Here is a 243,793-nt window from a genome sequence, read left to right on the forward strand (position 1 = left end):
ATCCAAGGATTTTTAAAATGTCATCTATAGATGTAAATGTTTTTTGGTTTTTTTTCTGTTTTCATTTCTTTTTCTTCTCAAATAACTATTATCAGTGTCTCATTGTAGGTTGATTAGGACTAGGAATAAAATTTGTTCTTGTTGCCATTCTTGAGGAAATAATTCTGTCAGGTCTCCATTAACTATAAATGTTTACCTCAGTTTTATATATATATATATATATATATATATATATATATATATATATATATATATATGAAGTTTTAAATATAAATATCATAGATCTTATTAAATATAATAAGAAACTCAATGGCACAGATGTTCTAAATCAGTTTCCTTTTTCTTGGTGTATGACTAAACTACATTTCCCAGTACCCTTCCTTGTGGTTGGACCCATGTGACTCACTCTAGCCAATGGGATGTGGGCAGGTCTAGTGTGATCCTCCATGTTCTCTCCCTTGGCTTGGCAGCTGGCTGAATACAAAAGATCCAGCAGAGGAATCTGAGGCCCTAAGGAAAGTGTACCACTGGATAGAAGTTTCCCCCCTCCCCCCAATGCCTAAGTGGAACAGAGCCCTGCCCACTCCCCTTCCCACCACACCACATGCATACTATGCCATGTGTGATGTGAACGAGCAATAAAGCTGTGTTAAGCCACTGCATTTGGGAGTTGATCGTCATAGTGATTGCATAACCTCTGTAATTAACTTTCTAAACCAACTTTTTAAAAGTTTTCATTGAGAATAAAGAGTAAAGTTTACTGGATGACTTTTCAGCTACATTGAAGTTCTTATTTGATTCTTGTGGTATTTTCAGTTAACATTCCATTGGCTAGTGCTTTCCTTTGGTATTTTAACCTTGCTTTCACCATGTGGTTGTATTAGATAATGCCTAAAATAAGTTATTTCCTGTTGCTAACATTTTAGCTGGGAGTTTTTGTTATTTGTTTGTTTGTAATTCCTGTCCCTGAGAAGTAGTATGGCATATTAGGAAACGCAAGGGTTTGAAGCCAGAAAGATCTTACACTGAATCCTATTTCAGCCAATGACCCCATTGAGTTTGCCATTTAACTGATCTAAATCTCAATTTTTTCATCTGGATTATAATGCCTGCCTTAGAAGATTTTTGCAAGTTTTAAACACATTATGTATAAAATACCTGATATACAGAGCATTAATAAATTGTAGTTATTATTATTATTCTTAATTTGACTATGATTAATCCCCTTCCTCCCTCCTTCTCTTTCTCTGTCTCTTGGTCTCTCCTCACTTATGCCCTTTTTAAACTTGGAAATGGGTGTGTATAGAGAAGATAGGCACTATATTTATCTCTAGTATTTCCTCACATCAACCAATTAGTATTCTACTCCCTCTGATGAGTAACACCGTTTACCCTTAGAACAGGCATTCAAAATCTGAAATCCATTTCTTGCTCATTGCAGCCCATTGACTTTATAAACTGCCTGAAATTGTGTGTGAATTTATAAACCTCCTGTAGTTGAATGTGCAGTATTTTCTGGAAATATATTTCCTTGGGAGAAGGATACATAGCTTCAATCAAGATTCAAGATTCTCAAAGGTATCTCCAACCCAAAAATATTAAGAATTTCTACCCTAGATTCAATAACCCATCACTTCTCTAACCCACCATTCCTTCAGCTCTGATCTTCATAATACAGGTTCTTTGCCCCAGAAATGTAATTAATCAGAGTTTTTGGTAGCATCTGTATGCCAATCACCTGTTCCATTTGACATTCTAGCTTTCCTTGACGTCTTGAAACTCCCTTTTTCCTTTACTTTCGTCCTCCATCTACTTCTTTGACCATTCTTCTATCTCTATATCTGGTCTTGTTTTCTCTGGATAGTGTCTGAAAGCAGCTAACGTTAAAATCTTTTTACTCCAACTATCTTTTCCCTTGACCATCTCTCCCTATGGCAAATTCATCTACTTTTACAGCTCCTAATCTCACCTCTTTGAAGATGACTTCTAAACTTGCCCTGCAGAAATAGTCTATCTTCCCAGCTCTAATCCTCCCTACCAGTTTCCTGTTAAGCACTTTCATGTGGCTTTTCTGCTGATACTTTACCTGAACGAGTCCCAGACCAGACTCTTCAATAATCCCCAACCCCGTTCTTTCTTCCGACTTCCTTGACTCTGTTAATAGAATCACTTTCCCCCCTGACATTTAGGATTGTAACTTTGGAGGCACCTTTTTCTCTTCACTCTTATTCCTCCATTATATCAATGGCCAAATTCAGTAAATTCTAACTCCACAGTGTCTCTTGAATTCATTCCCTCTTTACCAGGAGGAGACACATTTATTCTCATCTTTACCATTCGAGTAGCAGCCACTCTAGTTCTGACACACATTTTTATCTCACTTTGACCATTATATGAGTTCCTGTGCTGGCATCACCACCATCTAGACTTTCCTTCATCAATCTATCCCTTTCTAAAGAAACTCTCCTAAAGCATAACTATTTTTTTCGTTTTCCTACTAAAAACCTATCAATGGCAGTTTATTACCTTTTTAAATTACATGAAAACTGATCACCTTGTCAGTCACATTAGACTGTGTTATATAGCTACTACATACCTTTTCAGCTTAGGCTCTACACTGAGGCAGGCTTGGGTTCAAATTCTGGCATTGACATTCCCTAAATAAATATGTGGAAGAGACCTTGTGCTATATTTATGAGCTTTAGCCTCAAGAGGCCTTGTGGACTCCACTCTTCGTGCTTGAAAACCAAAGACTCTCTGGAGAATGAACTCAAGGTAGCCTTCTGGAGCAGGCATGTGGAGGAGAACCGCAGCTCCCCAGCTTGCCCGCCAACTGACTGCCAACCACTAGACATGTAATTGAGGCCATCTTGGACCATCAAGTTGCAGCTCATCCACCAGCTGACTATAAGCTGCAAGAGTGAGTCCAGGCGAGACTAGCCAAAGAACCCCACACCCCCTCCACCCAGTTGAGCCCAGTCCAAAATGCCAACCCACAGAATTGTGAGCTAATTGAAACCACTGTGTTTTGGGGTGGTGTGTTAAGCAGAAAAGTTAACTGATATCTCATAGGGTTGCTAGGAGTGTTGAATGAGACTCTACACATGAAATGGTGTCTCACACAATAAAAGACAGTTATTACTCTATTACTAGCCCATTCCACATAGTCTATGGGCCATTCTAACTTGACTATCCACTGTTACCTAAACTCATCCTATTTCTTATCCCTGTACTTTATTTATGAATTTTAAGCACTGGGGAATGTACAGGCATACTTCACAGATATATGGATTTGGTTCTAGACCACTGCGATAAAGGGAATATCACAATAAAGTGAGTCACATGAATTTTTTGGTTTCCCAGTGCATATAATAGTTATGTTTTCACTATACTGTAGTTTATTAGGTGTGCAATATCATTACGTCTAAAAAAACAATGTACATACCTAAATTTTAAAATACTTTGTTGCTAAAACAAAAAAAAGGGACTTCCCTGGTGGTCCAGAAGTTAAGACTCTGCACTCCCAATGCAGGAAGGCCGGGTTCCATCCCTGGTAGGGAACTAGATCCCTTATGCGGCAGCTAAAGATCTCGCATGCTGCAACTAAAAAAAAAGATCCCGCACGTGGCAACGAAGAGCCGACATGCCACAACTAAGACCCGGCGCAGCCAAATAAATAAATAAATATTTTTAAAAGTAACAAAACAAAAAAGAAGCAGACTCACAGATATACAGAACAAACTAGTTGTTGCCAGTGAGGATAGGGAAGGAGGAGGGCCAATACAGGGATAGGGGAAAAAGGGTCATTATGGGATTATATGAAATCATGTGTGTGAAACTTTTGAAAACTGCAAAGCACTATAGAATTTAAAGAATCCTTTATTCAATAAAAAAATCAATTAAAAATAATAAAAATACCTTATTGCTAAAAATGCTAAACATCATTCGAGCCTTCAGCAAGTCATAGTATTAACATCAAAGATCACACTAATCACAGATCACCATAGCAAAGATAATAATAATGAAAAAGTTTAAAATATTGCAAGAATTACCAAAACGTGACACAGAGACATGAAGTGAGCAAATGCTGTTGGAAAAAAATGGTGCCAATAGACTTGCTTGACTCAGAGTTGCCACAAATCTTCAGCTTGTAAAGAACGCAATTATCTGCGAAGCGCAATAAAGTGGGGCATGCCTGTATTCTCTCTCTCTAATGTATTTCATCCTACTCATGATTCAAGCCTCATCTCAAATGCCTCCTTCTTCATGAAAACTTTCTGAAATTTATAACTAGATAAGAGAAGCAGAAAGAATGGGACTTTGAAGCCAAACAGAGCTAGATTTAATTTCTATGCTACCACTTAATCAGGTATGCAATCTTGGTTCCTTTTTTTCTAAACATTTTTCTTACCCTAACTTCCAACCTTATAAAATAAGTTGTTGTGAGGGTTAAATGACAATATAAAGTATCCAGCATTTTCAGTCTAACCTGTAATACCCATTCCATAAATGTTAGCTCCTTTCTCCCCTTCCTTCTCCAAACCCCTACAGCTCTGTCTACCATGCCTCTTAGTACATAGCATGTTTTGCTTTTGGTTATAATTATGAGTACTTATTTTATACTCTACTTAGGTTAAAAGTGTTTTATTTATCTTGGAGTATCTTAGATGGTAATTTGCACATGGTAAACAATAAATATTTATTGCACTGAAAATTTTTAATTGCCGAATTACACCAGCAGTATGAGTGGAGGAAGAGCTCATTTTCACTGGGTGGTCAGGGTAGAATTTGTAGAGGACTTGGATTCAAACAAGTTTTTTAAAATGGAAAGGATTTAGAGAGATGGAGAAGAGGGAAAGGGAATTCCAGGAAGCTGTGAGTAAAAACACAGAGTTGGAACATGCATGACTATTCAGGAAACAGTGGCTGTAGCAGAAGACTGATGGCAAGATAGAAATATTTTTCGTTCCATTATAAAAAGCAAGGTAAAGAGCTTGAGAGTCTGCCCATGCAATATTGATCCTAGGATGCCTGGGAAGTTGGGATGGGGTGACCTAAAGACAGTGGATTGCTGACAATTCAACTAGGGCTATAATATCCAAAGATGAATGCCATCTACATGCTTTAGCTGTTTTTTAAGATTTATTTTCTTCCTAATTATTTTTCTTTTAACTTTCTCAAACTGATAGTCAGTACAACTGATGGAAATGGGTCTTTAAGTCAGTTCGCCTGTCTACATTTCAAGAGGAAAAGTAAACTCCCCCTTCAAGTTAAACTCTTACCCTACCCAGATAAGTTCTGGCCTGAAGCAAGAACGGGTAATGCACACTGAAGCTAACAGATATCTAAATTCCTTCTAGGAGCCTGGTTTAGGTTAAATGAAGCCAGGAGGGAAGCAGGGAAGGAAGGAGAGATTAGTGAACACAGCCTGCATGAGGCAGGTTGTAGGAGGAGGGATTTAAGATCCAAGGACAGACTGTCACGGGTAGAGGAGCTGGCCTGAAGGGAGTGGTGTAGGCAGGAGAACAGGAAGGAGCCATAGCCTGGAGAGGCCGAAACGTGAACCACTTGCTAGCACATGACTGCAGGTACATGTACACAAGTAAGGCAGCAGATATCTACAATGCACGGAAAGGTCAGGCCACAGACCATGTACAAAAATGCTGAGAACAGGGTCTGATACATCATATTTGGGCCAGAAAACTTAGTTCTAGCCCCTTCTAACTTAGTTGCTATTTTTTCTAAAATTTTCTTTCTCCCAAAAGTTAGAATTTGCCACCTCAATCCAGTTCTCCATTTGACCTGATTTGAGCATTCTGATAACCTCAGGGCTAGGATAAATCAGAAGATAGTTGGTTAAACTGTTGGTGAATGCAAGACTACTACTCAGAGCATTTTATATTATTTCTGTTATTATAAATCAGTTTTGCCATTGGAAACAATTTTTTTTTCAGATTTCTGAAAAGCTTGGTGTGCATAATAGTTCTCTCAGTAGCAGACTGTGTAGAAAACACACCTTTGATGCTGCCTCTCTAGTCCCAAGGCACTCCTAGGGAATACAGAAATCTATTTTTAATACAACATTTGTTGACAACTGTGCGTATCCATCAGAAATAAATGAATTCAAGAGAAAACTTGTGAAGGCAGGAGGCTGAGAGTACAGGGAAACAATACAGGCAGAGATTATGCTTATGAGAATATTTGCTTCCTTCTTGGCTTGATGTGACTGGAATACTTCTTTAGTGAATACTAGAATAATGACAGTTTCTAAGAAAACATTGTGTTCTGGAGTATAAGGACAGGGAGAAAATAAATACAATTAAGACATTCACCAAAATCACCCTAAAAATCTCACAAATAAAAATTAATGATAAAAAAAAGGCTGGGTTCTGAAAACCAGACACTGGAATCACTGAAGTAGCTGGAGGAGAAGAGGCTCTTTATGGAATACTAAGTAGTCCTGCTTCCTATAGTATATCATTAGCCACATCTCTAGGGCTGAGGGAATGCATCTCCAGATTTGTCTGCTGCTTTCTGCACCTCAGCCAGAACTGTGGCTGTTTAGTGGCTTGGTCAGCTGGCCTGCCCTGCCCAAATCAGTTGTCCTGCTCTGATCTGCACCTCCAAACCTTTCTTGGTATTCAAGACTGAACTTCAGTGTCACTTCTCTGACGGTGACAGCTGGAGTGATCTCTGCCATTTAGTAATCCCTTTGGCACAGGATGTAGGTCGGAATTACTGGGAGTCACCTTAGGATTTGTGCACCACAGGTGACGCTCACGGGCATAATGATTAGCAATCGAAACAGCCACAGAGACCATAGACAGTATGATTCCCTTTATGTGAAATTCAAAGGCAGGCAAAACTAAGTTATGTGATAGAAGTCAGAATTTCTACTACTAGGGAGGAGTAGTAGAAACTGGGAAAGAACATGAGGGAGTCTTCTGCGGTGATGGGAATGTTTTAGATCTTGACTTGAAAGGTGGCTGCATGAGTGTTAGTGTTTGTAAAAATTCATTGAGTTATACACTTAAGATTTGGGCACTTTGTATGGATGTTCCTCAAAAAATTAAAGATAGAATTACCATATGATCCAGCAATTCCACTTCTGGGAATATATCCAAAGGAAACAAAAAGATTATGTCAAAGAGATATCTCACCCTCATGTTCATAACAACATTATTTACGATAGCTAAGACATGGAAACAACCTAAGCATCCATCGACAGATGAATAAAGAAGTTGTGGTATGTGTACACAGTGGAATATTATTCAGCCATGATAAAGGAGGAAATCTGCCATTTGTGACAACATGGTAGACCTTGAGGGCATTATGCTAAGTGAAATAAATCAGACAGAGAAAGACAAATACTGTATGATCTCACTTATATGTGGAATCCAAAACAAAACCAAACCAAACCTCATAGAAAAAGAGATCAAATTTACAGCTGCCAGAGGCAAATTGGATGAAGGTGGTCAAAAGGTACAAACTTCCAGTTATAAGATAAATAAGTGCTAGGGATGTAATGTACAACATGATGATTATAGTTAACACTGCTGTATGATTTATATGAAAGTTATTTGGAGAGTAAATCCTAAGGGCTCTTATCACAAGGAAAAAATATTTTTTCTCTTTTTTCTTTTTGTATCCAAATGAAATGATGGAGATGATGGATGATGGATGTTAAATAAACTGATTGTAGTAATCATTTCACAGTATATGTAAGTCAAATCATTATGCTGTATACCTTAAACCTATACAGTGATGTATGTCAATTATATCTCAATAAAACAGGGGAAAAAAGATTTGGGCACTTCATGTATACTACTCATCAAATTCTTAAAATTTTTTAAACAAAATTCTTATTGACAGACTAACAAAGTCTTTAGGAGCATGACTTTGAAGCCAGACAAATTTTGGTTTGAATAATTCTACCACTTACTAGCGAACAGAACTTGTAGCCATTACTTTATATCTCTAAGTCTTGGTTTCCTTATGTGTGAGAAAAGATAATAGTAATGTTCACACAGGGTAACTGTAAGGATTAAATGAGTCAGTTGAGCAAAATTCTTGGTATATTGTTGGGCAAAGGGTGAAGTTGCTAGAAATGGTATCTATTATTAGCAGTGCTATTGCTACTACTAAATAATAGTATTTGTTTTATTTATAATTAATGAAGAATTAATCATATTAGTGAATTTTTCTATTGGTATGCGACAGAAAAAGAATTTGAGAAAGAATATCTTAGATTATATATGGATGGCAAATGCATAGAATAAGTTTCCCTTGTGCAGGGTAAGTGGTAAGCATTACCATTTGATCATAGCATTCTTTTCTGCTGAGTTTACTGACTTCAAATCCTTCCCAAATGCACTCCAGGCAGCTAGTACCAATCAACTGGAAGTGGTAATGGAGATGAACCTCTCAGCCAATGCTGATGATAATCACCTAAAAGGCAAGAACAAGGCAGTATGCAATTGAATGCTTGATAAACCTTGCCTGGTGATGCTCTGATGATGTGTAGTCTATACAGTCCTTGTTAAAGAAGAAAGGATCAAGGAAACAGGATTTACTGGTTATTAAAAGGCACTAGGTTTTCGTTAAAAGTAAGCTGTTAGGTAGATACTAACACCAGAGTCACAGGCAACCAGAGTCTGGGATATAGGACAAAGAGCTGCTGTTGTTGAGGAAAGCTGGAGCTACTTACCACGAAAAAGGAGCAAATAGGGGCAGAACCTGGAAGCCAATGGGGAAAGCAGAACTACAGGTCCAGAGCAGGTTGAAGTGAGGACAAGACCATATGCGGAGGTCAGTTTAAGGTTAAAGTCAAACATGTAGTTAAGCCACAATGAGGGCATATAAAAGAAGTAGAGTCAAGGTAGTCATTAGACCAAAAACTAGAAAGATAAGTGGGGACCAGAAAAACATGCATTTGGGAAGGCTGGCTAGGTGGACATACTAAGTTTGCGATGCCTCTTGAACACACAAGCAGAAAAGCCAGGTGGACTTGAATATACAAGACTAAAGAGGCTGGAACTGGAGAAATGAATTTAGGACTTAGCAAAGTACCAAAAGGTGTAATGCTGACTAAGATCCCCTAGAACGTGAAAATAAAGAGAAGCCAGGGACTGAAACATGGGTCCCTTCAACATTTCTTTTCAGAGAAAAAAGAATAGGAGAAGACCCTAAATTTTAAAAATATAAGCAATAGATGACCGAAAACAAAGTGAAGAAAATGTTTTCAGAAAGTGTTTTGAGTGGTGTTGAGAGGTCAGTAAGATAATGACTCAATGTTCACCACTGGATTTTGCAAGATGGAGGTCACTGACGACCTTGACAAGAGCCACTATCAATGGAGTAGTAGCTACAAAGGCTTGATTAGAATGGGTTATAGAGAGATCTGGGGTCGTTAGGAGACGAAATGTTAGAAAAATTCTGTGAACTGTAAAGTGGCATACATATGAGAATTTTGTTACAACTTATCATTGTGGTAAAAAGTACTTAACCTTAATTCTTAAGACTTGTTGGTATAGATAAGTGAATGGGTGGTAGATAAAGATAGTTAGGTGATGACAGGCAGACAGTGACGGAGGCAAATCTTAAGAACACACTAAGGCTGCAAAAACAATTTGTTTTTCTCCCTCTGGTCCAAGTCTCTGTGCCTTATTAGGAAGTAGCTAAGAGTGGTTGACAAGTGCAGTAAACACAAGTAAGGCAGATCTTTGAAATGGAACTGATGCATCAGTAAATGCAGAATTTGTACATATGTAGGTTCAAGTATAAACTTAAGCAATAATCACTATCTTCAGACATTAAATTTTGGTTAATTATAAAGCCATGGAATCTCCCATTAGCTGTGGATAGGGAATTTGATAATCCATCTAGCAATTAAGTGGGCAAAGGGAATTATGGATTCCTATTTCCTAAAATATTATTTCATGCCTACTACACATAAGGTTCTCTGAGCCAATCCCTACTAATAAATATAGACCAGTCAAATATTTCATAGCATAAAATTCAGAACATGGGAGAAACTTGTAACTTTAAAATTTTTTTTCTGATGTATGTAAAGTTCCTCAATAGGCTCCACCCCATTGGTAAAAGGAAAAATATACTTAAATGCCTTCATCAACAATATCTCTTTCAGTTCCATTTGTCTATTTAGTTTAAACTTGCTCTCTTTAGGGTAACAACTCCCCTTTCAGGGTGCCCTCCTTTCCCTCTTCTCTCAAGGTTAGTCTTCGTTGGAGGATAACGTGCCTATTCTCCTAGTGATAGAAGGGCTCCTGCTCGCCATCCTGTCTTCTGGGTCCTTGTCAGCCTCTGATGCAGTGTGGCTTCTCTGCTCTCATCCCTAGCTGGCACCCACTGCTAGAGATTTTAGCCAGAGAAACATCTGGTCTATTCAGTGATGGCTCCAGCTGCTGGTATCCTCATATGTTCATGTCTCCAGTCCTGATGGCATCTTGCTGCCAATTCTATCAGGTGGCCCATTTTCTAGTGCCCTTTTGGGACTTTCGTCCCCAACTTGTAGGTTTTAGGAATGCTACAGAGGCAGAAACTTGGGCCCTCTGATTCCTGGTGGCAGGTCCCTACCACAACCTCTTGGGGAACTGATGGACATGGCTCATGCCCCTGCGTCCTCCACAGCCTTCTCTAGGGAGACAGCAAACCTAGGAATCCTCTCCTTGCCAGCCCGGGCTCCTTGAGAAAGCAGGGGAGATCTGTCTTCTTCTGCACTGCTATGCCTCTCTGCCATCTCTGAGTCACAGCGTGGTGGCACCGAGATCACTGCAGGGCCACCTGTATCAAATGTATCTGCTTGTTTTCAAGTTTCTCCTTCCCCCTCACCCACTGGGGTTTCAGGCCAGAGAAGACAGCCTGGTGTACATCTTCCCTCCCTGCCTTAGTCTTCTCTCCTTTCCTCCGAGGCCCTACTTCTTGGTGTCAAAAGGACTATCTTTTCTTTTTCTTCCTCTACATCATTTTCTCCTCCTCCCCAAAGAGACTTATATGTTCCCTTTTCTGAGGGCAGAATGGCAAAAGAAAACTGGAAAACCAAGAAGGGAAATCCATTGGGAGATTTTTTTTTTTTTTAGAAAACAGTGTAATTGTTCCAAAGAACCGAGCATATGAGAGGTTGCTTGTCCTCAGGGACTCTATACGCTAATTGGAGAGGTAAGACAATACGTAAAACGTGAAGCAATGCAAAAGCTACCCCGGTGTTGCAGATGTTATAATCCATCCAGAGGTGGGTTCAGCTGGTAGAGCTGAGGTGGAGGGCAACCTAGGAAGCCCCCCCCTCCCTAAATACTGACATAATGGATGACGCGGAGAACGTTGGATGGGGATTCAGTAGGTTAGCAAAAGGTCCTTAGAGCATTCTGGGCAGCAACTTTTAATTCCTTTTTTCTCCCAGAGTCATACTGTCCTGAGCAAAAGGAGTTTTGGACAGACTATCATTTTGCAAACTGATAAATGTGAACGAATTCCAGCCAAGTGGAAAATATCCTTTGTTATTCACATTTTACTTTCAGCTGAAACATAACAAGGACGGGGCACACACATTCTTTAATAGTTTTCCAGAAAGGAACTTGAGCCTGCAAGAAGCATTTAGGCTTTCCCCTATGCAGGAATGTCCTTGTACAAAGCTATGTGTCTATGGCTTATGTTTCAATAATTTTCCCCTGGGTATTTGTTAGTGTGGTGAATACAGTCACAGATCCCAACATTTAGATTTTCTTACTTTAATAATACATTAATTCTTCTGTTCACCTTTATTCTTTTATTCAGTAAGTTAGATCAATATAATGTCAAAAAGGAAAATAAAGAACCAAAGAAGATATGTATGTCTATATTTATATATATAATATAAATATAATTTTATATGTATACATATCTGTGTATATTTATATGCAAATGCATAGTATATGTAATGTCTATATAAAATATAGGTATGTAGTTAGAAGTGTGTGTGTATATATGTATGAAGCACATGTAAAAATAAATATATATACATAAACATTATGTATACGTACATATAAATACACATATACATATACATACATACAGATATACATACTCTTGGGTAAATATAAAAGTACTTAGGTTCGTATTGGTGTGTAAGCTACATACCCACATTTGATGCAAATGAAATGGTTTATGCCTTTGAACCTTTGCATATCTTGGTTCCTTCAGTTTGAAATGTTCCTCCAATCCCCTTTGCCTCCCAACTCCTACTTATTCTTCAAGAACCAGCTCAAGATCCACACTTTCACTATGCTGTTATTGTGCTGGATTTCACCAAAGAATGCCTTCTCTGTGTGCTTTCATTATTTTATATACCAATCTCCCCTCCCAGACAATGAGCTCTTTAAGTGCAGGAGCTGAGTCACATTCATGTTTGCTCGGCCCCAGACCCTAGCCCTTGGGCACATACTAAGCACTCAATAAACATTTTATGAATGAGTAAATGCAGCCCTGGAAGAATAATTAAGACTTTGATGTAAAGGGACAGAAAGCACCCTCCTCACCCCGGGTGGGAAGGGACTGGAAACTTTTTCTAAGGCAGAGGTTAAAGGACATTGGCCTGCTTTGGGGAGGTACTTGGAGGATGGAGACCACCTACTTGGGTTACATGGAGTGATGTCAGACCAACAGTTTTTGTGTCTAGACCTTTGCAAAATAACAATAAATGATTGTTATTTACTGTTAATTATAAAAATGTTAATGATAAAAAATGATTACTTTTTGAACGTCAGAAAAATCCAAAAGAAGGTCAAGCTCTCTGAAAGTTAGGCTGTTGGTAGTAGCTTTCGAGTTGGACACCCCTACACTTACCACGTGACCAGGGCTGGTCATGTAATGTTTCTGGGCCTCAGTTTCATCATTTGTAAGGGGAGGGGGACAGCAAAGAATAGTGCCTATCTTATAGGATGAGGAGGAAAGAAGAAATTTTACCTGAAGTGTTTTCTATGATATTTTAGTGTGAGTCAGGGGCTGGTCAGGAAAACTGCAACTACTTTAAGTGTTTAGGACAGAGGAAATGTAATATGGGGACTTGGTTAAATGGGGGATCAAAGAACTCAAAGCCAGAGAGGGAAGGTGAGGAGATCCAGAGATCAGCCATAGCAGGAAGCTATGACCATTCCTGTGCTAAAGAGATCAAGGGAGAGGCTAGTGTTACCAGACAGCAAGAGCTGAGGTCACCCAACAGAAGATGAAACCATGTCCAGCGGGGATTGGAGCCATGGAGGAGACCCAGCTGCTGTTGGTGAAGCCACCATCCAAGGCAGAGAGCCGAGGAGAAATACCTTGGCTTCCTTTTCCTCTGCCCTCCTGTCTCCTACCACTACCCCCCACTGTCAGAACACAGGGCTCAGCCCCTTTGTAAAAAAGGGTTGGCCAAAAAGGTCATTCAGGTTTTCCATAAGCTGTTACGGAAAAACCCCAACGAAATTTTTGGCCAACCCAATAAAAAGCAAAGCAGGAAAATAGAGAGAAATGGATCTGAAAAGAAACACACAATTCATTAGCACAATTAGTTAGTATTCGTTTGGCCCATGAGGGACAGAAAACTCAAAATAACAGCGGCTTAAATTAGATAGAAACTTGTATCTCTCTCATGTAAAAGCCCAGGTAGGTAATTTACAGTTATTATGATGTATTATATTATCAGAGACCCAGGTAGCTTCCATCCTGATACTCCTTTGTGTGTGGCCTTGATCTCATGGTCCAAAGTGAAGGTATTTGTTTCAGGCATTGAGACGGTAGCGTGGACAAAGGAAAAAAAGAAGAGTACATATAATGTTTCTGGTAGAGCAATGCTTTTTAAATTGTGGGTCATGACTCGCTAGTGGGTCCTAAAATCAATATAATGGATAACTTTTAAGAATGAAACAGAATAGAATAGACAATATCAGAGTGTTTATCACACAGTAAAGGTAAGTATTTCTACTTAAAACTTTTGTTTCAGAAATATATATGGGCCTATAATGTATGCAACATAATATAAAATGCATTTTGTATGTAGGATGCTATCAAAAGAGTTCAAAGCAATTGTTATAAAGTCCCTGGAAATGCTCCACTTCTGTGTCATCCCACTGGCCAGACCTTAGTCACATGGCTATAGAGAATTTCAAGAAGGGCTGGGAAATGTATTCTTTTAATAGGCAGCCATTTGCCTGGCTAAACTAAGGATTTTACTACTATAAAACAAAGAATAGTCAAGGGCAGCTAGGAGTCCCTACCCCATACAGAATCATCATTATTATTTTTTACTGTTGAATGTTATTATTGACTGAAAGAGCCATCTCACTCCGAGGGTGATTCTTGGTAGTTTAACAGTGATGACCAATTTGGTGCCAGAACCCACACAGTCTGGGTGTGAATTCTGCTTTGTCATTTAGTTTTTTCATCTATAAAATGAGGAAAATAATGTGTCTCTCTCATCAAGTTTTTGGAAGGATTGAATAAGGATGAAAGTCAATTGTTTAGTAGAGCACATGGTGCCTACAAAGAGCTCAGGGATGTTGGGTGTAGACATCAGCATTGGAGCCCAGAGGCAGAGTATGTGGGAGGGCACCAGTGTGGTGGGACACTGTTTCCAGCCAACGTCGATTCTGAAGCAGTTGCTAAATTCAGGGTAAATGACCTTTGGTTCATAGCAGCAGATGAACTTGGGCCAGGAATGGGATATCAGTCAGCAATGAGGAACAGTGGAGAACATCAGAACTATCCGGAACGACCTTGGAACTTGACCTTGGGCTAGTCACTGACCAGCAGCAGATTGTTACCTACAAAAAGGGGCTCCAATTTTGATACTTGGAATCCTCTACGAAGGACGTCAAGACCTGGTTAGGGAAGCCCTTCATCCAGATCTTGTGTTTCTGCAACTATCCAAATTTGTCCTCCTTACTCAGAGCCGCATTCTGGCAGACAGCTATCATTCGTTCGTCTCAGAAGAAAAATGAGGGGTGAACCAAAAGCAACTCCCAGGGTTCAAGTAGAATCTGAGTAATAACCACAGTGCCTGGCACATAGTAGGCCTAGATTATTTGTTGGATGACTGAATGAGTGAATGACCAAAATAGAGAAGATGTGAGCTAATTAGCTTGTTGACTATGATATAAACCTAATTTTTTCTCCTGTTGCTGATGTAGCATGGAAAAAGACAATGTCATATAAACAAGAAATCACGTTTAGGTTGAATACATTTTCAAAAGGAAAATAATTGTCACACTCTTTCATTAAAAATACCTAACTTTTTCTTTCACCTTCTGCATATTATGGTTACTCTTTTAACACGAGTTAAACACCCACCGTGTGCTAAGTGGTAAACAGAACATGTGAGCAATAGTGTTTCTGCTCTCATGGTGACAGGCAGGGAAACTTGGCAGAAAACTCAGTGAGAAGGATGAAAGGGAATTTGATGTTTTAAGATTAATCTTATTGGCATAGTACTTTCAGGGAAAGTTGGAAACCTCTTTATGTATGGGGAAAAAAAGATAAGTCTTCATCTACTGTCAGAAGGACAAAGTAGATGATTTTCCCAGGTTCCTTCTCCATCTCCAAAGAACATCATGTGCCCAAAGCAGTAGGCCACTCTAGACAGGACTAATGTCCCACATGGCCAGTTAATGCCTTTACATTACTGCCTGGTCCCGGTAAGCATTTGAATGTGATATTTCTACAAATACCAAATAGTCTCCAGATCAGTAAGAAGGCTAAGTAGGAAGTAACAGATTCAAGGGTTCATTAATTGAATGAATGTTTATTAAGTCTCCACTATGTGTCATTTGCTGCTGAGAAGCAAGATATTTAAAGGCTAAAAACAAGTTGCTTTTCTCCTAAAGGAAGTGACTGCCCTCTGAGAAAAACTGTCAAGAGGTAACAGTTGTTATGCAGAGTGATAAAGGTGATGTCTGGAACAGGCTGAGGGAACATGGAGAAGAGGCTTCTACCTTTACGTGGAGGAGAGGGCAGAGTGGTCAGGAAAGGTTTCCTAGAGGGAAGTGATTCTACCTGAATCTCCAAAAATAAGAATGCCTTAGCCAAGTGGAAAGGTGAGGGAAGACATTCCAAGCAGATGAAATCAAAAGAGCAAAGACAGGGAAGGAACGAGGTAGAGCAATGAAGGATTGTAGTCAGAGATTCAAGTGGCTGGTTTTGGCTGGTGATGTAAGTGTGTGCTGGAAGGAGGGGAGTGCGGGGAATGGAGAGATGTGTTTGGGTCCAGATCATGCAAGTCCTTGTGTGCTAAGAATTTCCATTTCATCCTGAGGCTTATGTGGGATCCTTCATAAATAAATGTTGGGGAAATGAAATTATTTAACCAGATTTTAAAAACAGGGACTTCAAGGATGACTCTCTAATTTCAATCTTGACGCCCTCAGGTTGCACTTGTGTGATGCCCTTCCCTGAGGTCAGGCAGGAAGCAAGTCTGCCCAGTCTGTGCTGTGAGTTGAGGGCAAGGACACCCAACATTAAGATGCCTAGTGCCAGAGAGTGAATAATCCAAGTGTGTCCGAGGTGACATACTGAAGTAGTGGGTCCAATGTGGCTCATCAAACCCAGGGACGCTGAAGGTGAAAATCTGGGTTTAAGTGTGAACTTAATGGGCCAGGGAAATCTGGAGTGATAAATGGCAGGTGAAATAAGAGGTCTTCTAATTTGTTTTAGAGGCTTTGTTGCAGGTTTTTAGTATAACACTAGCAAGGTTTGCTTGGGCGTTTAAGAGTTGGTGGGGGTAGGAGGTACAAATAGGAAATACAAATAAGCATGTTCCTTTCCTTTTCCTTTTCTTGACCCCTGGAGCTGTAGGGTGAGATCACAATGCTTAGCACACATATCCACTGCAGTAGGAATTCTAGAATTCTCTAGCATCATGGAGTCATCAGAACAAAAAGGGCAATGATCTGAAAGTGTCTGCCTTTTGTAAAATTCCTCACTTCCAATTCCATGTGTTTGCAGTTACTAGGTCAGTATCTGTCCTTGTCTAAGCCTATGCAGTATGCCTGCACAACAGTGTTCCCTAGCATATGGCAAAGTCCCTGGTGTAAGTAAATGATGAAGATTTTAAAATCCGAATCTTGTTTGCCCCACTAAGTTCCTCATATTCAACTTGAACTCAGTTCAAGTCAGCTGGATGACACTGATAAAATATAAACTCTATGCCATTTATGTTTCTGATGCATCAAGATGTTTTGTGGTAAGGTTCCTATGTTTTGGCTTTCATTCAGACATGTGTTCATGACCCCACTTTTCTGAACATTACTTTTCTCCATTGGAAAATAGACCTGATAATAATACCTGCTTGTTATTATAAAGCAGGTGAGCACTGTAATTAAGAGTGGATTTAAATAATGACACCATCGCATGTTACTTGTGAAAACTTGGGCAAAGAACTCAATCCTACTAAGCCTCAGTTTCCTGATCTGTAAATGGAGATGACTATACCTACTAAATAGGGTCTTTGCAAGGATAAAATAAAATAATCCATAATCCATTTAAAACACTTAGCATACTGCCTGGAACCTAGTGAGAGCTAAATAAATGTTAGCTATTATTAGGATTGCGACTCATAGAATTCTAGGGATTAAAGGAGATAATTTGATATAAAACCCATAGCATCATGCCTAGAACCTAGTAAGCACTCAGAAAGCGTTGGCTATCAATATTTTTTCCATATATAGTCATATTTTCACTATGCAAACCACTGTTTGTGTACTTCATTTGTTTTGTCCATCTCTCCTATTACAGCCTTGATCTGTGGTTTAAATCTCTCATTGCTATTTCACTTTGTATATTTCTAGTCTTGCCTCCCTAGCCAAAGTATAAACTCAAAGCAAGCAGCACAGTTTCCCGCACATAGCAAATGCTCACCCTATAGTTGGCTTGATTTGGTTTATTGATAATTCTAGTACTCTTAAATAGTTTTTAGAAAAATTTTAAACGTTTGGTAAGATGGAAAGAACTATACTGCTTGTTATGTCCAATCAAGCCCATGGAAAGAAAGTGTCATCTGATTTCAGTATAACTAGCTGAGAGTCAGTTCTAACTCTTTGCTTTCTAAGACTCCCTAAGTTATGTTTAAGTTATTACTATTATGTTTATTAAAAATCGTGAGGAATCTTGCTAAAGCTCTGAGTATTTTCAATTTTTGTCTTGTTTTGGTTTTTTAAACTGAAATCCTATGTCATACTTTTTCCTTAGAAATTTCAACATCCTAATTAGAAATATTTAGATATTTTAAGTTGCTATTTAGTTCAGTCAACAGGTCTGAGTCAAGAGTCCCTGACTTAAATCCATCCCCCAAAGAACTATATGTAGTGTGATCTTTCTAAAATGTCACTCTCCTGCTTAAAACCCTCTGTGGCTCCCCATCTATCATGGAAGAAACTCCAAGTCCCTTGGCTAAGGACCAAGGCCTCTGTCTTCACCAACATCCTCGTCCACTGCCCCTTCCCACTTAATGCTGTAGAAATCCCAAACTTACAGCTCCTTTCTTCGCGTTGTTTTGTTTTGGTCTTTGCACATTTTAATGCTTTTCTCTACCAGGGCTGCTTTTTTTATGCCTGAGTGACAGCTGCCTGTCCTTGGTGACCCTCCTCAGGTGACATCTTCTCTAGGGAACTTTCTCTGACCTAGCTTAGATTAACTGCCCCTCCCGTTGTACCCAATGCATAAGCTCCTTCTCTAGAGCATTCCATATTATATCCATTCATTCAACAACTATTTCTCGAATACTTACTATGTGCCAGGTACTACTTCAGACACTGAGGATATGTTGACAAAACACATCAAAATCATTGCCTCCATCGAGTTTACAATAAACAAAATAAGTAAGTAAATATATATGTTGCTAGATGGTATAAGTACAGTAGAGAGAGAGGATACAGGGAATTTCCAGAGGGGGGTTATAGGGGTTACAGTCTTAAATGGAATGATGAGGGAAGGCCTCCCCTCATATTTGAGTCCAGACTAGAGAAAGGCAATGTGGGGAGATAATTCTCCATGGGTTTCTTGCACTTTTGCCTGTCTTGTGAGCAAGGTACTATCTGCCCTATTGTTCTACACTATATTTTCAAGGATGTTTGTTTAGTGAACAGCCTTGACAGGTAGAGACAGTGTCTTTCTTCAGAGCCTAGGGAAAACTTGCTTTCTGCCCAGTACATTAAAGATATCTCCCTCTGGAGCAAAGGGCAGTTTTGTTTGCATTTTATTATAAATAAGATTTGGGTTATCTAAGCTTGGGGTTCCTCTTCTTCCATGGTACTTGATGTGTGCAGGTGTTAATGACCCTCTTCATGTTGCCAGTGAGAATTAGGGCTTGGAGAACTGGCACAAATGCTGACACTCAGGCTACTATTATTGCTGTGAGTAATGGAGTCATAAAGTCCTTTGTCTTTAACCCTGGAGGCTCGTGTCTTCTGCCAGCAGCCGTGAGGCTGTGGTAGGCTGACTTGTTGGTTTGCAAGTAGGGTAAAAACTCAAACTTCACAGTTCTTGACAGTGAAATGCAGATATCTGGAAGAAGAGCATTCAAGACACAGGGAATGGCAAGTGCAAAGGCCCCGAGGCATTTGTTGCGTGTGTTATTACCTGTCTTAAAATTCTCTGACTTTCCCAGTAACAGGAAAGTTCTTAAGCACAACCAATCTTATTCATCTGTGTATCCCTAGGACCCAGTAAAATTATTGGTTCATGGCAAATGCTCAATAGATGCTTGTTGAAATTAACAGGAAAAAAAAGTTGTTGCCTTAGAAATAAGAATGTTTCTTAGGCAGAGATCTATGGGTGTCAATAATTATTATTTCCTTTCTTTTTCCTTTCTTTTTGCATTCAGACAGGCACACAATAGAGCAGCAAAAGAATTGAGTTTGGAGTCATACAAACCTGGATTTCCAGCCCAGCTTTGCTGCTTACTAGCCTATAACCTTGGGCAAGTTGTTTAACTTTTCCAAGCCTCAGTTTCCCTGTGTATGAAACCATAATAATAATCTTGTCTTCTCTGTTTTAATGCTTAAATGATAGAACATAGGAAACACCCTGAGTTCAAGAAATGATAAGTTGTGTGCCGTAGATGCTATCCTACCCTTGGTAGGGTCTTGGTTACTTATATCAATTACTGTTATTCTATCATTGCTAGCTCCCAGTCTGAAGGGGAGTGGGAAACCTGACGATTTTTAAAATCACCAAGAGGAATATGGAAACCAGGGAGGCTCTATGTTCTAGATGCTCTAGACCGGTAGCTCTTTCCATCTATTTAACAAGAAACACACTTGCTGAGATCTGAATTCTTGTAGAAGTTAATGGGCAAATGCTAATTTCTGCCCTTGAAGTTACTGATTCTATTCTCCCAAGCTCCCTGAGTTCACAGATTCAATATAGTTTGCAGCCAGTTATTGTTTTGAATGGGAAGCCTGCCAGCAGCGTTAGGCTGAGGATTTGTTGTTAACTTGGCCCTGTTTCCACCTCAGAGCATGCAAAGGGGAATCGTGGTGGCTTGGAAACTCCATACCACATTTTTTTGGAAATCTGACCAAGAATTCCTCAAAACCGTTTGACCTACAGGTTTTCTGTGGTGAGAAGCTTGGCCCGTGAGTACCATGAGGTGGTCTCTCACTGAAGTGGCTTTGCATCTCCCAAAATAGGGAAGAGCAGCCAGTTTGATGAGGAATCTCGGTCCATTCTTCTTTAGCAGCCAAGGAACAATATCGTTAGTGCTACTCTTGGCACAGAGTTAATGACTCATGGATTTTCTTAATTTTTTCCCAGTTCTTTGGTCCAACATTTATTGGGTTTCTACTCTGGATCTAGAGTTGTGCTTGACAATGTGGCAAATGAAGTCCCTGATGGGTGATTCTGCTGTAGAAGCCTGTAGGCCACAGTTGGAGAAACATTACGATGGAGAAAACAGACTTATAAATGGACTTTTACAAGGCTGCATGTCAAGCGCTAGAGCTTATGAAGAGGAAACATAATGAACAGGTGTCCAACTCAGTCACAAGCAAGGAGTACAGGGCACTCTAGGGAGAAGCTTAATCTATCAGACAGCTTTCATGGTGGTCTCTAGTCTTCCGGACAATTGTGGCCCACTTACCAGTCTTTTCCTCATTTTGTATTCAAATAGTTACATAGTCAAGAGTGTCCTCTCTGTACGAATGGATGATTGAACTTGATCCTTAGAATTACATCAAGACAGAGGGGAGAAAGAGAGAGTCTGTTATTAATAGAACATGTAGACTTGGACTGTAATTGGAAAGTTCTGAAATCCAGTTAGTTCTGCGTCTGGGGGATGGCCTCTCTCAGGCCACATGTTCTGTGTACTCCACTCTCTCTTCTCTCTGCTTGGCTTTCTTAGCTCCTTTGTAATGTTTGCTCCCTCATAACTTCAGCTTGCAGACATCCCCACTATTTATTGGGTGCTTCTACGTACCAGGTGCTATGTGAAGTGTTTTATGTGCCTTTTCTCAAAAACTTTGGGTGTTAGTGTTTATGAAGTACAGATGACGAAACTGAAGCTAAGAGAAGTTAAGGTTTACAGAGATGACACAGCTAATAAGTACTGTCCTTGGGATCTGAATCCAGGTTTTCTAATTCTAAAAACCCTGCTCTTAGCTACCATGCTATATGGCTGTATATGCATGCATGCACACATACACATTTATGGTTACATATACATCTTTGTGTGTGTGTGTAAAAATGTTTATATATAAATATATATATCTGTATATGTATTTATAGCTATACACTTCCTGTAGTATGTCTTATGGGACTCATGTCCCCTCTGACTTCTAATCATGTTTTTTTGTTTCAACTGCCACTTCTAATTGCTTTTTCCTCTTATTTTCCCTAAACTTTTTGAGAATGAAAAGTTGCTTGACCCAGCTAATTTTTTGCCATGCCTTGGGTGTGATAGATTGGCTACTTGATGTTATAAGCCCACCCAGGTTTAATCAGCTGCCCCTCAGAGAACAATCCGCTGGTGCTGAGAGGGGCTGATGGTAGGGCAATTTTACTTAAATGCATTGGAGACATTAAGGATTACTAGTTTATCGGGCAACAAGCTTTTATTGGTCTATCATGTGCCAGCACATATGTGTGTAAACCTTTTCTCTAACACCAGACTAGTAGCTCAGAGCTTGCCATTTGAAGACCCGTGTTTGCACGCTGCCACCACCATTTAAAAGTTGTTAGGCAACTGACTTTTTCTGAGACTTTTACTTGTTAGTGGCCCTTTCTCGGTATTGAGACTCTATAGAGTGTAGCCACTGGACGAAGCGCCAGAGCTCCCAGGTGAGTGAGTTTTCATACTGGGGCGCTTGTTTGCCGTCTCTCAGCAGTTCATAAGACTCATGGGGGGGTGGGCAGGGGGGTCTGTAAAATGCATATTCCAGGACCTAGCCCACTTCCAGAAATTCTGCTTCAGTGGACCTGAGATGGACCACAGGATTTGCAGTTTACTGAGTCTCCTAAAGCTACAGGTGGTTGGTGGACCTAATGAGAAGCATTAGGGTGGAGAAAACATGACTGTCCAATGGATAATCAGTGCTAAGAGAAGAAACAAGACTTAGAGGGACCCAAAGGAGGAGCAATCAGTTCTGTGGGGTTTGGTGTCAGAGAAGGTTTCACAGAGGTGACATCTCAGCTCAATAGGGGCTTGTCAGGTGGGGAAAAGGGTAGGGCTTTCAACACCACCAGCAAAAGTGTTTTCTGGGGTTTGTGAGGATTTGAGAGGCAGAGTGGCTTATGGAAGGCCAGAAAGGCAGATATGCCAGAGCCCAGAAAGACTTGTTTGTTGTGTTGTTTATTTCTCTGTGATGGGGCGCCAGAAATGATTAGGTTAGTGAGAGACAAGTTCGGATTTGACTTTTAGAAAGGTGATTTTGGTCTTACCGTGGAGAATAGAAGGATGGGGGTGAGGTGGATTCCACAGAGACCTGAGAGGAGACTGTGGTCATGATCACAGGTGAGCTGTGATGAGAAGCTGAAGGCAGCCAGTGGGGTGCAGATGGAGAGCAGGGGATGGATGTGGTGAGTGAGGTACCTGGTTTGGAGCATGCATGACGTCCACCCAGATTTACAGCAGGGTATAGATTTAGGTGGAGAGTGGGAGAAAGCAGGAATGAGTTTTAGTTCAAGTGTATCTAGTAGAGACGCCAGTAAATAGTTGGAATTTTGGAAATCCCACTGAAAAGGGAGATTGAGCTTTGTTTAGAAATTTGCAAAACTCTGCTGTCTTGGTGGTAATTAAAGGTGTGGGTGTAACATGAGAGTTCTCAAAAAAAAAAAACTTAAAGTAAAAAAAAGGGGGACATAGGATTATAACCTCAAGAAATAGGACCCCAAGAAATAGCAAGATACAAAGGCTGCGCAAAGATGGAGAAGCCATTTGAAAGAGTTTCAGAAGGATAGTTTAGAGATGTGTGACAATTTTGATGACAGTGACCTTGAAGAATCTAAGACAAAAAAATTAACGCTAGTTACCCTTTATCATTTTTTTTTTCTCTTCCACTTACCACAGGGACTGACATCAGTTTTGTATCACTGATTAACAATCATATGCAATGGTATAACAATGAAAAACAGAAGTTATAGGATCATCTCGCTACCAAATGTCAAGTCAACTTTGGGGATAAAAGACAACAGAATTTTTTTTTATCCCATCATTAATTCAAGAATCGTTTTCACATTATCTACTTTGTGCTTGGTACTGAGCTAAGTGTGGATGATGGAGAGGTGGATTGGTCCCTGCCCTCGATGAGGTTATCTTGGTTCCAGGACATGTTATGCAAAACGAGCATCGTACGTAATAAATGATGGTGTTCCAAGAGTCCCATGTGCCTCTCTCAAGGGGGCACAGAATGGGGAGTGTCACAAAATGAAAACATGGAGTAGAGCAGAGATAACACTGATTGGGGAATTCAGAACTGAGAAACAACCGTGAGGCAAAATGGGTTTTTAAAATTAATTAATTAATTAATTTATTTATTTAATTTTATTTTTGGCTGCGTTGGGTCTTTGTTGCTGTGCGTGGGCTTTTCTTTAGTTGCGGTTCGCGGGGGTTACTCTTTGTTGCGGTGCGCGGGCTTCTCATTGCGGTGGCTTCTCTTGTTGCGGAGCACGGGCTCTAGGCGCACAGGCTTCAGTAGTTGTGGCGCACGGGCTTAGTTGCTCCGCGGCATGCGGGATCTTCCTGGACCAGGGCTCGAACCCGTGTCCCCTGCACTGGCAGGCGGATCCTTAACCACTGCGCCACCAGGGAAGCCCCAAAATGGGTTTTTAATACAATATAGTCAAAGAAGTAAAACATAAGGTTTTGCTGTAAAGTGAAGAGAACACCAAAGCCGAGATCTAGTCCTGCTACCGCCTCTGCTAGGCAGCCTTCATCTTCCTGGGCACGGCTCTGTCCTCTAGGAACCTACAAGCCGGAACCTTAAGAGGCTTCTAAGAATGGCCCCTACCACAACCTTCATCCATTTGTTCCAGGTGCTTCCAACAGGTGATCTCTCAGAGGGCCTGAGCCAGCAGTCAGGAGCAGGAAGGAAGGAAGCACACTGCCTCCCCAGGCTTCAGAGAAATTAGTTGTTGTGGGGCGAATTCCCGCTCAGTAGTTTTGTGGGTTTTGTTTTGTTTTGTTTATTGCTTTTGACGGGATCAGATGGTTCATTTCCAAAGAGAGGCAGAAAGAATTATGTCCTATTTTAGAGCAAGAGTCTCGGATCTGCTTAAATTCTGGATTTGCCTCTTATCCCCTGGGTGACCTTGGGCAATTCATTCCACCTCTCTAAGCCTCGGTCTTTGTTACCTAAAATTTTGGGATAAAGATAGTACCTCACAGGGATGTGGTGGGGATTAAAGGATAATGTATACAAACCCCAGAGCACTGGGCCGGGCACAGAGTCGTTGGTCAAAAAAAAAAAAAAAAAAAAAAGGAATCCGTTGATCCAACGAATGCTAGCTATTGTTATTAATAACATCGAAGGAATCCGTTGATCCAACGAATGCTAGCTATTGTTATTAATAACATCGAAGAAGGGCAGTGGACGCACAAACAGCAGTCCCCTCCTTCCCGAATCTCCGCCAGGCAGAAAGCCAGCGTCCTAGAACTTCAAGGGACTTTCGATGGGTGGGACCCCGGAGTCCCTCGCGAGGGCGGAGGCGGTGAGAGCTGGGGTGGGCAGCTGTCCCCGGCAACCAGAAGGTCCCAGGGACCCCACCCCCGGCAGGGCTGGCACCCGAGCCGAGAGGCTGCTCTCGGGCCCGTGGCGTCTCGAGGGGCCGGTTCTGAGGCGGGAGCGGGAGGGAGAGGGGAGGGGCGACCGGGGGAATGTCCCCGCCTCTCTCCCCGCTTCCATAAATCACCGCAGCCGCGGCGGCCGCCGGGCCGGGAAGTGCACGGAGCCGGAGCGCAGCGTGGTGGCACCAGACACCTCCCTTTCCCCCGTCGCTGGCTTTCTTTCTTTCAGTGTGCTTTGTTTGTTTGTTTGTTTTTGTTTTTTTAAACCTCCCCCTCTCCCGCCTCGCTCGGGTGGCTGCCCCAGCATAGCAGCCCGGTCGCCGCTCCTCCTCCGCGGGTGCAGCCGCCCGCCCTCGCCGCCGCCGCCGCCTCGCTCGGCCGGGACCCGCGGGAAGCGATAGCTCGGCGTCTCCGCCTGTCAGCCCCGCGGCCGCGCACCCGGTGCGGACGCCGCAGTTCTCCCAGCCGCCCGCCGCACCGCGGGGGCCGCGCCGGCGCCGGGGTCCCGCGGACGGCTGGGGCGGCCGCTTCCTCTCCCGCCGCGGCCACCGGAGCCCGGAGATGGTGGCCGCCCGCGCTCCCGCGCCGTAGCCGGGCGCCCCCTAAGTTCGGGAGCCGCCGCGGCGCTGAGAGGCGGCTGCAGAAGGGCGAGAAAGTTTTGCCGGGTGCGCGGAGCGGGCCCTGGGCGCACCTCCCGGAGCTCCCTCCCCGCTTCCCGGCGCCTGGAGCCCGTCGGCGGGGAGTGGGGGTAGGCGGCATGGCCCGCGAGCCGGAGGAAGAGGAGGCGGCGGAGGCGGCCGCCCTGGCCCGCGGGGGTCGGGGCTCGCTCGGCCGGGCTGGGGCGCGGCGGCCGCCCCTCTGGCTGCTCTGCCTGGCCGCGGGCTGGCTGCTGGGCGCCGGGGCCGACGCCGACTTCTCCATCCTGGACGAGGCGCAAGTGCTGGCGAGCCAGATGCGGAGGCTGGCGGCCGAGGAGCTGGGGGTCGTCACCATGCAGGTAAGGACCACCCCCTCGCGCCCGCGAACTTGCCAGGCATCCCGCCTATCTCCTCCGCGCAGAGCCCGGTCTCATCCCCAGTACAGGTCCCCTTAAACGAGCACCGACCTCGCTGGCATGCACAGAGTCCCCTTTGCCCCGGACACCTCCGCCCTCCCCATGGACCCCCTGACTACACACCAACTCCTCTTCCAAGCACTCGGGTCCCCTTCCCTTTCTCCTCTGCAGAAGCCCCTGCCCTTTGCACAGAACCCATTTTCCCCGCCCCCCGGCACAGTTCCATTATCTCGGCAAGGATTCTCAGGTTCCCTCGCACCTCCTTTCCTAATTTGCACGCATTTCCCCGCAGTCTTTTTTACCCCTCCACCCCTGCAAACTCCCCTTCCCTCTTTGTGTACCCATCCCAGGGCAGCCGGTCCCGCCTGGCCCGGATGATTTTCCGAGGCTCCCAGTGTACCCCCTTGATCACCTCTTCAGGTCCCCCAGACCTAGGCGCAGCAGTGGGCGCCGGGAGGGGAGGCATCGCTGCGTGCGCAGCAGCTCCGGGGCCACCTGGGTCCCGGCTGAGAGCGGCCGAGAGAGTGAACTCCGCGCTCCCTTTCCCCGCCCGGGTGTATTGGGGGAGGGGCTGGCCTGGTAGACTCGGGGTAGATTCCCGACTCGTCCTGTGTGGTGGACTTTTTTTGTTGCTGCTTTCGGCTGTCGCTGTTGTTGGTTGCGCGCAGTCGGCTGTTTTTGTTTTGTGTATGCCTTTTGCGGGAGGTGGGGGGTGGAAAGGGAGCATAGTGAATAAGGTTCCCATTTCTCTAAATTGTTTACCAGGTCCGTCCTCCCCAGGAGAGGAAGGGGCTAAAGAAAGATTGCCCGAGGCCAGTAAGGAATCCTGAAGATGTTACTAATAACCAATAGTAGTAAAAAAATTGCTAAACAGAAACCACCTGGAGATTCTATCGCGCCTTTATTTTAACCTCCTTGGCCCACTAGATTAGGAGGAGAGGTTGAGATGACATTCCGAGTCTGAAACCTTTGCTATAACATTCTTCCGTAAAATAACCTCATCCTCTTATGTATTCTAACAATAATAATGGTGATGAATGTGGTCTTCGAAAGAGCGAAGTTTCCAGGAATGTGTTCTTGAAATAGGTTTCTGATTTCGATTCTACCGTGACCACCCTTCTACCTCCCACCGAGAGAGGTGTTTTAAAGTCACTTGGGACTCAGGTTTCTGATGTCTTTTTTTTTTTTTTTAAACCTCTCTCCCTAACCCTACGCCCCCCCCCCCGGCCCCCCCCCCCACGCCCCAGTCTTCTCCCAGGATGATAGTTTTTCCTAAAGCTAGTTCCACAGACCTTTACCGCTGTAGTGAAAGACTGTTGTGTTTTTTGTTTTGTTTTAGGAGGGAGGTGAGGTTGAGGAGTGGATGGTTTGCTTGAATGGCAATGCTGCGTTTATTTGCAGGCACCGGCCCTGAAGTGCAATAGAGTCCGATTTTTCTTCATTTGCATAATAGTAGACAAGCTTTTAAGATACATCGTTTAACTTTTCTATGCAGATCTTTTAGGTTCAGATTAAGTTATAATTTTTTCCATATGCGTTTTCTGATTTCTGAGGATTGCTGACAGAGATCTTAGGAATGAAGTGACCTTTAGAGGAAATGAACTAAAATGTTAGGGAAAAACGAGGATTTCTTTTTCCACTGATGAATGTTTCAATTCAGAGGACAAACAATTGTATTTTTGCATAGAGACCCTCTTTTAATAAAGGAAATTTAATACGTTGCAGTTTTGGACTGTGTTTGTAAGATTAGCAGGCATTTATCACCTTCATCCCATCACTAGGGCTGGACAAGGGACCTCAGGGGTTTTTTCCCCCTTCACCATATAAGCTAAGGACTAGCTTTTTCTAAGATGCTGACAGCAGTTTTACTGTTTCTCACCCGATCCTTGACAAAAGGTGAAATCGGATCCCAACACATTGTCATTCAGGTAGGGATCCAAAGCAAATGTAGTTTTAAAAGGCTTCCCTGTTGAAAAGGAGACACTTTAGAAAAAAAGCTCTGATCGGTGGGGGGTTTGTGCCCAAATGGCCCTTTATCTCCTCCCAACTGGCCTCTTTCTAACACCTTTGCAACCTCATTGTGGAAACTGGCCTCCTGGGGACAGGGTTTTGTCTGGCAAAATGTGAAGTGGCTTCTCTCCTTTTTTGAAAGGAGCAGCACATACTGTATTTAAATTCTTCTTCTTGAGCTGTACATTGATCTGCCACTTGCCTCCTTCTGGGAAAATTGGGGAAAGGGTCTCTTTTCAATTTTGTTAGACTGTCAGCTTTTGGGGGGAGGGAACACTTGTAAAAATCTAAGGCAGGTTAGATTTTTTTTGCCCGTAGAACAAAGGTTTCGAGCCTCACATTTTCCTCTGTAAACCTCTGGGATTTGTTCAATGTGTCTGAAATTATATGGGTTTAGCTGCCTAAAGGGCAGATAATATAGTCCTCCCTTGTGACATGTTGGATTTTATAGCCGTGGAGCTAATCTGTTGCTCAGAGGCAGGTAGCCTCATTTGGGCATTAAGGTGAGCAGGGTCAAACTTCCATCTGTAGATACGAGGGGGTTGGGGAGAGGTGATGTCTCTGCAGAAAAAGAATGTCCTCCCTTGATTAAGGGATCGACTCTTTTCACTTGACCTTGGCATTTCCAGTACAGTGCAGACCTTTCAGGACAGCATCTTCTTTGACAAGAAACTTTCTGTAGGTCAGTTTATACATTAAAAGCCTATTTCCAGACTTAAGTTGCTGCTGCTGAAATTCTCCAAGGACCATTTTTAATTTTGAGAAATTGCGAAGTAGCCTTCCAAGGAGGCCTGTTGCCGCCTCTCCCACAGGACAGGCGCAAGGAGTAATTTTACAAAAACAAAACCCAGGCCTTCTTTCAGCACTGTAGTTTCCCATGGCATGGTTTTTGTGCTTGCTGATAGAGAAGACAGTTTGAAAAGCGATCTATCTTAAAGATTTTCTTGGAAAGGTTTTCTCATGGAGGCTGCCTGCTCATGGTTTTTTTTGTTGTGGTGGTTCCTTTTTAGTAATGGACAAAATTTAAAAAAAACAAAACAAAAAAACTCTAAATGATCTGCACCAACTAATTTTGCCAGTGCCCTGGGAAAGCTGCCACTGAATACTGACCCCCTGGCAGCAGACCCCATACATCATGGGTAAAAGTCAAAAACCTAATCATCGTCTCCTCAGGGGTCTCGTGGAGTGAAGCCATCGACGTTGAGATCTAGGGAGCAGAGAGTGGCTGTGTCCAGGGAGGCTTGCCTCTGCTTTTTCATTCATGCAACAAGTTTTTATCGAGGAGCATCGTGGAGTGGAAAGAACTCCACATTGGATATTTGGAAACCCGGGTTCCAGCTCTGCCACTTGAGAAGTTGGGTGATCTTTATCTGCAAACCTGGAAATGATGATTCTTCCTAGAGGTCTGCTCTGTGGACCTCATGGCAATAGTGTGTGTGAAGGCACCTGCTGATGTGAAGCTGGGGCTGGGAACTGTTGATGGACGTGGTAGTTCTTAAATGGAGAAATATTCCTTGGAAGCTGGCTGGGCACAGAGCATTATGCTAGCTGGGTGTTCGGGGGATTTACAGGGAGGTATCGCAGCACAGCCCCTCAAGGAGTTTGCAACGTGCAGGCGGAGGTAAGGTTGCACAGGTAAAACAGTTAAGCAACAATGCCTGCTTGTTAGAAGACATATCGGGCTCTGGGAGCCATTTCACCAGGCACTTATAAGGCCCATTTAACATTATATGACAATACAGGCTTCCTAACAGCAAGGGCCTGGCACACGTACAGGGTGCCCGCCTTGATGGTAGCTCTAACTCAGCTCTGCTGGGCTGGGCATAGTCACTGTGAACTTGGCAGACACACTAGCAGGTTGGTCAGACAGCTGGGGCCTGGAAGAGGGGTGGGTGAGGAGGGTCCTTCCAGCAGGGACAGAAGAAATACCAGAAGCACAAACTTGAGCTTGAACTCAAATTGGAGAAAGAGCAGCAGCCAGGACAGTCGTGACTTCAGAAACTGAAGGGCTCTGTAGGGGTGAGGTGTTGACTGAAAATACAGAGCAGTGTTGTAAACAGTGGCTACAGCTGAAAGTGAAAGGGGAGGCCTTCTTTGTATGCCCTAGGACAGCATTACGTAAGTTCATTTTTCATATTGGCATACATTCAACAAACTTTTGGGGGAGGCTTCTGTTCTATGAGGGGCCTTGGGTTAGGCTAAGCTGGGGATACAAGGTAAATAAGGCCTGCTCCAGGCCCTGAAGTTCTCAACTGATGATGCAGACAGATACAAAAGGAGGTGGTATGATACGGGGGTTAGGGAGAGGCAGAGGGGTGTTAGAAAGCAGTGGGCTAGTGCCATGGTAGAGAGAGGAACAGGGCATTATGGGAGTACAGAGGAGGGCTGCCGAAGCCCATCTGGTGAGGTAAGGGAAGTTGGCTACTCCTCCCTTGGCCTTTTAAATGAACTGTCCGCACACAGAGGCCAGTCCTGCAAGCAGAAACAGCCTCAGACATTAAGGGTAACCAAATCAGCAGTTCACCAGACATTTCTAATGCCCTTTGGTGGTACTGGACAAGGTAGCTGTTATATCTTAAGCACCTGAAAAGGGGGGTGGCTGTGACTCTTGTACCTCTGCATATGGCCACACGTCTTATCTCATTTCTTTGGCCATCAGGCCCGGAGTTCCTGTGGTTATTGGACATAAACATCTTGGTGGCTCTACTATAACTGCGTGCTGATTTGCAGTTATGTTTAGGCAAGGTTGGCATTTGCCCCTTAATCATGTCCATCATACCAGGAATGGCATGTTTTAGGATGATTTGAATGTGTACTTAGGCAATCGAGAATGTTTTAGGGATGAAATAATCACCTGTATTTGCAAATAATGTTGTTTGATTCTGTGCCCCATGTGCAGTATAAGCCCTAGTGGGAAAACTGCGGCCTTGTTTTCTTCTGAGATTGAACATTTGGAGTAGAGGGAAATTGACCATTGGTGGATGGCTTTGAGTTGAACTTGGTAAGAATGAGCCCAAGGAAAAGCATGTTGAATCACTTCTGAGGGACTCTCCCTGGTGTGCTTAGTACTTCCTCCCCTTCCTCTCCACTGATACCTGTCTTAGCTGGCATTGTCGCCTGTGCTTATGCTTTTCCTGCCTGTCGTACTTGAGTCTGGTGGGGTGTGGGGGAGGGGAAGGAGATGGTTTTACACTTTCTAACTTGGTGCTATTTCTGGTTGCTGCTTGAAGAGTTCCTTCCTTGAGCTTAAGTGGATGAACAGACAGGAAACTTGCAGAACTCTGGATGTTAGGTATTATGTGCAGTGGGATTTGTTTTGAATCTGCTTGAACCTGATGTAAAAGTGTATTGGAAGTCAAAAACATATAAAGGGCGACAGTTTTGACTCAGCTAGATATTAACTATGTCACTTCCAGCATGTTATTAAATCACCCTGAACTTGAGTGTCTTCGTGCTTCATTTGGTTAATGGAGGGAAGTATCTTTGAGCACAAGGTCTAACATAGGAACAGTCAGTAAACACAAATAAATATGGGACAATCTATTTAGTGCCAGGGCACAGAACCTGGACGCCAACAAACATGCAACTCCAGAGCCCGAATGAAACTGAAATCTAAGCTACATGTGGTCAGTCCTCTGGCCCAGGGGTTACCAAAGTATGGTGCACGGACCTCAAGGATGTGATGCAAAACCATCCTTTGGGGCTTGTGAGGAAAGTATTAGACCTGCTATTCATAGTTATTTATTTACTTTTAAGCTTTTTAAATGCAGAGACTTGAAAAAATATACAGAAGTAAAGAGAATAGCATAAGAATGCTCCTGTACCTCTCACCCAGCTTAAATAGCTATCAACTTGTGGTCACACTAGTTTCAGATCTGCCTCTGCCTCCACATGCTCTTCCCCTCCCCCGCAGATTATTTTGAAGCAAATTCCAGGTATCACAGAATTTCATCCATAACATTTTTATTGCATCCTTATTTAATTTCTATATTAATGTTTTATAATATGCATAATATATTGCTGCACTAGTGTATAGAATTTGCAATCCATAAATACAAATATTTTGGAGGATATATACTTATAATTTTTTTTTTAAATGACTTATTTATTTATTTATTTATTTATTTATTTATTTACTTACAGCTGTGTTGGGTCTTCGTTTCTGTGCGAGGGCTTTCTCTAGTTGCGGCAAGCGGGGGCCACTCTTCATCGCGGTGCGTGGGCCTCTCACTATCGCGGCCTCTCTTGTTGCGGAGCACAGGCTCCAGACGCGCAGGCTCAGTAATTGTGGCTCACGGGCCTAGTTGCTCCGCGGCATGTGGGATCTTCCCAGACCAGGGCTCGAACCCGTGTTCCCTGCATTGGCAGGCAGATTCTCCACCACTGCGCCACTACTCAGCTCCTCCGATTGCTGCCCGGTGGCAATGAGGGTCCCGTGTTGCCACATGACTCACTTTTCAGGAGAAGCTGGGTATCTGGTTTTTAGATGAAATCTCTTGATTCTTACAATGTTGGCAAATAATTCACATTTGAAAAACAAAACAAACAAACAAAACATTGTGTGGGCCAAAGCAAACATGCCTGTAGGCTGGATCAGGCCAGAGGCCACCAATTTGCAGTGTCTGGATTACAATTATTCAGTGAGCTCCAGGAGATAAAATCAGTGCTTGTGTGCAAAGGTTGTGGGGAAGCAAGTTTCTGTATGATAGAAAGGACAACTTTCTGCTAGAAGAGTTCTAAATTGGATTGCTTTAGGAGATGAGCTCCCTGTCATCCTAATTACTTAAACAAATGGTCATCGAATATTTATTTGGTGCCAGGCACTATGTTCGTTCTGAGGCAGCCATCGGTTAATTTCCAAGGCAGTGAATGGTATGAGAAAGGAGGTTCCGAATGCTTGGAGAAAGTATGTCAGAGATGTTAACCTATTTGGGGGTGCAGAGGGATTCTGGAAGGCTTTCCAGGAAAAGTAGAATGAATAGGAGTTGGTTAGTCAGAGAGTGCAGTTCCCAGAAGTCTCCTTTGTGATGACGCCTTCAAGGAGTGGAAAAATGGCCTTAAGATTTGGAGTTTAGAGAGCTGGAGGGAAGGAAGGGTGCAGGAAGAGGTCAGAGAAGTAGACAGAAGTCAGGTAGTGGGTCCTTGGATCCTTCATGTCCGTCAAGACACATGGCAGGTAACAGAGCACCCAGTTTATACCAGCTTGAACAAGGAAATAAGTGCTGCCTCATGCAATTGAACAGTCTGGGGGAGATCTTTGGGTAGGTCTAGATGAGGGCTCAGTGTGGCCGTACCCTCCTTCCCTCCATTCTCGCAGGTTCTCCCCTTTGTTTCAACATGGCTGGCGGTAGCTTCGTAGTGTTTGAGTTGGGAACTAGCTGCTGCTTGTGCCTGAGTCTCTTGTCTTTGGAGGGGATGTGCTCTGGGGGGGAGCGGGGGGAATAGGAACCTGGAGAAATGAGGAGCTTGGTGCCTAGAAAGCTCAGCTGCAGTGATTTGGGATTCAGGCACCATTAGCAGCCAGCACATCCCATGGCCTGCTCCGTACCTAGGTTCTGCCTCCCCCAGTACAGTTCCGGGAGGGCCTGCTTTGCGGTCTCCCTGCTTCTGGCCTGCACACAGGCTGGCTGGCCTCCCACTGTGGTCCTGTGGCCTGCCCTGAGGGGCTGTACAAACCCAGGCTCAGCAGGCCTGCCCTGGGCATGCCTTTTCTCCCCGACCTGTCAGATCCACGGATCACCGGGTGCCATGAGAACTGGGAAGAACCAGAGAGAAAGTCAGATCTGCCTCTCGCATTTTACAGATGAGAAACAGAGGCCCACTGGAGAGTGGCTCTCTGGAGGTTACACCAGTAGTACGTGTGGTAGACTTAGAACTCAGGTCTTGGTTTTAGGGTTCTTGCTTTTTGACCTTTTTCACAGTTCTACCCCATGGGAGCTCCATTTTCCTAGAGAAGATTGCCTTAAAATGGAAAGGAAACTTGACTTAAGAAACTTTACATTCCTCTTTTGAAAAAAACTGTTTGGCTTATTTCTTTTATGGTTGAGAACTTAAAGCTGATAGTCTAATTTGACAGCTCACTGGGTTTTGTTTTGTTTGTTTGTTTGTTTTAAAGCTACTTAAATACCTAGAAGTCAGTGAGCCACTGAAGAAATACAAAAATTCTGAGACTTACCACAATGTTAGATATTTTTAGATAGTTTTTAAAAGAACAAATTTAAGTGGTCAATAGCTGTTTATAATTGTGAACCTGTACCACCAAAGTAAATTTTTTAATTAAAAAGATAAAGCGGAAAAAGAAAACAAAACTTTAAGGGAGGAACAACTTTGGTTTTTTGGTATTTATATAAAAGCTACAGAAGGAAATTCCACCTGTAATTTTCAGGCAGAGTGCTATTTTAGAATTGAATTTTGGGACTGCATATCTCTCCCCAGTTATTCAAAGTATGAAGTTCTTTCTTTTTGTGAAAATTGTAATAGTATCATTACTTTGGAGGGGTTGTTTATTTGATTTGATAATGAAACAAAATAAATGTCATTTGAATGCCTCTTTACCTTGCCCACTTTGTTCTGAATTCAAAAGAAGTTTTCCCCTACTTCAGATTTACATAGTCACATGATTTCTCAGTTAATTACAGTTAGAAAAGTTCCAACACCCAAATACCAGCGTGGGTCCACTGAAAAGTAGCTTCTGGTCCATATATCCCTGGAAATAGTGTCCTTTATCGTCATTGTAGTATAGAAGCCAGTGGAGGAAATTCTTATCTGTTGTACATGATACCCTCCCGGTTCTGTTCCAACCATAACAGTTATTTTAAAGGCTCGGTCAAAGCCCAAGACTCCAGCACTTTTTTTTTTTTTCTGGATTCCCCTTGGATATTTTTTTTAAATTTTACTGTTTGCATCGAGTATTTGAAAAGATACTTCGAGGCTCTGGTGGAAGGGCAGTGAAAATCGGCAAGCCAGTGAGAATGAACCTGAATTTTTAATTAGGCTTTGAGTTGTTTCTGCAAAGTGTGGAGACATCATTAGTGATGTAAGTCGTGTTGCATTAGCAGAGACTGACATTTCACTTCAAACGGGGAGAGTGCAGCTGTCCTGTGCAGATAAAAGTTGCCAAGTGCAGAATAGCAAGGTGGATTGGTAGATAATTAGCTGTCCCACATTACTGCAGTGTGGAAGAAGCCTGCCAGTCATGGGCAGGAAGGAGGAATTATTAGCGGGAGAAAATCCAAGTGTGTCATAAAGCACTTTGGAATCACTTCAGCTGTGGCAGAGCTGATAAGGAGTATGTTAAGGAAACAAGACAAACTGAGTCTAGTATATGATGGCCAGCTTTCTTTTTTTTTTTTTTTTAAACAAATCTTAATTCAAAAGAGGAATAGCCAGAAGTTAATGATCCATAAATACTCTGAAGTACAGATTCATCAGTCTGCCCTGACTCTGCATATAACCAGCTTAAAATAGTCTTCATAGTTCCATGTCACTTGAAAATAAAGTAAGGATTCTAAATAGGAAAAAAAAAAAAAATCACAGGGAGACCATAAAGCCTTAACAATTACAGTTCTGTGTATAACCATGAAAAGATATTTGAAGAAGAAATTTTGAAGTCTGTCACCTCCCTGATATGTGTTACAGTATTTATAAATGGTTTGAGGATATTTTTATGTCCTCATGGGTGGTGCACGTTTTAAAAGTTTTGCTGTTATCTTCGCATTCATCTCTGGGAATGAGCGGTGTAGAAAGACCTGTTGGGTTTCTTATCAGACATTTGCTAATTCACATGAAACTTCATGGGATTTTTTTTGTCCACTGGATTGCACCCTGGGCCCCTGTCAGGATCCTGGATGCCGTGTCCTAATTCCACCCATGTTTGTTGATTGGCTTTCTCCAAAGCCTGTGCTTCTCCTGGCAGCTCAGGGACAGGAGGTGCTAAAGTGCTCAAGGTGCTGCGTTCTGCTTGGATGGTGTCCTCTCTGAATGAGGGCTACGCTCGGCTGCTGTAGGAGAGCCAGATTTCTGCTTTTTGCTGCTTGTCTCCTCCCTCTCTCGGGAACTGTCTCTGGGTTGTTCCTGACCTTATGTGAACTGGGGATATTTGCCCCTTTTGTAGTCCTTGGGGGGGACTAGACTGTGTGCTGACTTGTGAACCTTTTCATTTGTTATGGGTTGATATTCCAGAGTTAGTGTAAATTCAGATGACCAAGGAGGCCTGGAAATTTTTATTTGCATCCATGTGTAATCAGTTAATAAATGCGGGCAAGAGTTGCAAACAGTAAAGCTTTGTACAGATGAGGACTATTAGAGTGTAAGCTCTCACAAGAAAGAGCCCAGATTTATTCATCTGTATAGTTCTGGTCTGTTAGCACAGTCTCTGGCACATGGCGAGGACTCAGAAAAGGTCTGGACTACTGAAATTGTGTGGTCATCTTTAGACAGTAGATTTTGTAACTTTCTAATACTCTTCTGAATTTAGCTTTTGCTGCTATGTTTGTTTCATTACTTAGTCTAGACTTAAGTGAAATGTCTTGAGCCTACACTTGCTACTAAAGATTTAAAATGTTTCAGGTGAGTGACAGTGTCTAGCAGAGTAAGCACATTAAGACTCTAAGTATTAGTTGGTTCTGATGTCTAATTTCTTCATGTTAGAGAAAGCGTAGGTATGTATATCGGGGCCACTTAGGAATATAAAAAATACAAAAATGTGTGTGTACTTGCAAATTATGGACTTAGAGCTACTTAATCCTAGAGGTTAAATTCATCAGTTAGTTCATTTAACAAACATTTATTGAGCACATACTATATGCCAGGTACTGTGCTTGGATTTGAGTTCGTGGTTAACACAAGAGAGACAGGATCTCTTACGGGAGTGTACCACCTACTAGGGGAAATAGACATTAAAGAAGTAATCATATAAATAAACATAAGCGATACACTTTTTGAGTAATGTTATGAAGGAAACAAGGATTATTAGGAAGACGACCAGGGAGATCTTTTAAAAATATGTCAGATATGTTGCTTCTCTGCTTAAACCTCTCTAAAGGCTCCCATCTGACTCAGAGTAAAATCCAAGATTACAGTGGTCTTCACAGCCAGTGTGATCTGGCCCCTGATATCTTTGTGGCCTTATTTTTTTTTTTTTTTTTTTTTAAGGATTTTCTTATTTATTTATTTATTTATTTATTTATTTATTTATTTTTGGCTGTGTTGGGTCTTCGGTTCGTGCGAGGGCTTTCTCCAGTTGCGGCAAGCGGGGGCCACTCTTCATCGCGGTGCGGGGACCGCCCTTCATCGCGGTGCGCGGGCCTTTCTCTATCGCGGCCCCTCCCGTCGCGGGGCACAGGCTCCAGACGCGCAGGCTCAGCAATTGTGGCTCACGGGCCCAGCCGCTCCGCGGCATGTGGGATCCTCCCAGACCAGGGCTCGAACCCGTGTCCCCTGCATTAGCAGGCAGATTCTCAACCACTGCGCCACCAGGGAAGCCCTGTGGCCTTATTTTTTATCTCCCCTTCACCCACCCAGTTCCCGCACCCCGTTCCCGACACACAATGTTCCTCTAATGCTCCAAGCACACACTTGCCCCAGAGCCTTTGTACTTGCTCTTCCTTTTGTCTGGGAAGAGCAAAAAACCTTTTCCTGCCCATCTTCTTTAAAACAGTATCCTCCCTTGTCTCTCCTTACTCTGCCTCCTTACCCCATTCATTTTGTTTGTCATGCCCCTTAACTTCCCACAGGTAAGCTTTGTATTATTCACTGCTGTTTTCTTATGGAATGCTGCTTGGCATTTATAATTACTCAACAAATACTTAACTGGATAAGGTGAATGGGAGTGACAACTCTGGACTGGATGGCATGGGAAGGAATCAGAGGAGGTGATTCAAAGGAGGAGCCAATCAGAGGAGAGGTGGGAGTGGGGCTAGCCAATCAGGGAGGGCAAGGGCTAGCATTGGAACAGAGGGAAGAGCCCGTGTAGAGGTCTTGAGGCCAAACTTTGGCATACTTAAAGAACTGAAAGAAAGCCAGGTGCCTGACTTATTAGCCTGCCAGCAGAAAGATGGTGCAAATGAGGAATTTGTACCTTCTTTCTAATCAATGCAAGTGTAATTATTTCCCTATAACTCTTTTGGTCATGCCGTTACTGGTAAGGACCCATTCGAAGGGTGAAGATGGACGATGAAAGACCCTGGATCTGTAGAGGTCTGGAGGTTGGAAAATCTGTGGCAGGTCATTTGTTTCTCTCTTGCAACAGAGGGAAGGAGAGAGGGAGGGGGAGAGGGGGTGGGAGACTATCGCTTCATGAAAAATTTAAATGTGGCTTCATTGTTCTACACCTATAAATTTAAAAAAATACTCATACTTCCCATGTTATTCTTTTTCTTGGAAGGGGGGGAAGAACAACTAGAGCAAACTCTGAATACAGCAATGAAGTCCTGCAGTAATGACTTAGATGTACTTTCCCCCCATTGTATTGCATTCATTCAGATAGATAGATAGATGGATTTACACACAGTAAAATGTACTGTTTTTTCTCCCCGCAGATAACAATGATCACTTTTTAATGGGGCCTTTAAATTTTAGAACCAAATCTTTGTGAAGTGGGTTGAACATTTTTTCATTTTAATTTAAAAGTTGTAAAATGTACATAACATAAAATTTTTTATTTTCATCATTTTTAAGGGTGCAGCTGTGGCGTTAATAAGTACATTCACATTGTTGTGCAGCCATTACCACCATCTATGTCCAGAACTTTTTTGTCTTCCCCAACTGAAACTCTGTACCCATTAAACAATAACTCCTCATTTCCCCCTCCCCCCAACCCCTGGCAACCACTATGTACTTTCTACCTCTATGAATTTGACTACTTTAGGTACCTTGTATATGTGGAATCATACAATATTTGTCCTTTTGTGGCTTATTTCACTTACCATGTCTTCGGGGTTCATCCATGTTATGGCATGAATCAGAAGTTCCTTCCTTTTTACAAAACTGTAATTCAAAAAGACACACGCACCCCTATGTTCATAGCAGCACTATTCACAATAGCCAAGAAATGGAAACAACCTAGATGTCCCTCAATAGATGAACGGATAAAGAAGATGTGATACACATATACAATGGAATACTATTTAGCCATAAAAGAGAATGAAATTATGCCATTTGCAGCAACATGGAGGGATCTAGAGATTATCATACCAAATGAAGTAAGTCAGAGAAAGACAAATATCATATGATATCGATTATGTGTGGAATCTAAAATACGACACAAATGAACTTATATACAAACAGACTCACAGCCATAGAGACCAGACTTGTGGTGTTTTTCTTTATCCAATTCATAGATGTGTGTGTGTGTATATATATATATATATATATATATATATATATATATATATATTCATATATACACATATATAACTGAATCACTTTGTACAGAAGAAATTGTGAATCCCTATACATCAATAAAATAAAAATAAAGAAATTCCTTTTTTAAGGCTGAATAATATTCTATTGTAAATATATATCATTATTTTGTTTGTCCATTTATCCATAGATGGTCCCTTGGGTTGCTTCCACCTTTTGGCTACTGTAAATAATGCTACTATGAACATGAGTGTATAGATACTTGTTTGAGTCACTGCTTTCAATTCTTTTGGGTATATACCCAGAAGTGGAATTGCTATATCATATGATAATTCTATGTTTAATTTTTGACAGAGAGTCATACTGTTTTCCATAGTGGCTGCACCATTTTACATACTTACCAGCAATTCACAAGAATTCTCATTTCTTCCCATTCTTGCCAACATTTGTTTTTGTTTACAGTAGCCACTCTAATGGGTGTGAAAATGTACTCTTTTTGGTGTAGAGTTCCATGAAATTTGGTAAATGCACATCATGTAACTCTCTGCACAATCCAAATACAGAAGTTTCATCACCCTTCAAAATTCTGTTGCTCTTTTTAGTCATTCCTTCCCCTCCCCCACTCCCCAATTTGCTTCGCCTGAAAACCATCTCCATCTCTAATTTGCTTTTTCCAGAGTGTCATATAAATGGAGGCATTACAGTATGCATTTTGAGTCTGGCTTTTTATTTTTTATTTTTTTTAATTTTTTTTCTCTTTTTATTTATTTATTTTTTTGATGGTTCTTTTTTGTTGTTATTATTGAGAAATATTGACATACAACATTTTCAGTTTTAGGTGTACAACATAATGATTCGATACATGTATATATTGTGAAATGATCACCAAACTAAGTCCAGTCAACACCCATTACCACATATAATTACAATTTTTTTCCCTTGTGATTAGATCCCTCAAGAGTCTGGCTTTTTAAATTTAACATAATGCATTTGAAATTCATCCATGTTATGTATATGAGTAGCTTATTCCTTTTTATTGCTGAGTAGAATTCCACTGTGTGGATGTACCACAGTTTGTCTATCCATTAACCAATTGAAAAACATTTGGATTTTTTGAGGCCATAAATCTATAAATATTCTTACTGTAAACATTCCCATACAAGTTTTTGTTTGAACATAATTTTTCATATTTCTAGGGGTGGGATTACCATGTTAAGTGTATGTTAAACTTTGTTAGAAACTGCTAGTCTGTTTTCCAAAGGAGCTATGTCCTTATGTATTCCCACTAGCAAGGGATAAAAGTCCTGGTGGCCCCACAGCCTCACCGGAACTCGATTGGGTCAGTCATGTTAATGTTAGCCATGGTAAAATATGTGAAGTGGTATCTCATGGTGGTCTTAAAGAACATTTCCCTAATGAGTAATGGTGCTGAGCATTTTTTCATGTGCCTATTTGCTATTAGTATATCTTTTCTGGTGCAATATCAAAACCTTTTCCCCACTTTTAAATTGGGTTATTTCCCTTTTTTTTCGTTATTTTTTTTTAAAAAAAATGATTTACTGATTTTTAAATTAAATTTGTAGATTTATACAATGATTATTACCATCTAGTTTTATAACATTTTCATTACTCCTGAAAGTTCCTATGTGCCTGTTGTTGAGTTTTGAGAGGTACTTAGAAAAAATATTCAGATGTACTTTTAATTTTCTTATGAGTGCCAAATTCTACAAGTTGTTTTTTATTTTTTGAATTTTATTTATTTTTTTATGCAGCAGGTTCTTATTTAAATTATCTATTTTATACGTATTAGTGTATACATGTCAATCCCAATCTCCCAATTCATCACACCACCCCCACCACCCCCCGCCGCTTTCCCCCCTTGGTGTCCATACATTTGTTCTCTACATCTGTGTCTCTATTTCTGCCCTGCAAACTGGTTCATCTGTACCATTCTTCTAGGTTCCACATATATGCGTTGATATACGATATTTGTTTTTCTCTTTCTGACTTACTTCACTCTGTATGACAGTCTCTAAATCCATCCATGTCTCTACAAATGACCCAATTTCATTCCTTTTTATGGCTGAGTAATATTTCATTGTATATATGTACCACATCTTCTTTATCCATTCATCTGTCGATGGACACTTAGTGTTGGAAGATTTTTAATCACAGTTTCAATTTCATTGCTTGTGATTGGTCTGTTCATATTTTCTATGTCTTCCTGGTTTAGTCTTGGAAGGCTATACCTTTCTAAGAATGTGTCCATTTCTTCCAGGTTGTCCATTTTATTGGCATAGAGTTGCTTTTAGTAGTCTCTTATGATTCTTTGTATTTCTGTGATGTCCATTATAATTTCTCCATTTATTTCTAATTTTATTGATTTGAGTCCTCTCCCTCTTTTTCTTGATGAGTCTGGCTAAAGGTTTATCAATATTGTTTATCTTCTCAAAGAACCAGCTTTTAGTTTTATTGATCTTTGCTATTGTTTTCTTTGTTTCTATTTCATTTATTTCTGCTCTGATCTTTATGATTTCTTTCCTTCTACTAACTTTTGGTTTTGTTTGTTCTTCTTCTCTAGTTCCTTTAGATGTAAGGTTAGATTGTTTATTTGAGATTTTTCTTGTTTCTTGAGGTAGGCTTGTATGGCTATAATCTTCCCTCTTAGAACTGCTTTTGCTGCATCCCATAGGTTTTGGATTGTCGTGTTTTCGTTGTCATTTGTCTCTAGGTATTTTTTGATTTCCTCTTTGATTTCTTCAGTGATCTCTTAGTTATTTAGTTATGTACTGTTTAGCCTCCATTTGTTTGTGATTTTTACGTTTTTTTTCCCTGTAATTGATTTCTAATCTCATAGCGTTGTGGTTGGAAAGATGCTTGATATGATTTCAGTTTTCTTAAATTTACTGAGGCTTGATTTGTGACCCAAGATGTGATCAATCCTGGAGAATATTCTGTGTGCACTTGAGAAGAAAGTGTAATCTGTTGTTTTTGGATGGAATGTCCTATAAATATCAATTAAGTCTATCTGGTCTATTGTGTCATTTAAAGCTTGTGTTTCCTTATTAATATTCTGTCTGGATGATCTGTCCATTGGTATAAGTGAGGTGTTAAAGTCCCCCACTATTATTGTGTTACTGTCGATCTCCTCTTTTTTTTTTTTTTTTTAATATTTTATTTATTTATTTATTTATTTATGGCTGTGTTGGGTCCTCGTCTCTGTGCGAGGGCTTTCTCCAGCTGCGGCAAGTGGGGGCCACTCTTCATCGCGGTGCGCGGGCCTCTCACTATCGCGGCCTCTCTTGTTGCGGAGCACAGGCTCCAGACGCGCAGGCTCAGCAATTGTGGCTCACGGGCCCAGCCGCTCCACGGCATGTGGGATCTTCCCAGACCAGGGCTCGAACCCGCATCCCCCACACTGGCAGGCAGACTCCCAACCACTGCGCCACCAGGGAAGCCCTCGATCTCCTCTTTTATAGGTGTTAGCAGTTGCCATATGTATTGATATAAATTGCTTTTTTTAAGTGACATTGTTTTCACAAGAAATTTGCTTTCACAGCTTAAAGAATAATGGTGCCCAGGATTAGAAAGAATCAAGTATAATCTAGGATAGATAAAAATCTTTAAAAGAGAATTCAGGAATTTTCAGTTCTTGTTTTCAGCAAGAAATAAAGCATTATATAAGAGCTTTGGTTAATGTGTCCTGAGTAGAGTTGTAGATTTAATCAGTCAATCTTAGTAACTATTGACTGACCTCCTGTACTCCTGTACACCTCAGCACTGTTCTAGGTGTGGGGTACAATGGTAAACAGAACTCAGTCCCTGCCTTTGGGAGGCTTGCCTTCTGGGAGAGTGAGATAAATATTTAAGCATGCAAAAATTAAATCAAAATGACACTAGACCCTGATCAGTTCTGTGAAAGAGTTAAATTAGGCTACTGTGCCATTTAAAGGAAGCCTCCTGGGGGAGCTGAGACTTAAATGGGCTTGGGGAGGTAGACCTGGGAGGAGCCGGGAGAAGGAGTAGGAAGCACAGGGCCTGAGAGGAGAATGGGTTGGTGTGTTTGAGAGGCTGAAAGGAGGCACTGAAGGAGGGTGGGAGTGGAGGAGGAGGAGAGAGGATAGTTACAGTGGGAACCAAAGAGTTTGGATTTTATTCTGGCTGAAATGGGAAGCCATTGGAGGATTTTAGGCAGAGAGTGACGTGGTTGTGATTGAATTTTGCTTTAGAAATATCCCTCTGGCTATTGGGTACCTTGGTTGTATGTGGTGGGGATGGGGAAAGGCAGCAATGGAGGCAGGGAGACCATTAGAGTAATGAAGCTATGTGTTCTTCATGGACAGGTAGGTATTGGCACATTTACCTTTGTGATTTCATTTAAATATGATGAAACTGTGTTATTTAATGCTTTACATCAACAAAGGCCCACTGGACCAAGGCTGTGATTTGAAAGAAAGTAGGACAGCTGCCGTAGAAGAGCAATTCAAGAAAATAAGACTTTTCAATATAGAATATATGAGACAACAGTGGTAATCTCTTTCCTATGTACAGATACTCTACTAAGTGATTGATCATCAAAGGCAGTTGAGATCTTAGCTTACCAGCTATGTAACTTTTGATAAGTCCTTTTTCCCTCTTCAGAGCCTCAGTTTTCTCACTTTATAAATAGAAAAATAATACCTGCCTCAACCCTGGGCTGTTGTAAGGGTGGCCATGTGTGTATGTCATAGACCCCTCATTATCATCGTCTGTGGTTCTGTTAGGATGTTTTGAACTGCAAGTAACAACCCATCCCAACAACCCATGAAACTGCCTTAAAGGATAAGGAGTTTGTTGGCTTAAGTAACTGAAAGATTTATATATAATGTGAACTTTCAGGCACTGTTTAATTAGAGGAAGGCTCCATTTGTCCACCCCCACCCCAATATCCCCCTGGCTCTATCACCCTCTAGGAGTTAGCTAACCTTCAGTCTGGCTTTGCCTGTAGTAAAATAATTTCAGTGATCCCAGGTCTCTCTGGGGACATCAGACTCTTCAGAAGAGGACAACACCTCCCCTCTCTCGCAGGAAGCCTTGGCTTCATTCTGATTGGACCTTACTCTGGTTAGTGGAACGCAAGAGGATGGGATGACATTCGTTTGTGCCAATCAGTTCCTGTTCCTAGAGCGGGGCATGGGATTGATTCCACCCACATCTCATGACAGGTACATAATTGAGTGATTTGGACAGCAAGAAGGTAACACAAATATTCACTACAGTTATCTCTGTCATCATTCCAGTGACAGTAGAATATGGGAATGATTTTCTTTATTTTGGCTGGTGTCTTATTTATGCTGGACTCCATCCTCCGGCCCCCCCTTAAAAATTATTTACTGATCACTTACATGAAAAATAGGTATGGTGTCATGTCAGTATGATGATCTGGGACTGCTTAATCTATTTGGTTAATAGAAGAATCCAAATCAATTAGTTTAGAAGGCAATTCTAATAATTTCTATATTAGAATATAATTTTAGATTTATGTGAGGTGATTATGGTTTGGAATTACCCATGCTGGTGGAGTTTACATTTTATGAAGACTACCAATACATCTTAATATGATTTATAGACAGAATCATGTTTCTAAGCACCCGGTGGCAGATACTTTATAATTTGTGTTTTGCAAATTTTGTTTTTTTGACCAATGTCCATGTGCTCTTCCCTAATTTTTCTTGTTTGGCTGTGTCTGTTCCACAGTGATGTTTAGAAAAGTCATGAAGAGAATTGCTACTTTAGGGTGTGGTAATTAAACAGCCTGCATTTAGTTCATTTAGTTGTTGAAATGAAATAATAGTTAATATATTTTCAAGTGAATATAAATACAAAGTTTATTGAATTTTAATAAATAAATTTTGAGAGATTTATAGTTTGAACATAAATACAAAGTATTGGATTTTTAATAAATGATTTTTGAGAGATTTATAGTTATGAGAACAATTACCATCTATTTTGGACAAAGTTATCGAGAATCCATTGTTCAGGGAATCTCATTTTGACATGGTAAAATATTATCAAGGAGGTAAATTATGAAAAGTATCCTTTTTTAGTTTACCCTCCAAAAATCTGTCTTCTGTTTGAGTTGATTCAAGAGTTATAGGACTTGAATGTAACACAGTGAACTTCTGTTGACTTTTCATTTAGCATGTTCATATATTATTGAAGTAAAGATTTGTGGTGCCAGTCCCAAAATATCTGACATTGAATCAAGAGATGGAAAGCCTGCTAACATAACCGCCATTGTTCCTCCATCCATTCTTTTAATCCACTTTAAATGTGCATACAATCTATCAAGCAGGATGGCTTATTCAGTAATTTTAAGTACCTTCCATTTCATTAGAATTTCATTTTTATACATTGGTTCTCTTTGTTATGAGACTAAGATCAAAACTGTATAGACATTGGACTGTTTCTTCTTTTTTTTTTTATAATGGAGAGAGTCTTTTTTTTTTAAATTATATTTATTTTTTGGCTGCGTTGGGTCTTTGTCGCTGTGCGATCTTTCTCTAGTAGTGGTGAGCGGGGGCTACTCTTCATTGTGGTGTGTGGGCTTCTCATCACGGTGGCCTCTCTTGTTGCGGAGCACGGGCTCTAGGCGCGTGGGCTTCAGTAGTTGCAGCACATGGGCTCAGTAGTTGCGGCATGCGGGCCCTAGAGCACGTGGGCTTCAGTAGTTGTTGTACGTGGGCTCAGTAGTTGTGGCGCACGGGCCTAGTTGCTCCGCAGCATGTGGGATCTTCCCGGGCCAGTGATCAAACCCGTGTCCCCTGCATTGGCCACAGGGAAGTCCCGGGACTGTTTCTTCTTAGTTTTCTCATCAGATTAGGATTCTATAGATGCTTTTTTCCCTCAAAACATTCATATCACTACATAACACCTTTTCAACATAAGAAATGATTCTTGCAGCTAAATAATTTAACCAGGAAAATTAAGTAAACAATGAAATAAGTAATCCTTCATTTCACTATATTTAATGTTTACTACTAGTTAGGCATTCTTGTTAGATGTTGAAAACAGGAGTCAACAAAATACAATCCTGCTTGCGTAAAGCAGACATTCTACTGGGGTGATTAGTAAGCAGGCTGGGAACAGCGGGGAGACAAGAGTCAGTTCAGGGAAACTATGTGAATGCAATGGTCAAGACTTCTGCCTGGTGGATGGGGATGGGTCACGTGGCCAAGAGGAATTGTCTGAGGGATTAAGTCTTTTCAGGCTAGTCTCTCCCAAGCCGCATTTCTTATTTATGGCGTTTTTAGAAGACTCACAAGTGGCCTGTAAACAATTACTGTGCTTTACTCTTCCTCTGTGTGTTTCCTATAAACCCTTCCCTTGGATTTTTCTTTTTTCAACTCAGCTACCTGGGATTTACCTCATTCTCCAATCTCCTAGCACTGTCTTGACAGGAAAGGGAATGCTTACCTTCTTGTAGGCTTTGTGAATGTGCTTCAAACTAAAAGTGATTTTTAAGTAGCAGAGGTGCTCCCAAAGGTGGCAAGAGATGTAATAGTTCCAGCGATCCTGTTTACAAACAGTCTGGCTTCCAAAGCTCATTTTGAAGCCTGTTGTTTAGAACAACACTTACCCAGAGGGATTATAAAAGCAGACCTAGTTCCCAGGCCAACTCACAAAAGCCTGTTTGGAGAAACTGGGATTTTAATCCAAGCTTTCTCACTGCCCTTCTGAGCCTCAAGCTCCTCACTGTAAAAATTGGGGGTACGTTCATAATTGTTGTAGGATTATAAGAGAATATCTGGCACAATGCCTGATGCCAGAGGTCTCACAAAGTCTTAGCTTTTCTTTAGGAAGGAAGATGTTGATGTGTCTTCAGAATTTCATGCTCCACCCCTCACTTCTAGATTTTTTGAGCAGCAGTGAGGGTCGTGGGTGTGTGTGGAGATGAGAAATGAGTAGGATAAATCGTCTGCGTTAGCAAGGGCAGGGAAGAGGAAAGTGTTAGAATATGATTAGCTACTATTTATTGAACGTTTACTGTGCACTACGTACTGTGCCAAGCACAGGTTAAGTTTTGGCTGTTTTTATTTAACTCAGACATAGCCCAGTGGATCAAGGTTTGTTGCCAAAATGTCTGTTCTTAATAGCTTTAGCCAAAGTGAGTGGTTCTTCAGGTACAAATGGCTCTACTCAGCCTCTGCCCACTTCTATATATTTTTTTCCATTTAGCCCCTATCTATAGATCAAGAATAACTATTTGGGGACATTTTTGTCTGTCACCAAGCTGTTTCAGCAAAAAGGAAGATGCTTTTCAAATTCCCAAAGGGCAGAACAGCCTTCTCTCTGGTACCGCAGGCCTGACTGGGCCTGGTTTCCTCTTGAAATGTCTCCCTGTGATGTTGTAACTTAAAAGATGGAGGGCCGTTTGATCCAAGCCCAGGATTTGTTGGCTACAGGGTTTTTGTTAATAGAAAACACTCACACACCTCTAGGGGGGAGAAATTAAAGCACATACTTCTTCCTCTTTGACCTTCGAACCCTTGCCATTTACATCAAACACTCACAAGGAGGGAAGGCTAAATTAATAATCTGTGATAGCTCCCTCTCTAACAAGGCTCACTTTAAACATGGCATTTTCTCCTCAAACTGATGAGTTTCCATCTTCTCAGAAGATGTATGTGCCCTTAAGACATCTGAGGGGCGGCAGTGCACTTTGTGGGAAGTGCAGTGCTTTGCTAACACTGTGTTCTCCATTCGGCGAGTTTCAAAAATACTCTGTCTTTCAAGAACAATTACAAAGTGGTTGCACAAAGACTGAGTGACTTGGCTTCTGAGCCTCAATTTCTTTGTCTGTAAAATGGGGAGTACTAGCTACCTCAAAGGACTGTGGTGAACATCAAATAAAAGCATGTACATCGGAGTGTTTTGTATTGTGCTTTTCAGATTTAATCTGTTATACTCGGGGTGTCCGCAAATGGTAATGGGAATATAGGTGCAGAGTAATATTTTCTCTTTTATTTATTTAAAAAACTTAAAAAAAATGAAGTATAATTGATTTACAGTGTTTTAGGTGTATAGCAAAGTGATTCAGTTATACACACACACACACACACGCACACATATATATTCTTTTTCAGATTCTTTTCCATTATAGGTTATTACGAGATATTGAATGTATTTCCCTGCGCTATACAGTAGGTCCTTGTTTATTTTATATATAGTAGTGTGTATCTGTTGATCCCATATTCCCAGTTTATCCCTCCCCACAGTATTTTTTCTTTTAAAATGTAGGATCGAGAGCTCCTGCCCATTAATTTTCAGTAAACCTTCAACCCTTTGAGGTCCTTATGTAAAAGTAAAAGATGAAATCTAGAAAACTTTGCTTAGAGATCTTTAAAACAGTAAATAATCAAACTTATAGTCCGTAGAGGCCAGTGTGATATGACTATAATGCTAATAATGCCTTCAATTTATTACCCTGCTTCAGGGCTTGGGCAGGGGTTGCTTTCAAATGGTCCAGACTATAAACGTGCAGTCCATGAATGTCAAAATCCTCTATACAGAACCCAAAGCAGTGGGAAATGAGGTTCCTTTCTTCAAAGACTGCCCCCTCTTTTAAAAGAAATTATTAATAAAAATGAACGGTGAGACACTAGCTTTGTTGTATTGAAATCATATACTCTCTTTGATTTCCTTAAAAGATGTTTCCTTAGTGTTCTTGCTTGACTAAAAGTGGTTTGAAACTCCAGAACTCTCATATTTCTCCATGGGTTTAAAAAGAGTGGGACAGTTTTTTTAGAAGTTCAAGATAAAAAATGAAAAATTTTTTCATCTGGGTAGGATTTTTTACTTGGGAGAAAGAGGAGGGTTGAAGAAGATATTCTATAGCTGCAGTATAAACAGCCTGTATTGGGTTTTTTTTTTTTTTTTTTTTTTTCCTTTTGGGCCGTGCTCTACGGCCTGTGGGATCTTAGTTCCCCTACCAGGGATCGAACCCGCGTCCCCTTAATTGGAAGCGTGGAGTCTTAACCACTGGACCACCAGGGAAGTCCCTGAGGGGATGTTTTATCTTTAGTGAAAGCCACTGGAAATCTTTGTTGCTTGAGGAGTAAGGGCATTTTTATAACTTGAGAAACATGTAGGGAAGGATAACCTTTATTCTGATAGCATGGAGTTGGGTTCTCCATTATTTTCTTAGAACAGGCTTTAGACCAGCGACTCTGGCCTCCATGTCCCCTTTCCCAGCCTTTATCCATGGGTCCATACGAGGCCTCTAGACAACACTAAGTGGACTCTGGCTGCAGGTCCCCCCAGGCTCATCTCACAGGAAGGAGTTTTCCTGCTCATCGCAGGAGGTAACTTTCCCCTGTCTGAAATCCTTCTCACACAGGAACAGTAGGCTTCCTTTTATGGAGTACTCACTGTTTCTTTAGGGTTAACAGGAGTGTAGAAGACAGCACTCTGCTGGGACTTTCAGGGTGTGCCGTGCAGTTTTCTGCTGGAACGAATACCATCCTCAGTGCATGTTTTGTTAGCCATGTGCGAGGCTGATGAGTCATGGAAGGCATGGGGTGAAGAGAACACTGGGTTTATCCTTGGGGACTCAGCTCTGGCATTGCCTTCTCTAGAAAGTGGTCTGTTTTCTTACAATTATATTTGGGTTGAGTACTGCCCCGACGTGACCCCTTCAAACTCTGTACTTGCCCTTGGGTGCTACATATGTGTAGGAACTAAGTCTGTTCTCCCTGAATCCTCAATACCTTGCAGAGTGCCCAGAATAAGAGTAGGCCTTCAGTAAAAGCTGAATGAATGGGGGCTGATAATTATGTGTCAATGTCAGTTCATTTTTGTAACAAATGCACCACTCTGGTGGGGAATGTTGATAATGGGGGAGGCTGTGCATGTGTGGGGCAGGGGGTATATGAGAAATCGCTGTACCTCCCACTCAATGTTGCTGTGAACCTTAAACTTAAAAAAAAAAAAAAGTCTATTAAGAAAATAAGAACACCTGTATCTGAGTGGTAAGAAAATGACCATGTTCATTTTTGTGACAGCTAACATATATTGAGTGCTACTGTGTGCCAGGCATTGGGCCAAGTGCTTTTTACATGTATTACTTCATTGAATTCTCACGTTAAATCTTGTGTTTTTCCAACTTTGCAAAATTTCTACAATAAATATATTACTTCTCAAAAAAAAAAAAAAAAGCTGAATGAATGAATTTGGAAGTAAAGACCCAGGGCTCCACCTTAATCTCTCTGGGTCTGTTTCTTTATAACATGGGAGTAAATAATACTTCACAGAGCTGTTAGGTCAAATGAGCTGTCTCTAAAATCTCTTTGTGAATTATTAAATAATTAACATATTATAGAAGTTCTTTCTTGTGGGAAAGATTTGTTTTATCTTTTTATATATCTAGATAAATAAAAGGACATTCCACTTATTACTACGGGTGGACTTGTTCTTTGTATAACAATTTCATTCTCCTCCAAGAAGTAATTATGAAGAAATAATGAGGTGAAAAACTTATTCATTCATTAAGCCAGTGATGGCCCATGAGTGGTTTAATAACTTAAATATATAGCTGGACACCTCACTTATAATGTTATATATTCTGTGAAAATGTATCATAAGTTTTATAGGAACATTACTTATTACATTTATACTTGCTACTTCCAAAGATTTGAGGAGCACTTTGAAGAGTACAGATTACTGGAATCGTTATACCTGTCTTCTGACTTATACATAGGGAGGAATACTTTGAATGTGTTACGGCCCACAGCTGGAAAATATGAGAATGCAAGTGTAAGAAAGGCATTGTGTGGATGCCAGCCAGCTCGACCCTGGAGCTGCAGCAGTCTTGTTGGGTGGTTTTGTCTATACCTTCTTTTCCCCTGGGAATTACCGAGGGGGAGGCCCCCCCGCCACTAACTTTAAGTATTCCCTTCTCTCTGACACACACACCTTTTCTCCTCCCTGCAGTGGGTTTAAACACATTTTGTGGGTGCTGATTTCGTGAGCTTGTGGTCCTCATAATCTCCTTACAGAAGTGTATGCATAGTAAGAGGCCGTATTTAATAGACTCGGCTGCCTCTGTGAAAGAATGCTTTGTGGAAGAGAGCCTTTGTGTATTTCTCCATCTCTCAGTGGTTCCTGGGGCACTTCCCAAGTCTCCCTGACTCCCAGTGGTGGGGCTGGAAAGGACCTACTCCAGAATAATGGGAGAGAGGGTTGGAGTGGGGGGAGGGAGGAGGCTGAGTGATGGAATGCAGAGACCCTTGGTCTCGGCACTCCAGAGCTGAGCATCTTAACATTTTCTCTTCTTCTTACCCCCAGCTGGGGGTTTTGCATTTTCAATGAGGGCCCCAGTATCCTGAGCTCTAGTGAAAGTGGATCACTTTAAGCCTGCTACAATGGTAGCTTCTTATCCTCTTAGTTAATGCTTTAGATAACTTTTCTTTTAGACCAGGTAGGGGTTTGTGAAGTGGCGCTGTAGTTCTGACTTTGCCTGGGAAGACACATGAAATTTTCTCAACTTTTCCAACTATCTTTCTTTCCCTGCTTTCTCTTCATTGAAGGGCATTTTTACATTCATGTTTGTGGACAAGTCAAGCTATATTAGTGACATATCATGAGCAGTTGTCACAGAGACGATTTACGTATAAAGGATAGCAGTTTCAAGTTCCCAAACAACAACATCCCAAAGCTATTTTGGACAAAGGATTTACACTTTCTTTATTCTTTCCATTTATTTTGTAAGCTCAACTCTAGAATTCAACCAAGTGGAAGCTGCTTTTATTCACTCCTTGTTACCTACCAGTAAAACCACAGGGATTGTGCCTGGTACTTTTTTCCTTTCCTAGCAACTTAAGGAACTGTATCTCCTAAGGATGACATTTTATTGGTAAGTATGACTTACAATAGTGCACGTTTTAAGGGCACCTTTTATATGCCAGATATTATACTAAGAGTTCTATTATAGAACTCTATTATAGTTCTATTATAAAATAGAGTTCTGTTTTGAATGTAGACAGTTACTTCAGAAAGAGTAAACTGACTTGTCCAAGTTTTGAAAGTCACAAAGTGGAAGAGGTTAGATTCAAAACCATCTCAGCTTCTGCCTGAGACTTAGGTTAATCGCAATTAATTGATTCAGCATTTAATGAATGCCTTAATATTTGCTGTCTGCATAAATCTTGTTTCTATAGAATATGGGAGTGGGTTACTGGAGAAATTGGCATTACTGTAGCTCAGTCAACAGGAAATGTTGAACAGATCCAGCGGTTGAAGACATATTTGTTTAGTTCATTCCTCTGTCTCAAGTAGGCATGTATGGGAACCCCCCCCCCCGCCCCCCACCGCCGGCTGCCACCCATTCCTGGAGAGAATAGAATATATATAGAAATAATTTGAAAACTGGAAATGGATGCAAATGTAAAGTGTTATTGTCATCATCATTAGGAAAAAGAGAAAAGGAAAGGGAACTTGAGAACACAATGCCAAATTCTAGTCTCAGACATAGTATACAGTGTCTATCCTGTATTCTGGAATTCCTTCCTAATGTGTTAGGAAAAGTTCTCTTGTGTAATCTTAAATTTATTTCTTCTTGGCCTTCTCTGTTGTCACTATACATAGTCTCTTCATATACTTGAAAGACTGTTAAGTTCTCTATTATCTTCCAAATGATTACCATACAAAAGGGTGTGTCCTGTGCACTTGATCTCTAGGACCTGGACTGAGGTTGGTAGAAGGACTTTGTCCCTCAGTTGTTGACTGGGAGAGAGATGGAAAGATACCCTTGGACAGAAAGAGGCAATAGTTTCCATTTTATTTGACTCAGACATAAGACAATTAGCTTTTTTGGGGGGGGGGACCCATTTTGAACCTAAGTTGCTGTAAGTTTGCAAAGATCCCCTAACACTGATGTCCTCAGATTTCTTCATCTTGGCTTAGTTTTCTTTCCCTTCTTTTTCCATAAGCTTATTGCTGGGTCTCCATCATCTCCATTTCTTCCTAGGTTTTTCTTTCATGTGGAAATAGAACAAAAGTTGGAATACCTAAACAAATTTAAAAAGAAAAAAACATGCATAGACTTCTCTCCCTCTTTGTTGGCTGAGACCTTGGGAGCTGTGTTTTAGTTTTACTATAAAGTATTTGAATAGCTTTGAGTGTACTGCCAAAGGCAAGAGGGCACTTAATACCTTTGCATTTTATAATGGTTTGTTTGCCAACCTGGCTGATGTCCCAGACAGTACATCCTAAAACTTGGGTGGTTGTGAAAGTGACTTAATGTTTGGTACTTGTTTGAACTACTTTAGACCTATCCTTTGAAATATGTGGGCTATTTCACTCCTGCTAATGGGCTCAAGATTCTATAAATGATGTCAGGATTTTGCAAAATTGCCTCACGTTTATACTTATTGAAAATATTTTGGCTGATATTTTAGCTTGTATTATTATCGTCATCATTATTACTTTTAGCCAGCCTAGAATCACTAAGAGGTGGTGTGCAAGGGAAATCTAGCGATCTTTGCGGTAGGAAACCATATTCTACATCTGGTGGGGCCTTGAGCTAATCGCTTAACCTCTCTGTGCTATAGTTGCCTCCTGTAATCTACTAGATACTTTCCCAGGTCTAATTTTCTAGGATTATGTGCTAGCTCAAAATTTCCCAACCTTTTGTAGCCAAAAGCATCACATTTAGGTGCTTGTCATACTTGAAAATTACAGCTTGCAAAATTCCCTGACTTTGGGTGAAAATGGAGTGGACCATAGTATAAATCCTTGTTCCTACTTTAACAAGGATCTTAATCGTGGAGGTGGTGTAGTGGGAATTGAGAATGAGTCTATTAGAGAGATGAAGTGAGTCAGTCTCTTCCAGCTGAGCCAAACTGGGAAAGCTTTATGTATGGGTACGTTTTCGGGTCAAAGAAATCATATGACATGGACTACCTTCCTATGGGATAGTTGTGCATGGAAGCCCAATTTCCTCAAAACCTAGATTTTCCTTAGAAGTTGCCTCAAAACGGGGAGAAAAAAAAAAGCTTTGCCTAAGTGGTTTCCTGTCTTTAAGGTTTCCATGGAGAGAGCATTTTCAAGATTAAAGGACTCTAGCTGTCATTTTTAACCTGAGGGGTCTTAAGATTTATGTTTCAAAGCAGGGTGGAAATTTACTTTTAGTTGTGTTCCCTGCCCCCCCAAATCATGTGTGTGTTTAGGCAGACTTACTTTTTCTTCCAAAATGCTGAGTCTAGGAGTAATCAGCCCATGGCTACTGATTAGTTATTAGCTTTGCAGTAAAGAGAGAAAGAAAGAATCTGATTTTACAGTGCCTCTATCCTCACAAAGATAGCTGAGCTTTTTTCTTTCTGTTGGCTATAATGCTGCAGGGCCTTGGCCAGCAGCAGTCCTTTGATAGTCCCTTCATGTGGCCAACATTTTCTTAGCCCCTACTATGTGCTCCCATAGTGCCTTGGGAGGCCCTGGGGTAGACATAGAAAAGGACACAGGCCCTGCATCTGCTTACTGTGTTAGTGGGCTGGGCAAAATCTAAGAGTTCTTCCTAGTTGTGAGTTTTCACTTCCATAATTCTAGCCAGCAGTGGTTGGCAAGGACAATAGGGAAGGGCAGGGAAGGAAACCTTCAGCCAGGAAAAACAAGGAGGCTTCAGAATCTGGTGAAATTAATGTGACGGTTATGAGAACTGAGGCTATTTGGAATCATATAGTTTGGGGAAAAAAATACCTGGAAAAGAACCTGGAGTCAGCAGACATTAAACCCTGACTTATTCTCCTGATTATCTGAATAGCATTCTAGTAAATGGATCAGCCCTTGGGGAGAAAATAATCAAAATAACAATAGGATGTACAGGGACAGCAAAAAGGGGTAGGAGGAATTTCCGGGGGCCAAGGGTGAGCACAGACTAGATTTCAAACCCTTTGACAGACCTTCAGGCATTCTAATTTTCTGTAGAAAACCTTCCTCGATTCTTCTAACCCTGGGGAGATATACCCCTAAACAAGACATGCTCAAAGAGCTACCTAATAGACAATTAGACCAGCGGTTAGGTATAGTATGGAGAGGGCTACCAGAGAAAGCAGAAGGGTCTCCCAATAGCATCTAGACATTGACTAGCGCAAGCTTTCAACTGACGTAAGTACAGGACCACATACGGTGCCTGGCAAAACACTGTGGTTCATACACGGGAGCTATTCATTTCTCCTCTTTATTTTCTCACCCTTTGAAATGGGAACACTTTGTTTCATAAGACATTCAGTTTAAATATGTATTTGATTATATTATATTACAGTAATACTCTATATTTCTTTTCATTGTCTTCCTGAGATTTCAGAAGTTACCAAATCTTTATTTTTGTGTGGAAAGGTGCCTTCAAAGTTAATTTCCTCCTTTTAAAGAAGGGGAATCTGAAGCTTGGAGAAATGTGGCTTCTTGCCCGCATTTGCTCAGATCACGGGGTCTAGATTAAAAGCCCTTTCTCCTGACTTTTGATCCAGTGGCACTTTAACCACAATATACCACTTCTTAGTATGTGAAATGTGAAGCAAGATGGATTTCCAGGCCTCGCCTTCTTTGTTCTCAAGTTTTGCCTGCAGAGTTAATTACTTGATTTCAAATATTTTCTTGGCCCTCTGATCCCTTATCTCAACTGTGAGGACTGGGAGCTACAGCTCAATTGTCTAGTGTGTCATATATTCTTGAATAAGGTGTTGACTACCGTGCTAGGCTGACTTAAGAAAGAACAATAATGGTTTATGTGAATGTACATTGAATATTCCACTCTCTTTGCAATTTATAGAATGGAGGAGTACCTTAAAAAGCATGAATTATTTCAGTCTCATTTTACCCAGCCTTCATAGGCTTATTAAATAGGACTCACTCCCCAATCCCTTTGAGGTACACATTCCTGGAAGTAGTACTGACCATCTCAGGACTGGACAGCATCCTAATCCGCCGACCCCAGCATCCGGTATTGGCCATCTCCAGGTGTCTTAAATGTCTCTTGAAGTCATTACAAGCCTCCTGACAGGGGTTTTACCAGCTGCCTTTTGTACAACTGCTGGTCAGTTTTCCCAAACTGGGTGATGTTGATGATGTCAAAAGACTTAACCAGTCCTTTGTTTTGGGCTGATTCTGATCAATTTTCTTGACCATTGCCTTAAAGGCATCTAAGCCTCCATAAAATTGCATTTTAACAACCTGAATGACACTCTTCCTTAGTCAGTTGCCATCTCGTGAAAACAATTGGTGTGAACACAATATAAATGACAGGAACTCAATGGCAGAAGAGAAGCCACAGAGCAATATGCCCTGCACGGTGCTGCACAAGCAAGCAACTCTAGAGAGCCCGGTAACGCTCCACATGAGAGCTTAGAGTGAGGCTCTTGGTCAGGAGAGGGTAACACTTGGAGGTTTTATTCTGGGCTCCACAGAGTTTAGGGAGCCCATGAACTTGATGAGAAAAAAATTATAACGCAAATCACTAATGGAAATTTAGCATTTCTCTTCATTGCGATGTAAACAAGTCCTAATAGTATTTAGCAGTACCTGGGGCTTTGTCATGAAAACAAATCAAAGATATTCCATAACTTGTTGTAAATATCACAGATAACTTGAAATAACATGATCTTCACTACTTTGAAATTACAGTAGTTGGTAGATTACAGCTGCTAGATCTTGTTGATGAATGTGTTATTTATAGACGCATACGTTGCTGTATCATCAGTTAAAAACCATTTTAGAGTTGGTGTTCTTGACAGTCTTGTGTTTTTATTTTATGCATTTCAACACATGATTCTGAGAAGAGGTTCACAGTTCACTGCACTGTCCCAGGGCTCCGTGACACATAAAAAAGCTAAGCCTATTCTAGGCCAGGGATTCTTAGGTAGTGAACAAATCCCTTCATCTCAGTGATACATATTTCTTGTTTAGTTAATGTCTTCTGGGAGTTGATGTGGCTTTCCTCTATCTTGAGACCTTAGCATCTCAAACTTGTGACTTCCAGGCTTTTGTTGGGTGATGACACAGGTCACTTTTAAAAATACATACCAGTCATATTTTGGGGGGCATTAATTCTCAAATAGGATATGAAAGAATTCATTAATGATCATGTTCCTCAAGGAGGGGTGCCAATGCAGTGAAGGTCATGGTCAGGAATCCAGAGTAGTTCTCTCCACTCCTTTTCTCTTTGGTGGCAGTTGCATAACCGTTCACATTTGAGTTCCTTGTAAGAAAGGCAGCTGTTAAAATGTGTAAGCTTCCAGCACCTTAGAACCCTCCCAAGATACTCCCTTTCTTCATATTGACATACTTGTAATACTGGTAGTAACAGCTTTGAAATGCTCCAACAATGCCTTTAAGGGGTGGAATCCCACATCAGTATCTAGCCTGGCAGCTCCCCTGTTTTGACTTGAGTTTCAAAATCCATTGAGTTTCTTCTCTTTCACTGGTATGAATGATGCCATCTTGAAATCCAGGTGTACACCTGCTCTCACAAGTCACTTCTGGTCAAAGCCCATTGGCCACAGTTGGTCACATGACCCCACCTAACTGCAAAGGAGCTGTGTATGTGGGAGAGCACTTGGGCTGTCCAGTAAGCAGCATACATCTGTTTCTCAGTGGTACACTTTTCATTGGCCAAAAGGGTTCAATCAACCTTGTATCTTCAACATTGAAGCTACCTAATAAACATCTACATTCTAAATAGTATCCTTGATTGGACATGTGAACAAACTAAACAAAACCCAGAATTGAAATTTCATAAAACCTAATATAGAAGTTCATATACTAATTACAAATAACCTATTCCTATGTAAATAGAGTTAGACTTCTATAATTGAGCTACTGCTTACAAATTAAGATTATCTCTTTCCTCCCCCTCCATTATGATAAATAATGTAGAAAGTGCAATGAGCCCACTACCATTGCATTTTCTAGGGGAAAGAAATTAAAAGAAAAATAGTAAGTTAAGACCAGAATATAAAAATGGTCTGTCTTGATACACTGACTGTATTTCTTGCATTTCTTAGAAGAAGAGGTTGTAACCTCTTCTACCAGCTCCATCTTTATTTTATGTACTGTTTCTCTTGGGATAAAACCGACTTCACTCATCATGACCAGAGGCCTTTAAGTCTGGTTGGTAGCTGTATTCTTGGATTTATTTTAGCCTAGGCTCACTACCTCTTTGAACTGATTTATGCCTTTTTGTGTTGATGCCTTTAGCAGTTAACTTTATATTTTGACTAGTTTTTCTGTAAGAAAATACTATCGGAATGGCTTCTAGAAGTGACTTCTAATTCTGGCAAAAATTACCTCTGGTGAAATTATTTCTATTTGTGGTGTTTTGGGCACATAAAGACCAAAGCATGATAAGTATAATATAAATAAAGACTTTAAAAGATTGCCTGTCAGTACTATTCTCTTAAATCAGGGACTTTCTCCTCGAACGCTGTAGAAAGATGAATATTCTACTATCCTCAAAGGCTGATGAAAAAGAAATAGCAATGATTTCCAGTTAGAAATTATCAGCTTCATCTTATTTTTAATAAAACGGAGCCAGTCTCTTAGGGGCATAAATGTAGATTTTGAAAGAGGAACTGGGCAGCATGTATGAAGCAACTAGGAGAGAAGTTGTGGACAAGCTTGGCCTAGATGGCTCTTTGCTGGTACTGATTAAATAAACTCAGTGACTTAATGACAAAGCAAAGGTCTAGAACTCATGTGTCATTGCTGAAAGATGTCCTTTTTTCTTCTCTATAGAAATTGTCCAAATAGCAAGTGGGATGTAAGTAACATAAGGCTTAGCTTACTTTAATAATATTTAAAGTTAGTTTGTTTGTATAACAACCTCAACAGGACAGAGAGTATTGCAAGTGGGCTCCTTTCCCACAGTGGAGCTGTGAACTTATCCTGTAATGTACACTTCATAGCTGTCTTACTTGAGCAAATCCTCCTGAGTCCTAAAATTGATTTGTTGTATTGCTTCCACGTTTTTTGCCAACAGTTATTTAGACAAAGCTGAAACACATTAAACACCGGTTGAGTTCCCCATTGTCCTGTCTGGCACTCTGTTTCCATCCACAGTGTTCACTGGTGTACATTAAATCACTAAGGGGCTCATTATTACTGAATTCCAGCCAGGACTTCATTTCCTAAACACATGTGCTTGCCTGGTATTGCTTGTAGGCCTTAAGCTCTACTTTTCCCTCGTGTGTGTGAGCACGCGCACATGTTTTTTTGCAGAGAATAGATAAAGCAAGAAATCTTTTTAGATTATATTACAATTTTTGTTTCTGTTATACATTCCCTTATGTTGAGGGGATTTTAGGCTGAAGAGGAGAATGCCAGCTCTGTCTAGTGAATGTCAAAATTGGGGCAAAGCAGAATAAGTGAGGAGAAGTGAAGGTTTGTTGGAAGTGGAAGAGAATGAACAAAGTTCACTACAGTTAAAACCACTTAACCTATAGTTACTTTTCCCAGACCCAAGTGAGAGCCTTAAAACTGGCCACTGAATTATGGAAACGGAACTGAAAAAGGCTTTGGTTCATTGCATTCTGTCAAAGTACTTTTCCTTTCCCATTTTGGGTGCACTGATCTCCCCATATTTCTTGGTGTTGGTGGGAAGACTTGGTCAAAAATGGTAATTACTTTTTTTATTTAGTTGCATGCTCTTCAAAAGGCAACAGCAAGTATTCATTAATTTCCATCTGATAGAGCTGAACTTTTTTTGTGGCTAAACAATTGAAACAGGAAATGACCCGAGATACAGTTTCCATGACACCCTGTCACTTGGATCCAGTTTTCCAGAAGATGAAAGACCAAAGCCGGCTTTTGATAGTGAGTAACTAATTGGACTGGCTGATAGTGGGAGTTTTTTAATGTGAAAAATAAAGGAGAAAAAACTGGAACAGCTGTGTTTTGGTACAGTTGTCTAATCCCCAGATAAAACACTCCAAGGACATTGAAATTGAATAGTGCCTTTAGTTAAGGGGAAAAATCTAAAATCTGTCAAAGCACTGGTTTACTTTAGAGGAAATACAGAATATATTTGTGTGGAAAAGCATAAAATAACAAAAGAAGAGAAATTTTACAGAGCCAAGATACTAAGTGGTGCCTTTTAGAAATCATCTTTGTTGATGCAGAGTATGATTTCATATTTTTAAGATGTCTTCATGTACTCTTGCAGGTGAAAAAAGAGGTTACCTGCTGGATTAACTTTTTCAGTTCACATTTTTTTTTTTCTTAATTTTAATCTATTTGGAATTTTTTTTTTAATTTTTATTTATTTATTTAATTATTTATGGCTGTGTTGGGTCTTCGTTTCGGCGTGAGGGCTTTCTCTAGTTGCGGCAAGTGGCGGCCACTCTTCATCGCGGTGCGCGGGCCTCTCTCTATCGCAGCCTCTCTTGTTGCGGAGCACAGGCTCCAGACGCGCAGGCTCAGTAATTGTGGCTCACGGGCCTAGTTGCTCCGCGGCATGTGGGATCTTCCCAGACCAGGGCTCGAACCCGTGTCCCCTGCATTGGCAGGCAGATTCTCAACCACTGCGCCACCAGGGAAGCCCTCAGTTCACATTTTTAAACATACTTTCGAGTAGAGTAGTAGTTAGAGCTGATGAATTTTGTTGGGAGGACCAAAAATATCTGTAACTTATGTTAAACAAATTGAGATATTGAGTTAGAAATGTTATTGGCCAGTCCCCCCTATACACATAAAATTAGGTTTCAATGGTATTTTGCAGCTGAAGAGCTTCTCTGGAGAATCCAATGTGAATAATTCAGGGGTTTGTTGGACTAATAGGTAAAATTTCCTGTATACTATTGGGAAGATCATTGGTTGGGAGATTTAGGTACTAACTTCTGGCCTTGCCAGCCATCCCCCCAGTGACCTGAACCTCTCTTGGACTCTTTCCCTTTCTCCTGTAAATGAAGAGTTTGGAGGTAGTCCTTATAGCTCTGTCATTCTGTGTAGGCCAAGTTTAGACTACTCCCCAAACAGAGGTAACAGTGTTGAGCATAACAGAAATGCATATGGAAAGGTTAAAATGAAAAGATGGAGAACTATTTTACCTAAGAGGCTCTGCATCTTATCACAGGAAACATGGTATCCATGAGAACTGCTTTCTTATATTTGAATCTTGAGGAACGTGGTCTTTGAGTTAATGAAGTTTCTAGTAATCCTACCTCTGTCAGTGTTTTACAGCCTTTGGATTTACTTGTTGGGCTTAATCCTTTCATTCTGTGTATAGGTGCCTCTCCTTGGTTTCATTTTTCTTTCCCTAAGCAGGAGGGTAAAAACAGATGTTAACACTGAAACACGACTATATTTAAGGAGGCAGGGTATGGTAGTAGGAACCTCCACCCACCACCATCCCCCATTTATAACCCCTAGCCCAGTGCCTGTCCCACAGAAGACACCCATTAGACGTTTGGATGGACTGTGAAGACAAAGTGAGATGAGGTGCACCAGGAGCGCACAGTAGCTGTTTAGTAAATGGAAGTAGCTCTTATTTATGGTTTCATTTCTATGACTTGATATTGAGGCCGTTGGTCCCAGAAAGCAACTCTTGACACCAAGACTGCTAACTTTTTTTCTGAAAGAAATGTTCATCCAGAAGAGCATTTCTATTCTGATTGTAGGTCAGATTTCTTCTAGACCTGCGTCTTAACTTGTTGTGAACCCAGAGCTCACTTTTTATGACACCACTCAATTTTAAGCTCTGGGTGCCCATGCGAGAATAGCCCTTTGTCTTCTCCGGGTCATCTTCCCTAGAGCAGGGGGAAGGGACAAATTACTGGACAGTCAAGAGCCACTGGTGAGCCCGAGGGCAGGTACTCGAGGGCGGGGGGTGGGTACTGCCCCCAGCAGTACAGCCAGGACGGCGGCACCAGCCTGACACCCTTTCCCGGACCGCACGGAAAACGTCTCCTGTCCTCTCTTCCCGAAAGCAGGAGGCTGCTGCCTCCTTTTCCCGTGGGCTGCTGGTAAAATCCAACTCGAGAAATAAAAGCTGTCCGTACTGTTGCTCTTCTCGTAACCCGTGACGTCGGCGGGGTCTGGAGGGCAGGGTTCGGGAGAGGGCCCCTTCAGCTGCCTTGGTGGCTGACCCAGAAACGCGGCTGTCCTGGGCCGCTGTGAGCCAGGCAAGGCTCTCTGTTGGCTTGGAAGCCTTACCAGGTGCAGAAAATCGCTGCCTGCGAGACCGACCGCCCCCCTCTCCTCCTCCTCCTCCTCCCCTTCCCCCGCCGCCCCGTGGCCCTTGCCTTGCCCCCGGCTGCCCAGCCCCCAGGCCGCGCCCCCCTGACCGCGCCCCGCCCCCGTCGCTTGCCACCCTGGCCTCGTCCAGCCCCTGTCCCCGCTTTTACGCAGGCCCCACCTCTCCCCCGGCCGCGCTCGCAGGTCTCGGTCGCCCCAGTACCCCGGCCTTCCGCCCCCTCCTCCCCATCCCCCTGCCGCGGCTTCCCGGTGGGCCGCCCAGGAGCCCAGTCCAATGTTCCAGCTCTTTGTTCCCTCCCTTGGGCATTGTGTAGCAGCTCCACTCGGCCGTCCAGCTCCTTTCTCCCCTCGAACGCTCTGCCCTTTGTGGTCCACGCGGAACCCTCGCTGACCCCCATCCTGCTCCTGGGGATCCAGGAACGGTGCCCAGCCCACCCCGGGGCTGCTCCTCAGGGTGGCGGCGACCTGGGCCGTCACCTCCTCTTCTGCCGCCAGCAATCTCCGCCACTCCTACCCGCTTTGGGCTGCGTTTTACTTTTTAAACCAAGGTTACTGAGGGAGTACCGAAAAAAACAGGCGCTTTTTTAAGTGGGAGAGGATTTTCCACGCAAAACACGACGGTGAATTGCACTGCCGGATAATTGCGGCCCTTCACTGGTGTGTCATTATTTTATTCGCGCCTATTTAAGTGCCAGGTGGCAGTGATTCTCTGGCTGAGAAACAGGCCAAGAAGGAACCAACGATCTGCTTCACCTGTCTGAACTGAACTGCCGCCCTACACATTGATTTAGCATTTAATGAGTACTTAACGCTGTGCTTGGTGCTGTGCTGGGCTCTAAGAATAAAAAAAGAAAAAAATTACAGAGGCCAAAGTTTCTCATGGATGCAGACGGGTAATGTACATGTCATTTATTGAGCACTTACCAAATACTCTCACCTGCATATCTTATGGAATCCTCACCACGATTGCTACTAGGTAGATATTCCAATGGACCCTCTAATGACGGTTAATGAGTGGAAGAGCCAGTATTTAAACCCAGGTACTCTTAACCACTACACCAAACAAGACTCATACAGTGAGGCAATGTACTGAGTGCTTCTGATGTATCAGGCAGCGTTCTAAACCGTTTATGTATATTAATTTGTGTAATCTTCCCAACCACCAATGAGGTGTAAGTGCTATTATTATTTTAATACAGAAAAGGACATGGTGGGGCAAAGATGAAATAACTTTACTCGGGGCCACTTGCTAATGACAGCAGAGCTAGAAGTCAAAGCCAGGCAGGGTGTAAATGGGTATAGTGGGAGGAAATGGTATTTTCTACTGGGAGGAGGGTGATGTGTGAAGAGAGATTCAGAAGGAAGGTGACCCTTATGCTTTGAGAGTCTGGTGCATCTTGCGTATCATGGTTGTGTTCCTGCCAGTACACACTGCACCTGTTTATAGAAGCTCAGCAGGTACCCAGAAAATGTTTTAAAAGTGGAGATAGAACTTCAATTTACCTGATTAAATACTTCAGATTGCCCGTTCTTTGTGGGAGTAGCTTCCTTTATTAGAACATATATTTTTTTGTTGCTGGTTCTTTGTTTTTTGGCCTCTCTGTGTGGCTTGTGAGATCTTAGTCCCGGACCAGGGATGAAAGCCGGGAATCCTAACCACTGGACCGCCAGGGGATTCCCTAGAGCATGTTTTTTGTTGGAGCGATTAGGAAAGTTACAGTTCAAAAGTGGTTGAAAACCATTGATAGGAGCTAAATTTGCTTTTCAGTTCTTTTGAGGACCGTTTGTTAGGCACGGATTTCAACTTATTCATCTATAAAATGGGATTAATAATAACTACCGTCTCGTCTTGTGAGCTCTCAGTATTACTTTAAGATCCTAGGCAGAAAGGTATTGGAAGCTCATTACTTGTAAATTAGTATATCATGCATCCTGCTTTGGAGGTTGCTCCTGATCTGCTAGGAGCAAACAGGAACAGACTTTGGGGGTCAAACCTTCCCTAAATTTCTCCAGCCAGAAACAGTTCCTTTCACTCTACTCTTTGTGCCTCTATTATAGCACTTACCGTGCACTTCTGCCCACCCCACTAGACTAGGTGCTCCTTGAGCCAGGCACTGCCCTGTTCATCTTTGCTTCTGAGTTTGAAACTACATGCAGCACAGGCTGATTGCATCAAACTAATGGGCCGCCTGGTTAATAATGTTTAGATGAAAAGTGATGTTTTTAGGTTTTTTGCTATTCCTTTACTCTGGGGTAGAAAAGAAGCATCTTGCATCGACATGGGGAGAGCATTGGCTCAAAGGCCTCTGGGGAAGAGGTGGGGCAAGAGAATGGGGGAACTGGAGTAGGGACCTGCTGACAGCCCAGGAGATAAAGAATGTGGAAACTCAGGTTGAATTAGGAAGATGAGCCAGAAATAGACAAGAATGAGCTTTCAGGGAGCTGGGAGTGAGAATGGAACTTGAGCTCCATTAGGAAATAGCAGAGAGAAAAATAACTTCTTTTTGATATGTCGAAAATGTGATATTAAAAGGAAAGAGCGTATCTTTAGAAGTCAGAAAACTTGAGTTCGTGCCCTAGTACGTGCCTGGCCGAGTCATTTAAAGTTGGGGCCTCCATTTCTTTACAGTGGAAAATATCTTTCCAACACATTTTTGTAGGAATTATATAAGAATGCACATAGAAGCATTCTTGTAGTAAGTGTAAAGCACAACACAAACACTGGTGTGGAGGTGGGTGAGAGAGCTTCCTGCAGAAGAAAGAGAGCAGCATTTAGACGCAGAGGACTTGAGAGCACGTGGTCTTTTTTGTGACCTCAGGTTAGCAAGTTAGTCTCTCTAAGCCTCAGTTTCCTCATGTGTAAAATGAGGATAATGCCGACCTGACAGGCAAAGAACATACTCGCGCTGGGACTTTTCTAGAGAACGTGTTTCAGGGATTGGCATTAAGTGTTTGCTACTCTCTCACTTAGCTGTGTTCCTACCAACTTCACCATTGTTGCTTCTCTCACTGATCAAATAGTGGGCTAGGTAAGACAGAGGTGTGACTCACAGGGAGAATCATACTCAGTGTTCTGACCTGACACTCCCAGGTCTAACACTGATTTACCTCCACCAGACTTAAAAACAAACAAAAACCTCTGAAGCCCAAGACAAACTTCTCCAACCTGGATTAGTTACCTCCCTGGTTCTTTTTATCCTTGAAAAAGGCACTAAGCTCCCAGCCACTTGCCTTTCCTTTGGTGTCTCCCGCCATCTCCCCTCTTAAGGTTCTTCTCCCTCCATGATTGGCTGCTGTGTCTCCCATCTTTGCTGCCCAGAAGACAAGAACAAAGGGGAAAGATCTTTTCTTTTTCTTTTTCCTTTTAAGGCTGTTATTGCTAATTATAAGAGAGAAAGCAATAGAGCATCACAGAAAGACTACCCTGAGACTTTTACAGGACTCAAAATTTAATGAAGTTCGTGCTCTCTTTCTCTGTTACCTCATTCCTAACTTATGTGTGTGGATGGAAAATGCTTTCTGCTTTTATTCCTGAGGGTTGGGGCTCATCACCTCTTTGAACTGTCATTAGCAAAGGCCTTATACCTTCCTCCATTGTGGGGCCTTTCATGCTTGTGGTACCCGCCCCTTGTTGCAAGTGTGGAGTTTTCATTTTTTAGAGCTCTTCAGACTGGGTAATAACAAGTTCACGTGGCCTCAGCTCTGTCCAGGAGAGACTAATTGCAAAGCAAATCCCAGGCTGTAATAAGGAATTGTTGAAAGAATACCCTTTTTAATCCTTTCTTTGGCATCAGCCACTTACTATTAAAAGGTAGGTTTGAATCAACTAAAGACGAATAGCTTTAGTTCATTTATCTTTCTTGGCTTAAAAAAATGGGTAGGAAGGAAAAGGGTCTTAGGGTAAAACACTGAAGTTATTCAGTTATTTTATAAGGCTTTATTTTTCTTTGACCATGAAATTAGCCATAGGGTGCTTTTTAAAGTAGTGAAGTTTTGTTAAATCTCCAAGGATACAAGAAAAACAATACAATATTATATGTAAATGTGAAGATAAACTATCAGGTAGATTTTGTGAAAACATCTTTTTTGAAAAATCTAATATATAAATCCATTTTAATATTAGTGACATTTGCATCCTTTCTCAGTTTAATTAGTACTAGGAAAGATTCAGACATAGTAGAGGCAAGGATTCTCAAACAAAGACTCTTGGATGTATTTTGTGTTGCACAACTACTGTCAAGATGTTTGACTTGAGGATTACGAAGAAATGATAGGCTTCAGAAAAATACAATTTTTTTTAAAGGTTGCTGAAAAACAATCTGGATAATACATGCTCTACATACACATACAAAGTCATGTTTATGACAGAATAGTGAAGAGGGATTAGAACATTCATTTAAAAAAACCTATATTTAGGGCAAGTTAGGGTGCTTGTTAAAGCTGTTTCTTAAATTTTTACTGGGAGTCAAGAACCAGGAGTCTTGGATGGATTCTCATGCTGGCCACTTGACCAGCTGCTTGAACTTGAGCAAATCAATACCTTCTCTTATCTAAAAAGGAATGAGGAGGTATAGTAGAATCTCTCCCATGGGGTTGTGATGAAGATTCAGTGAATCTTTGAACATTTGTTGCTGTTTTGGCTACCCTGCATCTTAGACACCGTTTTTGAGGATGGACAGATGCTCCTTCTTTCTCCCTGCTCCATAAACGGCTAGGGTGATCAGACAGTTAATGTTTTAAGATGATGGAGAAGAGATTCCAGGGACAGGACAGCCGGGTGTTCATGGTGGCCTTCTAGGGAAGCTGTTTTAGTGATTTGATCTCCTTGGGGATGTTCTCAACTGTCTAACCATGCTGAGTTCCTGCCTCTTGTGTTTCTAATGTCTTTCTGACATATTCCTTTTCCCCAGTTAAAGTAATTTCTATCTTGATTTTTTTTTCCCCTGGTGGTGGTCATCATCCAACACTGTACAGTTTTCAAACTATAAAAACCAGAAATTGGCAGAGAGATTGGCCCACTGGGTTTAAGATTCAGATAAATTCAGATAATGTCAAGCGCCCTTGTAAGTCTCTCTGCAAGACTGTTGTATAATTTAAATGAGATATTGCATATTGGAGTGCTGTGGGACCCTGGAAGTTCGCATTTGTAACTTGTTATTCCTGGAGGTTCTGATGAGGGAGAAATCTGTGGGATGAATATGGCTGTGGGTATTATTTGGGATTTAGAATGTCAAAGAACGGATACAGGATTTGGAAATGGTTCTGGTCCTTGCATTGGGAGTCCAAGTTGAGCCAGAGAATGCAGGACATTTTTCTTCTGCTTATAACTATGTGGTAGGTAAAATTCACAAATATCTTGTGACTGTTCTTATTTTTAGTGTACCTGAGATCTCTACAGGCACTCCAGGACGCTAGAGCAGATAGTGAGGGTGTGATACTGCAGTAGGGAGAGTTGAGAGAACATTGCAAATGAAAAAGATTAATGTTTACTGAGCTCCTATAGATCAGGCACTATATGTTAATCTGGTTTTTTTTTTTTTTCTCATTTGATGTTACTTTATTTTATAGATGAGGAAATCCTCATTGAGAGAAAGTCTTAGTAACTTGCCCAGTATCAATTAGCGATTTGGGGGGGGATTGAGCATTTTTCAGGGCTTTTATATTTCAGAGTCCAGGCTTTTTCCATGCCCTTCAGGCTAGGATAAATGGAAAATTAAAGAAGGAAGTGGAATAAAGAAAGACTTGAGAAGAGAATAGAGGTTACCTAGGAAAATAAACAACCATTAGGTTCCAGAGATAGATTATTGAGAAATAAAAAGGGATAAGGGAATCATAAAATCGTGAGAATGGAATGGTCTCTTTATTTAAAGGAATAAAGCTCATCGCCCTCTCTAGCTGATAACTCCTGCCTTGAAGTGGTCACCCAGCCCCTTCCTGCGATAGTGGTGGGGAGCATCTTACTGAATCCCAGGACTTCTTTTGGCTCCAAGTTTACCTGTCTACCAGTAACCTCTTAGCAATTTCAAACAGTAATAAGCACTTTGAACTGATAAAGCTATGCAGCAGTGTGGTTATGAACCAGATGTCTAGAATTAAATTGCTTTGGTTTGAATCCCGGCTCCTCTGCTTACTAACTGAGGCCCTGGAAAAGTCACATACTCTCTCTAAGCCCTCATCCATACATGGGGGCCACCTCATACTGTTGTGAGGACCAAATGAGATAAAGCGTCTGGCACATAGTGAGGCTTTTGGTAAGGGTTTATAAGGAACGGATTGTTATTACTTTCCATAACTCTCTGAGGTAGAAATTATTATTCCCATTTCTCAGATCTCGGAAACTGATGGAACTTCCTGAGAGTCACAGAAAAAGCAAGTGGAAAAAGCAAGTGCCCTGAGGTTCAAGGGCAAATGACTCAACTTTTGCTCTTTTCTTCTTAACACTTCCTACCACTCCCCAACTCTGAACAGAGAGAGGGAACCACAGGCCAACTGGAATAACAGGAAAAAGAAAAAAAATACACCCAGCAGATGTGACAGTCTTGGGCTAAATTCAACACTTCCACACCTCAAATTGCTACACCTTCCTCTTTTTTTCTCCTAAAGAGGAATTTTCTTTTGAAACTGTTATTTCAGTCGTTTGCATTCTCTATTCATCAGCACATGTATTAGGTGTCACTTCATGTATTTGTTTTGAATAGCTAATGATAGTCTCTTTTCGGGAGTAGAACTTTGTTTTTCAGTATATGTATGTGGTGAACTTAACATGAGATACGGTTAAGTTTTATCTTCTACCAAGTATCTCCCAGACGCTATCATAATCAGGCCACACTATATATTTTACAAAAGATCAGATACACTTTGTTAGCTAAATGTTCATCTCTGGCCTGTGAACGTTCTTACACAAGTTCATGCCAACGAGGCACAAATTTCCATCCTTACTGTGTTCTGCTTTTCTATTATCAATTACCGTTACCAGATTCTGAGAGCCCGTCTCCAGAGTTCAAACCTTGATTCTACTGCAAGCTGGTTTGCCTTGAGTAAGCCACTTGAGACTATGTCTGCAAATTTGTAATAGGTCGTACCAGGGTTGTTCTAAGGCAGGTTTTCTCAACCTTGACGCTAATGACATTACGAGTAGTGGTGGAAAAAGCTCTGCTCTGTGCATTTTAAGATATTTAACATCTCTGGCCTCTACCCACTAGATGTCAGCAGCTCCCCCTCTCCTCCACCCCCCATCCCATTTTGATAACCAAAAATGTCAAATGTACCCTGGGAGGGGGCAAAATTGACCCCTAGTTAAGAAACACTGTTCTAAGGTAGAATGCTATATGTAAAAGCCTGTTGTAAGCTGAAGAGCTGTGAGATAACTACTAGACATTTTGTTAAATATCTACTCAAGGTAAAGCACTGTGCTAAGTGCTATGGAGAAAAGCGACTTACAATAACCATGTGTAAGTTACTGTGCCTGCTTCTGAGCAACTGTATAGAAGGAGGTGATACAAGGTAGAATTTGATAAATCTGCAAGGCTCAGTTAATATATCAAAGGCAAGGCAGCATTTGGCATTTGAGTCATACCTTAAGGGTAGAGATGTAAAGGACTCCAAGAAGAAACCAGTGCTTCGTTTCTAGTCCTTTGATAGGTTGCCAGTCAGAAAATGGACGAGTGAAGTAGGCCTTAAATGTATGTGGCAAACCACAAAGACTGTATGACCCATCTAAAGGAGACAGTTTCTTGTCAATGGAAGCCAGTTGTTGGTAGCAGGAATGTTAGTCTGGTATTGCCAGATCTTCCAGTTTTTCAAAACATGTTGAAAATCCAGATTTTTGTTAAAAGTAAAATTTCCTGAATTTTAAACATTGGCTCAAATTAAAACACCCATAACATTGTGCTGGTCAAACAAAAGACTGATGCAGGTCAGGTTAGCTTGCCAGTTTGCAGCCTCTGGTCCAGGTAATCTTTTCAGGAGGTCCCTTTTCCCATCCTTTCTCTTAAAAAAAAAAAAAACTGTTGGAGGAAAGGTTAAACTGGTAAGTTTCTTCTTACTGTATCCTATTCATTTCCACCTGTGTTTTACTTTCTCCATTTGAAACTTAGCTATCCAGATAAAGTTTAGATCTAAAGTTTTGACCTAGCTTCAGTAAAATAACATTTTTGGAAAATGTGAGCATCCTTCACTTAAGAATTCTCCAGGGTCTGCAGCTAAAAGTGAAACCTGGAACAGTTGCCAGTAAATTCCTTTTGTAGCCTTGGAAATTCAAAGTGATTTATCACTTGGTGGTAATAACTGGAGACCTCTATATACTAGAAAGAAGTTAAGGGTAAAGAGGCCAAAAATAACAAGTATAACCATATGGCTTTTTTCAAGAGGTGTCCATATGGCTATCTAGCTGAAAAGGACTCTTGCCAGCTTGACTGTGGGTTTTCTTTTCCTTCCCTTTCTTCCTTGCTTTCTCTCTTTCTTTCTTCCTTTCTTCCTTCCTTTCTTTCTTTCTTTCTTTCTTTCTTTCTTTCTTTCTTTCCCTTCTTTTCTTTCATAGCTTTACATAAAAGTATTTTAACTTTAACATTGTAAGGAAGGAATTTCTCCTTTTACTCTACATTTTGAAAAACTGAACTATGGCTGGGGAAGGAATGTTTTCGTAGGCAACAGAGCTAGATTCATAGTTGACCATAGGATTATTGATATTTACCTCTGCAGCAAAGCTATGTGATCACCCCTATTTATATTCTTTTAAGTCTCCAGAGATGGCTTAGTTTTATGATGGTATCCGAGTTCCATGTCTGACAGCCTAGCTCAGTGTGTCACCTTGATCTCAAGGACAAAGTGTGAAATACTTCATCAAATGTCTTGAAAAAATCAAGGTATATATTAGTTCATACAATTTCTACTTGTAAAGTAAATGGCATAATTTGGCCTGATTTGTTCTTACAGAGTCCTTATTTGTCCTTTGTAATTAGATTTAAATAATCTATTTTATATCTATGCTGAGAAAGAGCATGAAGTTGACTAGTTCATGGGCTGTTGAGCTCATATGTTCTTTCTTGGTCATAATGGAGATATTTTCCCCATGTTCAAGTTTTCCAGATCTCTTTGTTGGCATGTTGGTATCCATGTGATTTTTGTCACGTTACAGTTGGATTTGGGAGGAACACACACACACAACACAGAAGGGTAAAAATTAGGGCTGTACATTAATCTGAATAGTAGGAATTCTTAGACTTTTTTTCTTGTTCTCATAATGAATCCTGAAGTCTCATTAACACAAACTGTTTAACAATTTAGCAATGTCTACTCATCGTAACTGAACACTGTACCTCTAAAAAGTAATTTCTTTGGTGTATACTGTGGAAAACAGAGCCAGGGAGCTGTGGAAGTTTCACTTTCAGGTTATAATGAAAACAGAGAGGAAAAAATACAGACCCTACCACTTGGTGTGAGAGACTGAATTTAAATTACCCTGAGAGGTCTCCTCAAACCAGATGCATTTCCAGTCTGATTGGTTTGACATTTGTCTAGGACCTTTGGAATATAAGCTTAGGCAATTAAAAACGAAAATGAGTTTCTGTCCTTGCAAGTTCACAACATCTCAAAGCATTTTTTCCCCTTCTTAAATCATTTTGACTATTAGTATTTGTGGTGGTGTGGCTTCCTCAAATGAAGAGTGCTATTATGCAACAGCTGTAGTTGTGTTGCCTGAACGTATGCCAGTTCTGTTCAGATTGAGCCGCAGGGACTGCTTGTTAGTTCCCCGGCTGCCTGGGTGAGAGGGTAATGTAAAATTAATGTATGAAGAAAGGCCTGTTATCTGACACTATTGGGGGATGCAGGTGGTCTGGAGTGGTGTACAGAAATTAAACTAACATGCTGATCTGTCTGTATTTATGGAAAAGTGGCTGGGATTCATGGTGACAACTCTGGGATTCACTGATTTTAATTTAAAAATTAGGAGGACATTGAAATGTCATCCCTTCCCTTGCCTACTTCTACTTCCTAAATTAAAAGCATGTATAAACCCTGAGATTTTGAGATCCTTAAGTCTTTGGAATTTGGGGTATGCTTCATAGACGACGTGGTATAAGAGTTGGTTAATAGGATTCTCACATACAGACTACAAATATCTGAGAAAATTCTTATTTATTCAAGTAGTCATTTTCTTGTTAAGTAGCATGTAAACTAGACTGATACTGAACACTTTCAGATTAATTCTAAGCTAAGGATAATGTAACATGGGTCCTTTGTTCAGCAGTGTAGTCCCAATTCTTGATTTACCTGTCATTTTCATATTCTTTTTTTTTCTGGTGACTTGGTAATCAATTATCAATTATCTCTCCATTCTCATTTTAGCCAAAGCAGTTCATTTTGGCATTAAGTGTCCTGTGATGTCCACATATCTCTGTGGCATCATTTCTCATGTGGTTCTAGAATAGCTGGTTTGCTGACCTGCCTCATCTCTAGACTGGGAGCCTGACTACATAACAGCCCATCTTATTGCGTTTGTAATCACAACATCCAGCATGGTGCTTGGCACACACGGCGTACTTAATAAATGTTTGTTCATTCACGAACAAACTAAAGGTTCTGTAATTGAGGTGGTCAACATTGGAAAGAAGAAAGGACCAAATAATGAGCCAGATTTTTTTTTTTTTGCACTTTCATGAACAGTTCTCATTTAATCCTTAAACCAATCTTGCATGATAGGCATCATTATCCCTGTTTCATCGGTCATTATCCCTGTTTCGTCGGTTACTATCCCTGATTGATCTCAGAGCTGGTTGGGAGAATGAGTCTGGATTTGAACCCAAGTTTTCATCTTCTTGATTGTTATCTTTTAAATTTATTTTATTGAAGTATAGTTGATTTACAATGTTGTGTTAATTTCTGCTGCACAGCAAAGTAATTCAGTTATACGTATATATATACATTCTTTTTCATATTCTTTTCCATTATGGTTTATCAAAGGATACTGAATATAGTTCCCTGTACTATACAGTAGGACCTTGTTGCTTATCCATTCTGTATGTAATGGTCTGCCTCTGCTAACCCCAAACTCCCAATCCCTCCCTCTCCCTCCACCTTGGCAACCACAAGCCTGTTCTCTACATCTGTGAGTCTGTTTCTGCTTCATAGATAAGTTCATTTGTGTCGTATCACTTAAACGACACATCCGCTTGATGATTGTTCTTACCGCTATATGACAGGAGGATATCCTCTGATATAGAAATGTTTCTAGGGAAACTTTTTTGTAGAGACTTTTCTCTTGGAATTTACTAGAGCATTTTTTTTTGTGTTCCAGACCCTTCCCCTAATAAAAGCTGGTGGAGTTCCACCAAAAACAAAACTATAGACACTTATCTAGCAGAGCTGGAATGGAAAATAGAGCATTGGAGTTAACTGGAGTCAGAAAGACCTGGGTTTTCATTCTGGCTTCTCTGCTTACTAGCAGTGTGACCTTGGGCAAGTCATTCATGCCTCAGTTTTGTCATATGTAAATTGGGGGTACTATTAGTACCTGTCTCATAGATTTGTGGGGATCACAGGAGATAATGCAGGTAAAACTCTTGCTATATGTCTGAGACATTTCTTAACAAATGCTACCTGCTGTTGTTTATTAGCACATCGGTACATTTTATGCATTCATTCAGCAAATATTTGAGTGCATACTGTGTACTGGGCACTCTTTCGTCCTACCAATTCATCAGTTACCAAAACAAAAGTCCCTTCTGGCATGGAATTTCCATTCCAATTGTCTAGCAGGGGAGAGCTAGACAATAGACATAATGAATGTTGGGAAGTAAATTATATATCGTGTTGGAGAGTGGCTAATGCTATTAAGAAAGAAAGAAAGAGGGGTAAGGAGGATTAAGAGAGTTTGTAGGGGCCTCGGGTGGCCTTTGATGTTGCCATGAAATAGTGTATTCACCATGGGCCTGATTGAGAAAATGACACTTGAGCATATGACTTGAAGGATGTGAGGGAGTTTGCCATGTGGATCTCTGGGAAGAACCTGGCAGAGGGCTTAAGCTGAGGGCGAACAGCGAGGAGGCCACGGTGGCAGGAGGAGAGGACGAGGGATCACTAGGGCTTTAGAGGCCGCTGTGAGTAATGGGGAGCCATTGGGAGGTCTTTTTTTTTTTTAATTTATTTTGTCTGTGTCAGGTTGTAGTTGCGGCACGTGGGATCTTCGTTTAGGCATGTGGGATCTTTTGTTGTGGCACGGGCTCTTCTTTGTGTCGTGCCCGGGCTTCTCTCTAGTGGTGGTGTGCGGGTTTTCTCTCTCTAGTTGTGGCGCACAGGCTCCAGGGCGTGTGGGCTCAGTAGTCGTGGCTCACAGGCTTAGTTGCCCCGGGGCATGTGGGATCTTAGTTCCCCGACCAGGGATCGAACCCGCATCCCCTGCATTGGAAGGCGGATTCTTTACCACTGGACCTCCAGGGAAGTCCCCGTTGAGAGGTCTTGAGCAGAGAAGTGACATGCTCGATCATCATCGCCGTGCTGCTTCTCATCAGGAGGAGGGACCTGGGCCGTGTAGCTCCTTGCTCCTCTTTCTCCTATTAGCTTAACCTTTTACACTTTAAATGTGTGGGAAAAAGTGTATTCCACTACCCCAGGGTAGCTGCCCTGCCTACTCTATGTCATTGATTGAACTTGGCAGCCCTGTGGCTGTAATGGTTGTATTCCTTGGGAAACAAAGGAAATGATTAGATCTTAAGAGGGAAGGAAAGTAGAATCCTGTGGTAGCACAGCTTGTGATCCTCTTTGAACAGACTTGATGTCTTCCAGGCTCCCCGTACTGAACCAGGAAACCTTTGTAGAGGATCCTGGGAGGTGTTGGTTGGTTTAGTGATTTTTAAATGTTTGTATCTTCTTACAGTGAGGAGGATCCATTATGGGATAGGAGGAAGAGCTTAAGTGTAGTAATTTGTCAGCTCATGACCTATGCTTAACTTCTTTCGTCTGAGATAACAGCAGCAGACATACTTTCAACACACACGGGGATTGAAAACGTTTCTGTGCTATGTCTCCAATGAGAATCAATGACTCGTAAACCTGGCTTTCAACATCCAAGATCATCTTCCACTGTTTGATTTGTGTCCTCTTTTGCTCAACCAAGTTCATATGTAATCTGTTTTTTTAATGCCTGCACGGGAATATGGTGATATTAGGGAATGGTAGATGGGATGGAAGGGGGCTATGATGCAAAATTTAACACAGGACCTCATGGGATTGGAGTCAGCAGAGCTAGGTTCCATGCCTGGCTCTGTCAAAGCAGCTAAGTAACCGTGACATCTCTGAGTCTGAAGTTCCTCATCTCCAAAATGGATTGAGTTACATGTGCCTTTTCTACCTCGTGGAATAGGAACAAAATGAGGTATACAGATGTCACCAAGTTACTAGAATTTTGACTACAAATGTTGGGAACCACTTTTCTGGTGAAGTTATTGTTTGGGAACAGAGAGGGTGGGATGATTATTGTTTCACCTTTTGTAGAGAGTAGCATGTCAAGCGTGGGCGTTTCTCCACTGCCTCACTGGAGTTGAAGTTTTGGGCTTTCTTTCAGGTTATTTACAACCTATCGCACTCTAGAACCCTAGGATAAGGGCCTTCACTAGACCATCAACCTGTACCTTCCAACACACACCCTAACAAGACGGTCCTTTGTCTAGTGGGCCTACTAATATTTTGCTCCTCACAATACCCCATCTTTCACCCATTATGGTAATTATTTGGGGTAATTTTGGAGATAGGCATCACTTAATTGAGTTAAAGCTTTACAATTGAGGGGTGACTCATTAGCAGGAATGTGTAAAAATCTTATTAACCCTTTGTTACCCATGTGATGGTGGACTTATGGAAGAATTTGCTCAAAAGTCTCAGAGACTCAAGTAGCTTCTTGGCCTGATTGATAAACTTTTTGCCTTCAGCAATGGAAATGTGGGAAAATTCCAGATGCTAAATAATCTGGGGCCAATAGGTTGAGGCAATGGAACCTTTTGTTTGAGGCACAGCCAGAAATTGCTAGGAGAGTCACATCAGGTACCCTAAGGAGGTCTGATTTCAGAAATGGAAACGTGTGCAGCACCTTAGAAAAATTATTCATCTGCTCCAGGCCTCAGTTTCCTTATCTCTAAAATGAAAGGATTGACTAACTTGGTATTAGAGAACTAACTCATTATTTCTAATACTTTTAAAACACCGACCAAACTATTTAAGTTTGAATTGACTTGTTTTTCCTTCCAGCAAAAAGTTATCAGTGACTGGGATGAATTGGGAGATTGGGATTGACATATATACACTAATATGTATAAAATAGTTAACTAATAAGAACCTGCTGTATTAAAAAAATAATAAAATAAAATTCAAAAATAAAGTTATCAGTGACTGCCCATTAACCATTAATCAGATCCTTTGAACAGCTTGAGTTAACCAGAGTTAGTATAATACTAAGTTGGTACAATTCCAGGGCAAACCAAAAAACTCCATGTTTTAGCTCATCTTATGACAGGCAGATTTTGACTTTTTTTTTTTTTCCAAACGGCTCTCAATCATTGCCACCTGTTGTAAACTGACCTAAGCCAATTTGGTTATGCACAACTCCTAGGGTTTTGCGGGGGTTGATTTTGATAGCAGCCAAATTACTTGAGGTGAGTGAGGTTTAGCTACTATCCCACAACCTTGCCACCTGGTTGTAACTAGAGCAAGTCCGAGACGCGATTCTGCCGTGCGTACAGACGTTGATTAACAGCCAGACGTCAGCCAGCAGGCACAAGATAGTTCCTGCAGAATCACTCTGTATGCTTGATAAAGTCCCAGCTCTCTTCCTTTAGTTGCTGTGATCGCCACCTTGCATGAAAACTGCACTCCTAGACCTGACGGCATTCCAGAGGAGCATTCTCTTTTCCTTAATAGTCAGCACGAAGCAACTGGCAGTCTTCCAACTGTAGCTGGACGTGAGGGCATTTAGGGAACAAGCCTATCAAGGCTGCATTCTTGGTCGTGCAAGGGTAGGGGTTGCTCTAAAATATTTTAGCCATTCCTTGTAACTTGAATATATCCTTCATTTCACCAGTGAGGGCCCATTTCTGACATTTACAATGTCTGTTCATAAGCCACTCATTTCATCCCTCCCAGCTCAGTCTACCCCTGACATTCACTCTGCTAATTGCCAAAGGGTCTGGTGCTGATTAATATGGATAACGGAAGCATTTGCGGTGCCTTGTTTTGGAGTATAGCCTTCATGATTAGAACACGAGTTGCCTACCCCTGGAGAGGGCCTTCCTGAATATAATGCCAACTGCCTTTGAGTTGTAGTTGAACCTAATTAACTCACAGGTGATATCGCATTACCTGTACTGAATTATTGCTAAGTGGGCATCTTAACACTGTCTTTAGAACCCCATGGTGGAAACCACTGTTGTTAATGGCACTCTGTAGCAGTTAGACTTTGAAATGATTTGTCAGGATTCCTTTGTTCAAAAAGCCTTGCTTAACTTCCACATACTCAGAACCATCTCCTGTCGGTGAGTGGAAAATCATATTAGTTACCATTTATTGAGCACTTAATATGTGTCAAGTACTTTACATACATTGTCTCTATCTTCTCATCTGCTCTGTGAAGTAGAGACTCAGCTCCATTTCATAGACAGAAAACTGAGGCTAAGAAAGAGATGCAGTGGAACCCTTATCTAAACCTAGGTCTGTCTCTGTAGGTTGAGCTGTCCTATAATCCCTACATTAGTTTCTTATTGCTGCGTAACAATTACCCCAAACTTTATAGCTTGAAAACACCAGTTTATTATATTGCAGTTTCTTTAGGGCAGAATTCAAGGCATGGTATGGCTGGATTTTCTGCTTAGGCTCTCACTAGACTGAAATCAGGGTGTCAGCTGTGGGGGTAATTATCATGTGGGTTTGGGGGTCATCTTCCAAGCTCACTCATTTCTTTGTGGTTGCAGGACCACAAAGGGTCCCGATTTTCCTTCTGGCTGTTGGCCAGGGACCACTCTCAATTCTTACAGGCAGCTCACTACCTTGCCAGGTGGCTTCCATATGCAGTTTGCACTATGGGTGTTGTTTCCTTCTAGGCCGGCTGGAGCATGCCTCTCTGATTCCCCTTCTGGCACTAGCCAGAGAAGAACTCTGGGCTTTTAAAGGGTTCACATGATTAGGTTAGGCTCACTGGCTTATCTTCCTTTTTGGAAGTCAGCTGTACCATATAACATAACCTAATGACAGAGTAAAATGTCAATCCCAGAGATTATGCAGGGCATGTACAAACAGGGGCCAGAAATCTTGGGGCCATCTTAAAATTCTGCATACCAAACCCTACTTAGAAACTTTAATCTAGAAGGAAGAGAGAGGGAAAGAAAAAGAGGAGCTGGAGCTCTACCCAGGGTGAGTGCCACAGTGGGAGCTCCTAATCACGAGGGATGGTAGGGAGCTACCCGAGGTTGCAGGTGCCTAAATATGGAGACCCAAGGTAATAAATTCCTTGTGCTTCACCATGACCCCCAACACCATCATACAGTAACAGACCTTGGAATATGGTCTAGGCAAGATCCAAATGAGCCTTAGATGGGGAAGAGGGCTTGATTTCGTAGTTCTATCAGATGGGTTTTGTTTTGTTTCACAGAGGAGTACTTGGTGAACAGGGCACCAGCTTAGATATGATCGCTGCTTTAAGAATGGTAGCTTTGTATCTCTAGTGGTCACACAGTGCCTGTAACACAATCTTTGCATGGTAAACATCATTGAATCGAGGACTGTTGGAGAATGTATGACTACTATTTCCTCATTCAATGCGTTCTACCTTAGAAACCTACCACCTTAAAAAAAAAATTTTTTTTTAAATGATAATGTCTTTCAGTTACATAGCACCTGACAATATACAAAGTGCTTTCATAGAAACCATTGTCTGATTTTATTTTTAATTGAGATACAAGATACAGTCAAGTGCATAAATCTTAAATGTACACTTGATGAAAATTTATGTATGTATATCCTTGTGTAACCCCACCATCAAGGTCAAAATTGTGGACAGGACATTTCCGAAACCCCAGGGAGCTCCCTTGTGCCCCTTAATTCCTCTTCCCAAAGGTACCACTATTCACAGAAAGAGAAAAAGGAGACAGAGAGGAAGGAGATCTTGTGACTGTGCAGCCAGGAGAACCCAGATTTCTAATTCCTACTTGTCTTCTCTTTCTTCCAGAAGATACTGTACCCTTGGACCAGAGACGTTCCTAGTAGACCATTTTTTAAAGGCAGCACTACGTTCAGGAATGCCTTCTTGTACAAGATTCTGAAGCACCCACTGGTGCTTTTATATCCCAGATTAGTCAAATCAAACACATTGAGTATTTACTGAATACCATGATATACATCTCTCTTAACAGAGATTTTGATGCAAGTGGGGAAAGCCTTGTCGCTTCCCCCCTGCAGAGCAAACATTTTCCTTATATCTGGTGGTATAGGATATAAAGAATAAAGTGTTTTATGCTCCAGACACTTCTTTCTTTAAGAGGTAGTAAATGAAAAGTTTTGATGTTGCCCTTTGGCTGTCTCCTTAGAACTCATAAAAAGCATTCATATCTCCAAGAGCCATCTGCACTTTCCTTGTCCTTCTTCTGTAGGGAAGTGATGTGTGCTTGACCATGGCCAGGAAAAGCTAGTTAGAAGAGCAGAATTAAGGACTGAAAGCCAGTAGTGCAGGATCTTTTTCTTTTTTAAAATATATTTATGCATTTTATTTATTTTTTAACAGCTTTATTGAGATATAATTCACATACCATATAATTCACCCATTTAAAGTATACAACTCAATTGTTTTTAGTATATTCACAAATGTTGGCAACCCTCATCACAATTTTAGAATTTTCCATCACCACGAAAAGAAACTGTGTACCATTTAACTGTCACCATCCTATCCTCCCGTCCCTCTCTTCCAGCCCTAAGCAACCAGTGATCTACTTTGTTTCTATAGATTTCCCAATTCTGAACATTTCATATGAAATAGAATTATATGTGATCTTTGTAACTAGATTCTTTCACTTTGCCTAATATTTTCAAGATCTACCCATGTTGTAGCATGTGTCAGTGCTTGATTCCTCTTTATGACTGAATAATATGCCATTGTAGAGCTGTAGAGAAACATTTTGTTTATCCATTCTTCAGTTGATGGGCATTTGGGTTGTTTCCACTTTTATGGCTACTATGAATAACACTGCTCTAAGGATTTGTGTACAGATTTTTCTGTGGATATGGGTTTCATTTCCCTTTTTTATCAATTTTTTATTAAAGTATAGTCAATTTATGTGTCAATTTCTGCTATACAGGAAAGTGATTCAGTTTTATATGTATATGTATATATATATACACATTCTTTTTTTGTATTCGTTTCCATCATGGTTTATCACAGGATATTGAATATAGTTCTCTGTGCTATACAGTAGGACCTTGTTTATCCATCTATACATAAAAGTTTACATCTGTTAACCCAAACCTCCCACTCCATCCATCCCCCAACCCCCTCCCCCTTGGCAACCAGTAGTCTGTTCTCTATGTCCATGATTCTGTTTCTGTTTCATAGATAGGTTCATTTGTGTCATATTTTAGATTCTACAATACATATAAGTGATATCATATCATGTTTGTCTTTCTGACTTACTTCACTTAGTATGATAATCTCTAGTTGCATCCATGTTGCTGCAAATGGCATTATTTCATTCATTTTTATGGCTGAATAGTATTCCATTGTATATATGTACCACATATTCTTATCCATTCATCTGTCAATGGACATTTAGGTTGTTTCTGTGTCTTGGCTATTGTGAATAGTTCTGCTATGTTTCATTTTTCTTGAGTATATACTTATGAGTGGAATTGCTGAGTCATTTGGTAATTCTGTTTAATCATTTTGAGGAATTACCAGACTCTTCCATAGTGGCTGTACCATTTTACATTCTGGCCAGTAGTGTATAAAGGTTCTGATTTCTCCATATCCTAATCAACACTTTCTGGTAAGACTTTTTGTCTAGCCATCCTAGTAGATGTGAAGTGGTATCTCATTGTGATTTTGATTTGCGTTTCCCTGATGACTAATGATGTTGAATATCTTTTCATGTGCCTATGAATTATTTGTACGTCTTCCTCGGAGAAATGTCTATTCAGATCCTTTACCTATTTTATAATTACTTTTCTTACTGAGTTGTAAGAATCCTTTACATATTCTAGATATAAGTCCATTATCACCTACATGATTTGTAAATATTTTCTCCCATTCTGTGGGCTGTCTTTTCACTTTCTTGATGGTGTCCTTTGATTAATTTTGATGAAGTCCAGTATATCTATCTTTTTCTTTTGTTGCTCATGTTTTTAGTGTCATATCTAAGAATTTTTTGCTAAATCCAAGGTCATGAAGATTTGCCTCTGTGTTTTCTTCTAGAAGTTTTACAGTTTTGGCTCTTACATTTAGGTTTTTGATTCATTTTTGAGGTTAATTTTTGCATAGGGTATGAGATAAGGGTTCAACTTCATCCATTTACATGTGACTATCCAATTGTCCCTGCACCATTTCTTGAAAAGACCCTTCTTTCGCCATTGAATGGTCTTGGCACCCTTTTCTAAAATCAGTTGGTCATAGGTGTGTGGATTGGTGCAGGTTCTTAAAAACTCTTATGTTAGATGTTATTGTTGTGGGAAGGTGGATGAACAGTACATGGGAAACATACTATATTTGTAACTTATAAGTCTGAAATTTTTTCAAAAGAAAACTTTTATTTTTAATTGAAGTATAGGTGGCATACAATACTATATTAGTTTCAGATGTGCAACAAAAGAAAACACTTTTTAAAATGTTCTTGCGACATAGGCAAAATTCAGGAGATTTGGGCTCATTTAGTAGTTTCCTCCTAATTATGAAAATACCAGTGAGGAAAATGGCTTCCTGTATTTTATTCTGGCATGGCCTCTTTTCCAAGTGAAAGAGCATTGCATCTGGGCTGCAAGAGAAAGAGAGGACCCTTAGTAGAGTTTGGAATGATCTGAGTCCACGGAATTAGACCATGCTCTGCCCTAAACGCTGGCACAGTTTTAAAACAAAAGCATAAGTTACCATGTTGTCCTGCTCCTCATTACTGCTCCCATTCTTCCCAGTAGAGCTTCCCAGTCTGTAAAGTTTAGCAGTTGAATTTGAACCTGACTGAGTATTTGATGGTATTCAAGAATTATTATTAGTGTAATAATAGTATTGTGGGTTTGTTTGTTTTTTACAAAAATAGTCTTTATCTTTTAGAATTTTATGCAGACTATTTGTGGATGACATTACTGGGTGTCTTTAATTTGCTTCAGAAATAAGTTAGGTTGGGGAAGTGGGTTTATGGGTGAATGAGACTGTGACTTGGTTGAAGCTAGGTAATGGGTATGTGGAGGTTTGTTATACTACTTTATCTTCTTTTATAGGTTTTCCATAATAAAAAAAAATAGTTTGGGGTGGGTTTGTTCATTTTTAATACAGCAGTGGAAGTGTTTGAGAGGCATGTCCATTTGGAGCTGCATTTGCTTTACATAGAAGTGGGTCTTCTAGTCTGCATGCCCTCGCCTACACTGGTATGGAGGAGCACTTAAAAGCAATTACTGGAATGCACACTTCTCAGAGGCAAAGTGTAGAGACTTTCTGGATCCATCTGAGGTCTGTTAGAGCCCGAATAGAATTCATCCGTTGCTTGCAGTGCCCTTTTTGCTCTGTATGCTATAGATGCTAATCTAGATTGCTCTTTGTTTCATAGTTATGTAAGTTTATTTCTTAAAGCTTTTTAAAACCCATGATTCTGTAAATCTTTACACTTTTTAAAATGGAAGTTTATATATAAAATGTACATTGATATGTGTATATATAGATTTGATAGTTAAAAAAGTCAGAAATAGTCTACAGAGAATTTGGGCATATGGTGGGGGTTGAACTATCTTCTTTTGCAATCATTGATTTTGCTATTTGTAGAAGAGGCTCACCACATGCTTTATTCTTTCTTGCTCTCTTTCTAATGACTAGAAAACTCAGTAAATGCAGTATATGAGTCTTTATTCAAGAACGAGATTCTTGCATAGAATGGTTACAGCTCTGTGTTCAGATGACTAAAGCTTTCAGAACAATGTTGAATTGAAAATTTGTACAAAAAAGGACACCATCTGGAAATTATTCCATGCTTTATTCTTGGTTTTGCTAGTATAATGAAACACAAGCATTCCAACTTCTCATAATTGTTGAACTTTGTGATGTAAATGGTGCCGGGGTCTGAAAAGGCTTGTAAAGGTTTTGCTGACTTTTTTGTTTTGTTTTTACATATTTTCAATGAAACTATCTGTGCTGTTGTAGCTGAAAGGAGGAGCAGCTTTGAAGAGCTCTAGATTATTTTACCATCTGAATAATGATAAGTAATAATAACAAATGTTGACCTATGTGAGTAATTTATGTGTAGGAAGGTTTTCACCTTTCTCCAGAAGCGAGCTCACTGTAGTGTTTTGTCATATTTGGCTCTATGTTCAAGATCATATAGCACCGTACATTGGGTTTTTAACCTTTGACTGCATCACATTGTTCATATCATTGGCCTGTTTCCTAGTTCATGGGATAGGCATAGGAATAATATACTCTTTAGCACCTAACTATGTAAAAAGTACTTTTAAATACACTATGTTTGCCTACCTACCTAACTGAATTTATGAGAGAAATGACAGCTCGTAGTTCATTACCAAAATCCAAAGAGGGTTCTAGAAAAGTTCTAGAGATGACTTTCTGTATTGTAAGAATACCTGAAAAGCAGAATTAGGGGAGAAATCATCCTTGAAATATTTTTAATCATGTATTTAAATTACAAAAATAACATATGTTCAATGCAGGAAAAACTCTGGAACCAAAGACACTGATGGTGGTAGAGGTGGTGGTGGTCATTATAGCTGTGTTTATTATGCTTATTATATTCCTGTCTACTTATTGCTTTCCATGTATTGGTTTCTGTTGTTGTTGTTTTTTTAATACAGCAATCCCATGGATGAGAGACTTATTATTCCTACTTTTCAAATGAGGACATTGAGCAAGAATGGCCAAGTAACTAGCCCAAGGTTGCATTACTAGTGAGGGGAGAGGCAGGATTTGAACTTTATGCCAAAGAAGAGCTTGCTTTGCTGTATGCTGTGTATCTGGTGCATCCATAACACCAACACCAGTGCACTGTCTCAGCGAACGTCTGTCTCCTGACTCATTTCTCTTTGCGGATAACAAATATTGTCATATTATAAAATTGTAATATTCTTTTGTATTCTCCTTCGTAATTCTTATAAAATTCCTGTAAATCTCGGCAAAAAAAGTTTGGTATTAGGTCTCCTGTCAAGAACGGCATTGAGAAATTAGTATTCCCCATCTGAGACAGAGGGAATAAAAATACCCTCCAAGGGTTTAAAAGGTCAGAGATAGCGAAAAATCTCTCAATGATTAATACACAGTCAAAGAATGTCAACTAGATATTTACCCCAAATTGGAAAACTAATAACTTATCCGGACACTCTTTTCCTCCCCTTTATGATAAGTGCGTCAGATTAGAAGCTCTGAAAAGTCTTGTCCAGTTTTGACATCCTGGTTCTCGGTGCAGCTCACTTACCTCCCTCTCCTGGCTTCCTTTCTATCACACTGTATTACTGATTACCAAATACAGTAGCCTGAAGTGCTTAAATCTTTAGAATTATTGCTGTTCTTGAGTTTCAGATATAGGTCAAACATTAAGGGGGCTGGCTGACATTTCAGTATTCTCCTAAATATAAAGGTCATCTCCACCTAATTGATCCCACATGTGCAGTGCACTTTAACTGATTCGATCTCTGTGGACACTCTGGGTTTTCTTTAGTTAATGGCAACACTGCATTCTTCAGCCTGCCTGTTAAGATTACATGGAAGGACCTGTATGCAGAAGGGAAGAGGAGGAGGGAGAGCCCTTTTAAGTAGACAGACCACTGACCACTACTAATTTTATTATCATTTAGTGATACTTTAAAAAATTTTTATTTCATCCTCATTTCATTCTGTACTGTTTCACTTTGTGTTTCTGAATTTCATTATGACTGTATTTGAGGGGGAGGCACATGGCTTGTGGGATCTTAGTTCGCCAACCAGGGATTGAGCCCAATCCCTACCCACTGGACCACCAGGGAATTCCCCACTTAATGATACTTTTAAAATAATTTAAAAATTTCATTTTATAGCAACTCAGTTTTCACGTAGTTATAAGAATCTTGGAAATGTAAGCAACAGTGTTTTTGTTCTTGTTCTGGGTGTGTGCTTTTTAAAATTGTTACTGCTTTTGAATGAAGAGATGATCTAAGAACTAGAAATAGGGCCAAATAAAAACCTGCCATAGCATTGCTTTATTCGATGTACAGACTGTGAAGCTTCCTGGGATTTAGGGTCAGAAGATGGGAGTCTGCGTTTGCACTCAACTCAGTTAGGCAAGCCCCTCAGAACCCACGCATCTGGGCATATATACCCATAAGATGGGCATAACTGCAATGGTGGCCACCTCTCATAGAGACTGTGTAAACTGTTGTGTCTTTTGATTTTTAAGACTACATGGTAGGGGTTCCTGAGCCATACTTACAGAGCATGTGGGATTCCAAGTTATGGGTGGTTTCTCCTCTCAACGGCCCCTTTCTTTTTCATTCATCTTTCAGTGGTGAAAAATGGTAAGAAGTGATTCATGTCTCCCCATGTCTATGGGGACCATGAGGACCTCATGACTTTTTAAAAGTGGTTTGAGAAAGAGACAAACAAAAGTAGTTAATAACAGTGTTATTCCTGGAAGAAAACGTTCCAGCCTGCTCTGACTTGTTTTGGAATTTGCACAGTCCTGAGAGGGCTGACAGTTCTGTAACAGGGTTTCTTTTAGACTCTAAAGTTTAGAGAGACTGGGGGTGGGAGGAGGGCACTAGGGAAAGGAGCAATTAAGTTCAAGTTTCAAAATTGATGAAGTGAAGCAATTTCCCATTCCTGCCAATGCAAAAACTCTCCAGGTTTATTTTTTTCCCATGTAAGTCAGAAACCTGTTCTTTTCCTTCTGGGTGTCTGGAGCCCAGTTATTTGAGAGCCCCAGCTCCTGTGGAGACCATTTCTTCATGCCCTCTTCCTTCCCTGACAACCTCTGGTTTGGGTTTACATCACTGGGTGGTAGAATACAGGCCTCAATTTATTACCACTATTCTTTCACGAAACTTTCAGGGAAAGGATGACCACATGCATCATTTAGCCAGAGAATCATGAGTGGATTAATTAGTGGAACTTTTCTAGACATTTGTTAAACCTTTGGTGTGGAGATCCTTCCTGATTGTTCTTGTTGGGTAGAAGGAAAGAACAACATAGGGAGTTAGAGATGGCTTTGTTTTTTAAGGACATCTTTGGCAAAATCGGTCAAAAAAATAACTTGGTTCTTATTAAATGGCATAAAATGGGTGAGCAGAGAACAGTGGAGCAGGGTTCGGACAGACGCAGATCTCCTTGCATTCAAGGAATGGGATGCTGTTTCCCTGTCTACCTTCTCATCTCTACAGATCAAAGATACCCCAAAGTTGGAATCGTTGAGTGCAGCCCATGTGACATCTGGACCGCACTTCTTGCTGACATTTCTTTATTTCTTTGCTGGCAAGAGACCCCCCCGCCCAAAACCTTTAAGTTAATATGAAATCAGTACAACTTCTCACTTTTCTAATTCTAATGCAAAACACAAATAAACCCTGTTCATCAGCATGGTAGTAACTCTTGCTGGCATGTCTGAATTGTGCTACTTACCTTTTATTACCCAAACTTTGTGACGCCAGTAGGTTCCCTTTGATTGGAGCCATCACAGCAAATCTGCAATGACCCTTCCTGCCTTTCTTGGGGAAGCCTCATGATCGTGTGTTTTGTGTGGTAACAGTGTGAACACATTTTCACACAGTGCTGTTGTGAAATCATTTTGACCTGATGCTGAATTTTGGAGGAACTGAATTTTGACCTGATGCTGTCCAGTTTAATAGATTCTTTGAGTCTTGGAGATTTTCTCTTCTTCCTTTTTTTCCCTGTATACCTTTATTCTCCTTTTCATCATCATTTAAAACCGATTTCCTTTCTGTTGAAACGTAAAGCAGATTTTACTGTCCCTTATAATACTAGGATGAGTATACAAATGTATAAAAAGACTGTTTGATTTCTTGTAGTGGGGGCCGGCAAACACTGACTACCCCATGCTCTGTGACCTTATAATTACCAACTCCCTACAGAAATCAAAATGGGTTTGCTAAGACCCCTTCTTAATGAGGGTCCGACAGTGAGCCCTGTTTCTCAGTTGTCACCTTGTATTGCTAATTGGCCCAGTACTGTTGGAACCTCAGTGTCTCTGCTCATGCTAGTGCTGACTTATCACATCTGTTCTGTATGTTAATGTATGTTGCATGATGCAGAAGGAATTCTGGAAAGGAGAGGGGGCTGAGTTTCTGAAAGATTATCTCCATTTATAATGTGAGCTGCACTACTTCAGAATTCTACATTACTTAATAAGCCAGGTATTTAAGATCCAATCTCTTACATGGTCTAATTATGTAGATAGGCATTATTATCTCAATGTCCTAATATGAGTTAAGTTTTGAAGACCGTTGTTTTTGGTTTTTTTTTTTCTTTCCTGTTTCTGAAGGGAGGTCCAGCTAATTTACTGCAAATGAAATAAGAAGTATTTTGGAGGAATAGGATGACATTTAGCATTCTGGTTTGAAATCCCTCTGACTGTTAAATATTTAATGTGCTGCAAAGCATCCTTAAAAATTAAATATGAATGAGTTTTAGAAAACCTTGCAGTGGTATAAAAAATTGAGATTCCCCCTCACCCCCATTTCAAGTGTGAGTGTCTGCCTAGGGAATCTTAATTATTTTTAATGAAGATGACATTATATATTTGATCAGCATGGGGATGTCCTAAATCATGAAGTTAATATAAATAGAATCCTTCTGAATAACACCACAGCAGAGATTTACTTTGAAATAAATTATTAGTTTTGTCTCTGGAGGTTAATCACTCTACCCCTTTTTTATTTTTTGTTAAAAGTTAATAAAGTCAAATGACCAGAGGAGAATTCCTTTTGTTGGAAAAAAAGGTTTTTTTCCCTAGGCTTATTGCTTTGTTAAAACGAGTGCTTTACTTTGGTGGACTCAACGAGATTTAGTGTATGTACTATAAACATTTTTGTGGAATCTCTGAAAAGAAGCATGATTATTACTACTATTATTAGTATTCAAGAATAACTTTCTTGACATTGATATTTGTAATCACATATAATTTTTTTTCCTTTTAAAAAATATTCTAATAATTGATGGTATTCCCCTAAGTTAATGTCAAGGGAATTAAATAGGAGACTCTTGGATTTATTTTACAATGCTGACATCTGACATTAAAAAAAAATCATACCTATATTTTCTCACCATGCCTTCCTGCCTTTCATTGGGCAATATTGTATTCTAGTTGCATGCTGTCCTAAGTATCAGTTATGCATGGGGAAAGGGGGATTTGAATTCATGAGTCTATAGTCTTAGTGCTTACTTATATAAAAGAGTATGTTACATGTGCTTCCAAAAATTGTTTTTAATTAAATTCCATGAATTTTTCTTGAGAAATCCCTTTTCTAAAAGAAATTGCCTAATGTTTGTACCCTATCTGTTTGAAAAGGATGGGATAACTTTCAAGAACTATGCTTTTAATTTTTTCTGCCTTTGCAGTGATTGTAGAGAATATTGCTTCTCTCTCTTTTTTTTTTCATTTTGTCTAGGTAAAACTAACACTAAAAATGAAACCTATCATTGCTGGTCCTGTAATTACCCAGCTTTCAAATTTCTTTGGCATTTAAAAAAATATTTATTTAGTTACTTATTTAGCTGTGCTGGGTCTTAGTTGTGGCACGCGGGATCTTCGTTGCCACGTGTGGGATCTTTATTTGTGGCACGCGAGATCTAGTTCCCTGATCAGGGATTGAACCCGGGCCCCCTGCATTGGGAGCGCAGAGTCTTAATCACTGGACCACCAGGGAAGTCCCTTTAGCATTTTTAATGCATCTCTCAATACTCCATAGCCAAGCAGCAACTGAGAGCTCAAAAATGCCCCTTGTATCCATTTTCCTTCTTTCAGTTCTAGAACCATCTTACTCTAGCCCTCCATCTCTCTCTCTCCTTCCCTGCCTCCTTTTTGGTGTATTACATTGGCAACAACAAAAGTTATCATTTATTGACTACTTACTATGTGCTGGCTATTGTGTTAGTGAGGTAAATGAATTATGAATACATACTAATACAATTAATAAAATCTAATTAATAACAATAGTCCTATGAAGTAGGAAATCAGGGGGCAGAGGGGAGACTTAGGGGTTAGGTAATGTGCCCTGGGCTACTCTGCTAGTAATTGGCAGAGCTGGGATTTGAATCCACAACAGCTCTTGACCCTAGTGTGCATGTTCGACACGACGTTATGATCTAATTTGCTAATAATGGGCTATACTCTTATTGCCAAATTATTCTACTTCAGGCCCAGATCTGATCAATTCATTCCCCTGACCTATAACATTACTTTAAAGGTTCCTTATTACTTCCAAGCCTTCACAGCCTTGCTTTTAGGTTCTCCATGATTTTGCCCAAACCTGCTTTCTCGTCCTTGTCATTATTTACGATTGATAAGGATTGATTGGCTAGAATAAAAACAAAAATGAAAAGAGATGCCTTTCAGAATAACATCGATATGGTTTGTTGTCTCCTGAAGTGGCACAGTGCCTGGCAATAAAAGAGTCAGGTGTCCTTTGTGGTCAGGATCTGATAGCACAGAACTCTTCCTTGCAAACTTAAAATTGTGTTCAGCATTTTGCCCTGTAGTTTAATTGGAAGAACACTGGGTGCTTCGGTGCTGATTCCTGTCACCGAGCGATTTAGCATTCCCCAGGGCCATTTGACTTTTCCCAATCTTGCCTGCACAATGAATCTCAACATTCCTTCCTAGAGGTTTAAGACAAGCAACTTTTAAATGATAGGTGAAAACTTAGCTTTAAGAAATGACTTTTGAGATGAAAATCAAAGTCATTGACAAGATCTTTGAAATCCCTGTGTATACATCTTGCGGGGGGAAAGTTAATTAGAGAAGATGCCTAAATACTGCTGCCTAAATACTGGCAGTTTCTCTGGGGCATATTAGAAGGTAGCATTATACCATGCAGTCAACAACAACATGCCTACTATGTGCTGGGAATTCAAAGATGAATGAGAATCCATCCTTGTCTTCTAGAAACTCACAAGATATCAGGGGTGGGGTGTAGCTATGTAAACAAATAATTGCAATGTGTTTTGTTAAGTGTTAGAATAGTGGGATATCCCCATTGCATAGAGATCAGGAAAGACTTTCCATGGAGGTGAAAAATTAAGGGAAGCCTTAGTGAGGAATTTATTGAGAAAATTAGTGGTAAAGTGCACTCTAGGGAGGGGGAAGCCACCCCTCTGAATGATTCCCTGTGTTATGAATTCCAAGTGGGGTATGTTTCTCATGGTGTGTGTACAACTTATGCCCCTCTCATGAATTCATTAACTGAGTGGTTCTAGGTACTGGGACAGTGGGGAAAAAACAAAGTCCCTGTGCACATGTAACATGCATACCAACAGGGGAAGACAGACAGCAAAGAGTAAAACATAAGACATGTGAGATGTGACAAGAGCTACTGGGGTCGCTATTTTGTGTAAAATAGTATTTGAGCAGAACTCCAGAGGCAGGAGGGAGCAAGTCCATCCAAAGGCAATGTTTTTCAAAAAGGGGGAGCAGGAAGTGCAAAGGCCCTGTGGCTGGAAATTGCTCAACAGGTCTAAGTAGCAACCTGGAGGCCAGTGTGTCTGGAGCAGACTGAGACTGGGGAGAGGGTAGGAGAGAAGTCAAAGGGTGAACAGGATGTAGGTAGGGGCTTTGGAACCAGGAAAAGGACTTGAGCTTTTACTCTGAAATGATTGGGAAGCTATTAGAGAGTTTGGGCCTGGAAGTGTCAAGAGCCTTGGCCCTAGAGTCAGACACATCTGAGTTCAAATCTCGCTCTGCCACTTTTACTAGCTCTGTCTGATTCCTCATCTTAAAAAATGAGGCTTATTATTCTTACCCTGAAAGGTTGCAGTGAGGAAGAGGAGAAAAGTGGCGGTGGTGGTATTAATAGTAGAAGAGGTAGATAACAGAGAATTTGTGTCTGTTTATCAGTATGTTAAGAGGCAGGGTGTGAATGATAGATGAATGTGGCAGGGTGAGGGCAGTTATATGAGTATGAGAGGTGGCATTCTGAACAGAGCTCCAAAATCAGGCCTTGCAGACACTGGGCTGTGGTTGCTATAGATGAGGAATAATGCAAATACCCAGATAGCTTTGGATCAACCATGTGTATTAACAGCAGCTGGGCCTTCCAGAGCTTCAGAGCTGTCCAACTCAACTCCAGTTTTCAAGCAGTGTATTAATAAATGAAGAAATGCCAAACAGTTACCAATGCTGTTATATTTTAAATATATCTGTTTAACAAATTAACTCATGCAGTGTAATTGTGCCATTTCTGAGCTAATTTCCGTTATTTATTTTTAAAGCATGAATTTAGAGAATATTGTGCATGTGTGATGTGTTCTGTTAATGGGATACAAGTTCAAAGTTGTATGATCAATACCTTTTTCTTTTCATTCTGTCACTTTCTCTCTGTGACTGTGTATAAAGTCTCATTAGGAGAAGATCAAACATACAGGTTTGGGGCTTTTGATGAGTATGAACCCCAGGCCAAAAAACCAACCAGCCAACCTTCCCACTATCTCCCCTGCTCTGCACATTAGGCCTTAATATTCCCTGTTGAATGCTGAGAACAAGGGTCCAGGTAACTTTGTGTTGTGTTTGGTTCAGGTGTGCCTTCCTCACGCTGGCTACTATCGACAGCTTCTGCACACCTGCTTACACCTCCCTGTTCTCCTTTGCACTGTCAGCTCTTGAAGGATGGGGCTGTCTTAGCATCACTTCGTCCAGAGCCAGTCCATAGTCTGTGCTCAGTGACAGAAAACTGAGCTGGGCCACGTTGGGAAGGTGAGCCCTTCCAGAACGTTCAGCTGGAAAAGGTTGGACAAAGGAAGCTCACCAGCGGTTGTAGCAGTTTGAGGAACCAAGAAATCTTGATCCCAGATTTGAGCCATGGCCTCCAGGGAAGCCTAGAGTTGTGGGAAAGTAACCCCACCCTGTGTGGATTGGTTGTGTGGCTCTGAAGGAAGCTGCCTTTTCATTCATTAGTTAGTTCCTTGTTTGGTAAAACAGGTATTCTAACAACGCACGCCTCCCAGGGTGGTGGTAAGGCAGAGACACTGCAAATCCAAGTGCTCCTTCCTTCTTTTCTTCCTCCTGTCTTCCCAGGAAGCCTCACTCAAAGATTAGTTCATCTCTAATTCTGAATTCGGTGGCTGCAAGTGGAGAGCAGCTGTCAGTGACTGAAGATTTGGAATATTCCCCTTTTTTGCCCTCTAAGTGGTCAGCGGGAGTATTTCTCTTTCCTTCTCCCTCCCTCTTTTTCCTTCTTTTTTCTTTTCCCTTTTTTTTTTTTTTAAGATATTTCTTTTAACCAGACCATATTTTATAGTCTATGGAAACGTGGATTTATACAGAAATTCAACATAGGGAGACTATTACTGATATTTCAAGGAGATTCACAGAAGTGTTTTGATTTGAAAGTTGCATTAGTGTAGGGCTTTTCAAACAGTGATTAATGGGCTACCTCCATCACAACTACCTTGATGATTCTCGCACATATTGGCCTCCCCTGGGCTTGTGGACCCATTATCTATTGGAGGTGGGGGGCCCAGGAATCTGCATTTCATTACAAGCAAACAGGATTTGTTTTGTATCTCTATAAAGTCTAATAACCACTGTCTTAGTGATGGAAATCCAATTTGTATAACTGTTATTGAGCACCTAGTATGCGTTCTTCATCATATTCATCACATAGATAGTAACTTAAGTCCTCACAGCTATGACCATAGGAAGGTATGGTTTACCTTACATAAAGTCACCCATTGAAAGGGCATAAGTCAATGGCTTTTAGTATATTTCCAGAGTTGTGCAATCATCACCATAATCTTAAAACATTTTCATCAGCCCCCAAAGAAACCTTATTCCCATTAGCAGTCACTGCTCAAGGGTGGATATTATTACACCCATTTTTAGAGGCGGGAAAATGGAGGCTTTGGACATTTAAGCAACATGCCTCCAACACCGACAGTAAGTAGTGGAGCTGAGGACCATGGTCTGACTTCCTTGCTTCTAGAACCCGTGCTCTTTCGACTATACCATGTCCCTTTCCAGGAACTCAAGACATATATTTGCTTGGTGGGGAGAATAATTTGAGGTTCTGGCTTTTTCCTTGTTCAGTAGTTTTAGATAATATATTTTCCCTTCCCATTCTGGCTTTGTAGGGTAAATAAATAGGTTTTAGGGATAAACAACAAGGTCCTTCTGTATAGCACAGGGCACTATATTCAATATCCTGTGATAAAGCATAATGGAAAAGAATATGAGAAAGACTGTGTATATACGTATAACTGAATCACTTCGCTATACAGCAGAAATTAACACAACACTGTAAATCAACTATGTATACATTGTAAATCAACTATACATTGTACATCAATAAAATAAATTTTAAAAAATAGGTTTTAGTTTTTAGTTCATTATGCAGCACAGTTACATAAGAAATCAGCATGACTGAAAGCCAGGAGAAACCAGCATTTGGTCCTGTCCCTGATTGTGACCTATCATATACGGTCTTTGAGACTTACTTTCCTCTTCTGTCAAATGAGGAAGTAGTACCAAATCTTTTATTGATTCATTAAGAATTTATTGGACATTTAATGGTGATTACACTGGATGCTGGATGTTCAGAGAAAATGATGACAATTTTAATACCAGCTATGCTTAACTGGGCAAAAACAATATGTCAGTCACTGTCCTAGCTTGTCATTCCATTTAGTTCTAACTGCAAGCCTAGTAGGTAGTGGTGATCGCTCTGTTCTGTCTCTACGGCGTTGGAGGTACGTTGCTTAAATTCCCATGAGGAAACTTAGGCTCAGAAGGTTTAAATAATTTGTGCTGATCACACAGCTGAGATGGTTGAGGTCTGGTTGATTCCAAAGCCTGGACCTCAGTCCTCACACTCCTCTCCAGGAGAGCAGGAGTTGTTATTGCCTTCTGTGAGGTCACTACTCATGTTTCTAAACAAATACTTGCAACACAATGTGAAAGTAAATAATTCAGTGAAGGTGCTAAAGGAGGTTTAATCTTCTGGCCTCTTTTTGAGTAGGTCTGGGGAGGTGTCTAGATGAGACTCTGGGTTCTGTTAGAGGCATAGCTAATTATTGCATTTCTCCCTCTCCTGTAGCCCCTATTTGCTTAATACCTGCAGGTTGGATTTTTAGGACTACTTCCATCCCCTAGTACCTGCAGGAACCCTGTTTGTTGAGCAATACTAGGCCGGGAGGGACCAGCATCTCTGTGATGTATTTCCCAACTTGAATTTACCCCTCTGGCCTCCTTGGCATATGTTTACAAAGCCGCAGACTCTAGTAAACTAGAGATTTGGCCTGTGCTCAGACAGGTGTTCCCCACCAAGTATCATCAGTAATCAAAGGGAAAGTCACTTTCTCAAGGACCCAGCTTGCATGTGGGTTTCTAAAGAAACTTGAAGAAGGCAGTTCGTTGAGCCTGGGAGCCAAGCTTGTCAAGGCACTGGGAGCTAATGTGAAAGCCATTTCCTGAAAATATAGAGTTTTTAATAAGTCTTGTCACTATGGAAGGCTTCGGAAGTGCTGATTTGGAGGAGCTCCTGACATTGGGATGAGGACACAGGAAATCTCAAATGACTTTTTATTCCTGGGAATAGTTGTTCATTTTGAAGGATTTTTCAAAGTTACTATTTACTGAGCTCTTACTGTATGTAAGGAATAAGTGCTATACAAGCACTGAACCTCACAAAAAACCTATAAGCTCGCTATTATTGTCGCCTCTATTTTACAAATTAGGAACTGGTGCACATCTGACCTCTCCACAGCCACTCAGCTGGTAATAGAGGATTTGTTTTGTTTTGTTTTTTTAAACTCCCTTTCACGTTCCTTTTTTTTTTTTTTAACCCTCAAAACTTGCAGAAATAATTTTAACCAGCATTTATTCATTAAAATTATACTGTGAATCTGAGCCCAGAGAGCCATTCATTGTTCATTGAGATGTGAGTTAATGATTATTGCTGAGAATCATGGCATGTCATGCTGAAGCCATTACGGCAGGGTTGTTACCATGGTATTCGATATGCATGACAGGCACCCTGGCTGTGAGAGCCTGAAAGACGATACAGTGAGGAGGACCTGGGAGACATTTGTGTAATCATATTAGCATCACATTTATTCCAGAAAGGCTAACTGCTCGGTTTCACGTCTTAATGTCCACATTTAAGCTCACCACTCTCAAGATTGGTTTTCTCTGTTTAAATTTTCATCTTAAACTATTCATCCCTTCAATACTTGGCCTCGCCTCCTGCAACAAGTTTTAGAGATATGTTTATAACATTTTTCTTAACAATTTAAGTCAAATTTCACCAGCAAATATAATTTTCTTGAAGCATCCATTTCATGCGGCAGAAAGACCTAGCATTAGTAGCTTCTCAAAAGTCTAGCAATCGATACTTCAGTAAGATTCTAGCACAATAGTAGAGTGGAAATTTTAGGATCACCAAGGTTTATATAATCTAACCCGGTTTTCCACTTTATAGGTAAGGGAAACTAGACCTAGGGAGGCTTACTGCCTTCGTCAGGCGTATAGCTGATTTATACAGAGCTAGTTTATACAGAGTTGCAATTTGACATTATTGGCTTTTGTGATAAATTTTGATTTATAGTTTCTGCACTTAATGAATCATCACTTTAAATAAAAGAGTAAACCAGAATTGAACTTATAAAAATTCTCTCTATTTGGATATGGCATAAATGAACATTTCATTTGAAAACCATCCAACACAGACTCCCAGTAGCGTATTTTGAAATGTCGAGAACCAGTCTTCGGGACTTCCCTTGTCGTCCAGTGGTTAAGACTCCGTGCTCCCAGTGCAGGGGGCCCGGGTTCTATCCCTGGTCAGGGAACTAGAGCACACACATGCCTCAACAAAGATCCCACGTGCCACCACTAACATCCAGCGCAGCCAAATGAATAAAATAAATATTAAAAAAAATAGAAAACTAGTCTTCAACTCAGAATGCAACATTGCAACTGTGCTTTAAACCCGAACAGTTGTTTTTCATTAAGCTATTTTTATATAAATTATTTTTTTGAACAAGTATTTCTCCATCTCATTCCATAATATTGCTCTGTGCAAGTGCTATAGGGGTCGTAAAATTGAATAAAACAACCCCTCAAAGGATTTTATAATTTTACAAAGGAGATATGACAAATGGGAAACTTTCATTTAAGGTCAAGTGTCATTTGAAGGATCAAAGACGATCCAGTTCATTTGGTTCCTAAAGTTGTCACAGATCCTTGGGATGGTAACTGGATTCTAAATGGACTAGATTTTTTTCTTTGTGAGAAGGCTTAGGAACAGTTGAGGGAAGTGGGTGCATGGCTCTGAGCATGTGGAATATAAACATTCGTAAAGCACCTATTTCATCATGTCACTCCCCAGCTAAAAATCCTTCTAACAGCTCTTTATTTCTTGGCAAATACACATTTATTCATTTACTCATTCAAAAAAATGTTTACTCAGTGCCTACCATATGTGTAAACTCCAACTCCTCTTCCTGGCTTGAAAAACCTCCACAGGCTAGCACCATCATTTCTATTCCATTGAGTTCAGTTTTATTTCCAAAAGCTTCCCTTATGCAACTGACTTTGTACCATGATCACTGACTGCGGAGTCTGCCTCTAGATTGTGGGCTTTGCTACGAAAGAAGCAATCTCCTCATCTTTGAACACCCCATTTCCAAGTATACAGGCCAGTGCTTAGTAAGTCCTTTTTAAGGGTTTTCTTGAGGCCAAAGGATCTAGAATGTAGGGTCCACGTGGGCAGGGATTTTGTTACGCTCTTTTTTGTATCTTTAGTGTCTAGAACAGTGCCTGGTCCCAAATATTGAATACTTAGTACATTGTGTTTAGTACTATGTGACAAACCCTCTCTGTGAATGCTCTGAAATGCTCTCACTTAAGTTCTTTCTCTTTTTTTTCCTATTTAAATCTGACCTCAAATTCAAGCCCAAGCCCATCTCTTTAGAGTCCTGCTCCCCAGCCCCCCACGAACTCTGGCAGCACATTGGGTCTGTGCCAAACATCCTGAGTTCATCCGGAGCCTGCATCGCACTGTTCCCTGTTCATCCTTACTTCTTAATCTTTCATTTCTTCTCCCTACTAGAGAATGAGCTCCTTAAGAATATGGAGCCATATTTTACATGGTTTCTGACTCTATCAGAAAGGACGTGATTGATTAACTTGAGTTATTAATTAAACATTGTCATTTAGGTCTGGAAGGTTAAGCATTTCAGGGTTTCCAGTTCCCTTTGTCCTTAATGGATGGATTCCCGAGGACCTGAGCATTTGTGTGGGTTTGCGCACACACAGAACACTGAATACTGAAGGCTTATATACTTGAAGTGCCTTCCTCCAAGAATAAATGCATGGCCATTTAACTACCCCGCCTTTTTATTTTTTTTCCTTCAAGGTGAAATTTAAAAAGCCTTAATGGAGATCTGGGGTGTAGGGAGTGAGGAAATTAAGAGTTAGGAGAGTGGAAGTAGGGGAGTGGAAATCTGGCCCCATCTGCAAAGCTTTTGGGCAAGTCAGCTTTCCATTTCTGAGAGGTTTCCATGTGCATTGTCATGAATATTATAGTCAAGTTACATTGGCTAAAAGGCTGAGTCTTTCCAACATGTGGAACTGATTTACTTGCCTTTTCCCCTCTTACCCCCTTTGAAAGCCCAAACACAACAACAACAACAACAATTCAGTAACCCTTCAGAAGCTTTATTGCATTTAGGGAAGTGTTTCCATCTTGTTATGCCTGTCTTTGTTCTCTCGGTCCCTATTTACTCACTGGCTCTCCTGGTTTAAATGCTACAACAGGAAATCAAGGGATCAAGACTAGAAACTTTGCTTGCTGAGATTATTGCTTTAGATTTTCCCTGCTAAATCAAACTGCAGGCTGTTCCTTTTTCCCTGTAATTTCTTTTGAGGGATAGAGAGGGCCAAAACTGGCAACCCTTTGTAAAGGTGACCCTTGTCACCGATTTGTGACTCTCCCACAAGCTTTCTTGCTTGCTATTCAGAGCTCATGTTGGTTTGAAGGGTAAGTTAAATACCATCAGACTAAGGAATTCATAATTTGAGTTCTTTTGCAAACTTGAAGTATCCAAGGGGCTGTGTGTGTATATACTTAGAGCCTGAAGAGGACAGGGAAGGAAAAACAGAGGTGAGGGGGGAAGACTCTATTAATAGATTGTTGAGAAAAGGGGAAGTTTTTTTTTTTATCTTAAAGAGAAAGGATACTTTGTTCCCTTTTTTGCTAGCTGGTTGAGTAATCAACCAAACTGAAGGTCTGTATGACTTAATGCCTAGATTAATGGATACACACGCTTATTTATGCTTACTCTGTACCATGCAATGTGCTGAGGAATCATGGCATGGACCAGTTTTCAAAGAATTTACAACAAAGTTAGAAACTGGAAATCCAGAAGAGTGGAAGGAAATAAACTGTAAACTGGTTTTTACTGAGTGGTCAGACAGTAGATTTTTTTTCCCTCTTCTTCCTTTACATATTTTCAAATTTTCTACAGTGAACATATTATTTTAACTGTAGTATAGACTGTCTTTGCTGCAGAAGTTCAGAGAAGGGAGAGATTACCTTTGGGAGGCTGTTAGGGATGAGGTCGGACTTGAGTTGGTAAATATTGATACAGGTATTTTTGGCCCCCCGTACCTCCAACTATCATAGAATAGCTATCATTAAGAGGATATTCTTACGAGATGAACAATAATGGAATAGAATAATAATAGAATAACCATCAAGACTGTTCGAATAACTATCATAATGGTATGTGAAATACATTCATAATGTTTTTAGTGCAGTCTACATAAATTTATCTTCACATTTATGAGGTTAAGATATGTGAAGTACCTAGTGCTAGACAGATAGTAAGCACTATACAAGCAATAGTTATTATCATTTGTTATATATAGCAACCGTAAAACAAAATAAGGAAGTCTGTTGGGGCAGGACATGTGTGCCCAGGGTACCATTTGCACAAGGTCATCTATTGTGTACTGATTCGTTTTGTTTTAAATTCCCAATCTAGGCCTCTTCCTCTACCATGATTTTCAGTACCTAAGCATTTCCCTTTGTCATGAAACTGGAATAACCCTGTTTCTTGCAAGTCACTGTGGTATTCAAGATCAAATATTTATAGTGAGGATCAAGCATGAGCCCCTACATTTACTTTTTCCTCTGTAAGCTCTCAAGGTGGTGATGTAGTACAAATGGTTCTCTGTAGAGTTTATTGTAACTGAATGTATGTCTTTTTTTTCCCTAGTGTGTCAACTCTTTGAAAAATGTTTGTCATTACACATCATAAAGGAAATTCATGCTCCATCTTGAGATTGGGGGGTGGGGAGGAAAGAATATATGTTCTGGATTCATTATTCATAGGCAAGCCCTGTTACTATTTTGGTCACTTTCTAGATTTTACCTAAGTTTTCTCTATTAAGATGATGATTACATAGAGGATGATACATAAACTTTGGAGTAAGGCAAATTTTGCACCCAGAGTTGGCCACTTAATTACAATGTTCTACATTTGGGCAAACCAAACTTCTAAGACCTCAGTTTTCTCACCTGTAAAATGATGACATAGTAGCTAACTACTATGAAGGGTTGTTATGAGTATTAAGTGAGGTAATGTGTTGCAAAGCACCCAAATCCATTCTGTGCCCTTGTTAATATACACGGTAACACTGTTATGTATAATGTAGCCCCCTTACACACATATAATTAGAACAATATTTGTGTATTAAAATGCTCATTTTAGGGGATTCCCTGGTGGCGCAGTGGTTGGGAGTCTGCCTGCCAGTGCAGGGGACGCGGGTTCGGGCCCTGGTCTGGGAGGATCCCACGTGCCGCCGAGCGGCTAGGCCCGTGAGCCACAGTTACTGAGCCTGCGCGTCTGGAGCCTGTGCTCCAAAACAAGAGAGGCCGCGATGGTGAGAGGCCCGCGCACCGCGATGAAGAGTGGTCCCCACTTGCCACAACTAGAGAAAGCCCTCGCACAGAAACGAAGACCCAATACAGTCATAAATAAATAAATAAATAAATAAATAAATAAAATGCTCATTTTAAAATATGAACAATAACAAAAATCATTGTAAACATTTTTATTAACTGCACAGTATATTTTTGATTGGATGAAGTATAATTAATCGGTCCCCTATTGGACGGTTAGGTCATTATTATTATTTTTTTTAGTGGTAACATTTTCAGTACTCTTGGTAAACTATTTTCTTGAACTACCTGTATCCAGATGAATAAATTTAGAGATTTCTTTTTTTTTAATGATGGAGATTTATGGTACCAGGTTTGTGATCTCAGAATGCAGATGATGAAGCCTCCTTAGAGAATGTCATTTTTCTGGACCTTCCATATGTTCAACAGTGTGAGGTTAAATAGTCTGGTAAAAATCGGACAATGTCTACTCTGGGCAGAGAGATCCCTTTATAACCTAGTAAAAGCTTATTCATGGGGTATGCTTAGGGGAGAACAGAGTTATGCATATGTTTTCTTCCCTGAAACACTTAAATTAAGTTGCCATTAATCCCCTGTCCAGTGATTGTTGGAGTTTGTTTTAATGACAGCACGGTTAATGTTGGTCAACATCTTGAGATAACAGTGGTGATCTGTATTTTCCTCCCCTTTGGCCACAATTCCTAGAACGGTAGGAAGAGATCCAGAGAGGAATGAAGTTGTTAGTGAACTGTCAGCCAAATTGGCTTGTGACAGAGACCTGTAAACGTCAAGAGAATAAGCTTTTGAATAAAAATTCAGTCCTGCATTTTCTTAGCAAAGATCACGGAGGGAGTCCAACAGAATCTTATTAGGCATTTATTTCTCCTCTGTGGTTTTGTGCTATACCATTCATTTAAACATCTAGTTAAAATTTGGCAGAGCTGTTGGAGGAGTGAAGGTGGAGCCAACTGTCAGGATTGACCATCTTATTAAACACTCATGTAATTGTTCCTGTTCCAGTTAAGTGGAATTCTCTTGCCATCTGTTAAGCAGGCTCAATTAATAGAGAGATTTGGGAGGGAAAGATGGTGGGTAGGGAGGGTGGGTCAATGGAGTGAGGACTTGGGGACAGGGGAGTTGCAGCCCTTAAGAGGTGAGGGAAAGTAGCTCCCCCTCAACCTATACACACACACACACACACGCGCGCGCGCGCACACACACACACACACACACACACACACACACACACAGAGCAGGATGTCTTCTTTTCTTGCGGGAGAGGTAAGGGAACTGTATTCAAGTGTAATGTGGCTCTTTAATTTCCTTTTTTGGGGAGGAGGGGGAAGGCAGCGCTTAGGGAATAAAAGAACAGAATATGCAAAGAGGAGATTTGATTAAATTGTGTTATATAAGTTTAGAGCATCCAGGTTGGATGAGACTCAGATAAAGACAACTCTTTTCTTGCTGGAAATTCAGGTTAGTACAGTACCATTGATGGGAAGCTGAAGAACTAAGTCATGTTATATACTTAGAGTTTGAGGGAGTAATTAATATGTAGCCTCAGGGAAGGCTCAGGAGACCTTATCTGTACATTGCTAGGTGACTCTCCAGTATTGGTACAGTCTAATTTCATCTGGTTGCAGGTTGGGGTGTAGAATTTTTTTTAAGTATTTATAATAGCCCAGTTAATAGATTATTGTCCTTTTTAAAACTGCATAAATGATTTTTAAAATATACAAAAACATTTGTCTAGGGTATATTTTAAAGAAACTGCCTAGAATGTGTGTTTAAAGTGGATTTACTGAAGGATAGCATACATATAGCACAGTGCACAGTCGTAAATGTACAGCTGGATGAGTTCTCACAAAAGTGAACACACCCCTGTAACCAGCACCTAGATCAAGAGACAGAACATTTCAGCATCCCGAAAGTAGGCTTCATATCCTATTCAGTTGACTCTCCCACAAAATGTAACCACTATCTTGGCTTGTAATAGGCTAGGTTAGTTTTGCCTGTTTTTGAACTTGATATAAATGGAATTAACATTCTTTGTGTCCTGGTGTCTGGCTTCTTTCACTCAGTAATATGTTTATAAGAGTCATCATGTTGATGCATGTTGCAATTGTGTGTTCATTTTCATCTCACCCGAATATTCGACTGTGTGAATTCACACAGTTTGTCTATTCTGTTGCTGATAGGCATTTGGATAATTTCCAGTTTGGGGCTATTATGAGTAGTGCTGCTATGAACATTCTTAAGATTTCTTTTGATAAACACGAACACATTTCTGCTAGGTATATACCAGGATGAGAACTGCTGGGTCATAGAATATGCATATAATTAACTTTAGAAGATACTGCCAGTTTTCCAAGGTATGTGTTTTAATGAGGGAAAGGTCAGTTTTGTCTTTAGATCAGAGTACTTAGTTGCCTTGAGCTTAAGAATTAAGGCATCTTGTTGTTCTTGTATTCTTTTGATTATGGAAATTAATATGACTGACAAAGAGGAGTCAGTGAACTATTTCTCCTTAAAATGACTTGTAAAAACCCCTCACCTATTTTAATGATGTTTTCACTATACAACAAAGTGTATTTTTACTTCTAGTATTTGACAAGAATGAGAAGAGTAATGGGCAAGAACAGGCAATATGTTTGCCTTTACTTCCAGGGATTTGTACACCGAGGAGATTGACTTCAAACTCCCTCCAGATTGTGCTCCAATTAAGAGTTCAAATGTCTGGAATTCCTTTGGTCCTCGAGGGAATTTGAGTAAGGGAAAGTGACAACTTGGAAATAGAATGTGGAATGCCCACCCCACCCACCTATATCCTAACCCTGTTACTGTGAGTAAAGCATCAGAGAAGACAATCTGACCTTTTGGGATTGCTCTTCATGTCGTGTTTTAAGAAAACTTTTTTCCATTTCCACTTTTCAAGTCCTCTAACAACCAAGAAACTCTTGCAGTCACGAAAATATCAGCTAGGTGTATCATTTGGAATTCCTGGCTCTCAAATTAAAAATAAAATGCCCAGAAAACTCTGTATTCTGTTCCTTTCACAGTTTTACGTAGCAATAGAAAGTAATAAAAGATAAAATCTTTGTCTGGGACTCTTACTAATTATGCTTGACATTGGTCATATGTATATAAAGTTATACCAGCACATTGTATCTTGCTTAAAATAAAATTGATAGAAAAAGACCCCAATCTTCACTTTTTTTCTGCATGCTGATATTAGGATTTCTAGATTATCCTGAACGAAAAGGTGATGTGAATAAATTTAATAGTTTTGCTAGAAGCAATGCCTGTTTTTAACTCACGACCTAGGTTTAGACCTCAACACTTGAATTTTTTACCTGTGATGCGTTTTCTAACTTCTGAGCTGTAGTTTTTAATCTGTAAAATTGGTTTCAGATCGCTGTCTCCCACATTGGGTTGTTGTAGGGATCAAATGAGATCATCTATGTGAAATTGTAAATTATGAAAGTACTAAGCCTAATAAGCCTTTGAGAACTGGGCTTAGCAGGCCCTGCATTTTAAGAAAGATGATTACTGTCCATTAATCTAGAGCATAATGGAATATCACTCTATACCTTGAGATCTTGGGCACACAACTAAGCCTGAACTTTTAACCTTCCACCAGACGTGGCTGGCTGACCTGTTTAGTTGTGAGTTACTTGTCTAAGTTCTACTGGCCTTTCACTAACACCCTTCCCCGCTTGGGGGAGAGGGGCAAAAAGTTGTTTGCTTGGTGATAGCTCCAAACTATTATTCTAGCAGGCCACCTTTCATTTCTGGGGTGGTAAGAGGGTTGTATAAAATATATAAGTAGTCTGTAAGATCACTACTGCTCATATCTGTAACTTCTTTTTTTTTTTTTTTTTTAATTAATTTATTTATTTATGGCTGTGCTGGGTCTTCGTTTCTATGCGAGGGCTTTCTCTAGTTGCGGCGAGCGGGGGCCACTCTTCATCGCGGTGCGCGGGCCTCTCACTGTCGCGGCCTCTCTTGTTGCGGAGCACAGGCTCCAGACGCGCAGGCTCAGCAGTTGTGGCTCACGGGCCTAGTTGCTCCGCGGCATGTGGGATCTTCCCAGACCAGGGCTCGAACCCGTGTCCCCTGCATTGGCAGGCAGATTCTCAACCACTGCGCCACCAGGGAAGCCCCTGTAACTTCTTTTAAAATTTTCTATTACCCACCTGATTTTTATTAGGTGTTGAGAATATAGAAACACTTATAAGCCATAAAAGGCTCTAATAAAAGTGCTGGCCATCATGATTGATAGTAATTGTTAAGAAAATGAATGAGTAAAACAGGGGCTGGACACAGCCTGGCAAACACTTCCTGGCTTATATTCCTTATTACTACTGAGGAATTCACCTTTCTTTTAACAACAAAGAAAAGGGAAGGATCTGAGGTTCCTCATTAGGTGTGGCCCTTGGTAGTTGTTTTGAGCGCAGTGGATCTGGTTTGCTTCCCAGAACATGGGTTACTCCATCAGTCACCTCTTGGGGGAACACCTCCCAGTATAGGACAAATAATGTATCAACTGAAATATCGCTGCCAGAAATGAAATAAGAAATTGACCACACTCATCAAGATATGGAGACACTACATGAATTATGTTAGTTTTTAATAAACGTGCACTCTTGGTACTGAGCAGGTTGTGAAAATCAAATTATATAGAAATAGAGAATATGGTGTGGGAGTATAGGTGTCAGTGACATTGACACAGCCTCTAAAAGCATTGTTGTCTAGTTAACTACGGTGTTCACCAGAAAACTGGGGCTGGAGGTCTGCAGATTTATAATTCCTTCTCCAAAATGATGTCTGTTTTAGGATTCAGAATCCTGATGCACCTTGATGATGAAACACCCCCAGTGAAATCTAAAGCAGAACCCTATAATCAGATGCATTAGTACATCTGCATCAAAAAGAATAAATACTCACACTAAGTGGTTTAATAAAGACTATAAATACATATCAGTTCAAGTTAGGATTAACTGCCAATAAGTTCAGGTCGTGTCATATTTTGCTAGCGAATGTGTTATGCAAAACTTGATTTTCAGAGCCTTTTGAATTTTAGAATTGCACATGAGGGATTGTTGATCTGCATTATGTTTGGGTGTTAGCCCCTAACAGGAGTGTTTTTCATATGTGTCAAGCTACCAGGTAGCAAATGCTTATGAGACAATAGGGTTAGTAACACCATAACCGGAGTCGCACTGCCTGGGTTCAAATTCCAGCCTTGCCAAGTGACTTTGGGTAAATTACCTAATTTCCCAGGGTCTTCGTTTTTCATCTTTGGAGCTGCAGGAATTTTGTTGTTACATAAGATATGCATATGAGACACAATGTGAATTGCATTAGGCACTCAATAAAATATGCTTCTGTTTCCTCATAGATCCTTATATAATGGGGATAATAATAGTGCCTGTCACAAAGGTGTGGTTTTTGTTTTTTTTGTTTTTTTAAATTTATTTATTTTTTATTTATTGTTGGCTGTGTTGGGTCTTCGTTTCTGTGCGAGGGCTTTCTCCAGTTGCGGCGAGCGGGGGCCACTCTTCATCGCGGTGCGCGGGCCTCTCATTATCGCGGCCTCTCCCGTTGCGGAGCACAGGCTCCAGACGCGCAGGCTCGGTAGTTGTGGCTCACGGGCCTAGTTGCTCCGCGGCATGTGGGATCTTCCCAGACCAGGGCTCGAACCCGTGTCTCCTGCATCGGCAGGCAGACTCTCAACCACTGCGCCACCAGGGAAGCCCCACAAAGGTGTTTTATGAGACTGAAATAGGTATATAGGTGTAACATGCCTTAGAATAGTGTCTGCCCCGCAGTAAACATTTAATAGTTAGTCGCCAGTATCATTATCACCATTACTAAAAATCTGTACCTTTCCTATCAGCAAATCATTTTCAGGAAAGAAAACGACAGTAAGCATCTGTTGACTGAATGAGTGGTGCATTGAAAAATTATGATAATTTGTAATTAGAATTTTCCAGACTGTAATTCCGTCCCATTCCATCTCCATCCTTCCCAAGTGTGTTTGCTTCCCTTCCCCCAACAGCATCCCCCCACCCCGCCCCTCCCCCAGCCCCAGCGCCTTGATTTTCCTTCATTCGCACAGCACTTGATGAACTTGGCGCTTGTCTTCCTCATCACCACCATGCAGGTGTGTTAGGCTGTCTGGGAAGCTGTCCCAGATGCTGACAAACCCTTGCCAGTAGGATACAAAGGAACACGGGAAATTTTGGCTGACATCTCCAGGTCTGACTCCTTACTCAACTGGAGAGTTCCAGAGGTATCTTTAAAGTTTTAGGATAAATGACGAGGCTGCTCTTCCTTTTTTTTTTCCCCCAGTCCCTAACAGATACGTTTCTTGGGTTCTCTTTTTTTTTTTTTTTTTTTTCGGTTTGTTACAGGGTAATCTCTTGTGATTGGTCAGTAATGGTGGGGTTTGGTAAAGTCATAAGTCTGCAAGATGTTGTAAATGCAGGCAATGTCTGCAGGAATGGGTACCAGTGAGGCAGAGACCAGCGGGAAGAATGTGTGTGCTTGTGTGCCGCAGTTTGGACTGATGTCTTGGCACGGCCGTCTTATTTCCTGGCATGTAAGGACTGGATTCTCTCTTAAGGCCACACATATTTGGCAAGCCCTATTATTTTACTCTTTCGAGGGGCTGCTTGGGTAACGAAGGTGATAGACAATATTGGGTAGGTACCGGTTGGACAGGGACATGAGGGAATATGGAAAGAATCTTTTTTAAAGGGCTTGATTACATTAGACTGTAGTGTCTGTAAACAATTACAGCATTCAGGGAGTGCAGGATTTAAATGAGAAACACAACTTTGTCAGATTATACCAGTCGGATAAAATGGCATGGGCTCCGGAAATCTATAATTAAATGTATTTTTGAAAATGAAAAATATAGCGTAACATCTGGTTTATTTCACTATAGAAGTGCATGGGTATTGCTTACATAAGTGTGATTGACTTTGGCTGATATTTGGATTTCTCTGTGTAAAATAACTATTTTAATTAAATTTTTCTGCTTGATTCTATTTGTGCTGTAAACAGCTTATTCACATACACATTCATATAGAAAATGGCTGCCTTATTTAGAAAGTCTAATGTTTGTTCATTTTCTTTTCCTTGCAGCGGATATTCAACTCCTTTGTTTACACTGAGAAAATCTCAAATGGAGAAAGTGAAGTACAGCAGGTAAGAGGTGATTTAGCACTTGACATTCTCTGTCTTTGTCTTGCTTTGGGATGTGACTTTATTACTCTTTCCAATCTCCACGTGAGGCTGTCTGTTGTTTTCTGTGTATGATTTCGTATACATCTTAAGCAAAATGGTGACAACCTCCCACTTCATGTTCTTATAAGCAGTTGAAATAATGGTTATATAGATGGCTTTCTGCTATTCATGTTATACTTTGAAAATATTTAGTGCCTTGTTATTGTTTTGGAAATTCCTAAACTACTCAAATTTTAAAATATTAGAAATTATTTCATCTGCTATAGGAAAAAGTGTCCATGCTTTGGAATCAGACAAACCCCAGGTCAAATTCTGGTTTTCCTACTTACTTCATGACTCCCAGGAAGCAATTTAGCCTTTTGAGCTACAGTTTCTTACTCTTAAATCAGAGGGACATAATATCTGCATGATGGGGTTGTGAGAATTAAATGAAGTAATGTCAAATTAACTGAGAATAAGTGAAATGCTTTAGGTGGAAGGCCTGACGTAGAAGCAGCTCAGTGGATGTTGGCTTCTTTTGTTCTTTTATTTTTCTTTCCTCTTCTTGTATTCTTCCATTGCTGCTTTTCTCCCATCTTCTCAATGCTCTGTGAGGTCAAAAAGTTCTGAGGCCAGATTCTATTCACTTTATTTATAGCTGGCTTCTAATGGACTGCTTCCTAAATTAAAACATAGTGTTGGTGAACTTGGTCATAAATAATTGATCTGTGCTTGAAAAGAAGGGTGGTAAAGAGGATTCTGGGTTTTAATTTCAGTTAATCCACCAACTTCATTACACCATGTGACCACCAACTGGTAATTTGAAGCTAGGTTGGAAACTTAAGTAAAAAACAGGACCAAGCTAAAAACCAGAGTGTAGCAGAGTGCTTCCACAGAATAAAAAGATAACTATAGGAAAATACATAATAATTTAAACTCTCTGGGGCCTTTATCTTATTCATGGAAAACAGCTTGACTTGATCTGAACTTCAGAAGTGCTATGCAAGAGGACAAAGTTTTGCAAGTATCACTAAAGTGAAGTTATTTATAGGATATTTATTTATAATAAATTACTGTAATTTGATCTTGAAGTTCAGCGTCTCTTATTTATAGACATTAAAGATCTTTATTGGGTTCTGCAGGTTAAATTTAGAGGACATAAGCCATTAAGCATGTACCCTTTTTCTTAGCTTTAGATATTTTAAAAACTAATGACCTGAATTATAGTGAATGTGGTTTGCTATATCAAATCTTACCTTCAAAATTCCTGTCTTATTTTTATTCCAGCACACTGGAAAGTGCTTTAGGGTCATGAAATTTAAAAGGGTTTTTATAGGGGAAAGTTTCTACACAAAGCATGTTCAAGGAAACTTTTTGGGAGACCAAAGGCCATTTGATAACAGTTTAAAGAAACTGATCCAGGGATATCAGTTTTACTGCTTTTCTTGAGTAACAGATACAAGTTCTTCCTTCACTGGTTTTTAAACATGAAAGTTGTTTTGTTTTCTTGGAGTAATGTTCTTGCTTTTTTCTTTTTATCTAGCTGTGAACAAGTTGGGAAGCCTTCCATAATAAATTTTAAAAATTATTAGCAGCTGATTTAGCACACATAGAACACTGGTGATTTCAGTATATTATCACATTGATTTTTTCCATATAACCCTGAAGGAAAGATACTATCCTTATTACAGATGAGGTAGGTGAAACTCCAAAAGATAGCATAAGTTAGCTATAGTCTCATGACTAATACATAAAAGAGCTAGTTTTCAGAGTAAGTTTACACTAAGTTATATTGTCCGTATTTTTATTTTAACAGTTTATTTTTAAAATCTATATTTTCATACAAAACAGCAGTCTCTGCTAAACTGTCTTTGGCTGAATAAGTCAGATGGAGAGTCACCACATCGTCAGTTCTGCCTTCTCTCTTTGATTATCAAAAAGTTCTCTCTTATATTGACTAGGAATGTACTTTTTAACTTTTCTCTAATTTCTCCAGCCTCTTTAGAAGAACCCTGGACAAAATAGATCTTATGCCTCTTTTGCATCCAGTATTTGGAGATAATTATCATATCACTATCATTTAGCCTAAAATTTAAAATACCCAGATCATGGATAATTTCTTCTTCTATGACAAGATTTCCAGGCCCTTTCAGTCCTCTGGTCACTCTAACAACAACAATAATAATAAAAGCTTATATTTACATATTTACCGAGTATTTGCTCTCCCTTCAATATTGTGATACTCTTGTGGCTTGAATTGGACTAGAGTTATTCCCATTCTAAAGTGACAAAACAGAGAACTCCTCACATCTTCTTGACTTGATTAATAACTACCCAGGAACTCTGGGCCCTGTGATCCTGGACAGTACCCAGGATGAAATCTTTAGGGAAATGCTTACCTCTTAGGTTTCCTGTTCTATCCCCCATCACAGTCATTCACACTTTCATATATATTATCTCCTTGAAACTTCAGAATAACTCTGTAAGGTAGGTGGAGTTACTATTACTAACCAAGTTCAGAAAGGTCAAGGATCCTAGATAATTAGTAATTGAGCTGACTTTTTAAAAATTGTGAAATATATCAAACATGTAAAGAGTATATAAAACATATACGAGTAGAATAAAGAAATACTATATTAAAATGAACATCTCAACCTACCACCCATATAAAGAAATAAAGCATTACCGGTACTTCAGAAAGCCCCCATGTGACCTTCCCAGGTGGTACCTCCCTTCCTCTCCCAGAGATAAGTCTATCCTGATTTTTTTTGTTAGCCATTCCTTTGCTTGTGTGTGTCTGTGTGTGTATGTGTGTTTGAGATATATATATATATGCAAATTCATTATTTGACTGTTTTTGTTCTTTATATACATCTTAAGTGTATTATTCACGTATCTTGCTATTTTACTGAGCATTATATTCCTTAAAATCACCTATGTTGATATCTGTAACTAAGGTGCCTTTATTTCCAATTCTGTGGTATTCCATTAAATGCAGTTTATGTATCCATTTTTCTGTTGGTGATGTTTGGGTTGTTTCTAGTGTCGTAATTTTTGTTGCTGTTGTTCATATCTCCTGGTGCAGAGTTCAGGTGGAATAATTCTTTGAATTGCAGGAACATTATTATCCCTCACCTCTGCCAATTAAATGCTAGTGTGTGTGTATCTATACATGTTCCAAGTGCCCTAGGTGAGGACACGGACTGTTTAGCTCAGGTGGAGAATCCCTTCTCTAGAGTAGAATTGCTGGGTACCGGAGTGTTCAATGTGACTGGATAATGCAAAACTGCTTCCACAGTTGTTGCCATGGGTTACCTTCCTACAGACGGAGTACTGGAAATGTGCTGCTCTGTACCGTCTTCAATACTTGGTGTTACCGAGTTTTAATCTTTTCCCAGTTTGGGGTGTCTGAAATTATATCTAATGGGTTTAATTTGTTTTACTCTGATTACTAATGAGGTTGAAATGACTTTTTACATGTTTATGGTTCATTTTTGTATGTTTGTTGTTTTGTTGTGTCAAATGTCTGCTAATGTCTTTTGTCCATTTTTAAAATTGAGTTGTCTCTTTATTTTAGAAGTTTAAATATTCCACACATGTTCTATATCAGCTCTGTCCAAAAGAGACTTCTGTGTTGATGGAGATGTTTCATATTGGTGCTAATCAAGCAGCCGCTAGCCACATGTGGCTACTGAGCACTTGAAATGTAGCTAGAGCTACTGAGTAATTAAATTTTAAATTTCATTTAATTTAATTTTAATAAAGTAGCCCCATATGGCCAGTGGTTACCATATTAGATTCCCTTACAGGTTTATGTTTCATAAATATAAATGTTCTCCCAATGTGTGGCTTTTCTTTTCACTTCCTTTATGATATCTTTTAAAGAATTGAAGTTTTAATTTTAATAGTCAGGTTTTTTTAAACCAATCTTTTCCTTCAAAAGTAGTCATCTCAGACCTCCCTGCTGGTCCAGTGGTTAAGACTTCGCCTTCCAACGCAGGGGGTGCGGGTTCAATCCCTGGTCAGGGAGCTAAGATCTCCACATGCCTCACGGCCAAAAAATCAAAACATGAAACAGAAGCAATATTGTGACAAATTCAATAAAGACTTTAAAAATGGCCCACATCAAAAAAAATCTTTAAAAAATAAATAAATATAAATAGTCATCTCTATGGGACAGGTTTCATAAAGCAAAGAGATTTACTGATATTGAAAGAGCTTAATGTTTGTTTTAACTGAATTAAACTTTTGCTTTCTTGTCTCAAGCTAAATATTTTATAGTATTTTATTAATAAGTTAAACAAAAAAAACACTTTTCCTCTTTGGTCTCTGATTATTGTGTGTTGTTAAATTCTGCCCAAAGACATAAAGATTTTCTCCTTTATTGTCTTCTAAAACTTTTGCCTTTCTCATTTAAGACTTTTATCCACCTGGAATTGATTTTAGTGTTGGATGTGAAGCAGGTATTCAATTTCTTTTTCCTCTGCCCCATATGTATTTCTAAGTGTTCTTATACTATCTGTTGAACAATTTGTCTTTTTTTTTTTCATCTGTTTTCAGTCATTAGTCAAGTTTACACGTATGTGTGAGTTTGATTTGGTTCCGTTGGTGTATTTATCTGTCACTGTGCCAGTACCACGTATTCAGAAGGGTAACACTGTCCCCTTCATTTCTTTTTTTTTTTTTTTTTTTTTTTTTTTGCCTTTTAAAATTAGTGGACTTTATTTTTAGAGCAGTTTTAGGTTTACAGAAAAATTGACCAGAAAGTACACAGAGTTCCCATATACCTCCTCTGCTTCCTCACAGTTTCCCCTATTAGGAAAAAAATTGCATTAGTGTGGTACACTTGTTATATACTTAATGAACCAATATTTATACATTATTATTAAAACTAAAATTAATAGCTTACATTAGAGTACACTCTTTGTTCTGTACAGTTCTATGGATTTAGACAAGTGTATAATGTCATGTATCCACTATTATGTTATCAAACAGAACAGTTTCACCTCCTTAAAAACCTCCTGTGCTTCATTTGTTTAGTCTTCCTTCCTTTCCTCTCTTTGAGCCCCTGGCAACCACTGATCTTTTTACTGTTTCCATAGTTTTGCCATTTACAGAATTGCATTTAAGTTTTTAATTTCATAAAAACTTTCATATGCTAAAAATTAGTTTTGAAACACAAAATGTAGCCCATTTCTTCCCTGGAATAATACAGTACATAGCATTTTCAGGTTGACTTATTTTCCTTTGCAACATGCATTTACAGTCCCTCCATGTCTTTTCAAGGCTCGCTACCTTATTGCTTTTAATGGCTGAATAATATTCCGTTGTATGTATGTAGGTCAGCTTGTTTATTCATTTGTACATTAAGGGACGTCTTGGTTGCTTCCAGATTTTAGCAATTATGAATAATGCTGCTATAAGTTGTGTGCAGATTTTTGTGTGGACATAAGTTTTCAATCCAGTTGAGCAAATACCAAAGAGTGCAATTGCCAGGTATTATGGTGAAGTATCAATATAGTGCAAGGAACTGCCAAACTGTCTTAAAAAGTGGCTGCACCATTTTGCATTCCTACCAGCAGTGAATGAGAGTTACTGTTACCCCACATCCTGTTCAGCATTTGGTGTTGTCAATGTTCTGGATTTTAGCCGTTCTAATAGGTGTGTTGTAGTATCTTATTTTTGTTTTAACTTGCAATTCCTTTTTTTTTTTTAACATCTTTCTTGGAGTATAATTGCTTTACAATGGTGTGTTACTTTCTGCTTTATAACAAAGTGAATCAGCTATACATATACATGTATCCCCATATCTCCTCCCTCTTGCGTCTCCCTCCCACCCTCTCTATCCCACCCCTCTAGGTGGTCACAAAGCACCGAGCTGATCTCCCTGTGCTGTGTGGCTGCTTCCCACTAGCTATCTATTTTACATTTGGTAGTGTATATATGTCCATGCCACTCTCTCTCATTTATTTTTCTTGAGAGCATCTGTGGCTCTTTGCTATTATATAAGAATTTTTTTAAAAAACCGATATTTTTCTGTTACTATAAAGTCCTATGTATTTATTTTATATCTAATTATCTTCTTAAGCTATTATATTAGTCCTAATAATTTACCTATAGATTCCTTTGGGTTTTCTATGTAAGTAATCATATATGCAAATAAGGTAGATTTGATTCTTTCTTTCTAATTCTTATATTTTTTATTTCTTTTCTGTGTCCTGCTACACTGGCCTCCAGAAAAGTATTGTATATGTATGGTAATAGTGGCCACCTATGATATGTATTATTTTTATTGTTTAGTTTCAGGTGTATTTTATCATTTCTTCTTTGATCTATTAGTTATTCAAAACTATGTTCTAAAATTTCCAGGTATCTGTAGAGTCTTTCTAATTTTCTAGCCGTCCCTTCTGTTTTCCTCATTGTATTGAGAGCATAGCTCTTTGGGTTATAGTTTTATGTAGTACCTCCTATCAGATTTCCCACCTTGGCCAAGCCCTGAGGTTTCTCTCTTATCCATGTTGTGCTGTGCTATCATCAAAGTGGAAGCTCAAGGTCTCCAGATTATGGCCAATTCTCAGGGTAAGAAGCAGGGTCTGGCACTGGCTTATTTCCCACATTTCTGGTTCTCACCTTGTTTGGGGACTTAAGTGCCCCTAAAGGTGGTTTCCATTTTCATCCAGGGCACTAACCTCTTAACAATTAGAAGAACAATTACAACTGCTTCTAAAGATTTGTTTGATAAGCCAAAAGCAGATTAGTTATTCAAAGTAGATTATTGACCTATGTCCTCTTAATTATAGCTCACAATCTTTAGTTGGAAAGGAACCACTTCTTTATGCTTGTTTTTGTATGTTTCGTAGTATCTGGAATACTGACTTGCATTTTCTATCCATCATTTCTCCTTTGGGGTAATGAAAACTAGAGCCCCAAGGGTTCTTGCCCTCCCTCTTTACTATCAAAGCTTATTGAGAGTTGGATCTGACTTATGCATACTATGTACTTAGGCAGTAAATCTAACGTGTTAATATCTTTCTGGTTAGGGGAGCAATATAATTAAAACTAATAAAAAACATTTTGTGATTCTTGACTCTTACCACAAAACTCTCTACGGTATATAGACTTTTCCTTGCTTTTTCTCATTATTTCTTTTAAATTAACCTTCAGAGTGTGGTTCTAAATTGCCCAACAATGTGTTTTAAATTTTTAATTAGTTCATTATGTAGTTTTGCTGCCATAAAACTATGGCAACAGCCTCGGGAAAATAAATATCCCATGCACACATTCTTGAGTGGATCACCTCCCATAGACTCCATTTTTGAATACTTTAAGAAATTAAGTTGTGGGAGCACATAAAGGCATTATATGAAATTGAACCTGCATCAAGAAAAATAAATTTTTGATCAAGTGCCCTAGAAGATAGCAAAATGTGGTCCATAAAACACAAAGCAGTGAAGAAAAGAACCAAAGGAGGAAAAGCTTCTTGGGGCGCTTGATTGAATCACTAAAAAAATCAAAGCTACTTTGGACATGTTTCAAGAGTTTGCTCTAACTTTTTTTTCAAGTGCTCTAGTAATTATTTATGTTAACAATTTATTCAATGATATGGCAAGCATTATCTTCATAATAATTGCAGTATTTCATAAACTATTGATTGTTGGCAGTGGCTGATTTTAGAAGACTTCAGAATTCTTTTGAAATGGGCAAATTGGTAGGAGAACTGCATACTCATAGAGGAGAGATGCACCTGACATTGGGCCAAGGGCATTCCTCTAAGTCTCCCTCTCTCTTCTGTGGTATCAGTTTTCTTTCTTCAGAATCACATCCATTAGCATGGAAACATGCTGTTCTATCTTAAACACACAAGAAAAAAAAACTCTTCTCTTGACGCCACCTCCCTCTCCAACTACTGCCCCATTTCTTTCTCCCTCTTTGAGGCACAGTCCATCACAAGAGGTGTCTATACTCACTAGATCCAGTTCTCCCATTCTCTCTAAAACCTTCTCTGGCCTTACCAGTCCCACGACACCGCTCTCTTCAAGGTCACGGGTGACCTTCACTTTGCTAAATCCACGGTCCTCGTTGTATTTCACTAACATTAGTACTGAACAGTTGATCCCTTCCTTTTTCCTTCATATGTTGATACTTTCCTGACTTGGGCCTGCAGGATACCACACTTGCCTCCTTGCTGTTTCTTGGCAGATTCCTGCCTTAGGGCCTTTGCACTGGTTCTGTTCAACATGTATCCCCATGAGCCTTCGCTTCCTTCAAGTCTGTCCTCAAGTGTCACCTTCTGAAAGAGGTGACCACCATATTTATAACTACAGCCCACGCTGCTCCCCAAGCTCCTGATTTTCTTTTACTCTTTCTTTTTCCTTTTTCACTTACCACTTTTTGGTTTTAGGGTACTGACTTTATAAAACGAGTGTGGAAATTCCTCAAGAGTATAAGTTTGGTGTATTCCTTCCTTTGATGTTAGGTAGAATTCACCAGAGCACCATCTGGACCTGGAGTTTTCTTTGAGGGCAGGCTTTTGATCATCCAGTTTCTTTAATAGCTATAGGTTTGGGTGTTTTCTGGGGTTGGGGTTTTCTTTTTTTTTCTTTTTCCTTTTGTTTTTCTTCAGATTTTCTCTTATTTTGTGTCAATTTTAGTAAGTTGATTTTTTTCCCAAGAAATTTGTCCGTTTCACCTCAGTTGTCATATTTGTTGGCATAAAAGTATTCATAATATTTTTATTATCCTTTTAATATCTGTAGGCTAGAAGAACAATAGAGAACAATCAATCAAATGAAATACTGGTTCTTTTTAAAAAAATCAGTAAAATGGATAAACTAAGTGACAGAGAATGAGAGAATGAATGGGAAAGCAAATTAGTGATAAGCAATTTTTTTAAAACTTGAACTTAGTTTTTTGTTTGTTTTCTATTTCATGGATTTATGCTTTTTGTTATTTCCTTCCTTATATTTCAGGTTAGTTTTGCTCTTTTTCCTGCTTCTTAAATTGGAACTTTAGTTCATTGATTTTACATCTTTCTTTTTGTCAAATAGAAGAATTTACAGCCATAAACTTTCCTCTAAGAACTGCTTTAGTTATACCCCACAAAGTTGAACATCATATATTTTTATTATCATTCAGTTTTTAAATATTTCCTAATTTCCCCTGTGATTTCTTCTTTGACCCATGGATTACCTTGAAGTATGTTATCCACTTTCAAAACATTTGGGGTCTTCTTAGGTATCTTATTGTTACTGATTTCTAATTTAATTCCATTGTGGTCAGAGAACAGACTCTCTATGATTTTCAATCCTTCTTAATTTATTGAAACATTGGTTTTATGACCCAGTATATAGGATCTATCTTGGGTGAAGATACCATGTGAACTTGAAAAGAATGTGTATTCTCCAGTTGTTGGTTATTATGTTCTTTATATATCCATTAGGTTAAGCTGGTTGATAGTTCAGATCATTTGTTTTATGGCTGATTTTTAATTTGTCTAATTTTATCATCTGTAGAGAGGAGTGTTAATATCCTCAGCTACAATGGTGGAATTGTATATTTTTCCCTTTAATTCTGTGCATTTTTACCTTATGTATTCTGAAGCTCCATTATGGGCCATGTACACATTTAAGATTGTTAGGTCTTGATGAGTTATAAATTGTGACGTTTTGAAATATCATTGTTTATCTCTGGTGAAAGTGCTCTTTCCTTAAAGTCTATTTTACCTGATATTAACATAGTTACTCCAACCTTTATATGCTTCCTGTTTTTGCACGGTGTGTCTTTTCACAAGCATTAACTTTCAGTGTCTCTATTGCTAAAAGTGTGTATCTTGTAGATGGAATATAGTTGAGATTTTCTTTCTTTCTTTTTCTTTCTTTCTTTCTTTCTTCTTTCTTTTTTAGCTATTCTGATAATTTCTGTCTTTTAATGGGGAGTATTTAGTCAATTAATGTTTAGTTTGATTGTTGGATTTAGGTCAACTATTTTTTTTTTCCATTTTCCCATCTGTTTTTTATTTTTTACTTCCCTACCTTATTTTGGATTTTTGAATATTTTTTGCCTTTTATTTTACTTTTTAGCTATATTTCTTTACATATTTTAAGTGTATGCTCTAGAAATTACAGTATACATCCTTAATTTATTACATTCTATTTGGAGTTAAAAAATCTATCACTTCATGTATACTCTAAAACCCTCACAACCTTATAGGTTCATTTTCCCACTACTATCCTTTATACTAGCGTCATCATATTATTACATCTACAAATACTACAGACTGCACAAGGGAGTGTTATTGCTTTGGCTTTAAACTGTCATAAGAATTTAATAAATAAAGGAAAAGAAAAGAAAAATAAATCTCATCTATTTATCATTTCTGATGCTCTTCATTTATTTCTAAGGATACCAACTGATATTAAGCCTGAAGAGTTCCTATAATATTTACTTATAGTACAGATTTCCTGGTGACGAATTGTATTAGTGTTTCATGATATTTTGTACTCAGAAAATGTCACTATTTTGTCTTTTCTCTTAAAAGATGTTTCTGCTTGAGATTGAATTCTGGATTGACAGTTTTTTTATCTTTTAGCACTTTAGTAATGTTCCACTGTGTACTGGACTCCATAGTCTCTGATGAGAAGTCAACGTAAGTTGTTATTACTCTGTATTGGCATACCCCCGTCTCCACCCCATGGCTGCTTTTAGGATTTTTCTCTATATATCTTTAGTTTTCAGCAATTTGACTATGGCTGCCTAGACATAGCAGTCTTCATATTTCTCCTGCTTGGTGTTTGTTGAGCTTTCTGAATCTGTAAGTTATATCTTTCATCAAATTTGGGGACCTTTTGACCATTATTTCTTCAAATAGTTTTTCTACTTCATTCTGTGTGCACCTTCTGGGACTCCAGTTATACGTATGCGAAATCTTTTGATATTTTACTATAAATTCCTGAGATGATACCTCCTTCTATTATTCTTTTAATTTTTCCCTCTCTGACCTTCAGATTAGATAATTTTTACTGATTTTTAACTTCACTTCTATTATCTCTGTTCTGCTGTTGACCTCTCCAAATATATTTAAAATTTTTCAGATGAATTTTTAAGTTCTAGGATTTTCACTTGTTTCTTTTTAATAGATTTTGTTTTTCTCTGCTGAGACTTTTCTCTTTCTCTTTCCACTCATTGCAAGCATATTTTCCTTTGAATCCTTGAACATAGTTATAATAGCTGTTTTAGAATCCTGATTCTAACATCTACAGACGTTTGAAGTTAATCTCTGTGATTGTCTTTTTTTCTTGAGAATTGGCCACACTTTTTCTTTATATGTCAAAAAATTGGGGTTGTGTCCTGAAGATTGTGAAAAACTCTGGATTCTATTATAGTCCTATGAGGAGTGTTGATTTTGTTTGTTTTAGCAGGCAATTAACTTGGACACAAACTGCTAATTTGTCTCTTTGTCAACAGCTCAAATCTCAGCTCAGTTGTTTATCCTTAGATGTAGCTTACCCACACATGTATAGTACAAGAATCTAAGAATTTTTCTGCCCCCAAAGGTATTTCAAAACACTCTAGCATTTAAAATATATTATAGTACAAATCTAGTTTTTCTTAATTATTTTTGTGAATTGTTACTTGACACTGACAATTCTGCCTGAAAGATTTAAAGTTTAATGTTTCATTCCACCAAATACATTCACTGGGACATAGTAAAGGAGAAGCATATTGGTTTTATAAGAAATTGATACTGAGCAGGTGCTAATACTCTAAATTATTCTTTTATCTGAGTATGAACTCAAGGCCTCAGTCATGAGGAATTCAGATCAGTTCAAAGCAATAGATTATGATCCATCTAAAAAGCAAGAAGTAGATTTTGCACAAAATAATATCCTTTTATTCATAGCAGAAGAAAAGATACTCAGTAGCAGAACAATTTACATGTGGCCTAAAAACATTAAAGAGCTCTTTCTTCAAAGAGATTGTGAATAGAAAACCAGTTTTAAAGAGATGGCACTTTATGCGCTAAAATGTAAATAATCAGTCCTAACTAGCATGATGTTTTAGAATTTTAAATCTGGAAAGGACCTCAGAGACCATGGGTACAAGACCAGAAATGTTAGAAAACTTTTCTCCCCCCTCCTTTTTTTTTTTTTTTTTGACAGCTCCCTTGTAGCTTGGGATAGAGAACAAGAGCTTCATCTTTTGATTTGAAAAACTTGAGTTCCAGGGAGGACTCTGTCATTTACTCTTTTGTTTGATTTTTGGCATGATATTTAACTTTTCAGTGTCTACATCAATTTTATCTATAAAATGGGGATAAGAGTCTGTCTTGCAAGGTTGTTTAAAAGATTATATTGTTGGCTCAGAGCGGGCTTTCAGTATTTTGTATTCTGCTTTCTGAATACAAAAGATGATAGTGTATGAATATAAGAGTACACTAGTGAGAAGATTGCTGTTCTTAGTCTGCTATTTAATCCTCTAAGGTAAGGCCCAGAAGGAAAGATCTATAAACTTTAGAAGGAGAATTTCCAAGAGAGGATGATAACAGAAAGACCCTGGCAGGGACTAGTGGGGGCTGTAAATAAAAGTCATGGCAGTTGAGAAATGTGAGACTGGACGTAGGATTTATGTTGGCTTTGCATTTGTATTAGTTCTGTATCCCTACTACCAGAAACTCTCCACTCTAGAAAAGTTTGGTTATGTTGTTGAACTGTGCACTGGACCACAGAAGGAAAAGCACCAGTGGTTAGACAAACAGAAGGGGTGTGGAAGAACTGAGCAATTGGGAATCTTGTCTTTTGAATCCTGGCTCCCTGTGCCTGGCACGAGGTAGGCATTTAGTAAATATTTGCTTAAAAAATGACTGGAGTTACTCTTATACCTCAATATTCATATTTCCAGAATCTAGACTTGTTTTGGGGTTGCCCTGCCAAGTGTAATGTAGTGTGGTGGTACCCTGAAGGCTCTCATTTTGTCTACAATTACCTACTGAAATATGTTCAAGACTCAGACTTGTTCAAACTAGAGGAATCCTGGAAGCAGTATGGATTCCTTTCTTTCTTTGCCCCCAACCTTTCCCCCATCTTTCTGCAGGAGATTTGTTTAGGCTGAGTCCTGGTTTAGTTCAACCCCTCACCCAAATCTATTCTTGGCTCTGAGTTTATTGTGAGTATTTATTAAATGTTTGTTGAATGAGTGAACCAAAGGCACTAAATCTCTAGGAAGGCAAAAGAAAAGTTGAGGTGTATTGAAGCCACCCAGGTGGGGAATTTATAGTGAATCAACTAAGGACCAGAGCAAATAGATGACTGTTCTTTCAAACCAGAGCCCCAGCAAGTTTAGCTGGTTAGTGTTTAGGTTTCCTTTATTGGAAATCAATCTAGGTCTGTTTCAGTTATTACTGTTCTTGGTCTGTCTCCAAAAGAGAAGTTATTTTTCATCTTAGAAATCTTCTTCCTGGGCTACCTATCAAATCATTGGATGCCTTGTTAATAAGATGGAATGGTCATCTGTCATTTTGGAAAGATAGTATGAGAAGGGATTCCGTAGTTGTCATATTTATGTGGTTCTTTATCTATTTCCTTAATGTTTCCATGTATATTTTCTCATTTTTATCTGCTTAATGACATTGTAAAAAGTGCAGGTATTATTATCCCATTTTCCATGAGAATACCATATCTCAGAGGGGTCATTGTAAGTGGTTAAGGCCTCAGAGAACTAGTAAAGTGGCAGAGACAAAATTTTTAATTCTAGTTTTGTGCTTTCTTTGTTTAAATTATCTTGGCTATGATAATAATCATTTATTGAATATGTATTATTAATCAAGCACTGTCCTTAAATCTTTTCTCATAGAGCCACATGGCCTGTTCGCTTACATCCTTTCAGTGTTAGTTAAGTGTTACCTCTCACTGAGACCCTCGTTGACCACCCATTTATAAATGTTATTAATTGTACCCAGCTTTACTTCTTACCTCTTTCTTGCTTTATTTATCTCCTTATAGTTTATCACCTAGGACTTCCATATGCATTTTTTAAATTGTGTATCTTTTTAAATAGAATATAAGCTCTATGAGGATAGAGATTTTTGTCCATTTCAGTCCTTGATGTACCTTCAGTACCATGAAAAAGTATCTCAATGTAGTAGATGGTAGGTACTCAGTAATTTTTTAAAAAAATAATTAATTTATTTATTTTTGGCTGTGTTGGATCTTCGTTTCTGTGCGAGGGCTTTCTCTAGTTGCAGCAAGTGGGGACCACTCTTCATCGCGGTGCGCGGGCCTCTCACTATCGCGGCCTCTCGTTGCGGAGCACAGGCTCCAGATGCGCAGGCTCAGTAATTGTGGCTCACGGGCCTAGTTGCTCCGCGGCATGTGGGATCTTCCCAGACCAGGGCTCGAACCCGCGTCCCCTGCATTGGCAGGCAGATTCTCAACCACTGAGCCACCAGGGAAGCCCACTCAGTAATTATTTACTGCATGAATTCATAATCCTCAAAAAAAGCTGGAAAAGTTTCACTGACAAGGAAAATTAAACCAAAGAAATATCTTGTATAATGGCACCCAACTGAAAGGTTAAGAGAAGCCAATTTGGGATTCAAGTGATTTAAATTCAATGCTCTACTATATATTTTCAAAATTTTGTTTCCAAAGGTACTGCAGAGAGGTACTGCAGAGACTGTTACAGAACATAAGGGTCCAGGTTCTTTGTTTTTCCTCTCCATTCCCTCCTGCAGCAATTTACTTTACTTGTTTGATATATTGAAGTTTAGTATGAAGTTTAATATGAAGTTTTGTGTTTTTTAATGGTCTATCACTTTAAAAAAGGAAAGATTTACAAATCATTATGCTACATCATGCTGCTTTCCAGAAAAAAGTCATGCAAGGTTGAACTTGAATTGGTTTTAAAAGAAGTGCAAAAGTAATTGTGGTTAAAGGATATTCCTCAAACTTTGGAAGAGGTAAGAAAATATTAAATACTATAAATGTTTTTGTAGCAGAAAGAAAATTTGTAGTATCCGTTACCTCTTCTAAAAATAAAAGTTGAGGGAACCCAAACTCGTGAGTGTGGGGACCTTGTCAGCATAACTCACACTGTAATACTTTATAGATATTGGGGAATGAATGGATAAACTAGAGTATGAGCTCTTTAAGGGGGAGATTCTGAGCATACCTCTGGTAAGTGGTAGACAGTTGATGAATTCAGCAAACATTTGTTGAGGACTTACTATATACTTGGCATTGGAGGAGGAGAAACAAAGAGCTTATCCCAAGGACATAATTAAATCACAGGGGACATGTGTTCATATATTTGGTATATCTTTCTAATCTCCTGCAGGTGATGGCCCAAAGGAGAAAAATGCCCTCTTTAGGCATTTATGAGAGGCAGAATGGTGGTCTAAATGGACTATGGATCCCATCTAGTGTGGCAGTATTTTTGGTTATATTCAAATTATGTATGCTTTTCTAGAATTCTCATAAGTGGGGGATAGGTGCAAGACCTAGTGTGTACCTAGGTTGTGTTGCACTTTGGAAAAGGTGGTGTATTTGACATGATGGTTCATGTTCATTTAACAAATGCTGCTTCACCTGAGTTATCTCATTAAAATTTTACCACAACCCTGTGATACAAATACAATTCCTCTCACCGTTTTAGAGTTGAAGAAATTGAGACTCAAAGCTATTAAGTAATGGTGCCCCAAATCATTCTTGAATTAGGTGATAGGGCCAGAATTTTAACTGTAAAATCCATGTTCTTAATCACTATGCTATGTTGCTTTTCATACTTCTTCCATTGCCAATCCTTTTATATGTTTTCAATTTTTAAGAGGAAGGTGGTTTATTCTCTCCTGAGAGTGTTACACATTAACCAAAGTAAGATAAATATGTCTAAACATTGTAAGTACTCTGATGAAAACTCAGCTGGTAAATGAGGAAAAGATGGAGTTTAAATACTCAGTTGACACGGGCCAAACAATGGTGGAGGTGCCTTCTGCCTTTTAGCTCTAATAAATCACAAGGATATAACTTGTGTCTTACGAGGAAGAGCATTCTGTTACTAATGGATTATCCTGCAGGAACATAAACAAGATATAAAAATAAATGCAGTCCTTGATTTATTTAAAGAGCAGACTCCTTTGTCTTTTTCGCAGTTCATCATTATTCCATTATTACCATACCTAAGTCAGTTGGTTCTAATTTGTGTCATTGTGAAACTTCTATGGGGCTATTGATTTTTTTTTTGTTTTGTTGGGATGGGGGTAAATAGTACCCCCTAAAGAGGAACTTTCAGCTAAATGAGTGAGTGAAAAATCTACAGCTATTGGGCTAGTCTGTAGGGTTTAAGTATAACATAGTGAGCTTCCTTTGTGTTGCATATGAGTAGAAGTTGATAACTCTTTGGAATTCTTACTGTAGAATTGTGGTTGGTACAGCTTTTGTTCGTGCAGTTTCCACGGAGAAGGTAACAAACCTTTAGCTACCTCAGAACTCCCAGGTTCTCTCCCAATATGAAGCATTTAACAGTAATCAGGGATATTTGAGGAACTGCTCAGCCAGTTCTTAGAGGGAAAAAAAAAAAACAAGGTGGGCCAGGAGAGAGAAAGCAGCCTGATAACTACCACCTCACTGTTTAAGAAATGGCAATTTGGAATTTGAAGTATTTAACTATCTTGCTTATATTTTCAGGAAAATATATATGCAGCATATGCTCTGAATCCTTGTATATATTTGGAAGTGAAAATATGTGTGTATGCATGCGTGAAAGCTTTAATTCCTGTACTAAATATAGACCAGCTGACTTCAGGGGTACGTATTGTACATTAGCCAATGTATGCCTGGTGCTGAGATAAGCTGAGATAATCCTCCTCGCTTGCTCGCTCGCTCTCTCTCTCTCACTCTCTCTCTCACATACACACACCCCTCCGGTATACTCACACATTTTGTTATAATGTATTATGTATCTATTGTTTACATATATAAGTACTCTATGCATATGTTTACAGCACAGTGTTCATTTTTACATTTGCATATGCACACATATACCAATTATAGAAAAATGGAATTCTCTATATCTCCCACTACCACCATCACACACTATTTAAGGCTTGAAAATTACGGCTACAGGTTTTTTGTGTTGTTGTTGTTTTGGCAACAACCCAGAGTAGCCCATTTCCTCATTCCCTTAATTCCCACACTTGGTGTCCCCGCCCTTTGGGAAGGAACACATGAAGGGGCTGGTACCGTTTCTCCATCAGCAGAGGCACGGGAGGAGGGGCTATTGCAGGCAGGCACAGCTGGAGAGAATAGGCTGCAGCCTGGAGAGGGGCTGCCCTTTGGGGCAGGGGGGAAAAGACATGCAAGCTCCCGCCACGATGTGCATCTCTCCCTGCTCCAGCTGGAGCTTCAGCTCTTCAGATATCTCTGCCATCCACATGTGCGCAAATGCCTTCTTTCAGTGACACAGACCCTTGAAAAGTACAAGCCTGGGCTTTTGACTTGAACACTCAAAGCTTTATTTAAGTAGAAGGGGATAGGTTGAGTCTAAGTCCTCATTCTAAAAGCCAGGAAGACTTCATCATGAGAAGTGAACATTCCACTAAAAATGGAAACAGTTAAGCCCCTTTTACACATATTTTTAGTATCCCGAGGTTGGATAGTATCAGGAAATGCTGGTGAGAAGGTAGCAGCCAAGATTTCTTCAAATCCCCCCCTCTGCCCCCCAACTCCATCCTCCACCAAAAACTGCTGCTCCTAGTAAAAAAAAAAAAAAAAAAAAAAAAAAAGCTCAGATCATCTGCACTGGTGGAATGCATAAACAGAAACTCGGAGTGTATTCTAAAACCTAGCAAGCAACTTAAGAGCAGGGACCAACTTACCCCTAATATATTCCTTCACGCAATAGGAAATACTTGTGGCAATGATGCAAAGGAATTAATTGCTGCTAATATCAAGAACCCTGAATTGGCTGAATGCTTTGAAAATCTGGTTCCATGAAATAACATGTGGTATGATAAAATTGGAAGCTTACCAAGAACTACAGCTTTATTTATAATCTTAGAAGATTCTGGGCAGGTAGGGATCATGTTGAAATAGCTGCTCATGGGCGTTCTCACTGGTTGTTACTTAAGCAGCCTTTAGTCCTTTTATGTGCTGCAAAGAGCATGCTGGCTTTTCTGCAAAGTCATGGAGAAGTGTCACTGTCACATCCGCTGACACTCATGTCGTGCACCACCCTCTAGGGGAAGGTGTGAGCGTGAGTCCTATGGAAGCAAACAGCCAATGAAGAGCACGCATACCCTGGCTCTTGTGTTTGCCATCCTCCCTGTCGTCAGATAGGGGACAAGAAGACCTTCCTAAATCCAACTGTGAGTTAGAGAATGGTATCAGATGCAGCTTGGCAAGGGAACACACAGAACAGAGAAGGATATAATAAAATTGTTATGGTTGAGGCAAATATCCTCATTCCTCTGGTGTGGAACCCACATGGGAAACGTTACTTTGTGTTGTTATTTCTAGCAAGTCTTAATAGCAATGCATTTCCTGCTAGCATACAGCATTTGCACCTACCTCATCCAAGTGGTCTATGGGAGTGTTGCTGTTTTTCCTAGTTATAAAAAAGCAGAAACCAAAAACTTGTATCTCTGTATTAGCACCTCAAGCTTCAGGCCTGCATCATAAAGGCCCCTAGATCTCAGGGGCTGATTTCCCACTACTCAAGTATCTTGAAACTAAAGCCAAGAAGTGGCTTTTCTATCTACTGAGATAAGTATATTACAAGCTGGCTTTATTGTGTGAATGTAGGACCAGGGGAGAGAGTACCCCTACCTCCTAAGATAGGCCATACTGAAGACTCGAATGATTATGGATACTCAAGGCCAGGCTTCAACAACTGAAGAAATCAAATGTTTATAAGATGCTTTCCCTTGTACTATTATTTTTCCTTAGTTTTAAAGGGAATCTATATTGTGAAAATTTATTGCTCAAAAAATGGGATATGATGTGCATTAGGCTGTCTTACACTGACATATTTTTATAACGGGGGAGTAGGAGACCTTAGACTAACTGTAATTAAGCCCTGCTGCTGTTAGAACTGCAATGAAGTCCTAAAATGACACGATGTTATATTCCATTGGAAAGGTAAGTTGGGTTAACTTATTATTAAGAAAGAGGAAATGGAAACATCTAGCTTTTTTTTCATTGTGTCTTAAGATTGTCTTCCCAAGAATTGGATTTAATGAGTTCTTGGCCAGGTTGAAGATTAGGAAGTGTTTAGTGGCAGATTTTTGTTTCCTTGCCAGTCTCATCTTTCCACTTCATTGCTGAGCTAATTGACACCTGCTGGCAAGTATTTGACCCTTGTGCTCTCAGAGGGCCCCTGAAGAACCCTAAAACGCTCTGGTCAGTTGGCCTCCTACTGGAGGCTAGGTCACATTTCGTCCTTCATTTATACAAAAAATGTTTCCCAAGTCCCTGCAGCGTGCCAGGCTCTGGGCCAGGTTGCAAGGTTGGTTGTAGATAAGAGGTGTTATCTGCATTTGGTGTGGGGAAAGTAGTGTGGGCTAGAGTGAAACTGCAGGCTCCCAGAGCCCTCCCAGCTGACCCCAGTTTCTCTAATTCATCCCCCACCCAACCCTGTTACTTAGGATGCTTCTAAGTTATACTTGGTGTTTATAAGTTATGCACAGATGCTTATACTCTAAATGAGAGTTTTACATGGTAAGAGTAATGGGACTGGGTTTCCTTTCCTTTTCTCTGTATCCCTCATGGGCCACCAGAGAATTCCTAAGTTCCAGCGTATTTTAACTCCTTTCCTCCCTGATTCATAAACTAGGAAAACTCATCTCAAAAGTTGTAATGTAAAATGTTCGTTTTTCCTGTATGCTGTGACCAGTGCACCTCCCCCATCCCCCAGTTCTCAGCCTCTTGAGGCTTTCGAAGGTTAAGACTAGGTTAAACTGCTTTTTCCTTGCGAAGGAACAGGCTGTAAACTTTCAAGTCCTGAGGACTTGCTTATTTTGGTTTAAAGGAACCTCAGCCCAGGGCTCCTGTTACAGTGAAGTGGGGAGAAGTGGGTTGAAGCCTGCCCTTCCTTTTGTTTCTTTTGTTATGATCTGGTTGTTAAGGGTAGAGTGGGGTGAAAAACAGGGTAAGAGCCCATTGAGCCCTTGAGTTGATAACCTTGGCTTTCAGGAGGCTCGGCTATGTATTTCCGTGACTCCTGGAATATCCAGCACAAACTGCTGCTCACACCAAACCCCATTATAATCTTTAAAGCAAGCCTGTGTTTTGCTTAAAGAGAGAAGCTGCCACTCTCAACCGATTCCCAGGGCTCAGCCTCCTTCGGCTCTCGGGCATGTCAGCACTTGCCTCCTGTTTTTTCCATTGCCGCCTCCCCAGCTCAGCCACAGGGGCCCACCTCACCCGGGATCAGGATATGTGACCCTGGAGCCCAGACAGCCTTGCACATAAATCTTCCTGGTCCACCTGCAGTTCGTCTGTCAGCGGCTGCCCCGCTTCTCCACTGGATGTGCTATTCCCACACATCCGTCAGACAACCCTGAAGCCTCCGCGGGCCATTAGAAATTCAGACGGGCCCTATCCCATCTCCGGGTCTTCATCTGTCTTGTCCTGTATCATTGCCTGCCAGGCCCAGGCTCTTCCACCCTGAGACCTGAGCTCAGAGTGGATCGACAGCCATATCACAACTATGGCCAGTTGCCATCAGGGTACCTTCTCTGAACTGGTCCTCTTTACTCAGCGAGACTTACTCCAGAGCAGCTTATATTATCCAGGAAGCAGATGAAGATAGGGAACTGGACAGGCCCAGAGTTTCTGATTGGCTTGAACCAGGTATGAGCAATATTCTAAGTTATCTGCCCTTTTTTGAACTGAAAGCAGGTTTTTCCAATATGGCAAGTAACGGTAGATTGAGGGGAAATGAATACAGTAAGGAACCTTTTAAGTCTCTTCTCAATGCTAGGTATACATGAAAGAAAAATGCATAGTGCAGTGGTTCAAGAGCATGGGTTCGATCTAATTATTTTTACTAGCTGATTGGCCTTGGGCAGGTTAATCTATCAGAACTATCTATAAAAATAGCATATAGCAATTACCAAGCATTGTAAGCATTAAAAAAAAAAAGGCATCACATAAAGTTGCACTTTCAAAGTGCCTGGCACATAGTAAGCAGTGGGTAAATGCTAATTATTGTTATGTTATTAGTTTCTTGGGGGAAATGGAATCTTTAAATGAGGAAAGACCAACAATGAGTGGCACAGGTGCAGAGTCCTAGGCAATTTGGGGAAAGAAGGTCCTGAGGAGGCTTCAAAGAGGCAAAAGTGGGGCTGGGAGTGGAAGAATGAGTAGAACTTAGATCATTTGATCTGGGAGAGTTCACACTTTTCTGCAATTTGGAGGAGCTTGTAGCAGAAAGAGAGTGGAGCTGGGGACTAGAAGCAATGGTCTCTTTGTTTTCTGCACTTACTCAGCATGAGCTTGGGCGCACAACTGAGCCTTGATTTCCTGATTGTAGAGAAGGGGCAGGGAATATCTGCTCTGCCTAGCTCCCAGGGTTGTTGGAAGGCACACATGAGACGAGTCAGGTAAAAACGCTTTGAAAATGGCAAAGTGTGACACAAGAGTAAAGTCTTATTAGATCCTTAAGTTTAGAAAAAGAGGATCCCAGGAGAGTCCCAAACTACCTACGACTGTTAACTATGTAACCTACATGACACAGTGCTGTGGAAGAGGCACCCACAGCCGTGGTAAGGTCATAGCCCTGTGTTAACACAACCCTCCTGACTCTTCCTATGCTCTTTGGGATTCTCCACTCACAGAACCTGAGTCAGTACAGAAAGTCCCCCAAATAATCACAACAATGACAATAATAGTAGTAAGAACAACAAGAGTAAAACAACAGTCACTACCATTTATTTGGCACATACAATCTGTTAGACACTCTGCTAGATACTTCATAAGCATTATCCCTCTTAGTTCTCAAGCAATATCATGAAGCAGCAATTGTTATTTCCAGTTTAGAGGTAATTAAGTTGAGGGTTAGAGAAATAATTTACTTGGTTCCGTTTACTGAGTAAGTGACAGAGCTTGACTTAACTCAAATTTCTTTGACTCCAAAGCTTAAGCTCTTTGTGCCATTTTGCTGTTAACTTTTAAGGGAAAAAATGCTTTTTTCCCCTCCAGACCGTGTGCCAGGTTTCCTGTGGAGGATTAAGCTGAGGATGAGCTAAATGAGTGAGTAAAATGGTTAACGTTCAGGTAGTCCCTCTCCCGTTACTTATGGCTCTATTACTGGCAAATTTAAACCCTACGTTATTTCCTTGTCACCACAATATGCTCTCTTCCTAGTCCAGAGACTGGGGTATAACAATGAGAATAATCCCTTGTACTCATCCTGGGCTTTATATACTCATTGTTTCATTTGAACATAACAAGAAGCCCTTGAAACTATGTTGTCCTGTTCTACTCATGAGGACACCAAGGCTAAGGGAAGTCAAAGAACTGGCCTAGTTTCCCAGCTAATAATTGGGAGAGCTGTCTGGAATATTACAACTGCTACTAATAAAAATAATAGCAAGGGCAGGGTGTTTCTTATATCCCATAAACAGTGTACAACATGAAACAGTGAGAAGGTTTCCTCCTTGAACTCTGGAAAGCAATGGTGTGATGTTCGGAGATGCTAAATCCTTGTGCTTGAGTATACTTAAAACTATGTCACGGGGCTTCCCTGGTGGCGCGATGGTTAAGAATCCGCCTGCCAATGCAGGGGACACGGGTTCGAGCCCTGGTCCGGGAAGATCCCACATGCCACGGAGCAGCTAAGCCCGTGTGCCACAACTGCTGAGCCTGTTCTCTGGATCCCGTGAGCCACAACTACTGAGCCCACACGCTACAATTACTGAAGCCTGCGTGCCTGGAGCCCGTGCTCTGCAACAAGAGAAGCCACCGCACTGCTCCCGCTCGCCGCAACTGGAGAGAGCCCGTGCGCAGCAACAAAGACCCAACACAGCCAAAAATAAATAAATAAATAAATTTAAAAAAAAAAAAAAAAAAAAAAAACTATGTCACGGACATTTAAATAGCCAAATCCTGAAACTTGCTGGAAAACGAAAGGTTTATTTTCTTGAGTAAATAAGGCTGGAATCGAAGGAAAGGGGGATCAGCTATTAAATTCTTACCATGGCACAGAGGTTTCTGAATGTCAAATGTTAAACTCTTCTACATTCAAGAGGAATTTTGCTATGAATCTTCAGTTCCCTAGGGTACCTTTCCTGTCTGTGCCTGTCAACATCATTGTTATGTATTTTAAATAAACCTTTCCCTAACATTCAAAACTCCTTCTGGCTCTTCCTTTCAGGAAAGAGGCATAAATAAAGTGTGTACTATGCCTTTGCATTTTTGTTTTCTTTTACCTTGTTCTAACTGTGTGCGCACCCCACCTCCACTCTTCAAAAGTATAAAGCTAAGGTAAAAAGAGCTTTAAAAAAAAAGGGGGGGGGGGCTCTGGGGAAGTACGCAAATGACAGAAATGTCTATGGGAAAATTAAGGGAAGTGAAATTCAGCAAGAAAGAAATTCATTGATGTTGTGATGAAACGTTGTCACTGGAGATGATGACAAATTAGAATCTGTTCCCATGGGGACCGGCGCGCTACCTACTCATCATTTGACCCGTGGCTGGATGCTGGCTAGCCGAAGAATTGACCCAAAGGATGACAAGATGGTTTCAGTCCCGTCATCTCATCAGCATTCAGGAACCCCTTAGGGGATGAAGGGGAGAGGATAAAGAAGGATAAAAGATGAAAGCTGAGCCGTGGAAAGAAAAATGTTTTTAATTACAGTGAGGAGGATTGTGGGTCCACCTGTAGCTTTTTGCTGAGAACGTCCTTTGTTTTCTCCTGTCTGCAGGGATCGTGGCAGGATACACACCCAGAATCTGTCTGGCCTCTTGGAAGGTTCCGCCTTGGTAGCCAGTTCTGTCGCGTTTAACAGATACATTCAGGATTTAATCTTTCTGTGGGCTATCTTTACTCTAATAGATTCTGTTATGCTTGCCGAGCAACCTGGATTTGGTTGGCATGCTAAAAGAGATTGCTTTTCGAAAGGGAAAAACTACCCCGCGGTGGAGCGTGAGGTTTCTACTGTGAGTGACTGTCACAATCCTTCTCCAAAGGGCACAGGGGTGGGTCATCTCAGGCAGTGGGGTCACAGGAGGCCAGCCACCCCCTGGAGTCCAGAGACCCTCAAGCTCCACATGCCTCTGTTTTTTCACACATAAAATAGGAATTACAATTTCATCTTACTACTCTTTGATGACAGATAAATTAACTCAGATGAAAACCCAGAGGAAAATACTGAATTCTGAAGTTCACTTCCTGCAGGATAGGAATGGTACATTCATTCTGTTCTCCTTCCAGGTTATGAACAAACTGGAACACTGTGGAGTAATCAGAACAGTTTAAGTTAGTTCAATGGAACTGACACCACAGTAGTCAGGTAATAACAGATAGGCATTGTTTCGGAGGATACATTATTTCAAATTCGGCCCGATCCCTTTTTTCATATTGGCGGTAGAATTTAGCAGTTCTAAACTTCTTCGATTTTTTGATTTTCATAGGAATTATGAAGAATTTTAAATGAAATGTAAACTATTAAAAACCTAATTCTTATTATAAAGTAATGAGGCTGTGTATTGCTTATGGTATCCTGCCGAGAATTTCACAGCATTTGTTCAAATGGGTTTGAAAAGAAATGGGGCGAGGGAGGTTGTTGGTCTGTGTATTTACAGAGTGAAGCAGTGTTGCATAAAGGCCGGAGCTTTGTTTCTAAAGCAGAATGCTATTGGCTTTGGATCCCAGCTTTACTACTTACTGGCTTTGTGACCTTGAGCAAGTTATTTAACCTTCAGTGTCCACTTCTAGAAGATGGAGATGTGTACTTTATAGGGTCCTTTGAAGGATTAAATTGATATATGCTTGTGAGATGCTCAGAATAGTGCCCTACACATAGTTAGCCCTCAACAGATGTTGGCAATTATTTGTTTTAAATAAACAAGATAGGGTGTCGCAGTATGAAACACTGAGGGGTTTCTGACCAAGAGGTGTGAATCCTAGTGGAGAGAGCTTGCTTCTGAGACCTTTTGTTCATTGCCTTCTGTGTCTGGGCTCTGCGTGCAAGTTAGTGCCTCCACCTATGAAGAATGCAGCTTGAGGCTTACCCTAACCAGGAGGCCAAAGGCAGATACCACCCCCTGCTCCCCCACCCCCGGGCAGGGCCAATCTCCCATCAGCCAGTAACCACCCCCCCTTGGGTTCCGCAACCCAGGGAACACTTAGTTCCACGGCCAGCCCACTCTGTGCTATGGCTGATCATGTTGCAGCTTCTCTTAAGTTAGGTTTGTCTGGGGCACCATAGCTGAGCAAGTGAACACACAGGTTTTATAGGCAAGACAGTTCTGAGTTCTGAATGAGTGAGTGGGTCCTTTTATTTTGTGGCTCATTGATATAAGATGACAGTACCTACATTGTAGGGTCCTTGTGCCTAGCATATGGTAAGTACCACTGTATGGCAGCTGTTATGATTTTCTGAAGAACCCTGAAATCTCGTTGCAACAGGTTTATAATTCACAGGCTACAGTCTCGATAATTCTGATGATTTAGTTGCAGTACTTCTGTCTGAGCAGCTTTGTTTAGCTTAGCTTCAACATGTTTATCTTAGGATGGAATTCCACCTATCCTGGGTGTTCCGGTTACTTGTTGCTGCATTAGAAAGCATCCCAAACTTAGTGACATAAACATCTGTTTCTTTATGCCTACGGATTCTGTGGCTCAGGCATTGAGAGGGTGGCACCTCTGTTCTGTAATGTCTGGGGTTCCATCAGCGACGGCTGGGGGCTGGAATTATCCAAAGGCTTCTTGACTCATATCCGGAGCAAGGACTGGGATGAAGACTTGCTCACCTAGGGCTCACTTGACCGTGCCCCCTCCATGTGTCTTGGACTTCTTACAGCATGGTAGTTGAGAGCATTCCAAGAGAGACAGGCGGAAGCTGCATGGCCCTTTATGACCGAGCCTTGCAAGTTACATAGTGTCACTTTCGCTATGCTACTGGTAGCAGCCATCATAAGCCTACCCAGATTCAAGCAGTGGGAGTAGAGGGATCCCCACTTCTAAATGGGGAGCAAATTTTTATAAAATTCCTGGAGTTACGGCTCAATCTTGAACATGTTAGGGCTTCTGACTTCTGCCTATAGCAAAGCAAGCCATACAGTCTCTATTCCAACTACTTAACCCTGCAATTGCATAATGAAAGCAGCCAGAAACAATATGTAAACAGATGACTGTTTCAATAAAACTTTACTTATGAACACAGAAGTTCAAATTTCATATAGTTATTAAATATCACAAAATACCTTTTAAAAAATTACATTTAAAAATGTAAGAGCCATTCTTAGCCCATTAAAAAATAGGCAGTGAGTCAAATTAGAATATCATGATGAGCTAGATCTGACAACCCTCAGAATGGGAGAAGATATTTGCAAACGAAACAACAGACAAAGGAAGGATTAATCTCCAAAATATACAAACAGCTCATGCAGCTCAATATCAAAAAAACAAACAACCCAATCAAAATATAGGTGGAAGACCTAAATAGACATTTCACCAAAGAAGACATACAGATGGCCAAGAGGCACATGAAAAGATGCTCAGCATCACTAATTATTAGAGAAATGCAAATCAAGACTACAATGAGGCATCACCTCACACCAGTCAGAATGGCCATCATCAAAAAATCTACGAACAATAAATGCTGGAAAGGATGCAGAGAAAAGGGAACCCTCTTGCACTGTTGGTGGGAATGTAAATTGATACAGCCACTGTGTAGAACACTATGGAGGTTTCTTAAAAAACTAAAAATAGAACTACCATATGACCCAGCAATCCCACTACTGGGCATATACCCTGAGAAAACTATAATTCAAAAAGGCACATGTAACCCAATGTTCATTGCAGCACTATTTACAATAGCCAGGTCATGGAAACCTAAATGTCCATCGACAGACGAAGGAATAAAGAAGATGTGGTACATATATACGATGGAATATTACTCAGCCATAAAAAGGAACAAAATGGGGTCATTTGTAGAGATGTGGATGGACCTAGAGTCTGTCATCCAGAGTGAAATAAGTCAGAAAGAGAAAAATACCATATGTTAATGCATGTATGTGGAATCTAGAAAAATAGTACAGATGAACCTATTTCCAGGGCAGGAATAGAGATGCAGATGTAGAGAACAGATGTGTGGACATGGGGGGAAGGGGAGGCTGAGATGAACTGAGAGATTAGGTTTGACATAAATACACTATCATGTGTAAAATAGACAGCTAGTGGGAACCTGCTGTATAGCTCAGGGAGCTCAGCTCAGTCCTCTGTGATGACCTAGATGGGTGGGATGGGGGGTGGGGCGGTGCAAGAGGGAGGGGATATACACATACGTATAGCTGATTCACTTCATTGTACAGCAGAAACTAACACAACATTGTGAAGCAATTATACTCCAATTTAAAAGAAAAAGAATATCATGATGAGCTAGATCTGACTTTAAGTTAGAATTCTCCAAATGTGTAGAAGAAACACTGGGGTATTTCTCAAGTGTTTGTGTGTTTGGATAAGTGTGAGGGAAAGAAGTGTTTGCAATTTCCCTTTTCATTTTAGAATTGAATTTGTGAGGATGTTATTTGGAATTTCAGTCCTTTCAAGCACACCTTATCTTTATCCTGTTACAGAACATTTGTTCCCAAGGGCAATGAAGAATGACACTTGTAGGTGGGAAATTTGAAGCAAATTTGAAAATCGGCTTGAAAATAACAAACGAAGATATTCTGATTTGGCTCCATGTTCTCAGCCTCCAAGCTGTTGGATTGTGTGAGATGCATGACCCAAAGGAGATGATTAGTTCTCCTCTAGTGTGCTGATAATGAATAGCTCTACAAAACCAATTAGCAATAATTCTATCAGTCATTGCATTTGGGTAACATTTTGTTTAAGGGGAAGAAAAACAACACTGTTTTCCTAAGAGATCTCTAATTAAGCTGTGATATTTGGTGGGAACAATGGAGAAAAAAGCAGTACGCTTAGCAATGTGCTTTTGCTATCCCCATATGAAAGTGTATTATGATGAAGTGTTCTGTTCACAGCAGTTAAGAAAGACATTTGTCCGTGTTAAAGGTGTAACAGACCAAACACAGATCTATTTCTAACAATATATTTTGTTTTGTATGGATGCCTGCATTGCACAACTTCAGGGATTTGCCATTCACATGGAAGGCTGTGAATGGCGCCCCCTGGAGTTGTGTAGCAGAAGATACTGAATATCATTTCCCTTCCTTCAAGTGTTTTCCTCCTGAAAAATCTGTGGGAATCGAGAACCATGAATAGTGGCATTTTTTCTTCCAATCACTATTGTTGCTCTGTAACTCCTAATACCCACTGTCATGCCGACAATAATATCAACAACAGACTTTGTTGTCTCCAGCGAGGCATTTTGTGGATCAGTATTGTTCTATCTGAATTTGAGCACATGGGTAGTTCTTAATGTATTATAATCTATTGTAAGATAGAAGTTATTATTTTACTGCTGTTGAAGTATCCTTCTGTGCCTTCTGGGCATTTTGCAATTTTTATTTCAGTTTACACAATGAAATAACACTTGGGTGTGTGTTTATCTTATCTGAAGTTTACTACAGGCAGCTTGTGACACAAATTGATGAGCTTATAGGAAAAAGTACAACGGGCTATTGTCCTGGTCTTTCGATTTATTTTGCTTACTCTCATCCTACAGCTAGCCAAAAAAATCCGAGAGAAGTTCAACCGTTACTTGGATGTGGTCAACCGAAACAAGCAAGTTGTAGAAGCATCCTACACAGCTCACCTGACCTCTCCCCTAACTGCGATTCAAGACTGCTGTACTATCCCACCTTCTATGATGGAGTAAGACTTGGAATTTTTTCTTGTTTAAACCAGGAGTTGAATGGCTTTCCATTCATATTTAAAATACCTGTTTGTTTATTGCAAAATGTATTCCTGTCTTAAATTAGCCCTTTACCTTAACACAGACAAGTAATTCTTAAAGAAGTGTGACTATATCCAGGAAACTCATGGACCTTCCCTGCTTGCCTTTTTGTCAGGCTGCAATCCAGGTTCAGAAGTATCAAGTATTGTTTGAGTACAGAGTTGACTAAGTCTAGAAAATTGCAAACATTTTTTTCATGTGTTAACTAATGCGTCATGAATAAGACAGTTTCACTGATTCTGCTAATTTGCCTAATTTAAGGGAATGCTTTTTATCTTTGATACAAGAGTAGAAAAAATTCCCACTTCATACTTTATAGTGTGTTTAAAACTACCAAGGTAGATGTGGCTTCAGATAATATTGAAACAGAATGGTTGAGGATATTTTTATTTATTGGCATAGTGATATTTATATCTGGAGGGGTGTAGGGTCATGTGATGCTGGAAGCTGCTTGGAGGGGAAAGAACACTTATCTAGAGGTACAAAGAACTTAATTTTGATTTAGTCTCTAATTATCTGTGTGACCATAATCTAGTTACTTAATGTTTATTTGTATGCACAGTTTTCTATCAGTGGATAATAATCTCTATTATACCAATTTAGAATTGGCTATTTACAATAGAATGACTAAAATAAGTTAACGTACTTTAAAAATTATGAGTGTAAATGTTAGCATATTTAGTATGTATCACTCTTCTTTTTGCTTAATAATCATGCTTGAAGCTATGCAAAGGATGGAGACAACATAGTTTTTTGGTAGTTAAGTGATGCTTTGCTTCCACAAAGGTTTTACTTATTACAGCTTCTTCGTGGGCTATGTAGGTACCAGAGCATCCTCAAGTCATTTTATTTTTCCATCTGTGTGATGTTAAGATGAGTCTTTCTGTCTGGCTTACCCTGTCTGCAACCCAGAGAAGCTCATATTAGTTGTTTTCTAAACTAAATGGAAAGTGTGTACAATTTGGAATGAGACTGTACGGATATGAATCTTAGCTCCAGGACTTAATACTCAGGTGGTCTCAGATATTTGATGTCTTTGACCCAGCCTGTCTTCATCCCTAGAATGGGATCCATGATGGATACTTCACAGGATGTTGTGAGCATTCAGTAAAATCAACTATGAAAGTATTTTGCAAATCGTAATGTTCTGAACAAATATCAGCCATAATACACATACTTTCCTATCATAGTGAACATTTCATTTTTCGTTACTGATATCATTTTTATAGTTGGGGCATCAGTAACTTAATGTTTTTGACAGTTTGTCTCTAACCTAAAAATAAAATAAGTGTCCAGTAGGGCTTTGAACCAAAGAAAAAATCATTTCCTGACTGAGAGAAAAGATAGTATAGTAAGGGAGAAGTCCTTAGAACTAGAATTACGCTTAAAACACTGGTTCTCAACCAGGGTGATTTCCACTCCCGTTCATCCCCAGGGATATTTGGCAATGTCTGGAAACATTTTCAGTTGTCACAATTGGAAGGTGGGGACAGTTGCTACTGACATGTAGTGAGGAGAGGCCAGGGATGCTGCAAATGTCCTATAATGCACAGGACAGCCCTGCAAAACAAAGAATTATCTGGCGCAAAATGTCAGTAGTGCAGAAGTTGCCTCAGAAGATGGGAGATCTTCATGAAATTCCTAGGTGGAACTACTCTAGATGAAACAAAAAGCTTGAATTGACTGGCGTCTACTTGTAAATCTACCCGGTATGTCACCTTCCCATTATTTTCCCCCCTCGTGAATTTCTATTAATGTTTCAAGAAGTAACTCAATAATTTGCCTCCCTCCATAGCTTCCTGTTACCTCTTTTTTTTCCCCTCTCCTTGTTTACCTTTGCCCTGGAGGAATTCACTGCTCCCTCATCTTTGTTCCCATAGTAAGTTTCCTCCGTCTCTATTACAGTGTAGAACTGAATGTATCACATGTAGTTGTTGGTAGGTCTGCCTCCCCTGCTGTTCTAGGCAGGGATTACACCTCATCCATTTTCATCCCAGTACCTCGCAATTGTGTTTGATTACTATTTGTTGGAATCTGGAATGGTTTGAATATGGGGATGAGTAAGGGGATGGAATTTCTACTTGAGAGTAATTTCTACTCTAAAGAAATTTAAAAATTATTGGGTGGGGGCCAAATACTGAACATAATAAATAGTTCGGGCAAAATGTGACACAGCGGAGAGGTGCCGTGGTTCCTCTAAGCAGAGTACTATACCAGGTGGATGGCATCACCAAAGATTCTGTGAACTTCCGAAGTGTGCATCTAGACCTAGAGATTATCATACTAAGTGAAGTCCGTCAGACAGAAAAAGACAAACATTATATGATATCACTTATATGATATCACTGTAATCTAAAATATAGTACAAGTGAATTTATTTACAAAACAGAAACACAGACATAGAAAACAAAGCTATGGTTACCCAAGGGGAAACGGGGGGTTAGATAAATTAGGAGTATGGGATTAACAGATACAACCATATATAAAATAAACAACAAGGATTTACTGTAAAGCACAGGGAACTATATTCAATATCTTGTAATAACCTATAATGGAAAAGAATCAGAAAAAAAGATATATATCTGAAGTACTTTGCTGTACACCTGAAACTAACACAATATTGTGACTCAGCTGTACTTCAATTTTTTTTTAAGTGTGCATCTTATTTGATCTGGTCATTTGGAAGAATATCACAAGGAAATAATGACATGTTTATAAAGATAAATTTGTAAAGAGAGTCATTGTAGTGCCATTTAGAATAGAGAATATTGTAAATATTCCTAAATTTCTAATAATAGATTAGTTAAGGAAATTATGTCACATTCATAAAAGTGGTAACATAAGATGCAGCCATGCTGTAGAAGAGAATTTGCTGACTTGTGAAAATGGCCATACAAGCATACACACAATGTACACATCTCAAGTTTGGGAAGACTTACATCAAAATGTTTTGGAGTAAAGACAGTGGTTTTCATTTTGAATATGCTAAGATAAGGCTTGAGGTCTGAGATGCAGTCCATCCAGCCATTTGGCAAAAACTACTGGTCTACCTTTAAGTGAATATAATAAACCATAAAATGTAGTTTCTGCCCTCCAGGAATTTCTCATTTAGTTCAGTTTAACATCTAAGAGACTTGAATTATACTTCTAGCAGGACCCATGCTGAGCAAGCAGATTAGTATGAGAGGCTGTTCCTCCTTTAGAGGCTGGACTTCCGTGTTGAATGTAGAATGGAAACTGTGGAGCTGCAATGCAATCTTCTCTCCTTACTAGGAGTAGTTGACAGAGCCAAGAACTGCCATTTGGGGTGAATCTGGTAAAACCAGAAGAGTTCTGATGATAAAGCTGAGTATTCAGAAGATGTACAAATGACAAAAAACAGGTTCCCTCTTAAAGAGAGATCTGATCACAACCGTCTGCAGCTGAAAGTGGCAAGTGACAACTACCCTTCTCTTAGACTGAGTCTTCTTGGCTAAACAAGAAGCTCACTTGCCAGAGAATGTGTGTAGGAATTTTTGGAGTGAACACTGAGCTGACACTTCTCTAGTCATTGGCTAAACACAAATACTTTATAAAATTGAGGCTCTTTCACCTTTTTAATGAAGATTCAAAGATGGGAAGAGTTAATAGTAAGTTATTGCTGTGAACCAGGGTAGGAATCCTTAGCTGCCCTTTTTCCAGTTTCTCATAAAACGCTTTCATCTGCATTTTTTAACCATTGCGGTATCCTACTGTGGACATTTTCAGTCCCTCTTTCTTATATTTCAATCCCTCTGAAAAAGTCTCCATTTTGAATCTCAGGGAGTCCATGTTGGAGTTAAATGCAGAAAGGAAGAACTCCCAGTCTTGAGAAGCAATGTAAGGACGTGACTAAAAACAGGTTATCCTCTACGTCAAGAGATACTGTTTTTTCTCTTACGGAAGCAACATAAAGTTTCTTTTGAAAATAAATATACCTAAATTTAAAAAACGCATTAATTAAAATGAAAATATTAAGGGAAGTTTTGAAGATGATCGATACGGTAATGACTGAAGTTAAGGAAAAATGGACTCAAGATTGTTGAGAAAAGTCCCTCCGAATTGTAAGATTTTACTGTCCTATAAAGCAAACTCCTTTTTTGGGGGGGGAGGGATGCGGACGGACTGCGCTGCGCAGCTTGTGGGATCTTAGCCCCCCGATGAGGGATTGAACCCAGCAGTGAAAGTGCGGAGCCCTAACCACTGGACCTCCAGGAAATTCCCTATAAAACAAACTCTTTATGCCCATGAACTGGCCACATGCATATGCATTAATAATGCCGTTATAATAAATATAAGCAAGTGGACTTGAGATAAGGGATCACCAGTCTTATGTCTGGATCTTGTCCATTCTTACATATCTGGGCCCTGTAAACATTTTTAAAAATGCAACAGTGGCCCAATAGCACTCGAGCTATTTATTACTAACATTGTATCTGTAGCCCATTGACCTTGCTTCTCCAACTGTATTAAGGACAAGTTAGCATTAGGCCAATATTTTTATGACTGATTTTAACCAATGGCTAACTTTTATATTTTAGGCCTAGAATTTTATTTTTACTGACTTATAATCCATATTTGATTTTTGTCACTAAAGCTTGATAATGCATATTTTTAAAAAATAAAATGCCCAGTTCTGAAGAGAGAGGGACTTTAAAGCATTCTATTATAGAATATTCTGCAGAATACACCCTGAAGGTTATACTATGATGACAACAGAGAGAACCTGCAAAGCAGCAGAAAATTGACTTTTTTCAGATGATTTTGATACTTTGCTTCTCAGACCAATCAACTCTTCTTACTCAGGAGCCCTGGAAGTTAATTATTTTGTACAGGGTCCTGCATAGTGATTAGGTATTTGTCAATATTTGTTGAAGGAACAATGTGAAGAATTAATATTATCTAACGTGGAAAAAAATAGGCTGTGGTTTAATCTAAGACAAACTCATTTTCAATGGTATTGCTTTAAATAGCATAATTTTGAGAATGAGTTTATTCACTCGTGTAATTTAATTTACAGCTCCCTTTGTGTTGTAATGCGTTAGGTGGTGAGGGTCCACAAGATCCTGGGCTCCCTCTCAAGGATTGCAGAGACGCAGAAACACCTAATAATGCCCGTGGTCTATATCTGGCCTACAAGTGTGTTTATCTTGGCTCCACGAGATGTTTTAAAGGTTTTTAAATTTGTAAGTTTTAAAATCTGTTGCCTACCTTTAAACTTTAGGGGAATTACACATTTTAAAAATCTAAATTTCTGGGATTTCCCTGATGGTGCAGTGGTTAAGAATCCACCTGCCAATTCAGGGGACACGGGTTCGAGCCCTGGTCCAGGAGGATCCCACACGCCGTGGAGCAACTAAGCCCGTGCGCCACAACTACTGAGCCTGCACTCTAGAGCCCGCAAGCCACAACTACTGAAGCCCACGTGCCTAGAGCCCGTGCTCCGCAACAAGAGAAGCCACTGCAATGAGAAGCCTGCGCACCTCAATGAAGAGTAACCCCCGCTCGACACAGCTAGAGAAAGCCTGTGGGCAGCAACGAAGACCCAACACAGCCAAAAATTTAAAAAAAAAAAATAAAGAAAAATCCAAATTTCTGTCCTCTCTAAAATCAGATCTGACAATGATGGGTCCACATTCCCACTAGGCAGTAGTCAGCTTCTGTGACGAGCATCCCCCTTTGAAGACAGCCTGCATTCTCCCCTTCACCACAGTCCCCACTAGCTCCTATCGCATTACACCCAGCTTATTTCCCTGACTTTCATTACCTGCTTGGCCCACATTAGGATGTAATATAATGTCAATAAATTTTTAAAATGTCTTATCCATGTACATTCCCTGATATGCCATCTTAAACATACATGCTCATTCTGTCAGGTTTAAATATAGCTACTTTATGCATAATACTGAGAATATCTATCCCCAAAACCTGGCTTGCCACAGAGATTGGGTTATCCTGTGCACATCTGAAGCTATTGTTTTATCAGCAGGCCCTGTTAACCCTTGACTTTTTCATAAATCAGTCAATAATTTTGTCTTCCACATCTCTTAATCCATTTCTCTCCTCCCTTCCCCAATTTCTTTTGTAGGTGCTCCTGCCTGGTAACATTCTTATTTTTTATTTTTGATATCTTTATTTAAGGAAACAGGAGCAATGGAGAGGTTAAACCAGGGAGGAAGTACTGGGAAAATGAACTGAGATTTTTATTCTTTTTTGTGTCTCCAAGTAGGATTCAGTGCTGTTATCCTCACTTAATTAATGCTTGTTAATTGGATAATCATGGTGGGAACTGGCATTAAGGCACCTAGGCCAGGTTTGAGATGAGCAAAGTAGTATTCTGATGGAGCTACAGTAAGTAAGCAACTTGTTTTCAAGGCTCTCCGAAGCCAGCCACCCAAAGCTAGGAGACTTCAGCCTTATAGAGAATTCTGTCATACCCATCAAGGGAGACTTAAAAAAGCTTCACTGATTCCCAAAAGTGAAGAAACTTTGGACACCATTGTTAAATTGGATTCTTGCTATTTTACAAGGAGCTCTTTGAGTTGGGCCATCCACTGAGCTTGATACCGTCACCAGGGAAGGCATATAGGACTCATCTCACTTTCTGAGAGCCCAAATTCAATGCATCCCCCAGCTGGCACCCACTAGAACAATATGATTTCAGGAATCAGGTCTTATCCTTCAAACTGTTGAGGGTATTGTGCTGCAGACAAAGCAACTAGCATAGGTTCTGATGCAAGAACACAGCCTCCTGATTACAATTCTCATGAATAAGCCCATATTATAGCTCTATTAGTCAGGGTTCTCCAGAGAAACAGAATCATTAGGATGTGTGTGAGAGAGAGGAAGAGAGATTTATTTTAAAGAATTTGCTCACGTGATTGTGGAGATCAAGTCCCAGATCTGCAGGGTAGCCCAGCAGGGGCTGGAGACCCAGGAAGAGTTACAGTTCCAGTCTGCTGGGAGAATTCCTTCTGCTTGGGGAGGTCAGTCTTTGTTCTATTAGGGCCTTAAACTAACTAGGTAAGGCCCACCCACAAGTCCCCTGATTTAAATGTTGATCTCATTCCAATAATCCCTTTGCAGAAACATCCAGAATAGTCTCTGACCAAATATCTGGACACTCTGGCCCAGCCAAATTGACATATAAAATTAAGCATCACACCCTCTTAGAGAAAGGATAGAAAATTGGTCTACAAAACCTACCTTTGAAGTTGAATTTTTATTAACCCTCAGGTTTAGATTGGAGGATTCCAGACTCTCATTCCTGGAACTTTATAGTGTTCTCCTAGACTGCTTCTCTTTAAAAAAAAAAGTTAATGCCCATGTTAATGAGCTGCCTGCAAAGGAGTGACGGCATTTGAGTAAGTCTTTATCCATGTAAATTGGTTGTGTATTTTGTGGTATGATTTAGATGTTGTGCAAATTTCTGTGTTCACATTTTAAGTTCTTCAAGTATTATTGACATCATAGGAGCCAGAAATAAGTTACTTAGCGAGTTGTTTTTAATTCTGATGATTCACATGCTGACTCATAATGTTCAGATTCCTGTACTAGGGTCCTTAGGATTCTTTAGGGACTAAAGAGCATCAGGTCAGGGTTTGTGATTGCCTTTTCTTTTTTTTTTTTTTAAACTGAACTCAAACATGAGCTTTCTTTCATTTTTAAAAGGAGGCGAGCCTCTTTTTAAATATCTTATTTTTAAATCAGTTCAGTCTCTATCATGGTAGAAAAGAAACAGCTTAAGCAGTAAAGACAGCTTTCCTGTTCAGTTTAAATTCAGTTGTGATATAGATTATATCATAGGAATATAGTACCAAGACCAGATGGGCGTCTGCTCTGCTGGTTTGCTGTGTGAGCTTGGAAAGTTCACTTATCCTTTTTAGTCCATAGCTTCCTCAACTGTAAACTGAGCAGTTTGAACTATACTCCAGAGAGCCAACTCAAGATTCATTATGGGCAACTTTTCCTGCTGCCCAAATTTGTAAATTCTAGCTTTGTTAAGGAATTTTTCTTCATCTTTTCGAGAGCTACCTAGAAAAAAAAAAAGATGATATTATGCAGCAAGACCTACAGAGGTTAAATTACTCATTTATTCATTAACTTTAAAAAGTAAACATTTGTGGAATGGTTTATGGAAGAAGCATTTCAGCTGAGTCTTGAAGCAGGAAAAGAATTTGAACGTATAGGGATGTGGAGAGAGAGCTCTCCAGGAGAGAAAAGTCAATTTAAAGAAACCCCCATGGAAGGAAATGGCCAGGAACACTGAAGAGGACATTGTGTCTGGGGCAAGTGATGGAAGAGGCAGCTGAGAAATTGGATTAATATCATATTGTAGAGAACGTCAAATTCTAGACTGAATAACTCAGTAGACCTTAAGCTCTGTAAATGAAATGAAGGACAATTCTCTTGCTTCCATGTGTCTTTGATGCGTGGTAGACACTCAGTAAATACTGGTTGTTTGAATGAGAGAATTTAAAATTTTCGAGAAACAGAATGAAATGATGATCCCCTTTAAGGGGATTTTACTTGTCCACCATGTAACTACTAGAAGACCTAGTTTGATTTCATTTATGTAGGCAAGGAACAAGAAGGGGGACTGAATGTGGCTGTTGGCACCCACTGTTGGGTATTGAAAGAGGGAGGAACTGAAGGTGGCTGAGGTTGATTCTGGATAGCTGTGAGAGTGGTTGATATCAGCTTCTAAGTCATATTTCTATCTTGTGTGCCCTTTCATCTTTCTTCCTGTTACACTTGAGTTCAGGGACCCTGTCAAATTTGTTTTCAGTACCTTGCTTGAACAGGTCCTGAATATATATCTGCTGAAGGAGTTCATGCATGGTAGCAAACCTGATTTGGTCTTAAGTTTGAGTACAGGTAGTGATGATGACGTCAGAATTACTGAGCTACTTTACCTCTAGGCAGAAATTCAAGTACTTTTATGCCCATTCATGATGGTCATCGTTTTCATCTGAGCATTATTCCATTGTGATAAGCTCTGATAGGAAACTTAAGTTGATGTTGACTTAGTTATCTCAGTTATTAGCTAGATTCAATCAATAATAATAATAGATATGAATAATTATTATAACAATACTAATGATTATTATGCAGGGTGAATTTAAAAGCACAAAATTTCCAAATATCTATGTATATATCACCTTCAACTCAACTTGTCTGTATCATGTTCAAGATAGTTAAGTGCAAGACATTGTGCTAGACACTGTCTGATAGACAAAGATGAATAAAGCAGTTTGTACCTTTAGGAGCTCAGAGGATGCAGAGTAAACTAAGCAGACTGTGTCAAGTGTCATGAAAAACCCAAAGACTCTTTGAGAAGAAAAAGTGATTATGAACAGAGGTCTCTGAGCACTCAGGCTTGGTAGAAGAGTGGTAGTTGAGGTCTTGAAGAGTGGAACTCCTGCAGACATATCTACGGGGAAGGATGCTTCAGACCAGAAAACAGCAAGCATCATAAAGCATTGAGTGTGGTGAGGGGTAAGATATAGCTGGAATGGCAGATAAGAGATGTATGGGGCGGGCTCAGGATCCTTGGTTGACTGGACAAATTTCCCTCTGTAAACAGTAGGTTTTAAAGCAAAGAAAGACTGTGGTCAGGTCTGAGATTTGGGTAAATGAATTCGTTGGCAAGTGAAGGATAAATTGTGGTGAAGAGACAAGTTGTTTGTCAAGCTGGGCCACCCTAATAATCTAGGAGAAAAGCAAGGACACCTCAAGGAAGGATTGTAGGAAAACAAAAGATGTCCTGGGTGGTGATGGGTTACGTAGAATATTACCCATAGACAGGGAATATAGAATATATAGATTCTGCCAACTAGGTTTTATTGGAGATCTGGGTGGGGAGGAAGATTTTAAAAGATGATTCTAAATTTTAAATTGAACATCTCAGAGGAGGGGAATTATTAACTAACAATGAAAATAAGAGCAAAAGATATTTAAGAGGAAGGTGAATTCAGTATGAACATGCTGATTTTGAATTTAAGTCACATGTGGATCATTCTTAGGAGGCGTTTGGCAAGCAGTTGAGTTTTTAGCCTGTAGCATCACTTTATTTTCATCCCACAGATGTTTTCACCCCCCCCCCCAACTATGTTATATGCATGGCAGTTCAGGAGAGAGGACATAGTGCAAAGGTATAGTTTTAATGCTGTGCTGATGCACACTTGAGTTTTGTATAAAACGATGTTCCTAGGCATAACAGCTGACCCACATGTGGGCAAATCCTATTTTTTCCAGCCCTATTTCAAGGTGGTGCACATGAAAAAAATGATAAAAATTGTTTAACCCTATATACATTTTATTTCTTATTATTACTGTTCTTATGAGAAACAAAGCACTGTGACTTAGCCAGGTGCTTTTGCACTAATGACTCTTGTTCTATTTTTCTTTGGGTAACACAAGGTCAAATAAAGTGACAAGCGTGGCTCTTGACCACTGAGTTTAATTTTATCACAGGTCCTATTCCTTCCACAAGAAGATGTGTTTTGTGTTTTTGCCCTCACAGTACTGAAAGGTGAATCTCAGTCTTTCAAGTGTTCTCCCTGCCTTATCGCACAATTTCATCTTCAGTCCACTTAAAAATTATTATTACCTGCAGGCAGGCGAAATGTTACAGATTCAGGTACCAGAAGGACTTGCGTTGAGCTCAAAATTCAACAAAGATTTTGTAGAACACCTTACATTTCAGAACGCCTACTCAGTTGCAATATCTAACTTATGTAAAAGAGTTACATATGTTTATGCTTCAGTAAAATACTTTCTTCTGTAAACATTATTTTACTTCCATTACCTCCTTCCTATGATCTTCTCAGGCCTGTTGGGTACAGTCCCCCTCCTCCTGCATTTTGCAGATGAGGAAGTAGGCTCAGAGAGATTGTGTCAGGACTCAGGGGAGCTGGGTGTGGAACCCAGGTTTCCTGATTCCAAATCATTTTTTCTTTTAATGGTAAAATATTTTGACCAGTGGTAAAATCGGAATGGCTTATCTGCCAATTGAAATGCTGAACTATGTATTCCTTCTTAGAATTTCACTTGAGGCTATTGTATGACCCTCCGAAGTTTCTAAATTGGCTGAATATAAAGCTCCCACAGTCTGGTTAGTTTGTCTCTCAGTCTTAAAACCATGTTACTGCAGTAGTCTGTGTCATTTCTGTGTGTGTGTGTGTGTGTGTGTGTGTGTGTGTGTGTGATATTTATAAAGATATAAATATATCTTTAGGTGTATTGATGAGCACCCTCATAGCAGAAAACATATGCATTTGGGTCTGCTGACAATCCTGCTTTCTAGATTTTTCTTGTGTGACCTTCCCTGAAGGAAGGACAGGAGACCTGCCACACTGCTTAGCATACTGATTTTCACCAGTGGCCTTTTATGGATTTTTAGGGAGCAGTGGTCTTGCGGTTTTCCTTCTTGCTTGCTCCCTATCTAGCTAGCTAGTCTCTAAAAGAAACTACCGAGTATTCTTTGCCAGCTTTAAGAAATAGACCCTATTATAGCAGAGGACTTCCCTTGAGGTTTTCATGTGTTTTATTGTGCAAAAATATCAAAGTGTTCCAAAGAAGGTCAAGATTTAAAAATCCCATGTCTATTATCTTTCTTGGAGACTCGACTGGTCTGGTATGAGGATGGACCCAGCTATCTTCAGACTCGTAGCTTTATTAACTTTTGAATATTGGGTCAGTAATTCCTTTTGAGGACACATTAACCATAAGTATTCCACATCTTACGTTTCATGTTCCTTCTACAGAACAGGGAGATTTGGATAGGCCTTGTCTCTCTCCTTCACGAATGTGCCTGAGAGATTGAATGAACCGGTTCATGTCCAAGGTCATCTGCTAACTGAGGTTCTTAGTGCTTCTCTTTGATGTCTGTGTCATACCACTCACAGTTGTCTGCTATTTACTAAGTACCCAGTGTATGCGCAGGAAGAAAACACACGAATTTACAAGCTCTGGTCTCCAGTCCTGGCAAGCCTCAGCCTCTTCGGTTTTCTGCATTTTGTCACTCAGCATTTGCTAAAATTTTACTCTTCACAGGCAGACTCTGGGCTAGGGTCTAGGGATAAACATGGGAAAGGATCTCTCTCTTTGCATCTTCCTAGCAAGGGAGAAAGTATATAAATAAATAACTGTGAAGTGTGTGAAGTCCTTGTTAGAGGTCAAGTGGTAAGATGGACAGGGGGCTACAGAACGGCACAAAGGGACCCTGTGGATCCCACCCGGCCTCTGTCCACCTGCCCGTTTTCTCTTGTTTTTTTCAGATACCTTTCTTTCTTCTTCTTCACGCATCGCTGTCCCAACCTGGTGACGAGGAAGTTAAAGGATAAATGTTTAATGTGGTTGTGGATCCACTTCCAATTCCCCCAGATGTCACACCTGATGCAATTTTCCAAGCTTGTGTGAGAAGGCAGGTTAAATGGAATCTAGAAGCAAAAACCAGATTACAGCAGGGTCTTCTCCCAGGGATCTGCTTTGGGCAGGGGGGGGCGGGGAAGGGGGCAGTGAGAATGGTAAAAAAGAAATATGGCTGGTTTGTATGACACTTAGACTCTCACAGAGAGGGAGACACTTGATTGCTCTAAAGCCTTACCTTCCAAGGGCATTTGAAACCAGCCTTGTTTCCACTCTGGCTGGGTTGATGAACCCTGAAGATTTAATCCTTATTACTGATAAGAACAGAAAGAATGTGACTTATCTCTCCCATCTCTGCAGAGATGGAAGGAAAAACCATTTCTTGGAACATGATTACACATTATTTGACAGCTTTTCAGTTTGCCCATTAATTTAGGTGTTTGAATAAGTAAACTCAGTTGGGGCTGGGTGTCGAGTATCATTTTCTTTATAAATGTGAGAGTTCCTTTTTGAAGTGATCCCATTCTTACCTCTTCCCCCACCATTCAAACAGAGTTTAAATATTTGCCAGTGTAGATGTTTGATTTTTATCTTAGCTCTTTCTTTGCTTAACGTTATTCTCATGGGTGGTTAAGTGGAAGATAAGGGGGTTCTTGTTTAATTCTTTTCAACTGGTGTTGCTCAAATATTTGGAGAGCAGACACTTCCCAGAAAGAATGAGCAGGAACCTGGTTGAATGGAGGTGAAGTGAAATGCCTCCCTGTCATATCTGAGTAAACCAGGCACTGTTGGGCCGTTACTAGGATGTTTTTTGGTGTCCAGGTCTCCTTTTAAAGGCTCCTGGAGCTACAGGTCGAGGGGTCTTGCCTTCTTTGCTTCCCAGAAAAATGTGTGCTGCTCTTAGAATGGAACTTGGTAGTTCAGTGACACCAGCAGCAAGGGATGCCTTGTACTGGGAGCTTCACCTGAAGTCTCACAGCATTTGTTCCACACCAGCTTCTGATCTGATACCAGATTTTGCTTCCACAAGAAATGGTGTATATATGTGGTGTTTGGTGTTTTTTTTTTTTTTAAACCTTTTGCACCTATCTCTAGCAGTGATTAAAAACAATAGACAAGTAAAAAATATCCCCTACTCCGTTAGGTGTCATCATATTGGCTTTACTTATGGACTCAACTATCACTGTAAGCCTTGCTCTTCTGAGATATCCACAGGGATTTGCTTTTTAAATTATTACCTTTAAAATGTGCCCATGAATAATACCGCATTTCACCAGCTCCCCTGGAACCCACACTGTGGGTGTGGTTTTTGTGTGCTATGTGATAAATTGAGCAGCTTCGCTGCAAATGTTGAGGAAAACCCGGGGTTTTAAGTGATTTGCCTGGCAAATCACCTTCCAAAGGAAATTTAAACAAAGACCAAGAAAGAGATTTCAGAAAGTAAACCCCAACTGGTGTATGTGTCTCTCTCCTTTATATCTTTTTCTTTCTAAACTGGGACTCCACTGAAAAGTTGATTTACACTGTGAATCGAGGCTGAATGAAATCCAATTGGAACTCACTTGAACACTGTTTTGATGTGAGAGTCAAAGCTTCTGCAAATTTATTTTACCTTCTACATTTGCTGATCTCCTGCTTGTAAATCCTGTTGAAGGAGAATAAAAATGACTGCAGCCTGATGGGAATTAAATGTCTGAAGTTCAAAGCAGTTTGCACATCAGAGCAAACGTCAATCAAATGAACATCTTGCAAGCCAGGCAGGGAGTGAATTTCTCCATGGGGAAGAGATCAAAGTGGGAGTCACAGTTCTGTTTTCTCCCTCGGGATGAAGTTTCGATCAGTTGTTCATGAAAGTAAATCCAGAAGGAAGTTTTTTCTTTTTTTAACTTGAAGGGGTAGGAAAGATGGAGTTATTTCTCTTGAAACTAATTTTCAGGCACTGGTTTTATCTTATGAAAATGAATACAGAAAGCAGTCATAATCCACTATCTCCCCTTTTTAGAGTGAGAGTCTACAGGAGATTTATGTAGGATTGTTCTCTTATTACTTTTTTAAAGGACAGATATAAAGATAAGTTGAATTGCCTGCTTATTTTATAGGAAGATCTATAATTGTACCAGTTCTTGACCTTTCCATAAACCTGAAGTTTTATAAATGTGACTGGCAGCTAATATATTTCTCAGTGAAAAATCTCTTAGGTAACCCTTAAGAGTAACTGACATCTTTTTAAAATGGATTATAAGCATGAACTTCACATTTCTCAGTCTCCAAATCAGGGTAAATAGCACGTTTCTTTTTAGAAATCATTTTTCTAAAAGGCCCATGGGCATAAAATGCGCTCCTGTCTTCGGCAAAGCAACTGTTCGTCTGGTGCCTGGAGGATGGCTAAGCGAGTTTTACTGCTGTGTTTGGAGTCCAGAAGAGAAACAACATTACTGAGTGTGAGTGAGTAGAAGGTGGAGAGATAATCACAGAGGTTTTGCTCACGTAATTACTTCTCCCAGCGGACTCAGCAGCTCTGGACACACCGTGCTCCTGTATCTCTTAAGCCCCCTGTTGACACCTGCTTCCTTACCTGCCTGCACATCAGCAGTGTCGGCAGCCATAGAAGCAGAGGGAGGTTTATTTCTCGGCATTTCATGTTAACTCAGTTGGGGAGTGGGTGCTCCCCACATGCGGGGGAACTCAAGACATTGTGACTGTTGCCACTTATAGAACTCCATGGAGCAAGAAGCAGGAGGAAGGAGAATGATTGTCATGTCCCTGAATCCTTTCAATATCAGAATGTGGGGACTTAATAGGAATAAATTAATTTAAAACCACCAGTATTCACTATGTGGGGATTACCCAGGAAGCAAGGATTAAATCCAGTTCTTGAAACAAGGTAACAATCTGTTTCATTCTTTGCTAGTAAGCTTTCAGAATCCAAAGGTCTGTGAGCCAGCTAGACAGTAGGTCAAATTGCCCTCTGGCTGAGGTTCTCCTGCAAAGTGGTTATTTAATTCTCAAACATCAGGGTTGTTCTGTGGATTCCTTCAGAAAAATAACGTCTTCGGGTATTTTACGTGTTATTTTTGGATCAGGTTTGATCTCTGGAAGGCTGTGTGTTTGCACCACATCCGCTGGGGCTTCCCTGAGCCGTGTGTCAGTTTTACGCCTCGCTCAACATTTACAGTAAAGCTTAAGTTGTGTCTGTTGTCCGTTATGTTATTCAGCACCTGGAATTCGTTGTCCCACGTGAGAATTTCTCAGAATTTGGTGAAATTTCCTCTTTCTTGGTCTTAGTTCTATCTTATCTTTCTTGTACATAAGCCATTTGTTTAAGGTTGTCAGATTACCAGAATGCCAGGGTCTTTCTCTCAGAGGAGAAAGTTGGTACCAGGAAAAGGAGAAAATTGCTATGAGCTGGCCCCAGGTCTGCTGCATCTCTTCTCCATGCAGCGAATGGACATGCTCGCTCTTCTGTTCACGTGGAACTTCTAGCTACCACTGCTGCCCTGAAACCTCTCAGATTTTAGTGGCGAATGGGAAGGGAGCTTGAGGCTTTTCTGGAGTGAAATAATAAAAAGTAACCCCAAAATGGCCAATTCTAAAGCTATGCCAGTGGTAAACATTTTAAAAATTTAAGTTATCTACAGTTAATAGAGAACACCTGCCTTTAATACCTAATTCGTCTTCCTTTGCATCCTCATCTTTGTCCCTAGAGTTCTTTCTCTGTAGCTATCCATTGTGAGGCCTTATGCTTAGCTACTGTCATTTCCTATTAAGTAAAAAGAAAAGATTTCCCCTAAGCCCCACAAGCTTTCAGATTAATCCTTTCCTTTGAGAGAATTGAATTCTACTTCAGCTGTTAGATAATGTTAATGATGATTTATTGATTGATTGATTGAGATACAGTATAATGTATTCATTATGAATGAGAGCTTGAATATATGTTCAAATCTAGATTCTGTTACTTCCCAGCTATGAATCTTGAGCTTCTTAATTTAATAGTTCTGTGCCTCAGTTTCTTGGTCTTCAAATGGAGATAATAATAATATTTCCCTTGGGCTTGTGAAGATTAGACGAGTTGATCCATGTAAAACACTTGGAATATTCTTGATATAATATATATATGTATACAACACAGTAGCTGTTAACTGTTATCATTACTAATACATCCATCACTAGTTATTATTATTTCTTAAATGTTTACTATGTACTAGGCTCTTACAAGCCGTTTTCTGATTATGAAATAGGTACTATTTTTATCACCATATTGTAGATGAGAAAAATGGAGGCTTAGAAAAAATGTAAGTTCTATGCAAGAGTTAGACAGCAATAAGCAATTTAAACCCAAACTCCAATCCAGGTCTGTGTACCTCTGAGGCCATGCTCCTGGCCATGCTCTGCCAGGGTGGCAGTTCCTTGTTCATCATAGATGTTCAATGAATATGATTTAATAAAATATACAGAGCTTTCCAGTGACTTAGCTCTCTGCCCTTCCACGTTAGTCAGCCGCCAATAAGAAAACTTATGAAGAACTATACATTCCCAGGAATGCACTAAACCTGAGAGAGAAATATAACTCCTCAAGGAACTTACAATCCATTGGCAGAACTAAGACTTCTCAAGGTTTTAGAGAGAATTGGGAGTTCAAGTGCTACCTGGTAGGGTTTAGACAATAAGGCTTCCATAACAAAATATCTTGGCATCTCCCCTCACTTCACCTTTATTTAGTATATGGGGAAGGCAAAATAAGTAAGATAATTTTCTCATTATTTGTAATAAATCTTATGTTAGAATTTTTATTGATTAGTATTTTGCTGGTATAAGCAGAATCTAAAACCAACCAGTCTGTATCTGTCATACATCAACTGCATTGACATTATGCTAAGCCTGATTACAAAACAATATTAAAAAATTAGGGAAAAGACACACAAGCATGAATTAAGATGCAGAGTGGCACTAGTCAGTTTAGAGGAGAGAGGGCTCCTCACAGGCTGGGGCTGACAAGAGGACTTCCTGGAAGGAAGATGAGAAGAGCTGGGGGCTTTGTCGAATGGGCGCAGTGAACACGAGACAGCATCACAGTTCGGACCCAACAGAAAAAACATGTATGGAGGGACTGGTCTGGTTAGAGCTATAGGTTGGGAGACAGTGGGAAGAGAAGGTTGGGCAGATTATTGATGACCAGCACTATATTGTGAAACCTTTTTATGACTGACAAATGCTTACTGAGCACCTACTCTTGTTAATGGGTTACTTTGAGTTTTATTGTTATAAAAATGTCTTTATAACAATGCAGTACAAAAAGAAAAACAACCTATAAAATAGTTCCCTGGTCTCTCTGGTCCCAGGAGCGAACTCTCATTTCACAACAGCCTGGGGAGTCTCTATGTGCTCGGTGCTGGACGTCAGCCTTCTCCAGGGGAAGGGCTGATGGCCCAGGTCCTGGCCGTGGAGCCTCCACCCAGGGAGAGCGGGGCTGTCTTCGAGCTTACACTTCTTCTGGGACAAGTTGTCAGTAACCCTCTTGAGTTGCCTGTCCCCTTTAACAAGTTCTTCCTTATTTGTCACTTAAATGAAGCAGTGTGGTGTGTGGCTCATCCTTGGACAGAGAGCTGGGTGATAAGGTCAAGTCTCTCTTGGGTCCCTGATTTGCTATGTGTTCCTTGGTGTCACTTTCCTCAACTGTGAGATAGGTAGGTCTAAAAAAAGTTTGTAATTTGTACTGCCAAGTCCAGATGTGAGTTTCAGGCATACCTAAGAATTACTCTGCTCTCTTGATTCAAATTGAAAGATCCTCTGTCCTTGGTCTCTTTGAGGCATACAGAGAAGTACCTGTGCTCACGTGGAAAGCCATTCTACTGCCTTATTTCTAAAGGAATCTGCATGACAGGATTGGAGGGCTTCTCATCCCTGGAGAGACTGTCAAAGTCAGATTCCAGGGCCCCACCCCAGACTCACTAAATCAAACTCTTCTAGGGTAGATCCCAGGAATCTGCATTCCAACATGCTTCCAGGTGATTCTGATATGGCTAGAATTTCAGTAATTACGAACCATTTATCTGAGTCATGATCCTCACTTGTTGGACCTCTGGAGGCTTCTGAGGAAGCCCAGAATAGGGCTAAGCACTGGCACGATGGATGTTCGTAGAAGATCAGTTAATATGAGTGCCTGCTTTTGACAAGAACAGTGCTAAGTGTTATGTATGCACAGCGGTGAATAAAACCAACAAGACGTGGGGTCTGCTCTCAAGGGGCTCTTGTCTGTTCATATAGCCTGATCTATAAAAATCCACCCATTAAAAACATACACAGGGACTTCCCTGGTGGCGCAGTGGTTAAGAATCTGCCTGCTAGTGCAGGGGACATGGGTTCAAGCCCTGGTCCAGGAAGATCTCACATGCCGCAGAGCAATTAAGCCCATGCGCCACAACTATTGAGCCTGCTCTCTAGAGCCCGTGAGCCACAACTACTGGGCCTGCGAGCCGCAACTACTGAAGCCCACATGCCTAGAGCCCGTGCTCTGCAACAAGAGAAGCCACCGCAATGAGAAGCCCGCGCACCGCAAAGAAGAGCGGCCCCTGCTCACTGCAACTAGAGAAAGCCCGCGTGCAACAACGAAGACCCAATGCAGCCAAAAATAAATAAACAAATAAATAAATAAATTTATTTTAAAAAACATATGCAAATGGAGCCATAAATTGAAAATTATGACACTTGCTTTGAGAGAAGATGGAGACACTTGACATAGACTAGGAAGTCACCCACAATCAGAATAGACCTTTCTGGAGAAGTGATAAGTGAACAAAGACTTGAAGGATAATTAGGCAGATAATCAGGAGGACTTTCTAGACTTGCATTGTCCAATATGGTGGCCACTATTCGGTGACTGTTTACATTTAAATTAAGATTGAACAAAATTGAAAATTTAATCTCTGTTACATTATTAGCACATTTCAAATGCTCGGTAGCCACATGTGGCTGCCATATTGGACAGTGCAAAAATAACACCTTTTCATCATCTCAGAGAATTCTCTAGGACTGCCCTGGTCTCGATCAGGGGTGGTGAAACCAGTCTGGCACACCACCTATTTTTGAAAATTGAGTTTTACTGGAACACAGCCACACTTATTCTTCTGTGAATTCTCTTTGGTTGCTTTCACACCACAATGGCAGAGTTGAGTAGCTGTGACGGAGACCTTGTAGCCCACAAAGCCTAAATATTATCTGTCTTTTATTAAAACGTATGTGATGGAATAGGTTTAATGTGGCTGTCTAGCACATGGAGGGCAAGTGAGTTCCTTGTCTAATGCTACTCTTGCTTCACAGATGTTAAATGCTAAAACAAGAGAGGGACAGTGAGATTATGTTGCTTATGCACACCGGCAGCTGCTGATGTATTAATCTCCTCTTTTCTCTCCATCTGTGGCTTTTGAGGCAGCGGTCTTCTCGTCTAGACAAACTGGACCAGGTCCAAGGAAGAGTGACCCCGCTGGTGAAGCAACTGTGTCCTTGGAAGCACAGTTGACAATGTTGATATAATTGTGTACTGGGTGAGAGGCTGGACTAAAGAGTCTCTTCAAATCTCTTAAAACGCCACCTCCTTTGAGATGATACGTATCAAAACAAAACTGTTGAACTTTTGCTTTGGAACCCAGCACACCCTTTGAATACCTAGCCCCTTTGCTAGGTTCATTTTAGTAGTTCTTATATAAGATCCAGAAAATCAATATTCATGTGAATAATCACGTGGACCTTGATTTTTAGGAGTGTTTCTCCAGGGTTATAGAGCTTCTCTACCTGCGTTAATGGAATTTCATTAATGACATTTATCATCCAAGATACACATTTTAACACAAGTTTTTAAAAATCTAACTTCAGATTGCGTTTATTTGCAGGTAACTCTTAGAAACTTAATGAATCTTCTCAGTATCTGAAATCCCAAATAGCTTATTTAGAGGTTCAAGATTTTTCTTTTTCGTTACTTCTGGATTAAATTCACTTAAAAATAGCCTTAGTGGGCTTCCCTGGTGGCGCAGTGGTTGGGAATCCGCCTGCCAATGCAGGGGACACAGGTTCGTGCCCCCGTCCGGGAAGATCTCACATGCCACGGAGCGACTAGGCCCGTGAGCCACAACTACTGAGCTTGCGCATCTGGAGTCTGTGCTCCGCAACGGGAGGGGCCGCAACAGTGAGAGGCCCACGCACCGCGATGAGAAAGTGGCCCCCGCTCGCCGCAACTGGAGAAAGCCCTTGCACAGAAACGAAGACCCAACACAGACAAAAATAAATAAATTTAAAAAAATAGTCTTAGTGACTATATATAAATGAGTCGGTACATTTTCCTATTATTTTCTTGTAGATTGTTATTTGCCCTGGCAAATGAGTCACTGATTACACTAGTGTTTATTGATCAGCTACTAGCCAGAGTACTAGCATTGTTCTAGCTCTAGTACCAGCATTGCACTCCCACTGGAAATCAAGAAAGACCTTGGCCTCATCTATATTACAACCTGGAAGGTGCAAGCTCTGTGTCATTTATCATGAGAGGAACTGTGGTACATTATTTACAATCTTTTTGACAGCTTTGGAAAATGTTTTATTATTTCTTTTTTTTTTTCTTCAGATAGGAAACCTGGGGCTCAGACAAATTGCACAATTTGTGCAAGTTCACACATTTAATAGTGACAGAGCAAGGATTCAAATCTAGATCTTTCCTACTCCACAGCCATTCTTTCTCCTTCACTACTGTCTATTTTTGTTCTTGGTCATTGGTTTTCAGACAGGATAATTTAAAGAATTGTTTCACATATCACATCAGAGCTCAAGTCTGAATTTTTGTCATTCTAGTCTGAATTTTGTCAAATCTATTTTCTGTATGATTTTATCAATAGTACCTGAATCAAGTTCATTGGGGGAAAAGTTGGCTTGAAGGATTTTTTTTTTAATCTCCTTAGAATTGATCTTGATTTCTAAAACCTTCTAGATGCAGATGTTGGTTTCACCCACACTGCTCTGAAGTGATTTTTAAAAAAATACTTAAATTGCAGTTTTACTGTTTATGAGCTGACCTATTTTGTACACAGTATGAAGTATTACTTTTGTTGGTTAGTTTTCTGGATTGAATAACCACCAAATAAATACTGCTAATTCTCTTCTATTGTTTCAGATTTGATGGGAACTTTAATACCAATGTATCTAGAACAATTAGTTGTGATCGACTGTCTACTACTGTTAATAGCCGTGCCTTCAATCCAGGACGAGACTTAAATTCAGGTCAGTAATCTCTTGGTTTTGTAAAGGTGAGCTATATTCTACCACATTCAAGTTGAATAAACTTATTGCTTTAGCGACTTTCTTTAAGTTTTGAAGGAAAAATATGTACTTAAAATTAGGTATTTCTTTCTAGCAAGTTGACACTCAAAAGAAGGAAAGGAAGAAGAAAATCGAGTGGACGTGTATTGAGCATTTACTACACATCTATGTATGTGGAGTATGCCATGTGATTTGCTAGATTCTTTAATCCATTATCTAATTTATTAGCAGTTTTGCATTTGTTATTTTAAAGGTTACTTTAGAGACCCATTTGTCTCTGCACTTAGGAAGTGTTGAATTCATTTGTATTCCCTATCTATAATATTTAATTTGGGAGGTGGGATTGAAGAATGATGAAGGAGCTTTTCTGCTACTGAACAGTGCCATGATGCTATACAGTCGTCCCTCAGTATCTGCAGGCACTTGGTTCCAAGGAGCCCCCAAGGATACCAAAATCTACAGATGCTCAAGTCCCTTATATAGAATGGTGAGCTATAATGATAACAGTTGGCGCTTAGTATCTGCGAGTTTCGCATCTGTGGATATGGACAACTGACTGTATGTTGAGGTTGAACTTTCTTCCTGGTCTTGTTAGAACCCAGTCGTATGCTGTAGTAATAACTACTAAGGCACCTGTACACATGGTTATGTATAGCTTCAAAGTGACACCATGTCTCTGCTTTCTTGCCCTGGAGTTCCAGTCTACATTTCTCACTCTGTTTGTCTTGTTATGTACACTTGTTGAGTGATGGGCCTCAGAACCTAAAGGCTTCACCTTTTAAAAGCTGAAGTGCCTTTAGAAATCACCAGCCTCAATCCTAGAATTTTACCAAGGAATAATCTGAGGCTCAGGAGGGTCCTAAGACTTCCCTCATTACTAGAGAGATAAAGGATTTAACCCTTAAACATGAAGAACTGTATTTCCCAGATTCCAGGCCTCCTGGAGACATGTAAAAGCCAAGAGAAAAGCCAGAGGGCCAGAATATTTACTTTGAGAGGCCCAACCAGTATTGGTTCAGGGGAAGAATTGTAGCCTTTGGGCATTGTATACACAAACCAGGTAATCTATTAGGTCTGGAAAGAAAGAACTGTAAGCTTTATATTGCTTAAGGATAATAAAACTATAGCTGCTATCTAAATGACCTGACCTAAATCTGCCAGGCACTTATCGCCTAGACCAATATATAATGAATTCAGTCATTTTTTAAAAAATTGGTCAGAGAATCTTGAGGCCTTATGGAGCAGGTGGGGGTTATTTACTATTAGAAAGGAAGCTCAGTGAAAATATTTTTCATAAAAAATAACTGAAGAGAGTAGAGAAGGACCTGGAATGGGTGGAGAAAATGAATTATGGGAGATTCCAAAGCTGGAACAGGGCACAGAGCTGGAACTTGAGTCTTTTGACTGTCAGATTCAGTACTTGCCCCCTTTCCCTCAGCTGTGCCCAGCATAGGGTGTGTGAGAATAAGAGAAGAGTCGGGAAGGACTTCCAAGATATCCGACCTTATCAACGAGAAGGACAGAGTTGCCATTGATTGTGATGGGGAAGTGGAGGAAGAGCAGGTTTGTGTGGGACGCATGGAATCAACTTTTCAGTTTTAGAAAAGTTAAGTTAGTTATCTAAGCGAAAATGTCTCATAGACAGTGGGATATACAAGTCTAGAGTCCAGAGAATGGACCAGACTGGAGATTTATAAATGAGATTCATCGTGTATAGGTAGTACTTAAATCATGAGACTCAATAAGATCATATAGCAAGTGGCTATGAATAAAAAAAAGAAGAAGTCCAGGGACTGAGTCTTGGGACACTTGACCACTTAGAGGTCACTGACACGAGAAGGAAGCAGTCACAAAATCTGAGATGGCAGTCAGTCTGGTGGGAGAAACAGGAGAGCCATCTCCCTGAGGCCAAATGACGGAAGTGTTTCAAGAAGGAGGGAGAGATCAGCTGTGCTAAGTTGGCCCACTAAGACGAGGGCTAAGAAAACTGACCATTGAATTTAGCAATATAGAGGTTATTGGTGAACTTGACGAGGATTGTTTGGTGGGACAGTAGAATAGAATGAAAGGCTAATACTTATTGGTTCAAGCTCTTAAGAATGCAGGAAAGGAGATGGAGACAGTAAGTACATGAACTCCAAAGGTCTACTGAAAGGGAAGCTGGAGGGCCACATGGAGTCAAGAGAATATTTTTATTTTTTTAAAAATAAATAAACAAATTTATTTATTTGTTTGTTTATTTATTTTTGGCTGCATTGGGTCTTCGTTGCTGTGCACAGGCTTTCTCTAGTTGTGGCGAGTGAGGGCTACTCTTCGTTGCGGTGCGTGGGCTTCTCACTGCGGTGGCTTCTCTTGGTGAGGAATATGGGCTCTAGGCGCGCGGGCTTCAGTAGTTGTGGCACGCAGGCTCAGTAGTCGTGGCTTGCGGGCTCTAGAGCACAGGCTCAGTAGTTGTGGTGCACGCACTTAGTTGCTCTGCAGCACGTGGGATCTTCCCAGACCAGGGCTCGAATGTGTGTCCCCTGCATTGGCAGGTGGATTCTTAACCACTGCACCACCAGGGAAGCCCCAAGAGAATATTTTTAAATTGAGAGAAATTATGGCAAGGTCATGTGCCAAAGGGAAGGATCCAGTAGAGAAAAGTGAGCAGTGAAAAGAGACAATTGCTGGAGTCTTTTCCTTGATTAGGCAAGAGATGGTGGGATTCCAAGTAGAGGATGTAGAAGCACAGGGCATTCATTCTTAATGAGAGGAGGGAAGAAAGAGAGGGCATGTGGAGATGCCCGTAATGACCGACGTGATGTCAGGAACTTGGGGACATGCCCTTCGTAGTGACTGCGTTCTCTCAGAGAAGTAGGAAGCAAAACCATCAGCTGAGAGTGAGGCCAGTGGTGGGGGTGGGACGGGGACGGGGAAGCACTGAAGACCTGGTAGTTATACTAAGAGTTCTCTTTTGTGACAGAGGTTTAGGGTAGAACTCAGCTGCGCAAATAATTGGGAATCCTGACAATATGCTATTTTATTACAGTCTTTATTTGTCAAGGGAGAGGTGGGGAGGAAGAGGATGGTGAGGGCAGAGGTATGTAGTTAAAGCTCAGATCTTGAGTTTTGCTGTTTCCAAGAGCACGTCTCAAGTCTAACGTCCTACCTGATAAGAGTTGTTCTCGGCACAGTTGACGTAGCTAGATTTACAAGACATTTTTGGCAATAATCAGGTATCTGAGAACTGACTTGCTTGTATTTGAAGTTTTGTGACATTCTACCAGGCAGTGGCTGCATCCCAAAGTCCACATTCTTGAGCAGTCATTTGTAATACGAGAGGAGTGGAAGATGGTGGAGGGTGACCTCAGAGCTCCCCCTTTCCCTCCTCTCCAGCTCATGCCCCTTTTCAGAGCAGAATTAATGTGCTTCGTAGGCTATCACATGTCTGATATTTACATCTGTAAGATGTCCAGCCTTAGACTGTATATAATCCATCAATGGGTCCCTAATTGATAACACAGTTTCAGATTGCCTCTCAGACTAGCTGGAAACAGACTCGCACAAATTGTAAACCATTCTTAGCTTCATTATCCAAAACTAGGTCATGTGTCCATCCATCCAACACACATGTGTATTCTTCTTCTTAAAACCATCCCTGCCAGATCTCTACTTTCCAAATTGACTCCTTGCCCCTGAATCCATTCAAATAACTAACGTTTGACAGTGCATGTGTTACATGATGGTGCTGGTCATGTTTTGCTCAGGGTCTTTCCTGCTTTTATCTCTAGTTTCTCACTTTCTCTCTCTCTCTCTCTCTCTCTTTTTTAAAATTCCTGCTGAGCTATTTTCTTGTGCGTAGCCTGATCCCTAAAGAGAGTTTATTTGAAGAGTCCAAGGAAAGTTGCCTCTTGCTCTCTTGAGTTACACAGTTGAGGTGAGAGTGGAAGTGGGAGTTAGTCTTTCTCGCCAGAAGAAAAGGTGTCTGGACTTTCTTTATTGTATTTGATTTAAAGAGCATTTGAAGTTGCAAACTTCGATCTTGGTCACATTGCCGTCTTCATTGAGAAACAGGATTCACGGGGTGAAAGAGGCGTTTATAAGTCACGTTACAGCAGGAAATGCTGCAGGAGGTACAGGTGGGCACTGGCGGCTACGGACTGTGCTGTTAATTTCAGTGGCTTCATTGCTTCCTTCTGTGAACGACAAAGATTGGCTCTGTGCTATAGGTTTTTCACTTTTCTTCAAAATAGCTTGAAAATTATCTATTAAAAATGCTAATACCGGGCTTCCCTGGTGGCGCAGTGGTTGAGAATCTGCCTGCCAATGCAGGGGACACGGGTTCGAGCCCTGGTCTGGGAAGATCCCACATGCCGTGGAGCAACTAGGCCCGTGAGCCACAGTTACTGAGCCTGCGCGTCTGGAGCCTGTGCTCCGCAACAAGAGAGGCCGCAATAGTGAGAGGTCCGCGCACCGCGATGAAGAGTGGCCCCCACTTGCCGCAACTAGAGAAACGCCCTCGCACAGAAACAAAGACCCAACACAGCCAAAATTAAATAAATAAATAAATAAAATTTAAAAACAAAATGCTAATACCAATGCAGTGTAAAGCTGTGTTCTACCTATAATAAAAGAATAAAAATCAACAAAACTAGGAATTTCTAGGGTTTTTTTTTTAATGCCTAATTACTCCAGCTTCATGATTGCATTAGTATTATAAAAGATTGGTAGTTATTTTTATAACATCTAAAAAACTATTCAGTCACTGAGAAATCTAGATTCTTGTGGTTATATGGTTCCGTTTACATTCATGTATGTGGGTGTACATATGTATATACACAAAATTAAGTACACAAACAGAGGGCCCTTTTCTTCACCTTGCTTCCCCTTCAAGTTCTATTCCTATACTGCGAGCTACTTTGAAGTCTCATAGTTTCTCACAACAACCCTATTACACTGATTTCAGAAGATTTTATTAGCCATATCTATTCATTATGGAAAGAGTATATATATACTCTTTCCATAATACCTATGATCATAATGGATACAGCCTGGTTTTTTGTTGTTTGTTTGTTTTTTACTTAGCAAATGTATTCTGGACATTCTTCTGTGTCTATGTAAATAAATATACATCTCTATCATTGTACCAGTGTATAATTGTGTAACATTGTTGAATCAACCAATCTATTCCAGTTCAACATTTAGACTGTCCCAGTTTTTCACTATATCATTGCTCCCTGGAGGATCTCAAGGGACCCCTCCACAGTTTCACTTGACTGCTATGTAACATTTGGCATGTAAGGTTCTTTTCTGAAACTCTGTAATCCTTAGTTCCTATAAAATTGTCCTGTGCCATTTATCCCCGGACTTCTCTGCCCAGTCCTTTTCATCCTTCCTCTTGAGCTCCTTTTCCCTAAAGTGGATGTCCCCCCATGTCCTCTCTTCACCACCTCCCTCTGCTCACTGAGTCACTGAGTGTCATCTCCCTGAATGTTCTCGATTTATGCAGCACTCCCACTCCTACCACATGCTACTCAATTCTAAATCTCTGTCTCCAGCCCTGGCCTGTTTCTGAGTTTATTTATTGAGGAACCAACTTCAGGGGACACATCTCTCTATGATTATCCTGTAGATACCTCAAACATTAAAACAATCAAACAAACAAGAACACTTTCCTCTAAACTTACTCCCCAATCTGGGTACCCCTCTCCTGGTTACACTGGGAATTCTTCCTTGCCTTTTTCTACCCAGTTACTTCAGGATTTAACAGTTTTGACTAAATGAGAGTGTGAGAGAATGAATATTTGCCAAGTATTTACTATGTACAAGACACCTGGCTAGGCATTTACCTGTGTGTCCCTCTTCCTTCTCATCACATCCAGTGGTAATGTAGGTCTCGTTATCCTTTTTTTAAGATATTTATTTATTTATTTGGTTGTGCCGGGTCTTAATTGTGGCAGGCGGGCTCCTTAGTTGAGGCTCAAGGGCTCCTTAGTGTGGCATGCGAGCTCTTAGTTGCAGCATGCATGTGGGATCTAGTTCCCTGACCATGTATCAAACCCGGCCCCACTGCATTGGGAGGGCAGAGTCTTAACCACTGCGCCACCAGGGAAGTCCCTCGTTATCCTTTTCATTGAAGGGAAACTCGGTTTAGATTCCATAGTTCAAAGGTGTGTCTTGAATCCCCTTTGTTTTCTCCACTCCAATACCATAAACTTAAATCTTCATTGCCTTTCTAGAAGATGAATTAATGTAGAAGCCTCCCAAAAGTTTTCCCTTCTCCTATTCTTTCTCATTTTCAATATATCCTACACACTGTAGGTATTCTGAAAATATCTGCTCTATAACTCCATTTGTCAAAAACCTCTGATAGTTTACCTCTAAGATAAAGGTGGAAGCCTTTAAAATTCATCTCCCGCTCCTCTTCCTCTTCCTTAAGCCCTCTGAGCTGTATCCTCAGGGAATCCCTTTCATTGCTTCAAATCTCCAGTTTCTATTACTCTTCCATACTTTGCTCTTGTTCAGTAAGAATTCCTTGTCTGTTGTAGCAGGTTGGGTTTACCAGGAGGCAGACTCTGAGATGGAGGTTGGCAGTCTGTGGGGAAAGGGCAGGAAGCAGGATTGAGCAGTGGGAGAAGATGGGCTGAGATACAGCCTCAGTGGAGTCCTCAGCCACCCCCAGGGGAGCTTAGAGGCTGGGGTGACCCTTCAGGGTTGTGTTGGCCCAGCTACAACTCTTCATTACTTTATTCTATGGTACGTTCTTATTATAGAATTTTAATTTTTTTTTATATTGAACATCTGTTTGATGCTCTATTCCTTTTAATTTATTTTTTGTATGCCAAGTGCTCAATCCAGTGCCTTACCCATAGCAGGTACACAGTAAATGCTTATTGAATGAGTAAATGAATGAATAGAACTAGGATTTCCTTTGTACTTTTGTTGTCTCATCTTTGTAATGGAATAACCGAGACTTTTGGAAGGACCTTAGTGAAGGGAAGAATGTAGTCGTGATGTGCTATAAGTCAGCCCTGGCTTTCTTAGCTTAACAGCAAATATAAATGTCTCAGGTAAACAACACATATAAATGTCTCAGGTATAGGGAGACTATATAGAGACAGACTATCCAGATGAATAGTATTATTTACATGAAACTAACTATGGTGATTTCAAACATGCAATGCACACAAGAAAATCAGTCCATTTATTGTCCTCGGTACCTCATACACCGCTACATACTTTTGTCTTAGTCTTACCATGGATACCAAGGAAAAATGTTTACTCAATATTATAGATGAGAAACAAGCCTAGCTACCTAAACTAGACAGGATCTATTAACCGACCTACCTAAAGTCAAACAACCAATTGTTGGTATTGATGTGACTAAACATACATGTCCTGACTCCTTGTCCGATGTGCTCCTTACAACAGACTGCTTAAGATGAAGGGATTTCTCCCCATTACTGTATTCTGCCTAATAACACTTCAAACTCTTTTGACCAAACCTATAATCTTCTCTCTTCCCACCCAAACCTCCTCCCCAGCCCGTGTTCCATATGTTAGTTAGCAGCAGCTTCATTTTGCTCCTCACCAAAGCTTGAGACCAGAACCAACCCTGACTCTATCTCTCTCTCATAACAAGCTTCTCTCAGGTGACAACTTTACTGTAGTTACTGTGGCACACACCAGGGTAATTAAGACAGAATTTCTCCCCTCAGAGAGCTCACAACCTTGTCCTATGTGTGTTGAGGGCACTAGGAATGAGGAGAAAAATCAACAGACAAATATGGTCGTGATGCAGTGCTAAATGCTGTCATGATAAAGGTAAGCCTGGGGCACTTGACCCACATTGTGAGGTTGAGTCTTAAAAGACAATAGGAATTAGGTGACTGTGCTTGTGGCAAACACATTTCCCATTTCAGAGTCTGTGAAACATGCCGACCACTGTGGAGGAGGGAATAAGTAACGGAAAATGAAGGTAGCACTAAGCCAGATTTTAATGGGCCTTGTATATCAGTCTGAGGAGTTTGCTTTGGGTTTGGTTTGGTTTTTGTTTTGATTTGTTTCTTAGCTTGAAGTCAAGCAGCTGACGGACTTTAAGCAGGGCAGGCAAGAGAGCTTTGTGAAGAACGGATAGAAGAGTAGTTAGCCTGGGAAAAGAGAAAACTGGAAGTAGAATAGGTCATCCAAAAGTGGGAGGGGTCTTGGAGAGGGGCCATGGCCTAAGCAAGCATGGCCTCATCCAAGATGAGTGGTTAATGGGATGGCAAGAAGCAGAGAATCCGTGGAGACCACTCTCCACGGCAGAGGAAGTTGAAAGGTCACTGATTGATTGGCAGAGAAAAGGTGAAAGGTCACTGATAACTTAGGAAGGGGTAGGATTTAGGGGGGGTTCTGCAGATAATAGTTTTTTAAGTTAGAGCAACTTGAAAATATTTATATGCTGAAGACAGAGAGAGAGAAAGTCTAAGAAGCAAGTGAAGCTAAGGAAACGGACAGGACAATGGAGTTTAACATCTTGGTTGAGTTGTCCCAAACCTGTCTGATCATCAGGGTCACCTGAAGTGCTTTGTCAAAAATGTCTATTCTTTGGCCCCCAACCCAGACCTAGTGAATCAGAATGTTGGCTTGGTAAAGCTTGGGAATCTGTAGGCTTCAAAAACTGATGGCGATGATCAGCCAGGCTTGAGAACTCCACCTCTGTTAATTTTCTCTTATTCTTTCCATGAGTGTTTGGAAACTACCTTGACCTTTGGGTCCTCTGGGAATGGACCCAAAGGGTAGAGCAGTGGATCCTGTGCTGATTTTGGATTGCCCCAGAAATTTGTTCTGGGTTGTCTGAGCCCATGAGCAAGCTGCCTCAACAGAATCAACTGGACTGGTTGATTTACATGATGTAATTAGCTTAGAATGCACATGATGAACTGCGAGCTTGGAACAGAATCAGAGATTTGTGGATGTCCTCTCCTTAGTATTAGACTAAAGTAAATACAATGAGATGGCTGGCTCAGCTGCCATTAACCTCACTTCGGCAATGGGCTTTAGTGGAAGAATCAGAGGACTTGTGTGGCCTGGATCCTCTTCCAGGCCCAAAGCTTAAGTTAACTCCTCCCTTTGAGCCAGAATATCCTTAGCTATAAAATGATAATAACAGTATCGCTTTGGTAAACCTCCACATTCTGGTTCTTGCTAGCTGTTAAATACTTGGGGAAAATTAACCTCTATATACCTTGGTTTCCTGAATTATAAATAAAACCCACCTCATAGAGTTGCTGTAAGAATTAACTGAGATAATATAAATAAAAGACCTTGCAAAGTGCCTGGTACGTGATCAAACACTCAATATGCTTGCCCCTTCTGGAACAACATACACAGTATCCATGAAATATGGCCCCTCCAGAATACGTGGTAAAACGATACTCAGGATGTGAGCAAGGTGTAGGAATTGGAAAGGTGTGATAGGGTATAACGCCAGAAATTTTGTTTGGAGTCCTCAGGATGTTAATTTATTTTACTTCCCTCCAAAAGGATTGCAGTTGCACAGAGTATTACTGAAAGGTGCTACGTAATTTCTGGTCTGTTAGGAAAGTATGTGTGTTTTTGTGTGTCTGCACCTCTGTGTGCTTAGGACAGCTCCTGTATTTTACATTTGACAAGCTGTGGGAAGTAGATAGCTCTGTGTGCTTTGCTGAGCGGTGTTGGGCTGGGCATCGGGAAGCCCAGAGTTCCTCAAAGTGGGAGCACAGGCTTTCTGTTACAGGACATTTTCCCTTTGTCCCTACCTCCGCTGGATAATGCTATTGAGAAAGTCACAGCCCAAATACAGGCAGTTCATAATCCATCTCTTTCTCATTGGCCTGGTGGGTTAAGCATTAAAGAAGGCAGGCAAGGACTTTGGGGACGTGGTTGGTTTTGTTTTGACTGGAGAGGCCAATGACATAAGAACTAGTCAGATGTAGATGATAAGATTGGAAGGAAAATATTTGGGGACCGTGGAATCTGGGACCCATATGTTAGAATTATCCACAGACAGTTCAGTACAGTGTGTGCAGGCGGATCTTGAGACCCAATAGACAGGAATGCCTAGAAAGAGGAAAGGCACAGATTTTCAGCTGCTAACCTGATGACAGTTTGTCAAAGAAAAAATAAGCCAATGGGTATGGCAAAATTCTTGGTCTTCACTTATAATTAGCATAGGACGTATAAGTGAGAAATAGTCGGTTGTTGAAGGGAACGGAGAGGGTTGCCTTTAAAGAACCAGGAGCCATCACAGGGAACTCCACATCCTTTAAAGGCCAACATTAAGTTTTCTCCATCATTCTCATTTAAATGTTTCTTGGTACTGTTTGGACATTTTGCAAAGTATTGAATCACTATTAATAATCTCATAGTACTGACCTACAGCTTCTAAGCGAATAGGAAGTGAGAATGCTCTTCCTTTTTTCTTTCATAAACTTGATAAAAGCTCTTTCTCTCTAGTTGTAAGTCCATGCACTTCCTTCCTATTGACCTTCATTCTTTGCCCTCTTACCACTTTTCTCTGGGTTTCTACAGGATCTTTGGAAACACATTGTCCAAATCTGTTACTTTACAGATGAGGAGATTGTGAAATCACATGCCTCAGCCAACATCATCATTCACTGATTCACTCAGCAAATACTGACTGAGTGCTTCCTAAAAACTGGGCTTGTGCCAGGGCCAGGGAATGTGATGAACAAAATTGACTTGGCCCCTGCCCTCCTGGGACTGACAGCTCCTCTGCATGAGAGACACGAAACAAATAGCGGCAGAAATAAATACACTGAACTTACCAACTTTTGCCATCTATGGCAAAAATTTCCTATGAAGGAACATACTGGATGCTCTGAGGGAGGATAATAATGGAGAGTGGTCAGGGAAGGTCTCTCTGAGAAGGTGAGGAGTTATTCCATTGCAAAAAGATTGGCATATTTACAGAACTAAAAAGAAATAGCTCTCGATGTACAATGTAGTGAGTTGAAAAGGGGAAAGGTGAGGCAGGGGAGTAGGAAGGGACCAGATGGTACAGGGCCTGATGGGGTTGGATTTAATACTAGGCGTGATTATGTGGGAAACCTTTGAACAGTTTTAAGCAAATCAGTGGTGGGATTTGATTTCCATTTTAGAAAGATGCCTTTGGATACTGGATAGAAAGTTAAACTGAAGGTCAGAGAGCTTGCCAGTCAGAGATGGCACTTTAACCCATGGCTGCTTATTCCCCAGCCCGTCTGATTTACCAGGGTATCCCTTCTAGTTCCTAAGAGCCAACCTGAATTAAGTAAAAAGTGCAAAATAGCCCTGGGCCCGTGTCCAAATGGCTTTCTTATGCCTGCTCAATTTGACAGTGAAAGAAAAAGACACATCAGGCTCACATCTCTAACCAGTTGAGCACCTACAAAATAATTAAGAGGTGTCAGCGCTATAGTTTCTCTCTCAAATAAAAACTCCCTTTATTATCTAAAATACACTATTGTTTGACCTCACGCACAGTTCTGAGTGCTGTAATTACCGTCGACTCTACCTTCCAAGCTGTAGCTTGTGTCTCTGCCATTTTCCAGATAGACCAGCCTGTGGGGTCGATGGTAAAGCCCATGACATTGGACTCCCAGCTGGTGTGTGCCAGTTTTAGCAGTTCATCAGTTTGTTTTTTCTCACAAGATTAAATGCTCACTTTAGCCTTATGTCTTATTTCAATTTTGAAATCGTTCCTTAAGGAGTCAAGTGTCTCCTTAATTGTATTTATTTATACTGTATATTTACAAACCGATGCAGCTGATTATTCTGATTGAGAACCATCAACCTGTTTATATATTTATTCTTCCTCTCAAGAAGTACTCAGTGCGTTTTTTATCTATTCATTGCTAATTCATTCAACATGTATCTATGGACATGTAGAAACACTATAGTGTTCTGGAAAGAGCCAGGACTTTGGAGGCAGACACCTAGGTCAAATCATGACTCTGCCCTTATGACTCTGAGCAAGTTAGTTCTTTATCTGTAAAATGGGTATAATAGCAAACTCATAGAGTCTTTATAAAACATCAAACTGTGTATAAAACTAGTTTGTATGCTGCTCAATAAATTTGCACTATTATCAAATCAACTTTATTGAGGAATAATTGACAGCTAATAAACTTCACATGTTTAGCATATACAGTTGATATGTTTTGACATGTATAGTCCCGTGAAATCATCCGACAAACAGGCTTTTTCTCTCTCCATTTACCTATTTTTGTACTGGTTGCATTGGCAGTAGTGTTGGGAGAAGGGAGTGTTTATCATTTTTAAACATATTTAGAATTATGATTGCTCTATATTGATTTATTTAATCATTGCTCTATATTTAATTTATGTTTAATTGGATTTGGCATTAGAGGAAAGTAAGATTTTAGAATTTATCAAACAAAAGTATCAAAACATTCTAGAAATAGTACTTCCATGCAGATCTTCCCAGCCTGTATGCTGCAGATATCACGCAGAGTGTGCACCTTGATGTGAAAAGTACTGGGAATCTCTGCTTCAGGGGTGACAGACATGGCTCAGATATAGATCTCACCCTCAAGGATCTTTGAGTCTAGGGATGGAGGATCGAACAGTTTCCTGTTAGGACAGTAATTCTAGCTAGAAGGTGGGAAGAGGTAAAATGCTGGAGGATGTCAGAGGGTGTGATGAACTTCTATCCTGGGGTTCGGGTTCAGCTTCAGTGAGGAAAAAAACATTCACTGCCTCCTTCACGTGTGTCTTGTCTGAGATCGGTGTGCAGAGCAGTTTAGACAGATACAGACCCTGCCCGTTGATAACTTAAAGCCTAGCACTGTGCATCGTGGGCTAACAGGTTGGGCGTCTGCCCAGCTTTTCTTCCCGGACAGCTTCCAGCATTTCTGAGGAAGGAGTGAGCGTGTGGGACCCCAGCCCAAGTGATCCAGTGGTCAGGACGCCTAACTGACTCCTGTGAATGGGGGAAGACCCCTCTGGGTTCTCTGCATAGATGGCAGGGCTGTCATCCACCTCCACCTCTAAGTCAGGAGGGGGCCTGCCTGGGGTGCACACCACAATGATAGATTGATGGCTTCTGGGCCCTGGGGTCCTCATTACCATCATAGCTGTCATCTTCTGCTAGTGCTGAATAACAGATGAAATTTAATCAGATACCAAAGGAGTTCTCAGCAGGAGGGTTTGAGGAACCTTGCCCGATACTTAGGCTCTAGTGCTGGAAAGGAACCAGAGCGATCTTTTGTGGGGAGACTAAATGTATCACGCACTATGTGAATTCTGATTTATTTTTAAAACATTCTTGCTCTCATTGGCTCCCCTTCTAATAGTCTCACTGCAGCCTGTTTATTGTTACAGATGTTACTTTTGAATGAGGTCACCGAGCTTTCCTTTCTCCCAAAGGCGGTGTTTGCCTTTTTATTGCTGGGTTGGCAGGGCTGCCTGGAGAAGAGTGCTAATAGGAGATCAAGGTTGAGCTTCAGACTCCCAGGAGACAAGGCGGAGAAAAACCCTCTTCCGTGTTTACATGCACTCACGTCAGCATTGGTCCCCGGAGAGAGAGTGGTCGCCTGAGTCCAGGTGATGACCTGGATAAGGCTGGCTGGCAGAGTGGAGAGAGGGGATAGACGTTGTGGTCATACGCTGGCTTGACTCCCTTCTTGTCCGCTGTGAAACCTCAAGCGAGTCAACAACCCTCTCTCAGCCTGTTTCCTCATCTGTAACTTGGGGTTAATAACTGTTGACTCCTAGGATTTGTGTGAGGCTACAGTGTGCCGTAGCTCCTCGGTGTGTGTTGGGCAGGGTAACTGCTGAACATTTTTGAAGGCCTCCACATGGTACATTTTACACAGCATGGTTGGAGGACCACTGCCCAAACCGGGCTTGCCGCTGATGTTCGCAAATTCGCTTTGATTGAACACACCCACACGTACTTTTATGGATGTCTGTGGCTGCTTTCACACCACAAGGCAGTGTTGGGTAGTTGGAACAGAGACCATATGGTCTGCAGAGCCAGAATCACTGACCACCTGGCCCTTTACAGAAGCTTGCTGACCCCCAAGCCAGACTAAAGGATGGCCATGTGTTGGGGACTTCCCTGGTAGTCCAGTGGTTAAGACTCCACACTTCCACCGCAGGGGATCGGATCCCTGGTTGGAGGACTAAGATTCCCACATGCTGCAAGGTGCAGCCAAAGGAAAAATAAAATAAAAGAATGGCTCTGTGGCATTCAGAGCTTCATATATATATTTTTGCCAAATACACCTCATGCTTTCTTGTTTTGCTCCATTTCCCTCTATGTGATTCTTCTGATGTATTGCTTATTACAGGAGGGCTTGTTTTCTGCTCATCTTTGTGTATCTTGCAACATGTAAAGCAGTACCCTACACATAGTAGTGTGTAATACATAAATGAGGTGGTGTGGAGCAGAGTGAAGGGGCATCAGAGAAGAGAGAAAGACTTCATGGAGTTTTGGGGACAATATTGCACACAGTAAGGTGGCTGCCAGCCCAGCTGCAAACCAGTGGCAGGGATGCAGTACACTTAGGAAGGGAGGCAACACCAACTGATGTGAAGAACACAGGAGCCAGGACACCCAGATTTGAATCCCAGCTCAGCCAGTTCCTGACAAGGCCTCAGCCAATTTGCTTAAGCTCTGTAAGCATATTTTCTCAACTCCAAAGTAGGGAATAATAATACCAGCTTCTGCTTTGTGTCCACCTAGAGGGGTGGGATAGGGAGGGTGGGAGGGAGACGCAAGGGGGAGGAGATATGGGGATGTATGTATATGTATAGCTGGTTCACTTTGTTATACAGCAGAAACTAACACACCATTGTAAAGCAATTATACTCCAATAAAGATGTTAAAAAAATAATAATACCACCTTCATCCTAGGGTTGTTTTATGGATTAAGTGAGATAACGTGAGGGAAGGCCTCTATTCCAGTGCTGCCATGTTGGAATCATTCTGTAAGCTATTCCTGAATGATTATGGTTCTCATTTTTCAAGTACTATCGATGCTGTTTCCCTCATTGTGAAGTGAACAAGGTCAAGGTCACAGGTCTAGTCCCTCGGGAGACTAGCCTATTAATATTACTGTTTTCCACAGTTAGAGAACATACCCCAAGCCAGCAAGTATACACTGGCTTAACAGGGACCAGCCCAGTGAGGAGAGAGATTAATGCAAATGAATCATCTATGCTGGAAAAATAATCCACGACATATAGTGTCACCATACAATGTTAAGAGTGATTGCTTCACTTGACTGAAACATTCATTACATTTTCTATTCATGGGGTATTTTTTTAAGGGACAGAAAGAAAATGTTTAGTAGAAAATTTACAGCCTTATACCTACTGGGATTTCTTCATAGTACGAACCATTTATGCAAAGCAGATGCCTGAGGCACAGTGCCTGCGTGCACCTGTGGATTTGTCGGTTATATGTCTTTTTCCCACTCCTCCAGTTCTTGCAGACAACCTGAAATCCAACCCTGGAATTAAGTGGCAATATTTCAGTTCAGAAGAAGGAATTTTCACTGTTTTCCCAGCACACAAGTTCCGGTGTAAGGGCAGCTATGAGCATCGCAGTAGGTACGTTGACTTGCTTGCCAAAGTTTTAATTACTGCTTAAGAGTAATCTGTATAAAATATAGACTCCCCATTCATACACACAGCTCTGCCTCCAAACTGTGGTTTCAAAAACTTATCCTGAAATGATTTCATTATTTAACATATGTGGGTGTAGAAATGCCTGGGAAGGCAAATGATGAAGCCTGGAACTTTTTCAGAACTATCTAACAAGCCAAGTAAAACAAGGTATTTACTAAGAAATAAAAAATTTTGAAGCACCCAGTCTGTTTTGAGTTTCAGACACCTTCGTTGAGAGACAAATGATAATACCTTCTCTCAAGGGCAGCGCTAGAAGACTTTACAGCATATCTCAGAATAGAGTTTGAGATTCTCAGCTTTCCTTTCTGTGATAACATGCTTGGCCATCCTTTTGAAATTTACATGCAAATCTCAGCTACTAGAAGTTTGAAGGTTGTCCAGAAAACACTGGATCGAGGATCCTTAATATGCTGCTTTTCTCAGGAAATGACTTGAGATGCTACCACTTAGCTAGAAGGGCGGTAATGGTGAGATAAGTTGTATGACAACACTCATCAATTTACAGAACCCCTTAGGCAAAGATACTTCCCTTTTGAATCCCCACAGTTTCCCTTTTGCAGTGTTAGATGTTTGATGCCAGAACTTGTGGAACTAGTGCAAGATGCCTGCTTTTCATGCCACGTTTTTTGAGACTAAACCACCATTTTAGCTTCTTTCCATCTTTGTTTTAAATTATATCTATTCACTAAACTTATTGTGATAATCACTTCATGATGTATGTAAGTCAAATCATTATGCTGTACACCTTAAACTTATACAGTGCTGTATGTCAATTGCATCTCAATACAACTGGAAGAAAAAAATAAATAAGTCGTATCTAAAATTTTCCCCAAGGAAAATACTACTTCTGTGCTCTTCCTAGAGGGACATTTGTATCATTTGTATGGTTTCTTCCGTTCCCTCCCTGGACAGCATGGTGAAGACTTGAGCATCTTGGAGACTGTTCCAGAATCCGTGACCTTGGGTTCTAGTCTGGCTCATCTCTCAGGAGAGGCCAAAGACACCATAAACCATCTAATTCTCATTTACTTCTAAGAAGATAGATTAGATGGCATTCTGCTTTTAATGAATCACCTGTGAGGGATGGTCCAAAAGGAAAAGCAGCACCTTGTCACAAATCAACATTCACCCACACTCAGGAGGTTTCACGAATCTGTACCCTAAATATGCATTAAATCAATCCTCAAGCCCCTGTTCCCTTGACTAAGTAATCTGAGTTCCTCTCCTCGTAGATTGCTGTCGCCGTCTCTTGACCTGTCCTCTCACCTCTGAGGCCTTTGCAAGGTCTCCACATCCTTTGAAGTGTGGAGTAGGTTTGCAGAACATATCAGAAGGAGCCAATCACACTATGAGGACCGCCCCAGATTGTACATATAATGCTGCTATTTATGTATCCCAGTGAAGCAGTTTTTAACAATTTATTGTGACAGTGTGAACACATATTCTGCTCTTCATTTATGTTGAGTTGAATTGGAAAGGAGGGGGTATGTCATTTAAAAAAAAAAAATCTACTCACCTAGCTTGGAGGACTTAAAAGTTCAGTATTCGACATAGTTGTCAGTGTTGGGATAGACAGATTTCCTTATCTTCTGTTGCCTCTTTCGCTTCTGTAGCCACCGCTCATGGATTTTTTTTTTATCCAATTTCCCTACTTGGCTGAATGGTATTAACTAGTGAAAATATAGTAGTGCTTTAGTATTAATGTAGGACTTTTGGCTTGAGAACAATTAGTGTAAACTTGGCCCAATTTTGAGCTTTTTTGGTACTTTGCCTGTATTTCTTAATTTGTGCCCAGGCTTTTGTGACTCAACTGGCATCTAACATTTCACAGAAAACTCTAGTGTTTTAGGGGTGTCGATAAAGGAGAGAATTCTCTCGAGGCTGATTTGCTCTCTTAAGCTCCCTCTAATTTGTTCCAGCTTTAAAACTGTGAATAGAGACCTCATTAAGCCTCTTCTCGCAAACCTGCCTGCACCGCACACTAGCAGAAGACTGCTTTGCTGGGAGGCACTTCTCCTTTGGCATTCCCCCCACCTCCACCCCCTCTCCCCTCCACCCCCTTTGCTTAATGTTGGCAAACAAAAACCTGGCAAGAAGAGTGGCTGTCACTGGCTTGGACAAATCTGATGGCACAGTTTTAAATGCTCGGATAAGGGGTCTTTTGGTGGCTGACCTGTGTAAATTGTTTCAGTACAGAAAGGAAAAGGGCCCTCCTAGCAGTGGCTTTTGTCTGGGGAGAGAGAAACCAGACCAGCTATTCAAAGCTGCTCAATGTGCTCACAGATGACAGGCTGCCTCGGTTTTAGCCAAGCCCCACTCTTAAATCTGCAGAGGACCCCGCACTGGCCGGTGGACTTTTTTCTCCCTGTTATTCTGTCTCTGCCCCCCGGGGGGCCACCAGTTCCATTTCCAGGGAGGGTGGACTTTCACATATGCTGAAAAAGCCAGCCTTCCAAAGGCTTTGCTTCTTAAATCCTTCTCCCGGTTGCTTTAATCTTTGGAAGGCAGAAGTCACCAATCCCTGTTCTGCAGACACACGCTGTTGTCTTGAGGTGTTGTTTTCAGTGCACCAGCATAGTTTCTCGTTCCGTGCTGATCTCTCCATCCTTGTGCCAAACCCCCAGAAACACAGGGAGGCCAGCGTGCCTGCCCATCTGTAGCACTCACAGCTGTGTTAGGTTGAGGCCTTTACTGTAAACCGGGACTGACCCCAGAGAGCTTCTCCCCCTTCTAGACCTATCTACGTCTCCACTGTCCGGCCGCAGTCAAAGCACATAGTAGTGATCCTGGACCACGGGGCTTCCGTCACAGACACCCAGCTTCAGATTGCCAAGGACGCTGCCCAGGTCATCCTCAGCGCCATCGATGAACACGATAAGGTGATGATGACCCCAGTGACCCCCCCCTCATTGGCACTGGGTCTTTCTTGAATACCTTTTTTAAAGTACTTTATGTTTTATGATATGTATTTTTCAATCCACCTTTAAAAATGGCTTTGAGAAAAGAGAGTGCTGTCGTTTTTATTCTAGTATTTAAGGAAGCAGCTGCCAACCCTGGTTCCAAATCTCTTTATAAAACCATCCCCACCAAACTGAGTCTTGCACTTCCTTAATGGCCCCTGCCTAGACTTCTAATTAGCTGTGACTTTCACACTGGAAATTATAGGAAGGAGGAACAGGGCTAGGGCTTGAACACTGGTGGATGACTTGTCTTTATCTCAAGATTGATGGGAGGGAAGGGAGAAAAGAAGGCTGCTAGAGGTTTACTAATCTCTAGGACACCTCAGAGATAGGCGTGTTTACAACTAATGATAATCTATTGCCTGTAGACATTTTCTGCTTCATCATTTTGACTTTTCCACCACCTAAGGTTTTACTCACTAATCTAGTTGTTTAAAACACGCACCCTATGCCTTTACCCTCACCGCCACCTCCAGTAGGAGAATCCAGACGATTAGTACTTGCCAAGATTTTTCTGTGTGCGAAATACTGTTTTTAATATTCTAGATGAACACCGTACTGCTGACTTCATCTTGGAACAAAAGCCAAATTCTAAGGTCCCTGTCCCTTACCAATCCTTAACTAATCTTCTTCAAATGTGATAGGTTGATGCCTCTAGGCATTTCTTTTCAAACTCTCCGAAACTGTTCTGTAGGACTTGTCACTTTTGGTGCTCTTCTGAACTGTAGAAAACCTTTCCCTGGCAGAATAACAGGGTTTGTTTGTCTGTTTGTTTTCCCCTCCAGATCTCCATGCTGACTGTGGCAGACACCGTCAGGACTTGCTCACTTGACCAGTGCTATAAGACATTCCTGTCTCCAGCCACCAGTGAGACAAAAAGGAAAATGTCCACCTTCGTCAGCAGCGTCAAGTCTTTGGACAGCCCTACCCAGCATGCGGTGGGATTTCAAAAGGCATTTCAGCTGATTCGAAGCACAAACAATAGCACCAAGTTCCAAGCAAGTAAGTGCCTTTGCTCACTAATAAATTAGTTGCTCATAAACTAACAGATAAAGGATGGCAATAGAAATATATTGTAAATTGATCACATAACTATGTCTAGAGGGATTTTTTTCTACATTGACGGGATAAAAATTTCTTGTGTTGTCATAATGGTCATCTAATACTAGGATCTTACTAGATTTTCTCATCTTTTCCAATCAAAGGTACTCAGTCTGCACGATTTCTTTACTCCCTGAGCCTCTTCTTCCTGCCCCTTTATTAGGAACATATCCCGTTTATTTCCCAGGAGAATATCCACATCCTTTTTGATGCTAATTGTCAGCCTCGTGTCCTCAGTGACTTAGAGTGGCTGTCTGCTTGTGCGCATGTGCTCAGAAACGGGGCAGCCGGAATTCTTGCCTTGATCCTTCCTTCTTCTAACCAGCTGTCATTTAGATGAGCACAGCCCTTCAAATGTACAAAGGCACTCTAATTTAATTTTCATGTATTAAAGAAAATCTGGAATTAGGATGCATGCTAAAGTAAGGGGAAGGATATTTGAAATAAGATACATGCTTTGAAACTACTGAAAGGAATCTATGTCGTTTTCTCTTTTATATTCGAAAATCTGTTTGTAGGTTGTTTTTTTCAATGAATGTATCCTATTGAGATAAATTTAAAGAATATATTTTCAAGCTCTTCAGTGTGTCTGCATTAAAACTAAGACAACGTTGATAAATGCACAACTTAGTGCCTGGCACATGGTGGGCCCTTGAAAGACAGAAGCTACTGTAATTATTACAACTAATGATGGTAGATGGCATATCAGTTTTATGTTTCTGTGTATTGTTATCTCACAGTTTCTTATCTCACAGTTTCCGTGGGTCAGGAGTCCATGTGTTGCTGAGCTGCTTCTCTGTTTAGGACTGCACAAGGCTGCGTTCTAGGTGTCAGCCAAGTCTGTGGATTCATTGAGGGTCAGAGTCCTCTTCCAAGCTCAATGGTTGGCAGAATTCATTTCTTTGCAATTGTGAAACTCATGTCTACTTGTTTCTTCAAGGCCAGGAGGAGAGCATCTTTTCTTCAAGCCCCTGACTTCGGGGAAGGCTTGGACCCTCTTTTAAAGGGCTTGTCTAACCTAATCAGGCTTACTCTCCCTTTTGATTTAAACAGATTACTCTCCCTCATGGTTAACTTATTAAGATCTTAATTATGTCTGCAGAATCCCTCCATCTTTGCCAAATATATAGCACAGTCACAAGAATGATATCCCATCACCTTAGCCATATTCTATTGGCCAGAAGCAAATTACTGGTCATGCCCACACTCAAGAGGAGGGAGTCATACAAGGGTGGGGGTCATTGGGGTCATCTTAGAATTTTGCCTGCCAGCCTTGGCAAGCACCAGCTATCCACAGGCCAATATTACAGGATGGCTGAGTGTGAAGTTGTCCATAGTTCAATAAGGCCAAAGGATAAGGCTGACCTCTCAAGTATTCAAGATAAATTGGCTAGTTGGTCAATGCCATTCACCTGTGGATGCCATTTACCAGCTGCCATCCGGCTGTCAGCATTCCTCACCAGATGTGCTCTTTTTACTTGATTCTTCAGTCATCAAACCATCTTTAGAGGTGAAGTCCAATTTCGATGATTATTACACTGCTCAAGTAATGGAGAGAAATGTTATACTGGCAGCAGCCAGCCAGGCAGTGAGTGTGTCAGGTGAGCTCGAGGTAAGGTAATGAGGATTGTTTGGGGAGCACAGGAAGCTAGAGGGCGCATGCTCCATCAAGAAGGCAGCTGCTCTTCTGTTCAGCCTCTCGCTGCCTTGCGGGAACGCCTCTCCAGTGTTGCCAGATCTTCTGTTTTAAGAGAAGCCAGAAAAAAAAAAAAGAAGCCAGAAATCTGGATTTTTATGTGAAACCTCTTCATTTTCAAATGTTGTCATTTGTTCCAGCTTTAAAACTGTGAATAGAGACCTCATTAAACCTCTTCTTACAAACCTTCCTGCCCTGCACATTAGCAGAAGACTGCTTTGACAGGAAACGTTTCTCCTTTGGGTTTTGGGGGGGGTTTCTTAATGTTGTCGAGCAAAAACATGGAAAGAAGAGTGACCATCACAGATTTGGACACATTTTGATGTCTTCTTTCTAAATGCTCAGAGGAGTCTTTTTTAGGCCGAGTAAGATGTTTCTAAAGTTTAGCTCACAGGCCTCCACTTTACAACCTCTACTGGCAGTTCAAAGAAAAAAGAACCCAAATTAGATTGCATAAAGAAACACATAAGGAGGGCTTCCCTGGTGGCGCAGTGGTTAAGAATCCGCCTGCCAATGCAGGGGACACGGGTTCGAGCCCTGGTCCGGGAAGATCCCACATGCTGCAGAGCAACTAAGCCCGTGCGCCACAACTACTGAGCTTGCACTCTAGAGCCCATGAGCCACAACTACTGAGCCCGTGAGCCACAACTACTGAGGCCCACGTGCCTAGAGCCTGTGCTCTGCAACAAGAGAAGCCACCGCAAGGAGAAGCCTACACACTGCAACGAAGAGTAGCCCCCGCTGGCCACAACTAGAGAAAAGCCCTCGCGCAGCAATGAAGACCCAACGCAGCCAAAAATTAATTAATTAATTAATTAAATAAAATTTTAAAAAAACAAAAGAAAGAAACACGTAAGGAATTAGTATTACCCAGTTTATTAAGGGGAGGTTTGAGCTGCTCTCCAGCAATGTTGCACAGTAGTTAAAGTATGTGCGTTTTGAATTTCAACCAATGTATGCTCAAATTCCTACTCTGAAATTTTTCTAAGCTTGTGTGAATTATTTGATTTCTCCAGGTCTGGTTTCCCCATCTGCAAACTGGGAGTGATAATAAGATCCAGGGCTCCATCATAAATATTAAATAAATATTAGCTGTGGTTATTATGATATACTGTTTCCTTCAAGACTTCTAGCTCTGGGAACTTCCCTGGCAGTCCAGTGGTTAAAGACTTCGCCTTCCAATGCAGGGGGTGTGGGTTCAGTCCCTGGTTGGGAAGCTAAGATCCCACATGCCTTGTGGCCAAAAAACCAAAACATAAAAAACGGAAGCAATATTGTAACAAATTCAATAAAGACTTTAAAAATGGTCCACATTAAAAAAAAAAAAAAAAAAAAATATATATATATATATATATATATATATATATATATATATATAAAAGACTTCTAGCTCTGGCTAAAGGAGAGCAGATACCCTAGACATCCTAAGTTGACCCCAAGCCCAAAGACAGTCAAGGACCATTAGTAACCTTGGCTACAGCATGGTGAGGGGTCTATGTACTCCTCTTAGGAGCTTGTACTCTGTATCATTACTTGTGTTCACTCCACAGGCAATTATTTAGCATCTACTGTATACCTGGCACTGTTTGAAGGCCGTGTGATAGGATTATTCCAATGAGCCTACCCTGTAGGGTTATTGTAAGGATTAGTCTATGAATGAAAGTAAAGTATCTGCCCCACATTGGTGGTCATATGAACAAAAGCCACATGGCATATATCATGGTGGCTTTGTGCTAATTTGCTTTGTACTAATCAGAAAATCTAAAACTTTTATCCAGTGCTGGCTCTTTTTCAGTCCCATGGTAGATCTGTAACTGATACCATCGACACATTTGGATTGTTTGTTCTGGGTTTGTCTGGGGGGTAACTGGTTGGGGAGGGTCATTTTGTAGCAGAAGGAATAAGATGGTTAGGAGTGGGAATCTAATGGCATGGGCAAAGCCCAAATTTGAGTTGTTCTTCCCCCTTTGATATTGACCCCAAGGAATGCTGTTGGCTTAGACAGGGACTTGTCAAATGGAGAGGGTTGCATTTTCTTCCAGGTACATGCTATGTCTTTGCCCTGCCCCAAGTCCCTATAATTACTCATCCCTAACATTACTAATCACAAGGCTTAATGTTCCCATGAGCGACTAGAGAGGGGATATCCTAGTAAGTAAAAAAATAAATCAGACCAAATTTGGCAGGTCTGATATCTAAAAATAGAAAAATAACTCAATTTTGCCTAAGGAGAGGGCAGGAGTAGAGTCAGGGGCTGGGCAGAGACAGTGAGGATGCTTGCAGAGTGTATGTCTTATTGTTGGGACGGAAAGAAAATACACTTGGCGACCAAAGGAGCTGCAGGCTGCAGGCCCGTCTGGTTTTCCAGTTGTGGACCTGTGTCTAAAACCGGCTCTCAGTGACAGCGTGTTTTATCCAGAATCATAAAGCCAAGTAAAAAAATTCAAGAGTGCATTTTAGGTCAGTCTTACAGGTGTCCAGGAATTTATCACACATAAATGACAAACCACAGGGCGATAGTTTGCTAGCTTCATGGTATATCTGTATTCCACCTGCTAGGGTCAAGTAGTATTTTCTTCCAGTCTGAAGCTTAAGTGAGCTGTTTAGCATCCTAAAAAAAATAATTTACAGGACTGTATTTATAACACTGGAAAAAGATTGACATCTAGTTTAAGACAGGGATATTCCCTAGCTTATGATATTTTTTTACATCAGCTTTCATATCTTAATTTCTGATGAATAAATATGTAATTTAAATTTGCAGTTAATATTTATTAGAGAATTGTTCAAGCATCAAAATTAGCTTTAAGACTTGCTTATATATTAAGTCTTAGTAGTAATTATTCAATTCTGCATAATAAAGGATGTTTCAGTGTCTAAAATGGAAATTTACAAACGGAAGAAAATTCTGTCATTGTATCCTCATAGTTGTTAGGATAATTTTTTTAATTATCTATTCCTGGGTAATAAATTACCCAACACTCACTGGCTTAAGGCAATAAACATTTATTATCTCAGTGTCTGTAGGTCAGAAATCTGGGCACAGCATGGTTGGGTGCCTCTGGCTAAAGGTATCTCACGAGGTTGCAGTTAAACTGTTGTCCACAGCTGCTGTCATCTCATAGTTCAACTTGAGAAAGATCTGCTTCTAAGTTCACTGACGAGGTTGCTGGCAGATTCGATTCTGAAGGCCTCAGTACCTTGCCTCTCCATGGGATAGCTCACAACATGCTCTCTGGCTTCCCTGAGAGAGAGCACACAGGTGGAAGCCACTGTCTTTCTGTAACCTAATCCATCTCTTGACACCCTGTGACCTCTGCTGCATTCTGTTCACAAGAAGCCGGTCATTAAATCTAGTCCACATTCAAAGGGAGACCACACAGGGATGTGAATATCAGGAAGTGAGATCACTGGGGGACCAACCTGGAGGTTGCCTACCCCAGTAACTATGAAGCAATCTCAGATAAATGACAACCATAAGAATCTGAAGAACTAAGCATATAGCATATCAATCATTATTTCTCAATAAAAAGGTAAATGTCTGTGTAGGTTGTCTTAAAAATAGATGTTGAATCAGGGAATCTCAGATTAAAAAGACAGTATAAAAATCCAGCTGGCTTACTTCCCTTCCTCCATTAAAGCCATCATTCAGCCTCTGCATCTTTAGTGGTAGGAAATGCACCACTTTTATTTTTGAGTAAAGCCACTTGAAATAAGTTTTCACCCTGAGCTAAAATGACTTCCCAATCATTAGCCCTGGTTGGAGAGTCGTTTTACTCTAGAGTCATAGGTGCCACTTCAGGCCAATGCGAGGGTTTCGTTTTTGTTTTGTTTATGTTGAGGTTTCTTTCTTTTCTCTTTTAAACTATAATTGACCCTTTTTTTTAATTTTTTTTTTTTTTTACATTTAATTTTTTATTATTTATTTATTTTTTGTCTACGTTGGGTCTGTTGCTGCGTGCGGGTTTTCTCTAGTTGCGGCGAGCAGGGGCTACTCTTTGTTGTGGTGCACGGGCTTCTCATTGCAGTGGCTTCTCTTGTGGAGCACAGGCTCTAGGTGCACGGGCCTCAGTAGTTGCAGCCTGCGGGCTCAGTAGTTGCAGCCTGCGGGCTCAGTAGTTGCAGCCTGCGGGCTCAGTAGTTGTGGCTTGCAGGCTTAGTTGCTCTGTGGCACATGGGGTCTTCCTGGACCAGGGATCGAACCTGTGGCCCCTGCATTGGCAGGCAGATTCTTAACCACTGCACCACCAGGGAAGTCTGGCTTTCACTCTTAAATTAACCAGTTGATCCTCACAGCAACCCTGTGAAATAAATACTGTCATTATCCCCATTTTGTTGTAGATAAGGACATTTAGGTGTAGAAAGGTTAGGAAATCTGCCTAAAACAACCCAGACACAGCTTGAAAGTGGCACAGCTGGGATGTGAACACAAGCAACCTGGCTCCTATGTCCATGCTTTTATTACTCTTCTACACTGATGAGTTTTAAAACAAAAATGTTTTTGGCACTACCTGGCATAGAGACAGATAACCTTACATGTCTCAGGAGTCCCTGGCAGAACCACCATTTTAAAGCCTAGTCCTGGGACTTTCCTGGTGGTCCAGTGGTTAAGACTCCACACTACCAATGCAGGGGGCCTGGGTTCGATCTCTGGTCAGGGAACTAGATCCCACATGCCACAACTAAAAGATCCTGCATGCCACAGCTAAAGATCCCACGTACCTCAACGAAGATCCCTCATGCAGCAGCGAAGAGTCCGTGTGCTGCAACTAAGACCCGACGGAGCCAAACAAATAAAAATAAATAATTTTTTTTTTTTAAAGCCTAATCCCCCCAAAAATGTGTGTTCCTGGGGAAGAACTTGAGACACTAAGGAAAAGGTAAATCAGGTTCTGAATCCTCCATTTCAGAAGGCAGGAAAGATGTCCGTTTAGGATGGCTAAATTACCACAACCGTAGATGCCTAAAGGAACACAACTTCTTTGATCTGGTAAACTCATTAGGAACATCTCCTTACCTGACACTGGGTAAATGAGGCCTCGTGGCCCACCATGGGCAGGATGAAAGGGCAGCGGAGGCAGGAAGACAAAAGCCTGGCATCAGGTGGGCGGGAGTAGGAACAGTGGACCGGGCAGGTCCTCAAGGCAGGAAAGCCCAGTGGAAGAGAAACTGAGTAGCTGCCTTTAGCCAGACTCCGATGTAACATTCAGTTTGCATGTTTTTGTTTAGATACAGACATGGTCATCATTTACCTGTCTGCTGGCATTACATCAAAGGACTCTTCAGAAGAAGATAAAAAGGCGACTCTCCGTGTCATCAGTGAAGAAAATAGCTTTCTAAACAACTCCGTAATGATTCTCACCTACGCCCTCATGAACGGTAGGTAGTGTTTCGAGATTCTTTTCTTTCAGATGAAAGTTCTGTCTAAGTGCATGCTGCTCTCAAAAAAAATAACGAAGAACCATCACAGGGTGCTTTGATGAAGGGTATAAGAAGCAGATTCCTTCCCAAGCCCGTCTTTCTCTACCTCCCATGGGTACTCAGGGTGTGTGTTAGGATGTCCCTGTCTCTCCGTCTCTCTCTCTCCGGCCGTCACCAGTTATGTGGTCTTGCACAGGATTCTGTACAGCTCCATTTTTTTCACTTCTCCTCATATTCTTGGATTTTGATACTGCATAGAGGTTATTAACTCATCTCATTGATTTAAGAGCAGGAAGCTGAAGTACTGACCTAGATTCTTCTGTATAACCAGGACCGTGAATATCACATTTCCCTGCAGAATCACTACCTGGAGCCTCTTGTGACACTTTCTCCACCTCCCCTTCCTTAGCTGTGTCATTGGAGATGAGAATTATCTACTTGACAGGGTTATTGTGAAGACTAACCCCGACGTACAGTAGGTACCCAGGACGGTGCCAGGCACTTGCTAGGTGCTCATTAAGGTTGATTGTGTTGCTATTAAATCAGACAATATGTGAGAGGGTTTAGTAAACTAGCAAATCTGAGGAAATACTCATTATTTTTCCTTCAGCAAGTTAACCATCCTCCAGTCTGATGAAAGCCCAATTTTCCAGCTTCTCTGCTGTGTCACGTCCCTCCCACCTGTTAATACACAGCTCTTCGTCCTCTTCTCTGGGTCCCTTTTCCTCAGTGTTCAAAGTGGCCCCATTCTCTTGTTTTTAAGAGAGCATATCTTGATCCAGCAGCCCTTCCCACCTATGGGCTTTTATCTCCCCTCTCCACTTTCCGATTTCCATACAGAACCAGGTGGCTTTAGGGACACTGGTTCTCATATTTTAATGGGATAAGGATATATTAGAGACTCATTTTTTTTTTTTAATATTTATTTATTTATTTATTTATTTATTTATGGCTGTGTTGAGTCTTCGTTTCTGTGCGAGGGCTTTCTCTAGTTGTGGCAAGCGGGGGCCACTCTTCATCGCGGTGCGCGGGCCTCTCACTATCGTGGCCTCTCTTGTTGCGGAGCACAGGCTCCAGATGCGCAGGCTCAGTAATTGTGGCTCACGGGCCTAGTTGCTCCGTGGCATGTGGGATCCTCCCAGACCAGGGCTCGAACCCGTGTCCCCTGCACTGGCAGGCGGATTCTCAACAACTGCGCCACCAGGGAAGCCCGAGACTCATTTTTTAAATGCAGACTCCCAGGCAGTATCTACAGATTTGTACTCAGACCCTCTTAGATTGGGTCCAGGAATCTGTGTTTCGGCCAGCATGATTTTTTTGCAGATATTTTTCTGGACTGCATACACATGGAAGAACACAGGGGCTGGTGGCTAGAGGTTCTCAGTTTCAGTCTGCATTTGCTAGCCATGTGGCTTATGGCAAATTACTTAATCTCTTGAGGGCCTCAGTTTTATCTGTAAAATGAAAAGAACAAAGTCTTCATAGGATTGCTGTGATAATAAATATACAAGATATGTTGTGTTTACTGAGCATGTACCATATACAACATAGTGCACTGAGGTCTTAGAGCTGTAGTACACAAAATCTCTGTCTTCAAAAAGCCCTTGATCCAGTGAAGAAGACAGACAAGGCAGATGAATTAAATGCAATAGTACAGGAGTAAGGAAACATAAAAGGAAGTGATCGTGTCTTTTCCATTCAATTTGAAGGTCTGCCCAGGCAGATACTGAGTAAAGAAATTTTCTTGCTGTCACCCATCTCTTCACTGTTCCTAGATCTTCCCACTGGAGTATCTTGTGCTCTTGCTGTGCCCCTGATAATTCCATTCTTTGAAACTTCTGGTTACTTCCCTCTAACTATTCTCATCTTTTCTCTTTCTCCCCTTAATCTAGCCTGACATATGTCCTCATTGCAAGTTTTCCACCTCTCTGAGAGATATCTCTGAACGTTGTTCACGAGGGTTGACACATTCCCTTAACTCTGTCAGTTCAAATAGGGAAGCAGAGCCACTATGAAAATTTTGGTACAACAAATTTATTATCAGGATAAGAGTGTATACTGTTGGTGGGAATATAAATTGGTACAGCCACTATGGAAAACAATATGCAAGTTCCTTAAAAAACTAAGACTTGAGCTACCATATGATCTAGCAATCCCACTCCTAGGTTTATATCTGGAAAAGACAAAAACTCTAATTCAAAAAGATACATGCACCCCAATGTTCATAGCAGCGCTATTTATAGTAGCCAAGACATGGAAACAACCCAAGTGCCCATCAACAGATGATTAGTTTAAGAAGATGTGGTGTAATATATATGGAATCTAAAAAAAACAAAAACAAAAGGTTCTGAAGAACCTAGGGGCAGGACAGGAATAAAGACGCAAACGTAGAAAATGGACTAGAGGACACAGAGAGGGGGAAGGGTAAGCTGGGACGAAGTGAGAGAGTGGCATGGACATATATATACTACCAAATGTAAAATAGCTAGCTAGTGGGAAGCAGCTGCATAGCACAGGGAGATCAGCTCAGTGCTTTGTGACCACCTAGAGGGGTGGGATAGGGAGGGTGGGAGGGAGACGCAAGAGGGAGGAGATATGGGGATATATGTATATGTATAGCTGATTCACTTTATACAGCAGAAACTAACACACCATTGTAAAGCAATTATACTCCAATAAAGATGTTTAAAAAAAAAAAGATTTGGTGTATATATACAATGGAATATTTCTCAGCCATAAAAAAGAATGAAATATTGTCATTTGCAGCAACATGGATGAACCTAGAGAATATTATACTGAGTGAAGTAGTCAGGCAAAGAAAGACAAATATGAGATCACTTACTTACGTGTGGAATCTTAAAAAATACAAAATTATACATATATATTATGTATTATATATATAATACATATCTATATATAAACAGAAACAGACTCACAGACATAGAAAACACACCAAAGGGGAAAGGGCTTGGGGGGAGGGATAAATTAGGAGTATGGGATTAACAAATAGAAACTACTATACATCAAATCGATAAGCAACAAGGATTTACTGTATAACACAGGGAACTATATTCATTATCTTATAATGGAAAATAATCTGAAAAATATATATGTATATAACTGAATCACTTTGCTGTACCCCTGAAACCAGCACAATATTGTAAATCAACTATACTCCAATTAAAAAAAAGAAGAGTGTACACAATTATGGAGGGACACTGGAAGAGTAAAGATGCAAAAAGAGGAATTGACAACTCAAAGGTTATTAACCAGCTGTGGTCTGGGTGAACAAGTTGGAACTTGCAGGGATTTCTGGAGGCTAGGAACACTGAAGACTGCTTAGGAGGTCTGGTGTAGAACTCTATGAGAGGTTGTTGGCTCTTCATGGCTGCTACCCCTGTGAATTCTCAGTGAAGCATCTGGAGTGGGGTTGCCCTTGGTGAGTATGCCAGCAGTTGGGAAAGGGAACTGAACACAGAGCAGAAGAGTGAGACGAACTGCAATATTCTGGTTCCTCTATGTCTGTCTCTTAACATCTCTCTCTTCACCTCTTAAATCTTACAACACTTCACTTTTGGCCACCTTTAACCTGGAAGCATAGAAGAAAGGGGATTGTGGGAAATGTAGTTTCCAGCATGACCACATTGATGATGGAATAATCCAGTCGGCCACCCTACTGACTCTACTGCCACCCCTGCATAACATTTCATGATGGAGTGACATTAAAAAATGGAGTGACATAAAGTAACCCAGTCTTTGATATCCTGTACTGTGCTTCTTTGTCCAGTAGATGTTCCTGTTTGTTACTTTTCTTGTACATTTGGAAAGAGCCGTGCAGTGCATGACAAAGAAAGGAAATGTATTTATTGCCTTGAAGTTGTCTCCTTTTATCATTCACCCCTGTGAGTTTATCAAGGGTGTAAGATCAGGGATCAATCACATCTTTTGTGTTGTCTTTTACTCCGGACATGGGAGGTGAGTGTCTTTTACCACTCACCTCCCATGTCAATTCTGTGTCAAGCAAAGGCAACCATAATCTGACTCAGACTTTCCTTTAGCATTGTTTGAGTGGAGCAAAATCCAAATTATTTACATACAGCGTGTGAAGAAAGAAATCATATCCATTAGATCTTGCCATGACTTTAGAAATGGACTTCCAAGGCTAGAAGTATATATACTTCCTATTTAGAAAAGATAAAGTCACTTAAGGTAGGTGAACCATGAACTCTTCAGATTTTTTAATGACTAAGCAGTTCAAGAACATGAGGCAAAACCTTTTTAAAACTCATTGGTAGAATCTCAGTAGTGACTGAAATCATTTGAATTTGTTTACAATGGTACCCATATGGGACCAGTTACTAATCCTTTTGACTGTGTTCCAACAATAGCAAACCAAAATTTTTAAAAAGGTTTATTAAATTTATTTTTGTGCTATAGATTACAGATGTTGTAGAACAATTCAGCCCAGTATGCCTGAATCTTTTACAAAAATTTTAAAACTCTAAACATAAAAAAAGTATATTAAATAAATCAAATCCAGTATTATCCTAACAATATAAAGCATGAAAACATTTGTAATTAAAATGAGCTTAAAGAAACAGTGTTTAGAGACACCACTCAATACAATCCATAATTCTTTCACTTAGTTGCATGAGACTTTGGCAAGTGTTTAACAGGCAAAGAGGTAAGAAATGAAATGGTAAACCTCTATCCTTTAAAACTCTTACAACTTCATCTACTAATTTAAATTAAATGAAAAGTTGTTAATCATTACTTTTGCTTTCAAATATTAAATGCAGAAAAATAATTTAAATTTTATAATTAAACTTTAAGGGAAGAACATCCTTGCTGGATGGGGTTCCTTTATTTACTCATGTGTTTTTCATCATTGCCTTTTGAAGAATTCCTTTGCCCTCTTGACTATTTGAGGAAAGATCACTCCTCCAGCTTCGTTCATCAGCAGGAACTGGTATCTGTGTCCTGAGTCCACATCATCTCCGCAAAGACCCCCTTGGCATTGCAAGACCTTATCCAGACACTTATTAGATCTAAATGGCAAAGTTATTATATGGATATCCACTGTTTTGTTTTACATTGTCTTCCCTTGGCTTCTTATTTTAGATGGGGTGACTGGTTTGAAAGAGCTGGCTTTTCTGAGAGATCTTGCTGAACAGAACTCAGGGAAGTATGGCGTGCTGGACCGGACAGCCTTGCCTGTGATTAAGGGCAGCATGATGGTGCTGAACCAGCTGAGTAACCTGGAGACCACAGTTGGCAGGTTCTATACCAACCTTCCCAACCGGATGATTGATGAAGCTGTCTTTAGCCTCCCCTTCTCTGATGAGATGGGAGATGGTGAGTTTGGAGAAAACTTCCTACTAAAGGAAGGGGGAAAGAAATGGGCATGAGTCAAACAGTAGCTTTTAAATGTTGTTCAGTACTTACCATGTGGGCATTAGGGAGTGTGGGCAGGCAAGGAAGTGGGCATCACTTTCTCTGGTCAGAGGATTGTGTAGCCTCCTGCCATTGGTCCAGTTAGCACTGTATTCTAGAGCAGAAATCCCCAGCCCTATTTTTTCCTCATTGCCCTAGCCTCAGTCAACATGGTGGGTATATCTACTAGGGAAGCTTTGTGAGGATTCCCCAATATCTAAAGGTTAGGGAATTTGGAACTAAAGAGTAACTTTGCATAGCAGATGGTAAATAAAAGTCAGAAGTGCTTGGAATTCGGCCTCAAAGACAAGGCAACACAATGTCGTCAAATAGATACAGGCTTGACATGGAGAGGATTTCAAATCCCACTCTACCACTTAGGCTGTTGCCCTTGGTAATGTATTTAATCTTGTTAATTCACATCTGGTTATCTGTTCAAAACGTAATGACATCTTTCATGTAATACGTCTTTGAGTTATTAGGTTTATGAGATTATATTACTGCCCAGCATACCTCTCAATAACGATGACTGCTGTTTATTTATTTATTTATTATTTTACTTTTGTTATTATTACTATTATTGTCATCACTATCCTGATGTCACAAGTTACCCATAATACGATGTTGGGTAAAGTGTTTAATCTTCACGTGATTAAACTTTTGGTCTTTAAAGTAGAAAAAATAATATTTCCATCAAAGTAGTTGTGAAGAAGATGGGGCTTCCCTGGTGGCGCAGTGGTTGAGAGTCCGCCTGCCAATGCAGGGGACACGGGTTCGAGCCCTGGTCTGGGAGGATCCCACGTGCCGCGGAGCGGCTGGGCCCGTGAGCCACAGCTGCTGGGCCTGCGCGTCTGGAGCCTGTGCTCCGCAACGGGAGAGGCCGCGATAGTGAGAGGCCCGCGCACCGCGATGAAGAGTGGCCCCCACTCGCCGCAGCTGGGGAAGGCCCTCGCACAGAAACGAAGACCCAACACAGCCAAAAATAAACATAATAAATAAATAATAATTAAAAAAAAAAAAGTGTTTAAAAAAAAAAAAAGTAGTTGTGAAGATGAAATGCACTAGTATATGTAAAGCATCTAGAACAATGCCAGGCCAACAGTGTATGCTCACTAAAAATACAGCATTTTTCTTTTCCTCCTCATATTCTTGCTTATCATTTTCCCCCACATCCTTCCCTCTCTTCTTTCTTGATAGAGAAGATTGAAGAGGCAGCTAATTACTAGACAGACAGCATCACCATATGAGATCTTGTTTTTATGTTCCATTAACTAGGAATTTTCACAAATAGATATTCAGAGAAAACTCATATATAAAAAGTAATAAGCCTTATAGAGACTGTGTTTTCTAGAAACTAGGTAGACATGGTCTTTCTATAAGGAAGAAATATGGTAGCTACTGCTAACCTCAATTTTTTTATCCTTCCTAGTTCTGGCAGGACCAACAGATGTGTATAGAAAAGAAACTCCCACCTTTAGATAAAGTTATTTCCTTTTGTAGGGAAATGTCAAGTCTTAAATGCGAGTGACCTTAATGCGTTAACCAACGTGACTGAGTGCCAGTCAAGCATTGTGTCAGGCAGTGATGGGCAAGGCACATGTCTCACCCTCAACAAGCATTTTAACCTGATAAGAGAAAAACAGATCAATGAATCATGATAATTCTGTGTGAAAGGAACTGAGACAGATGTAGAAAGTGAGTCCTGTACAAGCACAGAGGATTATGCCGTCAAATTCTCTTACCATTAGTGGTATCAGGCAGAGTAGGACCTTTTCTGTAAATTACTCTACCATCCAGAGAGCTACCATGAATGCTTTAAATTAAATTATGTGCAAAGCTGATGCTTTCCAAAGTGTAGTCCTTAGGGCCTGTTTTATGACTCCTACGCAGTGAGTTTCAGTGATTGGTTTACAGGTCTGCTGCATTCCCCTACTTGAGTGTGTCATTTTCATCTTTGTATCTTCAGTCCCTAGAATTACTGGGTGACACCTCCTCTAGCTCCATGACAAGGGGACCCTGAGTCTAGGGAAACTCATGTTTACGTGGCTCTAATTCAAAACCTCCACAGATTCAAATATCAGTTACTGGACATATTTCTTTTAAAATACAAGTCTGTGTGCTTTAAATTAAAGTAGGGAGGGCGTATGGGTATTTCATTAAGTGTAGGAAGAGCTTAACGTACTTTATTTGCCACAATGGGATAAAGAGTCTTCTGTCCAAATTGCTAATTGAAAAGTAAGACTGCGTTTCTTTTATCAGGCTTGCTCTCAGTATGTCCAGAGGAGAATAGAATTTTGAAGTGAGCATCTGGTCTCCGAGTATTTCTGTTGTACTTTACTACTCTATGAAAATGGCTTCAATCTTAGACCAAAGCCCAGGGGAATGTGGTGTGCACACTGTGACCTCTGTCTCCCTGCTGACCCTCACAGCGCTGCTCCCATCACTTGTAACCCCTTTGTCCAGGGGTACCTGAGTAAAAGCCTCCTCCAAAATGCATTTTTAAAACCTTCTTAGATACCTGTTACTTTTAAAATGTTTTAAAACCAATAGATAGCATTCTAAGTGTTGACTACTTAAAGAATGCTTTTGAAATTATAATAGACACCATTGCATAACTTTTCTTTTTTCTTGTCTTATTGAGATATAATTGACATACAACATAGCATTAGTTTTAGGTGTACAACATAATGATTTGATACATGTATATATTGCAGAATAATTACCCCAGTAAGCTTAGTTAATACCAGCCACCTCACATAGTAATAATTTGCTTCTTGTGTTGAGAACTTTTAAGACCTACTCTCAGCAACTTTCAAATACGCAATACTGTATTGTTAACTGTAGTCCCCGTGCTGTACATCCCCGAACTTATTTATCTTGTAACAGGGCATAACTTTTCACAAGGTTTTTCAGTGTTGCATCCACTTCTTCCTACCAAGTGATGCATTTAATTGGCCTTTGCAATCACAACAACTCAGTAATACTTGGAGTGGACATCAGACATGATTCTCTCTGTAGAAGACTTCAGAGATCCAAATCCCTTTCCTGGGTGTTGATAGAAGAAAGGCTTCCTGATGTGCTGCAAAAGCATGGACGTGTCATCAAGCGCAGGAAAATACAAGAGCAAGATGGAGAGAAACGATCCATCTTTTTGTTCTAAGTTTCATTTAGAGCCATAGGGTTGTAGAATTGCTAGGATGCTAGAGATCACTTTGTCTCAGCTTCCCATGTGATACATGAAGTGATGCATTCAGAGAGGTGGAACAACTTACCCAGCCCAGCAGTAGAGCTGGAAGGACAGCCCAGCTGGCCTGGGGCTTGAGGCCACGCACTGACCGCTCTTCATGCCCTCTCCTTCTGTACGTCTTCCTCCCCTTGGCTTTTCCCTTTCCCTAATTATCCTATTGTTTTTCTATGGCCTGTGAGCTAAGAATGGTTTTTATATATTTAAAGCTTTGTTGGAAAAGAAACAAAAAAGTATATGCAACAGAGAATATATGGCTCACAATGCTTAAAATACCTACTATCTGACCCTTTACATAAAATTTACAGACTCCTGGCCCAAGTGACTAGAAATACATTCCTTTAGAACCTTAGTGTCTCCTTCTAAGTGGTCAGATAATAAGATTCTGTACCTTTCTAGGTTTTTTTTTTCTTGTCATCTTCCTGTTATTTGATAGGGTTCATTAATATAGTACCTTATAAGCTTTCCTTTATCTGTAATCTCTTTGATTTAACAACCCCTAGAAATTAGTAAGGCAGTTACTACTGTGTCCTTTAAACAGACATGAAGACCAAGGCTCAAAGTTATGTCCAGTGTCACATGTATGATACGTAAGGGGCACAGCTGGGCTAGAACCCAGAATTTTAGATGCTTTGTCCAGTGGTCTTTCAGATTCAACTGAATCATCCTCACTTTAGGAAGTAGAACGATGTGTATTAAGTGTTGCTGATATTTTGCACTGATCTGGAATAGCATATCCTTTTAGGTGAAAAAAGAGTGGAAAATATACAAATTCCCTCCATTTAAGTTAACTAAGATATCTGAACCCCCAAAAAGGGGGTCTGTTTTCCTCACACTCTAACTCCCTTATGCTGTCTGCAAAGGCAGTGCTTGGTTACTGGATGACACGGAAAACTTTTCTTCAGAGCAAATTGAGACGGCTGATAATAAGCCTTCACAGTTCCCTAGAGTACAGCGCCAGCCTTTGTTCAGTGCCTTTTCTGCCGTCCTTTGACTATTTTTTGTTTTTAACCCACAGGTTTGATAATGACTGTGAGTAAACCCTGTTATTTTGGAAACCTCCTTCTGGGAATTGTAGGAGTGGATGTGAACTTGGCTTACATCCTTGAAGATGTGACATATTACCAAGATTCTTTGGCTTCCTATACTTTTCTCATAGATGACAAAGGTAATCTGCTAAAATTTAATCATAGGAAAGAATGATTTCTTTAGCATCTTGGAGAAAATCATCTAGACATTCCGATACTAACAAAGTAGGAAAATGATAATATTTGTAGAAAAGCTGTGTGACTACTACTCATATTTCATAGAACACCTCAACGATGGCAGAAAGAATCTAAAAATTATGCATTTGTTTCTGTGTTGTGTTGAGAGATAGGTAACAGTTATTTTGTAACATCAGGAAATTAGACTTGAGGATTGAATGACACATAGAATGTCATCCTTCAGATCCTTTTTTGGTCTATATTGTTTTCTTTACATTTACTGGCATCAAAGTTTATGTGATAGATTAGAATATTTTATGAAACGAAAACCAAATGACCAGTACCTCAAAAATACTCTTGATGAGGCAGATGTCCGATAATTTAAGGTGTCTTGCTACACTTCCAGAGTTTTATGCAAGAACACATAAAATAAGTTCAGTTTTTTATTGAACTGGTGAGTTACAGACTGAGAAATTGAGTGTCGGGCAGCCATCCCAGAGTATCCCATATTTCAAACTTGTGATGGGCGCTTTCATCAGAATCAGTACTTCCTACAACATGTTTCCCATAGCATGTGTTTTTGTTTTCTTATTTCAGGGTATACCCTTATGCACCCATCTCTTACCAGGCCATATTTACTATCGGAACCCCCCCTTCATACTGATATCATCCATTATGAAAATATCCCCAAATTTGAGTTGGTTCGGCAAAATATCCTAAGGTAAGGAAAAGATGAGGGTCGTAGTATTTTGTTTTTCTCTGAGAATAGGATCCATTGAGGTCAAATACGAGTGTTTATAATAGGATATAAAACAAGTGTAGAAATTATTTTAATGGTATCAAAAGTGCAATTTTTAATATAAGAATCGTAGCCAAAATTTTGTTTACTTTGTAAAATAGGTAAGATCTCTCAGAACTGTTATTTGGGGGAAATGTCTTGTAAATCAAATTCTTATGTTCACATTGACTTTAGTTGTAAAATCAGATCTATCTTATCTCATTTTTAAAAATGCTCCAGTTATATCAAGTGGAAAAATTTTGGCAAAATACGAGGGTTAAGTTGAGGACCAGCTCCAGAGCATGCCAAAAAATAGCTTGGCAAAGTAGCGTCCATTCCAAGTTGACAGCACAATCATATACAACGTTTTCTCTTGAAATAAGGAACAGATTGGATTTTTTCCCACTGTGATACATTATTTTGGCAGATGGTAACCTATAGAGAAATGGGTCTTTGTGCTCATTGGTTGTAAATTAATGACTGAGTGATTTGAGACAAGTTGGTCTCTGGAAAGAATTACAACTGGGGGGCAGGGTAGAGAGTAAGGAATGTTTTTTGGTGCAGAGCTGACAGAATGCTTTTACAAAATTGAAAATCTCACATTATCTCTTTCAAAAGTGATGAGCTTCATTGCTTTTCAAAATCAGGAGGTGGTCATTGATTCACAGCATCTTCCCTGCCTTTAATTAAGTGCTTCATTTTATCTTTTGCCTGAAGTATTGCATTCTGTTTGCCAACGCAGCCTCCCTCTGGGCAGCCAGATTATCGCAGTCCCTGTGAACTCAACCCTGTCCTGGCACATAAACAAGCTGAGAGAAACTGGAAAGGAGGCCTACAACGTGAGCTATGCCTGGAAGATGGTGAGTGAGAGGAAACCTCCTTTGCCTGAGGAGCTGCGGGGTGCTGCGTTCTTCCTCATACGGGAATCGCAGGGAACATCGGTCTGATAAGGGTTACTCATCAATTTTAAAGGGATTGGAAAAAGAAGAGATTCCACAGAAATTTTATCTATTTTTTTTTCCTTTTTTGTTTATAAAACCAGTCATTGTTCATGATGAATAAATCAAGCCATATAAAAAATAAAAAAGTGACCTCTGCCCTTTCCCCTCCTGACTTTTACCTCCCGTCTCCCAGAGGTAACCACTTTGATCATTTTCCAGAAAATTATGATTCACACACAGGCATGTATCTCTGTGTGTGTATGTGCATGTGCACACAACTTTAATGGCTCTTTAGTATCGCATTACATAGACGGATCAAATTTCTTTTAACAGTCCCCTGTTAATACACATTTAGATTGTGTCCAGTTTTGTTTTTATCGTTTTCAACTCATATTACGGAAGTTGGGAGTTGAAAAGGAGATATGAAACCATAAATGTCCTCTGTTGATGCCAAGGAAAAGAAAGGTTTAGATTAGAATGTGGATTATTCCCACGTGTCACAAGCAGATTGACAGTGTAGCCGTACCTGTGGCACGCACTTCAGCTTTCTTTCACTAGCCTCGTTCAGATACTAGGCCTTGAAGAATCATAGAGAAATAGAATCTGACACACACTGTCCATCTTACTTATGTTTTTGTCCTTTAGTCCCTCTTCCAAGCATAACATAACAATGCTATTATGGGGCCCTAAATACTGTAATTGACTAAAAGAAGAGTGGACTTTGATTTTTTTTTATCGTCAAATATTAATCATTAAACTTAAAATGCAGTCATACTTGAGATTCCCTTGGAGGACCATATCTGGTGTTTTACCTGTTGTTGACTCCAAATGGATCTGTTTATTCATCCATTTAAAAACTGCTTATTGAACGTTGACTGTGAACTAAGAAGAATAAAGAAGAATGATGTTGCCTCTGCCCTCATAGAGCATCCAGCTTAGTGGTAGATGCAGAGAATTCAACAACTCTGTACAGTGTCTGCGTAGGAATGACAGGAATTAGGAGTAGCCAACACACCTTCAGACATGACTCTCCTGTGACCTTTCTGTTTGGTTTTTAAAGCATCATGTGGCAAGGGTGATTTCTAAAATGGAAATGAAATTAAACAAAATAATAAAACCATTTGAGAAACTTACGTTTGCAAGCCTAATTCTACTGATATTTTACGGATAATGCAGATTTGAAAAAGGTCAAAGTCTATTTTGAAACTCCCTGAGTCAGCTCCTTTTCAGGAATTTTTTTGAGAATGATTGCACCATCTGCCCTTATTTTCACAATTATACAATTTTTAAATAAAGTCTAATTGCTTAATTTTTCACATCAGAAAGAGTGAGCCAGACACCAGAATTCTGAATTGAAGAATACTTTTATATTTGAAACTGGAGATTGCTTATCTTACAGTATATCCTGATTGAAAGCAATTACTGTTACATCCTGGGAAAATATCTATATTAATGTTTATTGGCATTAAAAGAGAAAGAAGGAAATGGAGGCATTTTAAGGCCTTCTTTGTACAGTAAATAAACCTAGTGTTAACATTTTGGAAAGAAGTATTATCTTCTTAAGATGGTCTTTCTTCAGTAATACTGGTAAATTCTGGCTACTCTACTTAGCCAAACGGATATAATCATGTAGTCACTTGAGGTAGAAGTGTTAGTTTTCTCAGAGTTCTGAAATTGTTAAGAACATCACTATTAAGTGAAAAATTAAAGAGGTAATAAATAATGAAATTGAAGTTAAAAAGGCTTGCCTGCTTCCCCAGGAATAAGAATAAGTATTTTTAAGCTTTTTTTAGTTACACTGGAGGGAGGGGTGAATAGGTACTCTTTTTTGTCCTCGGGAATAAAATGGATTCTTCTACTAAATATAATTTAAATAGATTTCGTTTATGTTGATAATAATAGGTTAAACTGCTTAGCATCTGTAGATATAGCAGATACTGGTGGATTTTTTCACTGAATTAATTTAAATGTAAAATGAGAGATTACGTTAGCAGTATTAAGAGATTACTACTCTGTCACTGTGTAACCCCAGTCCATCTTTGAGCATATGATGAGGCTCTATGCTGTGACAGAAGGAACTATTGACTATCAGAAGGTATTGCAATATTCCTGTGTTACACGGTCATGGTTCACTTCAAAACATGAATCCCATGGACAGTCAGTGATAAAAAAAACCACTCCCCAGTCATGGAGAGCTCTTCTAGGTATGTTATACGTAGTTCCTTATTGCAAAGACTGTTTTTTCAGCTAAGAACACAATAGGAAGAAGACCTGTATTGAAATCTGTTTTCCTTTCCAGCCAAAAACTATTTATAGAGTGTTGCTTTTAGATGCTTAGGGTAATTTTTATTTTTTTTTTCTCTTACAGAATTGACCCAATTATAAAATTATATTCTGGTCATTCTGGTAAAGTTTTTGCCTTTTGGTTCCTTAGAACATGCAACACAGGAAACAAACTCAAAGGATGACTGTGTGAGATGGGAAGAGGGGAAATAGTAAATGCCACTTCAGAACACTCTGTCACTCTCTAATTTGTTGGGTGGAGGAAGAGGATTAAATTTGCTAATCTAATTGAATATCCTTAGCAGCGGTACTTGAAAGCAATTCCAGGAAGATGCAAATTTCCCCTGTGTTTAAAAAGATTCTGCAACCATCCTCATAAATCCTACATTACACTGAACTCTAACCTGCCTAGTTAAAAAATTTCTCCTTGATCGTTAAGTAAATCCTTTGAGCTGCTTTGGTTCTGACCATCTTTAGTTCTGACTTAGCTGGTTATCACTCTTTTCATTTATTTACAAACCATCTTTTAAATAGATTCTGTTCATCTCTTAATATAATGGACTTAGAGAAGTTTGGCTTTCTTGTATTTTTAAGTCAAGGAGCTGGAACTAAGTAGTTTGACTTGGCTTTTGACTCATTAGTGGTCATTTTTCCCACCAAATTTTATTCAAGCATCCATTATTAGGAGCAAAGTGAATTTGAAAGTACTCTTGTCTCAACATAGGAGCTTAAATGAGGCCAAGCTACAACACACTTGCCTTTCCTGGTCTGAAAGGACAAGTCAGTCCAGCCTTGCAAGGGAGCTATAGGATTTGCGCTTTTCATGAGTCTGAGATCCTAGTCACCTCCAACCAAGAGAAAAGAAAGCGTTCGTTGGGAACAGAATGAGTAAACCAGATTCTGTATGGGCTGTGTTATATGGATTTATAATTGGCATTTAAAGTAGTCAATTCTCGGAACAGTCATTTCAAAACCAACTGTATATTTTAAAATGCATTTCAAACCCAAACAGAAATAAGTTTTGTATTCTTATTCCGTGTCCCAGCTTGTATCCATTAACTTAAATAAGCAAAAGAGGACTAGGGGTAGGTACTGTTTCAAAGAGACTATTTTCTGATCCCTTCATTAGCTCCGTAATTTTCTGTTACATTCATTAATTTCCCTCGATCAGAAAGGAAAATAAAAATTAGAAAATGTAATCTTTTGCTAGAGCCATTTTCTACTACCCCATCTTCATGTCTTTCCTTCACTCATCAAATATTTGTCTACGTGGAGTAGAAGACAGAGAGAGCTGAAAATAATGTAGGCAAAGTCGCTATCCCCAGGAACTTTCATTTTTCTGTATTAGAACTTCTTTCTTGATTTTTCCAGGTGCAAGACACTTCCTTCATTCTCTGTATTGTGGTGATACAACCGGAAATACCTGTCAAACAACTGAAGAACCTCAACACTGTCCCCAGCAGCAAGCTGCTGTACCACCGGCTGGACCTCCTGGGCCAGCCTAGCGCTTGCCTCCACTTCAAACAGCTGGCCACGCTAGGTAAAGCCCTGGTGCTTCTCAGCTTCCTTTGTGGTCTTCCTCATAGCAGCTCACCATGAGTATCAGTTTGAATTAAGATGTTGAATACCTGCAGTGCCAGTGTGGGGAGGCAAATGTAAAAACAATTTGAGGCCTTGCCTGGTATCAGGTTCTCCATCAGACACTGAGATGAAGATTTGTGCGTTGGTGATTTGTTAAGGATGAACTCTCAGAAGAAACGAGTGAGGAAGTGAAGGAAACAGGATAAGGCAGGAGGAGAAAGCAAGCAAGAGTTTGATTTTAAGTGACATTCCAGCCTCAGCCTAATCCTGTGAGGGGCTTTGGAGTGTAAATTACATCGCAGAGTTTGCCCAGACTCAAGAAAGGGAGCTGGACTTTTGTATTCCTTAGTCACTTGCAGCTTTCTGCTAGTGCTGGACAAAGAGGTTTTAGCAGCCCAAACAATGTCCATCAAAGAGAGTGACAGGTATGGCCCACTAGAGGCAAGCACACAGATATAGGGATGCAAGGCAGGAGGTGGAGAAATGGTAAAGGGTCTAAGGGTAGCATACCTATATATCTATATAGCATATCTGTATCTATCACAGGTCCCTGCTTGAAAAGAGCTCAGGAGATAAGCAAATAATTCAAAGGAAGCAAAAGGGAATTTACATGTGTTCTGTGCCCGGTACTTTACATTCATCATCTGAGTTGAACTATTACAGTTGAGGATGTTTGAGTTTATTGAAATACATAACTTTCCCACAGTAACACAGAAAGTAGCAAGGCTGAGATGTGGTTCATGCTTTGTCCATGCCTGATTTGCCCCTTCTATTGCATGCTGCCATGTGCAAGGCACATACTAGGCATCCATGGTGTATGTTGTCAGTACATCACAGTGTAGTCACAGTACTTTAAAACAGGTATTCTCTTTTTCACTGTTGAAAATACTTAGGGTTCAAAAAGTGAATAAGAATCATTAGACAACTGGAAAACTGAATAGAGGGGCCACAGGTGGGAAGAGGATCAAAGATAGAAGTCGCCAGTCTCTAGGTTCCAAATGAGAGCAGTTGTGTTTGGGTTTCTCTTTTGAATTCCATCCTATAGAGTTTCTGCCTGGATATGAGATCAAGAGAGTAAGTAGGCAGCCTAAGTAGTCTCATCTATGACACACTCCAGTGGTGTGGACAACTTGGAGAGGGCCAGGGATGGCAACTTGGATTTTACATTGTTTGTTTGTTGTAATTTAGGTTTGTGAGGAGGGGGGTTGCCTTCTGTTTCCATACAAAAGAGTATGTATGTCCTTTCATTCATATTTTTAAGAAATGCTTACAGAGGACTTCCCTGGTAGTGCAGTGGTTAAGAATCCACCTGCCAACGCAGGGGGCACGGGTTCGAGCCCTGGTCTGGGAAGATCCCACATGCCACGGAGCAACTAAGCCCATGAGCCGCAACTACTGAAGTCTACGAGCCTAGAGCCCATGCTCCACAACAAGAGAAGCCACCGCAATGAGAAGCCCGTGCACCTCAACGAAGAGTAGCCCCCGCTCATCGCAACTAGAGAAAGCCCAGATGTAGCAACGAAGACCCAATGCAACCAAAAATAAAAAAAAGAGTTGTCTTTAAAAAAAAACAGGAATGCTTACAGGAAAGCTAAGATATGCATGATTCCGTTAGCCACAGTGGGAACAAGCTAAACACTACTACACTACTGCTGGTGCAAGTGAGGTCACTATTTTTATTCTTTTATTTTTTTATTCTTTTTAAAAAATTTTATTGAAGTATAGTTGATTTACAAGGTCATTCTTTTTAAATTTGAGACAGTGAAGTGCAGCAGTTTTTCTTGATGAGAAAAAAGCTCAAGCCTAGATTTTTAATTTCCTTTGGATAATCGCTCATAGCTACACTGTCCAGTATGGTAGGCACTAGCCACATGTTGCTTTTGAGCACTTAAAATGTGACTAGACCAAGTTGAGATTTACTGTAAGTATAAAATACATGCTTAATTTTTTGTATTGATTACATGTTAAAGTGATAATGTTTTGGATATATTGGCGTCTATAAAATATACTAGTAAAATTAATTTAACCTCTTTGGTTTTGCTTTTCTTCATGTGGCTACTGGAAAATTTTATATTACAATTGAGGGTTGCATTGTATTTCAGTTGGACAGTGCTGCCTCACAGAGATGCCCAGAAAACATAGAGCTTTATCAACTCCCATACTTTACATAGGACTAGTGGGCTGATCCTGGGGCACACAGACAGACCTTATGCCAGTGTCTGACTTTAAATGGGTGCTCTTTCCACTGTACCACCCAACTTCACTTTGGCCATAGAACTCCCCCAGAACAATGTGTGGAGAAGTTTAGTAACAGTTGGTAATGAAAATGAAGCAGGATAATTGAAATATTTTTAAAAAGAAATGGAAAATAAGGGAAACAATGGCAAATAAGTGGTTTCCATCTAATTTCATTGATGATGGGGATTTTGAGGTAAGGTATTAAATGTACGTCAGAGCTCCCTTCAAGCGGGCTGAAGGAGGGGGCATTGTCTTTCTTGGTACACAAAGAGGCAAAGAGGAATTTTAAAAGAGTATATCATCCAGTGCAATTAAGTACACAAGTATGTATATAAGTACTATGTATCTTATGTAAATTAGAGCTATGTGTCTAGCTCCTGGCCATAAAGCTTTGGGTCCTGTATATTGGTTTTTTCTCTCCTTCAATCCATGTCACTACAGGAAAGGCCCACTCCCCAAGTTGTCTCTCCTTCCCTTCCTCTGGCCCAACTCTTTTGTCCCTGAGACATTTCTTATATTATTGTGTTGTTCCAGTATTGTTGTTTTCCTCTTTGTTCTTTATCCTTGTCTCTCCAGTTGGGTCCTAAGCTCTTTGAGTTCCAGGACAGTCCTCTCTCTTTGGCATATCCTTGCACGGAGGACGCCATGAGCATATACACATGAATTCACTGCTAGGCAACCTAATTTTTTTAAGCCTCTGGCTTTCTACTCCTTGATATGCATATAATAATAACTCCCAAGCTATGCCATGATGATATGAAAGTTAAAGGAGACATAGCATTACTGAAGCATTGTCTTCTGGTAAGGGAAGACTAGGTAATTCTGGCCCATCCTGTTGGGTTCAACCAAAAATCCTGGATGGAACCTTTTTTAAATCTTTTGAAAAGTATCAGAGAACTAACCTAATCGGTAGTGGACCTAAGTCTAGGAGAATATAAGAACCCAGAGAAGGAAGCCAACCCCTAAAGCTGCTTTTACAGTGCACATATTTATCAATACAGAAGAAACAACTGTGAAGTCGTGCTTTAGGTAGCTGCTCAGGGCTAGGAAGAGAGGCCAAAATCAAATCCAAGGTTCTCAAAAGGTGAAGACTAACAAGGAAACGCCTCCCTTCCACACACACATGCATGCTTTTAGCAGAGATCCCAAAGGACTACATCTTTAGGGTAAGGGTGAATTGGAACTAAATCAGCCCTTGACATGGGATTCCTGTCATCTGAGTTGTTTAAGGAACCTCAAGCGTTCACTCATCGTGGACTTGTTGAATACCAAAGTCTCCCAGGATAGCACTTAGGCCAGTATCCTGTCTCCTTATTGGGAACTGTTTCCACCTTACCATCCTGCCTCACCTTGGTGTGCAGCACAAGATGCAATATCCTTTCTAGAGGAAGATATTCCCATCCTGTTAAGCCTCAGCATTTCCTACAAATTTGTTAAGTACAGTGTCCAGTCAGCGATAACCAGGCCACAAGGAAACAAAACACTGTGAGTGAGAACTAACAAAGGAATAGAAAAGGACCCACAGATTTAAATGAGATAGGACATGTGATAGTGCTTTCTAACGCTTTTAAAAATATACGATTGAAGAGTAAAATTTCAGAGACAAAGATGTAGTGTTTTTGTTTCAAAATGTAATTCATTGCAAGGATTTCTGTCGTAAATAGAGAACTGGGCTTTTCCTCTTAGATAAGACCAACAATTAAATATGTGTATATTAACTACTCCGTTTCCATAGATTTTGTTTATGCCATGTTTGGCTGTCCCCGTCTGTGAGAAGAATTTTTTTAGTTGATTTTTGCGTCAACTCCGCTATTCCATTTTTCCTTCTTCCTCGATAATCATACTAATATGAACAATAAGAGTTAACACTTACAGAAGCACTTGAGTTGTGCAAGCTCTGTTCTAAATACTTTACATTTAGTAAATCGTTTGCTTTGCATATATTAACTAATATAATGCCATAACTCTATAAGGTCAGCGCTGCTATTTCCCCCACTTTGCAGACGATAAAAACATCACATGTATTACAACTTGCCAGCATCACACAGCCAAGAAATGGTGGAGCCCAGGCTCAACCCAGTCTGGCTCCATGTCATATGCTGCCTCCTCGACCCTAATAAGTGTAGGATATTATATGTAGACCTGAGCTATGTTGACTGTTTGTCATTCTCAGCCCTTGGATCTCTTCAGGTTCACTCAGGACTGTAAGCTCCCTGCAGGGAGAGGATCTGACTCTTTTCCTTCCCCGCTCCTTCCAGCGTGGAGTTCTCTGCTTTCCTTAGAGAGGACTTTAAGCCACCACAGCTGACCGATGGGCAGAGGCTTCGCCATGCTTTTGTTTGGGCCTGAGATGCAGGCTGCGTGTTCTCGGGCCTGAGATGCAGGCTCCGTGTTCTCAGGCCTGCTTTGTTTGCTTCTCTCTCAGAAAGTCCAACCGTCATGCTGTCTGCTGGCAGCTTTTCCTCCCCCTATGAGCACCTCAGCCAGCCGGAGACAAAGCGCATGGTGGAACACTACACAGCCTATCTCAGCGACAACACCCGCCTCATTGCTAACCCGGGGCTCAAAGTGAGTGCTGTCCCGGGGCTGCATTTCTGCTGCACCCCTCCACAGGCCTGGGAGGGGGTTCTGGTAGGGAACCTTTGAAGTGGGAAGCCGAGCTCTGGATCTGTGCCTCTCAGCTGGAGAGCCAGAAAGGCAGAGTGTGTGGCCCAGGGGAGGCTGGCCGGCGAGGACCCTTCTGATGGATTAAGAAGCCCTGTGGGCCAGATGAAGAATCTCTTTCAGGCCTTAGATGCACTAGGGGCTTTCTAGGTAGGGGGGTGTGAGTTAGAGACCAGTGAAACTTTCCCAGCCCCATTTTTCCCAGGGGAATGAAGTAAAGTGCCCCTACTGTCTGTTGAGATAAATATGATGCAGTTTAAGAAGCAGAGATTTAGGGGGTGTGTGTACACGTGTTTGTATGTGTGTCTGGGTGTGTATTTAATGCTGCATTATAGGCTCTTTCCTCTTAAACACAGAAAGCCTAGCTAGGATGAACAATTAAGTAAATCACACGTCCACTGGCTATATTTCAGGAAGCTTTTGTTTCACCAAGTTTGGCTGTATCCATCTGCTGTGGAAAGATTTTTAAGAAGTAATTGGGCTTGGCTTCTCTGCAAGAGAGCTTTGGGAAGCTCTGCCAGCAGGCCTCTCTCTTTTCATGTGAGTCTTAAAGGATCCCTGCTATGTCTTCCTTTGTTTCCCAGTTCTCTGTCAGAAATGAAGTAATGGCTACCAGCCACGTCACAGATGAATGGATGACACAAATGGAAATGAGTAGCCTGAACACTTACATTGTCCGCCGTTACATAGCAACGCCCAATGGCGTCCTCAGAATTTATCCTGGTTCCCTCATGGACAAAGCATTTGATCCCACTAGGAGACAATGGTGAGTTTTAGGGGCTTCCATTATCAAAGGTTTCCCCCCCCAAGTCCCAAAGAGACATGATAAGACAATAAAGCAACTTCAGGCAGTCATATTTAAAGAAGATACTTCTCATGACAGTGAAAATATGTTTTTGAATCATTTTCTAAATGTAGTATTAACAAAAGCTTTGTGGGCTTCCTCTGTCTACAATGCTTTTATCTCTTCATTGAAATTTTGAGACTGAAATACTTTATACTTGGCCATTTCAATTCCTAGTGGTTTGATTCCCATCTTGTATGCAGTGTGTCCCCAGTGGGTATACTTAATGTCACTGCGTGTGATTATGGCATCAAATGACAGCTCATATGTGACCTATGAAAAATGAACACATGTAAACTGAAAAACACTTTTTTACTTCTGGGATTTATTTTTACTCTGATTTTCAAAAGCAAAAGCTAGTCAGGTGGTATAGCAGGAGGGCAACCTGGGCATGAAAACAGGATTTCTAGTCTTGTGCTGCTTAGTAACTGAGTCACTCATGAGTGGCCGCTATTTTTACTGCCTGTTCCCCACCTTTACCAATCCAGGGGACATTTTTACGTGCCCAGTTGTATTTGTTTCTACTTGATTTGTTAATTTTTGTTTTAGCCTCTAAAACATCTCTACTGTAGACCTTATTAAAAGCTCACATATATACTGAGTTCAGCATCTTTTTTAAAGAGAATTTCATATTTTTCTTGACCCCTTGTTGCTGATGCTACAGTCAGACATAAAAAGTAGGAATCCTTTTGAACTTGAATGTAACATAAGCACAATTTATAATATTTTTTTAGTGTTACGAGCTTACTTTTCTTCAAAATGTGCAAAGTTGTTGTTCATACCCTCGAGTAACGACTTTCTTTGGTCTCCATTAGGTATCTCCACGCAGTAGCTAATCCAGGTTTGATTTCTTTGACCGGACCTTACTTAGACGTTGGAGGAGCTGGCTATGTAGTGACCATCAGTCATACAATTCATTCATCCAGGTAATATTTCAATTAATTTTTACTCATTTCTTAAACACATTAAGGATACTTTGAAAATCTGAATAGAATAGTAGACACCAAGAATTAGTGGCGAAAGTATGACCTTTGTTGTGGGGCAAGCTGGGGTTTGGATATCTTCGCTAGCTGTGCCATCTTGGATACCCTGACCTTCCTCCTGATGTCTGTAAAATGGGGATAATACTTAACCTCACACGATTATCGTGTGATTGAGTCAGTCAAAAGCACTTAGCCCTGTTAGTGGCTGTGAGGGTGCTTATGAAAAAGAAAAAGAAAGATGTTAGATTCAGTAAAGCTGTTCCTAGAAATGCCAGTTGTAAACCAATCAAAGAAATAGCACCCGGAGCCTGACAATTATTATTATCAGAGAGTGTTTTCCCAAGAACAGAGTAGTTTTAGTGAAGGAAAAAATGTATCAAGACTTGAGATTGTTTCCTTTTGTATTTGGGTCTCTTTAGAATTATATAGGAGTTCGTTGTTGTTGTTGTTATGGTTTTGTTGCTGTTTTTACTTTGTCCTTGCTCTCTCTTGAGGAATGAAAAGGCATTTTGAAAATTGATTTTCCAAGCATGCTATAAAATGTCAGTATTACTGTAAATATATTTAGGGTGCTTTACATTTCAGGCTTTTGAGGTTTCAGTATTTAAGCTACAAATGTTAGTGAAATGTTGGGTAGAGAGGCAAGTTGAACACATTGTTTTAATCCCTTCATTATACAAATCGCTATTTTTCCCTAGCAACCAATAAAGACCATATTTTGACTGGTATCTGTAATGATGCCTTAAAATTTATGGGAGACAGATTTTCTTGCTTAACTTAGGCTTTTCACGGTGCTCATTATATATCAAATGGCTGACATTCAGTAGAATTCTTCTAACTCTAGTACGTTGGAATCAAGAATTGGGAAGCAGTGCTGTGTGGAATTTCAATATCATGACCTGTGTCTTCATGGCAGGCAGGGCCCTGCTGCCAGCCAAATATTGATTTCTTTTCAGGACATGGTATCTGTTTGGCTCCATCACATATAAACAAGTAAACATTCTTTTAGAACAGATCTTTTCAATGTTTTCATTAACAGGCCGCCTGTAAGGCATACACCTACTATTGTCTGAATAGCAAAACTTGTCATTTCTCCCATATATTCTAATCAATTGAGAAAAAGTAAACAAACGTGGTTTCTTTGAGGGGACAGCAGTCACCTTGGTCTTTGATGACAAGGACATGGGCCGAAATTGGGCTCTTAAAGATGTTGCTGGGGGAGCAGGGAGAGAATGCCTACCTACCTGTGTGTGTTTTACTTAGGGTTTGACATTCCACCCGGCTTCTCCCATCTGCCACTCATTATCAAGAGCCATTAGCTTTTCCTTCTACACAGTATTCTTTCTGTTGGGTGGGGGGAGGAGGTCACAGAGAGGTGCAGATTTTTATGCTCGTATATATGTTTTTATTAGAATTTGGATGGGTGGAAGAATTCTCATTTCATTTATTTATAAATATTTATGGTGTCAGCCCAAATGACACATGATGGAAATATGATGGGCTTTCAACTTAGAAAAAACCTGGGTTCAATTCCCTTATTTGGTTACTGTTTATAGTGTATTTAGCCCACACAAGTTTAGCTATTCGAGTTTAACAAGAGTTAAATGGCCATTTAAATCCTGTCCATCAGTCACTCAATGAGAGTATATTTCAGGAATAAGTATCTGCTGTTGCCTTGATCAATATGCAGTCCCATGGACTTGATCATTTGAACATTTTCCTTAGCTGAGCGTGTTTTTATTATTTAAAGCCATCTATTTCATTCACCATAGTTTAGAATGCAAGTCAACTACCACTCTGGGTTTTAACCAAAGCAACTATAGCTTTAATGGGTATATTCATAGGTGGACTCTGCTGAGGTACTTTTTCCAAATGATTACTAGTGATTTTGGTCTCATGTGCCAACTTGAGAACCTGCCCTCCTCCTAAGATGTGATTCCACTCTGAAAAAGCGGATTTGTCATTTACTGTCTGTATGACTATTAACAAGTTCCTTTCTGCCTTGGTTTCCTCACCTGTGAAAGAGGGATATTAGGGCCTATCTCAAATGATTATTTAAAGATTACTGTGAATAATATATGTGAGGCTCCTAGAACAGTGTGTGGCCCATGGTCAGGGATCAATAAATGTTAAATACTTTTATTATTATTATGTTCCATGTCTCTCTGAGCCTCATATGGAAAACAGGGGTAACGATGCCCAAATTGAACTAACGTAATGAAAATTAGAGATAATGCATGTAAAATGCTTAGCACTATACTTGCCAATGTCAAATCCCCAATAAATGGTAGTTATTTTTATTATCATGCTATTCATGCTTTAAATTTCTTGCATTTTAATGGGTCAGAAGAGGGAACTTAAGCTAACGTTCAACTTGTTGTGAAGCACTCTAATTCTCCCTTGGTTTTCAGAAGCGGTTGGGCTGAGAGCTTGAGGACAGGTTTTTTCAGTGCTCACTTATCAGTTAAACAGTTTCTTTCAGCAGCATTATTAGTGGCCTGAGAATCTAGGTATGCATTCTTTGGAGGATGATAATGTGGTAGTGATGATGAAGTACAGTCAATGATTAAGGGACTGGTTAGACAAATCTTTGGCAGTGAAAATCTCACCAAAGCGCTGCAAACAGCACGGACCATTGTGCTGAGAAATGTAGGCTTAGTCTGATTTTTCTATGGTATTCTTTATGGGTTGCTATGGTAACCATGTACATTTTTTAAATGCAGGTGAAAATATGAATGCTAGACTTCCATGGGCAATATATAATATATGCTTTTACTTCAGCACATTTACCATCAACAGGGGCAGATGGCAGTCATACAGGGGAATTTTAGAAACAAAATCAACTTGTCCCACAAAACCTGAATTGTATTTTTCACTGAGGCAGCTATAGTATTGTAGAAAGAACCAGATTTAGTCTCTAAACCATAAATAAAAGGTGATCAATCTTCTTTAAGTCTTTTAACCATTCTAAACCTATTTTTCATTGATAAAATAGGAACTATAATTCCTTTCTGATGTCTTCACAGGAAATTAAGTAGACGGTTTAAAATTGCTTGGAAACTCTTGAGTACCATGCAGATCTAAGGAGGCAGAAACCCTATTGGTTAGGAATATATGCTTTGGAGTTGAAGGCACTGAGTTTAAATCCCTGCTTCTACTAGTTATTCACTGTGTGACTTTAGCCAAATACTTAATCTCCCCAAGCTTCAGTTTTCTGGAAATAATGCCTCATAAGGTTTCTGTGAGAAATCACTGACGTGATATATTCAGATGCCTACCAGAATGCCTATACATTGTGAACATTCAGTAAATGGAAGCCATTACTATTATCATAATGATGGCTATTGTTTAGACTCATCACTCTTCCCTGAACAAGCAAGAGAAGTTTAGACTTCTTCTGACTAATACTTCAGCAAAATATTCTTTTCTACAATGGACAAATCCCATAACTGATGAGTCTTGGATTTCTTCCATGGTGGAATTTAAGTTACTTAAGTAATAATAGGGGCTCTTATTGAGGCAATAGCCTCTCAGAGACAATCCCACAACATGGTCTTCCCCCAGCCCATGCCAAAAACAGCTTTGACAGCAAAGCTCTGATAGAAATTTCATTATGGGTCATGGTCCCTTTTTCTTGTTGTTTTTTGGGGTTTTTTTTCTGGTTTTGGGGTTTTTGTTTTTTTTTTTTTGATGGGGGTGGTGAGTTGAGTTAATATGTTAGTATCAATGTTGTTGTTAGTAACCAGTTGTCTACATAGCAAAGCTAATTTCACTCCCAAGTTTTGATTTTCCCAAAGAGGACTTTACTTTGGGAAGTTTCTTCTGAGCTATTATTAACCCCATTTTCAGATAAGAAAACTGAGGCTTAGATAGGGTAAGTAGCATCCCAGGAGCCACATAGATAGAAATCAACAAGGCCAAGTTTTGACCCCAGATCTGATTGATTCCAGAGCTAAAAGGCTAGCAAGCATCATGTTGTACTGCCCCACTTTCTCTTCCTTGGTGCTTCTATTTTTGAGAGTAGCATTTTAGAATGGAGACAGAACTGGCCTACGAACCAGGAGAGTCTCGTTCTAGAATGTGAGCTGGGTTTTGAGTACAGCCAACTTTAGTGTTATAGAAAGAAAACAAAACGTTGTTTTCACTAAGTTTTGCATGACCTAAAACTAATTAACCTTTGAGAGCTCTATAAAATGAGATGTATAGATTAATAACTATAGATTTATCATGATCTATAAAGTGAAGGAAATAGCTAAGGACATCACTCAGGCTCCTTGTCTAAAAGTTTCCTTGTTAGAGACTGGTGGTTGCCAAGGGGGAGGGGTTTGGGGGAGGGATGGAGTGGGAGGTTGGGGTCAGCAGATGTAAGCTTTTATATATAGGATGGATAAACAACAGGGTCTTACTGTATAGCACAGAGAACTATATTCAGTATCCTATGATAAACCATAATGGAACAGAATATTAAGAAAAGTATGTATAAATATGTATAACTGAATCACTTTGCTGTACAGCAGAAATTAACAGCACTGTAAATCAACTATACCTCAATTAAAAAAAAAAATTGAAGGAAAAATAAAGGTTCCTTGTTGGAAGGAACCTAACAGCCACACATTAAACCTCCCAGCTGATTGATGCCTATCCCCCCCCCCCACCCCCATATTCTTGACAGAGAATAATCCCACCATTGTCTGAACATCTGTAGTTAGGACTAGCCATATTCCACAGCCGCCCATGTTTTGGGCTAGTCTTATTTGGGAAGTCCTACCTTTAATCTTAAATTTTTCTCCTGTCAGATCTCCATGTTATGCTAAGTTAGTCATTTAGTTAATTGTTTCTCCAAGGGTGGAAAGTGCGGAGAACAGGAGGCATGTGTTTCTGATACCATACAATGTCCTTATGAGTGAACATAGCTTTTGCCTTTAAATAAGACACACCTCTTATTCTCACTGATCATTTTCACATGAAGTACACAGCTGTCTTCCGGGCATACTGTGGCTGTGATGGGCATTGACTTCACGCTTCGATACTTCTACAAGGTTCTGATGGACTTATTACCAGTTTGTAACCAAGATGGTGGCAACAAAATAAGGTGAGCCCTTCAGAGACCCCATATCCTATCTAGCTGCAAAATACAAAGAAAAAGATGTCAGGTATCTCCAGTTGAATGCCGAGCACATTGTCATAGTCAGCGTCAGAAAATGAGTCCATTGCCTGGGCGTTCTATTAAGGAGGTTTTTGTTCTTTTGTTTTTCTAAGATGCATGCTGTTTATGACTTAGATGGACAGATTTGGCTTCTAACAAGAAGAGTAACTGTGGCACAGAATTCTCCAAAAGCTCTTGTTTCTCTAGGAGTCAGTAATTAGAGGTTTCCCATATCTTGGGTGCTAGAAAGACCAGAGGGTACTCTTGGGTAGTACTTTTGATGTGAACTTAGTTATTAAACCAACGTCTTTGTGAGATTTTCAGATGCTTAGACTGTTCCTTTGTACATTTCCCCAGAAAGAGGCTCATGGAACCAAAAGTCTTTGCCACCTGAATTTCAAAAGAGCACGTCTGATCAAAGCAAGGGCATTCCCTTGATTTAATACAGGCCACTTTTTAAAATAGCTTTCTTATTTCCAACTCATGGCCCATGCTTCATATCACTGCTAAATTTCACATTGGCCCTTAATGGGGGAATGCAGGATTCACAGCAAACTGTTATGACGAATGGAAAGTAAAATAGAGCAGAATATAGTCTTGATTAAAGCGGTTCTAGCTTCACTTATTTAGTGTTTCCATCAAATATATTTTTGCATGTCCTCTGAACCTTGTATTTTAGGTATGTTTGTCATTGAAAGAGGAAATTGTATGGTTTACCTAATATCTGTGCCTGTAAATACCCAAGACTGCTTCTTTCAGTATCTCCCTCCCCAGAAAAAAGAAAAAAAATGTCCCACTTTATACATTCTTGCAAAAGATCTTTGAGCCCATCTTACTTAGTCTGGGTGGTCACATTCTGTACGAAGTATGTAGGTGACCTCAGAGTCAGGTGTAGCTCTCGCCTTAAACTGTATGCTAGGTAATCCAGCGCCTCGAGAATTAATGTGTCTGTCACCTGACTGCCCGCCTTCCTTCATTTCGTCCATGAATATTTATTGAGAACCTGATAAATGCAATTTGTGTCAGGGCTAGCAAGATAGATGCTCTCCAGAAGCATAGAAGAGCAGCTTCTGTGAATGAGGGATGTCATTGCCTTGGCACAGGTGCTTCATAATGGAGGACAGGGGTTATCTGGTGGCGCATCCAACCCTCATTGACCCCAAAGGACACGCACCCGTGGAACAGCAGCACATCACCCACAAGGTATCTGTCGCGAAGCTAGAGCCCAGTTCTCCAACGGGCTGCGGCTCGCTAACCACATGGCGTCTGTCTTGTGTTCTGCTCGGCCTCGGTAGGAGCCCCTGGTAGCAAATGACATCCTGAACCACCCCAACTTTGTAAAGAAGAACCTGTGCAACAGCTTCAGCGACAGAACGGTCCAGAGGTTTTATAAATTCAACACGAGCCTCGTGGTAAGTTGATTCCTCAACGCTCTCTTCTCCCATCCGGCTGTGGAATTGCAAATGGAGTCATGGTTTATGTCTGAATGTTAGCTATTACCGGCTGTTTCATTGCCTGGGAATTAGAGTGATAGGACAGGACAGACCTTAGTCCAACTCCCCAGCCTGATGGTTGTGGGATATAAAGCCCTGAATGGAGAAGTGAGTGTTTTAAGATTTCACAGTTGGTATTTTGCTTTGGTTTTGTTTGTTTAAAGACTTACCCAATCCAAGCCCTTTGAAATGTCTGCGGAAGTCAGTTCCCACACTCTTGTATAAATACATGCAGCACCACGTGGTCCTCTCTTCCTGTCTTCTAGAGATTACTCAGTCTCCCTAAATTCTTAAAGCCAAATTAGGTTAGTTCTTGCTCATCCACCCTGTTAGATGAGAGCTCTTATGTAGATCATCCAAAAATAATTCCTTTTTTTTTTTTTTTTTTTTAAAGCTTACAATACTCTCTTGTGATTTGAGATGCTACAGATTTACCTGGATATGGTTAGAGATCTTAAGGATATACTTATTAATTTGTAAATAATCCTAGCTGAGAGAGAATGGGTCATGACAGAACCAACATTCAAAAGGTTATTCACAAGAAGTAAATGTATTCACAAATCATTACATGTATTATTAAAAAGATAATCATAAAGATGTATTGAGTTAGTACACCTGAAACTAACACAACATTGTAAATCAACTGTACTCTAATAAAAAATTTTTTAAATAAATGAAGTTAGCTTGAAGTCAAAAACAAAAGAGGTTAAATGAAAATCCTGAACTTAGTCTCAGAAAAAGTGCAAAAACAATTGTGTAGGGTACTAGAAGAGTTTTAAGAATGAATATATTAATAGGATAGTGTGTTCAAAGCAAGGGAAGTCATTATTGCTCTGTTCAACCCCCATACCCGTTCTGACGAGCACTTTCTGTAAAGGAGACATGGACAAACAGGAGTGTAATCAGAGGGAGGCTGTCAGGTAAGGTTGTCATATGAAAGTCTGCCTTACTCTGTGTATCTTCTGTCATTTGTACAATGATTTCCTGAGTCTTCAGCAGAGAAGCTAGGATATTGCAGTAGAAATTTTTCAGACATGCAAATTTTAGTGGAATATGAATTAGAATAAATTCTTAATGGCCCAAGTTATTCCAAAATGGAATTGGAACATTCCTGGTTATTGGAGCTAACAGGCTGATAAGCCTATGTTATTGCTTATATTGTAAAGGTGGGCATCTTCCAGGCAGGAAAGGATTCGTCTAGACCTCTAAGAAAACATTCAGTGCCGTGATTCTCAGGGTTAGGCTTATCCTCACCACGCACACATAAGGGATAACTGGCATGGAAACAAACATGGGCTTAAATAATTGGCCTACTACATATGACACGTGCAGAAAAAATGACCATACTCAACTTTACAGTGCTGCTTTAGAATTTTTGGCTTTCAAATATTGTAGACCTTTCATGAAGCCAGCTATCACATTTTCTTGTTATAGAACGAAGAAAAGGATGCTTGCTTTAGTTGGATTGAACTATTTTCAGCAGTTGGTTGAAGGGTTGTTTTCAGGATGGTAGAGCTGAATCTTTACATTGTTGTCTGTCACTTCTGACCACTCTGTTGTCTGTAGGGGGATTTGACGAACCTTGTGCATGGCAGTCACTGTTCTAAATACCGACTGGCGAGGATCCCGGGAACCAATGCATTTGTCGGCATTGTCAACGAAACGTGTGACTCTCTTGCCTTCTGTGCTTGTAGCATGGTGGACCGGCTCTGTCTCAACTGTCACCGGTAAAAATGGGACGGGTCATGTTCTCTGTTTACCACACTACTGAATATTTTAACTGATGCCAACTGCAAAATAAACATGAAGTGTTCAGGTGTGTCCTAGAGGAAAGGAAAGTCCTGGTTACAAAAGCATTTAGAGCTGTGTTGTTCGTAACATCCTTGTCCAAAGAACAATGGATTGAGGTCAACTGTGTATTTAAACCTTTAGTGATAACTTTTACTGTCCCTTTTAACTAGCTCATGGTGTCTTTATTTCATTTCCCTCAGTGCATGTACAATATATAGTTTATCAACCCTCTGCATAGTAACTTTCTTTTTCCTTTTCAGAATGGAACAAAATGAATGTGAATGTCCTTGTGAGTGCCCTCTAGAGGTCAATGAGTGCACTGGCAACCTCACCAATGCAGAGAACAGGTAAATTTAAAATGTGTGTGTATGTGCATATTTATAATGGGAGTCTTGTGTATAGGTTTGTTTCGAGTTGGAAGTATAAGAAGGTGATTCATTCTAATGATGGAGCTGTTCAGTGAGCCAGTTTTCAAACTCCATAGTGTCTTAAAGTGAAGTCCACTTTCAGGTTTGAATATAAATGCTAAAAAATTTTTTGAGTATATGTGCTACTTACAAAAAATATGAGACTGTTACAAGCATTAACTAAGTGCCTAACATGTGTCAGATACTGTATGCCCAGTAAGTCACTTAGTTTTCTTTCTTTTTTTTTTTTTTTTTTTACTTTATTTATTTTTGGCTGCGTTGGGTCTTCGTTGCTGCGTGTGGGCTTTTCTCTAGTTGTGGTGAGCGGGGGCTAGTCTTCATTTCGGTGTGTGGGATTTTCATTGAGGTGGCTTCTCTTGTTGCAGAGCACAGGCTCTAGGCGCCCAGGCTTCAGCAGTTGTGGCTCAAGGGCTCTAGAGCGCAGGCTCAGTAGTTGTGGCACATGGGCTTAGTTGCCCCGCGGCATGTGGGATCTTCCTGGATCAGGGCTCGAACCCGTGTCCCCTGCATTGGCAGGCAGATTCTTAACCACTGCGCCACCAGGGAGGCCCTGTCACTTAGTTTTCAAATTAACCCTTTGATAAACACGTAGGAACATTTCACACATACAGATGCTCATACATAATATAGCATTATTTATCACAGTGACAGATTTTCAGGCCAGATTGGCCCAAGGTTTCATATAGCTAAGTGGCAAAGCCAGGATTCAAACCCAGATCTGTTTGACACTGTCAGGGGCCAAGGGCATGATGAGTTTGGAATATGGATGGTATTGGTCCTAACCTTCAGACTTGCTCCTACGTAGAAACCCAAGCTGTGAAGTACACCAGGAGCCAGTGACGTACACGGCTATTGACCCTGGCCTGCAGGATGCTCTTCACCAGTGTGTCAACAGCAGGTGCAGTCAGAGGATGGAGAGTGGGTAAGCAGTGCCCGGCGCTGATTTCACGTCAGCATCATAGCTGCAGGAGCAGAACCTAGTAAAGAATAGGGACCAGCAACCTCGTTGAGCTTTTCCAGATGATATTTATCATCCCCATTCTTGATGTTTGAAAAAGATGTACCAGTTTTTCGGATCCAGAACTGAGTTTGATAAGCCTTTTATCTACCAGGTTTAATGTTATTTGGTTTCCACTTGTTACAGCTATTTGGCACATGTACCATATCTTAGTAGCCTCATCTGTGGATGGGAAAGTTATTCTTGAAATAAGAGGAGTAAGAGAGGAAATGGCATGAAGAAGCAAGGGCAAGGGGGCAGGAACTCATGGGTTCTAGAAACAGAACCCAGCTCTATGTGTGATACATTGAAGCTCATCAATTCTTTCTTAGAAAGCAGATATGCTTTACAGTAGTGTTGAGAACTAAAAACCACATGCTCCCTGCTCCCTCGCCCTCCTCCCTAGGGTGTTTGGGACTAAACAGCTGCAAGCTGCCATTTGATTCAACAAAATTAGTGGGTAAAAGGGGCAGCCAGTTTTACTTTCAGTATGTATTTTAGCAAAGGAATGGTAGGGCATCAGATAGATTAATTCGGTGTGTTATGCAGTAACCCAAAGCCTATTAAGCTTGAGAAACACTGTGTATATTTTCTTAGAGTGTCATAATGCACTCAACATGTTAAAAGTTCTAAGAAATTGGCAGCAAAGAAATCTGTTTAACTTATCCACTGTTTCCCCAACTTGTTTGATCAATTTTTCCTTCCTTCCTTTTTTCTTTTTTTTTTAATGACCGTATACCTGGGGTGTGTTAGGCCAAAGTCTAACAAACCTTGGGGCCATGTGGTCTTTTAAGATGATTTTGAGTGACGCTGCACTAATCCATGATGTGTGGACTTCATGGTTTGATTCACAGAGAGCGGTTCTATTTCCCTCATCTCCAAGTTGTTAAGGGACGTTAGACAGCTTTCCCGTGGCAGGCTATGGCTGTTCTCCTTTTCTAAGGAAAGGAAACTCAGGCTCAAGGAGTTATAGCACTAGTGAGTCATGGAACCCCTGAGAGCTATCTGATGCCCAAGTCCACGTGCTCTCCCCTGCATGACACCACTTTCTGGAACATTCAGCGTTGTCTTTCTGGCAGGGACTGCTTTGGTGTGCTGGATTGTGAATGGTGCATGGTAGACAGCGATGGCAAGACCCACCTGGACAAATCCTACTGTGCGCCCCAGAAAGAATGCTTCGGGGGGATTGTTGGAGCCAAAAGTCCCTATGTTGATGACCTGGGAGCAATAGGTATGTTTTTGGGGAACCCAGAATAATTTGATTCTTGAAAACACATTTTCTTGCCTCTATACTAGGACAAAGATCTTAAAATAATTCTCTACCCTACTTCCCTGATTTCTTGGCCAGTAGTTTTTAGTTGCAAAACCAAGGCAAATAATTACTTCCAAAGCTGGCTAGCTATACTGTGCAGAGTAAGCAGCCATCTTTCCTGCCAAATTTTGCAAGCCTGGAATTCATTCCCATAAAGCTTGTTCTGAGAAATATCAGGCCTGATTTCTGAGCAGCTGAACTGTTGGGGTTGTGTGAATGTGAATCCCAGCTGTCAGAAGCACAGGGCCGGTGATGGGCAGAGTGACCCGTGCATATCGCTCTCCTGCCGCTACCTTCCCTCACAACTTTTGAAGGCAGAAATCTTATGGCTACAAGGTAGTATTTAGGTCCTTGAGGTCGGCAAAAGCCAGAGCTGTCCAGTGCAGTGGGGCGGCTTGGGGTGGGGGACAGGGACATTGCTGGGAGGGACACCACTGGGGTTAGGCCCCAAGACCCCAAAAATACTACCTGCATACCCACCCTGAGACCTTCTCAGCGTCTTTCCGGAATTACCACAGGCTCCTCAAGCTTAGTTGGCAAGTGAAAAGATACTTAAGCCTTTAGCTAATGCCTTTTTTGACATCTCCCCACATTAGCCTGTCTGTGGAAGAAAAGCTTTTCCTAGGTGAGGAAGGGTTCTGAGCTCACGTATGACTACCGGACCAAGTTAGGACACGGTTGAAGTGACCTTGCTCCAAGAAGTCACTTTATGTGCCCACCTGCAGTTTCCTGTCTGAAAAGTGCAAATAGTGTCTTCAAGGGAACCCAATAAGCTTTGAAATTTGATCCTTTTGGGAGGTCACGTGACTGAGCCACTGAAATAAATGACACCATGTAGAGTCAATATGTGCAAAGAGACCCACGTTGCCCTGCCTCACCTCTGTGCTAAGAGTAGCTCACAGCCCAGGGCTGGGCCCTTAGACTGGGCACTGCATGTTTAAGGGATCCTCAACCACTCGCTTATTTCACAAGTCCTTGCCAATTGTGTGCTCTGCAAGCAAGCAACATTTCATCCGAGAACCAGAAATTAAAGGAAGCCCTGTTCCCACATCTCGGTGGGTCTTCTTTAAGGGATTCAAAGCTTAAAGCAGCCATTCTTACATACCTTCACTAAATCCCTTCCCACTGCATTCCTTCCCATCTCACCCCCGTCCCCATCTCCTGCTACACTTGGGAAATCTTTATGAAGGATATCTGTTTGTTTATTTTAATGAAGGTGATGAGGTTGTCACATTGAACATGATTAAAAGTGCCCCTGTGGGTCCAGTGGCCGGAGGCATCATGGGCTGCATCATGGTCTTGGTCCTGGCTGTGTACGCATACCGTCATCAGATTCATCGCCGGAGTCATCAGCATATGTCTCCTCTTGCTGCCCAAGGTGAGCTCCAAAGGAATCCCAAAGCTCCCCCAGGAGGCAGCAGGCTCCCAGGGCTGTTCCAAGGCGAGAACGACAGTAACCAGTTGTAAGCCTTTAAGCGACTGTAAGACCAGTGCTACATTTCCTGCTACTGTGGAGTAGATTCGGAGGTCCCCAAAGCCTGCTTCCCTCCTTTAGTTCGCAGCTCATTCTTTAGGGCCTAAATCCTGCAAGCCCCATTTGATTCCCCAGAAAATCCCTAGATTATCTCTCTCCTTACACAGGCGTGAGCCCGCCATAGCTTGCCTCTGGAATAAGCCAGTCAGGGGAGCTGGGAAGCTGAGTGGGAAATTTTGTTCTTCGCTAAGCTCAGATATGCTGCCTTTGCTCTTCCGAAAAGACGAGCAGACCAAAAATACCTCAGGTCACTACTGGCAAGAACATGAATCTGTTCTATTGCAGCTATTATTATATTGTGTGAATGAACACACATTCAAAGGAATGATCACATCTCTTAAAACAGGATAAGGACTGTCCAACCTGGATAAGAACTTGAAGTCAGATACAAAATGATTAATTGGTAATTGTGGCTTCCATATCAAGAGTTAAATGTGGTATCTGTGCTCGTTTGCAAGGAACAAAAACCATTTAACAACCATTCCCCATCCTCCCTAAAAACCCCTTGGGATGTGTTACCCTGACCTTTGTGGAGATAAGGCTCACTCATCATTTTTCCTGGACTTGGTCAGGAGCCTGGCAGCAGTCATGATTAGTTGATATTGGAATATTTCACTGTGGTCGCAGTCCTGTCGGGGGATCATGGGATTGTGTTGTCTGATTTAGTAACTGAGCTGACCGCAAAGCTCTTTCCTCTTGATAAGGTTTGGTTTGACTGAGGATGACGGCCATCCAGTGTTACCTTAGGCTTGGCCTTTTATAGGATTCTGTAGCACCATTTTATCAGCACAGTCAGCCGTGGTTTTAGACCCCTTCCCTCCGTTTCAGGTACTTGAGGAGAGGATTAAAGATCTGTTAGCCTCAATCAACATCTTTTCTCCTCTGTCTCCAGAAATCAATCTCAGGTGCCCCTCTGGATTATTCACCTCTTTTTCTCTCTTCTGATTCCTGCTCCCTCCTCCTTAAAAAAAAAAAAAAAAATGAGATGGGGCGTCAGTTCATTGATGGAATGCTGTCATCCAGTCATCATATGAGCACTCTGCAGGGCATTAAAGTGGGTGATTTTGTTTGATTAAATAGTCATGTTTCTCTCTTTTGAATGACGGGTAGAAATGTCAGTGCGTATGTCCAACCTGGAGAATGACAGAGATGAAAGGGATGATGACGGCCATGAAGACAGAGGCATCAGTGAGTATCCAGGCTGCTTCCATGCAGAACGTGGCAGCAGGAGGCTAATCCAGAATAAATGTGCTTTCTCGTATTAAAGTTTAAGATGCTTTGGCATGATGGGGTTCTTTTTTTCCCCCATTTTCATTAGGAATAAGCATAGGTATTTGCTTTGTTCTAGTACATCTCAAAAGATTTCAGGGTGTTCTTTGTTGCATTAAGTACTTTGGCCTAAAACGCCTTACTCTTCCCTTTCTTTCTCCTCCTCATTACTTTCCAGTATAGCATTGTAGAAAGGGAGTCATCAGGTATGCATTTCTTTTAAATCCCTTAACTAATGTATACAACTCAGGGGGAAAGAAAAGAACATTTCTCTATCAAAAGAGAGCTCCATGTGTGTTGAGATACTTTGGCCTTCAACTATACAGAGTATATCTCCTTGGTGCATGTTGGAAATATGTCATTAGGGACCTCTTGCTGCCCCAGTCCTAAAACGAACTCCCCTAATCGTCAGAATTGTTAAAAAAATTACTCATTCTAGCTCTGCAAGGAATAACTCCCCCCATCATGTGAAAGAGCCTACTTAGCGCAAATGCGCTTGATACAATAAAAATACTGGCCTAAGAGTGACTAACCATCCTTGCCTTCCACAGTCAGCAATACTCGATTTATAGCCGCGGTCATCGAACGGCACGCACACAGTCCAGAAAGGAGGCGTCGCTACTGGGGTCGCTCGGGAACAGAAAGTGATCATGGTAAGGTCTGGCTTCCTGCGCTTGAGGCCCTGAGGACCCTGGTGCACTTGTGGGCCAGTGCTCACAAGTTATTTATGCATAAGTAACCCTTCTCTCTCTTTCCTGTTCCATGCTCAGGTAAATTATTTTGACATAGTTTTCCAAAAAGATACATTCCAACATGAAACTTTTATAAGAGCCCCAGGAGAGTTTGGCTTATGGCTCAGCATTCCCAGGCATACGTGAGATGACCTCTGGGCACACAGATTGCCTCCTGGGTTTTCTCCATGAATAAGGGTTCAGATCATCTCAATGGTACCTGCTTACCCATTCACTGAGAACCAGCGGTACCCCACTTGGTTCTCAGTGAATCGGCTTACTCATAGGTCCTGTTGCCCAGTGATGTTGGTTGGCAAACACCAGCATCAACAAGGGCTCTCTTGGCCACATACTCTCAGGGCCTGGCAAGAATCCATGCGGTCATCTGGTGTCCCATGCCCTGACCTCCTGCCTGGCCTGGAGCCCCAGGGAAGGCTTCACCAAAGAGACAGCACTTACCCTGGGCCTTGAAGGATGATTAAAGAAAAGCGAGGGACAAAGGATATTAGAGGCAAAGGGACTGGTGTGTACAAAGTCATGGAGGTGCCTAAAGTGCCTGTAAGATGCTCAGGAAGGGTCGGGGCTGAGTTGTGAAGAGACACTGGGTGCTAAGTGAGCTACCAATTATCAAGTCCACGGCTGTACCAACAGCATGGCCACCATGTACCTTCTCACCTTCCCAGTGCCCGTATGGCTTATTGTCACAGAGAACAGCAGATGTGTCCTACTGTCTAGACATCCCTGCCACTGTTGCACAAAAATATAACAGAAGTGTACATCCTTTCCTGTAATTGTCAGATCTTTTTGTTTTTCATATAGCTGTTTAATTTTCCAGAAATCTTTCTTTTCTTCCCAGAATCAGGTCTTTTTTTAATGCATAAATAATGCATTTATGCTTTTTTTATTCTGCTTCCTCCACATCTACCCTGAAAAAAAAAAAAAATGTCTTCAAGCAGTGTGCTTCCACACCTGTGCTAAAAAATGCAGGAGTAGATATTCGTCAAAGCAACCAATGTCGCCTTTTACACGACAGCCAGGTATTCAGATTCCCTTTGGAAAACAGGAGAAGCCAAAGGTCTGATTTTTAAATTGGGGACTCTTAATTTGGGCTCTGAATGGCATTGTTCCCACCAACTAAATAGAAACTTCTGGTTTCTATGGAGAGTCAAAGCAGAACTTAAATTTCTCAGTTTCTTTGACTTTCTGCCTTTTTTCCAGAAAAACCTTTGAACCTGCATAAATTCATTCTGCCAGGCAGTTCTGTGTCTCTTCTCCTTTGAATAATAAAACAGGTTTGAGGCTACTAAAGTTCAACAGAAATAATTTCTTATTCAGCAGAAATACTGAGTTCTTTCTCTCTCTCTCCCTCTCCCTCTCTCTCTCCCCCTCCCTTTCCCCCCCCCCCCCCTTCTCTTTCCCCTGGTAGAAACTGCTTCAGTACAAAATTGGAATTCTGAGTGATGTTTCTAATGTTCCATTAGCCCTCCCATCATCTTAGTAAAAATGGCATATGAAGCAACAGCTGAGATAAAAGGAATAGTGCAGTGTCAGCATCCAAAAGCCAAGGAATCTAGCTAAGGGCTTGCTTTCTTTCATTTTTCACAATAATTGGATCCCCAAAGTTTCTCATGCAGACAGAATGCAATGCCAGAAGAAGTGGAAGACACTGACATTCCACGTAATTCCAAACGCACCACAAAGTCAACAGCATTTAACCGAGTGTTGTCATATCCCTGAACCTGTATGGTGGGTCACTAAAAGTGGTGGCATCAAGCTAAAGTCCCTGTGGTACCTAGGGGATAAGCCATGGGTACACATTAAACACGGAAATCTGATCTAGTTCTTTTGTGGCACATGACTTGCTCAAGCGTGTGTTCTCTTATTTGGTGAAGGTATCAGGCGGGCATCTGCTGTTTGCTTGGCAGAGAGGAAGGAGTTGGGGAAAGGGGCGGGATGGGCCTTATTTCTGCCAGGCAGCGTGGTATAGAAGAGCTTATAAGATAGGTCAAGCAGAATTCACTTGCAATCCCACCTCTCCCCTTCTTTCCAGGTAGTGAGACCTTAGTGAAGCTACGTGGACCTCAGTTTCCTAATAATTAAAACAGGATTAGAAATTCCTCCCTGGTAAGGTTATCGTGAGGATGAAGTGAGATAACACATGGCAGGCATGAGCTCAGAGCTGACCTCACCTCCATACCCACTCTGCCCTCAAGGAATTGATAATCCAGCAGGAAACTGTAAATGCATGCATGTATTCACAAGACTGATAAAAGGCTGAATATGACAGCTTCCTTAAAGAAGTGGAACAAAGAAGAAGATGGGAAGAGAGTTCACTTTTATCTGCAAGTAAATCATGTAAGACTCTGGGGGGAGGGGGTACATGCACAAAAGGAAACCTCAAAAGAATAAAATATATAAATATATAAGTATTGAACAGACCAGACTTTCATGGTATGGTTCAGAATGGTGATACTCCCAGAATTAAAACTAAATGTTACCAAGCTAAACTTGGAGACTCCAGGCTGCATTTTTAACTAGAAATATTTCATGTGGCCAACAGAGTTTTGTATTTTAAAAGGACCTAATTTTTAATTTTTGTATCTTAAAAAAAACTACTCAAAATAAGAATGGTTTCTGAAAAGCAGAATCATTTTTATCAACATTCTAACACCATGTAGAATGATTGTTTTCCAGCACTTGACTATTAACTGTTACACTCTGCGTTGCCCATTATTTCTCTTGAAAATATCATATTCTAACTAATCATCAATTGGCTTATTTTTAAGTTAAAAATCACCAGTATGTATTTGTTCCTTGTGAATCTGTGTTTTAGTTACCATCTCATTAGAAACATTACAAATGTACATTAAGCAACATTTTTTTCTTTGTAAATGGGAATTTTTCCCCTAACGAAGTAAATTCCAAAAGACTTAAAACGCAAATGCTGAACCTTGAAAATCTGGTCAAAAACTACATAGTGCACCACGAAACCATTTTTAGAAGTGCAGAGATATTCTCCTGCAGTTACTCGCTGTGACAACAAAGGGGTGAGTGAGTCCCCAGAGGGACCTAACATCCCTTGCCATCAAGAGGGTTTTCTTAAGAACCGTCAGATAAATACATTAGCAGAATGCCAAAGAGCAAAAGCCTAATTTGACTCTTCTATTCCTTATGGATGCCAGGCCTCCTTCCTGAAGCCTGTTTCGCCTTGAAATTGGCTTTGCAGGAATTTCTCTGCATGCACCTTTGGATAGTAAAGGAGTCTTTCTTTGAAAGTGTTTGTAAATGTCCTCTGTGTCTTAAATGGTGCTGCTTCCTGCGTGGGTCAGAGACCGCGTCTGTCTTATGCATCACTGTTCCCAGCACTCCACAGAATTGCCTGGCGCTGAGTAAACGCTCAGTTAATTTGCTAAGTGAGAGCACGTGTTTGGCTTTCTCCTGCTTCTCTGAAACATGCTACTCCCTCCCTCCAGATTTCCATGAATTACTGAGATAAGAGGAAGCCTGAGTAAGTTACAGAGGGGTTGAGCAATAGTGTCCCACTGAGGAAATAAAACAGAATTGCCCCAGAGCGGTTCCCTTCGGAGGGGTCCCTGCTGGGATTCTCATCAGAAAGCACCAGGAGAAACAGGGCTGCCCCCGAGTTGCCTTGGGAATGGCTGCAAGGTCACCACCCACCTGGGCCTGTGACCAGCCAGGTTCAGAGCACCCCTGGACTCTAAGTCAGAACTCCAGGCAGGGCCCAGTGAATCCTAGAATGTCTTCATTATTAGATGAGACTGGTAAAATGTCACACCAGACAGAACCACAGATTGCTGAAAAAATTATGTGATTTTTTTTTTTAAGCGCATGCTTTGTGTAAGGCATAAGTCCTCGTACTTTAAGAAAGAGTTTGCTAATGGACCAGACAGCCCTATATTTTTTTGTAATATGGTAAAATCTAAGATAGGGATGTGCACAGAATAACGTTTAAACTCACAGAAGAGACACCAGAACCCCTGTAGGTTGGTATGACTGGGTGGGGTGGATGTTGGTTGGGAAGGTTTCCCAGAAAAGACCTTCAAACATAACATGAAGCACAACAGCAAGATAAGGGAAGATGGGAAGGACCACTATGAATTTTACACCACGAATGGGAAAATCAGCTGTCAGTTCTGATGGGTGCTTGTAAATGAGCAGAGTCAGGAAGGCATCCAGGAGGCAAGATGAAGACAGCCTAGCACTAAAGGTTGGCTAAAAATAATCGACACAGACACTGAGATTTTGCTAAAATGTGTTTTCTAGTACTTCAGTCTCTTATGTGTAGAACATTTGTAACTGAGGTTTTAAAGCCTATATTACATTCTAGACTTCGCACTACTGAAGCTGAGAATCTTGTTCTGGCTCCTGATCTCTTAATCTTGGGTAAAGGCATCACTATTCCTCCAGCATCTGAACCTAGAAACCTCAAGGATATTAACCCTCTTGGCATCTTCACCAGGAAGTCCATTTGGTCACCAGAGCCAGCCCTTCCCTGAACTTGAGCAGCTGCTTGCTGCACTTAAACATGGCTAGTGTCTCACTTCACGGCCTTGCCGTCTTCTCGGGCCGCTGCTCAGTCCCCTGTCCTCTGAGCCTCAGATCCCTCCTTCCTTGTGGCCAGCCTCCTCATTGCCACAAGGGATCACCTTAAAGCGCACGTTATATTACTGCCATCTACCTTCCCCCTGCCCTTTGACCAGCCTTCCTGGGCTGGTCTCAGCCTGCCTGTCCAGCCTCATCTCTTGCTCTTTCTCCTACACAGGAAGCTTTTCCCCATTCCTCAAATCCATGGAGCCTTTCAGTCTTCTGGTCTTTGAATATGCTCATCTCCCTGCCTGAAGTATCTTCCACCCCTTTCTTTACCTAGTGAACCCCTCTCTCCCGTGAGGGCCACCTTACATGTCACTTCCTCCAGGATCCTAAGCCAAGATCATCAGCTTTGATATTCCTTTGTCATGCCTCTGGTTTCGCACCTGTGTTTCCCCTTCTTAACAGTGGGCTTCTCAGAAGCTGGGGCCTCACCTTACCCCTTTTTCTGTTGAGCCCCTAGCCTGGCATCTGGCACCAAGAGGGCACTCAGTAATCATAGACACACAACAGCGAACTCTCCTTCTTCTGTCCTGATTTATGGCCAACGTGCCTATTTTTCTGGCTGGGTATCTCTACATATGTTATTCACAGACTCTCAAAATCAAGATGTGCAAAAACAAAATTCATTTCCTTCCCTGAGACTCAGGATCTTGGAGTCACCCTCTCTTATCATCCTGACTGTAAGTTGCAGTCCTCTTTAACCACCCCTCAACCCCAGCCCCCCACATCAAATTGCTGATGAACTACTACTGTTTCCACCCCAGAGCTGTCTGTCCAATCCCATAGTTTGAATTCAACAACTCTCAGCTGGGCTGTTGCAATAACCTAACTGCCTCCCTCTCTCTCCTTTTTATTCAGCCTCCAAACTGCCACCAGAACTCTCTCTCTCTTTTCTTATATATAAATTTATTTATTTATTTTTGGCTGCGTTGGGTCTTCATTGCGCGCAGGCTTTCTCTAGTTGCGGCGAGCGGGGGCTACTGTTCATTGCGGTGCGTGGGCTTCTCATTGCAGTGGCTTCTCTTGTGGTGGAGCACGGGCTCTAGGCACGTGGGCTTCAGTAGTTGCAGGACGCGGGCTTCAGTATGTGTGGCTCGCTGGCTCTAGAGCGCAGGCTCAGTAGTTGTGGCGCACGGGCTCAGTTGCTCCACGACATGTGGGATCTTCCCGGACCAGGGATCAAGCCCACGTTCCCTGCATTGACAGGCGGATTCTTAACCACTGCGCCACCAGGGAAGTCCCAGAACTCTCTCTTTTTTTTTTTTTTATACAGCAGGTTCTTATTAGTCATCAATTTTGTACACATCAGTGTATACATGTCAATCCCAATCACCCAATTCAGCACACCACCATCCCCACCCCATGGCGGTTTTCCCCCCTTGGTGTCCATACGTTTGTTCTCTACATCTGTGTCTCAATTTCTGCCCTGCAAACCGGTTCATCTGTACCATTTTTCTGGGTTCCACATACATGCGTTAATATACGATATTTGTTTTACTCTTTCTGACTTACTTCACTCTGTATGACAGTCTCTAGATCCATCCACGTCTCAAAAAATGACTCAATTTCATTCCTTTTTATGGCTGAGTAATATTCCATTGTATATGTGTACCACAACTTATTTATCCATTCATCTCTCAATGGACATTTAGGTTGCTTCCATGACCTGGCTATTGCAAATAGTGCTGCAATGAACACTGGGGTGCATGTGTCTTTTTGAATTATGGTTTTCTCTGGGTATATGTCCAGTAGTGGGATTGCTGGATCATATGGTAATTTTATTTTTAGTTTTTTAAGGAACCCCCATACCGTTCTCCATAGTGGCTGTATCAATTTACATTCCCACCAACAGTGCAAGAGGGTCCCCTTTTCTCCACACCCTCTCCAGCATTTGTTGTTTGTAGATTTTCTGCTGATGCCCATTCTAACAGGAGTGAGGTGATACCTCATTGTAGTTTTGATTTGCATTTCTCTAATAATTAGTGATGTTGAGCAGCTTTTCATGTGCTTCTTGGCCATCTGTATGTCTTCTTTGGAGAAATGTTTACTTAGGTCTTCTGCCCATTTTTGGATTGGGTTGTTTGTTTCTTTAATATTGAGCTGCATGAGCTGTTTGGAGATTAATCCTTTGTCCGTTGATTCATTAGCAAATATTTTCTCCCATTCTGAGGGTTGTCTTTTCGTCTTGTTTATGGTTTCCTTTGCTGTGCAAAAGCTTTGAAGTTTCATTAGGTCCCATTTGTTTATTTTTCTTTTTATTTCCATTTCTCTAGGAGGTGGATCAAAAAGATCTTGCTGTGATTTATGTCAAAGAGTGTTCTTCTATGTTTTCCTCTAAGAGTTTTATAGTGTCCGGTCTTACATTTAGGTCTCAAATCCATTTTGAGTATATTTTTGTGTATGGTGTTAGGGAGTGTTCTAATTTCATTCTTTTACATGTAGCTGTCCAGTTTTCCCAGCACAACTTATTGAAGAGACTGTCTTTTCTCCATTGTATATCTTTGCCTCCTTTGTCATAGATTAGTTGACCATAGGTGCGTGGGTTTATCTCTGGGCTTTCTATCTTGTTCCATTGATCTATGTTTCTGTTTTTGTGCCAGTACCATATTGTCTTAATTACTGTAGCTTTGTAGTGTAGTCTGAAGTCAGGGAGTCTGATTCCTCCAGCTCCATTTTTTTCCCTCAAGACTGCTTTGGCTATTAGGGGTCTTTTGTGTCTCCATACAAATTTTAGGATTATTTGTTCTAGTTCCATAAAAGTGCCATTGGTAATTTGATAGGGATTGCATTGAATCTGTAGATTGCTTTGGGTAGTATAGTCATTTTCACAATATTGATTCTTCCAATCCAAGAACATGGTATATCTCTCCATCTGTTGGTATCATCTTTAATTTCTTTCATTAGTGTCTTATAGTTTTCTGCATACAGGTCTTTTGTCTCCCTAGGTAGGTTTATTCCTAGGTATTTTAGTCTTTTTTTGCAATGGTAAATGGGAGTGTTCCTTAATTTCTCTTTCAGATTTTTCATCATTAGTGTATAGGAATGCAAGAGATTTCTGTGCATTAATTTTGTATCCTGCAACTTTACCAAATTCATTGATTAGCTCTAGTAGTTTTCTGGTGGCATTTTTAGGATTCTCTATGTATAGTATCACGTCATCTGCAAACAGTGACAGTTTTACTTCTTCTTTTCCTATTTGTATTCCTTTTATTTCTTTTTCTTCTCTGATTGCCTTGGCTACGACTTCCAAAACTATGTTGAACAATAGTGGTGAGAGTGGACATCCTTGTCTTGTTCCTGATCTTAGAGGAAATGCTTTCAGTTTTTCACCATTGAGAATGATGTTTGCTGTGGGTTTGTCATATATGGCCTTTATTATGTTGAGGTAGGTTCCCTCTATGCCCACTTTCTGGAGAGTTTTTATCATAAATGGGTGTTGAATTTTGTCAAAGTCTTTTCCTGCATCTATTGAGATGACCATATGGTGTTTATTCTTCAGTTTGTTAATATGGTGTATCACATTGATTGACTTGCGTATATTGAAGAATCCTTGCATCCCTGGGATAAATCCCACTTGATCATGGTGTATGATCCTTTTAATGTGTTGTTGGATTCTGTTTGCTAGTATTTTATTGAGGATTTTTGCATCTCTATTCATCAGTGATATTGGTCTGTAATTTTCTTTTTATGTAGTGTCTTTGTCTGGTTTTGGTATCAGGGTGATGGTGGCCTCATAGAATGAGTTTGGGAGTGTTCCTTCCTCTGCAATTTTTTGGAAGAGTTTGAGAAGGATAAGTGTTAGCTCTTCTCTAAATGTTTGGTAGAATTCACCTGTGAAGCCATCTGGTCATGGACTTTTGTTTGTTGGAAGATTTTTAATCACAGTTTCAATTTCATTACTTGTGATTGGTCTGTTCATATTTTCTATTTCTTCGTGGTTCAGTCTTGGAAGATTATACCTTTCTAAGAATTTGTCCATTTCTTCCAAGTTGTTCATTTTATTGGCATAGAGTTGCTTGTAGTAGTCTCTTAGAATTCTTTGTATTTCTGCGGTGTCTGTTGTAACTTCTCCTTTTTCATTTCTAATTTTATTGATTTGAGTCCTCTCCCTCTTTTACTTGATGAGGCTGGCTAATGGTTTATCAATTTTGTTTATCTTCTCAAAGAACCAGCTTTTAATTTTATTGATCTTTGCTATCGTTTTCTTTGTTTCTATTTCATGTATTTCTGCTCTGATCTTTATGATTTCTTTCCTTCTGCTAAGTTTGGGTTTTGTTTGTTCTTCTTTCTCTAGTTCCTTTAGGTGTAAGGTTAGATTGTTTACTTGAGATTTTTCTTGTTTTTTGAGGTAGGCTTGTATAGCTATAAAGTTCCCTCTTAGAACTGCTTTTGCTGCATCCCATAGGTTTTGGATCGTGGTGTTTTCATTATCATTTTTCTCTAGGTATTTTTTGATTTCCTCTTTGATTTCTTCAGTGATCTCTTGGTTATTTAGTAATGTATTGTTTACCCTCCATGTGTTTGTGTTTTTTACGTTTGTTTCCCTGTAATTCATTTCTAATCTCATAGCGTTGTGGTCAGAAAAGATGCTTGATATGATTTCAATTTTCTTAAATTTACTGAGGTTTGATTTGTGACCATAGATGTGATCTATCCTGGAGAATGTTCTGTGCGCACTTGAGAAGAAAGTGTAATCTGCTGTTTTTGGATGGAATGTCCTATAAATATCAATTAAATCTATCTGGTCTATTGTGTCATTTAAAGCTTCTGTTTCCTTATTTATTTTCATTTTGGATGATCTGTCCATTGGTGTAAGTGAGGTGTTAAAGTCCCCCACTATGATTGTGTTACTGTCGATTTCCTCTTTTATAGCTGTTAGCAGTTGCCTTATGTATGGAGGTGCTCCTATGTTGGGTGCATATATATTTATAATTGTTATATCTTCTTCTTGGATTGATCCCTTGATCATTATGTAGTGTCCTTCCTTGCCTATTGTAACATTCTTTATTTTAAAATCTATCTTATCTGATATGAGTATAGCTACTCCAGCTTTCTTTTGATTTCCATTTGCGTGCAATATCTTTTTCCATCCCTTCACTTTCAGTCTTTATCTGTCCCTAGGCCTGAAGTGGGTCTCTTGTAGACAGCATGTATATGGGTCTTGTTTTTGTATCCATTCAGCAAGCCTGTGTCTTTTGGTTAGAGCATTTAATCCATTCACGTTTAAAGTAATTATTGATATGTATGTTCCTATGACCACTTTCTTAATTGTTTCGGGTTTGTTTTTGTAGGTCCTTTTCTTCTCTTGTGTTTCCCACTTAGAGAAGTTCCTTTAGCATTTGTTGTAGAACTGGTTTGGTGGTGCTGAATTCTCTTAGCTTTTGCTTGTCTGTAAAGCTTTTGATTTCTCCAATCGAATCTGAATGAGATCCTTGCCGGGTAGAGTAATCTTGGTTGTGGGTTCTTCCCTTTCATCACTTTAAGTATATCATGCCACTCCCTTCTGGCTTGTAGAGTTTCTGCTGAGAAATCAGCTGTTAACCTTATGGGAGTTCCCTTGTATGTTATTTGTCGTTTTTCCCTTGCTGCTTTCAATAATTCTTCTTTGTCTTTAGTTTTTGCCACTTTGATTACTATGTGTCTCGGCGTGTTTCTCCTTGGGTTCATCCTGTATGGGACTCTCTGCGCTTCCTGGACTTAGGTGGCTCTTTCCTTTCCCATGTTAGGGAAGTTTTCGACTATAATCTCTCCAAATATTTTCTCTGGTCCTTTCTCTCTCTCTTCTCCTTCTGGAACCCCTATCATGCGAATGTTGTTGCGTTGAATGTTGTCCCAGAGGTCTCTTAGGCTGTCTTCATTTCTTTTCATTCTTTTTTCTTTATTCTGTTCTGCAGCAGTGAATTCCACCTTTCTGTCTTCCAGGTCACTTATCCGTTCTTCTGCCTCAGTTATTCTGCTATTGATTCCTTCTAGTGTAGTTTTCATTTCAGTTATTGTATTGTTCTTCTCTGTTTGTTTGTTCCTTAATTCTTCTAGGTCTTTGTTAAACATTTCTTGCATCTTCTCAATCTTTGCCTCCATTCTTTTTCTGAGGTCCTGGATCATCTTCACTATCATTATTCTGAATTCTTTTTCTGGAAGGTTGCCTATCTCCACTTCATTTAGTTGTTTTTCTGGGGTTTTATCTTGTTCCTTCAACTGGTACATAGCCCTCTGCCTTTTTATCTTGTCTGTCTTTCTGTGAATGTGGTTTTTGTTTCACAGTCTGCAGGATTGTAGTTCTTCTTCATTCTGCTGTCTGCCCTCTGGTGGATGAGGCTATCTAAGAGGCTTGTGTAAGTTTCCTGATGGGAGGGACTCCAGAACTCTCTTTTTAAAATACAGAAATGATCGTGCTATTTTTCTGGTCTGCTCAAAACCTTGTAAGTTAAAGTCTCTCCTCCATCTACCTGCTAGCACTCATCCTAGCCACGTGGCATAGGAATAGCCTTGTGTTTCTACACCTCTTGGCCATACTCGTCTGTTCCTTTACTCCTAGCCACTTCACCAAACTCCTACTCATCCATTTAAGCCCAACTAAAGTATGAGTTCTCCTGTGATGCTTTTCCAGTCCTTCAGCCAGCATTAGTTAAGCCCTCTGCTGGATTTCAATTAAACCTCCATTATAGCACTTACCATTATCTGCACTAGAATAAGCCGAATTTTGTATATATGTGTCTCTTACTCAGTGGTGAAATCCTTAAGGAAAAGGGACATCTCTTATTCGTGTTTCATAGTCTCTCCTTTCAGCCTCCTGATGGTCTTCAATAAATGAATAATTGAACTGAGCTATGCTTGTACTTATTTTATTTCTCAAGCAGTAGCGTAACAGCTCCTTGTGCAGGGATCAGGTTTTCATCTCCGGGTCTCCTGCAGTGCCCAACACAGTGTCTTATACATAGTAGGTGCCTGATAAATATTTGTTGAGTGGGACTGAAAGAATTATGTTGTTTGAACAACATTTCATTGAGGACTGAGAATTGCCTTTCTCATTTTTGCACGAAGCATAACATTTTCAACCACAAACTATTCCTGCTTGCTTAGTATGCAAGCATGTCAGTTTTGCAGCCACGGATGTGACTAGCGCTACCCACGGGTGAGTGCTGATTGATGCTAACTGTAGATGCAGCGGAAATATTAATGAGCTGTCACTTCTCAAAATTCTTAAAGGGGATTTTTTTTTTGCAATATTTAAAAACATGCCAAGGTTCTTGGAATGAAATCCTTTGATCAGCAAGGGCATTTTCTTTTGAAATATGTATTACTTAGAATACCAAAAGAAATTAATCTTTAAATACAGTGAACCAGCTTACACAGAGAATAGCTGATTCTTTTGCTAGTTGCTATGAATGTACGCAGAGTTAGTGTTTTGTTAGGGACTGGAACTCAGGCAAGTTCATTAACCTCTCTGATCATCATTTCCCTCACCTGTAAAATGGACGTTAAAATACGTGCCTTGTTGGTGTGTAGGAATTACATGACACCAGGGCTGCCATGGTGGCAGCTGTTTTTGTTCTTACTGTGGCCTCACATTCAGGCATTTTGAAGCTCAGCTTCCCCCACCAGCCCCCAACTGATCTGAGTCCTGTTAGGATCTTTGTCTTGAAGCTGTTTGTTTTTTCCCCTCAAAAATAAAAAATAGCCTTAATCTTATCTCAGGGAAAAGTGTAGAAGGACATTTCCCCAAATGTCAGTTGTGGGGTCTATGGATCAGAAAGGATTGGGCTGATTTTTGATTTGGTTTTGTTGGTTTGGGCATTTGGGGAAAGGGTTCTTGTTCATATTGTCTAAAATGATTATGTATTTATTGTGTAATTGCTTTAAGGCAAGAGCTAACGAAAGATCTCTTTAAAAATAAGTCACTTCGAGGTCTGCTGACAGTCTGCAAACATTGACACTTATGTAACACAAAGGTAGGAGCGCCTCCCAGTGCCCCAGAAATCTGCAGTGACGTCTCCTCCCTGCATCTGGAAGCCCTCAGCTGCCTGTTTGTTGTGTTCATCTTCTAGGTTACAGCACCATGAGCCCACAGGAAGACAGCGAAAACCCTCCGTGCACCAACGACCCCTTGTCGGCCGGGGTGGACGTGGGAAACCACGATGAAGACTTGGAGTTGGACACCCCACCTCAGACTGCTGCCCTCCTAAGTCACAAGTTCCACCACTACCGCCTACACCACCCCACGCTGCATCACGGCCACCACCTGCAGGCGGCTGTGACTGTACACACTGTCGACGCGGAATGCTAACCTCCTCACCTCCATCAGAAGATGAGATCTGGGAGATATGGAGTGTTCTGGAGGGAGAAAGAGCCAGCATCAAATCCACTTGTGTCTGTGCTTTGTCCAGAGTCGTTTAACTCGTTTTCCTGCCTGTTAACATATTTCAAAACAAGAGAAACAACGACAAAATCACATTTGTGAAGATGCGAGGCTGGTTGTGAAATGGAGGGGAAATAAGTCTGATTAATGAACCTGCCATAATACCAACGGAATGAACAGAAGCAAACCTCTAAACAGAGATGGAACCTACAAATGAAACACTGGGAGCCTTGGTTAAGCTGAGCCAGGGGAATGTTCCGAGGAGCCCGAAACATTCGGCTCTCCTTAACTGGAAGAGAGAAAAATATGCTCCAGCGGAGACTGGGAACGTGGCACCTGCAGAGAGAAATGTGTGCTTTGAAGATTTCACCTGGTTTCTTAGCGGTACCTAGACACCACAGTTGCTGTATGGAACTCATGTTAAGCTCTAAATGATGCATCTCAAAATTTCTAAGTAAAGGATTATTTTTCTACTATTTATTGAACTTTCAAACATTCTCAAACTTTGGGGGAAAGAAAAGGAAACACATGAGAAATTTTCACCAATTATCCCTAGCTGTTTTGTGTGTAATGAAGTGGTTCTTTGATTAAGGAGTTCTAGATCTTATTTAACTGATACCATCCCACTGCCTCACTCCACAAAAATGGGGAAATGAAGAAATCTTTCTCTCTGACTTGTTTACATATGTTTTCTTTAGAACATCATTTCATGGAAATAGATCTTGATTTGCAATGCAGTGTTCTTTTCTGTGTTTGACAGAGGTGGTGACAGAGGTGGTGACAGAGGTGACAGAGGTGGTGACAGAGCTGGCGACAGAGGTGGGGAGGGGCAGAGGAATCCAGGAAGCTTTTAAAGAAATGTTATGTTTCTTTTTAACTAATTTCCATTTCCCATACAGTGCTTTCCTTAGGTTTCTACAAAACCTAATATTACACCCCCAGCCTTTCAGCTAAAGGAGGGTTGGATTTATTCTCCTTGTTTTAGAGACTATAAATTTTTTAATGTCCCATTTTGATTCTGAGAATGTTGAACACATAAAGGAAGAAGTTTTTCAAATTCAAAATTTTGATTCTTAAATAAAGATTTCTTTTGAAATCATAGTTAAAAGCTGCTGCCAGTCATCCAAGAAGATACCCACCAAACTGCTTTGTGATGTATACAGAGTTTAATCAAATCTGGCTAATATAACATGGGGCATTGTAATTTTAAAGTAGTGTTCTAATTACAGTGATGTATTTTAGATTCACATTTTGTGATCCAAATATGTTATAAAGACATTCTTGCACCGTGTGTGTGGTAAATCTCCGTTTATATGTAGTTGGAAAAAATTCACTGAATAATGTTTTAATGATAGGGTATTACGATATAATGTAAAAAAAAAATAAAAGTGGTTCTTCAGCAGTACAGAAAGTAAACTATATGTGTGCTATCAGGAAACCTCTTCATACTGTGTATAAAATTGCAGTCTAGTGAAATAAACTGTATGAACGGACAGTCTTAGTGGCTATAGTGATTTGTTTATGGACCACTTCTTGTGCCTCAAGGCAAATTACATTCACTTTGTAACCTAGCAGATCAGTTGCCAAACTGAAAGTAGGCCTCCTTTCAGTGCCACAGTCAACTTCAGGGGCTTCCTGACCATCTTGACTATGCAAAGAAATTTAAGACTCTAATGGGATAAAATTAAAAGCAAATAAAATGCATGGATCGTAGCTCCCCCTTTCTGAGCATCTAAATTCGTGTCATTAATAATAAATAAATGGCTGTTCTCTAACTGCTGGAGGGAATGAATGACTTTCCTGTCTTCCCAGAATATTAAACCTCTCCATGGAACACTGGGGTCATTTCTCAAGTTGAGAGGCTTTGTGTTATGACACTAGCCTCTTGATGGAGGGGAACCTGGTTGTTTTCAAGAAAAGAGTCACAAAACTTAGAGCTTAAAAAATAAAATACGGACAGCCTACTCAAAGACAATGAGAGAAATGTATTTTGTGTCTTTTGTGATAAGAATCTCCCCATCCTGAACTTTCAGGGAAAGTGACTGAATATTTATACGTGAATAAGAACATAACCAAGTTTTGCAGTTCCTGGAGACTATGACATACAGGTTTGTGCAGTTTGGGTTGAAGTTTTGGTCTGCTAAGTTACCTTTTGTCTTCTTCCCCAAGCATTGCATATAATGTTGTTTAAACATTTCTTGTTTGTGTTCTTATTGTTATTTAAAAGGAAAAATATGGTTTTGGAAACTTTTCATCATGGCAATCAATATTGGCTCCTTTTGCCCCACAGATTACATTGGTTGTTTTTTTTGTTTGTTTGTTTTCTTTTGTTTTTTTAAGTAATTTTTATTGCTGTATAGTTGATTTACAATTTTGTGTGAGTTTCTGCTGTACAGCAGAGTGAATCAGTTATAACATACATATATACACTCTTTTATTTTTTTATTTTATTTTTTTTAATTTATTTATTTTTGGCTGCATTGGTTTTTTTTATTATTAATTAATTTATTTATTTTTGGCTGTGTTGGGTCTTCGTTTGTGTTCGAGGGCTTTCTTTAGTTGCGGCAAGCGGGGGCCACTCTTCATCGCGGTGCGCGGGCCTCTCACGTTGCGGAGCACAGGCTCCACAGGCGCAGGCTCAGTAATTGTAGCTCACAGGCCCAGTTGCTCTGTGGCATGTGGGATCTTCCCAGACCAGGGCTCGAACCCGTGTCCCCTGCATTGGCAGGCAGATTCTCAACCACTGTGCCACCAGGGAAGCCCCACTCTTTTTTAGATTCTATTCCCATATAGGTCACTACAGAGTATTGAGTAGAGTTCCCTTTGCTATACAGTAATTTCTTATTAGTTATCTATTTTACATATAGTAGTGTGTATATGCCAATCCCAATCTCCCAATTTATCCCTCCTCCCCCTTTGCCCCTTGGTAGCCATAAGTTTGTTTTCTACATCTGTGACTCTATTTCTGTTTTGTAAATAGGTTCATTTGTACCATTTTTTTTAGATTCCACATATAGGCGATATCATACGGTATTTGTCTTTCTCTGTCTGACTTCATTCAGTATGACAATCTCTAGGTCCATCCATGTCGCTGCAAATGGCATTATTTCTTTGTTTTTTATGGCTGAGTAATATTCCATTGTGTATATGTACCTCATCTTCTTTATTCATTCTTCCGTCGATGGACATTTAGGTCGCTTCCATGTCTTGGCTATTGTAAATAGTGCTGCAATGAACATTGGGGTGCATGTATCCTTTCAAACCAAGTTTTTCTCCGGATATATGCCCAGGAGTGGGATTGCTGGATCATATGGTAACTCTACTTTTAGTTTTTTAAGGAATCTCCATACTGTTCTCCATAGTGACTGTACCAATTTACATTCCCACCAGCAGTGCAAGAGGATTCCCTTTTCTCCACACCCTCTCCAGCATTTATTGTAGGTTTTTTGATGATGGCCATTCTGACCAGTGTGAGGTGTTACCTCACTGTAGTTTTTTGGGGGTTTTTTTTTAGGTAAATTAAAGCTATTGTGTCTTTATTTTTAGCATTTTTTTAATCTTTATTTTTTTTAACATCTTAATTGCTTTACAATGGTGTGTTAGTTTCTGCTTTATACAAAGTGAATCAGACACCTTGCGTCTCCCTCCCACCCTCCCTATCCTACCCCTCTAGGTGGTCACAAAGCACCGAGCTGATCTCCCTGTGCTATGCAGCTGCTTCCCACTAGCTATCTATTTTACATTTGGTAGTGTCTATATGGCCATGCCACTCTCTCACTTCGTCCCAGCTTACCCTTCTCCCTCCTCGTGTCCTCAAGTCTGTTCTCTACATCTGCGTCTTTATTCTTGTCCTGCCCCTAGGTTCATGAGAACCTTTTTTTTTTTTAGATTCCATATATATGTGTTAGCATACGGTATTTGTTTTTCTCTTTCTGACTTACTTCACTCTGTCTGACAGACTCTAGGTCCATCCACCTCACTACAAATAACTCAATTTTGTTTCTTTTTATGGCTGAGTAATATTCCATTGTATATATGTGCCACATCTTCTTTATCCATTTGTCTGTCGATGAACACTTAGGTTGCTTCCAGGTCCTGGCTATTGTAAATAGTGCTGCAATGAACATTATGGTACATGACTCTTTTTGAATTATGATTTTCTCTGGGTATATGCCCAGTAGAGGGATTGCTGGGTGGTATGGTAGTTCTATTTTTAGTTTTTTAAGGAACCTCCATACTGTTCTCCATAGTGGCTGTATCAGTTTACATTCCCACCAACAGTGCAAGAGGGTTCCCTTTTCTCCACACCCTCTCCAGCATTTATTGTTTGTAGTTTTTTTTTTTTTTTTTATAGATTTTTTGATGATGGCCATTCTGACCGGTGTGAGGTGATACCTCATTGTAGTTTTGATTTGTATTTCTCTAATAATTAGTGATGTTGAGCATCTTTTCATGTGCCTCTTGGCCATCTGTATGTCTTTTTTTTTTTTTAAGATTTTTATTTATTTATTTTAGCCACTCCATGCGGCATGTGGGATCTTAGTTCTCCAGCCAGGGATCAAAGCTGTGCCCCCTGCAGTGGAAGCACGGAATCTTAACCACTGGACCACCAGGGAAGTCCCTATCTGTATGTCTTCTTTGGAGAAATGTCTATTTAGATCTTCCGCCCATTTTTTGATTGGGTTGTTTGTTTTTTTGATATTGAGCTGCATGAGCCATTTGTATATTTTGAAGCCCAATTCCTTGTTGGTTGCTTCATTTGCAAGTATTTTCTCCCATTCTATGTGTTGTTACATTGCTTGTTAAACAAGTCTCTTCTGACATCCTGGAGGAGGGTCCCATCAATGCCTTTCACTCACTAAGGCCTCTTACCACCTGTAGCCAACCTTGCTTATTAGTGCGGACAAGTACCAAGAGCTATGGGTGTTCCAGGTCACTTTATACAGCTAGACAAGGAAATTTCCTATTTGTGGCCCCAACAAAACAGGGTTCAGACTCACACTAGTTCTTGTGGCAGACATTCATCTGCTTTTTGGATACATTTATTTTAGACATTTTGGAAAATGTGTGGTAGTTTTTCTTCCTCTACTTCTTGATTGAATTTGAATGTTCAACTAAACTTCATTAATATTTTTATTTGAAAGACTTTGTCCAGTTTACTCAGACAGGCTTATTTTGCCTGTTAGAGTGACTGGTATGTATGTGGAAAGAAGTCCTGGAAGGTCACTTAAGCTCATTTCTCTGTGGCAATGGCCTGCTGTAGTGATTACATTTTTTAGAATGTATATCTGCTAGAATAATCAAACACAGCATCCTAGAGGCATCTGTGTCCTCTGTGAACAAAGGAGTGGTAATTTTCCTGGCTGAAATCCAATGCCATATTCAGAATTTTTTTTGAGTTTTTCAGTAAAAAAGTTGAAAGACATGTTTCTGTGACTGTTACTTATAACTGTATAAGATGCTTTGTTTAATAGCCAAGATGGGTGTATATCAAAATGTGTAGATATATAGACATCTGAGATTTTCCTGGTTTTCCTCCAACCTCCCTCTTCAGTCCTAAACTGCTCATTAAGCCTCTTCATCCCTTAATTCAGTGCTTCTTAACTTTTTAAAAATTCATTATTGTCCCCCTCCTAAAAAGAAAATTTTGATTTAATTAAAATTCACCCTAACAAGAGAAATTAAACACTAGAGGGTAAGATTTGTCATGGCTTTGGAGAGCTACAAACTATTGTAATATCTGATTTCTTTTCCTCCCCCGAGGATCAGTTTTCACCACTTCATGGGCAGTATCTACCCCATTTGAGAATGTGTGCCTTAAAGTTCTGTCAGACCCCTTTTCAGTACTTCTTGGGAAGGTAGAGCATTGAAGTGAAAGCAAGGGGGCCTGGGACTCTGATCCCAAGCTCAGAACTGTCTTGGACTTCCTCATCTCCCTCTCATTTCACATCTGGTCAATCGCCAAGTCCAAAGTCTTTGAGCAAACAATATCACTCACCTTCATCCATCCCTTTTTTTTTGTGACTGATTTGTAAGCCATCTATATATCTCCACTGAATCGGTAGCCTCTAAACTGGCTCCTAGACTCTCTTCTCCAATTTTTCATTCATTCAACAAGTATTCCCTGGGCTCCTACCACACATCCGGCACTGCCCTAGGAGCAAGTATACAGGAAGGAATTAAACAGAGCGATCCCTTCTCACACTGCATGTGGAGATGTCGGTGGACAATGGGGCTGGCTCCAGTGTTTATCCCACTCTTCCTCCATTATGAAGCAGTGACTGTGACTACAAGAACTGACCTAAATCATAGCATTGGATTTCCTGTTAATCCCACTGCAATCATAATAAACTCATCCTACGTATTTAGTCATAAGCTTAGACTTAAGGCAACCAACATAAGGCATTCCTCCAGCACAAGGGAAGATGTGATCTAATCTGAATCCCACCCTCCCTCTGGATCCTTCTTTGTGTAAGACCATTTGAGTTGACTTTAATACCTGCACCTGAAAGCATCCAATATCAGCATTAAACAAGCAAATACAAAAATATAAGTATAATTTCAAATATGGCTATTTGCTGTAAAGGCAAAGGAAGGGTGGTGGACAAAGTAACCCATGGGGGAGAGTGTGGGCAGGGAGAAAACCTACTTTAGATTAGATGCTCAAGGAGAGCCTTTAAGAGAGTGATGATGAAGCTGCTACTGAAGAATGGGAAAGAGCTAGACAGCAGGGCAGGGGGACAGTGGTAGGCTGACATTTCCTGCTGAGGGAATAGAACATGCAGTGGGCTTAAGATAAGAAAGAGGATGGCATCTAGAGCATTGGCTAGCAAAGGGAAAGTGGAATGTGATGAGAATGAAGAGGTAGGAAAACGGGGTCCTGCAGGCCATGGAAGAAAAATAGTGAGATAAGTGGGAAGCCAGTAGGATCTTTTAAGGAGAGGGTGAGGCTATCTAGTCTATATTTAAGAAAGACCATTTTGAGTTGAAAATTATTGTGGGGTACGTAGCAAAAATGAAAATATGGACAGGAAATCATTGCAGAAGTGTAGATGAGAAATGCAGGATGATAGCAGTAAAGATGGAGGAAAACAAAGTGGTGGAAAATAAGTTTTGGAAGCAGAAATGGCGGGGGGTGGGCTTGCTTGGTTATGGAGAGTAATGAGACAGGGGTTCCTAACTTGGACAATTACCCCAATGGTGGCATCACTTTCTGTACTAGAGAGCAGGAACAGTTTCAGAAGGAGTAAGGAATGTTCTATATGCTGGGTGTGAGATAGCTAGAGATGTCAAGTTCATCCTGCATACTCCCACCCAATAATTACTGATGACTGACTCACATGGAGCATTTGCTCTGTGACAGGCACTGCAGTAAGGTGTTCTCGTGTGCTAACTCATTTCATATGATTTAGCTCTGATCAGTCAACACCATATAAGAGCTTTCAGCCTTACCTCTCTACCTAATCCTCTTAGTGGCATGCTCCACAGTTTATATCCTGCTTAAGTTCAGAACTTCATCCTGCTTACCCCTTGTGTACCTCTGCTGTGTTCCAGCCAACTGGTCTACTGGCCAAACACCTGACTTTCTTGATGTAATGTATGTCTTTGTTCATGCTTTGTGTGTGTGTATGTGGTTTTTATTTTATTGTTTTCTGCTTCACTGAGGTATAATTGATATATAAAATTGTAAGATATTCAAAGGGAACATCGTGGTGATTTGATACATGTATTCATTGTGAAAGGATTTCCCCTTAGCTAACATCCAACATCTCACATGTTTGTCTTTTGGGGGAGGTGGGGAGTGAAGGTGAGAACATCTAAATTTTACTCTCTTAGTAAATTTCAGTTGTTGTGGTCAA

At 40.5% G+C, this 243,793-nt stretch overlaps 1 protein-coding gene across 1 annotated transcript; it reads left to right on the forward strand.

Moving 5' to 3' along the window:
* The first annotated feature begins 25,392 nt into the window (after window positions 1–25,392).
* CACHD1 (cache domain containing 1) lies at window positions 25,393–237,429 on the forward strand. Its single transcript, XM_007164743.2, has 27 exons — window positions 25,393–26,240; window positions 108,378–108,440; window positions 137,308–137,456; window positions 159,086–159,192; window positions 174,687–174,813; window positions 177,626–177,770; window positions 178,637–178,853; window positions 185,878–186,027; window positions 191,191–191,424; window positions 195,765–195,914; window positions 196,549–196,672; window positions 197,472–197,589; window positions 201,325–201,493; window positions 206,198–206,340; window positions 207,021–207,202; window positions 208,096–208,206; window positions 213,233–213,355; window positions 214,513–214,612; window positions 214,705–214,821; window positions 216,469–216,629; window positions 216,954–217,040; window positions 217,927–218,043; window positions 219,198–219,349; window positions 220,647–220,808; window positions 222,075–222,152; window positions 222,785–222,886; window positions 235,624–237,429. The coding sequence occupies exons 1-27, from the start codon at window positions 26,001–26,003 to the stop codon at window positions 235,860–235,862; spliced, it is 3,867 nt and encodes a 1,288-aa protein (XP_007164805.2). The 5' UTR covers window positions 25,393–26,000; the 3' UTR covers window positions 235,863–237,429.
* Window positions 237,430–243,793: the final 6,364 nt, after the last annotated feature.

This window comes from Balaenoptera acutorostrata, chromosome 1 (genome assembly GCF_949987535.1).
Source record: "Balaenoptera acutorostrata chromosome 1, mBalAcu1.1, whole genome shotgun sequence".
In the NCBI taxonomy this organism is placed as follows: Eukaryota; Metazoa; Chordata; class Mammalia; order Artiodactyla; family Balaenopteridae; genus Balaenoptera; species Balaenoptera acutorostrata.

Bases quoted from the DNA above. Each gene is read 5' to 3' on its own strand.
- CACHD1 (XM_007164743.2), top strand. From the start codon at position 26,001: ATGGCCCGCGAGCCGGAGGAAGAGGAGGCGGCGGAGGCGGCCGCCCTG. The intron at 191,425-195,764 runs GTGAGTTTGGAG...TTTAACCCACAG, and splicing joins CTCTGATGAGATGGGAGATG to GTTTGATAATGACTGTGAGT. The intron at 222,887-235,623 runs GTAAGGTCTGGC...TTCATCTTCTAG, and splicing joins GGGAACAGAAAGTGATCATG to GTTACAGCACCATGAGCCCA.